The sequence below is a fragment of the Electrophorus electricus genome, chromosome 3 (assembly GCF_013358815.1).
Source record: "Electrophorus electricus isolate fEleEle1 chromosome 3, fEleEle1.pri, whole genome shotgun sequence".
NCBI lineage: Eukaryota > Metazoa > Chordata > Actinopteri > Gymnotiformes > Gymnotidae > Electrophorus > Electrophorus electricus.
Genome location: NC_049537.1, coordinates 16,533,716 through 16,822,073, shown reverse-complemented (window position 1 = coordinate 16,822,073; position 288,358 = coordinate 16,533,716). Strand labels below are relative to the sequence as shown.

Genomic DNA, 288,358 nt, shown 5'->3' with positions numbered 1-288,358 from the left:
ACGACTAATATATTTCAGTGTATTTGGCATTCAGAGACATAACTATTGATTGCCATATAGCTGTTACCAGCTCAGAGTTACCAGCTCAAATTTGAAAGCACAAAGCCATTCGCAGAATGACATCAGAGAAAACAACCTGGTGAAATTATGATATTCTAGCCATTTTTCAGGCTTCTTCTCAACCCCTTCCATGACTACTTGACAAATGTTAGATAGTAAATGTAAAAAGCAATGACCCAGGTATGACCCAAACTAAACCTTGGCTCCCTTTGTCCATTCTCAGTAGTAATTCAATGAAGGAAAATTACTTTCAAAAGATTTTGGAATGAACTTTGCAATTTGCTGAAAAGACAAGCTTGGCCCATTTTCCTCTTGTATATTACAAAGAAAAACCTCAAATCCTGACATCTTCCCAGGAAGAATGGGGAAAAGTTTGAATTAAGCTACACTCACAGCCTACTAATTGTGCAAAATTAGTAAATGTACATATACTTAAACAATCCTTTACAGGAAGATCACAAGATTTGCTGTCTTGTTCTAATCAAGACTATTAGCAGAGTAGCAATCAAAGCCAATTTTAATTAGGTGAGTAATTTGCAATCACCTGTGATGCAAGAGAGAAAAAAAATGTCGACTTTAATACTGCAATACAGAGCATGAAAAGTACACGAGGGACGCTCTGAAATTGTCAGTCTGGTTTCTTCCTGCAGCACGGAAGTTTCGCACTGGTGTCTCATGCTGGCGTCTCATGTATTGGGTGGTGGCCCTTTGGCAGCAGTTAGTGAAACTGTGGCCGCTCAGCCACATTCACCACATATACCCATTCAGTGTATAAAAAGAAAATTGACTGGGTGGAATTTTTAAAAATGTAACATCTAGCTATAGAGTATCAAAACAGTTCATGTATGCCATCACAGTTTGATTAATAGTGCAATGTACTGGAAAAGGAATCAATAAAAATGAATAAATAAAAATAAAGAAAGAAATAGTAAAATGACAAAATTGACAGGCTTTTTGTTGTTCTGCTCCCTCATCTGCATACTTGGACTTCCTTCTTAAAGCTTTCAGCATGAAATTATCACAAGAATTTTGTTATTTCTAAGAAAACAAATAACATTTTGTACAAAACCTCCCTATTAAAAACTTGGTGGGAGAGAGCCACCTCCGCAAACCTTGCCTCCAAATCCAGCCAAGTTCCTTTCATGTTTTTGCAGTTACTTTACTTCTGTCTCTTCGCTCTCTTTCTTCTCTAGAGAAGACCTTTCTTATGGGCCCACTCCCCTGAGTTTTGCCTTCAACTATATGAAAGCCACTTGATCTCATATATTCATATTATTCACACACATACATACATATATATATATATGCATACACACATATATATATATATATATATATATATATATATATATATATATATATATATATATATATATATATATATATATATATATATATATATATATATATATATATATATATTTATTTTATTTTTTTATTAGTAGTTGCTTTGCGGGTATCATAATCTTGTCTCTTTCCCTGTTGCTATGGCAAAGAAATAGAGACAAAGAGAATAGGAAGAATAGGAAGAATAAAAAAACCTGTTGGTCAACTCTATAGAATTACAAAACATCAACATGAAACACACAGTACAGTAAGCAGACATTTCTTTGAGAGTCAGTATATGAAACATATATCAAGGTAAATTCAGGCCTGAAGTTTGCAGTTTGCCTAGTCAACCATAAAATGCGTTAATTAGTATACTGAAAAATAGCATGATTTATATTTTCAGTCTTAAGAGATCATAACTTACTGACATCTGAATGGAAGCAAAATTCCCTCCTAGAATAGAAAACAACTATGAAGTTTCACTTCTAGGGCTCAGATGAGTGAAAGAGCTGTCAGGTTTGGCCTTTTATCAGGTGTGTTCTGTACTTACACAGGAAACACCTACACATGCCAGCCAAGAGGCACACCTTCATATGCACGCACTGATGCACTGCCCTACCTGCAAATCAGGCCCAGGAAGTACAGCTCTACTCAGAGATTCTGTGAACCTACTCCCAGTAAACCAATATCCTGTGTCATTATCGGGATATTTACTATTTTAGAATAAAACGACTTATTTTGTTCTCACAGAGTTATAGATTAAACAAATGACAAAAGCATAAATATAAAAACCAATACATTTAACATCACATACAAAGAGGAACAGAAATCCAATCCAACAATCCATGCCAACCAGTGAGAAGAGGTACTCTAATGGGTTCCCAGCTATGGTCTGCATGCGACTCCAGGGAGATTTAAACAAGATGCAACATTTTTAAACATGATAGACTCAAAATGTGTAACAGAACTTGCCACTTTGAAAAATCAAAACAGAATATTGCTATAGCCTACTGACAGTAATGTATTAGAGATTGTAGAGCTAGCAAAGTAGTTAAAACACAACTTGAGGAGTTAACGGCAGACTATTATCTAGGCTATAGCCTGAAATGTATACTGCTAAAAACACACTGCTGAGTAAAAAACATGTTAACTGGCTCTCAATGAACATATCCCTGAAATAAATAAGTAAAAGGCAGTTAGTGTAGTTATTACAGTCCAATTTACTGTATTTCAATCCATTTCAAGGCAAAAATGGGTAATCCCCTACTAGGTAATTCACCACCATAATTTTGCAGATCTGATTATTACATTATTCTGCCATTTACATGTCTGTAAACTCAGGGCCCTTTTAGGTAGGTTATCAATTTCTGTGTTCAGTCTACTGGCTATTACTCCCACTTAATCAAATCTGTTGTGTAGGGAAAATTACATTTTATTGGAGTTCTTCAAAGATTTACACATTATATCACTCATAACAGTACAGAACATGCAATACAAAATGGACAAGCTCACCCAAGACATTTTTATAGACCGGTAGACAGTAAACTTATTTGGGCAAAGCCACAGCACAGCATTGTCGATAGAATCCCATGACCACCTGCGCAAGCACAATAGAAGACTGGTTCCTATCAGGTATAGGCTTCAGGAGACTTAAGTGAGCCAAAAAGAGGCAAAGAGGCCACAAGGTAACCAGGGAAGCTTTGCTTTCAATCACTCTACATTCAAAGCATGCTGCCTTAGAAGTGAGCTAAGATCAGACTGGCCCACCGTCATCCATGCTCATCACTCTGCATGCCAAACAGCAAAACCGAAGGCAGCAGACACCGATTATTCCTCAGCCCCCTCAGGATGACAGCAGTCCAACAGCCAAGTGAATACCTTGCTCGGCACATTCTTGAGATTCAACATGGAGCCCCTTCCCCCTCTTCCTTTGTCGGTGCCCTTCAACTCTTTCATCGTAATGTGTACACACTACCTTATACTGGCCAGACCTTGTCATCTTTGTAGGTGAGGCTCCTCTGAATGCACATGTACACCATACTGCAGTGTTCTGATGTTCATATGTTTAAACATTTATGCTGTTCAAATATGAACTAGTAGCATCTGCATATGCTTTTTTAAATACAGGAACAGGTTTTGTAATTTTGCTTAGCTGTAGATGTTTGACACTAGATGGACCATGAGAACATACCAGAATCTTATTTTAAAGAGAATTTATCAAGTTAAATTCCAATCACAGTATTGGTTAGAAAAATAAGATATTTTCCCCCCGATTTGTTTTTTAGATATTTTTGGCCTTACTTCTAAACAGTGATTTAAAAACAATTATGCTGACTTTATCTAAACAATGCATGGATGAAGTCCAGCCTTAGATGCATAGATGCCACCAATTCCAAGATACAGATTAAATTTAATCCTAAATGCAGATACAGCAATTGAAACCAAAGCTTGATTCAGTTATTACCTTGGAAACTATTCTGACAGATACCAAGCAAATGAACCAAAATGTACTCATAGCTATTAATAACAATAGGGTAGGCTGACAAATGTGTGGGACACATAGGGCAGGCAGACAAATGTGTGATTTTCTAAGATCTATAATTAGTGGACTGCTGGAAAAAGTATCTATGCTGGCTACTTATTTTACCAAGGGAGAAGAGTCAGACCAAAGGTAAACGAGCCTGATAGTCATATTGCAAAGTGTTGCAAGTGTCGCTGGATCATACCTTTGGAGCCATCCCACACTTACCATGTGACTAAAGTGTATGTGGATAAAACACACCCATACACACTAAGGGGATATCCTGCATACTCCACATTTCCTGTGAGTCAAGTAGCCTGTTTCCACACTCTTAGGGCACAAACTTAAATAAATTAAGAGGGGGCGGCAATGGCCCCATTATCCCTTTGCCAAAATGTTTAGGCCTTCAGCCCAGAGTAAGCATAAAACAAACAGCCAACAAATAGCATTTTCCTTTAATAATGTGGGAACTGCTTTAGCTTCATCTAAACTCAAAGCTACCACAAAACGTGTTGTAATGGCAGCTGGACTCACTGACTCAAGCCTGAGCAGAGAATGTTTGCCATGTTTCCCAATTCCTCGGAAGCATCTAAAACGTAACCAGCCTGAGTCATGAGATAAGGCACCGGTAACACGTAGAGCCTTATACTGTATCCAACAAAAATATTTAGTACCGTCACAGTGAAGTATTTGGCCACTTCCATTCACTAAATATTGGTACATATAGCTACCGCATTTGCAAATCACAAATACGCTTAACTTCGATAAAATATGCAAAGGAAATGCAAACTAATACAGGTTAGATAGTGAGTAAATGTATAAATCATGTTAGTTCATTATGACAACACTGAAACTTGTGTTAAATTGTAATAAAGGTCCTGAATTTAATTTGCCTTTTATTGGCGAATAACTGTTTGGTATATCAGTTTTCTTATAGATTAAGGATATACATGTATTTTTCATTATTTATTTATTTTCTTAAAAGCCATTAGAAATCTTCAATTTTCAGTCGACCAACCAGCGAACTGTTGCCAGCCTATGTGAAGCTTCGTTGGTCAAATTTTGTATGCCAAACAGATGGCAAATAACTTATGATGAGGGCATTTGTACAAAGTACATATAATATTGATCAATTAACGCAAATGACCGAGCCATAGAGATGAATTTGGTATAGTGAAAGACATCATTAGCTATCCATTTCGAGTTACCTTCATGTCGTTCATGATGGTTTGGAAGAGCCCTCCCAAAGCGCTACACTCCTTCTCGATTCCCGCATCCATTTTCCACGTCCGAAAAATCCAAGAACACTGACCCCGGAGTTATCTTCGTGCGAGCAAGCTTAGAAATGTGTTATCAATAGGGAAACGTTTCTGTCAACAATACAACGTTAGCTGGCTGCCTCCGCCAAGGTGAATGTTCCCAAAAAAAGACAAAATGGACAAATAAGGAGAAACAGTAGGTGGAGTATTCCTCGGATAGCACAGCTAGCACTGCCAGGCTAGCCGGCTAATTAGTACTACTACTAGCTTGCTAACTTAGTAAACCGATGTAAATGCATCGCGATTTCTTTTATTTTTTAAAAGTACACGAAGCGTGTTAAAATCGTCCGAAGGTCGTTTCCAAAATATGCCTTCAAGCAAATGAACTGGCACGCAACCCTGTAGATAGACCTGCGAAATCTATAATTAAGACAGAGAAACTACCTGGCTAGCTAGCTAGTTACTAACGTTTAAACGGATTCAAGTTACTTGATCAATAGTTGCATTAACCCGCTAGCTTTTTTCAACCTTCTTCAGCTCTGATCATGGTCCCATTCATCTGCTGATCCAAACGGATGCCCAGTCCTCGGTCCAGTTATTTTAACTTTTAAATGAATATTCACAGACCCACTGTCACTAAACCGTTTCAACTCCACTCGTGAGTAGCTTCCCTCTCTCCTGTATGCCTACAGCTCCTAGTTTACGATCCTAGTTTAGGGCGGAGCTAAAAGCTTTTGGCTACCTTCGGAGTATTTCGTTACACTTCGGAGTGTAACGTTAGTCCAAGCTAATACCTTCACCTTCAACATTTTTGACTTTACTGTGAGCTACTTTCAAATTCTCTTAAATTTGGTGAACATCTTAATTTTAATTTCGTAAAATGTAAGAATTGAGGGCAATAGCCTCCTTTTCCACCGAAGGAAATCATCTTCAAAAAACATTTTTATTGAAGAGAAAACCTCACCAATCCCCTTCTATAATCCAGAAATCCTAAACGCGATTCTGTATCTACTTCTAGTTTTCTCAATCACACACTTGTCTGATCTATTATATTTATAATGTTATGCAATTAAGTCTGATGCATCTTGTAGATTGCAGTATCATGGCAAGTCACACAGTCCACGCCCCCAGTGGTTGTCCGCCTCTCTCCCAAAATAGAGAGGTCACCTTGCTCAGCTACTTAACTACTAACTACACTAAGACATTATCCCAATTTTTGAAGAAAAAAAAAAGTGACCAGCTAAGGATCAGCCAATATTGTTTTCTATATGTAATTTAAAATCGAAGATATTTCAAGATGCCCTCTAAAATAACGATGGCACACGTTTACTATGGAATATCCTATACAGAGAGGACACAAAAGGGAGAGTTAATGAGCGGTTTTTGTTCACGTGCACGGTTCACATGAGCTAGTAAACTAGTGAATTGTAGCTGCGTAGCGCTGTTTGACGCGTGCGACTGCAACATTAATGGCTTTACCGTCATCCTGTGGTAAAGCTTTGGAACTACACCAGACACCAAGATATTTATCCCAAAACATTGGGTGATTTATTTGCTTTTAATATTGTATTTTTTAGTAACAATTTATTCACGTAAACGGTGAGTCAACTACACTATTTTTTACAAAAATATAAGAATGCAAACATTAAATCAGGGAGCCACCATCAATTATATCTAGAGGCTTGGACCACCACTGTGGATTTATAATGTAATTTAATCACCAAAAAAAAAAACCCACCCACACCCAAAGTTTATAAATTTGTCACTTGGAATGCTTCTTTAAAATGTTTACTTTGCACTATATAAAATAGTTTCAAACAAAGAAATTGCTTTTTGTATTCAATATATACACATTTTCATAATTTTGTTTTGAAAAATAAAAGTATGCTGTCCCTTGTTTTACATTTAGCCTTCTCCCTTTTTAAAAATTCAATTATTAAAAATTAAAATTTACTTCATTTAAGGCCTCAATTGCTTCAATGGCAAACAAATATTTGGCCCAACACCTTCAATATCACACAGGTCACCTTCATAAAGAACTTGGTCTTCGCACACATGCAGGCAATTTATGCAGGACTCTTGAATCTAAATTCAATTTCAGTAGTGCAATTACACAAGGAATCACCAAATGTGACAACATTCATACCTGCAAGGTCAAACCGTGCAGTAAGGCTCCCTAGTAGTTAAGATCCAAGTTGGAACTTGTTTGCTAATTTTAACATTGCTTACTAACACATCATTACACCTCTGTCTTCATAATGTCTATTGGTCTTAATTTTAGCAACTTGTGACCACACACACAAATTAGTAAATTACTAAGAAGGTAGAATACCATTATTTTTTAATGCTGAAGGCAAATCAGACAAAGGATTAAGCATAGGGATGATAAAAAATACCACTATAAATACATATAAAAATGACTGACTATTTGAGAACACATACATGTGTTAGTATAATAGCTTGACATTTCACAGCAAAAGTTTGAATCATGGGACAGACACACACAGACACGTCTGTGCTAGTCCTTCTATGAATAGAGTTCATATTCAAAACATTAAAAGAAACAAGTAAATGAAAGCAAGTACCAGGACTGATACAAAAACAAAATTTGCTTGGCAAAGAGTTTAGTATTCCCCATATGAAGAATTCAGGTCATTATCCATCATTATTGCCTTCAACAGCCCCTATAAACAACTCATTACAGAAAAAGTTGTACAGCAAGTATTTACATGGAAGGAGTACAAAGAGTGCAAACATTTTTTTGGCACAATAACTATGCCATGACAGAAGTTAAAAAAAAAAAATAATAAAATAATAATAATTCCCTGAAGTCTTTGAGTACAGTGCCTTAAACTAGCGAGATATGCAGTTTTAACACCGTCATGCATGTGCAGAACACCAGCATGTACCGACTGTTGTAATCAAGGCTGGGTCCTGGTTTGTTAAAAGCACACAACAGTCCAAGCAAACATTTCACATGTTTTCCTCCTTTTTACCCATTTTTTCCTTCTTCTTTTGCCCTCATTCTGGGCTATCCCTTTCTTTGCAGACATGGAGCTGCTCAGTGATTAGTGTTTCTGGCATTACAGGGAGTTCATTAAAGAAGACCTTCCCCTTAACCCTTTAAAAGCAGATGAGCATGCAGCAAAATAGTCAGTCATTCAACTTTGCCCATTTCTCTCCTCTCCAGTCTCTCCTTCACACTCTGTCCCTGTCCCCCCTCCACACACACCAGGCTGCAGTTGGACAGTTGGTGACTCAGCAAGTGGTAGGCGGAGCTCTCTGCTGTGGCCCTGTCTGGCAGTGATCGCCGTTTGCGAGCCAAGTCGCACGCGATCGCCAGGGCACCCCCCTTCAGGAAGCGAACAAAGTTTTCGCCGACCAGCGGGCCCATGGCATACAGTCCCGGCTCCTGCACACACTCATATGTGTATGGGTTAACGTCGATAGGATTGCGCCGGCAGCTGATTGGCTCGCCAGGCTCCAACCCCAGGGCTCGCCCCTGCTCGGGCGCAAACCCCAGGTCTGGGTGGGAGCCAATTAGGACCAGTGCCATGGAGACACATAGCGCCATCTGATGCCCTTCCTCCCCCTCCAGCACGCACTTGCCGCCAGGCTTGAATGCCACCACGCGGTGCTTGGGGAAGCTGAGGTAGCCAAGGTAGCGGGCCACGTTGTCACCCCCGCCAGGCAGCGGTACACTCTGGGCTCCTGGCTCCGACTCAGCGTCACCCGGCTGGTACTGCTGCTGGCTCATCATCTGGTGCACTTTGTGGTACTCCGGGTACAGAAGCTTGGGCAACTGGTTGAAGATGAGAGCCGGGTCAGACACGGAGCGCCGAAAGGCGTGGTAAACAGGTGTGTTGAGGTGGTGGGCAGCCAGCACTGCGTCAGCTGCCGTCAACCCTGCACCCACCACCAGCACGGGCTCAGATGCCCGGCCCAGGCGCCCCGACAGAATGGCCGCCTCCAGCTCCCAGAAGCTGTGGCACACAAAGGGCAGTGTCTCGCCCTCTATACCCAGCCGGGCAGGGATGTCGTGGGTGCCTGTGGCGAGGACCACGTTCTCAGCCTGTACAGAGAAGGGCAGGTCCATCATTGTGTCAGCCCGCCTTTGCACCCCCTCAACCCTCCATCCAGAGCGTCCGGGGCCCAGGGCCACACGCTGTAGTGACGTGACTGTGGTGCCACATGCAAAGCGCCCCTCCAGACCCATCTGACTGACATAGTGCTGGTAGTAGGAGGCGATCTCAGTGGGCGTGGCCCGATCATTGCGCACGCTCCTGAAAACACAGATGTGCACGCATGCAGAGGGAAAGTGTTAGAACTATTAGATAAGTTACATATTTAGTCTCAGAATAACTTCACATGATGGATAAATACAAAGAAAAAAATAAGTTAAAAAATAAAAATATTCATTCTCACACAAAACTAATATGTATGGCCATCAGAAAATACTCTGGTTGAAACTTTTTAAGACATGTTTGTTTCAATGACCATTGAAGTTTTTGGAAGTAGCAAAAGAATAGCACATTTATTAATCCATAAATTAATATTCCATCATAACTACATACTATAATCTAAGGTGTTGGGAAATGGATCCTTCCATTGGATTCCAATGGATTACAATACAACATAAGGGTCATGTTAAATGTTAACATTTACAACTGGAAAGAAAGACACTATAATTACAATGGTAAAGAAAACCTTTTTGAAACAAATTGTACTTTTGTTCCCATTATTCATGTTAGTTCAGGATATTAAAAATATTTTTATTGCAATCAGCCTGAATGAAAGGGTCATTTGGAATATGGTAGAGTGAAAATCTTCACCAGTACACAGCCATACTGCACCTTCCTTAAACAAAGTGAAACCTCGACATTTTGTACATAAATCACAAGTTCATTCCACTTCTATCTACACAGCCCAAATCTCAGCAGCAGCTGCAGACCTGAGAACTGGTTTCATCCCTTAACAAAACAATTGATACTGTTGGATCGTTTGGAGAGCCTAAAATCAACACTGGAGTGGAAGCATGAGTGCTCTGGCCCCTCTTGGCAATACTCACCCTGATAGCATTCCAGAGATAAAGCAGCCAATGCTGTTAAAGCACCCAGCACTGTGGCCACTAAACATGACTGGCCCCATCTTAGAGGAACACAGCTACACAGTGGTAGACACTTACTGTTGACTTCTGCCAAAATGCTAAATTCTCTAGCTAATAAGAGGTTTAATAATATTTAGAATTACAACTGAAGTTTTTATTTTTGCCAGAAATGTCTTTGCCGAGTCTGTACTTAGAAAGACATTTGAGAGATTTCACCAAGAAAGAATATTGGCCAAAGGTCATTTTTCTTCAACAACTTTGTATAGTGATATTGTTACAAAGGCGGCAGCCACCCTTTCCTTCCTGGGTTCAAGTCCCAGGTATGGTGGTCTTCGTTACACATTGTGTCAGAAGTGGGATGGCAGTGAGAATTGGAAGCGTGCCCCAGGTTGATGAACCCACACTTCTTGTGAGGGGTATGGTGTAGCCGGGTGCGAGAGCCCCTGATGAGGGGCATGGGCGTAGCCCTGATGGAAAGGGCATTTGTATGCGGAGAGACATGTAGACAGTGTCACATGCAGGGGATAATTCCCAGAGGTGAAGTCATTGTGACAGGGACCATCACCCCCCCCCCCTCCGAAGGGGAGGATTGTGTGATGTGAGACCGTCACTTAGGAAGGTTAAATGGATACTCTGGCTGCTATGCCAGGCAGCTGGCTCTTTGGTCTAGTGTCAGAGCTCATGTTTACCTCCCATCAGCCTGTATTTGAGCGCTGGGTAGGGTGGCTGCCTTCAGTTTTTGTAACAGTTATATAGAATCATTGTGATACAGTTGCAACATCTCCCATATCGTCTCCAAGCTGATGCAACACTCCTGTTACAGTCTGGTATACCTGCGTTTGTCCCTCATCCAGTCCTTCAGTTTGAGGCCTGGAAGTTCCATCCAGTTGGCAAGGCTGAGTGTTAGCATAGAGCCCTCCATCGCCTGCACGTGCAACAAAGACAAGGCAGTTAAAGGAGGCAAATGGACATGTGGAGGATAGGATGAGCAGCTGATCGGCACTCCTGCATGGGTGATACCAGCACCAACGATAATGTTGGTGCAGGCATCTCACACACCCAACCCATCCACACCTGCTCCCTGAACCCGGTTCAAGCAGAGGAGTTGAAGTAGAGCAGTCAAATTTGGGTCTCAGCCACTCATTTATATTCATCCATGAAAGTTTTGTTGTACTTCTGTTCAATGTGTATGTAAATAAGGAACAAAGGATTAAGGATTTCACGATATTGCTTTGCAAGTGGCTCAGGGAAACCGTGCTTACATTAGCTAGTGTGTGCTATGGAAGCCATGGGTCATGCCTTAAAAAAAAAATAATAAAAAAAAAATAATAATAATAATAATAATAAACTCCTGGTGGGCCACCTACTTGCAGGTTACATGTAGCAGTAGCACACTGCCTTTGCTACCTAAAAGCTCCCCCTCATTAGCACAAGAAACTAACCCCCATTTAGTGGCCAGTTTAGTTCTGAAGTGTGGACACTTACATGCCATGCTCCCCCGGGCGGGCCTTTCCCCAATACCAGGTGTGGTATGGCTCGCTCTGGTTCATGTCGCCAGAGCAACGGTGAGGTGTAGTTCAATCCAAAATCGCTGTCAGGCAGGAGCAAGGAGTCGAAGAGCACAGCAACTGGGTTTGACGATCGGCCCTCCACCCCTTCACACAGATACTCCAGATCCTACCCCCCCCCCCCACACACAAATTGATTTTTAATTTTTTTTTCCTCCACTGGGAAAGAAATGAGATTATATCTTACATAGAACAACTTTCTCTACAGCAAATCTAATGACCTAATAGATTTTGATATGGCGAGCATGTGTGGACATGTCTTACCTGTTCAAACAATGACAAGTGAGAGTTCTCAGCAAGTTTTCTGTGTAGGACTGGATTAGGGTGGAAGCCCTCAGGAGACAAGTAGGGAGTGTATCCTGACAGTAGGTAGGATATACAGATACCTGAAGGCCCGTTGCCTTTTGAAGAAATGGGTATATATGCATGAATGCACACACACACACCAATCTTGGAGGGAAATGGGGAACTTGCATACATGTATCAGTATCTGTGCTCCCTGAGAATTGAACCCAGAACCCTGACAGTGCCAGTACCTTCCTCTGTCACCACCAACAGGTGAGATACAGCATCATCCAACCCTTAACCCATCACCACATCATCTCCATCAGATATCACAGCATGACAACACAAGCACAGCAAGACAAAGCAGCTCTACATGGGTCATTACAGATTAAAGCATGGTCCTTACCAATAATGACCACAGATAGCACATCTTCAGATGAAGAGTCTTTGTTACGCAGATCCATGGCTGAAGGGCTCCAGCTGTGTAAATCCAAAAAAGCAAAAGGGGTTAGTCACAAAGTCTCTCTCACACATACATCTCAACTCACTCGCTATATATAAAATGTAAATAATAAAACAGTTCCATTTTAAGAAAAATGCAACTACAAGTGCATCCATAAATCAAGACTAAAGTGTCTTGTTTCCGCTTTCCTCTTCAACTGTGGCGCAGGAAAGGAAACGACCCCTAACATCGATGCTCCACAAATATAGGGAATAAAAGGACGTCCCCTCCTTTCGGCCACGGGAGCTGAAGCTAGGACAATGTCCAAGCAAGCAACACGACAGAGGGAGTGGTACAAAAGCACTGGCACTGAAAAAAAATGCTGGATTTCGATAGCAAAAAGTGACCCGAGAACCTGGCATAGGGTTAAAACAATAAACAAACAAACAGAAGCACAGAAAGTAAAAATTACACTCAACATTGGAAGTAAATGTAAATGCAAAGAATAAACACATGAACAACAACAAAAAAAACAACAACCATGAACCACCGCACGTTCAACGTGCATAACGACAGATAGCGATAGTGTTGAACTGACAGACGCAGAGAAACGCCTGAAACGTTTGTATAGTAAGCTCTGTAGTAAGCGTGACTCTGCAGAAATTTTAAAGCGATAGCAGTCTAACATATGCTACTGCGTAAAACGTAATCACTAAATGGTTAATTTATGATGTCCAGTGACCAACCTGTATTCGTTGCGATGTTTTGGGGCACAGTGGCATGTTATGATTAGTATACATATTGTTTCGAGCAAAAAGAAATATCTTAGAATGAAGGCTGTGCACATGGCGCATGCGCATCAGGGAGGCCTGAAGACTGACTAGGTGAGACATAGCTCGTCTAAATGTGGAGAAGTTAGTTCCACGTTTGCGGGGCAATATTTAACGAACTGTGTACGGATCAACATAAGCAGTATACAGAACAGCCAACAGAAGTTTGGCCTTCTTGTGTTTCCTCCCAGCAAACAAGGGTACAACAAAATGATACAATGATTCGTTAGAACGTTATTAATACTAGCTATTCAGCGAATCGCCCGGTAGGTCAAGACGTGACATTCAGTTCGGAAGCAGGTGTCTTGAAACCTTTTCTCCTTAAACGTGCGAACTATAGCTTACACTAACCTCCACGTTACACATACTTTGTCTCTAGACTTTCGGTGAATGCACCATTTCGGGTTCCCGTTAAAACGAACGGTTTCCTTAACGGCAGTGTTAATAACTTTGTGCAAAAGATATTCGCTGCACCGCTCCTGTTCCCTGTACAAGTCTGACTGCTTCGTAGCGGTCTAATGCACTATGTGAGCAGATTCAGGCTACAAATCTGACAGGATTTCCATTAGCCTAAAGAGAACTATAGTTAAGTCATTATACTGCAGCAGATAGTAGCCGCCTGGTCTTGTGCTTTCATATTAACTGGCATAGTTTTATAAAGCACCCTGTAAAAAGCATTGTACGTTTCCACAGTTCATGAGTAGTTGTCAGTGCAGTACTAAATTGGGGATCGTTACTCCGCATTAGTGTGAAGATATCGCCCACGAGCAGAAGAAAGAATAATGGCCAGTTAGGTACCTACCGGTCACGCGGTTGTGTTGAAAGCTAAATATAGTTCTTTCAAATAGGTCAATCTGCTTTTTATTGAAGCGTAATTAAAATGTGGTCGTGAGATTCACTCGTCTTCTTCAGATACTGCCGTGATCCTTTTACTGTAACCACCAAACGCGTGTACACTTGGTTTTATAATTCATCACGCCCTCCTACCAGTCCTGAACCAATTAGTGGCGAATGACAATGACGCTTTGCGTTATCATTGGCGCTGTTCATGGTTATAAAAGCACCGCCCAACTTCTGTTTGCACTTTTTTCCGACTTCACAACCGCTCGACATTGATTGGGTGAAATTGCCTGTCTGCTCCCTTGAGCCAACAAGGCTAGACTACGCTTTGCACCTTTGCACATAGCTTTGTAATGAGAGCGGACTGATGAATGAAATATTTGTAGCTAATGAAACATTTACACCTGCCACTTGTGACTCATCAGTTTTGCCATTTACCTTGGGTCAGGTAACATAAAACAAGATGGATTAAATAAACATGCTACAAGATAAAAAAGACAGTTTAAATTAAAAGATAGACAAAAAAACATGAATGGATGGATGCTCCCCAATAAAAATATCTCCAAATTTCATTTCTTATTTTTTTTTTTTTTTGACTTTTTTTTTTTTTTTTTTTTTTTTTTTACTGTTTTCATTAGGCCTATTGTGATTGTTTTTATATGGTTAGTAAGAAATAATCTCTTTGAGAAATAGTCAAAGAGATAGAAGACATCTTTGAAAATGTTCCTATAACTTGTTGAGGGAAAATGCACTAATGCACTTGTTGAGGGAAAATGCACAAATTCCTCTTCTCACTTATTAGATTTTAACTGAGAGATTCCTGAGAACAAACATCTTCAAACAGTCCATAAACAAATAAATGTCCTTATTATTCAGTGAGGTTAGGGAGATTTGCACTTAATCTGCAAGGTAAACCAGAAAGATGGATTTGAAGTAACTATCTTACAAATTCAGCTACAATCCTGCCTATTGCAAATACACTTTGGTTATCCCAAATTGAACTAGTTTATGAAAAATAAAAATGTATTTAACACACAAAAGCTAATTACTGAATATTCTAGATGCCCTAAAAATGTTAAACATATGAAGGTTCATTATTACATTGTACTAATGTACAATGGGAGTGTGAGTGTCTGAAAATTGTTTTGAAATAAAATTCTAAGTACAATATCTGAAATTATAGCATTTCCCAAATTTTATATTCTTGGTCTTTTCCTAAAAATGCAGTTATTAAGTGAATTTAAATGAGTGAATATTTAATGTGTGATAGTAAGTAAGTTGACGTTAAGTTGTTATGTTAAGTTGATGTCTATTATTATGTTTCATTGCATCTGAAGCCTCTTAGACTGCATTCACTATGGTGAATTTTCTTAAGGTTTGCAATAGATTGTACTCTTTTCAGTAGCCTTCAAAAATGTTTTTTACAGAGTTAGGTGTGTGTTAAAACAACAATGTTGATTGACATGCCCAGTGTGAATATCTGATTCAATGGTTCTGCGTTAGTTGTCACAACAGCAAAAGTAGTATAATTATGAGATTAGACATGGATATAACACCTGAGGGGAGTAAAAGAAACATTTCTCCATGTTTCTCCAAGAGTTAAATAATGTGACACTAGTGCACAACAGTAATCTAACTATTCTGGTAAACCTTGATAGCCAAGACGATCTATTTTAATCATTAGTAATGATATTGATATGGAAAAAATGTCATATAGGCCTACTTATCAACCACATAAAGTTGATAAGTGGATAAAGATCATCCATGGACAAAAGAGGTGTTTTCATAGTGCAGTGTCATAATGCTTTATGTAAATGACTTAAAGAATGTTTTGTTTTGCTTTAAAAAAAAAAAAAAAGCCCAGGAGAATCTTTTTAAAATATTTTTTTTATTGAAACTGATATTGAATATACTATATAATAAATTAATCCATTGATATGTCTTGAGCTATATGTCAGGTTGCTACCTTAATTTTTGGTGTATTTGTTCTGAACAGACTTCATAGGCTTTGCCATTAAAATGTTTTTTTTTTTTTTCATATTTTATGTATTATTGATGTATATGATCTGATATGCTCACAGTAGTCATTGTAAAAAGTGATTGTTGCTTAAATTACCTTAAGTGGTATAAACACAACCTGAGTTCTAGATTCTTTGCATATAGTATGACTTTTTAACACATAACACAAGTTATTCTAAAATCAGAATTATTTACGTTACTGCTGCCTTTTTCACTCATTATGAAAACCTTTGCTTTGCACTTAAGTCCTAACTATTCTAGTTATTTTGGTTGGCCATATGACTTTGTCAGTCATCACTCAAAACATACACCAGGGAATCCTGCGGCAATCTTTGCATTTTAACCTTTAGATGATTCTGGGTTATGCATGTTATATACTGAACCAGCCTGAACAGCCTGCTCCTCCCGATGTCTGCAACAATATTGCATGATGAAGATCTTTAAGACAGGCACACCTGTTTCCCACAGCCAGACATGAGAATGAGGACCAACTGAAAATGTTGGTCTTACTATCAAACAATGACTCAGCTCAACTCAAGCTATTTGAGAAATATTCTTTATTGGCATTCTGTCATGCAACTTACAAATCCCTTAAAAAGTCTCCTGACTTTCCAAATGGCTCAACCTCACCACTGGATCTCAAATTATGAACAGAACAATAGAAACTCGTGCAATAGGAAACAAACCCAAAGGTTGAACATTACGGCATCCGTGTTGTTAATCATTGCAGATGATTTACAGGTTGGAGGAGGTGTTTACTCTGAATACCTACAATGAGATTACTTCCTGAATAAATAATCTACAAATAACATTATGTTTTTGCTTGGGTCCTGGTGTTAACAAGGGAAAAGCATTTAAGGACATTGCACTTGCATGCCTCACGTTCACCATGCTGACAAGGAATTAAACCCCAGCGCTTGTCTCACATTCATGCAGGCCTGAATCAGTTACTTACTTGCGATCAAACTACATTTTTTTGGGGCCGAGCAATAGCAACACCAGCAATTTGTGTGATACTAACACGTCTACCTCACAGTCGAGCGTCTTCCCACAAAAAAACCTATTGTAAATCACGTAAAATTGGTAAGCAGTGTCCCTCCACCACAAGCCTGACGGTCACAGCATTTTATAGGAAATAAATGACAGGTGTAATTCCAGAGTCATCAACATTACAGTGCATAGTGTTCCTGCTAGCCTTTGACTAACAAATTGTACTTCTAAACAAATTAACAGGAGTAATGTATATATTTGTGACCATTATTAAATCTTTTTGTGACTTACTCAGCGATCTATAAATAGCAGTATATTACATATACAGTTACTGCAGACAGGCAGCTATAAAAATGGTAGATATCTAGGGATAAAAATGCATGTTAGTGGATTACCTTGGGAGACATTAAGCTTTGTGGGCAAACTAAATAATGATGATTAACTTCTTTTAACACTTACTGGGTCATCAACAAGTTAGTCTACAGTGAGGACCAAGTTGTCAAAATAACATCAGAAATAACAAAGGTGGAAAATTCCATTGCATTGAGCCTTCAACCAGTACTCAAGTGAGAAATGTGACCCCTTAAATGACCTAACAATGCTGTTGGTTTAAACTTAGCCTCAACAACTGGCATTCTAGCTTGACATAAATAGCCAGTTAGGGCTGAAAAACTCACACCTCACTGGCCCAGCTAGGCCTAGTGCACCAATACTAATAGGACACGTTCCAAGTACACTAGGATTCCTAGGGTACTAGCTCATATGAGCTGGATGACATCAGTTAGTTTTATACTGAACATGTAATTCAGAGGAGTTACATTCATGTAATAGTGGAGTTCTGATTTCACAGCTATCGAAATCCACAATCTCAGGCTAAAGATACAGCCAATTCTTTTCTTAAACAGCAGGTCAAGAAAACATTTAAATGTAAATACATTTTTATAAATTGGTTTGACTTATCTTTAACATAAGATTTTTCTTTTTACAAACATACAATTAGTGTGAAATACCACAATAAATAAAAAATACAGTGTGTTAATATATTAGGAAAGAAATAAAGAAGGATATAAAGGAAAAAATAAAAAAGGGAAAGAAAGAAAGATGGATTTAGGTTAATTTAATTAGCAACTAAGCGTTTTTTCATAACAAACACCTTCAAATGATTCAGAGAGTGGAAAAAAAATTCATGACTATTCACATGACTCCTGATCAGTCATGTGCAAGTTTATCTCCCATTATCCAAAGGCCATTGGGGAAGTGAAGCTGCAGGCCTTTTGCAGACAGACTTCAATGCAATTATATATTCTTTGCTCCCCTCTGCCGACCAAGGTTGGAACTGCATGTCAGGCCACATATGCATGGTAAAAATCATCCCTCCACAGCTCAAGGATTTCACAGTTGCTCCAAGTATTTAAACATTTAGATCAAAAGCGAAGGGGCCACAGTGCCCTCCGATGGCTCATCCTCCTTTAGCAAGTTCCCACGCAAGATCTTTGGTCTAAGAGGGGAGCGGTACCATCTTGTTTGGCTAGAGGGCTGAAGGAAAAGTGAGAGGATGAGGGAACAGAAGAAACAAACAAGGAAGGTGAGAGAAGAACCCAATGAGGTGGGAGCTAGAAAGGGAATGGGAGAGAGAGGGAGGAGTGTGTTGAACAGTCCGGCTAGTCTCTCAGTCCTGTCCCTGGAGGTCATTTTAACACTAGGGTTGCTTCGCTGCCGTCTTTTCTCCTCAGGTACAGGCCCTGGCTCAGGTGGTGCTCCCGACGTAAGTACGCATAGAAGTAGTCTGACACAAGGAGGATCTAGAACACACACACGCACGCAAAACACATGCGCACACACAGCATTGGATGGTGCCCCGTAGAGATCAAAGTGAATTCTAACAACAGTGAAATACAGCACGTGCAAACCACTATGTTGAAATGGCAAACCATAACCGAAAATCAGCAATATACTTTTGCAGTTACCCCCTTGTTATCGGTCTATTCCTTTAACACTTGGCAAGACCACTTTTGTTGTTGGTTCTCAACAAAAGTGTCATTTGGTCCTGTGGGGTGGCGATGTGAGATGGAGGAAAACAGAACAGCTTTGGTGGACTCAGCATGGGCTCATTGCTTTGGTGAAAGCTCTTAATTAACCAGAACCCTGACAGGGTTTTTTCCACTGGCACATTAGCCAGATCGCACCTGTATGAGCTCCAAACAGCAGAGTGGAATATCCTGAATATTCAGTTTAATTTTCTTAATGTTTTTTCCCCAAGACCCTCAGAGGTGTTCTGAGAGCTTCTGGTGCTCTTTATTATCAATCTGGCTTTTTGACAAACAACCAGTTCATTCCTGCCTTCTGCTCTCTGGTTGAGAAAATCTGCACCAGTACAGGGGACGACTTGCCCGACGAACGCCTCTATGAAACAAGCAAGAGCTGCGGTCAAAGCAGGAGTTGGTTTACATGGCGAACCGTACAAAAGTGCGTCATCAGGACCCATGGGCAGGGCATCAGGCCAAGACTTGAAACTGCTGGTCTTTTCTGCTGGTCTTTTCACTCCGGAAGGCTGGTGGCTAATGAGCCTTTAAATCCCTGTGATACAGGCCTGTCACCAGATCAACATTTGGGTGACTTAGTGGTTAGCACATTTGCCTCTCAGCACTAAGGTCTCTGGTTCAAGTCTGTATCTGAGTGGATTTTCTCCCACAGTCCAAAACCATGGAGGTTATGTAAATTGGCTATCCTAATAAAACTGGATGCGAATTTGCATGCTGTGTGGTGGTGTTTTTTTTTATTTTTCTTCCCCCTGGATGAGAATACACAGGACAATGGTAGCTCAGTGGTTAAGGTAATTGACTTGTAATCGGAAGATTGTGGGTTCAAGCCCCACCACTGTCAGGTGACCACTGTTGGGCCCCAGAGCAAGGCCCTTAACCCTCAGTTGTTGAGGTTGTACTCAGTCACAATTGTAAGTCGCTTTGGATAAATACTGTAGGGTTTGACTGGATTTAAATGCTGTGGGTGACCTTGGGTTACTTGAAATATATCTTCACTAATTCCTGAGCCACATGTACTGCAGCTTCATGGTTCAAAAATGCAATGAGAACAGTCCAAGTTGGCAGGCTGCATTCTCTGTAATTGGTGTCATTTTTCAATCCAAAGTGCCCAGACCTAGAGCACAGAGTGAACTTTGAGGCTGCATTGCTTGCTCCCATCTCTTTCCCGCCCAGGAGCAATGCACGCTACTTACTTATCCATTTCAATTCCTTCAAAGCCAAAAGGTTTGTGAAGGCTGGCACCCACCTGGCCCACATTGAAGAGCAACGTGATGGCGTAGTAGAAGTTGGAGTTGGCACTACCGGCATAGATCCACAGATGCCAGAGGACTGGGAAGAGAGCCGTGCATGCCAGCAAGACACATGACACCAGGAAGATGTTCCTCAGGACTACAGGATATGAGACAAGGTAAAGCATCCGGAACATAAAACACACACACAAAAAATAAATTAACTAATTACTTAAAAAAATAAAAAAAAAATAAAAAAAATCACATATCTGGCAGAGGATACAAGGCATAAAATGAACTAACAGATTAATTAATTAATCAGCTGCATAGCATTACAAATAATCAATTATCTGCTATGTAACCATTATGAGATATGAGGAGCAGCAATGATACAAGTATATCTGAGAAAATGAGGTTTATTTTTAAAATTTAATTGAGACTAAAATAATGAAAGGACTGCTGACCCAACAACACCGATGTTGCTAAAATTAAACTTGAGCTCTAGTAGAGTCTACTAAGCATTAGCCAAAGGAACTCAAAGGGAACTTATGCAGGAATTACTGGTTGCTACTCACATCTGTAGAGATGACTCCAGACAGGCAGGAAGGCCATGTACAGTGCTATATCCCCTACAGTGGGGTATGATTTAAAGATGGAGATGATAGCAATTTGCATGAAGATGAGAAATACCGGATGCTCCCTGTTTCAGAGAAAGACAATGCAAAGTTTTCTTAAAAAAACAAAACAACCCCCCCCCACAAAACCCAAATACCCCCCCCCCAAAAAAACCCACCTCAAAAACAAACGCTCAAAGTGATCTAACCAGAACAGACTTTATTCCCTCATTCAAGATCACATAAAAACCTCCTGATAGCTGATCATCTTTTGTTTCTCTATTAATTTATGAGCCACTCAGTTGCTACACAGGTCACATCGATAAGTGGCTATCAAGACTAACAGATGTCCCTTTAGTTCCTCAAAATATTCATTTATTCATGCCCCCTCAGCAAAAATAGAGTACTTGTGTCCAAACTGGTAGTGTATAATTCCTCGCCCACTCTATCCCACCCACAGTTAAAAACTCAAAATACACTATTGTAGGACTTTTTTCTTGCAGACTGTCAGGTGCAATAATCATGCTATAATTCACTTACTTTAGTTTGACAGAAAGAGGGATGGTATAGAAGAAGACGTTAATCTGGAAGACACAGATGAAGAAGAAACGGAAGTGTTCGAACATCTCAGCGAAGAAATACCAGAAGAGACCAATGTTTGGAGTGAGATCTGGCACCGACAGGCTGTGGAGGACGTGCGCACACACACACACACACACACACACATAAAACTCTTGCAAGTGCACTAACCACAGTTTTTCTAACTCAAGTACAGTCTAATACACTAGTGAGATTATTTGTAGCTCATTGGGGTAGCTCAACATTAAATCATTTATTAGAGGGGATAGGGAAATCTTAAACATCAGCAAACTGACATGAACCCATAGACAGATGGGATGAAGTCCCAGGATCCCAGCAGGAAGAAGGAGAGGCAGACGATGACGAGCAGACTGCCTATGAACATAACGGAATACTGAACGGTGAAGAACCAGAAGCGACTCCTGCATGGGTTCACTGGGATGTACAATCTCTGAGAGACAGAGAGCGAAAGAACAAAAAAAGCAACAACCCACTTAAACACTGATAAAAGAAGGACAATATGTACAAGAATATAATACTACCAAATCTTGGTTTTACTTGTATATGTAATTTTTTAAGATAACAGTGGCTGAGGAGTTTGTTTGTGTTGAGCATATTCTAATGGTAAATTGAAAACTATTTATTTTTGTTGGGTTATAAGCTGCCACAATGTTCAGTGTTCACCTGTAACAGGAACAGAAGGCCAGGGGCAAATAACGTGAGAGGATAGATGCTCTGATAGGTTGCCAAAGCCAAGAATATTGCACTCAACAAGGCACTTCCTGAAAACATACACGCAAAAGCACACCCCAAAAAAAGCCATTAGCAAAAAAAATTATAGGTCCTTAGGGTTTCAAGAATGTTCAGTATGAATTTCAACCCAGTATAGTGGAAAAATAGACAATTGGTGAGGCACAGAATTCCCATACAAAGACCTGCAAAGGGATGAAATTTAGCTCAGAAGGCCAAACTTACAAAAAATGTTTTCAGATTTGAGCCATAATGTTTTGCATGCTCTCGTGAACTTAACAGAAGTCTTGACGTGAGTTTTTTCAAGAAAATCCAGTGGCATGAACAGGCAGGCCTAGGTGAGTTAGCATGGATTGAATTTGAGAACCTGCTCTAGTAAAGTTCAGGTTGACGTTCATGATCATAGAGATTCGGCCATACTGCGTACAGGAAGAGAGCATTTACCTTTTAGCGTAGAGAGGATGAAAAGTGCCATTACAGCGTTGTTCAGTCCACAGGTGGACTTAGCCACACATGAGAGGATCGTAAAGGGATTCAGCAGGTAACTGGAGGACCAAAGAACTTGGGAATTAAAGATCAGCAGAAAGAATGTGATATTGTACTGATATCTGTAATTTGCCTTTTGCCAATGCCAGTGGGAACCAACATTAGACAACCAGATTTCAAAACTTTTATTCACATACGCATAACAATGACACACCAGTTTAAGAGCGATGACAGGACTTAGGACTCACAACATGGCAACTTTGAGTGGGATGTAGTGCATCTCTTTGGGTGAGCGCATAAGTTCCAGACAATCATGAGGGTACCGGTCAGCCTCCAGAGCATACTTCTGTTTTCTAAACTACAAATGCAAGGAAAGTCATCAGGGATGTTAACAAAAAACCCAGTAAGTTAAAGGAACACTTCACTCAAAAATGGCCCATTACTATGAAAGCAAATGTGAACCTATTAGAATAATGCAAAGAAGTTTATGCTAAATGGAACTCAATGGCTTTTATCCATTGATAGCCACGTTCTGCGGGTAAAGGGTTCCTTTGACAAATCAACCATCTAAGCAGCAATAACATCGCATTTTCACTGTTCTCTTGGTCCAAACACGATCCTATTCAGTGTCTTATTCAGTGTCCTGTGCTACTCCAGGAAGCACATTTATACAGCACAGGCATAAAGAAACGAGTTGAAAAGTACCACGTGAACTAAGACAAAGCTCTCCAACACTCACCACGTTTTTGTTGTAGTTCTGCACAGCCAGATAGAGAGCCACAGCAGTGATCCCGTCCACTATCTTAGGATAGAAGGTAGACATGAGCATGCTGACTCAGGCGGTGGGCGAAGCAGACTTCAGATGATTCAGACACTCTCTCCCTTCCTCTTCATCATTGTCTTTGGCGGGTCAAAGCCGCTTTAGCTCTACGGCAAGCGTCTATTGCAGGAACATGACTGTATATGCCGCACAGAGAGATGTGCTCGGGACAAAGCCTGCCCCCGCAGTATACATGCATGCGGGGAAGCGTTCAGCACCACCGTGATACATGCATGATGCATGCCGTGAAGGTTCAACAGGACTTTGCGCGGCAAAGAGAACATGCCGAGGCAGCAAAAGAGGCTGGCTCAGAAACAGAGACGAACATGCTCAAAATCCTAGCAGATACTTTATTCTACAGTATCAGTGACAACACTGTGTTGGACCACAATCCCCTGCTGCAGGGACTTCAAACTCCAAGATATTTGGGCAAGATATTTGTTTATTTGTTTACTTGTAGAGGGAAACTTTGAGCAGAGCAGAGAGCAGCAGCATTGTGGAATCACAGTTTTGTACTTCACTGGCCATGACCCCTACACTCACAGACATTACAGTCAGATGCGAAATGCAGCCCCAGACAAAACCAGTGGTTAAACAGTAGCTTTGTCTCCATTAAGAAATGTTAAATGGTCCCCTCTGCCAAACTGTCAGTGGGGCCACCAACAGCAGGTACAATAAGGCAAATATATTGAGTCTAAAAAACATTAGGATAAACACAGAATCTAAACGTGCCACCTGGATATGTGTGTCAGAGACAATGACAGCAACAGGGGGTCTGTTCAGGCTGCTTATGTCACATGTTCCTTTGTTTTAAACTTTTTTTTAGAGTGAAGACCTAGGCATGAAAAGGTTATACTTACCACTAAACTCAAATGTACTCACCATAAATACAATCTCTGCGTAGTCGACCACAAAATGAAAGAGGTATATGACAAGGGGTGTCTGAAAGAATAGAGAAATATTGTTTTCTCTTTCGCAAGCTCCCATTGTAGTGGTCTCTCCAGTCCTACATAAATGCCTCTTTTCACATGCCAGACAAAAGTTAGAAATCTTCATGTTCTGGACTCGTTCTCGACTTTAACAACTAGACACAGATTAATAACATTAATAAACCTCTGTTCTATCCACTAAGGAATACAGCACGAGTGAGACCCTCCCTCTAGTTATAAGATGCTAAGAAATGGATCCTTGTTTTTGTTTTTTCTTGTCATGACTACTGTAATGGAATGTTCACAGGAACAGTTACAACAAACCAACTGCAACTCCTGCAAAATGTAGCAGTAAGAATACTAACACATACAAAGAAACAAGATCATATTAGACCTTCATTGCTTGATTTCTTTAGAACTGAAAGTGAAGTTTTACTAGTAGACTGTTGTGGTGTAATTGTTTTATAACTGTTTATTATTGTGTAGCTGTAATGTTGTGTAGTTGTGGGTGGTACATTATTATGAATAGTGTGATGTTTTATATACAAGTGCCAAAGGAAAATTCCCAAATTATGTCATAGGAACAGACAATAATAGTATTCTGAATTCTGAATAAACTGTTTCAGGTCACCTAGTGCTATCCTTCTTCACATCCCATATATGTAACATGATATTTATGCATCCTCCATATGGAACATGTTACGGATAAACATCCATCATGCTCCTATCAGTTTTGTGTGTTTATAAAAAAAAAACCCTATTAAAACTTGTTCTTTCATTTTAGCATTTTACTAGTTTACTAGACTTTCTTCACTTTCAACAGTGATTCACTTTTATGTTACTTTTACACTTCTATGTTACTTGATTTTAAAGGTTGTTTTCATTGTAATTATTTTTAGTAGTTGTATGAACTGTCACTGCTCTTATTTGCTTTGGCATTTTTCTTATACAATTTTATTTTTAACTGCCATTTGACTATGCTATTCAGTTTTTTAACTTATAGCCAGAACAGTTTTCACCTGTAGCCACTTAGCACCTGTCACTACAAGGCACAAAAACCACTGGGGGTTGGTCGGTCTGCATGTCAATCAAACAGGTGCTTGTTGTCAAAGTAGGTGGTTCTCTGCACTGAGAAAATGAAAATGTGAATGTATATCTCCTCCCCAACATACAATGGTTCCTATTTCCCACAAAGCACTCATCTCTACAGACCATAGTCTATTCAGTTTAGGCCTTATCCTGAAAATGCAATTTTTATTTTCCTTCTACCATATCAGAATGTGCACATTACTACCTTGTGATACGTTACATTTTTTTGCTAGGAAACCACGGTTGTTTCTGTGTGTTTTTACTGCTGAGTAGTTTGCACTTATGTTGTGGAAATACTACTAGGCTATACAATAAACTACAAATAGAATAAGAAACAACAGTTAAAAACAGGTCATCATATATATATATATATATATATATATATATATATATATATATATATATATATATATATATATATATATATAAGAAAATTAAAGGTGCTTACTTCATGGAAAACATCTCCTGAGTAGGGTGAGACACCAAGGTCCAGCAGGGCAAGCCCCTCCACAACTGTAAGAGCATACAAATTTTAATGTCATGTCTTTCACAAGCCAAATTAACAGTCATTTGCTTGTGTATTAAACCTACACTTTGTCTGTTGTGCATTTTGATCTATTTGTAAATGAGCCAGCAAGTTGGGCAACGGCGCCCAAAATGGCCAGTAAAATATTACGTGGAATGCAGCGATGAAAATGACATATTTCTGTCCGTGTGTACACATGAAACGAGTTTTACTGAATACCGATGTTGGATGAAAATAAGATAAGTGTGGAAGGAGGTTCCCAAAAGGTGGCCACCTGTTCTGTCAGTTTGGTAGCTAGCCAGCTGCCTAGTTAGCTACGATAAGTTAACCAATGCCAGTTACTGTCATTTGCATCTTACTGATGACATACATCAATTTTCATGAATCGGAGTGTACCAAGAGACTGCTGTGCTAACAATCCATGTAAACTAATTATGGTTACCTAGGATTAGCTAGCTAGCTAACTAGCTAACTACATAACTTATAACAAACGAGGGCCCGCTGCAGAACATAATAACAAAACAAACCTCTTTTCCATGCATTTAGAGGAGATACGACTTCAACCCTCTCTGAAATCAGTTCAGCCAAACTGGATCGGAATAATACTGCTCTTATTGTTACAGACAAAATTAAGACAAGCGTTAAGGGAGCCGCCATTTTCGTTTGAGGAAAAAGTCCTCTTCGCCAGTTCAGTAACTGCACCATGGGAATCACAGTCTTTACATTCACAAGTCTACACTAATTTTCTACGTTGGAGAAAACTGGGAAAAACTACAAGTGCCGAAAAATCGTTTACAAAAAGCAAAACGTCACTTCCCATGTGTAGGACTCTGCTGGGGAAAAAAATCACCACGAAAACTATTATTTCGTTGCAATCTTTATGTCAGGTACAAGAATCAAATTAAAGCCACAAATATTTGGAGGTGAGTCTTTAGTTCTTACATGTTTGCAATTACCTCGGAGTAGGAAAGCAACAGAAGTTAATGAAATTAGGGATACTTGATATTAGCTTGCTAGTATTGATTTTAGCTTGCTAGGAGTTATTCTTATAACAAACATCACGTTTTAACATGTTGCGTCATACTAGCTGTAGCCAAGAGGCGGTCTGAGATTTGTCAATAACCTTTTGTTTTAGAGATGAGGAAAAATAGTTTTGATCAATAGAAAATCTAGATTTATGTATCTATTGTATTTAGCTTTTATTAAACAATGTTGTTAAAAATAGGACATTTTTAAAATCTTAATGTCGCAGTGCTGCCAGCTACTGAGCTGCATGGGCCTTATCCAAAGTAATTAAATACAAACATACTGATTATAAGAGAACCAATACTAGCAGAACACTGAAAAAAGTTAAAAATAGAAATTTTCTGGTGGTCTAAAAACAGACGAAATATGACTGCTCCAGTGACATGCTAAACATGAGAAATTAGTTTCTCTTATCCCGTCATGAACTGCCATATGAGTGCAGTTTGGAGTTTTTCGTTTTCTGGGTCTTCTGTAAAATGCTAGAATGCCCATTGCATTCGACAGTTTAGTGCTGAATCAACCGTGTTAGAGCAGGTGTAAAATCATGACTGACTAGGACTGACTTCTTATAATAAAAATAATAATATTGTATGAGATATTTGCCTTAATTTTTCTAACAATTCTGCATTTTAAGTTGGAATACTACTAAATGCTACTTATCTACTAAAAAAATCACACATGAACTAATTAATCAGAATTTGTTAATCAAAATTAAAGTTAACAAAAATAAACAAAAACATGATTACAAGTATTGTCTGAAGTAATTTAAACCCTTTTTTTTATCAGGACATATATGCATTTGCATAAAAAATACACAGTAATGGAAATCAGGAGCCTTTAGAGTGTCAAAAAGTGAATCTTTTCGGTCATAATGCTAAAGTAAACTTGCAAAAGCTCATCATTCAACTTTCAAAACACATGAAAAGTTAACTGTCTGTTAACTTATTATTGTAATATTACAATTTTATTCTGACCTCTTGGTGCTAGTTTGTGAAGGTTTACATTTTCATAATTGTTTCAAGTAAACCTTTCCAAGTAGGCCTAATTTTAAAATTGAAAACTAAATAGTACTAATCTGTATATCATTCAGTACTAAAATTTTGATTTCCACTTATTTCATTTTTTTAGAGAATACAGTTACTTTTATGTATGTTAAAAGAGCTTTGCTCAATAGATTTAGTGGCAGTAATCATAAGCACACATCCAAAAAAAACAAAACAAAACAAAACAAAACAAAAAACAAACCTGAGCTGGAGCCTGAAATAGCTTTGTGTATTATTATAAATATGCAGGTAAAACCACTCATGCAACAACAACAAAAAAGTATAATTTTGCTTGGTGTTTTTTGAATGACAAAAGTTACAGCACAATAGTCCCATAGACTTTTTGCCTTTTTTACAATATGTGTTATAAATGGAATATTTGCCTTGATGTAGTCTCTACTGTCCCATCTCTACTTACTCTGTTATATTTTGTCTCATTTTACTTACACTGGCAATAAAGGAGCACACATCTGTGATTGGTACTAATTTTCACCATAAATGTATGCTAAAGATTTGAAAACATTCTAGTTCTATATTGCTAACCATCATATATTACATAGTAAGTATCCCCAGCTAACTAACTTATGACTGATAACTAACAACTGTAAGCTAAATAGAAGCTGGTTTGACAAAGCTGTAGTTTGAAAAGCCTAACTGAAAGAATAAAAAAAACAAATTAGTGACGAAACTACAATAACAGAAGTTTCTTAGAACATCAGTGCACTGTAGTGTTAGGTTACTTGCAGCAAATAAAACTTTTTGACTCTTTAACAACCTCATAATTTAAATGATCTAGTGATCTAGTGATACTCTAGTGATGAAAAAGGTACATGGAACAACATTTATAAAATTTGGAACATTTATGTTTACCACAGATCATGAGAGACAATTAAAAAAAAATTTTTCTCTCATTGAAAAAATCCCAGAGTACATTAATATGGGCATGAAAGCATGGTGCTGATGACAGAAAAATGACATGTCTTCAGTGGTCTATTAAAGAGCATTTGCATGACACCTTTTTAAATGTGAGGTGTGCAGCATCGCAAAAGTAGACTGAAATAAAGGCCCAAACTAGCTTTTCCTCTGTTTTGGATCAGTAGAGGAAAAGCATGCTTGACCTTGATTGGTCAGTAGTGGATGAGGTGTGGCACTCTTTCTCTGAACTTATGACAAAAATTGACACCTTTATAACTTAACCACATAGTTTAAACAAGAAGTGTGTTATGCAAGCTAAAGGAGCTCGCTTCATTCACAGTGTGTGGTGCTCCACAGATGACTATGAAAAAGCACAGTTCGGAGAATTTAAAAAGGGTCCTGTGATCGCCATCTTAGTACATTTTAAGTGACAGCAATGCATTCTGGTGACGTGCTTTGTCAAGCGGAGGAGGAGTGGAATGCATTTTTATGGGTGATGTTTGAGTGAAATGTTATTATTTATTTAATCACACCTAATTTATTATTTACTATTAGTCTTATCAAAATAATTAATTATCGGTTCTTCCAATTAAGGGTATTCTGGGTATGTGCTCAAGTTATTGCTGGTGAACATCACCAGCAAACAAAATGCTATATACTTGGACATTGTATTGAAATATTCAGTAGAAATGGACACTCTTTTTCATACAACTTTGGGTGTTCACTCATGTCTAATATTTTCTCCCTCTTCATTTTGTCCTCATGTCACGGTTCCTCCCACTGGTGTCGCGGTTCCAATATAATTAATTTGATTTTTTTAGTATAATTTCTTATTACTCTTATCACTGAGTATCATTGGTTATGCACTCTGTAGGCGGTAGTTCGGTCTGTGAATATAGACTATATTTTACCTTCACTAATGTAGACCCAGATAACTTAAATAGGTGTCATGTAGCTTTCTAAACAGTGCCCTTCAGTACAATGTTGCCAAATATTTTTAGCAATTAGATAAAATCTTTCTACCTTATTTTATACATTGATTAATTCAGTTGAATGTAGCCTATATCAGATGATGGCAAAGATGGGGAAAGAAATCCAGACACAGAATCAAAATGCAAAACTCAGGGAAGGCCACAAATCAGTGGAAGAAGGTTAGGATGAGAGGGAGCCATAAAAGAGTATAGACCAATCATTGAGTATGGTGAGGTCCCTCAGGTGAGCATGATAGCCAGGGCTTAGAACATTCTAAAATTCGCGCTTCAGTGCAGAACAAAGGGAGATAGTCAAGGGAGATCATATGATTGGAAGAAATCCGTCCATGTGGAGGATGAAGCAAAACTAGGGGAGTTGATTACAAGCGGGGAAAATGTTATTTCCCCTTGAGGATGGAGGTCATTCAATACTGGCCTACCAATTTGCTGAGAAAAAAGGAATAAAAGATTTCATTGAAAATACAAAAAGGCTAGCTATAAATAGTTTCAAATGTTTTAGTGTACACAAACTAGAGGCACTCTCAGATGCAATCTTGCAGTTTAGGTTGAAAGAAATGGCTTCAAAAATGATAAGGGCATGATTAACAACCTGGGGTTGGAAAATGTCTGGGATTGTGAAGAAACAAGGCTCCAGGATCACATCCTGATCACCAGACTTGTTGCCAAAGTTGGCCTCTGCTTTGAGGTCAGTGGTGGAGAGAAAGGTGAAATCACCACCAGCATCAGGGCTGCTGGTGGCTATGGGCCCACAATGATAAAATTCAAATGCAAGCAGACTAAGGGAGATTGAATGAATCATTGGTGCTCCCAAGAATAGCTTTTATCAGAAAAAAATGAGTGGATAAGCATTGCCTTGTTCACAGGATGGGGGAAGGGATTTCTGTGAAGGCTTCCCAGAATGGTTCACTGCCCCATTTGCTCCCTGTTGAAGGTCACGGCATTTATGTGTACTTCATCAACTTTAAAATGCAATGAAAGAGAAAAATGTCCATGTATTTAGCTTATCCCCTCACACAACTCAACTGTTAAAGAGCTTAAAACTACTGACAGTTCAAGGGACGAAGGATCCATTGAGAGATAGAAGGGAAACTGCTTGACAGGGCATTGTTCATGCCATTGTTTTCAAAGGCTTTGGTGAAAACTTCTACACCTTTTGAATGCTCAGGTTTACAAGGGTCAGGGATATACCCATTCAACCCCACCAAGATCAATGAGAATCTTTTCATGCCATCTCAAACATCTGAGAGTTCCTTTCAAGAGAGTTCATCGGACCCAGTAGACCCTCCCATGTCATCCTCCACTTGATGGTGGTGATGATGTACAAGTTGTGAGTTATTTAGCATCCATGGAATATGGAAGTAGAATACCTACAAGAATTCCTCTGTTAATATCACAACAACGGACACAGCAATTCAGTTGTACTTGTGTGGTTGCTAACTGGACCCTAGAGGACTGGCAACATGTGGTGTGGCCCGATGAGTCATGGTACCACTTGTTTCAGGCTGATTGTAGGGTTTGTGTGTGGCGAAGACCACATGAAGCCATGGACCCGAGTAGTCAACAAGGCACTGTTGGGGCTGGTGGGAGCTTCATACCGGTGTGGGGTTTGTCGTCATGGCATGGGTTGGGTCCACTGGTTCACCCAAACACACAACTTAAACCAGTGCCTGCTACGTTTCACTGCTTGGTGACCATTTGCGGCCCTTCAGGGACGTCATGTACCCCCACAATGATCGGATATTCCAGCAGGATAATGCCCCGTACCATCGGGTCCAAGGTGTCCACAGTTGGTTTGAGGAGTGTTCTGAAGAGTTCAGACGAATTATGCGGTTGACCTGTTCACCCCACATGAGCCCAATAGATCATTTATTGGATGTATTGGAGAGGTCCGTTTGCACCCGAGATCCTGAACCTACACATACCACAGAGCTGTGGGTGGCTATCCAGACAGCATGGCTCAACATTCCTCCAGACATCATCTGTCCACTTGTGGAATCTGCCATGTCGAGTTGCTGCACTTTGCTAGGCTAAAGTCCTACACAATTGTTAGTGTAATTAGACCAGTGATGACTATTTTTGTTTCATCACAGAAAATGGAAAGATCAAGGGGAAAAGCAAAAATCTAAGGAGAAGAAAACCAAAAAAGGGACCTGGAAGCTTGTGCAGTCTGCTAGCATTCATATGGGGACAGAAAGGACCTCGAGTTCACAGAGGAGTAGCTTCCATGTGCAGTCTGTGTCCAGTGGTTCTTTGAAAGCTGGGCAGAGGACAGTGGAGTTATAGATGATGACATGCATGAACTGTTTGTTTCCAGAAATGTAATGAGCTCATTTCTGCAGCTTGTTGTTTGTATGACTATGAATTACAGTTTTTTCAGTCATTATCTATAATGCAGTGTGCGGTAAGAAATGGTATTACACAGGTTCAGGTTTTATGTGTTTCCTCAAATAATATGCCCGTTACAGATGTTTGTGTTCTCTGTTAAGTGAAACAAATGTTTTAATTTAACAATTTGGTTTATTTTGAAGGTTACATGGAAAAAAAAATCACTTTCTCTTTTGCACATAAATTTAGGTACCTGGAGTGCCTACCAATCCACAAACTGAAATAAGACAACCCAGTCAGTTTTTGAGAAACCGAAAGAAAATATGGGATAAAACAAGTTGTTCAGATATGGCTCTGATATGCTCATCACTAAGGGAGTCATTAGATTTATACCCCCACCCCCACTGCATTCTGAGTATATCTTTGAGACCATGCGATGTTTTTTTCCCTGCAAGCTCCAGAACCCATTAGCAATATGCTGAAGCTGAGAGCTAAGCGCAGGAACTGCTCTGTTGTTTGCACAGACCAGCACAAATAACTACATCACACCCAGCCTCAGAGGACAGAAGAGCAATTTCTGATGGCATTGTCCTAGCTACAGTGGGCAAAACCAGTACATATCTGCTAACCACTTTGTATCTGACTACTTTTCCAGCCAGGGTCAATACAATGCAGGACTGGCAACGAAACCTTTACTAAAACAGGGACTACCAACTGTCCATGGCTAAACTGCAGATGAGAGAAATGTAAGTATGTAAAAAACAATTATGCTAAGTTGTGTTTCAGCTAACAGCTGATGTAATATAATAGATATAATTTTCTAGAAAGTTACTGGCTTTACTTTCTGCAGGATCCACTATATCATTAACACTATTTGTTAGTTGAATGTATGTAAGATGAACTTCATCTTATTGACTCATGAATAATGTGAGGAAAAGTGCAAAGTTACAATTGTATTACACTCAGGTAATCAGGGGTTAGCAACATTAGCAAGTGCTATGGGAAAATTTCTTTTAATCCATCTGTTATTTGACAAACAGGCACACTGCAGTATGTTTGCAGTTTTAATTCTAGTTGTAGAATTTTAGTTGTGATGAATGGCTTTGAGGGTGATGTGTAACATTTCTTTCTGCACTATGCAGACTTTTTTTTTTTTTTTTGGACAGATTTCATTTGGGGGATTCGAATTTGGATTCAGAGAGATATGGCAAGCCAGTGAAGCTGTGAACTCGTTGGTCCTGTGCCATCTAGCTCCATAGACCGCAGGAGTCTTAGGAAAGACAGAGATCAACGATCGCGCAAGTTTTTTTGCTGGACATATGCACACACACGTACACACACGTTTGAACATAAGACTGCAGAGACTGCAGTTAAAAAGGACTGAACTTGAAATGTGCACGGACAAAAGGATACGACTACCCAGGTAGCAACTTATTTCTTTTGTTCCTTTTTTAAAAAAATTGTATAGTTGCTATTGATGTCTTAATACATCTGTTAAATCCAGACTTGCATCTTCATTGTTTAAACCCTCCCACCGAACCTAGGAAGGGCCCATTGAGGATTACTCATCCTGGTTGATGCAACTCTCATCTGCACCACACTAGGGTTACTCGCAAAAAAAGTGGTGAGCCAGCCAGGAGGATTTATTTTGTATTTACTGAGTATTATAAATCTTGAAATTGAATTTTGAGAGCTGAATGTTGCCTTTTGTTTAATTGTTTGTTTTTTGCAAAGCTGATTTTGTCCCATTAGCAGGATTTTGAGGGATTTAACACAAATGGATATTGAACTGAAGTTTGGGGTATGTGCACAGAAGTCTTTATTAGTATGTAATATCTCTGATACCGATATTGATGATGACATAGTTGCCTCTTTTGGGAAGTATGGGACAGTGACAAAAATAGTAATGGTGGGAAAAGCAGGTTCAGGGAATTACAGTGCCATTGTTGAGTTTGATGCTAAGGAGCCATAGCATTCTTACAGCCTGACTTTTCTTGCTATATAACTAATGTAGCTAACACATCAGTGAAATGGCTAGTTGACAACATTAGAGTACTAGTGAAGGTTGCAGTGCACATCTCACTGACCACAGGCCATCCTGATGAGCATGATGGTTCAGAGTCTGACCCAGACAGTGATGATTCAGACACTACCTAGACACCGGTCCTGCGCAAAACCACAAAGAACGTAGAACAGCTCCCTTCAGTTCAAGCAGTTTATTGCTGTCTGCCTCAAATTGCCAAAATAGACCTTAGCCACCAGAAACACTGTTCTTTCTGTCTCAATCCATGTCCTCACGCCACCTGAAGTACAAAGCATAGTAGTGGAGCATGTGATCAAAAATTAGGCTTCGGCAAATAACCAAGGGTCTAAATGGTTAAGGTCATTCTCAGGGTGTGTCCCAAAACCCCCTGGAGAAGCAAATTTTGAAACTTGGTCTCTCCATGTTGAGTTGTTGTTTCAGGATTGCCTGCCTTAGGACGTACAGCGCAGGAAGTCCTCATGAGTATGTGAAGCATGTCCTCATGAGTATGTGAAGCTTCTGGATTCAGCATATGGCCTTGTGGAGGCTGGAGATGAAATTTTTCAGATTTCTCAACACTCATTAAAACTCTTCAGAGACTCCAAATACTTCTCAGTTCTGCTGTAAAAAGAAATGGTATAAAAGCAGCAGATGTAACGGAACGTTGCTTAGGCAGTTTGTATGTGGTTGTTGGGACCAGTCATTGCTTTTAGGTTTACAGCTTGAGTCAAGGACTGATGATCCCCCTGATTTTGCAGAGCTTTTGCTAAAGCTGCATACAGAAGAATATAGATTACAGCGACACATGGGTAGGTCAAAAGTCAAGCCAACCTTAAATATCCATTCGGTGACGGAATTCACCTCACATTTTGATATGCGTGCTAGTGTTCTGCAGGCTTACATGGCAGAAGCAGAGGAACTGAGAAAAACAAGTCACGGAAGATGCAGCTGAGTTCCAAAAAATCTAAGAAGGAGTCAAGGTGTGCATCCAGTAAAGCTAGGAGTAAGTGCAGAAACAGACATCCAAATGCAGACATCCAAGTGCATCAGACAGCAATTGAACCTCAGCCGCAGCCTAATGCTTGGTTCTGTTGTAAATGCGGTGATGGTCACATAGCAAGACAGTGTGAGAACTCTAGAAACAAAGCTTTGGTGGACAAGAAATACAGAGAACTAAGGGTTAGGCAAGAGGAATGGAAAATGAGACATGGCCAGCAATAGAGGGACATATTGAGAACCAGACTTCAATTAAGAGTCCCACTCCATCGCAAGAACTATTGAGGGCTGGATGTAATGCACACACAGAGACGCAATCTAGAGATGTGGCTGTTACCGGGCTAGTTGGATCAAGGTGCACGACCTCCATTATTATTGAGGGAACTCCCTGTGAATGCCTCCTTGATGCAGGCTCCCATGTGACCACAATTTCCCAGTCTTTTCATGGCGCTCACCTAAAATCACCGCCAATCCTACAGTTGAATAATCTAATAATAGAAGGTGCTGAGATCACATTGTGCCATACCTTGGTTATGTTGACTTACTATCTACTTCCCTGAGTCTGTTACTGGCAGAGCTGAAGACATAGCCACTCTAGCTCTAGTTGTGTCAGATTGTAAAGCAAGCTTTGAAACCCCTGCACACATAGGAACAAATACACTTGATGTTCTGTATAACGCCTGTGTAAGTAGCCAGAATGCAAAGCATCACCAAAGAGCTGGGAACCATCTTTATTTATCACTGGTGAGAAATCTCTGTCATAGGCACAGAAAGGAGAGGGACAGTGGGAGAGTTGGAAGGGTGAAACTGCAGGGCAAGTCGAGTGTTACCATTTCAGCCGGCAAAAAGAGAGCATTAATGATTTACAAAAAAAATTCCCTCCTTATCTGGAGAATCCCTACTTGTAGAACCAACCACTAAACCCAGTCTGGTGGATTGTTTTTTTGGAGTTACATACTCTCCAGTCCAGCCCAGTCTTCCTTTAAGGTTCCCATTCTTGTGCAGAATACAACTGGACATGACATCAAACTCCCTGCCAATAGAAATATTGCAGATCTATCAGTGCCATTGTCTTCCTTGCTCTCCGTCTCCACTTCCAGTCCTCAACCTGATGAGTCGGCTTCTCCTCCTACATGCGTTCAGTATCATGCCCAAGACCCTGGATCCCTGAGAAGTGACATATCCTTCAACTTTGGTTATTCTCCACTGTTTGAGGAGTGGAAGAGAAGGATCACCACAACGTTAAATTCTATCCCAGAGGCCTTTGCGCATGTCAAACACTGCATTCGCCTTTCACGTCCTACTGCTTTCAAGCAGAGAGTGAGGCCGATGCATCCTTCGGATTATGAGACTGTGAGACTCCATCTCCAAGAGCTGTGTGATGCCAACATCATCAGATAGTCAGAGAGCCCCTTTGCACCATTGTAGTAGTCTGTTTGTGGATTATAGGAAGTTGAATAACCAGACTATTAAAGATCCATATGCCTTACCAAATATTGAAGAAGCCTTTTTAGCTCTTTGTGGATCTAAGTGGTTCTCAGTCATGGATCTTAAGTCAGGATATTATCAGGTCGAGCATGAAAAAGAGGATAAGCACAAAACTGCTTTTGTTACACCAATGGATTTCTGGGGGTTCAGCAGCATGCCACAGGGGTTACTAATACTCCAAGCACTTTTCAAAGTGTGATGGAAAAGTGTGTGGGGAGTATGAACTTCAAGGAAGCCCTGGTATTCTTGGATGATCTTATTGTATCCTCAAGCACACTGGAAAAGCATGAGGATCGTGGCTCTTCCGTGTCCTACAAAGGATTAAAGAATTAGGATTGAAACTCTCTCCAGACAAATGCCACTTTTTCAGGAAATGTCAACTACTTGGGCCATGTTGTGTCTGAAAATGGAGTTAGGACTCACCCTGGCAAGATCGCTGCCCTTACTACCTGGCCAAGACCGAACAACCTTAAAGAGATTAAGTCATTCCTAGGGTTCGCAGGATGTTATAGGAGGTTTGTGATGGACTATTCAAAGATCTCCAAACCTCTAAATGGCCACACTGTGTAGGTTATCTTCCCCCAAAGAAGTCCCCCAACCCAAAATGTACTAAGTCTAAAGTACCATCTTCTTTTGATTGGAAGCAACATTTTAATGAGAGGTGGACTGTTGATTGTGAGAGTGCATTTCGAACTCTGATTGAAAAGCTGACTTCTGCTTCTGTTTTAGGCTTTGAAAATCCAGAGCAGCCATACATGTTCCATACAGATGCCAGTTTACATGGTCTTGGTGCAGCATTATATAAGGAACAAGATGGTCAGCTACGAGTTATTGCTTATGCAAGCTGTGGGTTGTCAGAATGTGAAAGAAGATATCCTGCACACAAACATGAGCTCCTAGCTTTCAGGTGGGCAGTGACTGACAAGTTCTTCGACTACCTTTATGGTGCAAAGTTCACGGTCACGATGGACAATAACCCCTTGACCTATGTTTTGACCTCTGCAAAGCTGCATGTGGCAGGACACAGATGGCTTGCAGCCCTTTCCAGTTTTAATTTTACCATCCAGTATAGGGCAGGAAAGAAAAAACAGGATGCTGATGGTGTTTCTATGAGGCCACATGCACCTGATGGGCAAGACAATTGTATAACTGATGATGACTATCATGTCAAACGATTTGTCACCCGATTTGTGGAAGTGGGAGCTGAGCCAATATTTCACGAAGCTACTGTGAAAGTCGATTGTCAGAGATTCCAGGCATGCAATGGTGACAATGTCTGTGATGCACCTGCTGCTGTTGAATGTCTTGCAATGGATGCAAATGCTATACCTGTTGAGTTTGTCCACTCTGATCTCCTTCCTGGGTCAGATATCACAAATTTCTCGACAGGATTGGGTTCTTGAACAACAGAATGATCCTTTAGTAAGTAGAATGATAGACATGGTTAAATCATGAAAGGTGCCTTCATACAGGGCAAGGCAATGAGAAGAAAGGAAAGTCCAGCTAATGTTGAGAGTAGTGGACCAACTCCTCCTGAGTGATGAAGTCGAATACAGTAAGTGGATGATCAGAAGAGAACCCAGCTTCCAACTTGTCTTTCCCAAGAAGTTCAGGGATGCGGCTCTTAAGGGTCTTCACGATACCACTGGTCATCTCGGGATTGAAAGAACTGTAGGTTCTATTGGCCCAGGATGTCTGTAGATGTAAGGAAAAGGATTTTGAACTGCAAAAGGTGTATTAGGCACAAGGCAAAGGCAGGGAGAAATGCACCATTAGTAAGCATTAAGACAAACTGCTTCCTTGAACTCGTTTGTATGGATTATCTGTCAAAAGAGCACTATCTATCTATCTATCTATCTATCTATCTATCTATCTATCTATCTATCTATCTATCTATCTATCTATCTATCTATATATATATATATATATATATATATATATATATATATATATATATATATATATATATATATATATATATATATATATATATATATATAAACTCATCACAGACCATTTTACAAAATATGCAGTTGCTGTTCCAACACTGGATCAGAGGGCTAAAACAGTTACAAGGGCCTTGTGGAACAGCTTCTTCGTCCATTATGGATATGCGGAGCGGTTTCATAGTGATCAGGGTCGTGACTTTGAATCCTGCATTATCAAGGACAAGAACCTCTGTTAGATGTTGGGTATCAAGAAAACACGGACTATGCCCTACCATCCGTGTGGCAGCCCTGTGGAGTGATTCAATAGAACGCTATTAGAAATGTTGGGAACTTTTCAGAGTTCTCTGAGATTATGTACAGCCACTGGTACAGGCATATAACTGTACTAAGAATGACACAATTGGTTTCTCTCCCTACCATCTTATGTTTGGTAGACAGCCAAGCCTTCCAATTGACCTTGCTTTTGGCATAACCCCTGAACATCCCAGAAAAGTGTCACATCTAGAATATGTGACGAGATTACAACATAGCCTTTAGGAGAGCTACAAATTGGCCATTGAGCACAGTGACAAAGCAGCACAGGCAAATAAAGTGAGATTTGATGGCAAAGTCACAGAGTCTACCATAGAAACAGGTGACCGGGTGCTCGTGAGAAATGTTGCTCTTCAGGGTAAGCATAAGTTGGCAGACAGAGGTGTGTACAGGGTTGTGAAGCAAATTGCTGAAAGTCCAGTCTACGTGGGTGCAGAAAGTCTGGACAGAACCCTGCATAGAAATTTGCTGTTGCCTTGTGGGTTTCTTCATACCCCTGCTGTAGAACCTACTCAACCAAGACCCCTGAGGAGTATGACGTGTCCTCTGACACTTGAGCCAGAAGAGGGGACTGATCCACCAAATCAATGTCTAGAAGAGGTAGAGGAAATACAACCAGTTCCTGTATGTAAGATGGTTGAGTACCATTCCCCTCCATGCTACATCCTGGGTAATGACCATTGAAATTCCTGTGGGAAGAGAACAAGTACTTCCCACCAGTGAGGATCAGTCCAGTTCAGAGGGCGATTCAAACATATCAGATATTCAGTCTGCCATGGAGATTGGGTGGAAGGAAGAGTCCTTCCCAAGAGATGAGAAATTCGTAAAGTCTGACTTAAACCCGGAAGCCCATGCATATCATCCTTGAGTATTGCCTATGCAAGATGATCAACTGGACAGTCTGGTTCAACAGTCAGTCGATGATGCAACCAGTATCACACCCCCATCAGTGCAGAGAGTTAGTCAAGACATAGAAGACAAGGCAGAACCTATGGATATTGATTAGCTTGGCCACAGAGTGGAAAAGGGACCTGAACCTACAGCCACTCAGTTACTAGGAGGAGGTTTGGAACCTAGGAGGTCCACACGATTGAGAATGACACCAGACAGACTGTCTTACCAATCCTTAGGAAATCCCTTGGTCCTGGTTATGTAGTCTATACTTGGAGGACTTGACAAGGCATTTTACCATTTCCCAAATATTAATTATTTAATGCCCTCTGAAACAATTTAAGATAAGTTTCCTACATGTGAGGATGCATGAGATTTAGGGTTGGAGGATGTAACCCACCTAAATTTCTCATAAGAGGGAATGGTTAAATTCAGTGACAGTGCCCCCCACTGTTCAGTGAGTGAAAGTTTTCCTCACCACATTGTCTTTTTTTTTCTCCCTTCATGGATGAGGGTGAAGAGAAACTCCACATCGATGTTTTTCTTTTGAGAGTGCGCTAAAGAGTTGTTTTATAGCAAAGTGCATAAAATTAGAATCAGAAGAGTGCTTAGCGCTCTTACCCCGAAGTTATTACTGCGTTTAGCCATGGTAAGTTTCCTTGTTAGCCTTTTGACTAGCCTGTGATGCTGTTGAGTTATTTGGATGTTGTTACGATACAGAAATACAGATAATAAGCCAAATACCCATAGTATATTGGGTTGAATGTTTTTGTAGGTAATAAAAACTATTCAGTGGTGGGGTGGGGGGGTGTTTATTCTGCTTATTACTTTTATTCTTGTTTTAAGTAAAGTTCAATAGCTAAGCAGATATTTTTTGCTAACAATGGTGAGTCTTTTATTTCATATGTATATGTAAATTTACCAAAGTGAGTTTGTGCAGTGTATCTTATGTGTTGGCTAACATGCTGACTGAGCCATGTTTTTTTTAATAGAAATCCTCATTGTCATGCTAGTGCTTTGCTGAGTTACAGAATTTTAATTGCGCTGATGATTGTTTTATTTTTGCGATCCCACCGAACCTAGGAAAGGCCTGTTGAGGATTTATTGATCCTGGTTGATGTAACACCCATCTGCACCACACTAGGGTAACACTCTTTTTTAGGTACTTAGTTGGTGCAGGGGCGTAGTCCTACACAAACAGAAAAAGGCCTTCCTCAAATTGGTGCCAAAAATTTGGAAGTATATCATTGTTTAAAACATCTTGTGTGTGGTATACAACCATAGTATTAACATTACCCATCACTGGAACTAAGGGGTGTTGGCCAAACCATGACTCACAGCTCCAGACCATTATCCTTCCTATACCAAACTTCACTGTTGGCACTATGCTTTCTGATAGGTAGTGTTCTCCTGGCATCTGCCAAACTATGATTCACACATCAGATTTTCCAGAGAGTGAAGCATGATTGATCACTTCAGAATTTCCACAGCGCCACAGTCCAGTGGTGACATGTTGTATACCAGCTGATGCTTGGCATTGGCATAGATATTTTAGGCGTTTGTGCTTCAGCTTGACCGTGGAAACCCAGTTCATGAGGCTCCTGACACAGTTTTTGTGCTGATGTTGCTTCTATAAGCAGTGTAGAACTCTGTAGTGAGTGACTGGTCTAGTGAGGCAGACATTTTATACGTTGAAGGGTGGCATTTTATGGCAATGCTGTGTCTAATGTCAGTTTTTCCACAGATTGTCTATGGAGACTGCATGGCTGTGTTCTTCATTTTATGCTTCTGATACCATTGGGTGTGGCTGAAACACTTGAACTCAATAATTAGGAGGGGTGGCCTAATAATTAGGAACATTTCTTTTTCGTTTTCAGCCTCACTGAATGCAAGTTTAGTGTAATTTTATATATATATATATATATATATATATATATATATATATATATATATACACACACACACACACACACACACACACACACACACACACACACACACACACACATCAGGTGAAATAAGTATTTTAACACGTCACCAATTTTCTAAGTAAATATATTTTCTAAGTAAATATAAAGGTGTTATTGACATGAAATTCTCACCAGGTGTTGGTAACAACCCATCCAATCCACACATGCAAAGAAATCAAACCATAGATGTCCATAAATTATGTGTAATAATGAGAAATGACACAGGGAGAAAATATTGAACATGCTTACTGAAATTTATTTAATACTTTGAACAAAATCCTATGTTCGTGATTGCAGCTTCAAGACGCCTCCTGTATGGAGAAATTAGTCGCATGCATTGCTCAGGTGTGATTTTGGCCCATTCTTCAACACAAGCACTCTTCAAATCCTGAAGATTCTGTGGGCTCCTTCTATGAACTCTGAGCTTTAGTTCCTTCCATAGATTTTCAATTGGATTCAGGTCAGGTGATTGGCTGGACCATTCTAGCAGCTTTATTTTCTTTGTCCGAAACCAGTTGAGAGTTTCCTTGGCTGTGTGTTTGGGATCATTGTCTTGCTGAAATGTACACCCTTGTTTCATCTTCAGCCTGGTAGATGGCAGCAAATTTTTATCAAGAATGTCTCTGTACAATTGTCCATTCATCGTTCCTTCAATTATATGAAGCGTGTCAGTGCCGTATGCTGAAAGGCAACCCCACACCATGCTGATCCCACCTCCAAACTTCACTGTTGGTATGGTATTTTTGGGGTGATGTGCAGTGCGTTTTGATCTCCAAACATGGTGTGTATTATGTCATCCAAAGAGTTCAATTTTGGTCCCATCTGACCAGACTATATTCTCCCAGTATTTCACAGGCTTGTCTAAATGTTGTTGAGCAAACTTTACACGCACTTCAACATGCTTTTTCTTCAGTGATGGAGTCTTGCGTGGTGAGCATGCATACAGGCCATGGAGGTTGAGTGCATTACTTATTGTTTTCTTTGAAACAATTGTACCTGCTGATTCCAGGTCTTTCTGTAGCTCTCTACAGGTGGTCCTTGGCTCTTGGACAAGTCTTCTGATGATTCTTTTCACTCCTCTGTCTGAAATCTTGCAAGGAGCACCTGGTCGTGGCCAGTTTATGGTGAAATGTTGTTCTTTCCACTTCTGGATTATGGCCTCAACAGTGCTCACTGGAACCTTCAGTAGTTTAGAAATTCTTCTGTAACCAATGCCATCAGTATGTTTTGCAACAATAAGGTTGCAAATGTCTTGGGAGAGCTCGCTGGTTTTACCCATCATGAGATGTTTCTTGTGTGGCACCTTGGTAATGAGACATCTTTTTATAGACCATTAGTTAAACCATCTGATATTAATTATTAATATGCACTAAGTGGCAGGATTGCTTTCTAATTACTGATAGATTTCAGCTGGTGTCATGACTTTCCATGGCTTTTTGCACCTCTCTTTCTTCGTGTGTTCCAAACTTTTTCCCTGTGTCATTTCTCATTTTCTGTTCAATACTTAATTCACCCGCTGTGTGTGTGTGTGTGTGTGTGTGTGTGTAAAAATCAGGTTTTTCAGTGTGAATTGTTGCTTTAAGACACAAAAAATACTAAAACAGTCATAGAAGTAATTATACAACACATATTACTGATTTATTGTATATTGTTGCATTAATGCATGAAGTAACACTGGAAACAGAAAGACGTTAGCTTTGTACTGTCAGGATTCCAAACAAAACTAGGTGCTCAGCCTAAAAAAATGTCATTAGGCCAAGGAATCAGAAATGGCTGCTTTAAATTTGTATTGTAATTAATGAAAACAGTCTAGATGTCAGTGGAGCATAAGGGTAACTTGCAGCGTTGTCTGGCAGTTTAGTTGGTTGTCAGCTAACCCGTTTCATGCTGTCGATCTGCCTTCCTGCTGAACAGTACGAAATGGCGATGAGGCCCAGAAAACCAAACTGGTCGACAGAGCAGAAGCTGCTGCTTGTGCAGCTCGTGAAGACCAGGAGAGAGGATGTGCTGACTGGCCGGCACTCATGTCGTGAGCTGGCCACTACCCGGAGGTGGGCTTGGGATGAGATCGCTGAGGAAATCTCCACCGCCTACCCTGATGTGCCCCGTACTGGCAAGGAGTGCGAGAGACACTGGTTTGTAGAGTTAGCCAAAGCCAAGGAGGCCATGGTGACCCACAAATCCCTCTCAGGTAAAGAACTAGCAGGTGAGAAGGTGTTTGTGTTTGGCAGCTGAATAGTCAGTATCTGAGTTGTCCTTTTTCAACAATATAGCCCCAGAATAAAATTGCATGACTAGTCATCTCTGAAGGGCTGGACAAATCGAAGGCTATTTAACCACAACCGTTTCCTCTTGGTCTTGATTTTTTTTTTTCTTGTTGCAGAACTCATCAACCCAGTGACTAAACTTGTGATTGAAATTCTCAAACTACAGAGAAAAGAGGCTGAGCTTAAGGGCAGGTAAATCTTTTAATTCTTATGGACTCTTAAAAGATTATGGATATCCCTGATGATCCATGATCTTTAACAAAAATTCTAACTCAAAAAATGTTTTAATAATAACCGCCACATAGTTAGTGTGTGTGTGTGTGTGTATATATGTATATGTATGTATGTGTATATATATATATATATATATATATATATATATATATATATATATATATATATATATATATATTAGGCTATTACAGAGATATTATCCCATTAACAAACATTATCATAAACTGTAAAAATATCTCCTCAACCCTCTCCAGATTAGAAGAAGAGAGTACAACCTTTCAAGAAGAAGAAGAAGAGCAAGTGGAAGTGAAATATCTTCTGGCCCCGGTTGCTCCAGTCACACGCACTGAATTACCCGACAACCACATGAGTAATAATAGCCAGGACACTGCACCAGTGAGTCCCCCGTGCTCTACGTCGCCATCTGCAGAAAAGAGAGACCTGGAGCTCTCTGTTCTTCGTCGACAAGAGCGGGTGTTACAGCTGCAGGAGGAGTACTATTCCCTCAAAATCAAACACCTCAAAGCACGGATGTTGATGGATCTTTGACGGGACAGTGATGCCATGGCAGAACAGTGGGGAAAGGACTCTGCCTTAATAAACACTAGGAATCCCACAAACTGTAGATTTACTTGGCCTGACTGTGCTTTTAATGTGTTTTTAAGATGTTAATGAGGACTGTAATTACCTTTACACTGCTTTTGGCTGGCACCTCATGGATTTAAAGCACTGAGGAACAGAAACAATGTTTTCTGCAAGTTGTACTCTGTTCCTTTGTTCTTCAAGGGAACTTGACTGACTGTGTAATACGGTGCTGAGAATTTGATATGATACCTTTCCACCAGTAGATGGCAAGGTGGCAGCTCATATTCTTACTTGTTATACTGTACATATAAGTAGTAAGTAGGATCCGAGGCCAGTTATGGCTAAGGAGGCAGAGTTTAAATGTCGAAACTAGTCTTGACTGTACACCTATGAACAAGGTCTACTTTAAGGGAACAGCCAAAAAGGTTTTTTGAAATTCAAAGCTTGACTCTAGAAGCTCTAGTATTGTGCTGACAAAGGCGTTCAGGTGACAACTACAGAAATAAAATGCATGCTTTTTAGCATGCTGTATTAGAGGTAATACTAGAGAGGCCATGGGGCCATGTCAGGCATTTCTGGCCATTGCTTTCAGTTAGTGTTTTTGTAGGAATTTGATCAACTTGAAAAAAATTGATCAGCACACGATCCACATAAAATAGGATGATCCAGTGTTAAATAATTGTTGCTTTTGCATGTTCACAGATTTTAAATATAAGAAAGACCTGAATTACCTTGCTAGGTATTTGCCATTCCAAACTGTATGACACTGTGGCCACACATAGATAGGCCTGACTTTGTCAATGTATTAAAGTCTGAAAATGTCCTTAAATACAACAGTTTGAAACCTTTTACTCTTGAGCCTTTGTGTTCCAGTTTTACACTGAATGAAATTACATCATAGCCAAAAAAGAAAAAGCCGGTCCCACTTCCAGTGAGTTTTATAGTGGGGGACAAGTGGCAGATAGGAAATGTCAGTTTTAATGCGAATGATTTTCTATAAACCACTCTGGAGGCCTTCCTGACTGAGATTACACTTAACTGACCACCTTAGGTGGACTGTTTGTTCCAAGCTTGGCATGATGGTGTGATGCTTTTAGCCTGAGCTCTTCCCTTAACAGTATGGAGTTTTCTTGATTTAAGAGGTCTGGTGGACTTGGATAACCTACATATACTAGTTCAACAAGGACCTCATTCAGGTTAACAAGGTCCATTATTGGAGATTTGAGAGAGTGATGTTTTGTACTCTACAATAAAAATGCGTAGTTGAATTTAATAATCTAGACTGATCTTTTAGTGGAACTGAAATGGTCTTACTTTAGTCTTAACGGGGTTAATTGTTGCCAACAGATAACTCAATAAAGGGATGTTGGTTGGGGGGGTGGGTGTTCATGATTTGTTGAATTGGTATTCAAAAAGAAAAAAAATTGTCTGTAAATTGACAGTGACATTTTGATACTGTCCTAAAGCAAACCCTTGATGGCTAGCTCTAGAGTGGGAAAAAAAAAATGTAGTTTTTAAATGAATGTGAATTCTGCTGCAGCACTAGAAAGCTACGTGTGAGAGTTGTGCGGAAAAACACCAAAAGCAAGAGCTGCTCAGACAGGGCCTTAGAAACTCTTCACCAAGAGAGAGTTTGCAGGGTAGAACTTGAAGTTAAGTTAATTAATTCCTAAAACAATTCCAGTGACCAGATCCAGCCAAATCAATTAGTCATTGGTAGACCCGCTAGGGTCTTCCTTTTAGGAGTAAGCATAGAAATTGACAGCTCTTCTTGGAGTTTATTTATATTCCCACAACACACAAACAAATTTACTTCACAAGATTAACTCCTGTCTCAGAAATCAGAGCCAAACAACTGGTGTTTTCATCAAAGTTTCCTTCTATACAATCAACCAATTAATCGGATTATGTCGTGCCTATGAGCAGACTGGAATGTGAAAATAATGCCGTGTTGTGGGCCCAATGTTAGTTTGCATGCTTCATCTGTGAGGATTTACAGCAGCTGTTGTTTTTTTAAATCCTCTCTAAAATAAGATATTGGTCATATGCCTCATGTTGGTATGTGTCTGTCTCATTGTATGGTTCTGTCAGCCTCTACCTTTTGTAATCTCTTTCTCTAGGGCTTCAAATGACCCCTCTCAAAGCAAAAATGACCGGTCTTAGAGCTTTAGCTTGAGCAGTGTTCAACATGTCAACCCCACTTCTGGTACAGATGTATGCCGTTCTGGCCACTGCATCAACTGTGGAATGTTCTGTCTTTTTTCTGACAGAAACAATGGGCTAGTGGTGGTGACATTCAAGAACACTAATACATCTCTGGTGCATGCTGGCCTCTGTGCTCACTGTCATCGACAAACTTTGAAACAGCCATACTGAAAAAAGCTGTAAACAATTTTAAGAAATGTGTGAGGCCTTCTTGGGGAAAAAAGTGCCACATACCACTATAGACTTGGTGTCACTGATCGACGTTTTCGGTGTAATAAGGCTATTTGTGTTTGTGTGTCTGAAGGTACAGGTGTATATAACATAAGCATAATCCCAGGCATCCACATGTAAAATTTGTTACATAGCTACTCTCATATTTAGAAATATCAAGAAAACAATATCAGAATTCCAGTCTAAGCCATATCAGAGAACATTTTCAGTTCTTGAAAAAATATATCCTTGAGCAGACATTTTCAGTTTCCCCATCATTTTCAATTTCTAATTCGTATTAGTCGAAAGTGCTACTCTATTTTCCAAAGACAGTACATTTTAGACCATTAAATTGAACTAAATGGATAAAAATCTTGTATGTCCTCAGATTAAAAAAAATGGTCTCAGGGACTTTTATCTCTTAGGTTTTACACAGTATGATACACTATATTGCCAAAAGTATTCACTCACCCATTTAAATCATTGAATTCAGTTGTTCCAGTCACTTCCATGGCCACAGGTGTATGAAACCAAGCACCTAGGCATGCAGACTGCTTTTTCAAACATTTTTGAAAGAATGGGTTGCTCTCAGGAGCTCAGTGAATTCCAGCATAGTACCATGATAGGATGCTACCTCTGCAACAAGTTCAGTCATTACATTTCCTCGCTACCTAAATATTCCACAATCAACTGTCCATGGTATTATAACAAAGTGAAAGAGATTAGGAGTGACAGCAACTCAGCCACAAAGTGGTAGGCCACGTAAAATGACAGAGCAGGGTCAGCAGATGCTGAGGCACATAGTGTGCAGAGGTTGCCAACTTTCTGCAGAGTCAATCACTACAGACATCCAAACTTCATGTGGCTTTCAGATTAGCTCAAGAACAGTGTGTAGAGGGCTTCATGGAATGGGTTTCCATGGCTGAGCAGCTGTATCCAAGCCTTACATCACTAAGCGCAATGTAAAGCGTCGGATACAGTGGTGTAAAGCACGCTGCCACTGGACTCTAGAGCAGTGGAGATGTGTTCTCTGGAGTCACAAATCACGTTTCTCCATCTGGCAATCTGATGGATGAGTCTGGGTTTGGCGGTTGTCAAGAGAACGGTACTTGTCTGACTGCATTGTGCCAAGTGTTTAAGTTTGGTAGAGGGGGGATTATGGTGTAGGGTTGTTTTTTAGGAGATGGGCTCAGCCCCTTAGTTCCATTGAAAGGAACTGTTAATGCTTCAGCATACTGAGATTTTGGACAATTTCATGCTCCCAACTTTGTCGGAACAGTTTGGGGATGGCCCCTTCCTGTTCCAACATGACTGCGTACCAGTGCAAGATCCATAAAGACATGCATGAGTGATTTTGGTGTGGAAGAACTTCACTGGCCTGCACAGATTCCTGACTTCAACCTGATAGAACACCTTTGGGATGAATTAGATTGGAGACTGCATGCCAGGCCTTCTCATCCAACATCAGTATCTGACCTCACAAATGCACTTCTGGAACAATGATCAAAAATTCCAATAAACGCATGCCTAAACCATGTGGAAAGCCTTCCCAGAAGAGTTGAAGCTGTTATAGCTGGGTGGGCCGACATCATATTAAACCCTATGGATAAAGATTGGGATGTCACTCAAGTTCATATGCATGCAAAGGCAGACAAGCGAATACTTTTGGCAATATAATGTATCTTGAGAAGTTTATGTTGAATTTACTTGGGATGTCTCAACAGCAAAGAAAGAAAATCTTATGTGGAAGCTGGACCCATTTTGAGAACAGACAACCATGACAAGTGACTAATATTAAAAAAGGAACTCCTTTAGGGCTTCTGTAATAGAATTCTAATAGTGGGAGAAATCTCCCTCTAATTAAGGCACTACTGTTGCTTCATTTAGGATACTCCTGCTGTCTGTGGAGATAGATTTGATTAGTTTTTAGCCAGGATATAGACATAACTTTGGATTTATAATTCTTTTAATTCTGTAACTCTCTACTTGAGTGCTAATATCTGATCTAATGTCTCATCTCTTGGGGATTTTTGATTTCAATGCAAGGAAGAAGAGCTCAATGTTTACAGGAACCAAAGTGTCTTATCTACATGGGTCTCCATCTCTCTCTGTCTTTATCAACCTCCAATTGTGAAGGAATGCTTCGACTACTTGGAAGTGTTCCACATGTGAAGGCCAGTAGGCGATCAATAAACATGGCCGCATCGCTCCTTTCCACCATTGCCACTTTGTCACCTTTGTCTCATACCACCATGTGGTACGTCACTGAACCAGGCTACCAGCCTAAAGGGAGCTGAGATCTATAGTGTATGATTGTGGGCTCTAGTTAAATGTGAACCAGGGGGTGGTTCAGCAGATGCTACCATACTGTGGAGAAGTAAAGAGATATGAAATGTTCCTGGGGCCTTTGTTTTATTTTATCTGATAATACAGATTTTTTTTTAGCTCTTTAATTCAATTTGTTATAAGAAAAAAAAAACTTACTTTGCCTTTTAAAAAGAGTAGGACTTAAAAAAAGTAATTAGAAATTGAAAATAATGGGGAAACTGAAAATGTCTAGTCAGTGATATCCTTCTTTAGCAAGAAATGAAAATGTTTTCTAAGCACATTGTGATAAGATTAAGAGGGAAGTGTTATTTTGCAATGTCATCAAAAGACAAAAAATCTTCCCTAAGTAAATCTTCTTTACAATATATTTGTTTAATGAAAAAAGCGGATTAAGAACAAGTTGTTAGTTAGAATGAAGTCCTGGGTGGAACAACACACCTGTCAGAAGAGATAATAGTAACCATGATGATACCATGTTGATGATATGATAAATACATGTGTTGATTAAAATGTGTGTGATTACAATCCTTGAAAACCATGAAGAAGACAACTGGATAGTTTTGGAAGTAATCCAGGGGTTGTGACATTGAATCTTAAACTTTTACTTCTTCATAGGAGCTCTGATTTAACTGCTGATCTCTGAGGAGTGTTCACACTGCCAATTTTATTTTCTATTTCTTTCTTTATAGCACCAGTTGGTAATGTTCTGGTGTGGCCTACTGACAGAGTCAAAATAGTCTGGACAATTAACTCAAAAAATGAAAACTTGTTATCAGACTCTGATCTTGCACAAAGATCCTGGGATTACTCCCACTGAAATCTGATGAAATAGAAGGGGCTACACAGTTTGTGTTCATTCGGTGTTCACTTCTAAATTAGAAGTGGAAAATCTCATTGTTTAGATCAACATACCAGAACAAAAACATAGGGACCCAGATAGGATACTTTGTGAGTATGTGTCTTAAAATGTGCGTGAAGCTTATTTTTCTGTTAATTAGCTGAAGCAGTAATCTAGAAGTTAAACATCATGGGGAAAAATTGTCACGGCCAGTAATCCGATAGATACAGCTGTCAGGCACCACTAAACCCTTTGCTTCTGCTCTCAGTATTTAATTCAGCTTTAACAAACCACCTGGCATGCAAAGGTGCTGCCGGGCAGTGGCCTCTTGTCAGTCTACCTGTAATAACACCATGGCAAAGCTCATTGCTCTAGTTCGGGTTCTCATTTTGACCAGGAGGGCTGAAAAAGCCTGCACCACCAGGAGACAGGAACAACTGGCAGCAGTGAGCAAGTGTGAGTGATGGACAGCAAAGGATTGGAAGAGATGTATAAAGAGTGACAAAGTGAAAGTAAAAAGGGGTTGAGCCTAGAAAGAGAGAGAGAGACAGAGAGACAGAGCAAGAACAGTGATAAGCTGTGTGGCATTAGCATATGGCGCTCATCACAAGCCAGAGGCAAGTGGGTGGCTTTAAATGGCTGGTTCATTCCTTTTCCTCTGACCCCCACATGGCTTCTGGCGGTCACATCTCCCCTGCTGTGACTCCAGCTCATGAGCTGCGCTGTGATCCATGGTTCTGGGTTAATGTGTCGTTTGCTGCTTTACTGGTTATGACTTTAGCTTTGCCCAGTGAGGCCTTTCAGCTTGGTTTGTCTCCACAATTCCCGGGGTGCAGCAGGGGAGATGAGCAGGGATCAAGCCCGGGGCAAGTTCTCCCCTCAGGCTTTGGCTTGACTGGCTCCACTGGTGTGACAGTTGCAGATGGGACCTATGTCTGAGGGTAACATCCTCTGCAAATTGGATGGTGTGCCATTTGCTAACTTAACTTCCTGCCTGCACAATCAGGTGCACAAGCATCTTTGTCTAGCTAACACCTTTGGCTGAAGAGAGTTTGTTTGCAGCTGTCACAATGTTGTGATGAATCGTGAGGTGTGACCTCAGCCGATTTGCCCTTGTCAGGACAGGTTTTTGCAGTGACGTAGCTTGTCTGAGTGAGCGAGCTGTGAAAGTCATGTAAACTGAAACAGCACAAGCTCAAATGGGATAATTGGCTAATCCATTATCTGCTTAGGGAGGTGGCTACCCATGTGTGTGTGATTGCCCCTTAATTAATGATGAAGGGATCTTTCACAGCGAGTGAAGATAAAGGGATTTAAGGGGGAGTAGGTTTCTCTTAGCTGAAAATGCTTATGCAGTTTCACTGGCTTCTCCCCACCTGACCTTGTGACACAGTAAAACTAACTTCTGCCATTTTGTGTCTTGTGAGGTTCTGATTAAAGACATCTGACAGGATCACTGAAGAGAAATCTTTTAAACCTGAGGCAAGATTGCATTTGCTGCCAGACGTTTTCACAAAACTGACTGCTCCACATCACCTTTCAGAACTTCCACGTGAAATAAAACTTGAGCCAGGATGTTATGTTTGTTGTCAGACTAACTCTATTTCTGAAGCCACGTATTTCTTGAGTAGGTGTTTTATCGTTTCGCTTATGCCTATCCGCTCAGAGATTTTATGCACGGTCCCCATTTCTTCTCTGTGACAACTAATGTGTCATTTGGGGGCGTGTGTTTCACAGAAGTCATTCAGAAAAGAATGAGTAAACATTTTTGAGTGGGAACATAGCATTAGCCAGTCCTTGCTTCTGTTGATTTCTCGCTATCTCCTACTGTAACTGTGGTAGAGAGAACTCCATGCATACCAAACTACAGTACACTGCAGAAACACACAGTCATAGACTGACACATTTCAGAAGGCAGTTGGTCGTGGTTGAGCTGTGTGACTTCCTGGTGTGAGTAAAGACTGGACTGAGATGGCTATCATCAGCTTAGTCAAGCAAGCTCTCCAGTATGGTAGTCTAAACAGCAGCATTTGTTACAAACCCCCTTTATTCAGAACAAGCTCTTGATTCCTAATGCTATATTTTTGCCTGTGAATTCTCCACCCTAACATATTTTTTTCTTCTTTGGTGCCATCTCTGTTGTACAAAGAGCCTCTATTTTTGCTCTTTTTTTTTGCTAACTTATTTGCTAACCTTTAAAGCTATTTGACTATATGAGTCTGATTATTTGATTATTACCTCGATAGTTTGGTATCTATCCAATGATGTCCTAGCAGTGCAACATAAGTAGCATAAGTAGCCTTTAAAAATATTAGTTTTTAATAGAAATGGTAATAGCCAATGATGATTGGAGTAAAATGCTAATATCCAGTATTATATTATCACTTAACTGGCCTAAAGAAATTAAAAAGCCACACAAAAAAAATCTATGTAAAAATAGCCTGACATTTGCAGTCTTTTAAAAAAAAGAAAAATAAATTAGATAATTAAATAGTAAATAGGAATAACAAATTAAACAAGAATCAAAAGAATCAAAATAACCAAAAGTAATTAAAATTATTTGGATTTTACTATAGGATGTAGCCTTAACTTTGCAGCTTTGAAACTTACAGATTGGATACGGAGCTATGGCAGGCAGGTTCAGAAAAATAAAGCAATATCTCCACATTGTAAAAACATAAATAAATAAATTTAAAAAAGAGAGAGTGAGAGGGAGTGTGTGTGTGTGTGTGTGTGTGTGTGTGTGTGTGTGTTTGTGTGTATGTACGTGAATGTGTGTGTACGTGAGTGGCTCAGGTTTGTGGCTGAGGATTCGTGGCTGGGCTATGATGATTTAATAACAGCCCAAAGATGATTTCACTAGAACAGATCAATGTTGAGCAGCAAGAGAGACTGAAAGTGATTACATGGCATTCCTTATACCCTTTACTGCAGATGAGGCCTCCAACAGAATCTCATCACGCTGCTTTCCCTAAACTGATGTGGAGGGGGAGAAAATCAGATAAAAGTGCTATTTATTTTTCATCTCCTCCTCTTCTATTGCACAATCACATCCCTCTCTTTCTTTCTGCCTCAGAAGGTAGCCATGATAGCTTTGTTTGCGTGTTTTTTTAAGTTCTGGCAGAGCTAGAACAACAGAGTACTATATATATGTATTTGTGTGAGAGTTATACTACTCCACTGTACTGTGCCCTAAAGATCAATGCATAAAAGTGTTCTTTAACATCCTATGATGCATTCTGAATTTCTGAGACGTTTCAACAAAACTTTACTACAAAACATTCCAGTTAACAGATATAAATATATATTGATATTTATATTTATTTATTTAGAGAGCGAGAGAGAGATATGCAAAATCTTATTCGAATATATATATATATATATATATATATATATATATATATATATATATATATATATATATATATATATATATATATATATATATATATATATATATATATATATATAAAGGGCATGCAAGGACATTTTTCTGCAGTTACAGGTGTAAGATGTAGCATAGGGCTGACAGAACAGCTTGAGTTCCATATGGAAGAACTTCCAAAGATGGGAAAATGTTTTATGTGAATTCTCTCCATTCAACCCAAATCTGTTGTATGGGAATAAATATATTTTGTGATTTAAAGTTGGGCCACGGTTATAAACTGAATAGAACAGTTGGAGACTCTGTTCACAAAAATAGGATGTGACATTTTCCTCAGCATGCTTCATGTAGAAATCAGCCCATTTGCTATCACACTGTGTTCTGTGTTTTTATATGGTTTTTAAAAACTTTTTTTGGGCTGGGCTGAATTTGTTTGGGTCTTGGGTGGTCACACCACAATGCACCAGGTCAAACTCAGGACCTATTCCACCAATACATAATTGCATAAACCAACACATTTATACCCAGCTAGAAGGACTGAGTACATAGCTTTCATAAGTTCCGATCTTCATTCTCCTTTGATACTTTTTATTTCATTGTCTCCTAATGCCTTTCAGTATCAAAACTATCTATCATAAAAGGAGCAGCAATATGAATGTGATAGACCTAGGAGATGATCAGCTTGCATCAGGTCAACACCGATGACATTACTTCATCATTTTCATTCTCAGCTAAATCATGATGTATCCTTGATAGTGAAGTGCACTACATTAGAGAGAAGTGATGCCTTATGTCAATTTGGGGCTTCATCCTTGCAATTGTCAAACAACAGGAGGTCTCTGAGACTATTGCAAGCACACTTTGGCATCAGAAGGCCAGTGAGGCACCTACCTAGTGCCGAGCAAGCTGATATTATTCACATTAGTCATCTTATTAAAAAGCTCCCGGGAGAGACGTTGCTTTTAATTGAAAGAGAAATCCTGCGAGAGTCAGGAGGTTCTATGTCAAATCTCACAGTAGCCTCAGCAGGGAGTTTACTCTTGAATGCCACGCTCCAGCTTTATGATGTCACGACAAACTGTTCCATATTTGTTTGTCTAACAGCAAAAAATATGATTCAGTGTTTCATTATACAGTTTGATTCAATTAATCCTTCCACCCGACGTTAACACTGTTTATGTTCATTCTAACCTTGACACCACATCACATTTAAGTGGTAGAGGGGCTGGAGACGTGTTAACATTTAAATCGGCCATTTTGACCGACCTCCGCAATTATAATACATTGAACACTTAATTTATGGGTGGTTAAACATCCGCTGTGTTTGCAAGGAAAATGGTCAATTCTTTCAAGGATGCAGTTGGGTTAAATATTATAGAATAATATCAATATTAAAAATAAATAACAAAATTAGTCGGTGGGTTGCGGGCGGAAGATCCCTTAAGGTTCACATCGCATACTGATGTTTCACGGGTCTCTTCGTAACAATTGTTAATAAGTTGGGATTGCGCAATTATGTTTCTTCGATGTACACAGTACTGAGCGCACTGGTAATAAATCAGGCTTAAATACCCACCGGCTCCGAGACATAATGCCTAAAATGAGAGGTCTTTGGTCGACTAACCTTAACCTGTCAGAATGAAAAATAAATAAAGTGTTATATCTGTCATTCTGAGGCCGCAGTGAGAGATGGCTGATTGAACGTTCCTTCAAGAAAGAATCAGTGAGCCCCCATATCCCCAATATCCTCTAAATCTGACCTTCAGCCTATGTCTATTCTGCAATCACTCTCTCACGGCTCAAGTCTAAGCTGTTAGACTACAATTTCCTGTTGTGCTGCTTTGGTGTATTTAATGAAAGTGAAGAAAAAAGTTCTGGAGTGCCTCACTGTATGTGTCAGGAATCAGAATGCAGTTCCATGGGATTTTTTAGTTGTGTTATGGATGAAAATGAAAATTGATATGACTGCTTATCTTTTTTTCTTTTACTGAGCTGGTATATAAGCAAGACTTCAGATTAATATTACATTAAATCTAAATGTGTACTTGAATCAATAACCAAGATGAAAGCAAATCCCAGTGAGACAAATCCAACCAGTTTTAATTTTATCAGAACCTTCTATCTGAGTTTTCTGTTCAAATCCCAGATGTACCAAAGTGTAGTTTATCCCAACCAGTAAGCTGCCATGGTCACAGGGGTTCTCACGCACCTGGAAGGCTTATACTGTCTACCAAATACTCACGATGCACCATATAGAGCCCTGTGCTGGCACAACATGCAGAGCAAATGTAAACTAGCTTCTGCACTTCACTGCGGCATTGTTGTACAATGTGATTCATAAGAATTTGGACAGTGTCAAAAGCCAAGCACACTGGATAAAACAAACAAACAAACAAACAAACAAACAAACAAACAAACAAACAAGATATGTAACGTTAAGGCACAATAGTGCTTTTTGGCGCAGGTCTTATCACGAATCTGGTACTATGCAGACTATGCAGTATGTAATTACCTGGATGGTGACACTGGTTTTGCCAGTTTCAACATGAAATAAAATTTTACATTTGGAATGGAACCATGGTTGAAATTTATAATGTATATGTCAATTTTATTGTAAAAGTATTTACATTATTTGTGATCTGCGTCATAATAGTCATAATAATAAATTATATTATTTGTGTTATTTATATTATAGTTGTATTTAAAAGACAATTCGCATTCGATTTTAATTGTCATATATATATATTGAACAAATAGTTTAAACAATAATCACCTCTTTAAAAGTGGGTAATTGGGTACCTGAAAGATGGTAATTAGGTCATTGGATTATGGTAATTTTGATTATTTGGGTAATTCCAATCAGTGTGATATAACAGTTCCAATCGCTTGATAATGATAAAAAGATAAAAGACACCCAATTTTGCATGCATGATCTCTATAATGGAATTTTGTTGCAATATATGAAATATGGTGCAATATAGCTTGATAAATACAATATTGCCCAATCAAAAGAGATTCCAGAGCACCACATAAGACATTTGTTGAAGCACATAAGACTGGAAAATGTTAAAGATTTTTTGAAGTATCCTCCAGTTCACAGTCAGGCAGATAGCAGATGTTAAATGCCATTTCTACTTTTCCTCAGAGTGGGCATTCTAGCAAGGTCACTGCTAGGGCATCCTGTAGAATCCTCTAACCAATGATAAAGAAAACTTGGTTGACATCTAAGGATCTGCAGACATGTCTTGTCCTTGATAATGTTAATGATCGGGAGTCTACCATTAAAAAGCCCGTTTGTCAAGAATTGGGTTTATGGGGGTTACTACTGTTTTCCTGTTTGTTTTTCCACAGAAATACTGGTATACTGGTACAATGTTCTTGTACCAGTAATTGTGTAAATGAACACAGGGCTATGTCCGGAGAAACAAAACACTGCCAGCACCATCACCCCATCCCAACTGTTACGAGTGGTTGGAAGAGTATAATGGTATGGGACTTTAGTCATGATACATTTCCAAGTTGTATCAGGAAATTCTACTGCAAAATATCAGGGCATCTACTAGTGATCTAAAACTAAAAAAGTGTTATGTCATGCAATATACCACTGATAAAAAAAACACTGAAGGAAATCAGCAGAGTAAGTTAAACAGAAACAATCCACATGTTCAAATGAATAGGTCAGCACCCTGACTTCATTCCCTCTGAATCCCATTGCTCTTGCATAAACTAAAGAGGCAATTTGAACCAGACATCACATATATTAGTATAGTTCTTTACAACTGATTGCACTGTAAAATGTGTGTGATGTGTGTTGTTATAACTTAAAGATCAAATAACATTTTAGGAACCATTCATTTAAAAATCCAGATAATTCAGAAGGGTTCATAAACATGGTCATAATTAATGTGGAAATTATTTAAAACAGTCATCACCAGACATTGTGTGTTGTATGTTATGTCAGTGCTCTTTAACAGTAACAATTGCTGTCCACTGACGTGACTGTATGCTTCGTTGCACTTCAGAACTCATCCTATTGTTGCAGTCAAATGTGGTATTTCTACAATCAGCCATATATACCTAGTCCACTATGTTCCATGGAGGAGGGGGTATTCTTTGGACAGTGCGCAGTTCCTTTTTGCACATTCCACATTCTATCACACTGGAACAGAGGAGTTTTCATCTCATCTGTCCATAAGACCTTGTTGCAGAACTGCACGGGCTTTTTGCAGCATGACTTTTCTGTTTGTGAGGCTTATGAAAGGTTTGCATCTGGTAAATTGTCTGAAGTCCTGCTGTATTTTCCTCTTATGGGATTCTTTAACACATCTTCGCCCACATCCTGTAGTGTTCTTGTTCAAAGTATTCTTCAGTAAAGGACTGCTGTGATCTCTCATGCTCTGCAAGATTGATTGCTGATGCTATATTTACTTGCATTTTTGCTTTTTTAATGTTACCAAGCACAATGTTTTGCCTGTGCTCATAGATTCATTTATTCTCCTTTTTCAGCCTCACGATGGCCTTATTAACTGTCATTGACACTTGTTTGGTCTTTAGGTTAACATACAATACATGCAAATTCCGCATCTAGTATTAAATCTGTATCATTTGTTCACTTTCTTTGGCATAGACTAGTGATGCAACATCACACAGTTGCCTTGTTGAGAAAATGGTTGTTCTAGTAACCACTTACTTGTGGTGCTTGAAATGGGAATTTCAGCTCCTTGAACATGGGACTATGTATAAAAAGGACTATAATCGCTATATAACTTGGATAACTGGGATACAGAACCAAAATAACATTTTCTCCCTGCCAGCCTACTTACAGATCACTGTGTACTGTGATCCATCCCCAACAGCTGCTAGTGAAGGTTCACTATAGAATAATTTATTTCATGTTTGATTAATGAAATATAGAAGATGCCCTGTTGATGTTTGTGCTTTGTGAATACCATTTATACCATTTATCTTTACAATTACACAATTTTCCTATTATACATGTTCAGTGGGTAAAGTGCTGGTTTTGCTCACATTCATTCTTTGTAGAGATAGGAAATATAGGAGATAGGAGGTTCTGTTTCTATAGGCTATTTTTTTTTAGCACAAAAAAGCCTGTTATATCTTGCTGTGTCCAATGATACAAGCTCAAGCCAACAATATGAAGCAGCTATGTTACTGACAAGTAAAATTAAACAGGAAACTTACTGCTACTTTAATTATTTATAAAAGTGACTTAAAGAACATCCACAAATCTGAAGGTATTGTGAGTTCTCAGGTCTCTGCAGTCTAAACCTGGGCTTGTTCTCCTTAATTCCAGACCTGGACTTAATCTCTGTTTTCAAAGACTAATATTCATTCAAAATTAATAGGTGTCTTGCTTCACAAAAATATTTATGGCTTACCCATCTCTCAGCTGCTTATGAAACCTTAATGACCACTGAGTTGTCAAGTGATTAGAAAGGCTTTCTGATGCTTTAGTCACCTGGTTTATTTACTGTCCTAAAGATACATCACCTAATTCACTACGCTATATCCCAGTATACCTCAGAGGTATTGGTAAGAGAATGCTATTTGCAATACTTAGGCATTATGTAATGTTTATTTCATATGAGCAACATGCCCCAAAATATAAGACGTATCAATGTAAACGTTATCAGAGATCGCTTATCTCGGAAGCTTTTGTTCGTCCCTTAAAAGGAAGACAACCAAAAGCCACACACTGGTCCCAAAGATTCAAGGTAGTGTTCTCTGCCTCCCTGTGTGAATATGATGTTTCTAGTTTCCAGTCCAAGTACACCATTACGCTATGTGGATGATCTTGATGTTGAAAATGTTTGCAGGTGGTACACTCCTCTAAGAGCAAGTGTTTAAAACAGTTCTATCATTTCTTTACACAGCTGGGCTTATATGAAGAGTATAAAAAAGACAAAAATGGAAAAGAAAAACAGACATACATTCTCTGCTCACAAAGACACAGGCCTTCCTCCAGAGAAGCCCTGCCTCAGTGTATGTTTGCAAGGAAATAAGCTCATGACGTCTTGCAAAGTGATGAGACTCGAATTTCCTGATTTGATCTGAGGGAGTACACTGAGATCTAAAGTTACAAACATATAGATATGAGTGTCATATGTATAACACACACATAAGACATTACATGTAGTATTTTTTTTAACATAGACGTTTTTACTACAGGCACAGTAACAGCTCAGGCTAAGTCACCATTTATCTGTAATAGCAAGCTCAGAATTTGCATACCATTTAATAAACATTCTGGGTATTTCAACTGAATATGTAAAATGAAGTGTTTGAGCTTTAAAAATCAACACAGATACTTAATAAATGCCTTGAAACATGTTATATTAGGATTACGATTAAATTTGCAGGTACGTAGGTCTTCAGGAGAAGTCTCAAACCATTTGGTGAAAGCAACAAAGATGGGCAAAACATCTGCCAGAAAAGCTCAAAAAGAAATTGCTAACATTTCATAGAGCTGGAGAGGGATATAAAAAGATATCAAAGCATTTCGAGATACCAGAAGGCCATAACACAGAAATGGAAGAAACATGGACACCTGCAGACTCAACCAAGTAGAGGACCAAGAAAAATAACTGAAAGAACTGCCAGGAAAATTGTTTAAGAGCTCTGTAAGAATCCAAACCAAACATCAGGGGACCTATAAATGTCCTTAGAGATAAATGGAATAAAAGTTCACCAAGCACAGTTTACACAAGTCTGGATTCTTTGGGAGAAAAGCACAAAGGAAGCCATTGCTTACACAAGGCAGCATGCTTGAATGATATTAACAAACCAGATGAATTTAGGAACAATATTATGTGTTCTGATGAGAGCAAAGTGGAACAATTTGGTCTTAATTAACATAGGAATATGATGGGCCTATGAAGAGGAGAACAGCATTCCAACAGTAAAATATGGTGGCAAATCACTGTTGTTTTTGGGTGTATATCTGCATCAGGGACTTGAAGCTCTGCAGAAAGTGGAAGGAAGAGTGAATACAAGCCAATATCCACAGTTGTAGAGGCTCCTACCTTCAGTCAAAAAGCTAAATGAAGGCCATGCAGTGAAGTAATCTGAGGCATTTGAGAAATTTTAACTTTCATTAAGGTATATATATATGAAAAAGACTCCAGGGAGTAACTGCAGTGTACTGTAGTAACAGATGAAGAGGTAGTCAAAATTGCAGTGAAGTACACAAGACACAAGGTTTCAAGAGAAACAGGGTGTTTGAAACAGAGGTTCTTAATCATCTGTGCAAGCAAAGTTTGTGCAAGCAAAGCAAATATGTGTGTGTGTGTCTATATATATATATATATATATATATATATATATATATATATATATTTTTTTTATTTTTTTTTTATTTTTAGCATTTATATTATTAACATTTATATTATTAGCATTTATATGTACCACATGGTACTTGGCATTGAACATTGCCTTTCTGCGCTTCCATTTGGTACTTGCAACTTCCTTTGAAATCTAAGACATCAGAAGCACAGCTTTTATGTAACTTTTATATAAATGGAAATCAGATGAGATGACCATCATTGGGTAGAAGGGTTGTTGTATATATGATGAAGGCTCACTGACTGCTCAAAGTTTGAGTGAGGCTGCACAGAAAACGATGAAGGGGCACCTTTCTGTATTAATGAGGCATTGATTTCCACATCACTTCATAATGAACTCATAAATTAGAGCAGACCATAAAACATTGAAACTAAAATATGCTCACTCAGGGAGGTCCTCTTACATAGACTGCCAATGTTCCTTCTTTAAAATGCACTCACACACACACACGCACGCACGCACGCACACACGCACACACACGCGCGCGCAATGTGCATTGTGATATTCAGTATACTGGACCACAAATGGCCATAGAAGCAGTGGTAATGTCTCTTTACTTTCTGCATATAATTAGCCCACTACATGAACTCAGACATTGCCAACAATACAACCTGCAAACAAGTCGCCTTTTATAAATATTTAAAATGCAATCAGCACAGCACCTGTGCCTTCATGTGATTTCGTCAAAGGGGTTATATTTATGCTTTTCTACATTGTCAAATTTGTAAGTAACAGTTGTGTGGAGAACAAAGAAACGCTAACGCGTGGAATCCTCCACTCATTCACCACTTGGATTTAAGATGAATGAGTTTTGCGCACTGGGAGACAGGCGGAATAGAATCCTACTGGCTCGCACAACGTAACTGCGCTGGATTACCGCCGAAATGAGAGAGAGAGAGAGAGAGAGAGAGAGAGAGAGAGAGAGAGAGAGAGAGAGAGAGAGAGAGAGAGAGAGAGAGAGAGAGAGAGAGAGAGAGAGAGTCGGCATTCCGAATACCTCACACTCAGTCTCCACCTCGCACTGTGGGAAGTAAAACCGTTAGGGACGCACAGGCTGCAGTTCAGACGTTTTCTAGGAGGGCAGGTACAAGGACCCGGGGGATATTGGAGCCCTCTTATTGATCATTCGCATCCACACTTTTCTGAACTCCCCTTGTATCAACGACACTCTTAGTGAAGGCGAACGCTCATGCAGACACCAATGCAAGGATACTGTCAGTTTAATCACTCTCAGTCTGCTAATACACGGACGGAGCTGTGAGCATGTAAAACAGTCACCGCAGGAATGGACAAAAGGAACTACTACGTTGTCGTTCTGATACTTCTTTTTCAAGTGCTGGACTTAACATATGGGCAGTTCTTTCCAGGTAAGTTTATACGCTTGTGTATCCCTCCCACCCCCCTGCACACTAGTTCCGCGCTTTGCAAGCGTGGTTTGAATACTGTAACCCAAGACTGGAGTTGGGCAGACAGGTGTCTGCGTCGCGTAAGAACGAAAGATGAGAGTGTGGCAAAGGAAACTTTAAGTATGCTCGGTGTCTAATTCTGTAAATGCTAAAGCTGCTTTGTGGATGTAACGTTACAATCTTTGATGTCGAAGCTATCTTAGATCTCTTGCTTCCCTCAAAATTAAGTCAGTACAGCCACTGCAGGTTCTAAACTTATTGTATAGTCTTCATGGCTATAGTTATAAAAAAGTGCATGCGAGTGTGAGCCTTTTTTCGTTATCTGAAATTGTATCGTTTATTGTCTAACAGCCCGCATTCTCGCATCATCAGGAATAAAGTTCTTCTTTGCTACTTTGGTCAGCCTGGATGGATATTCAGCCAGAGTATGGATATTCATGTTTTACGTGTTGGTAATAGATGTGTGTTACATATTATGTAACTGTCAATTTAGACACTATATTATTTTAAATTTAATTAGAAGTAAAAAAAAAAAAGTTTATGTTATAATGTTAATAATATAACTATGAATAGCCGGCTGTAGTTAATTTCACAGTAACAATATGCGATTCATTTGATTTATTTTTTTGATAAAATATTCGTCACTGAACACTGACAAAGACAACGGTTGCAAAATTCATATTCCTGTAAACGGGATGGTATTATAATGTTCTACTAGTCCACCACTCTCTCGTTCTCCGTGGGATGGCGCTCTTGACACATCTAAGTCCTTATCTCACGTCAATGAGTTTTCTGTGCAGGAAATAACTGACTGAACGACAAATTTATATGACAAGTGAAAACCAAGAAACATTAATCTATTTTGTAATTCTAGAAATAATAGGCTATATAATAATACGACCGTCACAGCCTAAATACGTTACCATCACAGAAGTAGGCAGCTGTCAGGAAATTTAGGCTGGATTTCATCTGCTATTTCGCAGGTTCATTTATTTATTTGTTTGCTAGAATTTGTAGGCTAAACTTTCCATAAATAAAAAATGACTTAAATTAGGCGTTTTATCAAACATTTAGCCCAAGTAACATGAAAATGTGTAATCAATAAAAAGGGTAGACTCTGTCGTTTAGTTCGACTAAAATTATTATTTTACACTATTTTATAATGTGCCGCTGCGTATAAGAGAAAAAAAATCATGTAGGCTACTCATAGTATGTAATATATAGCCTAATACATCTAAACCATGCGTTAATTATCCCAAATATGAATACAGATGCAGTTAGGCGATTAATATTTTCTGGATAAACTATGAAATAGAACACCAAGTCCATGTAATATTCACTCCATATCCATATCTATGATAAAATTGAAAAATTTATCTGTATTTTGCGCGTTGTATCAGACAGAATAATCGGCTGTCATCGCTCTGCTCGACTACCGTGTGAGTCGCGCAGTAGCAGAGAACCCCCGCGCGCTGCTGAGCACGCACCACTCATTAAAAAGAACAAAATAGACTACTTTGATATGGTAGTCTATTTTTCCCTCAATGACAATAAACTGATTCCCGAACCAGATATCGTGAAAATATTAATTGCACTTTCAGCTTTCGTATGCGATAAGCGGAAGAAGCAGTCTGTCACATTTCAGGGGTTGGCAATAATAAAGGCCTTCTAGGATAACTTTCTTTGTATAATGAACAATCGCTCAACGGACTAAGGTATATATCCCAGAACAATAATAAAAGAGTATTTAGCGTTAATATTTTTCTGGCTTTTTACAACTTTGGTTCAGGGCCGTCCTAACAGGGTAGGGCGAATAGGAATTTGGTTGCCAAACGTAAGCCTTCTCCCGCGTTACTTGAGGTTATCACATAAGGGCACCACGCCAGAGCGCAATGTGAGGTCTTGGACGAGTTACTAGTGAGTCAGCCCACTACAACCCCCTTGAAAAAATCTACCTGTTGAGCTCATGAAATGTGGCCTGCAATATGGTATTACTATTATTGCAAGCGTCTCTCCTTCTAAAAACCCACGTAACACTATAAGAAATAAGCTTGAGCCACGTGGGACATACCTAGATTCTTTGTTTAAAATTTTAGCAAGGCCAATGAAACTCTTTTTTACAAAAGAACCCTTCTTAAAAAGCTGGCAGACCTAGAAATGAATTAAACGTTTATTTAAAAGTTGCCTCAGGGCATCCCTGCTACTTGTTTCAATTTAGAGAGCCATACTGTTTGATAGCCTTAATATTTTATTGACGTGTGTTATGCTTAATTTACACAACTCTTTCATTCCTCGTTGCCATGCGCAATCTGTTGTCCACCATTCCCTGAAAAACGCAGAGTCCCCATCTTGTTGCCTGTAGGCTAAGCGTTTCATTGCGCAGTAATTGTTTTAGAAGTGGCGGATATTGGACGCGTCCGCAGTTGTAATAGGCGTGTGTCTAAGGGACCGATTTCCATTCTGCGTGAGCTTAATTAAATGTCTTTTGCTGGAAGGCGAGACAGAAAACGGGGAACTGCTGTGTCGTGCGCTCTCTTGCTGTCTCTGTTCCTCCAAATGATTGGTGGTTCGATTTCGAAACCTTAGCCTTTGAACGAAGTAGCTCTTCTAACACAAAAATAACAAAAATTGTTTCTATATCGTGTGGATGTGTCAAAGGTTAAATATGCATTTCATTTACTGTCTTTGCAGTAGTTAAAATTTATAGTTAGTTCTTACATTAATAAAGAAGTCATGTAACATGTAGGAACCATAATCCCCACCCACTCTATCTATCTATCTATCTATCTATCTATCTATCTATCTATCTATCTATCTATCTATCTATCTATCTATCTATCTATCTATCTATCTATCTATCTATCTATCTATCTATCTATCTAGTTCCCCCCAGATCTATTTTCGAAAACAAGCCCAGGCAGTAGTATGTAAAATATACAAATATGCTGAAATGTACTCTTTATTCATATTGAAATGTACTTCTAAATTCCATGCATTCACATAGAAATTCACTGATTACTTTTATACTAATGACTTACAGCCATACTTATTTTTAGGTAAAATATGTCAATATCACACATGGCAACGTAATTGGAAAAGGTGGACGTTTCATAAGCCTCCAGTCAATTACGGTCATACATGGGTCAATAGGGCTATTGTCATGTAGTAAGAACAGTCAAGAGCAACAACGGTGGAGACTAGAGTCTTTGCTCCAGAACACTGCGTGACAACAAACAGTTTAGTAGTGACAGTCACTTTCACTTCTATAGATGGAGAAAATTTGTGAGGGAGCCGAATCACAAAGCAAAAAAAAGAAAAATAAGAAAAAAGAAAAATCACAGGGAAACGGAATTCTCGAGTGCTATGGCTGACTTGGGGAAGATGAGTGTAGGGGTGGGGTAGAGAGAGGTGTTTGGAAGTGCAGAGAAAAGAACACTTGAACTGGTCAGAGAAATGAGACACCTGAGAGCGCACAAAAATGGCTTTGCTAGGGCTGTCTGGTCTTAATGGATTTTGCACACATATTTGGATCCATGCACACACGCACGCACATATACATGCACGCACGCACACACACACACACACACACACACACACACACAAGCACAGCATGTGATCTCACACACACACAGGTGTACACACAGGCAGAGGCATAAGCACGCATGCGCACACACATAGAGGAACTTGATTATTTCCAGTGTGTCCTTTAGAAAGCACCAGGACCATAATTGTTTTCTCAGACCTGCTTGTTATCGCTCTACTCTTGGGTTGCCAGGTTCAGCTTGCCGCAGTTGGCCTCTGACAACCTGTCACTCAGCACCCTGTTTGGTATTCGAGAGACCCAGACAGCTAGAGAGAGTACAAAGGAGAGAGAGAGAGAGAGAGAGAGAGAGAGAGAGACAGAGAGAGAGAGCGTGAAAGAGAGCGAGAGATGGACACTGCTGGAGGTGTTATCTGCATGACTGTTGGCCTAATCCACCCTTCTTATTCTATTTGGCTGACTAAATGACAGCTCAATACAGCAGCAAAAATACTAGGCAAGTTCAATAGGAGAGAGAGAGTGTGTGAGAGAGACAGATAGATAGATAGATAGATAGATAGATAGATAGATAGAGAGAGAGAGAGAGAGAGAGAGAGAGAGAGAAAAAAGGTATGATAGGATTTTTAAAATTCATTGAATGCAGCTGTATACCAAACAAATAGCTTGATCTCACAGAGAATTAATTGGAAACATATCAAGTAATATATCAAATGAGGATAATTTTATTGGATTTCCTATGAATGAAATCATGAAAACGACCAAAGACCTCTAGAGCTACATTAACTCTTCAAACAAGTATTGTACAATTAACATAGCCCTCTCTCTATGTACCTCTTGATAGAGACAGAGAGAGAGGCAGATAGAGAGACAGCACAGAAGAGAGAGAGGGAGATAGAGAGACAGTGAGGAAGAGAGAAAGTGGAAAAGATAGAGAGAGAGAGCAAGGTGACAGTTTCTAAGGAGCAACTCTTCTCCCCGCAGCCATGATCCAGAGTAGGGACATGGGTATTTGGGGCAGGGAGTAAGCATCTCTCTGATCTTACGTGTGTCTGGAGGCTTTAATATGTGATAAAAAGTAATTATATTTTTTCCAGGCTGGATTTACAGACCCTGCCACTCCCTTAAAGATACATGAGTATGAGTGCTAGGGGAGAGAGAGAAAGACAATGAGAGTGAGAGAGAGAGAGAGAGAGAGAGAGAGAGAGAGAAAAAGAGTAAGAGAGAGAGAGCGAGAGAGAAAGCGAGAGAGAGAGAAAATAGCAATATGAGATGGTCAAAGCTAGGGACTGTCATAACATGTCAGAAAACTGTAATTTGCTCTATCACAGGTCTTGCCATTGCTTACACAATGACAGCCCCCTTCTGTTGTACATTACTAGCAACACACACCACCACAACATTTCAGAGTGTCAACTTAAATCACTCCTTTGTTAATTTTTTATGATAAACATGTTGCACTCTTCTGCTTTTGCCAGCAGTGCCTGGGGAAGCCATAACCATCCACATAAAACTTTCCGTCAAACATAAGCCTGCATCTTGCAGCTACGATGAACCACTCTAGGCTCACATGGAACTATTAATGCAAAGAGCAAGGCAAGAGCAGAGCAGAGCCTGTTATATGTAGATCAGCCTGGCTTTGCTCATCATGAGTCTGAAGCTGCAGTAATGATCCTGTCTTAGGGAGGATCATGCTGTTTTGTAGTTAGATGGGGAAACACTCTACCAGTAGGGCTATCAAAGAGATGCTTGTTCACTTGATGCCCAATGAAGCTCACTTCTCTCAGAGACCCTGTCCAAAGTGCGTGTACGGCAATTTTCAAATCAATATGGCTGCAAAAAGCGGGAGACAGAAAGAGGCAAGGTGCAGATCTTGATGTGTCTTCTCAGTCCCACACAGACACACTGATCATGAAGGAAAACTGATGCGAAGGAAGTGTGTTAACTCATGGTCAATTACTTGCTTCACAAATTACTGCAACCCAGAAACATATAGAGGGGCAGACAGACGTTGCCATACTGGCAACAGGGCATAATGACAGAGACCCACAAAGAGAGTGAAAGAGAGAGACAGCTTGGGAGAGTTAAATAGAGTGAGACATATGCAGAGTAAGTCAGAGAGAGAGAGAGACAGGTGGTGTATGGTATTGGCACTGTAAGTTAGACATAGCCAATCCTGAGAGAGCTGAGTGGAACAGTACAAACATCATATGGTTAGCACTGAGAAATGTCCTCTCCTTCTGTTTACTCTACAATCCTTTGACAAATAAACACACACACACACACACACACACACACACACGCATGCACGCACACAAGCAAGCACGCATGCACGCACGCACGTATGCACACACGCACACACACACCCAAAAGAGAGGCTGTTTCTTATTCTCTCTCAACTGTTAAGTTCTCCACCATCTATACAGCTTTGTTCTGACAAACTGGCACCAAATATATTCACTCACTGAAATGAGACACTCCTAAAGACCTTTCTGTATGTTAAGCTTCTGCAAAAGGTAAATAAAATGGTTTACAGAACTCTATGGCAAAATGATGTAGGAATTATCAGATACCATGAATATGAAATGGAAACACCATTATGTCGATTGGGTACTGTAATAGACTAGATATATTATACAGTAGTCGGCTTTTGAGGCAAGCAAATAGATTTCTGTCTCAGAAGCAGACTACTATCTAATCCATTGGCTCAAAGTACTTTCCATTGGCTCAAAAGGCACTCTCCCTTATCTCAATGACTCTGTCTCTGTCTCTCACTTTCTCTCTCTCTCACACACACACACAAATACACACATACAGATCCATTCATAAATTGATTGTTCAGGATCCATCAATAAATTACATATAATTGGTCTCAGACAGAGACGGATGCTAACGTAAATTTGGACTTGATTAATTGATAATTATACCTACTATTATGCCAACAAATTTCATGTGCGGTTGATGGACCAGAATTTGAATAGTGGAGAAAAGCTGTCAAAGGCCTCCTTTCTGGTTTATTTGTGTCTGGTTTATACTGTAATTATCTTCTAGGCCAGCTGTTCCTTTATGCACTTCTGTAAATAAAGCACTTGCACACTTGTGAGGATACCATATCTTAGTCAGTGTTGGCACCAATCAATTCTGACCATGTTTAATGTCTTCCCTATTACTTTAACTAGTCGGTTACTTTCCATTAAGAGTTCTTCAAAATATTTTAGTCAGGGTGTTTCTGATATGTGCAATTATACTAGAGTTTTGCTTATGCCAACTGTATTCACCAGGTGTGGAAGCATTGCTGTTTCAGTGAATTCATTCCTATTTAAGTTTTCCTGATTCAGACTGTGAGCTGAAGACCTTGTGAACTGAATTTATTTCCTAAATTAAACCTGCATTAAGATCAGACCTACTACTTATTTTTAGCACGAATACAGACTTGCAAATATCCCAAAATGGTTTGTTTGTACATGCAATGGCTAACTTAAACTGCCATTGCATGGCTGATGACAGTGAGAAAATATGAGAAAAAGACTAAATTTCTTCAGAAACCACTCCATAAAATTACTAGTAGAATAACAGGGAAGCTTAGTGTGAGCCCACAAACACAGCCACTCAAATACATCCGCAAAAATTCAGACACTCAAACACCGCCACTCAAACACAATCCCTCAAACACAGGTTTTTAAGCACAAAGGTTGTGCTGGGTACTACAGAAAATCTCTAAAATCAGAAAATAGATTTGTGTTGTAGCTCATTGTATCCTATCAGATAATCTGCTGTGAACAGCTAAGAAACCTGTGTGCAGGAACGGAGGATCAACTGTTGAAACATTTTGCTTCTTATCATCCTTTTAAAACAGAAAGGAAGTCATAATGAGATTCATCCACCACATGCCCCCAATAAGGTGTAATTGTATGTTTTACCAGTGACCTAGTCATAGTTTTAGCTGTATCATGCCTAAGATACGTAAGTGAAGTGTGTATAACTGACCTTAATATTTTACCTCATTTGCAACTTTTAGAAGAAAACAAGAAGAGAAAGTGTTAGATAGATAGATAGATAGATAGATAGATAGATAGATAGATAGATAGATAGATAGATAGATAGATAGATAGATAGATAGATAGATAGATAGATAGATAGATAGATAGATAGATAGATAGATAAGAGAGAGCAGGAAAGTTAGCTGAACAAAGAGAAACTGCTGTAATGAATTGGGTGGCTCTTTAGACAAGGACTTTGTCAGAAGTTGAGAGGACAGGAGTAATGAGGCCCCTTTGTACATCCTCTCTATCTCTCTCTCTCTCTCTCTCTCTCTCTCTCTCTCTCTCTCTCTCACACAGACACACACACACACACACACACACACACACACACACACACACACACACACACACACAGTCTGTCTGTCTTTTTCTCTGTCTCTTTTTTTCCCCTCTCTGGGGACACCATTAACCTTTCAGAGCTCTTACAGACATCGGACAGATCCTTGTGGAGCGACGGAGAGGCAGGTCTTTTTTTTTTACCTAGTGGAAGATTAAAACAGCTTTTAATTGGTGGGGTACTGGTGATTTGCTAGAGTGGGTTCACACTTTCACAGCATTGCTTGTGGGCCTGTGAAAAGGTCAGTCAAGAGGGCAGAGTTTTTAAGAAAAGAGAAAGCTATGGTAGAAGTTTTTATAGAGACAAGGCTATGCTGCTAAAAGGTGAATACTTAGGGGCAAAGGTTATGCATAGGAAAAGAGTTCAGTTAAAGAATAAACGAGGGGAAGGAGGATAACTTTGGTGGCAGTGCGTGTGCACACGTGTGCGTGCGTGTGTGTATGTGGTTTTGTGGAAGAGAAGGAACCCCCTAGATATATCCAACTGACCACCACCAGAGTTTTGTTTTCATCTTTGAAAATATCTAATCACAATTTTCATGGCTTTTAGTATAACATGTAATCATTACTCCCAACTTGTTAAATGTGTTTTTCCCTTTCCCAAGATGGCCTTATCAGCATTCTAAGGGAAAAGCTCAAGCCTTCTCCTTTTTGAAGGAAAGGCTGTTTCATCTGTTCTTGAAGTAAAAGCAATTTTCATTTCCCGCAACCCCATTGTTCAAAGTGACAGTTTTAATTTGACTGTTTTCACCTTCTATTCTTTCATCGATGCACATTTACGTCGGGGCTGACGGCTATTAATTATGTGAAAATTCAAAGGGATCGTTAAAAAAACGGATGAATTAAGTGCTCTACATAATAGTGCAAGTGCAAGGCTTGACAGGAGCTCCTTCGTGTGCCAGCATATGCCTTAAGTACCGGCTAATGAGAAAATACCTAAATCATGGCTTTTTTGGCTTAAATCTTAAAACATACCCTACATTATTATAAATGGCAATGTATTGCCTTTTCTTTAGGGTGTACTATTGTTATTGATGAGGTGCAGTGTTGAGGGCTACTGGCTTGAATACTTTATGCTGGCTAGTGATGTTTTGGATAACAATGTATATTTAAGCGCTTGACCCACAGGGATTTATTTATTAGGACACATTCACAGCAGAACACAGGAACAACCGCATGTCTGAAGCATTTTTTTATGTGTGTGTGTGTGTGTGTGGGGGGGGGGGGGTTGTCTGGGGGAGGGGATTTAAATTGAAAAATTGATAATGATGCTAAAATGAATGAATCTGACTACTTAGCACAAACAGATTTCAATATGTTCAATATGGTTTTAAAACGATTTATTATTACCACTTATTGTAAAGATTTTGCAAAAATCCAACTGAATTCATTCCGATTACAGATTAAGACTGAAGTGTTTACTCATTAATCTGATGAAAATCAGTTTACATGCATGCTACAAGTAATCTGATCTGACATGTGTACTATTCTATATGTTACCATGACAACAAACTTCACATGAGTCTAGTCAGCACAAGAGAAGCCTTGTATGTTACATTAGTTTGCATTAGTTAGTTTGTAGTTTACATTAGTTTTTTAATTTTATTTCTTAATTGCGTTAAAATTATGACAGACTCAGTAAAATGAGCTTCAAATTCACGTTAGAGAAAGGCATTCCAAGGCATGTGAGCTGGATGCCAGTTCCACTGCCGACAACAAGAAACCTGTGGATGAAAGTGCTCAGTAAAGACTGGTGGGAGAGTCGTACTATAGGAATTCTCAGTTCGCATGAACCCACTGTCCTTCATTTGCTCAAATACTTGTTTGAAAAAATTGGCATTTCGTGCTCGTCCACCCTGCTAACTATTTTAGCTATATTTAACTATATTTCTTTTAAAGTTTGCAGCATAAATGTCTTCACTTCTGCAGACCAGTTTTTCGTTCCGGCTTTAGTGAATTTTGTAAACTTCCGATATGACACATAGGTATGTCTATATGTGCAGTTTTCCGATTGGGAATGTAATCAGATCCTAGTGTTTATTTGGCTATTCTTCTATTTAATGGATTATTTAAAGGATTACACACTTCGTTCAGTTGTATTAGGAATATCCTAGGTTGTATTCGGAATGGACTCAATTAGCCTGGACTAGCCTATTCCGTTTGAGCTATTAGTCGGATTATTAATGGATTATCAGACAATAATCAAAACATAAAATAGGTCACCTAAGATGGTTTTACTCAGCAGCATTAATACAAACTTCAACAAAGGTTTAGGCAACAGTTTATTTTTCAGTATTCATCAGAATTTGGACTTTTCTAAGCAAAACTCATCTGAACAGAAAGTGTTTTAGAATAAAACAAAAGACGCACATATCAAAAACAACAAAACAAAAATAAAACAAAAACGAAGTCAAAACTTTATTATTGTTTCCCTGAGAGTAGGTTGCATTAAAGCTATTCCCCATTCCCGTCGACACTGCAGGAATATTTTTCATTGCATCCCTATACACATGGGCCACTGCGGTAAGTTGTGTCCGTGTATGAAATAACAAATGTCATGAGGGGCTGTGAGTTCCCACACAGCTTTAGATGTAAAATGGGCTTTAGAGAGGCAGCCAGGCGAGTATAAAACAAATAAACAGAATTGAATTGATGTCCTGTAAATGGACAGGTGTCTGTGTTAACGCTGTGCTTTTTGCTCCTTTTTGGTCTTAACTCCTGTTTACGTAAAACATTCACAAAGGCTTAGTTAATCATACTATACACTACTTGTTATAAATGTATAAAACACTTGGTGGCATTACATGTTGTCTAAAATTAAATTGGTACCATAGTCTCCTGATGCCAAAATAGTGACAGACTGATTAATGGTGTTGGTAAGTAGATGTCTCCTCTCTCTTCATCCCTTCCTGTGAGGCAGATAAATCTTCCTTTGTTTTTGCCTCTGTTATGTGTATATGTGTGTGTGTATGTTTGTGTGAGCCCTCTATGCTGAATCACTTTCCTTCGTGAATTCCAAAGATCATATTTGGCACCAAGTAGGCACCGATACTGTTACATAAATTAAATAAGTGTCTGCATGTAAAATGTTGATGAGGTGATTAGTGAGGTCAGAGGATTTGGAGTGATTATCTATGGCTTGGTTGTGTTGTACAGCTACGGGTCTTCATCACCTTCTGTAATCTTACTCTAGATAATCTTACTCATCCAGAATTCTAGAACTTTACACAGTTTATCCTTGAAATCTCCCACAGGACCCATAATAAATGATAACCAGTGACATCCAAGTGCGGCACCCAAAGCTCTAACCTTCCACAATTGGTTAGAAATGTCCTGCTCACCTTTCAGAAAACGTTACTCCCTTCTCCATTAAACTGTAGGGTACATCACACAGAGGTAAACACCTGCTAGCCTGAACGTAATCATGAATTCCGGTGTGGTCAAAAAACAAAACATGATGTGCTGAGGTTTGCCCCTTTCATACTTCTCTCTCAAGCTTCTATCAGACATTCTCTCTCTATATTCATCCTCTCTCTCGCCTTTTTTACTCTCCTCTTCTTCCAGAGTCTCTGCACAGGCCCATGCCTGTGCACGGATCCCTAGTCCATCCATTAGCTGATTTACCATCATTGCCTCGTCCTACCTGCAGGCTACCTGATTGAGCGCTTCTTTGTAGTGCAGGGTACCCAATCACAATCACAGCTATTTCCCACAGGAAGATCATAAATGCGCTATAGATATATATGAAAGAGATAAGAATAAGAATAAATTTAAGAATAGGAAAGAGGGAGAAAAAATGGAGGAAATATTTGGCTCTGGGAGGGAACTTCACTGTGAAATCAGTCTTGATGGGATTCTGGAGCTCCAAATGCAACTACATAAACATGGAAAATCCTTTTATGGCTTTACACATTCTTGGGCTCCTTGACAGTCTGAAGAGCGTTGCCAACAGAAGAGCAATACCGACATTTTTTTCCCCAGACAATGTTTTTTTCCTTTATCCTATGGTACTACGAATATAGGCTACATGTAAATGAGATGTGCCATGTGTCTATGCCATGATGGCACTGCTGCTCTGGCCAGCTCTGCCAACAGTCGTCTTTGTTGCATGGAAGGCACCAAGTGGAGGCTGCGGAGGAGTCCACGGGCTCTATCAACCTATAGCCTTCCTTCTCAATCTGTCAACCTGTGACCTTCCTTCCTTCTCAGGTGTGCCGCTGCCTACTGTCACATTATTCATTCAGGAGATGCATATTCCCCTCAAAGGTCTGCATTTGAAGAGAGAGACAGATGTAAAGCTCTAAAAGCCTGTGAATGTGTGCGCATGTGTGTGTCTGTGTATGTGCAATCCTAACTCATAATGGCTATAATGCTGCAAAGTTGTGAAGGTATATCATCGAATCTGTCAAACCCTATGGTGGCTTAGGGAAACATTATAGAATCTCTTAGTACAAGAATGTGTGTTTTTAATTTACAAGCAGAATGAGTGAGGGAGAGACTTCTGAAAGAGAGGGATTGGCTTCGCAATTCCAGAAATCTCATGCTGAATATGTGTATTTAACTTGTGTGTGTGTGTGTGTGTGTGTGTGTGTGTGTGTGTGTGTGTGTGTGTGTGTGTGTGTGTGTGTCCTATACGCTTTAGGTAAGTGTTTTGCTTCTTCTAACAGTCAATTTCTTGCTTAATGAGCAGGTAATCACTGCAGTTTTTCTGAGCGATGCAGACAAATCTCATGTTCATGTTCTCTCTCTCTCTCTCTCTCTCTCTCTCTCTCTCTCTCTCTCACTAATCCTTAAGTTCTTTTACTTTCTTTTGTGAACACTCATACTCACACATTCAGTAGCCACTATGTAAACATATTCTTGTTGTTAATAGTCTGTCATAATGAAGAAGGATGTAATTGAATTCGCACCAGGTAGTGTTTGATCTTTCATCTTCGGCTTGTCAGTGGCATAAAAGATGCATGGATACAAGGATAAATGGATCTTGCTTTGTTATGACATATTGCAAAGCAATAAGTCTTACGTTCGCATCTGGCCATCAAAAAGACCAAAACTTCAGGGAATGTGTTTGCTGTCTTAACACCACTCAAATCATGATTAAAATCTTAACAAATGGTGTTATAAAGGAACCAGGTATGCAGGGAAGTGCTTATATTTATTGGGTAACTGTGGATAACCCTCAAGTGGAGGCAGAATATCTACATTTCTTATTCTTGCTCCAGCGGCTCTGCAGAGGTTTGGCTGGGCATGAGATGCCATTGGGACAGGTGAGGAATACAACTATGCAGCAGGTCTATGCCCATAGACTCAAGCAGCAACACGGATAGGTGTCTATCAAGATGTTACTCTCGGAATTTTAATTCAATTGTATTTCTACGGCCCCCATGCACCATCTGAGACAGAGACAAAGCCTTGCAGAACGCTGAGAGCCGGGAAATGTTGGAAGTCTAAGGAGAGTGACCTGGGCTATGATGTTAGGCCCTTGTCCTGAGAGCTACCACAGACATTGCTGATGCGGGGCCTGAAAAAAAAGGGTCCTAACTGTCCTGCTCAGGTAAAAGACAGCAAATCAGGTGTTTGCCTCCCTTGTTTCATCTGTCAGCTATTGTGGTGGGTCGTGAACACTAAACTGATGATCTTAACACTGTGGCTTACAACCGCTGCAGTTTCTTCTCTGTGTCTCCTGTAAATTATATACTACATAAGCAAACCAGTAGTAAAATCACATTCAACATTTTTATGGTGAGCTTTGTTTATATGATCAGTCTGTGAAAAACAATGCAACTCAATTGTGAGAAGGTGTATAATCATGAGATGATGAAACATCATAAAGTTATTTGATGAAGCGACATTTGGCTTATGCCGAGCACACTAACAGTCACATAGGAAGTGTACATGCAAACACACCCACACAAGCATGCACACACACAGACAGCCTGGAGGTCTCATTTATGCAGCCCGTCGACAGCTCTCATTATCATTGTAGAGCTCTCTGAGGGAGCTGCGAGAGCTGTGGGGGAGATCTTCATTTGTATGTGCAGTGCTTGATTAGTCTGGTCTGTCAGGCTAATGATAGATCAGGGAGAATGTGCTCAAAAGCTAATGGAGCTCAGCCACGTCCCCCAACTGGCCCTGAAACAATTCGACTTGATCAGCCTGGACCCTGCAGTCTGAAACCACACACACACACACACACACACACACACACACACACACACACACACACACACAAACATATGCATTCGCCATATTCGCTAAAAAAACCACAAAATAACATCTAAACATATACTCACTGGTGCTCCCATGCACTCAACTGCACTCTGATACTCTCTCTCTCTCTCTCTCTCTCTCTCTCTCTCTCTCTCTCTCTCTCTCTCTCTCTCTCTCTCTCTCTCACACACACACACACACACACACACACTGTTCTGCTCCAGTGGACCTGGCTAGTACTGCCTGCTTTGCCACAAGGCACCAATGTCCTCCCACTGACTCTTAGGCCATGGGAAGAGACTGCTGGAAAAGTAGATCACCTGGTTTTGTTTTTCTGCTTTGTTTTTCATTCTTCTGGATGTGTGTGTATGTGTGTGTGTGTGTGTGTGTGTGTGTGTGTGTGTGTGTGTGTGTGTGTGTGTGTGTGTGTGTGTGTGTGTGTGTGTGTGTGTGTGTGTGTGTGTGTGTGTTCAATGACACTTTTGTGTGGAAGGTAGGGAGGTGGGATGAGATGAATGCCAGCCTATTCTGCAAGGTTTGCAAGGTTGGCTTGTCCTTCTTGTGTGTGTGTAATGCTGAATATGTGTTTCCTTGCTCTTAGTGAATATCTCTTTTTGACATGTGTTTTAAGCTACTGTAAACTCTCATAAATATATTCTGACTGAGCATGATGTTTTTGCAGCATGTCTTTGTATGTATTGTTTAATTTAATGTAAGAAGAACAGGTAATACCAAAGCAACTTATAAGATGCCAAAGCATGTTACAGTGCTAGGAAAAGCTGAATTTCTTTATGAAATTGTGTGTGTGTATGTGTGTGTGTGTGTATGGGTGTGGGTGGGTGCATGTGCATGAATTTCTGTGTATGACAGTTGGTGATGCAAGGGTCTTATTTCTTAGTGCTCCCCCTGATGTGTTACTCATTACTGAACTGAAGCACTTGCACGTGTGACTTTTATACCAAATGATTAAAAGACCTCACACACTCACACACACACACACACACACACACACACACACACACACACACACACACACACACACACACAAACTCTGCTGTTCCATGGTCCCCTGAAGCTTTAAAGGTTTAAATTGCAGAGATGCAACTGGTATCAGACAGTGGCCATTAGCACACTCAGCCTATTTGCTCTCATTAAACCCACCCCTCCATCTCATGAAACCCACCCCTGCATCTCCGACCCTCCACATCTGGCTCAGAGTTTTGCCCCTAAACTGAGAACAAAGTTCCTATCTCACCCTGGTGTAACGTGTCTGTGGGCACTTTAATAAATAAATAAATTAATAAAGTCTAACCAAATTCTCAATAGCCCACAGACAAAGAACAAAGGGCACTGACAAATGAAATTGACTTTCATCCCGGGGCTTGTGTGTGTGTGTGTGTGTGTGTGTGTGTGTGTGTGTGTGTGTGTGTGTGCGTGCATGTGTGTATCTTCGGTTACCTGTGTTATGAATAATTTCTCACTGGACTTTTAATGGGCTCCCCTACAGAATATTTAATAAACGGAGCTGGGGGACACAGAGCAGTTAGCTGTAATTACAGGCTGGAGATTGACTCTGCTTCTCAGCTTTGTTCATAAAATTGGTTAGACCCAGATAATCTACTGATCTGATACATATACAGTGTATTGGATTTTCACTGTGTTAATCAGTTAATGTGTATTGATAGCACTGCAGTTTGACATGAAAATAAAGCAAGTAAAGTAGGTTAGGGGCCTGGACCCGTCTCCATTGTACATCTGAGTTCTGTAAATTGTTTGACAAAACAATTTACAGTAAAATAACTTTTCAAATACATTTTTACAAATACAACTGATGTGATAGTAGTGTGTGGATGCACAGAATTAATTTAATAACATTACTTCTAATAAAAATTATATCATATGCAGCTGAAGAGCTGAATTTATCCCTCAGATTATGTATGTGTGTGTGTGTGTGTGTGTGTGTGTGTGTGTGTGTGTGTACGAGCCTGTGATTCCCTCACTCAGTACCTCCAATGAGACCTGAACTTTGAACCCACCCAAATCTGAAGCAGTCGGTCTCGTGTCAGACACACGTCTAAACCTCTCTCCCTCCCCTCTTCTCTCCTTTTTTCATCTTTAATGATACCACTCTCAGGTTCCTTGGCAATGCTACTGATCTTCTAATATTCAGTTTTCTTCTCTCTTTACCTAGTTCTTCTAACCCTGTTAGAATATTAAAGCTAATTGCTGCACATCTCCACTCAGAAGGGCTTCCAGCCCAGAAACACATTGGAAGCTTTGCCATATCTAGAAAAAGGTTAGGATACATTAGCATTTAAATTAGCTGAAGAGGAATGCCAATAAAAAAGCTAACTTTGTTGGTCAAAGGATGTGTGCTTTTTCAAGCTGTTTAAAATTTAGAAGCTGAGTCACTGAATTTAAATGGTTCACCATCCTTTTGTGATTGTTAATAGTTTGACATTATTGCATCTATGTTAATATTATGATCACTGCGAGGGCATTAAAATAATATTATTAAGCCATAACATGATTTTTTAAACTGAACTAAGCAATATTGCTGTGCTAAATATTGTAGTTAACTGTGAGGTGTTGGAAAGGTTGTGTGGACTTTTACAGAATGCAACTTCAAATGACTAAGAGACAGTATTTTACTTGGGAAAAAGCTTTTCTGTAAGTATGGGAATCTGGTACTTCTCTGTTCCTGGGCAGAGATGGCTGGACCTCATGCACTTTGACTTGGAAATAGAGTATAGTGTCAGAGTATAATATAAATTAGAGTACAGTATAACATCTGGTCTGTGATATTTTATTTATTTATTGCTTTGAAAAATGTTTTCTATGTATGAAATGACTGCTAAAGACCACTAAGAGAATTTCAAACAGCTATATTTAAATTTCCAACAGCCATTTTTCAAAAACAAGCTTTATAAGGAGGGATGAATCAGTCATTGAGTAACACACTCTGAAATATGTACTCTAAAACAAGTAGAAAATGAACAACTACATAGATAGTCATCAGTGAGCCAGTCTGCTAGCAGTACTTAGAACTGACTCAAGACCTGACCTCTGAACCTCATTCCAAAAGAATCTGATGAGATTAAAACATTTCTCTGTCATTCTCATTGGCATAATCCAGTCCTCAAACAGGTGAAGCATTATGTTTCAAATTTTTAGAGACCTGCAGTGAAATATGGCAGTTTTTGTAGGCAGGTTCTATAAATGAGAAAAAGTTAGGCCACAGTATCTACTGTAAAGGCCCATTACAATACAAACCCAAGATGATTTATTATAACCACCAATTATAAAATTAAATATACTATAGCTTTTATTAGAATACTATAGTGCTTTTATTAGAATTACGTGCTAATAGTGCCTAACAGAGAGGATGCATAGTCACAGTGTAAATCAAGGTTAATTCTGGTAGCTGCATGCTCTGTTGTTGTACATAATGAATCTAATCACTATCATTAGTCCTGATGACCACATGACCTCCTCTTATTACAGTAATATGGACAGCTATGTGTGGAAAACTACACACAAAAGGAAATCCATGAAATCCCTATGTATCTATCCCTTAATTCCTTGACTGCCTTAGGTATTTGTTACTGACCTATCCAAATGTGACCAGTGTTTGAACCAGCTCAATAACAAAGAATTGTTAAATATGTTTACCTACACACTGTAAAATGAGTTTTACTTGACTGAATTAAGTACTGTATATATTACTAATCTGAAGTGATTGAGTATTGTTAATATCATAGACAATACCATATACTTTATTTCCAGTATGTAATTATGATTATCCAATTATTTATTAGATTATTAGATAATTATTTATATGTAGCAATGAACTATGTGAATCTTCTTCATTGGCTGAACAAACTTAATTCAGTCCAAAACTTGTATTAATGTTTTATTATTGTACTATTGCATGGCAAGAAGTGTGTCTTTTTAGGCCAGCTTTAAGTCAGGTGAAAACATAATATCAGCTGTGACACAAATAGATCAATATATAATCTGGTGTGTTCTAATCAGGTCCTTGTCCATCAGGTACTAGTCAGTAAATCCATTTGGCACCATGTGCACTTGCCAGCTGCACATCTATCTTCATCTCATCCTGACAGCCGACAGAAAACTCTACAGGAAAGGATGTCTGTCACAAGCAGGGCTGACAGACAACTGTACAGGAAAGGAAGTCTGCCTCACAACTGTATAGGAAAGAAAGTCTATCACCAGCAAGGCTGACACACAATTGTATAGAAAAGGAAGTCTAACACCAACAAGGCTGACACACAATTGTATAGGAAAGGAAGTCTAACACCAACAAGGCTGACACAATTGTATATGAAAAGAAATCTATCACCAGCATGGCTGACAAACAACTGTGCAGGAAAGGCTGGAACCCTAGCTTTCCTATGACTTCACTCTTGTATGCAAAATTGAAAAAAAACAAACAAGCAAAGCAAAAATTAAACAAGCAAATAAATAAGCATTTATTTACTTTCTAATGTTATATTTAATTTAGATTATTATTAGCTGAAGAGAGATGTGTATATGGTAATTACTGGACAAGACAAAGTTACTTGTTTAGAAGCTTTAATCAAGTAAAAAATTAAGGATGAGCATGCTTTAAAATGTACATGGAAATGTGGTCACACATGGAAAGTTAAAATGGAATGTTCTAATCGTTATTTAGCCTTATTGAGACTTGCATACCTCTTCAATTAGAATATGCATTTATACATTAAACACAAAATCTATGACTAATAAAAGTTCATTGTTTCTTTCCGGTCTGAAGGGATTCAATGTATTGCTTGCTTGCCTAACAACAATCGACAATGATATTACAGTAGACTACAAAAGACTACAAAATAATGCAATAATGGACAAAATATATCATCTATCTCTTCAGATCAGTTATAGTACATATAGTGTTTTTGTTGCTTAGCATAGTTGTTTTGATTTTAGCCATACTGTTGAGTTAACTGTCACTAGCTGTTGACATCACACATTGTCCTGAATCTAGGGTGTGTATTTATTTGTAGTATACTTAACCTTGACCATTTGCAGAATAAAAGCTATAAAATACAGCCTTATTTTCAAGAAGCTGGACACATTTTACCATTTAGAAAAAGGAAAGAGGATGGTACCTCTCTCTCTCTCTCTCTCTCTCTCTCTCTCTCTCTCTCTCTCTCTCTCTCTCTCTCACTCTCTCTCTCTCACACAAACACACACACACACACACACACACACTCAGGGGTCATTACGGTCCATACGATGGTAGGAAAAAGTATGGTGGGTTCAGGTATCTGTGTGCGTGTGTGTGTGTGTGTGTGTGTGTGTGTGTGTGTGTGTGTGTGTGTCCTAATGTCCTGCTAAACCCATTCCCTTTTCTCTCAGGGTGAAATTGCTGTCTTCATCCTGGCTGTGTGTACAAGCCCCCGTCTACGAAGCTGCCCATTTATTACCTGCTCGCAGGTGCAAATGGAGCAAATCGCTGCTGTCCATCAGACAGTGGGAGGCATGAGCATGCCCTACTGGGCTGCTGACCACCCCCCTCTCCCACACCCACACACCCACATATGCATACACTTCTCTGGGTTTTTGGCCGCTCCCTGTGTACTGACGTGGCCACATGCTTGCGCACACCCTCATTGAAGTATCTGAAATGCTCTGACTGTTCTGACCGCCCTCTTTTCACACACATGCACTCACAGAGGGGCCAATGACATGACATTAAAAAGCTCTTGCATGTTAATGTGTCTCTCTCTAATGTTAAAGGGGGTAATGACTGGGAAAAGGCAGTCAGGTGCAGCTCAATTTAGGGGCTAAGGCCATCTATTCTCCCTGCTGGAGTGCACTGCTTAATGAAGCATCCCATCTCTACTAATCTCACACACACACACACACACACACACACACACACACACACACACACACACACACACACACACACATACACACACACACACACTGTACTGTATAGTCAACATGGCAGGGCACAGCTGTTCAATTGGAGCCTGGCTGAAGTCTTTGAGCTCCGCCCCGGATTCACGTTGTCTTCACATTGTGGCTCTTCTCCTGTCTTAAGACTACCATGATATATGGGTCAGAATCCTCCAAGCAGCCCACATGGAGAATTCAGTGTTCATCAGCTTGGGCTTTGACTTAATGGATCCTGTTATTGTGGCAGTGTTAAGACTGCCATTACAACTTACAGGTCTCAGTCCAGAACACATTGGGCCTTATTCACCAACCATTCTTAAGAAAACATTCCTTCTTAAAACACACTTAAAATACACAAAGATTCTGACATTGATCAAGGTTTTCTTATTTGGGATTTGTTCTTATGTAAGAAAAGATTCTCCTTACACTTGAGAGCACACTTATGCACATTTGAGCACTGCATGCTTATGCAAAATAATTGTTCCTTACATTTTCTTCAGTTACACAGGTAAATAATATTATAGGATTAAATTACAATAATATTTTGATCATAATATTTTAAAATAATTATTTTAATTATTTTAGAAAGCATTGTGGTCTTTTAAAATGAAATAAATACTACACTAACTCTTAAATTCACATTAGTTATACTATTTGGGAACCACACCATCAATAATTAAAAAAAAACTTGCATCTGGCTGTCTCCATTGTGCAGTTATTAAGAAAAATAGATTTTTGAGAAATAAAGTTAGGAGCAGGGGTGTTGTTAAGGATGGGCTTTCAGTGCTTACGCCCCAAATCTTTTGATACCAGCCCTGGGGGATTTGTTCCCCTTGGGTAACATTACTGAAAAACATTTTCAAACAATTCAAGGACAGTGTTCCAATTAAATTACCGCAGATACATTTGTAATAGTTGACCAATGCTCATCTCTGGCCATTCTAGAGGAAAACTATTTCATGACTAGGCTCAAACCATGGGAGCTGGAGTCCCAAATAAAAAAAAGCCTCAGTCAATTTTGAGACATAAAGTTGTAATTTAAAGGTGTAATTGAGCATTTTTTTAAAAGTGTTGCCAAAACAGGATTCCATTCTATGGGGATTGGCAGGGCAATTGCTTATTCTAATGAGGAACAACTGCCAAGCACTTCAATTTGCGAGAACAATGCGACTCATCATTATAAGAACAAACATGTGAACATAGATACGTAGACTTTACCTTATAAATTTGATGAACAAATTTAAGGAAAAACTGGAAAGTTTTGGTCAGTGAGGCCCTTGGCTGTTTTCAGGACCTGACAGTGAACATTTTTATCATTTTGTGCACTATGCACCTTCCAGTGTGCAACGGTGAGAGGGCAGGTGCAATGAAGTCATTGATGTCCTGGGTCAAGGCACTGGCATATCTGAGAAAAGGGAAGTTATTGAGGATAAAAAAAAACAAAGTAACATGTCTAATTTCTTCAAGTGACTGGTGATTCCATGATGACCAAAATGCATACTGGAAATGCAGGAAATCACAGTTAGCCATGGAATACCTTCTACAACAATCCGAGTTCTGATACTGCAGAAGATAGATATGATGAGTAATGTTTATAGAACTGGCGAGGTTTTTGATATAGCTCAAACTCTTCACTTCACCAGGTCAAGATTGCCCAGTAGGGGTTCCAAATATTTGCACATGTCGAGTTTGCACCATGCAAACAAGTTCTACTCTACTATGAGATGTTCTTGGAGCTATTTCAAGTATGATTCCTTTTCCTGTTTAGCCCCTTCACAACACCAAACCTGTTTAAGTGTATGAGATGAATAATAGGATTGGCTTAGGAAAAACTAATTTATCATTACTCCCTCCAATTTTACTTGCTCTTTGACCACAGTATACCTTTTGTATACCCCCTCCACATCTCTGTGACATGTATAGCAGTGACTGATGCAAGTTGTAGCGTATTACCCCAGGAAAATAAAGTCCAATGGCGAGAGATATCTGATCCCTCTGACTCTGAGCTGATGAAGTTCTTCAGATAAACAGTGATAAGCAGTCCAGTTGCTTTGATTAACCACTGCTAGACAAACACAATGACCTGGATGGCTGAAAATGTTCTCCAGGCTGAGGTGTGTGTTTGTTTGTTTTTTTGACTTAGGGAACTGATGTTGTTAGACACTTAAGTTGCTGACAGTGGTATTGAGACCCGGTGTCAGCCAAGTCAAAATAAACCAAATCACCAACACACACACAAACACAGAACCACATGCACACACCCAACTGTCAATCACTTGATGAACTCTACCCTTTAGACAGAAAGAGAAAAGTACAGGAGGAGAAAAGGTGAGAAAAACAAAGAGCTCCCTCCTTACACCTCTGAGAATGAAATAGTTGATGTTCACAGACTCAAACCAGCCAGTCAGTACTGCCACCTTCTTTCTCCCTTACACAAAACCGCACACATTCACTTGACCTTTCCAAGCACACACACTCACCTGACCTTTCCAACCACACACATTCACTTGACCTTTCCAACCACACACATTCACCTGACCTTTCCAACCAATCAGTGCAGTGATTATAAGAAATCATCAGTGTAATACGTCCTCACAGATTAGAGATAATTTGCCTTGGATTTTGACTACTGCATAGATTAAACATCAGATAAGGCCTTTGTGTCCCAAGGGGAAAAGACTCTTTCTCCAATTATATAGAGGTATATATAGGTAAAATATACTCAAAGCACATTGTATCCAATTTAGTACTTTTAATAAATTGCCAGTTGCAGTAGTTAAATTTAATTGGGGCACCACCCTGATTAACAGGGAAAATGTATTAATTTTAATTAATGTATTAATGACTAATAATTCAGTCTCAACTTATGAAAGTTGCCAATTCATGTGATTATTTCTCATCTATCAAACATAATATCACTCCAGAAGTAATAACCAAGGTATGTTTATTGAATAAGCAGAGATAAGAGAACATGCACCACAATCGGTGACTAACATTCTGTTTATGACCAGGAGTGGCTAGTTCACTAGAATCATTAGAATCACAAGCCTAACAATGTAAACACTCTAAAGTTAACATAAACGGTTTGTGGTGGATACAAGAAGCTAGATAAGATAATTAAGAAAAATTAATTAGATCAACAAAGTAAATAGATTTACGCAATCTATGGGAGTAATCTACCAGGTAATCTACTTATCGATCAAGACCAACAAAGGAAACTTATTAATCAACAAATTTGTAAGAAACGTATGCCTACAGGCTGTGTCTACAGGTAAGGAAAAAAATAACGAATGTAATTTGACTAATAATAAAGCTAATGATGATACCAACTGGTAACATATGAGGGAAATTTCGATTCTTACGATTCGTTGGCGAACAATCTGGAGATGCATGAGTGTTTCTGTTGTATTGTCCGGAAAGCACAAATAGTGCAAGGGAGCATTTAATTTAATCAGTTTAATTGCTTTCCTGGTTTCTAGACGTTACAAACTACTAACTTTTATATATTGTCTAATTAGTTCATATAGGATTTCTGGTAAACACCACTAGGAGTGACTAACAATTTGTTTACAATATGCATGAGGCTAAGCAACATACAAATGAGGTAATATGAGTGAATAATACAAATTAATGAAGGAAAAGTAATGAACAGAATAATGTGACAACAGGTATTTATAGAACAACAGGAGCACATATTACAATTTGGAAATTATATTAAAATCATCATACATTATTGATTGATTATTTGACATCATAGTAGATTAAATGGTAAATTGTTACTTTGTGAATATGTGGGATGAGCAAAGTTACTTGCCTTGGTAGGAATTTGAGTCTAATGGAATTTATGGTCTTCCTTACTATACCCAGGCTGGTAAGAGCTTTTCACCTTAGCATCCATCAGTTTATGACCGTTAGAGAGAAGGGGGCTGAGGGTCAGGGACCAGGCCATCTTGATACCTGGGCCATTTATGGCTTTGTTGCTAATCCTCCAGGCACCAGTGTGTCACAGGTCTGGTCTGTGGCTCAGCAATGGAGCCCCCCCTTTGACCAGGTTAGAACTTCATCAGGGGAATAATTTTTAATCTATCTTCACTACACCATAAGATCAATGTTCCCCTTACATTATTGCCTACTTGGTAAAAATGAACAAACAAAGCTATGAACAAAATCTTTTTTGTTTATTTGCTTGATCACACTGTAAAAATATGAGAAATACAAACATCTTTGAACATGTACAATGATTTTAAAAGCAAGAATCCTTAAAAAGAATAAACATGTTTCTCAGAAATGCATGTAACAATTATTGCCATATTATTTAACATTTTGTAGATGTTTTCTTTGCCAACATTAGTGCACTGGGTCTTCTTTAAGATTGCTAGATGAGGTTAGAGAAGACCTATAGATCTATAGAGGGATTTGGGACCACTCCTCCATATAAAATCTCTCTCTACCATTTGGACTCCTTCATCCTCCCTTGTGTGCTTTCCATGCTAGCTCACACCACAGGTGTTTGGTGGGCTTTAGGTCAGGGGCCCAGGATGACAACAACAAAGTCCTTGTAGTGTTCATGCTTTAAATCTCATTTCAAAGTATACTGACCTTCTGGAAGATGTCTTTGCCTCCTTGATAAACTAGTAGGATTTTGATCTGAAGTCTCCTGGTATTTGATGGGTTCATGAATCTGTGTAAATTAACAAGATTCCCAGGGCTTCTGGAAATGAGCCTACCCAAACCACAAATCCACCATCATACTTTACAGTAGGGATTAGGGTCTTTTTGTATGACCTTGACTTTTTTAATGTCTAAACCTCCTCTAGTTTCTACTGTCAAACGTGTTTCCTCTCCTCTGACCATAGAACTTAGTTTCAGTTAAGGTTTTAGTGGTTTTTAGTGAATTCAAGGAACTTATACTTGTGGTTTAACAATAGCAGATTCTTTCTTCTGGCAAGCCTTCCAGGTAGTTTGTTGCTATGGAGATGGCATCTAATTGTAGTTTTGGTGACCCCAGGATGCCACCAACTCTTGCAAGCATCTATTTGTGATATGATATGAAAGGATCCTTTAACTTAACAATATCCCTCACCAGCCAGATAAAATATACGCTGCTTTATACACCCCAGACATTCATTTATACACTACTTATTCATAAAATGTCTAATCCATGATGAACAAAATGACAAATGGTTTTTAAACTGATCTTTAAACATGGTGTACTCATCCTAAAATCCTAATTTCAAAATATCAAAATATGCTTGTGGTATACTAATGGGTTTTGTGAAAATTCTTATTTATCATTCTTAGTTTACGGTTTTATGCATCAGTGGTGTACTGGTGGTAGCTGTGAAGATGCTGTGAAGTAAATACAAAAACTTGGCTGAATTAAAAACCTTCATAAACTAAATGCTTATATACAGCCAGTTACAGCCATTGTCTGATTTATGAAGTCATCCACTTTTTTCTTTTTGTATTTTCTATTATTTGATGACTGGATGTTCATCCTCTCTGTTGTCTCATGTTAATGCCCAAGACAAAGGAAGTCATGAATGACTACTTCCTAAAGATTATGGGTTAGTTTTTAAAAAAGACGTAATTAATGGTAATATAAATCAATTAGATTTTTTTCCGCAACAATTTCTACAAGTGCCCATAATTGTGAATCATATTTTTGGAAATGTATTTTTCTTGTACACTGACATTTTCAGTGTAAAATCACAATGATAAATAGCAAAGACACTTTTTCAATAATTCTGCAGGGTGTGATACAATGGTAACATCAAACTAAAAATACATATTATCCAGACAGGGTTTGTCACTTTCTATGGTTAAACCTGAAAGTCATGCAAAGGTTCTTTCAAGAAAGTTCTGCGAATTGTGTAGAACAATTTATCATCCCTGCCATATTTATCTCAGACATCTGCATCTTTTGGGCCATTGGAGATGTTTTTGTTTATGACTAGCTCGTAGCTCCATTTTTCAGTCCCAGTGAGGGTGTGTGTCCTGACCATCTGTCAAAGTTAGTCTCTGCTCATGTGCACATGTGTACTAAATGACACATACACCTACACATACACAGAAAGGCACACTCCTGCTTAGTTGCTGTCATGCCTGTACAATGAACTACTGCACAGAGCTCCCAAATTAAATGCACTTTTTAAAGGGATTCCAGATTAACTTGTTCATTTTGAACTAATTTTAGGCCATGACACAAATAATTGTGGAACACACCTTCTGGCCAGAAATCACCAGACCTTCTATCAATTTATGATGAATACAAATATGAGTGAAAAATGTAACATTTCTGAGCTTGAGATACATGTACTAATTCTAAGTCAATTTTAGTACATATCATTAAATTCTTTCAAGAAAGATGAAGTTTGGTCTGTGTCTGGGTACTATGACTATGCATTAAAATAGTCACACCAAACTAACTAACTAACTAACTAACTAACTAACTAACTAACTAACTAAATAAATAAAAACTAAAAGGTGATAAATATTACTCTTAATGAATGAAACCTTTCGTGAAGAGTTAGCATGATCTCTGTTCTCATTTGTTATAACTCAATTCTCATTTGTTATAACAATGCTTTTTTGAGCATAGAACCCTACCCCTTCTGAGCAATGGGACTGCATTCTAACCACAACCAGACCTCTAATGTCAAATCACCAGAGTTCACTCTGACACGCCAAAATCAAATTAAGAAATGCAGTTGATTTGGCCATGATCAAGGGCATGCTGGGAGGTGTAGTTGATCCAGGCTGCCATGCTGTGCTGGAGCAGCTAAATGCCTGGTAAAATCAGATGTGCTCTTGAGATAAGGAAACCGACAGGGAAATATCTTTTCCATTTAAGGGTTGGCTTGGTGTGCATGGAACTGTGTAGGCAGGATATTACGAGTTGTATCAGACACACATGCGCGCGCGCACACACACACACACACACATGCACACACATACACACACACACACACGCACACACACACACACACACACACACACACACACACACACACACACACACACACATGCACACACACTTAGAAACACACATACACTGAACATACACTTAGAAATGTCACTCCAGATCTTGTTGGCTGAATGAGCCCATAGATAACTGGCAAATTGGGAAGTTCAGAGAAATGGGAAAGAGTGTCATATTCATGGCAGTGAACACACACACACACACACACACACACACACACACAAAGGACATTTGTAAAAACACACTTGCCTTAATGTTTTTGACTGAATGAGCCAGTAGTTGATTGGAAAATTGGGGAGGGCAGAACAGTGGGAAACACATGTCTAGTGATTACACATAATAAATACTTAGAAAACAACTTAACAAAGGGAACCAAACATACTGTATACTAAAAAGAGTCCAGTACAGCAATCCAGACCTTTATTCCATTATTTACAATAATACAGTCATGCATTTTGCTTGGCCATCCATGATCTGCCAGTCACACACTGTAGTTCTATAAATATGTTCAGGAGTCCCAAAGACTAAGATCATTGATATTCAGAATTCCCAATACTGTTAGCCAATGGCTGATACTTCAGGAGTTCTGGATGTGGGATCCACATATCAAAGATTTTCTTTGATTCTTCTCCCAAACCACAGTTTAGGGGCATGTTGGGTATGTTGGAGATAATTCTACTCATGATACTTATGTTGTGGTCATGACTACAGTTTAGAAATATAGACAGACAGAGATAAATAGATTTGTAAACAGATAAATCATAGTTAAAGGAGCAATAAGCCATTTCAGCAACGATTCTTTTTCACATTATGAAACAGCCATTATACTGACACCTATTGGCCTGGATGTTTCAGAAATTCTGTAATGAATCTCTAAATTTTAAACATAGAGCCTCCATGTGGGGGTCCCACTCTATTGATCTTAAATTGGTTCGTTTGCAGACTACAAAGCAATTTAATTTTTCTTCTCATGTGAGCTGAACTTTATAGATAAATAGATTTCAGATTTTAGAGCATATCATACAAAAGAGAGTAGTACCTTCTGTTTGGGGCCAGCTTTCAAAGGCCTAAACTGTGATCAACAAGAAGAACCTGGTGGCAGTGATGAGGCAAACTCCAGGAGGAACAGGATCATCTGCTGGTGCAAGGCTGGTTAGCCTCCCTTCTGAATTCAGTCCAAGCCAGCGCTATCTTGGTTTGGTGCAGGTTTCCAGCATGTCCTGATGTTTTTTGGGGGCTGGAGCTTGTGAAATGTTCTGTTACACTGAAAATGATAGATCATTCTTAACTCCATCACGTCAGGAACAAAACTTCCAAAATCTTATCACTTACCAACTTGCACTGAAATTACTACACACACACACACAAACACACACACACACACACAGACAAACTGCCTGTATAGTTTATTCATAAGTTAGTTATCAGATGATGCATTAGTCATTCATCTCACACACTCACAATACACACCAACACTCTCTCATACATGCCCAACACACAGTCCCCCTCTCCCTCTGAATCTCTTACACTCTGATCAGTTCTACATGTCATTTGACTCATAGCATTGTGTGCGTCTGTTGGAGACTTCTAAAAACTACCATGTCAGAAATAGAAGCAGAGAACATATATGAGCATGAAGAAAGCTGGGTCTCCAGTGACTGATATCTAATTACATCCCAGTGGACATTATTTAGTTCCTCCCAGTCCTGCAAGACTGGAAGCATGGAAGAAATTCACTTTTCAGACTTGGGTAAAAATGCCCCTTTAAAAAAAAAAAAAAAAGGATCAGTTTTCTCTTTGTCAAGTCTATCAGCATTTAACAATAAACAATAGTGGCTTTCAGCACTATGGGTTTAAATATTTTGGTAGTACAGCCGTTTTCCATTTATTTTGATTAACGAAATGTCAGTTACACTGTGTTTATTATCTTGGCATTGTGTGAGAGGTTAAAATATAAGCATAAATGTTGTCTTATTCTGTCATTAGAAATGTCTCATTTTATTGAGTAAAACAAGCATATTATAACTCAAATTATTATTGAATAAATGAAGTAAAAGAGGAACATTAATATTTTCAGAGTACAAAAAGCAGTGGGGACAGAATCAGCCATTGTCTCTCTGTGTGTGTGTGTGTAGCTTTTTGCTTTTCTGACTCTGAAAAGCACAAATGCAACAATTCCTTGAAAAACAGCAAAGAAATAACACATACACATCAAGTGTCTGTGTGCTGAAACTGTCCAAATCTATAAGCACAGTACAAAGTCTTTAGTGCAGCAGAGAGGAGATGTGTTGCTAAAGGCGATGCTCCGTTGCCATTTCATTCACCCAATGAAAAGAATGACCTCTTTTATGCTCCGTGCTTAGCTGGCTCACCCCAGGTGTCATCCAGTGTGTACCAGAGCAAGCACCTGACATGGCCTCTGTCCTTGGACTGCCCCGCCAGCATGCCCTGCCCAGTCATCTGTGTATCTGCCACAATCTTCTCTGAACTATAGTTCCAGTTGGACAGCATTCTGCCATCAGCTACTATGTTAGAAAGAAAAATAGAGATAGGGAAGGGCAAAGCAGATATGCAGAGAAGTACAGAAAAGAGAAGAGAGGAGAAGAGGAGAGACCAGAGTAATGAAAGGAACAAATGAAAAGAGAAATGAAGAGAAAGTTAAGGGTAGAGCTAGACTCTTTGTGGCAGAATGATAAATGGCCTCACACCTTTCACACAAGGAACAATTCACACAAGGTTCCTTGAACTGGTGAAGGCAAGCTAGTGTAAACTCTTATCTGGGAAATTTAAACTGGTTTTCATTCATGTATTCAGTTCATAGCTTCATTCAGTCACCCCTTTAGTGTAATGGTTAGAAAGGACACATACGGGTTTGTATCTTACATAAAGATTCTTGTGTATCTATACAGGTCATATGACAGACAATGTCATCTGTAGAATCATCATGATATCAGATAGCACTGTGGACTGAAGAAAGTGAACTATGATTATTGTGTGTTTGTCCATTTGTTGTGTGATTATTGTCCATTGATTCGGACCAGCAGCACAGGACACCTACTGTGAGTACAAGCACTATATGTAATGCTTTTTTAAACACTTTGTGGTGTGCTACTGCATTTCAGATCTTGTTCAACAGAATATTAGCAGGTGAGGTTGCAGCTTTTGTGCGGTGCACTCCAATTCCAGGAATAGGCAGAAGGTCAGGCTCTTTTGACTGTGTCTCGTCAGTGACACAATTCAGGCATCCAGAGGAAGTGATGAGGCATTAATCACCATCAAAGCCAGTATCTCCAGGAACTTCACTTGCAGACACCAAAATACACAGGCACGTACACACACCCTGCTAGCTTTAGTATGGTGTGAACAAAAACGAACAGTTCACTCTGCATCCATACAGGGCGGTTTGGCTAACTGAAGGCCACTGAACACCAAGCAAATGTTAAATGCTCTATTGTGGGTCACATTCACTATTGACAACACTGACATTGATCACGTATTATTTAAAAGTTTCACTTCACCTAGAAATGCTAAGGCCAATGCCAAAGAATGGCCAGAAGTCACATTTAGTGGGGCCCAGAAATACCTTTTGTACTTCTATTTCTATTAGGTTGATATTTGAGAAAAAGATGTCAGAAGACCTGAAATATCAATTAGAATTTGCCTATTACCCAATCACTCCTATTACAGTAGGAAATGTAATTGAAAGGCAAATAACTTATTGAATTTTTGCCCTGGACTCTTACTTTTCAAAAATGATCTTAGATTTCTTATCTTAGATAATCTCCTGAGACACAGTGCACAGCGAGACCCTTTTTAATGTGTGTGTGTGAAGCAGGGCTCCAGCATGAGTCTGAGTGGTTTGGGAAAGCTGTGAGGAAGCTGTATCATGACTGCAGCTGATCGTAATATTAATCTCTATATGGTGGTGAATGTGTGTGTGTGTGTGTGTGTGTGTGTGTGTGTGTGTGTGTGTGTGTGTGTGTGTGTGTGTGTGTGTGTGTGTGTGTGTTGCAGCAAAACAGTGCAGAACTGAGTTATTTGTGTCTACACAGCAATGCAATAAAATGTCATATCAGCACAGTTAGGCTAAAGAGTAAGGTAGCACAAATTCTGCTAAACATTCAACGCAAACTACAGGGGTGTGTGTGTTGGTTGGGTAATTGGAACTGCACAGAACTCACTATTGGATGTCACAGATAGGGGGTCAGCTATTTCAGATGGTAATGAAGTGTTTGTATGCATGACTTAATCTGAAGGCCAGAGCAAGACACTGTGTGTGTTTGTGACTGTGTGTGAAAGGTGGTAAGATTTAAACAGTGACTCCCTGACTTTTTCACCTTTTTTACAATTTTTTTCTGACATATAGAGGATGACATTGAATATGTGTGTGTGTGGGCATGTGCATTTGTGACCAGTTTAGGTGCAGTATGATTAGAGAACTGCTTTGCTTGACTGGGAATCCTCCCATCATTACACGGACCATTACGTTTGCACTTCAGAGAGAGAAACGAATGAGAACTGAGGTCCAAATTAATTTAACATGATTTCTTCCATGCCAAAAGAGTGTGTCCTGATGGGATGTAGTGAACATGTCTGTATGCCTTACTGCACCCATCTAAATAATCACTCCATCTTCTCACCTCTCCACTCTAATTCTCTTTTGTCTACTTCTGCCTTTTATCTGTTTTGCCCATCCAGTCCTTACAGTGAAATTCCTCTACTTGTTTCCTCCTTCTATGGGCCTTGTGCTGCTAATTCATTCCTCAGCCCTATAATTCATCTCTGCATTTTTTTAATGGCACTTTCTGTCCTATGAGTCCCTCTTGTGCTTCCAGCCCATAGCTATGACTGAGAGAGAGAGAGAGAGAGAGAGAGAGAGAGAGAGAGAGAGAGAGAGAGAGAGGCAGGGGCAGGGGATGAGAGATTGTGGGGGGAGTTGGAGAGAGAGAGCGCATTGAACAGCAGCCCTGGTAGAGAAGATGGACCTCTAGCTTTCTGTAATGAGGACCTCAGAGAGAGGGTGAGGGAAACCTAAAGCTGAAAAGCATGGTATTGTCAAACATGAACTAGCCTAAACACCCCCCCCCCCCATAAACCCTCTCACATCATGAGTCCTGCTACAGGGGTTAATTACTCCATTTATGCCTCTATTGTAAACAGACTCTTTAGACTTACACATAAACACACACTCCTCAATTTACATAAACAAATACGCACAGTCACAGAGGTAGTGATCTGATGTAACTGTTTCATTAGGAAGCTGAACTGGACTAGTATACTGTTAGCCAAAAGACAATAGTGTAGGCACACCCACACTTACACTTGGACACACACAAAAATGCTGGCAAATAGAAAGTTTGTTTTATATATGTTTTTCTCTTGAAACAAAAATGTACCAAATGCAGTCCATCATGCTTACTTTCCCCATAAAATGTTACAAGAATAGAAGAGTTCTTTGCCTAATGCAAATGAAGGGAGTCTATGGACTGTCATTTTGGCATGGAGGTGGCCCCCAATCTTAACCTGTACAATTCCACCTTCATCCATGATCCATGCTCAAGCTCTTCTTTAGGGACTTATATTGCTTTCTTATGGTCTATGTGATTGTGCTTTGTTTGGAGTGTTTTACAGGCCACCAAAGGGAATGATGTGATGTTATGGACACCATAGAGGTCACCAAAGGACACCAGAGAGACATAACATGATCCTCCTTGATTATGTGACTGGCCATCAGACGATTAGCTACCCTTTTATGTGTGGCTGTGTAAGTAGCCACTATGTGGTCTGCCATACGCCACACTGTAGGGGGTTGTAGTATGTATCACTATTGTTGGCATCAAGGTTGACTTAGGACTTATGAGTTTGTACTACAGTAATGCTCTGTCTGTTGGATTCTTGTTTTGTACATAGGACCTTTTGGGTTAGTGACTGTTAAAGGCTTTGAGATAGGACTGTCAAGAGCAGTCATCTGTTATTTTTACTGGGTTCCTGGGCAGACCTTTTGAGTGAGTATTTATAGTGGTGTGCTTAGACCTTCATAACCAGGGAATGAGATTCATTGTGTATGTATAGCCTATATTGGTATGTTTATTTGTTTTTGAGTTTGTTTTGGAGTTGCAGGGATGGGAGCTTTTGATCTTGCGTTTCTCTTGTTTATACAATTGATTAGGGAGTTATTGTAGAAGCATTATATTTTCCTTTTCTTTATTTTCAGAGAAGGTAGTTTTATTTTGGATGGATATGAGAGTTTTGTTTGTTATGTTGGCATAAGCCCACACTGAAGTATACTCCGGACATCATGGATTATGTTTTATTGTTTTTATTGTATATTTATATTATGTTGAATGTTGAAAAAACTCAACTTGGTTTAAACCCTATTGGTGTCTGCGTTTTGGCAACTTTTTATGTTACCCCTTTGAGTTACTAGACATATAGACCATTAGATGAACTGGGATAAGGCTGTAACAGGGTTATGTGTGCATTAGGTCATTTGGACTCCAGTATCCAACTAATTGGTTATGACAGTGTCCAGTCTAACAATTTTCCCCAACTGGTACCCAAGGCCAAAAGATAAGAGTTTTACTGACCTCCTTGTATATTTTTACTAGCTTGAAGGAAAAAAAACAAAACCCCCTTTTTGTTAATTTATTAATGTTAATTTATTAATAGCATATACATGTTACAAGTTGTGGTTTGTTTGTTGTAGTAGCAGGAATTCCTATGAACAATGCATTATAGTATTTTAGCATCTTGCAGAAGGAAATAGAGTCTCACTCATGCTATTTTCCTTAAAGCTGCAGTCAGTAGTATTGAGAAGAGAGTGGAAGTACAACTTCCAGGTCCTTGCCCCTCCCCCTCTGCTGTGCTCTAGCCCCGCCTCCAAAGCCGCTCCCTCTCTGCTGTGCTCCTGCCCTGCCTCCAAAGCCCTGCCCTACACATGCTGTGCATGTTGTGAAATGTCATTGCTGGCCAACAAACAAGCAGAAATAAATCTTATATATATGAAAAATAATCTACAGCTATATCTTTTCAGTCAGATACCTTGAACTCACTTATTTCAGTGCCATTATGTTTGTTTGATAACAGAAACTGTTGTGGATACTCTCTCTCTCTGGCTGTCTCTGCTCATTATGGCTGCTTCCCTCAGTCCCCAGCTAACAAAAATATGTCCTGGGGAAGTGCCCCAAACACACACTGTGAACGTCTGCGAACATTTTTGTAGGGTTGCAAAAAACATTATAGAGGAGGTTATTATAGGACGTTGTTGGTATATCCTGGTAACGTCCAGGGGACTTTATAGGGACGTTTGTACCCTATTATTATTTACTATTAAGTGCCGTTGGTTCCATCTTCTGGCATTCATAGATTTTTCACCAGAATATACTACCTTCTGTTTGGGACTTCAGACCTCTTCATGGTTTGTTCATGATTTCTCTGATCATTTCCACCTCTTTCTCTTGTTTCAACTGTTACAAGCATAACCATCTATCTTTTCTATTTAATTGATTCCTTTCATAATATGTCCAAACAATATAGTGTGTTAGCCTGTATATTACACAATATTATATAAAAAATAGAAACATGTAATAGGTAAAGATTATAAATGTTTTAATTAGATAAAACATTTAATCAAACAGAACATTTTAACCAGTTATTTGTAGGTCACTGTAATCACGCTTTCAAGCCTTCAACTCTCCATGTGCAGATTCCTCAGCTGTCAAAAGCTAAAAGTGTACATGAAAATTTAATTTAACTCTTTTAAATATAATTTGTTTTGTACTGTGACCTCTGGTAATTAAAGACTTAGCTAGGGGTCCATTTTATAGTTTGCTGTTTGCTAACACAGCTACCTAACAGTTAGACAGGTAACTATCTAACTTAGCATAGCTAACATTACTTTGGTAACAAAATCTTAACTTAGCATATAACATTATGTTATAGCTTTTAAATTTTTATTTTTTTTTAACCAGATTTATCAATGTTTATCCATCCAGTTAACATTTTAGGAACTCTAAATGATACATGAAACCAGATGCTGTCGCTGCTCCCCCCAAAAAAAAGAAAAGAAAAGAAAAGAAAAGAAAAGAAAAAAAGTTTGCGCTCTCTCGTGCTCATTTTAAAACATGTTATTACGCCAGCAGTGAATTCAGTTTTCTTCTTCTCCCTTATAGCAGGTGGACAGCACTTTATCACCTACTATGTTTCATTATAATAAATAGGTTTAAATATTATATCCGAATTTGAATGTAGATCTTTACGCTGCTTTCCGTTTTGCGTGGAGCCAGCAAAGTATGTTACTAAAGTAGGGATGTCCCAATCAAGATTTATTGCCCCCGATACCGATCCAAGTCATTTAATATTGAGCATCTTCTGATATCAAGTCTAAAGCCGACACTTATATTTTTCCAGATAATACAGTGCACATTTCAAGTACATTGCAGTTATTAAAATCAATCAATGTATATGCTTGACAATCATCCATTGCTTTTTTCATATTTCTTGTATTGTCCTGCAAAATGATATGGACCCGTTGCTTGTCTATTTCCCAAGTGTTCAACATCTCCTCCACTGTTAATTTTACATTCTCTAACTGTATGAGACCTGCGGAACTGCTGCGCATACAATACCGCACTCTTTAAGTCAAAAGTGGAGTCGATCCAGTGTGCGATGTGAGTAAGTAATGACATTGGGGAAACATCAGAATTCCAAATGCCTGGGAAAAGCCAATAGTAGCCACATCTGATAAAAGACCTCGTATGTGGTTGTGAACCTTGTTGTAAAGTTTCGGTAGATCTATGTCTGAAATGTAGTATTGAGAGGATAGGTTGTACCGTGGCTCCAAAAGCTCCAAAAGACGACCAAAGCCTGTATTTTCTATCACAGCGATAGCCTGGTCATTCCACGCGATGAATTAAATGAACTTTTAGGCAGGTTTTATGGCCAGGTCGCTGTCTGGAGAAAATGTATCTCTTCTTTTAAAAGTTTAATCTAGTGTTACTTGGGTGCAGCCTTTGCAAACCTGAGCAAACTCACTCTATTCCACTCAGTGTTTATTTTTTAGGTGGTGTATCAAATTGGTAGTACTGAACATAGCTCTGGTACGAAATGCTTGCTTTGCGGAAATTACACGTAGCTGTTGGACTTGTTACATTCTCCAGTTTAAAATATTTCCACACTGCAGTTTTGGCGTGTTCTGTTCTCCGTTGTATGATCGCAAACAAATGAATGGGCTTAGGTTCGTGCTCAATATAGCCGATACCGATCAGTTAAAAAATGCCTTGATCGGCTACACTAAAGGGAAACCAATAACTGTTCAAAGTATCCTACTTCATAAGTGGCATTTCAAAAGAGGTGTTCAACATTCTCATGCCCATGCTAGGCTAAATACTACCTCAACTATTTAGATTTACATCTTAAACAACTTTAAATATCCTCTAACCACAAATACCCGCTATTCACTTCTAAATGTAATCTTAAAGTACCAGCTGAAATTATTCTGAATGTTACGAGATAAAGGTTCGCTGGGGAACCAAAGCCGGACGTTCTCAAATGTTCTCAGAAGGTAACAAAATTAACGTTATTTTAAGGACCTTACTCGTTATAGAATGTCCTGTGACCGTATATTTTGGAATGTCCCCCCAGCACTACAACAGGACTTGTAGCGGACGTCAACAATGGCTACAATGAACGTTATAAAAATACCAAAATATGTACATTAAGGAATGTCCAGGGGACATCCGTTGTTAGCTGGTTCCTGAAATTTACACTGTAGGTTTTTCATATTATTGAATGCAACTGTAATTCCACATCAACTTAATAGTAACCTTAACAAAATTGGTCAGTTATATGGTTATCTTATTTTCCAGCTTCTTACTTATTTTCCAGCTTATTACTGATATGTAATAATGGATCTGTGCCATCTCTAATTACATTCATTACTAACTGCTTTGCTTATCTTAAAATTGTTTTAAATTTTGGTTTTAAATTGCTTTACATTTTAAACAAAGTTTATGGTCTTCTCAAAAGCTTGATTAGAGATACATGATGACTTTAGCATTTTTACTTCTGATGGTAAATCCATTGAAAGGGTGACTATATACAAATATTTGGGCATATGGATAGATGGTAAGCTTTCATTTAATGTACACAGTGAGAATCTAGTTAGAAAGCTCAAAGTTATTTTAGAAATAAGCCTTGTTTTATTTTAAATGCTGAGAAAAAAACTTATGGAAGCTACTTTCCTCCCTGTGATTTATTATGGTGATAGATATGCATGCTGCCTCCTCTGTTTTACCAAAACTTGATTCAGTATATCATACCTCAATATCTTTTATTACAAATGCAAAGTCTATTACTCACCATTGCATTCTTTATGATTTGGGCTGGACATCATTGACCATTTGGTAGTTATCAGCTGCAGTCTTCCAGGTAGTTGCTTTTGAAATGTACCCCAGGTTTTGACAGATTTGAGGAAAAAAAAAATGAAAAAAATCATAAACAAGGTGATAATTGAGATGTGGTTGGTTTCTTCAGATGTCTTTGAGTTTAATTGGTTGTTTTGTATATTACTGCATATGTTGTATTTTATATCATGTATGTTGTATGTTGATATGTTGTGGGTCTGCATGGCTGCTATCCTGGCCAGGTCTCTCTTGTAAAAGAGAAGTTTTATGTCAGTGGGACTTTCTGGTAAAATACAAGTAAATAAATAAATAAGAATCAGTAAACCACGCTTGAGACCATTTAGTTGTGAGAGCACAGGTACATAAATATCAGGACAGATACCAAACCAGTACGACTCCCTCAGCACTTGACAAAGATGTTTTCAGCAACTAACCAGTAGCCTTAGTATTGGAAACAAGCTAATGTTAGCCTGACTGCAACATCACAGAAAAATGAGGATAACTATGGAATGTTACTGTAACCATTATCATTTTAGCTTTGTGGTTAATTTCGTGTCAAGCAGAAATGTGGCTAACTTGGCATTGGTTTTGAATCCTCTCAGGTACCATAGCTCTTTCTACCTCTGAAAGCCCTCTCTGATGTTTATCCTTGTGTTGCAATACAGCCACTCCTTACAAACGTCTCTCTGTGTGTGTGTGCGTGTGTGTTTGTGTATGTTGATCAGTATGGCCACGCCCTCCCTGTATTCCACACCTGCTCCTCGTTGGGTGTCGGTAGTCTGCGTGGATAAAAGTCTATCGTTTACGTGTTACTGTTGTCGGTGTTTAACCCTCATAGCCTTGCATGCTATATTTTCCATGTTATATGTGTTAATAAATGTATGTCTTTGTTTTACGCGACTCGTTCCTGTATTCTGCTCAGCCTCCTCATTACAGAAACAGACAGACGAAGGATGCCTGGGAAGGGGAGCAAAAGAAGGAAAGGAAAAAAGAAAACAAACGCCCTTCCACAACCTTCGCAGAGAAACCCTCCGTCATCCTGGCCTCACTCCATACTCCCCACATGGGGGAGAAGGCCACTGGTGGATTTTGGGGGGCCCTGGATCTGATCCAGGGTCGGACTTGAGTCTTCAAACCCCAACTGGACTATGGGGAGCAGTACTCGGAAATGGACTCCGCTGGGTCCTACGACCCCTACAAGGACTACTATGAGGGCTATGCGGATTAAGGAGGGAGAGGGGAGTGCAGCAACATTAGTCTGTGGTCAGACTTGGGGTTCGACTGTATGGAGGATCCACCAATGGAGATGGAGGAGATCCTCTGTGGGGATCCTCTCACTGACAGTGGCGTGCAATCTGCAGTCTCAGGAGCAATGAGCCTCTAGCACCTAAAATACTGCCTAAGGCTCTGCCCAGGGGGTGCCGCTCAGGAACAAGCAAGTCGTCCTGTTTGGCACACAGAGAGGCGACCTCGTTCGAGTAGGAAACTCCCTTCACTAGGGCACACAGTCCTGGAACTTGTGCACCAGTACCGAAGCCTCGCAGAGGCAAGAAAGAAGTGACACCAGTGCCCACCCCAGAGATGGGCAGAATAGCTGGTGCGCTTCCTTATACAGGTGCGCAGAAGTCACCACCCCCCAAATCGGTGAGAGGCAATTCCCCACAGGCGGGTTGGACTTCAGCTCAGCTGACGACTGGGGGACAGCCTGGGGCTCTTGCCAGCTTCTCCAGACTCTTTAACATTCCTCAATGTAGATTTGTACCTGTCCCTGTCACTCTGTCTGTCCCCATCACGCTGTCTGTGCCAGTCGCTTTGTCCCCTTTATGTCAGTGCCTGTACCTATCAGTGTGTCTGTTGTTTTCCTGGGCCCTGTCCTTCCCCCCCTCTGTCCTGCTCGTGCTGGCCCATGTCAGTTTGCTTGGTCCTCCGGCTTCGCCATTGGGCGTTGGCTTCATAGACATAACCTGATAGGTTGTATTGTGACAGAGCTCCTCCTCCCAAATGTCTCCCTTTGTGTGTGTGTGTGTGTGTGTGTGTGTGTGTATGTTTGTCAGTATGGTCGCTCCCTGTGTTCCACTCCATACTCCCACAATGGGGGAGAATGTGGGAGTATGGAGTGAGACCACCCTGTGTTCCACACCTCTTTGTGTGTCGTTAGTCTGCGTGTATAAAAGTCTGTCATTTACATGTTACTGTTGTCAGTGTTTAACCCTCATAACCTGCGTGCTAAGTTTCCATGTTATATGTGTTAATAAACTTGTGTCTTTGTTTTACGCGTCTCGCCTCTGCAGCCTCCTCGTTACAGCCTCCTCGTTACACCTTTTTTATCTTGGACTTTGTCTAATTATTTATTTTTAGCTTGCTTTTCTTCATTTGTCATCTTCAGTTTACTTGTCTTTGTCTTGTAAACTGTTTTTGGCAAAGTTTTTTTTCAGTGGTGGTTGTTTATATTCCATAGTTTTTTCCATAGTTTTAACAAAACCTCTCAGTGACTGTGCTTGATAAAGTGAGAACAAGCAGTGATTGACACTCTGTTAGACACTCCTCCTGGCTCTGATTAGTTGTTTTGTTTCGGGCAGAGTGGATTCTTGCAAATGGCATTTGGATGGCTAGGTGGAGCCAGAAAAACCTGATTTATTCACAGATTATCTGTCTCATGTACTACTGTCAGGACATAATGACAGTTTTAGCAATATGACAAGTTATTTTTATACCGGTTACCTGCTACTTCTTTAAATGATAGAATGTAGTTTAAGTAAAATTAATAGCATTAATATGTAGTTTAAATTTTAAATCAGAGACTAGACATAATACTCATAACTTATAACTTACTCATAACTTACTCTGACTCACTCATCTTGTCACATTGAAATATGTGATCTTCTTGGAAATGCAGGCAAATTAGGTAAAACCTTTTTAATGCTGCCTTAACTGGACAGTGCAGAATTAAATGCCAGAGCTCATCATTTTTTTTTTCTGCTGCTGTGAAGATGTGTCAAGAACATGACTTTTTAATGCATTTTTCACCTGCAGAAGTTCATCTTTTGATTTCTGATGTAGAATTGAATTGAATAAACACTGATATTCCTGGTTTTGACAAAACCTTTTGCTGGAATTACAAACATCACTGTTATGTTTTGGAAGTTGTTTGCAGCTCCAGCATCTAACATCAGCATGTTGCTGCCTATCACCAATCATATGGAGAAAGCCATGTCAAAACATGAACAAGAATTTTCATCTCAGTGAGAGAGAATGAAGCCCACCATCTTCTCCTGATGTTCAGTGCTTACCACTTAGCCATTAAGGTAGGCTCTAAGCCTAGCATTGCAGGCAAGCCTGGTGAAGCTAAGGTACTAACTTAGCTAGCTAAGTACATAAGTGTTATTTAATAAATGTATGAAATGCAGCTAGTTAGCTATGTTAGCATTTGTCTTCTAAAACCAGTGAAGTCCATAATTTTTGAGAAAACACCTTCAGTCAGTTAGCATGAAAAGTGAACTTACTCATGACTGATGGCAGAAATGCTGTCACTGGCCCAAACGAGCCAGCAACTGGCCAATCAACTTGCCCAGATCAACATAGCTAATTAACTGGCTCCAGGCCTTTGGCCCATTGCTTATGGCAAATTCTGTATCACATGACAAGCCCATTCAAGATTTAATCAGAATTTGTAAATACCTCGAGTATGCCACGTTTGCAAATCATTGTCTACATTTGGGACTGGGCCATAGCTTTACTATGTATTGCCATTAAGAAATGTATTCGGACAGCTGTCTTCATTTCATCGTGATGGCTGAATGCTTAGTTAGCTAGCTAACGAGCTACAGATGATTACTGGAGATTGTCTGGGTGGCCGTAAAGGTAGAGATGGCATAGTCCACTGACAGAGAAGTGAATGGAGCTATTGTAACTAAGCAGTGTATTCTCTACTACAGCACCTTTCTGTAATGTGACCCATCAGATATTAGGGTTAGTCAAATGGCCACTAAGGCGCAAAAGGCCTGGATATAAATTTAACATAAGAATGCATAGCTAAAATTAGTCTGGTGACTTTACTGCTAAATTCACCTTGTGGATTGTTTCTATTGTTATGGAACCAAATAACCATAACAGTATAGATAATATAATGGTTTTGGAAAAAAAAACTAAACAATAAAATTAAACTATAGGATATTTTTTAAAGAACCCATGTGCAGTTTTTTTCCTTTTATTATTAGCATATATTACATGCCACTGCATCAGCATGTTGCATAAAAAATTGTACCTTTGCTGTGAGTGACAAAAACTTTAAAATTCAGTCCTCAATTTTTATGCAGCCCTCATTCCTGTAATATTTCACAACTGGCTTACCCTGTGAATATCTGAAATGAACAACTTCCATTTCTGCCTTTGCACTTTAAAGGGTGCTCTGACAGATCTTTTAGTGCTACTTCTCAAGCATACTTGATATCAGTTAATGTATCCATGACTCTTTGGGGCTTAAATACCTGATGACTCTAAACTGTTTAAAAGACAAAGTTTAGGAGAAAATTCTCACTAATCAAACCATGAAAACTATGACTTTAGTTGTGTTGCTTTATTTTCTGCTCTTTCTTTATATTGCTCTTTAATTACCTGTCTTGTGCTACGTGGCTGATTTGGCTTATTTCAGCTATTTCCAAACATTTAGCAGATAGTTTTACCATTAATGCCCTGTCATCTACATCTCATCTCTTGTCCTTTCAGCTTTCTCTTTGGGTGACATCTGAAATGCATTTCAATGAGTCTGTCCATCCTCAACACACACGTCACAAATGCCATAACACTGCATTAAAGCACATATATGTGCTATAAAAGGCTTAATATAAAAACACTGAATAAGATAAATTTGCCAGTATATGTTCTTTAAAGGTGGAGTGGGTAATATATTTCAGAAGCATTCCAATAGCAATCAGTAAATCATCAATCAGTGGTGATAATAAAAAGCATAAGTCCAACACTAATGTTAGCTAAGCTGTAGGTTTGACCTAGCCCATCCAGCATTAGTTAGCTGTGTTTATCTTTTATGTAACCTCTGTGCATATATGTTTGATGTTGTCTATATTCCAAGTAAACATTCAAAATCTTAGCTGTGTAATATCGCTAACCTTGTTTTTAGCTTTGCCTGATATCTCGCTAGCATTACTGCAGCTAGCTAACCACTAGTGGTTGCAAGTTAGCCAGCAATTATGTACTGCCTCAAACTCAATTTTCCCAGTACTAACATAATAACTAGCTAGCTTGACAGATTTGATTAATAACAATAGCTATTTTCATTATTAATGTCCATTGTGATAGTTAGATGTTTTCTTGTATGTGAAACTCAAGGTTGTTGGGTGGAGTCCTAAAAAGTTAGTGCACGATCATGATTTTAGGGGTGTGTGTTTGCAAGGAGGGCTGATGGCAGGGTCTAGGATTAAAAACATCTATCTATCTATCTATCTATCTATCTATCTATCTATCTATCTATCTATCTATCTATCTATCTATCTATCTATCTATCTATCTATCTATCTATCTATCTATCTATCTATCTATTTATTTATTTATTTATTGTGTGTGTGTGTGTGTGTGTGTGTGTGTGCGTGTGTGTGTGTGTGTGTGGATGTTTAAAAAAAATAAGCTTACATTTGCTGGTTTCTACAAAGTGACCTATGACACCTCTAAATTGCACCCACATAACCCATGGATTAACCCATGCAGGCCATGTGATTACTGGATTGCAAGTTTGGGATGCTCTCTGTAGATGCTATGTTCCATATGTATTACTAGTACACAAATTAGTGAAACCACAGAGTAGCCTACTGAGATGCTTACAAACTTAAAATATCATTTTCTGTAGCCACTGGTCTACAGCAGTGGGTTACCATACATTTTAAGGGTCATCAATCAGAGGGCATGTATCCCAGTACAGACAGAAGCTTTTGTCACCATGTCTGCAGTGTCTATAACCTGCCTTTAAGTGCTAGGTTACTCAATACTAAATCAATACTAATTCCTAATCATTACCAAAGACTTGGCAAGGGCAGCTCAATTACACAAGTGGACCAATTACCCAATCTGCATCAATTTACAGATTTATATGTAACTGACAAAGATGACTGAAAATAGCAAATCTGCTTAAAATTGTAATCTCCAAACATCTAAACATTATGGAGACTTTACATGTATGTGTGTCTTCACAGTCTTGCTTACCTAGAATAAATAAAGGGAATGAATTTGGACTTTTTCAAAAATATATTGCTTGTCTATAGCTGTGTTAACAATCATTTGGAGTCGCACATACGGTCATATTTTACTGCCCTTAGGAGCATTTTTCCCCTCCTGTAATCAGTTTTTTAAGGGGCGAAAAATGCAGGACATGCAATTTGTAACAGCTAATCATTTTTATTGGTAAATGTTTATGATCTGGAGTGCAGTGTGGAAACATTTCTCATTTCTAGCTCGAGAGCAAGGGGGAGGCATGAATAACAAAATCTCTCTGGAGGTATGCCCAGAGTTACCTTGTGAGGTAGCTTTGCGTTGTTCTGAAATTTTGCTGCCTTGGCTTCAAACCTGCACTTGGTCTCTAAGGAAGCAGAAAATAATTAACTGCCAAGGACAGTCATGACGTGCGGGTGCATGTGTGCATGTGCGTGTACACACGCAAGCATGTGTCTATGAAAAGTACACCATAAAAAGAAGACAATAGAATAGTTGATTGTAATTAATTATTCAGTGTTATAGTGACAACCCATATCTTCACATTAATATATCAGTAATATATCAGTATAACACAGTAATATATCTGTACAGTTAAGGATTTTTCTATTCTCATCGCTTCCCCACCAGTGAGTCTTCTGTTTTTTGTGTTTTTTAAAAAACTTGGGAACCATAGCTGTCATATTAAAGTGAATGTTTCTATGTGGCAGACATAAGAGACTATATGGGTCTCCCTGAAGCATACAAACCTTTGCTGGTCTGTGTCTGGGAAAATGAAAGGGAAGAAGTGAGGAGCTGGACATTGGCCATTTCAATAAAGCAGTCCACCTGATTCTTCCCATGCAGGATAGAGATTAATGTCAATATTAAACCTTGGATTACCTTTTACCCATTCCATCAAGGGAATAAGTCAAGGTAAGGGAAAGGATTTGACAGGCTACCACAAAATAGCTGCACATGGTGAGGTGGTAAGATTTCTTTTAGCTTTCTTACTTTGTGGTCCACCCAGTTCAGTTTCTTAAGCAAACTTTAGAAATTCAAGTTGTTTTTTAATCAGACCAATCGATGGAACTCCTCCAAGTATAGCTTTATTTAACAAGGGCCATTTTATGAATTTGCTACGATGTGATCCTAAATGGATGTCACTGTTTGACTCACCTGAAACTATGATATGATCAAAACTGTTTGGTCTTTTTGATTTGTATATCATAGCTTTGTTTTCTGTCAGTCAGGTCAAATTGAAATAATTGCTAATGACCCATTGTAATCCATGACAACTGTAAACTGAATCCAAGAATTCTGGCAAACGGTCTGTTAGAGGTTGTTTGGATATGAGGTTGTTTCATATCAGATTTGGAGTTACTTTGTATTTAGTGGCAAGTCTTGTTTTTTTTTTTTTTTTAATTTAAAAAAAAAATTATTTATTATCATTATCCAGCAGAGAAACAGCAAACGAATAAACACTTTGTCGGCAGTAACCCACGAGGGAGATGAAAGTGCCAAGAATTCAGAGTCTGGCACACTATGTCATACTTTTTCTTAGGCCACAGAGAGAAAGTTTGGCAATAGGCGTCCAGTAAAGCGTCGTTTTTTTCTAACATTATTTTAACTCTGGGATACTGAGACCTGAGGTGCGAAATATGATTTTAGCAAGTCAGAGTGGAGAGTTTAGTCCCCACTCCCCCGCGTAGTGTTTTAAAGGGAAAAAGGTGTGAAAACCCACATGAGCAACACGGCGCGTCCTACTCATGCCTCACAAATGCGTGAAAACACTGGTGAAAGTCCTTAAGTCGAAGTGTGTTCTTGGCTGACCTGTATTCTGGACCGTCTTGGTGTAGGAGCTGCAAGCCATGTTTGTGCATAAGATAATTTCCGTAACCCAGTCAAGATTGTACTGCAGAATCTCTCTCTCTCTCTCTCTCTCTCTCTCTCTCTCTCTCTCTCTCTCTCTCTCTCTCTCTCTCTCTCTCTCTATATATATATATATATATATATATATATATATATATATATATATATATATATATATAACAAATCCGATACCTGTCACTTAGAAACTTTAGCTGAATTGAATGAAGGTACTTTTCCTTTCCTTTCCTGAAGTTTTTTTTAAGCACGCAGACACACCTGTTCAGTTCTATATCTAAGTATGTATCTAAGTTGCGTGAAAAGACGGTTTCTGGTAGTAGCTATATAGCACACGAGAGAGCTGTGAAATCTCTGTATGTTGACAGGTATCTGACGTACCTGATAGACGGGAGTAGACAACTGTTGTGTCTTCGGAGGTTAAAGAGTTCGGGTGACCCGGAAAGGGCGAGCACGATCTTAGTGAGGAGAAACGATAAATCGAATGAGCCATAATGTGCAGGCGCCGCACGCTCGTTCGAGCGAAATGCGCCTGTGGAAGCCGGCGTAGGCTGAGACCGAGCGAGCGCGTTGCCGCGAGTTTCCCGTCCCATTGTCTGCCCGTGTCAGGCCTCTGCGGCGTAATTCAAATCGACTAGGTGAGCTAGGATTCATTTGCGGTTTGCCGGTGCGGCGCGCGCCGTAAATCAGCGCGCTCTCCCTCTATTGTAGTACCCGTCCTATCAGACTGGAGACGTACGCTTCAGTGAAGGAGCGGATTCCTTTTACCGAGCGCATCTCACATCACACAACCGCAGTGCTGTGCCCGCATATTCTGCTTCCCACTCAGATCTAAATGAAAACAGACTGGGTAGAATGTGATACCAGCTTTAAACACATATAGGTGTTTATATCACATATAGATATGCAAGAGTTTGGACTAGTTGGGCAACTGAAAATGAACAGAAGATAATAACGTGTGTGTTTGGAGGGGTCTATTAGTCTACGTCAACTGCTGTATTAATTAAAGCTATCTGAGCTATTTGTTCATTGAACTGGACATGACAAGTTTAGTTCTGAAAGTGTTTGTCAGTTCATTCAGATGGTGATGGTCAGGGTGTGTGAAGATATATTAATTTTATTAATGCAATTAAACCAACTAAGATGGCAGATAATTAAGTATGTATTAACTAAGAGTGACAGTGGAGGAGGAAGTTTGGTGTTTGGGAGGCAGTGGTAGTTCAGTGGTTAAGGTTCTTGACTTCTGTTTGGAAGGTTGCTTGTTCAAGCCCCACCACTGCCTGGTTGTTACTGTTGGCCTGCTGAGCAAGACCCTTACCTTCAGGTAGTACTTAGTATACTTGTAAGTTGCTTTGGACAAACGTGTCAGGTAAATATGTCTAAAGGTACATAACGTTTTGAGAGAAATGAAATGAAAAGCGAAATGAGAGTCATGGTCACCTCAGGTATGCTTCTGTGATATTAATCTACTGCTCCAACCTTCTGAGGTGCTCAAAGCACAGTGTGAACCGGGAGGTTAAAAAGCTCTTGAGAGGACCAGTCCAATGGGAAGGCAAACAGACTTAGTAGGTGCATTATCCAAAGGATAAAGATAAATAAACAAATATATATATATATATATATATATATATATAACATTGCATTAGAAAATATAACACTGCATCAGAAACCTCAAATCCTTTCTATTTTTATTCACTTATTTGCCAGTGTGAAGAGAGTTAGTATTGGGCAAAAACTTGAGTTTAGCATGTCACTTATCATGGAGACATGTTGCTAAATGCAAAAAACCCTCCCTAGCTTGTAATGGAATACACTTAGATCCATGTCTACATTATTTTATTTTCCTGTCATCGTCGTCATTCATGTCTAGAGAGTAAAAAAAACCCTCTCATAACATGACAGATGTTAACCGTCCTCCTGACTCTGTTCCCTCTCCTTCTCCTTCTCCCTCCTCCTCCTCTCACCAACCCCCACCAGTCTACAGCATCACTCTGTTCATTAAGTGCTCCTGATGAAAGGGCAACATGGAAGAGTAGATTTGATGAACACAGCCATGGCGGCACGCCTGCAGAAGGAGCATATGTTCGCAAAACTCCTCCTCCCCTCGAGCTGCATGCCGTGCCAGGGCGCCAGGGCACTCTGCTGGAGCCCTTTGGCGGAGCAGATGTGAGGGAAGGGATTTTTTTTGCTCGCTGCCACTGCTGCAGTGGCTGCCAGTAACGATGATGGAACTGTTGGTTGCATGCTTGGGGCAACTTATCAATAATGGATCAAATTGGTAGGAAACATTAATTAGGAGAGCGATGAAGAGCTCATGTTTTTTGAGCATGTTGGTGTGTACACGTGTTCTCTCCTCTGCCTTGCCCCAGTCTCAAATCCAGAGCATACGCTAGCTGTACTAATTGTTTGACACTGTTTGATATGGAATATGAAAACATATCCTCTGGAATTCAGGCTTGAAAGTGTGTTGACACATGTGTAGTCTGCACACTTCAAAGACAATTAGGAAATTAGGAAATAAAAAAAAAGAAAAAAAGTTTCTTTATAACTGTTCTGTGATAAGTATGCACATTCTACCTGTGTGGTTTTGTGTGTGAATAATTCAAAGAGATCTTCACATTGGCATCGGAACCTTTTATACTTGGCTTTAAAGGTCAGTATAGTCACTGACTGAACATCTATGGTGGCAATGATAGAGGCCACTTACACTGCTCATTTCTGTGACTTGGTTTCTTTTGACTTTCATGGAAGATTGTTCCCTTTCACAGCTTTTTTATCTTCCCATTTAATTCCTGAACAAATTGAGAACTACCATGAACTATTTGTGCTGTGAATTATGCAGCAGTATAAATTTAATTAACCCAAAGGCAAGAGTTTCAGCAATTTGCCTGCCTAGAGGATGATGAGTGCAATGGCACAGGTTTGGATGACATGGGGAAGCTGTATGTAGGTAAGGGAGTGGCTGGAGCAGTGCTGTCATGTACTTTATCCCCAAACCCCTCTTAAATGACAAGTGAAAAAAAAGTGGGGGAGAACAACAGGAGGAAGCCTAAATGGTATTCAAAAACCTCTCAGCAATTCCCTCTGTTGCAGTTCCAAAGCATGCATTACAACGAGTACATTTAATTAGTGCGACTTCATCTTGGGTTTTTTAATCCGTTGCTCCTGGCAAACACGAAGCTTAATGTGGTGGAAAATCGTGATTTTAGAGGAGATGAAATAATGATGCGGGTCTGTGGCTTAATCATGTTGACATATGCGATCTTTCCCTTCTCTCTCTCTCTCTCTCTCTCTCATTTGTGTGTGTGTGTGCGTGTGTGTGTGTGTGTGTGTGTGCGCGCATGCGCATGTCCTGTAGGCAGCTGTTCATTTGAGGAGCATTACAGTAGTTGTGGGTACAGCGTGGCTCTCGGGACCAATGGCTTCGCCTGGGAGCAAGTCAACACATGGGAGAGGCCTACCATGGACGCTGCCGTCCCCACAGGTATGCACTCTCTCTTGGCCTATCCGTTAATCCGTGTCTAAGATTGTGTCCATTTCCCCCCATCAACATTTGTTTTTGTCTCTTCCCAAACTGAATTGACTCTTCTCTCTTAGTCTCATTAGGCCTTCCTGTGTTCTCCCTCCACCACCTCCATCACACTGTGCTCAGTAGGCAGGCTCTCTCCAAGTCACTTCCCCTCCTTAACTCTTCTTTTGGTTTAGCGGGCAGACAAATGGCAATCAAGCCTGCTGTCACTTTCACTCAGCCGCCTCCTCGAGCTGACTGCTACTCCGTGCCACACTCGCCCCTCGGAGCCAACGGAGCCAGCCTCTGAGCCCCATCTTCCACTGACAGCCGGCTTAACCGGCTTTGGTGATGGACGCCTCCACGGTGACGCTGCACCATTGCATGAGATAGCTCATGCATTGTGTGGCGACATCAGGGACTTGCACAGCCATGGCCCAGTAATGTGGGCGATTCTAGAGACGCTGCGCTGAAACGAGGGCATACAGGGTCTCGCGCGTGTTGGAGGAGTCCGTCTGGCAGAGAGGAAGAAGTGAGGAAGTTAAAGATCAGCTCGTGACCTCTCCTGGAATAGAGGATGGGCTTTCCAGCATTATAGGATATAAGGCCTTTGCAAGAATTGGGGACACAGGCTGTTTTGATGTGAAACCAGGCCAAAAAAACATCAAAGTCTCGCTCCTTTTTTTCAAGAGGAGCAACAAACAGGCCATGTTTTGTGAAAATATGTGAGTGCTTATTAATAAATTAATAACAGGAAAGGCACCATCTGCCCACATATTGAAGTCATCACTGTGTGATTGTCTAATCTAGGGGGGGGGGGGTTGAGGGGCCTTCTACTCTGTGGCTCCCATGGAGATGCACCTCTAGCAGATGGTCTCTCATTCCTCTGATTGAGATTAGCTTTTAGTACAGTGTTACTTGAACTGCACTCGAGATGCCAAAGACATGATGGAGAAGGCTGGAGAATGTTGCGAGAAAGAAAGAAATATGAGGCAGGTGTGTGTGAGAGAGAGAGAATGTGTGATGGGTAAGGAGAGAAAAAGAGAAAAACGCTGGGAGAGGGGGACCATTAATATGTTCTTGCATGACAGGTAATGTAGCCTGTCACGGGTTTGGCATACACTGTCTGATGTTATGGAGAGAGAATGATGAAAGTGCATAAACATCCTGAATGATGTATCACAAATCAGTTGGGCCTTAACATGGGCAGCCTCCATTCTGGGAAATATGGAGAACACCAACACTGATGACACTAACCTACTTGTTGGTCCAGTTGCGTTTTGAAAGATTGGCGAGAGTCCCCTCAATGATGTCAGGGCTTGGCACCTCTGTGATGTCAGAGCTTGGCCTCTCAGTGATGTAAGAGCTTGGTCCTTCTGAGCTGTTAGGGCTTAGACCCTCATTGACATCATGGCTTGGCCCAGCTTCACAGTGACATTGAGAAGGGGGGCATTGATAGGCTGCACACATGGAAGGCAGAACCCTACCTTGTCAAGACTCTGGTTATTCGGCTCGTTACAGAAAGTGGTGACTGCGTGTTCGAATGTTGCTCCTGTTTCCCAGAGGGAAAGGCCGCTACCGTTGCCTCAGCACTGTTTCTGTCGGGGGCAGGATGGGGCTGTGGGGCTGTCGTGTCAGATCGAGCCTGTACATGGCTCAGATCTTTTCTGTCTGGAAAGTGACATGCTTATATGTATGGAGGAACTTCAGGGTGATCCGACACTCCGTCTTCCTTTTCCAAACTGTTCCGTGAGCCCTCCAGGCTAGCTCCTCTGTGGAAAATACCTTCCCACTCAGCTGTGAAGGGGCCGACTCGGATGAGTCACAAGCATTCCTGCAGTGCCCGACAAGACCACCCAGCTCATCTTAGATGCACCCTCAAACTCCAGTCAATTGCAGGGGTGCTATATGCTATGTTATTTTTATTCTGAATTAAGGCATATCATTCTATGTAGCATGTGGTTATACAATTTCACCTACTGGACTTGAGAACTCAAGATAACAATACTCAAAATTTGAGCAGTTGTGTATACATGTCATACTAGTCCTGATATGCCATGAGATATCTGGTTAAAAAAAAAACTGCACAGAAACAACTTGCCAGCCAGTTACATACTTTGGTGTGAGCTACTGATATGACCTGAAGTCCATTAACAGTAACCCAAGGCTACTTGGAAAATGACAATGCAGCCAGGCCATTTCAGGTGTCCCCGGATTTTCAGAGAGACCGGAAATGACAAACGGCTCTGACAAGCTTTATCAGGCATTAAGCCCTTCCCTACTCCTGCTACTTTAGAAGCTCCAACTGTTCCTACGTTAGGGCTTTCTCTAAGCCTTGGAGAAATATTTTGGACAACTGGAATTGAAATCAGGGTAATCAGTGACTTCTTGGGAAGGGTGAAAAAAAAGATCTGGTATCGCCCCACCGGCCTCCCCCCCCATTCTTGTCTTCATATATGTGGAGTGAGATTAGACTTAACATATTTAATTTGCTGTTCCAGTTGGTTTCTAAGAATTGGTCATTAACAAATGATTTGTCTGCAAATGAATGACCACTTTGTTTCCCTTATCCCTGGCGAAGACAAAGTCTTGACCTACATTTCTCTTTTATTTTTTGTTTTTCTTTTCTTCTCCCTTCCCCTTTCTTTCATAAATTTCTTTTCAAGGATCTTCTCAAATATTCTGCACTGCAATTACCAACTTTTGGTTTGCTGGGTATCCCAGAAACAATCACTGCACCCTTCTCCGACTCCAAAATCATCCAGACATGATGCATTTAGATATTACCGTTCTGATGTACCCTGAAATCGTAGGTCTGTCTCTACACTCAGCGCTTTCAGAATGGTAATGGAGTTCAGAATTATAGGTTGTCTGGACAAAACTATTATTGCCAGTGTTGGGCGCTAGATGGGGTCTGATGAGGGTAAAGGGGTTAACTAGCCTGTCTCCTTATTTTTGTTCTTGGTGATGATTAGAGTGCTCTTGTGGACAGTGCGCCTTGATTGCATGTCTGATTTTCTCCTGGGAGAGGCCGCAGGGTCAGCTATTGATGCAAAATTGACAGCAAGCACATGTAAGTACACACACACACACACACACACACACACACCAATTCTGGCAAAAGCCGATTTCTTTCCAATTGGGAATGTGAACGATGAAACTTCTGATAACGTCCTTTTCTGCACGGCAAAGTAATACATTTTGAAAAGTAGGCAGCGCACTTCGATGCAAATTGATGCCTCATAAATTGTACCTCTTTTCCTGGTGACTTTTTCTTCCCTGCAGTAGTCAGCTTAGTACAGTGTGCTTCAGCTACTGTCAAGCGTACTGACAGCGTCCTGAACCATCTCTTTCAGTGAGCACATTATTTAATAAGGACTTATCTTTTAGGAGTCAATCCTGAATATATTAAAAGCATGCTAGAGAGAGAGAGATGGGGGTAGAGGGAGGAGAGAGAGAAAGAGATGGGGTAGATGGGGGGAGAGAGAGATAGGGTAGAGGGGAGAGAGTGAGAGAGAGGACAGAAAGTCAGGAAAAGAGATGGAGTGAAGCAGTCCGTCTTTCAAGAGATAAGGATGTGATAGAGGCTTGTCCTTTTGAGTGACACTAATTCCCCTGGCACATCGCCTCTTCGCACCTAACTCTCCTGTCATAGGCATATGACAGGCCAGCAGGCCTTCGACAGAGCACATGGCCAAGAGCTTTTCGAACAGAAGGCTCTCTCACCAAACCTAGCCCTGCCCCCATGCCAGTTATCCAGCTGCTTGAGTCATATTAAAAATGTGGACTTAATCCTCACCTCCATTCATCTATAACCCCAATTCATCTATAGCAATGATGGAAGCAATGGGCAATAGAGATCTGCTTAACACAGTAGATTGGTGCGTTGAAAAGAATTTAATTCTGAGAAAAAAAGTAGACAAAGGGAGAGAGATACACAGGCTAAGTGACGAGAGTGAGAGCACGTGATGAGCTGGGTGTGTAACAGTCTCCAGGTAGTGGCAAAGCTATGAGAGATGTAGAAGAACAAAAGGGGTGAGAGACAGAGAGCTGGTGTGCGAGACAGTGCAGGTGATGGAGAGACAGGGGAAGTGCAAAGAGAGGGAGGTAATGGATTGAGTGGCACATCACATCACGGCACGTGCCGGCTTTGTTTACCGACTTCGAAACAGCTCTAAAGTGAAGCAACTCTTCTAGAAGAGGCTGCAAAAGTCCCCCTGCTGTGCTCTCACTTCTCAGCTGTCTCACACTTTCCAGCCCTTCTCTGTATTTTACTGTCTCTCTCTCTCACTCACTCCCTCTCCCATCTCACCCAAAGTCATCACACCTTCTGCTGACATGCTGTTTTCATTAAGCCTAGATCTAGCCCTCCAATTTTTGTGCGCGCACGCACACACACACACACACACACCACACACACACACACCACAACACAATGAAATTTAAAAGAATACTAAGGACACTTGGAAATTTAATTCAGTCAAATATTTATCTTTTTGTTGTAGTTATATGCCATGTGACACCACAAATTTGTTCATAGATTGAATTTAGTCAAATTATAATTTTTTTTTCATTTGTCTATTTGTGTGTTCTCTTTTCTAAACATTTTAGCATAACAACCAGCACAGTCAATTTTGTTGAGATTAATGTGACTGAGCCCCTTTCACATTAATGACCCTTGAATAACTTGTGTTTGCAAAGGCCAAGAAGGATCCTTTCTTCCAACAATGTGCTTCAAATATCAACGAGTGAGGAACGGTACTTGTTATTCCTGGGTCAGAATAATTTTGCTACCATGACCCTGGCAAGTCACTGTGTCATTTAGGCATTCATCGTTATTGTTTTTGGCTGATTGGAATCAAATGTGTTTTCTGGCATTGATACATTTCCTTATTTTCTTCAGATATCCCTGAGCCAACAGGAATTTCTCTGTTGTTGATGAAGCTAGCAAAGGCAATTTAATAATGCTAGCCACATCTTGTCTAGATTGACCTAGGTTATACACCTATTGACCCTTGCGCATCAACACTTATACCATGTTTAACCTGGTCTGGTCTAAAAAAGGTAATTACTCACTTCAAGTTTCAAGTTTGGTTTATTTGTCACATACATAGTCATACACAGTATAACTCGCAGTGAAATGGTGTGAATATATGCACACGTGTGCATTTGTGTGTTTCTCCTGCCAAAAAGCCATAGTCTCATCAGTGGTTAAAGGTCACAACCTCTAAAGAGTATGGTGGCTCCATCATCCTTGATTCTTCTGCTAACCCTCACTCACAGCGCCTCTGACCTCATATCTTGCCCTTTATGAATTTTCTCTGTCTTTCTGTCTGGATAATACCATTTTACCGATCATTTCAGTACCAGTTATAAAGACCTTGTCTTGCCCATTACACACACTACACTGGTCTTTTGTTGTGTGAGTTCTAACCTTGAGGTGTGCCTGTGTGTACATGTATGTTTGTGAGTGTAGGTGTGAGAGAGATACCATTATCTTGCTCCCTGCATGGACAGTCCAGGATCTTCTGTTCACAATGGGTGGGGGTAAAATGGATAACCATGTATCTTTGTCATTGCTGTACTAAGAAAGCATTTAAAAGTTGGTATCGTTGCATGGAATGAGTCCAGAGAAAATGGGACAAAGAGGGAGAGAGAGGGTGAGAGAAACAGAGAGAGTAATAAGTCTTTAGGGGCAGGATAAAATGGCATTTATGCTGTGCTTCCTTGATCAGAACAAATTTGCAGGCCTTGGCGTAGCTGTGGGAATGCTGATAGCCTCTGCGGGCTGCTGGACATAGTTATTTTGTGCCTGTGACATCAGTGCAGATCATTCTCATCTCAAGAACAGAGATTTCATAAAGAGCCCATTGACCTAAAGGCACTGTGGTACAGATCCATGTAGAATCCTGTTTTGAGTGTGGTAGTCAGATCTTTCCTTTAGCACACATGCAAGGTTGGTGTACCAGTCAGAGTGTGAATGGCTTCCAGGTAACATGTAAATCAAACAATGACGAATAATATGTGCATTAATTTATCAACTCAAATTTTTACATTTGGAGAAAATTTGCCAGTTCTGGGAAAACTAGAGCTGACAGTTTTCATCACAGGAAGCAGAACTCGTTACTCATTAATTCTCATATCAGCTAAAATGTTATTTTGGCCTGTTCAGCTTAGGTGGTGTTGAACAGAATAATGTGGATGAGTCATATGGGTATGGGCAGGTTTAAATCGCCTTCAGGTTCCAGACATACTGAATTTTGCAGTGAAAGTGAGTGTCCTGATTAGGTCATACAGGGAACTGTAAATGCAACACTTAACCCTCCGGGAAAGTTTTGTGGTTACACATGAACAGCTAACACTCCATTATAGCTATTAGACTGAACATTGTGCATTGATGGATAAACTTTCACACATGTCTGTACTGTTACACGAACATATTATATGTGACTTCATAACACCAAATAAACGGTTATTAATGTTATAGTAGTGTTTACCTCCTTCAGCGTCAGCACAAGCCCCACTTTTCTTTCTCACTATTATACTTGTAATTGGCTATAGAACACATGGCTTGGACAAAATGACAGAATTACCACATGAATTAAATATTTGGTGTCAGTTGGTTTGATTTGTGGTGTAATCAGGGATATGCTGATAGGTTAGAGTGCAAGTCCCTTGGGTGCAATGAGGGAAACAAATGTTCTGGTGCCCCAGAACCACTCTAGAAAACAGCAGAATCCATATTAAATATAGAACAAGGGACTGATCAAACAATAATAATTTTTTTCCAACTATGTCTTCATAGATGGATAGAAAGGTCTAGAATTTTGAAAACAGCATAGCCTTTAGTGGTCACTTAGGGTTGGGGTGCATTTAAGGTTCTCAGCCTCTGGAGATGGCATATATGTCGGCCATGTTTATTACTCCAACTTATTATTTCTCTGATTTTTGGGTCTGACTACCTTTCTCACTTTCAGTCTGCATCTCTCTCTCTTTCTTAGTTAAATTAAAGCTGATAGTCACATACTATCCCGTTTCCACAAATTATCTTGAACAAATTAATTTCATTCTGCTGACATTAGCTTTTAAATGATTTATGTACTATGAGACTCTATTTGCGAGTCCTTTTTTCCCTCTGCTGGAGGATTTGAGTGGCAATAATATGACCAGAAAGACTCTACTGGATGGCCAGTGAAGCAGGGCTAAATTAATTTAGTGATGGTTTAATAAATGCAGGGAGACATATGAGACACTGTGAGGCACGTTTAAGGATGAAAGAGAAAGAGAGAGGGAGAGAATGTGCTTTCACTCAACAGAGTGGAGAACAGACAGTCAAGCTAGGAGCGATCTGCAGGCCACTTAGGATACAAATTAATTACCATGACAGGACTGCACTCAGTTCAGCTTGAACAACATAGATCACTCATAAGACTCCTGTTGTGTGACCACAAATACCAAAGCTATAAAATAGCCCTGGGTTCCTTTTGGCTTTCCTTCTTTAGGAAAAGGGGTTCATTGTGGCAAGTGCCACATCATTGTGCTGAATGAGGTCATCTGACTGGCTTGCATTGCTTTAGTTAAGTGTTAACTCCACAAACGTTTGACCCAAGAGCCAAGTTCTGGCAGCTTGACCAGATATGAAGGCATTCCAATTGGACTCATCCTCAGTTAAAGTCCTGGGGCCTCCAAGACGTCATTCCTTTGTGCCGGCCCTGCTCTGCTGCACCCAGCTCCACTGATGATGGGTGTACCTGATGAGCTGAAGAGCAGGTCAAATCCAAAAGCTAGAGTCACTATGCAGGAGGTTTATCAGGTGTGCAAGAAAGACAAACCAGTGACCTGGCCAAGGCAGTCAAAGGCATGACCCCATAAACCACCTGGCGCAAAGCCACACTGCACTGAAGTGCCCTTATCTGGAGCGGTGCATTCTGTTAACGCCTCATCAGAGTTTGTTTGTTCATGAGGTTAACTCAGATCCCAAATCAGTATCAGATAATGCTTTGTTAATATTTACACAGATTCATTACAAAATAGCCATGGGATGTTTAAGCCAAGTTTATGTGCATGTATAAAACCTGATACATTTCATATTACCCCAGTTATACAAGCCAGCCTTTTTATGAGCTAATAGACAAGTATTTCTAGACACCACAGGCACAATACACTTGGTTTAAGGACACAGACAGCATTCAGACAAAATGTGGAAAGAATGAGAAGTTTCCATGCCCTTTCTTTCATCTTTATTTATTTATTTTTCTAAGAAGACACAATAAAAATTATCTGTACACTGTGCCAGAAGCTCTCTGGAGTGATGCAGACAGAGACCTGACATGGGAACAGAGGAGGAGGAGAGTTTCCCGCGAAGACCGGAGACGGAGTGACTCACTGGGAGATGTCAACTGTCAGATGTAGCCTTAATTTTACAACTCTTCTTTGGTGGTTTTCAGACTTGAGCTGGTATTGCAGTGCTGTTAGTATATATTTGAATTGCTCTGCATAAACATTACCTCATGTAGCTCACTGATAGTTACATCACACCGTTGGCTGAAAGAAACCTTCCTAGTCTTTGTTCTGATTTCTTGCTTTGTTGCCAAGCTTTGGTCAGGTTTGATTATGCTGTTACTTTGGGGGGTGTGTGTGTTGGGGTGGGGGGTGAGTGTCGATGTGTTTTCTTATATTGCTATCTTTTATTAGATACCATTTTCCCCCTTCAGTTCCTTTTGAGTGTAAGTGAGGGTTAGGTCTAAATTTAGGTTTAATTTATCTGCAGTCCACATGTGTGTCTGTGGGTGTGTATTCATACATGGGTGCTGGTGGTGGGTTTGTAATCCTTTGTAAGCCATGCTTATCAGCAGATATAATGCCACACTTCCCTTTCTTTTTCGAATGCAGCCTTTGTTGACTGAGAGCCATCAGGACAGCCCACAGGGAACAGTAATTAGTCAATATGAAAGTCTTATTTAGTTGTTCACCTCCAAAGACCATCTGAGCATTAAAGAAAATGCCTGATAAATGTGCTAACCTTTTCTGTTAGCCAAACTCAAGGTGGATATCCCTTCATAGATACCTTGGGGAACATTTACACATCTTTGAGTTTTCATTTTTTTCTTTTCTCTGTCCATAAGTGTTTTCTCTGTCTTTACTGTTTATTGCACCATATTCGTAGAAAGTCAGTTGCCTGGCTGGTTGTTGACTCCCTCTGTTATAAATGAGTACTTTTGTGGTGTTGGAGACTCTGTGGAGGTTGAAGCATGGCAGAAAATCGACAGTGCCCCATGCCATATACTTCCGTTTCAGGCCCTTTTAGTACCTTGAGAAGTGACTCCTGCACTTTCTCACTTTTGACATGCACTTGAATGACAGGCAGAAACCTATCTACCTATTAGACATAAAATTCTGTCTCATACATTCTGAATACATGAAGATTTTTAGCAAAAAAAAAAAGGATTCTGAGTTGATGGTACTATGCTTGCATTCATTGTGGCAGAGCCATCAAGTGTCTATATGATGCTTGTAGGTCTGTACTAGTGAAGGGTCACAGCCGAAGCAATATCTCTGGTATTAGCAAACACTGTGGTCAAATGGGGGGACAAGGGATTTAGAAGCCGTATCACATTTTCTCTTTTGTATTGTTTGTCTTATTTTGTGTGTGTGTGTTTGTGTGTGTGTGTGTGTGTGTGTGTGTGTGTGTGTGTGTGTGTGTGTGTGTGTGTGTGTGTGTGTGTGTGTGGTCGTTGCCACAGATACTCATGGTCAGGAGCCCAAAAGCAGTACTAGTCCTGCTCTCTGGCTGTACATGACTCTTCCCTTCCTGTCATTTACAGCAATACAGGGGGGTCCCTGAGAATAATCAGCAGTCCTATCACACGGAATGATCGGCATCTTAATAGAGCAGTAATGCTTTCATGTGTCAGCTCTTGTCTGAGAGGGGAGGTCTAAATAGTGGCAATTGGTAACAACTAATATCAGAGGAAAAACTGAACTGAAAAAAACATCTTTGCCTTTTTAATTTCCTTATCAGGAAAAACAAATACAATTGTTTTTAATCCATTATTTAAAACAAAATAGAATTATTGCAATGTGTGTTTTTGAAAAAGCGAAGTGCTTTTTAAAAAAAATTTAAATGATTGCTTCATGATAATTGTTGTGTGCAATGATTGCAGAATATCTTCTTTGTCTTTGAAAATTGTCTTTGACAGCTCCCTACCCTCCTGTATCAGTTCTGCACCCTCATTATAACAAAGGGACCTGGTTTCCCTTTCCTTCACAGATAGTATCCATTGTCCTAGTTTCAGCTTTATAGTCTTGTTCTTTCTCTCTCTCACTCTCTCTCTCCCTCCCTCACTCCCCCTCGCTCCCTCCCTCCATCTGACAGTTGTAGAGGAGGGAAAGGCCACTTATTACCTCAATCTCAGCCCAATCAGGCTGGAGAGGAGGTGGTGGGATAGTAGGCGGACGTGTATTTTTATAGTGCCTCTTCTTCTCCGCCAAGGGAGCTGCCTCTCCTTTCCCCTCTGACAAGCATGGGGCCGGAACATGGCTGACTGTCCCGCCTCACCCTGCCCGCATCCCATCTCCCAACTCCCCCTCCCCTTCTGCCCACCTCGCCCGTCCGTTGTTTGCAGGCCTGAGTGTGATTCTCCCTGAGCGTGAGCATTTTTAGACGGGAGAGCTGGGGGGATGCAACGGATGGCAGAGCCCAAGTGGGTCCCCCGCTCCAAAGCGAGGCAAGAGGAGCGTGGAGTTGGTTGTAGGCTGTGGGTGGACAGGCGCGAGATAAGTGATGCTCACACGCGCAGTTCATCATGTCGGTGTTGTGCCTTGTGGTGGGGCTTCGACATGAAATGCTCTATACGCAAAGCAGTACAGTCTCCGGGCTCCACCACCACCACCACCACCACCACAATATGCAATAACCCTCCTGGGCTTTATGTCTGGGGCTTTGAGGGAGAAAGAGAAAGATGTACTGTTATTGTCAAATGTCAGTCATCAGTTGCAAAATTTAGTTTAGAAAAACATAAATGTTTAAAATTAAACTTGATTTTTAGTGTACAGGCCCATGTGTATGTGCATATGTGTGTGTGTGTGTGTGTGTGTGTGTGTGTGTATGCTCAGTAGCATGTCTTCTGAGCATCCAAGCTTCCCTGATGTTACAGCCACATATTGCAGACACACAGTTTTCACGTAGACTTACGGGCAGTCAGCACTAGTAGTGACGTCAGGAAGAATTAGCAGATTATAGTTATGGTTTTAAACATTCATGGCTATGACCTGTATTCTAAACACATCATACACACTCAGTTGACTTTGAGCATAATGGTTTAAGGTTACATTAAACATAAGTGTGAATTGATTACATGGAAAAGTGAATGTTCACAAGAGGCCTCACACCTCCTCCCAACCCCCCAGCCCTGATACCACATTAACCTGCCTCTACCACAGAAAAGAGAGGATGGATGGATGTGGTCAGGGAAGGTGCTCTGGTCATGTTTCAGCCTCTGACATTGGGATTCCCATTCCAAATAACAGGAGAAGGCAATGAAAATCTTCTGAGTGAAAAAGAAGAAGGAAAAACACCCCCAAAGCAGGATAAATGTCTCTCAGAAACCTCTTTTTTCCTTTGGTCTCACAAATATTGGCTACAGCTTGATAAATGGCATGCCTACAGGCTTGGCGACATTTTGGTTGCTTTGGGATATTTTTATACCCAATAGGGTTTTTAATGACAGATGGCTGCTGGTCTAAAAACCCCCACCATTATCCCTCCCCTTGCCTAAATCGCTTGACTGCCCTCTAAAATTAGCCAAAAAATATATTTTTTAAATTTATTAGGTAAAAGGGGAAAACAACACACCTAAGATATCGAGCCTTTTTGCAGTGCCATTTTGTATTGAAAGATTATAAATACCAAAAAATTACAATTCTTTCTGCCCCACAAAAAAGAGAGCTGTCTGTATCAAACTTTTTAAGCAAAAGCTATGGTGGTCCTTGACCTAGTGATTAGCAAATTGTGATTGGTCACTGCTGGCTTGGACCCAGAGTGATTCACAGGGGGACAGTTCAGAGTAGACAGCTCAGAATAGGTATCTGTTCATTTGGTCAGGTTTGCTATGTTATTGCTTTGGGGTGTGTGTGTATGTGTGTGTGTGTGTGTGTGTGTGTGTGTGTGTGTGTGTTGTGTGTGTGTTGTGTGTGTGTGTGAGAGAGAGGAGAGAGAGAGAGAGAGAATGAAGTGGGTTATATATTAACCCATTATAGCAGTATACATTAATGGTTTATAGTGGTTGCATATGTAGTAGAATACAGGTGCTTTTGTTTTCATGCATGTGCATGTTGGATATGTGGCTTTGTAGATGTGTTTGTATGTCCATGTTTTGTATGTGCTGCCATGGCTTGATCAATATCACTACACACCATGTCCTTTGTCAGTTTCTGGATTCAGTGCGCCCAGTGAAGTGTTAGGCATGGATCATGTCTGACCTGCCTTCATAACAAAAGCCTGTGTGTGCGTGCGTGCGTGTGTGTGTGTGAGTGTGTGTGTGTGTGTGCGTGTGTGTGTACTTGTGTTTGTGTACGATAGATGCCCAGATTCATTGTATATCTGGACTTCCTGTCACCAGCTCAGGCTTTGCTGGGTAGCTCACTGATACTGCACCTGAATGGTGAACTGGGCTGAGTTCCAACATGAGGTCAATATCCTCTACACTATACGTCCTGCTTCCTAGCACAACACCTTCACACTGACTGCTCTCTCTTTAGTAAGAATGCTACTCTCTCTTTAGTAATAATGATACATTTAATCTATGATTCTCTTTTGTCCCTTTTCCTTTTAACTCCACCCTGCCTGACTGACTGTGTTATATTGGTATTATCTTTGACCACATGCCCTACACTGGTCCAGCTGAGAGCTGTTTTATCTCTGATTCTCAGAGTAAGTGTGTGTGTGTGTGTGTGGGGGGGGGGGGGGGTTCCTGTGTGTCTGTGTTAGTAACTGCACTACTTTAGTTTATTTTCTGCTCCATTCATTGTCTTTCTGTACTCAATTTCTCTCTCTCACTCTTTCTTAATATAAATTCCTCTCCTCCCTGTCTCTTTGTGTACTCTCCCTTTCTTCTCTCTTTCTGTCTCTCTGTTTGACTCAGTTGTGCTCTCCCTCATTTCCTTTACTGAGCTTTTCTACATGATCCCAGTATAAAGTTGAAAGAGAAGGATTTTTCAGAGTTAAGAGTGGAGATCCTTTGTTTTTGGAGATAGAATTTATTTTTGATCCCTCACAGTGAACAGTCCCATCGGTGGGACTTGAGCACCTATGTGCAGATCTTCACCATCCCCCGCGTGTAGGAAGAAGGATATTCTGAAGGAACCGCCTGATAAAATTAGGCAAAGCTTGCCCTGAGATGTGCTCCCATGTGGAGCAGAGGAAGCTGAAACAGGCAACACTCTGCGTTGCATGTTTCGTCAGGAGAGCCATGACAGTGGGCCACTGCTGGGCCATCGCCGAGTCACCGCTGAGCCATCACTCAAACCATCGCTGGCCATCACTGAGTCACCACTGATCCATCACTGGGTTCATCGCTGGGCTAATGCTGAATCATTGCTGGGCTATCTCTGTGCTATCACTGTGCCATCTCTGTGCTATCGCTGTGCCATCTGTGCTATTGCTGGGCCATCACAGTGCCGTCACAGAGTCATTGTTGCATCATCACTGTGCCATCCTGGGTCATGGCTGTGTTTTTACTGTGTCATTCCGGGCCATTGCTGGGTCATCACTGTGCCATCCCGGGCCATGGCTGTCATCTTTTTGCCATCCCTGCACCATCTCTGTGAACACTTCATAGGAAGTTGACAAAAACAGCATTGTGAAATGATTCAAGTAGTGATGAAGTGTTGTAGTACAAACTCTTTCTGTAGTGCCATAAACCTAATTTTGGGGTTGACATTTATAATAGTAAAACAGTAAATTGTAATGTGACCCCCCCCCCCCCCCTATTTTTAACTTAAGTAGGCTATTACCATTTCAAAAGAATTAAAATTGCTAATCCATGAAAACTGCTTTGGAAGCTTTATTACTTTATGTAATTTGCTCCTGCCCTACTGGCTTCTACTGCCAAAACAGAGACGGACTGATTGGAGACAGCAGCGCACACTTTAGGTTTCTCCCCTGCATGAAAACAGATCCTGTGGTGACTCAGGTGTGTTTGGAGCACTAAAAGCACTAAACTGCACAGTGCTCCCACCCTCCTTGACTGATTTAGGTTCTCTCCCATTCGTCTGGGCACGAGTAATCTGAAGCTATGGTGTCTGCCTAATTTCATCGATGTAATCATGAGGCAAGTTTTTACGGCGTCCTTTCTTTGTTCTTACCAAGTGTTTAAAATGACAAATATAACAAACAAAGCCTGGTAGATGATTAGTCTGCTGCCACCGTAAGGAAGTGCTTCATTATTTTAAACAACATCTGCCTTTCACTGCAATGCAGCTCTGACAGAAAGAGTTATATGAATGAGCTCCACTACTTCTTTTATGTGGCTTATGTGACAAATATTGGAGTTTTTCTGATATGGAGATAAGGCATTGTTTACTATAGAATGCATTTCATGGTGTTCTTACTCCCTTTCTTTCGGTCTGCCTTGGTCACTGTAATTAAGCTAACTATGATCCTCCTGCTTTTGTAACTCACATGTCCATAGAACTCCTTTTCTTTCATATTACTAATAAATAGGCAGCCTTGTTTTATTTAAGAGCATCCTGAACTTGACTGGAATTCCTGACCACTGAGGGTCACCTCCCGATGGATGCAAATCACTGCCTTTTCTTATGGTTAAAAAAAATGACAAAGATTTAGACTGAAACTCTCATTTATGAAATGACAGGAATTTTTCTCTCTTTAATTTTTATCTATTTATTTGTGCTTGTGTGTGGGGCTCAGAAATGTCAGCAGGCCTTGTCTTGGTCTCAAATTGATTTGTTGTCGAAGCTTTTTGGTCTCAGAATGTCATCTGAGTGGCTTTTATTTTGATACCAGTGGGTCTGTATTTATAACCTCTCCTAAAATGCCATGAATGCAAATCTGACAAAAGAAAAAGGCCAAAAGACACATATGTCACTCATTTATACTTTCGGCTGTTTTCTCACTCACATTTAAAATCTTGCTCTAAATTGTTCCAAATTTACCCTAAATTTACCTCAGATAGCCTGAGATAACTCATAAAATTGTTCTCTGTTTCACAAAGTAGCATCCACGCCATTTAAGTTGTTTGTTGCATAAACTACCTCAGGCACAACAAGCAATTTTCCTTTTTTGATCAACTGTTAAATCAACATACAAATTAACCTGACGGCAAGAATCCCAACAAACAATGCCTTCCTCACTACTGAAAGTCTCAGCAAATGACATTATGCCACTGTGAAGTATAATCAATTCCTTTATCAGGAGTCTGCAGACTTTGATGAAGGGCAGACAGAGAGTTGAGAAAGCCTGTGCATGAACCCTGACGTGGAGGTTTCGAGTGAGTCAAAGACATATGTGATGTGGCAAACCCATTATTTTGGTCTGGTGTGTTGTTCACAATGGTAGCTTCATGTTAGCTTTGTGTTGGGTATCTTCCATACAATGGATGTCAAATCCATATCACACATGGAACACTTACAAAGGATCTCAGTTTATCTTTTCAGTGCCCTGAGAGTGAAACACCATATGGGAAATTTTTGTGTGTTTATGTTGCATGTGCATGTTTTGTATGTGTGTGTGTGTGTGTATTTGTGTGTGTGTGTATGTGTGTGTGTGTGTTTGTATACACACATATGTACATACATACATCTCAAGAGAGACAGAGAGAGCAAGAGTGCGAGAGAGTGAGAGAGAGAGGTAAAGTACACAAAGTTTCCAGAGAAACAGGATCTTTTGGATATATACATATACATACATATATGAGCATAGCACTAATTTATACTAACAGTGCTTGTGCTTAATCCCACCAAAGGCTCTTTTTCTTCTACAACTAGGCTTCTTCTGTGTGTGAAAAACTAGCCCAGTATGTTTGTAAATAAGTACAAATTGGGTTAGAGCATGCTACCACCTGGTGTAAAATTAATTAATTGAATCTTATTTTGTAAAAGCTTTCTAATTGGACTTACATTTACATTTGACTGATAAAAGGCCCTTACCAACAGACATTTCCAAAGATAAATCAAGTGAAAGTTCAGGGATGGGAAAAAAGGAAATAATTTACTAAATGCAGATGCTGTTGTTTTTATCTGATTTCCAATTGGGTGATTAGCATCACCACTCCTGGCCGTGACGCTCCGCTCCATAGTAATGACACTTCCATTATTGATTTTCCACTTATCAGATTATTGTCACGTTGCCGGGGGGTGGGGTGGGGGTGGGTGGAAGGTGAGGCCCTGTTGGACCGCACCAGTCTACTCAGGGCTCATGGGAAAAGGTCACTGAGGCGAGAGCTGGCATAATTTAAAAGGATTTTCGGCAAGTCATATCACACTGCTTACGGCTTTTTAAGACTGTCAATCATATCGTATTTACCATGGAAGACAGGACAAAGATGTTTTTGCTTGGATGGGAGGTAAAGTGATATCTGGGAGGTGGGGATGGCAGGTGGGAGGACTGGCAGTCAGGGCAAGGGAAGGCAGTCATCAATATATCGCTACACTGCACATCCAGAATATTGGTTCTGGGCTTGGTGCTCTAGATCACAAATCTCTTTAATGCACTTCCTTTCTGCATGTAGTATATGGAATCTTTGAATTAAAGATTCTGTTCTTTTTAGCCCAAATACATGAAATTAATTATGATATATTCAACAGCCCCTCTGTATCACATACTCCTGTCTTGGCTGTATTCAGACACAGTATTGCCAAAGCACAATCATCATCAAGAAATAATTGAATATTCATATTGAAATTACAAACAGAAGTTAGTGATAAGAATTACAGCCTCCTCCTCTTGCCATATATTGCTCTCTCATATGTAATCGAGGTGAAGTGGGCAGGTACTTGGCATGCTTAGCTATGTGAAATGGGACGAAGCCCAGATCTGCCTGCCTCCAGGGACCCCTCTGAAGTGTGTGTGTTTGTGTGTGGGGGCCCATGTAATCGTGGCCCATCTGCAGTGCGCCCCCGGCGGTGGGAGATGGGCCGTCCCTTGCACGTCCCTCGCAGGAGGAGTCTGGCCAACATGCCTGTGTGTGACCACTCTGACCGGAGCTTCTCTCTCCTGGCCGGCAATCCTGTCCCTCACCCCATTAGCCTTCCGGAAGACACTACAGATCACTGCCTTTGGGATGGCTTTATGGTAAATGGGTGTGTTATGGCCCCTACCGGGTGTAGAGGGGAGGGAAGCAGGGGGGAATGAGACAGTGAAGAGAGAGGCGATGAGAAATACTTTGACTTTATCAGGCAGAGTAGTATAGGGTCCAAAGTACAGGAACCTGCCATAATTGCATATTCAAGTGACAACTAGCTGAGCCTTCACTATATGTCATGTGGAGGATTGCATTATGATGGTGGGAATGGAATATTCAGTACAAAACTGCTCCCTGTGGAACCTCATCAGGTGTAATGGTATCCCCACCAAGGCCTCTCAATAGTCTCCGAGCCCATATGGGAATAGCTTCTTGAGAAAAAAAAAATTACTCTGTGATTGGTGCGACATGTCTAAAGCTGTTTTTGTGCTGTGTGACAATAAATTGGCAAATTAAGGTCACTTCATAGCCAACCTAAACCAAAGTCACAGATCGTCCTCTTCTATTATGGCCGTGATGATGGCTGTCAGACAAGCATCCCTCATGCAGTACCTTTGAACATGGCAGACTCCTATTTACCATCTGTCGCTTCACAGTGCAGTAAAAATAAACAGCAGTAGATGGCTTTAGGAGCCAGCACTCCATTTCGTGGGCTGGGGACTGGTTGGTGGTCGATGACCTCAGTATTAACTTGTTTGCGCTGCAAAAGCAATACAGCAAGACTCTTCAGGACCCCATTTAGTTGTCCGCACACTGCCTGATGGATAAGAGAGTTAGTGCCATATTACTATTGATTTTGCTGATTGCCTGAGAGCTACACTTACCTTGAAAAAGAGAAAAAAAAAAAAATTTTTTTCACTTGGAAAAAAAGCTATCCTAAAAGCAATCTCTGGGATAAAAATTTATTTCTATGGAAATATGGGCACTTTACAATAAACATAGAACACTCAATGTTCTGATTGTAAATGATTCTAAAATAGCAAGGTCTTGGACATGCCAGGGTGCCCATGTCTTTTATGGGTTTTTTTTCTGTTGTTGCCAATTGCTGGCTGTTGCCAAATTGCAAAAAAAAAAAAAAAAAAAACCAAAAAAAACCCCAAAACAAAACAAAAAAACCCAAGGCAAATGGGTAAATGAGAGTTTTGCAGACACATGGGTAGTTGCCCAGAAAGTAAATGAAATCAGGTACCATTGCTGTTACTGGTGAAAGGTTGCATTTTTCAGTCGATCTCCTGAGGTGAAATTCTGGTAAATTAGTATTTAATTACCTTGTTTATACATTGATTCTGATGTAAACACCATTTTACTTTCATAGCTCCCAGAATCCACAGAGCTTTTCTAATCATATTCCTATTTTCACAGTTGTCAAGACATTGTAGAAAGTGCATATTTATTTGTGTTTAAAATTTTCTTTAGTCTGCCCCATATAAGCAGTATCGAACTGTTTTATGGTTGGTGTGTAATAGCCAGGTTCACAATTGCATGGGCAGAGTTATGTGTGAAAGGGACTACTCTAAGTAGAGGCCTGTGACTAAAAATGTCCTTATTGAACAGACACAGGCTGTGTGTTCTTAAGGCTGCTAGAGCTTTCTATCAACCTAAATTGCCCCTCTGTCATGGACTTCAATGTGTGTACACTGGCTGTCGTCAAAGGTGAAGCAGCTGACACATGTGGGCATCTGTCGCAAATACCAGACATAAAAAGCTGCAGGCCAGCAAGGGAGATGAATAAGAAACGCAATCAAGACTCTTTCCTGCACCTGTTTAGGGTGCTTAACCCAGATTAAATTAGCGTGTGGGACTGATCGGCCTCACTCTGTGGCTCAAGGCTGGCCTTGATTGAGAGATGCTTTGTGTATTGTTGTGTCTTCAAAAATATGCGTGGTAGGATAATAGTGCCATGTCTTTCTCAGCCCTCCGATGAATCATCAGAAGTAATTTATCACTGTGGTGTTAAAGGGTGTCATGCCAAAAGCGGGGCGGTAGGGGTGGGAGGTAGGTGGTGCCTGAATGTGACACAGGACCAATCTGTTGTAGCCAATTTCTTTGTGGAACTGTTCCCTCTCACCTCACAGGTCCAGGAGCTGTTTTCTGGTTAAAACTTTTAACTACCCTAATCCATTTCCTTCCACCAAAGATGGAAATAATGATAAGGGCAGTGAAAGTTTACTAAAAAACTGAATTAATCAAATAAATGAATCAATTACATTAATTAATGGACACTGACTGCATGCTAATTATTTCAGGCTAGTTGAGCTGGATTCAGTCTGTGTGTGACCCAGCATACGTGAATATTAGGGTGCCTGTGTGAAATGGAAATCTATCCCAAACCAATTATGTAAAAATCCCACTTGCCAATAAATCATTAAATGGCTGAAGTCTCCCACTCAGTTAAAGATATCCTAACAAAGTAATGTTTTATTAACTTAAGGAGTTAGGGATTTAATCTAACAGACATGCACAGTTTAGTGAGACAGTTCATAATGATTAAATATCTCAAATAATTAAAATGGTAGCTTGTGAGCTAAAGGCAGGTAACTCCTGCTATTACAAATGCAAGAGCCAAATTTTTGACAAAATTTATGATTTAGGCAATAATAGAATAATTCAAACTTAACAAACAAAAATTTATTAGAAGAGTTTAATAGTTAGAGATATCTAGCCCCTTGAATAAGGCAATCTGCTCACAGGATCAAAACCAATTTGGTGATCTGTAAACTTTAAAAACCTGTGTCCCCAGTATATCACCACATTGTTCAACATAAAGCATGCTATAAAACAAGACCAAATGTGTCAGGGAAAATATGTGCACATTAAATAATACAACGGCTAATTAAATAATACAACACCATATGAAAGGAGGAGTTATGAAGTGTTTATTAAACTGAAGATGGTAACAGTAGTTGTAAATAGTCTTTGGTGTCATTGAACATTTAATTCAAAGATCACTCACTCCTCATTCATACTACCCCCTACCCCCTTATAGCCTACAGTCTCAGTCATCACAGGAAGAACTGCAAAACTGATCTAAGACCACTAGAAAAGACAAAGACAGGATAAAGACAGCAGGAGTCAAACATCCTCTGTTAAAGTTGAGAACCACAACCACTACTGCTAATATTTCAATGACTGACTTGCAGTATGTGTAATTACTGCCATTTATCACAAATTGGCACCTTTGAGCCACCAGTAATTACCAGCCTTAATCATCTAATTGCTACACATTTAAGAAATTGAATTATTGTCACCATATGTAAGGAGAAATGTTAATTTTTTCCCTTTTTTATTTTAGATTCTTTTTGCTTCTATCTTTCTCCCTATCCTCTCTCTCACTGTATCTTTCTGCTGTGCTGCTATATCGTTTCCCATAATAGCATGGCCAGCGTTCTTTCATAGCCATAAAATGGCATATTGTCTCATAAAATTTGAATAAAATGGATGTAAAACTGTCTCCAGAAATTGTTTCATGCTGTTTGTAATCGTTCAGCTCACATTTGTTCTCATAGCAGGCAGTTATGCTACAGGTCCTATTCCTTTATAACCTACTAGATCTCCCAGTCTTACCTGTCACAATGGGAATGTTCTATTCTATTCTATTTGTTGCTGCTCACCATATCTTTTATAATTCACCATATAATTTAAGAAATTCAGTTATCTTGTTTATTAACCCAGTCTCACCTCAGAGTAAACTCAACTGTACATGATATTCAGCATTCTGATCACTCACACTGTATGTTCGTGTGTGTGTGTGTGTGTGTGTGTGTGTGTGTGTGTGTGTGTGTGCGTGTTCTCTTCAGGTTCCTTCATGATGGTGAACTCGTCTGGCCGTGCTTCAGGCCAGAAGGCCCACCTCCTCCTACCGACGCTCAAAGAAAATGACACGCACTGTATTGACTTCCATTACTCCCTATCCAGCCGTGATGGCCGCAGCCCTGGAGCTCTCAATGTCTACATCAAGGTGGATGGCGGCCCTCAGGGAAACCCCATCTGGAATGCCACGGCCCCGGTCACTGAGGGCTGGGCCAAGGCCGAGCTGGCCATCAGCACTTTCTGGCCCAACTCCTACCAGGTGAGACCTCCTGCGTGAGAACTATCAGAGGACTGCATTCAGCCAATTCTGGGTTTATTTGAGGGATTTGGGGATTTCTTTTGTATGCGGTTTATAGTCCAGAACTTGCAAGCAGGACTAGTCTCACCCAGCTGTATAAAGGCTGAACCCAGATCAGAAGGGTGACTAAGAAGTTAAATCTAGTCAAACCTCAGGCTGTAGGTAGCAAAGCAGCAATTCACACTGTCAGATATCTTGAGCAAGCATGGGCAAAAATAGGATGGTTCAAGAGGAGTAGATAGGCTTAGTGATTAGCATAAGACAATGTTTATGAGTGCACTCATGGATGGCCACACAACATACTGCACAGATTGGCTTTCCCAAGTCCCCCACACACCTGAATCAACTCATAAAGGGCCACTTGGAAGTTGAATGTGGTGTTTTAGAGGAAAACACAGAGTCTGCAGTGCTCTGATTTCTCATGTGTGGATGGAAAAAGAAATCTTGCTTCATTGGGCTTGAACGGACTATTTTGAAGAACATGCTTTCATCTTTCATGAACAATGCTATTAACTTGGACACATTAAGCTGATATAACTTGGTGGTCCAATCATGTGATGAATTTGTACATATTTCAACATAATTTTGTTCCTTTAATTTTAGACTTGACATACAGGATGAGAACAATGCGTTCAAAAATGCTTTTGACAGCCAAATGGTCACTGCACATGATTTAAACTTAGATAATGTTATTTTTTTATTAGTTGTAATAAAATGTATTAAATTAAAATAAAATGTATTAAAATGTAACAACTCAGGCATAAGTAAGAAAGTCAAGCATAAGTAAGAAATCTCAAGTGCTTTATTTTCACTCCCTTATAAACACTGAGAGCAGTAGATGTATATTACTAATTTGGTTTGTATCTGTTCTCTTTGAATATATGCTGCAGTTGTATATGCAATGAAGCATTTATCGATAAGGTCCTCAAAGACTCCATGGCATGCTGGGACTGTAGATCTCAATCCCTGCTGGAAACCTCAGCCGAGTTGTGCAGGGCAGCCCGGGAGCCCTGTGCTAAGGGGCTGGAGCAATGCTCATAGCAGTTTGCGGCTACCAAACACTCCATTTTATACTCTAAGAGTACATAAGTGCAGAGAGTGAAAAACATCTAATTAGTTCCCTTTCACATGTCCAAGCAAGTTTGAATGGGACTGTGTACCAGCCTCACTTACCTTTGTATGGTGGCTGAGCAGACAGTGTCAGAGAAGGGCTGCAGACACCCTGCAATTAACACGTGCAATTCCTAATGCACCTTAATTGTTCCCACAAATGGACATGGATAATTCGCTTTCAGGCATTAATCCCTCCATATCTCATATCATCTCTCTCTTTCTCCCACTCTGTCAATAGATTTGACAACCCTCAAAAGATTAGCCATGTAATTCAATTAGTTAATGAGAAGGGTAAATATTTAGCCACTATTGTGCATATTGGACATGTCTGTCTGTTTGGACAGCAGGTTCTAAAACTTGTGCATGTGTCTGTGTGTTTGTGTGTGTGTGTGTGTGTGTGCGCGCGCACATGCAATTGCATTTTTATCTCCCACATATATATAATGAGAAAGTGAGATTCAAAATTAAAAAATTTACAGGAATTTCAGCTATGCAAGCAAAGTGCTTCATATATATTTATATATGAATAAGTAAATATATATATATATATATATCTGCATTTCTATCTGAAGATAAAAACTTAATGAACTGACTGTTGAATATTGGATTTTAATAGCAACTGGAGAATGCGCTCTCTGGGATCATAAACTAAACAGAATAAAGATGCATGCTGTGGATTTGATTGCAGCATTGCATGTCACACAACAGATTACTGGCCAATTTTGCCAAATTAATCTATGGTTTATTTTCCTTATTTCCTATCAAGGTGAGGGTTGAATTGCAGGGTGCCATTTTAAGTGCCTCCATATTTGACAAGGGTATCGTCATTGTTATCATGATATGAACTTCATCCCGTCAGTTCCATCCACCTTTGGTTGGTTTCAAGGGGAACAACTCTGCAGCACTGGGGGTCATGTCAGAATGCGTTTACATCAGAACACGTGAATGTTTGATCCGCTTCAAGCAAGTACAATAATTAGGTTCACTACTACATCTGTAGTTTCCTCAAGCAGACCTAGCATGATGGAAAATGGGACCCTAGATAGCAAAATGATGGCAAATGGCTCAGGGTGTGGGACACACAGCGGTCACACCATAGGAATGGCGCCAGTTTAGGTTGAGTGGACAGTGTCAGGTAGATTGGGCAGTCTCCCCCTAGCCTGGCACCATTTGGCCAATCTTCTCTGCAGCTCAACGCCATACATGATGGCCATGGGATGCGAAAATAAGCAATTAGCACTTGATAACGCTGAATGGAGTTGTAGATTTAATCTCCTTCCCACTCCTAATGACTGATCAGTGGGAGAAGTGGGCCCTAGGGGGAAGCCAGAGACTCAATTCGGAGCCACGGCCAGGATCTGGCTCTCCCACCTCAGTCCATGCCAGCTCAGAGAGAGCGGAGCAATCGCTGGACCACACGCGTCTTCACCACATGGCACAGGCAGGATGGTGAGCTGTTTCTGCCAAACCCATATGCTGGGAGCAAGAGGGAAAAAATGGCATTGTATGTGTTCATGATATTCGGTTTAAACTTGGTTTAAAATATTGTCAGCAATAAAGGCAGTGATAAAAAGTGAACTAACAGTGGATGGATGCCTGTCTGTTCGGCTGCATTCAAATCGACAGTGTTTTGTTGACTGGTCCAGAGATAATGAGCCCACTTTGGGCAGTGTTTGGACAGAGTTTCTTTAACCTTGGCGAGTTTATGGAGTGTTCTTGGTTCTAATCCTGAAGTTTCTTCCAGAATCCTGTTTGAAACTGCCGCTTTCTCAATTTGTTTTCATTCATGAGTAGTCCAAGGTCATCCTACCCCAGGCATCTCCACTCTAATGTAAATTCAGGGTCATCTCACCGATAGTTGCAAGTGGGCAGATGTATGTATATTGCTGCTCACTGTTTCAGTGGTGCTATGGAATATCGTCCTTCCAGGTTTGGTATGTCTGATCTAATACCATACAGTGAGTTTCATTTTAATGAAAAATACCCATGTTCTCGCTGTCAGATTGCACTTGCTTTGCAAAGCCCACAGGGACCTAGCATTGCCGAGCTGCCACCTTAAGATGTGCTGCTCTGCTGCATTTGTGTTATGTTTCAAAATAAAAGTCTCTCTTTTCCACATCTTATTGCTGCTCTCTTTTGTGCACCTCTAGGTCATATTTGAGGCAGTGTCCATGCAAGGGCATCCTGGATTTATTTCTGTGGATGAGGTCCACGTTCTGGCTCACCCCTGCCGTAAGTGCACACACATACACACACACACACACACACACACACACACACACACAAACACACAGTGTCTCTAACACTCCTGGCTACACTGCAGGTGCTCAATCTTTTTCCTGTTCTAAAAAACACTCCTCCAATTAAATGGACAAAGCAAGGTTGAGTGTGTGCGTGTGTGCGTTTTTAAAAGAGAGAGTTCCTCATCATTGTCATTGCTTGACTTGGGCCTGGCAAGTATATACTATATACATACACAATGTTACATTTAGCCACATTTAAAAAATGTTTCAGAAAATTTACAAATGACTTTGTGATGCACATTATATAATGATGCACTACTGAAATCTACATGATGTCCAACTTTGATCCTTAAGTGCACTGCAGGAAGTGCGAATGGGAGTTTGGAAATTTGTGTTCTGTGCTGACAGGGAAGACGCCCCATTTCCTTCGACTGCAGAACGTTGAGGTGAATGTGGGGCAAAATGCCACCTTCCAATGCATTGCAGGGGGCAAGTGGTCACAAGAGGACAAACTATGGCTTCAGGTGAGTAACACACACACACACACACACACACACACACACACACACACACACACACACACACACACACAGTAGATCTGTTCTAGGACATTTTGATAGACAAATGAATTAGAAAGCCTAATATTCTCCATGCTTGATTGCTCATGGCTGATATGATTACTTAGGCTGCAAACTGGGTGGGTGGGTGTGGATGTGTGTGTGTGCGCGTCAGAGGGGTGGGATAGGTGTGGGTATGCTCCTGACTCACTCTATTTGCATTGAAAATTTTGGCCCCACAGCTCAATGATAAAGTACTTGCTGAAATCAAATTACCACAATTACCAAGTCACTTTGTGATTTCTTATTCAGATGGTGTGTGTTTGTGTGTGTGTTTGTGTGTGTAAGAGAGAGATAGTGAAAAAGCTGTAAAGCATTGGATGAAATTACATTTTTCTTTTACAGAAGCCATAAGTTTTCTTTTATCTCATCAGTGAAGCAGTGATAAAGTGTGTGTGTGTGTGTGTGTGTGTGTGTGTGTGAGTGAGTGTGTGAAGTCTTTGTGTAATCTAATGAGTGTGTTTGGAGTACTATGATGTAACTGTTGCATTTCTGTCTTGCAAAAACCATGAAATCAAAATTTATCTTACCATAGCATTTTAAATGTATGTGTATGTGCATGTGTGTGGAGAGATATCATAGCAACCTCTTTTCCTGTCTTCCTCTTAACTAAACACCTACACAAAAGTAACACTACGGTAATGCTGAGCAGAGACTGTGTTTCGTTTGGGCAGATTGTTGCTGATTCGTTGCGTGTTTCTGTGTATGTCGCTCCTGTAGCAGTGGAATGGAAAGGACACCTCCCTGATGGTGACTCGCTCGGTGAACCAGCGGCGATTCTCCGCCACCGTACGTGTGGCCGACACCTCTCAGCGCGGCACAAGCCGCTATCGCTGCGTCATCCGCTCTGACGGCGGTTCAGGAGTCTCCAATTACGCCGAGCTTAGTGTGAAAGGTACACCGCTTATGCCAGCCATAAACACACATGCGATTCCAGCTGTGGTATGTCAGCACTACAGAGCACATGCAAACACAGACACCGGCACTTACGCACACTCATAGATGCAAGTGAGCCCACGACTAAAACCAATACAATAGTAATTGCACCAAACTGCCACCAGCAGGATTCCTTCAGAATCATTACCCCACAACACACACCATTGCATTATTTCAGCTAGCATCGCTAACAACTCCCGCTTGGCTTTCTCCTGCTACTCTCTTCCTCTTTGTATTTCTCTCCATCTTTGCGAACCCCATCCTGCAGTCCTCCTGTTTCAGATGAATCAGGAAGCAGAGTGATCACGTTTAAAGAGAGAAGGGACTGAGAAAGACCGGAAAAGACCTCTCCTCTCCCTGCTAGAGGGTAGTTGCTCGTGTCTCGTGCACCTGACTGGAGCGAAATGCTAACCGCTGTTTGGCTTTGCCCATGCCGAATGAAAAGAACAAACAGCAGAGCAAGGGAAATAAACTAGAGGTGAACTAACAGTAATTGAAATCATTATTACAGAAGATAGAGGATGCAGGAAGGCTTTTGGTTTGTGTTGGGTGTGGATTCCAACCTGCCATGGTGTGAAGAGAGGTGGGGAGAAGCCTGGGTAACCTTGAACTGTCCTGCACCTGTCCTGGTACTGGCTGTGGTCCTGACTCAGAGCGGCAATACCTGACAAGATCCGCCATGGCCATGTGAACAGTGTGTGGGGCAGCCGCAGAGGGACGCAGCTGGCAGAGGAAACAGACTGAATGAAGGCCACTCTACAATGTCACAACAGCACGTTGGCCCTGTAGCGAAAATTCAATTTCAATTTGGAGGCCATTTAAATAGGACTATGTGGAATAAAGTAACGTACTAGGGTAGCACAGTTGTTTGAGTCACAGAATCAACCTTAATGTTTTGGTCTATTGTCATGTTTGCATAGTGGTTTGAAATCAGCACCATTGTAGTGTTAAGTACTGTTAAGTAGTGACGGGCGGCTTGTGCATGTCTAAAGCTAAAAGAGCTGTTCAGCAGTTGCATTTACAGAGTGACACACTTGCTGTTTACTTTAATGCTATCACCAGCAATCATTGCCATCTGGTTTTTCCCAGAATACTTTTGGGGACAGGGGAGAGGCTTGAGGGGTGCAATGCATGAGGCCAGGGGAGAGTCAGGACTTGAAGCATCTCAGATGTTCAAAGGCTCCAAAGCGCCAGAGCATGCGGGGCATCTGGGGATTTCTGCAGTGCCTGTGCATGTCTGTTCACGTGTGATTTGGAAGTCAGAGGAAGTATGGTGTATAACAGCAGCACACCAGCATACGAACAGAGGCCCACACCATCCGAGACAGGCAGCACTAAAGGCCACAGTACAGTTGAAATTCTAAGCCAAATACAGTTTCAGTTCCACTGGCAGTGCCGGTGTTTGAACTGCAGATTCGGTTATAGGTTTAGACTGTCACGTATATTAACATCTGTCAAGCTTTCCAAAACCCAGGAAGGCTTATGCATATGCCTCATGGATTCTTAATGGTTTAGGCCCAATTTAGAAGTGCACGGTGGGTGGGCTGTGTGTGGACGCGATTGGTAGCCTGGCGGAAGCGCAACGCCCTGCGGCATGCTGGATGTGGACACCCGCCGGCTGTTACAGGTGCCATGCCGTAATCGAGTGAGGGGGTGTGAAACACCAGGCAGGTGCTAAATTACAGCCCTCTGTAGCTGTTTCCATGATAGGGAGAGTGGGGGGTGGGGTTTTAGAATCACGAGTGAATTCTCCAGGGAGCCAGAGATGTACGTCCTGCGTAGCGCTTTTTCAAACCCCCATAAAGGCATCCAGACAGCGGATATATGGGTGTGTTTGGTGGGGTTGGGGGTGAAGAAAAGTGTGCGAATTACACGTAGTGGGAGAGATTAAAACTAGTTTTATAAATGGGGTGCTCACTGCAGGGTAGAGGGGGCCATTAATAATTTCTGTCTTATAGGGGGAGAGAGAGAGGGAGCACAGTGGTGATTTTTCTCCTTCTCTTTTCTGTGCTTGCCTACCCCGACATGACACCCTGTCGTCTCTCATGCGTGTGGCGTTCTCTCTCCTCACGTCTTTGACCTCTCCTCTGTCACCTGCCAGTTTGTCTTTGGTCCAGGCCTCTATCTTCCCCACGAGCTTTTCTGCCTCTTTTCAGCTATCTCACTTCTCTCTGCACTCCTCTCTTCATCTCCACATTCTGCTCTTTACTGTCACACCTCTCCTATGTCTCATATTTAATGCATGCTAATTTGCACTCAAGCGGTACTTGTCCTGACAGGCCCATGTCTCCTCAAAATTTCACTTTGCGTACAAAAAAAAGCCCTGAGCCTGTTCCTGTGTCATTTATCCAAATTTGCATCGGATCATTTCCAAAAAAATAAATAAATAGAGAGATGAGCCAGAAGCCAGTCAGATGTAGCCAAGGAGACGGGAGAGTGTCTGAAGTTCCTTTCGGAGAAGTTTCCAGGGAAATTTGTTATGAAAATCTTTATTGAAGGTTGTTAGCTTCCTCGTTCAGTTTTGAGTAAAAAAAAAACTAAACAAAAAAAGCACACATACCCATGCTTGTCTGACTTGTCTAGTGCATTCAGGCTTCTTTCTTGTGCTGCCACACATGGCTTCCCAAGGTTTCCTTAAGGTCTCAGTAACTGCTAAGAATGGCAAGCTTGTTATTGAGTGCTGCAACAACAGAAACCTCCAAATAACAACACACCAACCCAAACAAATGTAATCGATCCATGTGCCCTTCTGTCTTAGTGAACACTGTGCAAATACTGATTGACGTGGTGAAGGAGATATGCTGTTGTTGTTGTTCTTGCTCCTAACTGGGACCTTTTGACCATTGAGGCCAGATTATGTGCATATCCAGTAGAGTGCTAACCACAGTCCTTCTGAGTCTGACTGGGTCTATTGCTTTACAATGTCTGGGTAGACCAGTTTAGCCTGTGGGGATTATGAAATCATGTTGATTTGACCTTTGATTGAGCTATTTCTTCAGGGACATCTATATATGGCCTCAATGTTGTTGAGTCCTCAAATTTTTGCAAGTATCTTCGAATCCGTTCCATCAGGGGGCTGTTTGGGTTTAGAGCATGGAAGGTGCCTAGTTACTACACAGCTGTGCCTCTCCCTACAACGTGTGCTGGAACTCCTCTGCAACTGACGAGACAGGAACCCCTAGGCTTTCTCATACTGCTCATCCAGATTCCCACCGCCCATCCTCAGCTGAAAAATGGCTGGGTGTGTGATGTGTGTATGTGTGTGTGAGATTTGTGTAAGGTGTATGTGTGTGTGATGTGTGTGTGATGTGTGTGATTCCAAGCCTCCAGTCCGTCTCATTGCCATGCTTCTGGTCAGTTCCTGAGCCTTCATGTGAAACTGAATTAAAGAGAATAATTTAGTACAGATGTTATTAATGCATTCAGGTATCAGAAGAGTGCCCACACATGAAACAAAGGCAAGGCCACTGAGAGATGCATGTTGTGACAGATTTGTACCAAATTTTCAGGTGTTATCTGGACACGTTATCCAATATTGACTCTGTATGGTTGACAAGACCTTAAAACACTGTATGCTAATTTGCTCTACACCCCAGAAGGTATCATAGATACTCCAGTCTTGATACTCCTGATATGAGTCTTTTTGCTTATTTTCACAGAATAAATAATATCAGTTGATATCACTTGATAACAGCAGAAGCAAATGTTCCAGTCTGTCTTACAGCCCCGCCCAGCTAGATATTTGCAACAGTTGCAGAGAGAGAGAGAGAGACTGATAGAGGAAAAAAAGAAGGGCAGACTAATGTCATCTATACATAGGTTGAGAAGAGCTGGAGCATTAGGGTGGATTTTGTGGCATTGTATGTGTGTGTGTATAAATATGTTTGTTTGTGTGTGTGTGTGTGTGTGTGTGTGTGTGTGGATTCCCCTGCAACCAGAGTGGAGATGGATTACAGAGAAGTAATACTGCAGCCAAGATAAGCAACAGCTAAGGAGTTAGCACTTCAAACAGCTCCTACTTCTTTATTTCTGTGTGTGTGTGTGTGTGTGTGTGTGTGTGTGTGTGTGCATGAGCAAGTATACTGGTGAGAGAGCCCATCAAAAAAAAAGTATTTATTTCTTACTTTTTACCCTTTGGCAGCAAGGCCTCTATATTACCAGTACTTAAAACCAAGTCATATGTGTACTGATTTTTTTTTAGCTATCAAACCAGTATCTATATTTCACCAACATATAGAAGTATGATGTGAGTGCAAATGTGTGTGTGTGCATGTATGTGTGCATTTGTGTCTAGGCATGTGCTCAGAGGAGCAAGAGGAGCCAGACATTAATGTACAGGTGCCCCCTGCATGGCCTCTGTGAACAGTGGGACTAGCGGGACTTCACTGTGGGAGTAGCGGGACTGCTTCCTCCCACTTTCCCTCGCCTCCTCCCAAGAGCTTTGTTTTCCTTTTGCCGAAGCCTGAGTTTGAGCCTGCCTCATTGCACAGGACTTCTGAAGTGTCTCCACTCTGTTCCCTGTGTTCTTTCTGTACCACTCTTTCACTTGTTTCTCCTCTTTACTCCATCCTTTTTCAGAGTGTGATGTGCTTTTTGGGAACAAGAAGCTGATGCGCATGTCCCTAAAAACACACCGAATATATTACTTCCTGGAGGCGGGGAGTGAAAGAGGCAGAATGTAAAGGAAGGAGAGATTCACTCATCCCCCCTACACATCTCCCTGATCTCAGCATGGCTTACCTGATACGCTCTGTGATCAGACAAAGGTCAAGGTTATTATCTGTCTTTCTCCGTGCCAAGATTGTCAGTGAGCTCCCATGAGTCCTCACAGGGTTCCATTTCCTTGATGGAACACTTGAGAGGGGTGAGGTGCCCTCAGCCACCCGCTCCTCCCAGAGCTGGTGGTGTCTTGGTTTGGGTTGCTGTAGAAGTTCATCTGCAGGAATGCAGCGAGCCAGTGTTCCGTGTGCTTCTGTCATCCCTCTCTACTTGTCCGCCTTGGCCACAAAAGTGGGGAAAATATTTGGTAGTTGTTGTTATTTCCCAGCTACAAATTCCCATTTTCCAACTGTGCCTGACTAGCTAAGCTCCACCTCCCACCCCCAGACCCCCTCCCCACCCATACCGTGCTGTCCGTTGAGCCTCATGGGGCTTTGATCAGATAGCGAGGTGGGATTTCTGGAGCTTTCCCTGCAAATCCAGCGCAGTTTTAGAGCCTCCCTGCAGAAAACAGGGAGGATAAAGACTTAAATTACAGGGCCAGTCACACACAGACACACACCCTGGGTGAACATGTGTATATATACACACACACACCTGCTTCAGTGCTTTCTGATAGCCAATGCATTGCTAACCATGGTGTTCCTAGTGTATGGTGCATTATCACTGAGAAGAACTGGGAATAAACTCCATTTAGCAGAATCGATGCAGAAGAGTGATAAGAGACTCAGTGACGTAGTGTTGCACCTAAAAAAACAGGGGGCAGTGGAGTGTTTCATGAGTTTTATAGAGTTACAGTGTTCCTGCTCAATCCTTCACACACATATCAACACCCACAAACACCCACACCCACATACACTCAAAACACAGATGCCCCTGTACTTGTGGAAAGCAAACAGTGTGCAGAGAAAGCCTCTAATGTCTGCAGGAAATGGGTTTCTCCAGGAGTGAAAGGGCTCCCTGGAGAAAGAGAACTGCTTTTTTTTTCTACGCATCTCTACTGTATGGAACTTGTGTGCATGCGCATGTCTATGTGTGTGTGTGTGTGTGTGTGTGTGTGTGTGTGTGTGTGTGTGCGCGCCCCACTGTCTCGCTGTCTTTTCTTGAAATCCATGTTTGTGAATTTGGTAAGTGAAATGAGGAACAAAAAATGGGTGAGTTGGAATGAAGCTCAGGCCAGGAATGAACTGTGTGCAGCATGAGAGGGTGTGTGTGCAGCACGAGAGGGTATGAGTACAATGTGAGAGGGTGTGGGTACAACGAGAGAGGGTGTGTGTACAGCGCTAGAGGATGTGTGTGTACAGTGCTAGAAGGTGTGCTAAAGGGTGTGAGTACAGCTTGAGTGTGTACACATCCCAAGATGGTGTGTAGAGCCAGAGTTGGTGAGAGCACGACCGGAAACAGTGTGTGTATATCCAGTAATGGTGTGTGTACATCCCTTGATGGTGCAGCCCGAGACGGAGTGTGTACAGCCCGAGACGGAGTGTGTACACCCCGAGACGGTGTGTGTACAGCCCGAGACGGAGTGTGTACACCATGAGACGGTGTGTGTACAGCCCGAGACGGAGTGTGTACAGTCTGAGACGGTGTGTGTACAGCCCGAGACGGAGTGTGTACAGCCCGAGACGGTGTGTGTACAGCCCGAGACAGAGTGTGTACAGCCCGAGACGATGTGTGTACAGTCCTCCCGGCCTCTGTTTCGATTCTTCTGTCATCTCTTCTAAGTTGTTACTCACAGCACCTCTGTATCATCACTTTCACTCTTTTCTTTTGGCATCCCTAGTCAGCAGTGAGGATATGCAACACAGGGTGGTAAATCTACTCTCTCCGCTTCTCTCTCTTTCTTTCATTCTGTTTTTATCACTCTCTTTGCCTGTCTCTCTTTCTCTGTCTTTCACTTTCTCTTTCTCGATCTGTCTGACTGACTTCATGAAAGCATTAGACACACACACACACACACACACACACACACACACACACACACACACACACACACACACACACACACATACACACACAACTAGCTGAAATCTAACATCTAAGGACTAATAATACAGCCTCCTGATTGAAAAGAGGGGAAGGTGCTGATTTGCTTTCAGTCTGTGTTATTTCACTCCTTTGTTTTTCTGTTCTGTTTCTTATGTCTTTGCAGTTAGATTTAGCCAGTCAAGCTGACTCTTGTTCCTAAAGATCACCCCTTCTAATGTTCTGCTGTCTGAATGGGAGCATTGCACATGCCAGAATTCATAATATTTAACTGAACCTCTCCCTCTCTCATCAGCAAACTGGCTCAAAAATATTTAGCCAATCATGTGCGGCCTGATAATCGCTTGGCCAATCAACAGCATAGCTTTGAAAATAATGAATCAGTGATGATCTCTCAGAAAACTAAACAAATCAGTCCCCTTGAAGCAGACATCCCGTCAACAAAACACTCAGTGAGACCCAGTCAATCGGCAACAGCCTGGTGTTTGATACCAGTGGTTGACCCCATGAAAATGCAGCCAGTTAAGATCAGGCCCTTGTTCTTGTACAGTTTTGCAACAGTACCACTATAAAGCACACACTGCATCAAAATCTGCTTGTGCAAACTCAAGATGACAAGAATTTGACTGGGAGCATATTAATGATGGCCATACTTCACGATCACTATTTAGAGATGACAGCAGTCTTGATAAAAAGGGCATCGGTGTCGATTTACATGAGGTATAAGATAAAGATGGCAGGTAAATTGCATATCAAAAACAGAATGCTTTTTTGTTTCCTTTCTGTTTGTTTCTCTTTTTAGTTCATTCCTCCTTCTTCTTTTCCATAATCTTTCCCCTCCATCTTTCATTTCCTGCACTTTGACCTACTCCAACCCCCACACCCATCTGGCCAAGGCTTTGGCAGGTTGACAGGTCAGGGCAAAGTTCTCTGCTATTTTGGGGATGGAGGTGGGGGGGGGTGCTCTTGAAGCTGGGTACACCAGCGATGTTGGCCGGCGGTTATCAGCCGGTCGAAGATGGAATTTGGTAATCTATTTTAGTTGATTATATAGCACACCGGTGGAAGCTGCCTCTGATTATACTCAACTGGGGCGGCTTGTCCACGCTCTGGAGAGGTCTTCGGGACCTGCCATGCGCCTCTAACCCCAAATTAATGCCTGCCCTCCCGCCACTTCGTCTGGCAAGAGGACATCTGACTGTAGTGAAGCGCAGGCGAGGACGGGGGCACTGCAGGGGATTCCAACAGAATCTAGCCTGCTGGTGTTCCACCTGCTTCAGGCCATACCAGCCCAGTTTGGGGTGGAGCGCCTACTGGTCATAATCAGTAGGTCTATAAGCATTCAGCTGTAGCTAAAGAATGAAGGATGCTGATATTTAGCTCCTTTGGAAGAGGTGTAAAGAACAGAAGTGGGGAAAAAAGAGCACGTGTGTGAAGAGTGAGGGACAGGAAGTGGAAGCTACACGATGCTTTGAGTGGTTTACGCTACTGGGTCAGGTTTGTCTGGCAGAACTGTTATCAAGCCATTCTGAGAGAAGGGAAGAGAAAGGGAGCAGGTGTGGGCTGTTTCAGGAATAGGTGCTGCTCTTCTCAAACATGATTCCGGGAAGCATTTTTCCTTGGCAACACTTTCTTCCTTTTATTCTGGAGGTTCTGCAGCTGAACCATGTCTACCTGATATCTCCTAATGAGCTTCACAAGCGCACAACGTTCCCCCAGTTCCCAACCATTCTGGCTCCCAGCACATTCTCATTTCTTGTATTACAGTCACCTACTACAACAAAAGGCATTTAAAACCTGCATGCTGTCTTATACTTTGCAGTTATAAAGTGCTATCAACATTTCCTTCACATTATATATACATGTTTAAATCTAGACTGGTGACAAAGTAAAGGAATATCTTAAATGAAGCACTGTAACAAGTAAAGCATACCCCCATCCAAACAAGCATACTCTGTGGTTCAATATAGGGGCATGTTTAAAAAGCTGAGCAGATCCAGCTGGCCCTGGTTTTGGCTCAAGATGGTAAGGGGAAAAAGACTGAAGTGAGTTTGAATGAAGGTTCATTATTGGTACATGCATGGCAGGTGACTTTTGTCTCAGAGACTGCTTATGCGGCAGGTGTTTCAATAAGAATAGAAGCCAGAGGTGACATCTTCATTTAGACCTATTGGAAATATATATATCGCACACAATCAGTGACTGCGATGCTCATAAAAAAGTGTGATACAAGGAAAAACATGAGGTATTCTTTAGGAGACTGAAGATGCGAGATTAGAGTTTTTTTTATTTATTATTATTACAAATTTGAATATGCATTTAAGAGCACAGTGGTTCAAAAAACACTGATGGGAGTAGTCTCTTCCAGAATGGCAAGGCATCCTTCTGCAGGGCATGAGGGGTTACTGAGTGGTTTGATGAGTATAATAGAGTGCTCTCACCAGATCTCAATCGTATTGAACACCCATGGAAGATTGTGGATCATCGTGTTAGACAGTGCTCTCCACCACCTTCATCAAAGCTCCATTTCAGGCAGTGCCATTTGGAAGAACATTGTCTATCGCTTCAGTACAGTTCTAGTAGAATCTACGTCAAGGCACGTTGAATCTGTTCTGGTAAATTATGGAGGTCTAATATATACTAAAACACTTCATTTTTATTCCTTCATTAGGTCAGTAGATATACCCCAAATGTGTTGTGACTAGTGGATTGTGGGGGAATTTGAGTCATTATACCATTAGGCTATGCTCATTTAACACTATTTAACACTGTGACTGTTCTTCACTCATGTCTTCCTCAGCTCCCCCAACACCAATCGCCCCTCCTGAACTTCTCGCGGTTGGCGCCACCTACCTGTGGATCAAACCAAATGCTAACTCCATAATCGGTGATGGGCCCATCATCCTCAAGGAGGTGGAGTATCGAACAACCACTGGCAACTGGGCCGAGACCCACATCGTGGACGCACCAACCTACAAGCTCTGGCATCTGGATCCAGATGTGGAGTATGAGATCAAGGTTTTATTGACACGACCAGGAGAAGGAGGCACCGGCCCTCCAGGCCCACCTCTCGTGACTCGGACCAAGTGTGCGGGTAAGAAGCTCACTGGCTCATAAACATTTGGTAAAGAGGTGTTGTATAGGTAAGAGAAGGCACTGTTACTCATTTCATAAATATCTGTTCCTCCTTGTTTTGAGCTGTACATGTTTGTTGTGTTTATTGTGAGTAAGTAGTCAGTAATGCCGTTTGCCAAGAAAATGTCAAAAGGAATTCTTCAACATTTTTCTTACCTCATTTTCTTCACATTAGCTTCTCTTTGTATTGCACTGCTTTATCCACACAGTGGAAGGTAAAACAGATTTCAGAAATATAAGTTTCAACAGGTGGTCAGTAAAATGCCTTCCTTGTGCTCTCCTGTGTTCCTCCGATCGTTGCCTTGGGGGAACTGATACTACAATGAGAAGGCTTCTCCCTTCCATTTGTCTCCCTTTTCGTCGGTCACTTTATGGCATGTCTGGGCATGGTGCAGAGTGGTGGGTGGTCCTGTAAAGGACATAGCACAGAAGACACAGTGGCACCAGCAGAAATAGTGTGAAAGAGGATTGTGCAGGCCAGAGGTGCGCGGCGTGATCTTCTGGCCAAATGAGCCTCAAAGAGAGAGAGCTCACAGCCACAGCAATCTTCATTTTAGTCTATTGTTGTATTTAATGTGCTATATGTTTTTGGTCAGCTTAGTTGACTATTTTCTTTAAAGAGAGGGCAATGGTGAGAAAAGAGAGGTGGTAGGTTTCAAATTCCCAGCCTCAGCATACCTCCTGCAGTTCTCCACATGCCTCCATTCTTCTGAAACACAGAAAAAGTCAAAAGTTAAACCCACGGAACCTCGGAAAGTGCAGAACAAAACCACAGGTAACATTAGTAAGGAAGCCTCTGGAGGGAACAAGGCCCAAAACAGGGCTAATGATGATTGTGTTGGGGGGTGGGGGCTGTGAGAGAGACAGGGGGTGGAAGAGTGGAAGATGGAGCTGAGGTGGGAGCAATTTTAGGGCATAATTATGAACACAGTGGGGCGGCCTGCAGGAAAGGATGAAGTAGACAGAGGCTTCTTGATTGGATACAGTAACAGATAATGAGATGAGAGAGGGAGAGGGAGAAGACGCAGAGAGAGACTGGGAGAATGAGCAAGAGTGGGAAGGAGAGTGAGCAGATGAGCAAACCACAGGAAGTGACTGTGATCTAGGTGAAGGAGCTGAGAGGCTGTGTGTGTGTGCGTGTGCACGCGCGCATGTGTGTGTATGTGTGTGAGATTGCGAGAGAGAGAGAGAGAGAGAGAAAGAGAGAGAGAGAGAGATCCAGATGAAGGTTATGATGAAGGAGCTCACTCTGCCACTGATGGCACAGCAGGGAAGAGATGCTGATAAGCAGACACTCTTTTCCTCTTCTCTCCTCCCTCCATCACCCTTTCTTTCTTTTTCCAAGACTTCTTTTCGACTGTTCCCCAACACACACACACACACACACACACACACACACACACACACACACACACACACACACACACACACAGACAGACAAACACACACACACACAAAAACAGAGAGAGAGAATTATTTTCACCTTTTCTCACAGTTTGATACACTAGTGTCATTTCCAGTCTCTTCCCTGAGATGCAGAAAGAGGCCTCCGTCAGGACTTTTTAAACGAATGGGATCCTAAAACTCATTTAGACGAGCAGGCAAGCAAAAGAGAAAGAGATGGGAGTCTGCTCTCACACATTTGAATAGATATTGTGTAATTCCTCTTGGACCATCTCAGCATGAAGCAAAACTTGTGTGTGGGGTGGGTCACACTGGTTTTATCCAGGTGGGAATGATATGCTGATTTACTGGATTTGGGCCGCCTTACCATAGATATTCGTCAGCTACATACACGCTTTCTCTCAGACTTTCTCTCACTCACACACACACACCCACCCACCCACCCACCTTCACACCATGTTTCTGATCAAATTAATTGTCTTCTAGGCACCCACAATGGCACCCACAATGACCCATGGCTTTACGTAAGGTCTGCCATGTTCCGTCTACTCTTTAGCCTTATATATGCTTGCAGGAATTGCAGACACATGGATTTTGGCTGTGCATTAACAAGTAAGAATATACCCACACACTACTACTATTTAATGGAGTCCACCTCTTGTATCTAACTGATCTTGCAAGCATTTAATTACAATCCTATATTTTGCATCCATAATCACAACTGCAATAATACAATATTGACATAATTCCAAAATCCCTATCATTTTAATGTTTATAGCTGGAGAGAGCAAGAGAGAGCATTTTGAATCTGATTGAACATTGATTAGAGTGATTATAGTGCCTACTAAAACCTTCTGGTCACTGTGTGTGAGTGGGCGTGTGAGATCGATGTGGAAGCCTCTGTCTGTTTTCATCATATCAGACTCAGCCAGGCGTTTCAGGAGCGAGGGAGACAGGAACGAGGGAGCAGAGGAGAAGGGGAGCAAGTGAGGGATTGGGGAGAGGTGAAGCGCAGCTGAAAGAACATATGTTTCATGAAATGGCGGTAGTGTTCACCTGTCAGACACACGTGCACACACACACACACACACACACACACACACACACACACACACACACACACACACACAAAGAGAAGGCAGTGTTCACCTGTCAGACCTTAGGAAAATTGAAGCAGACAGGTGTGGAGGAGTTGGTCACACTTCAGCTTTTTGTAGCCCATGGTGCCCTGTAGGATGCCAGACGCCGACTCGCCCCTTCAGATCACCTATACCTGAGCCCACCCTCGATCACGTCCAAGCCTATTAAAAGAATTTAGACTTTGTATTAATTTTGGCATGCATATAAATCACCTTTCTGCTTAAGGAGTGATCCTACAAGAGTGTTGGGAGGTCCTGCTTTACGGAATTCATATGGCATTTGGTGTCTGTATGACAAGTATACCAGTGATATTTATAAGCATGTTCCTTCTGTGTGGTGGGATAGTGAGTTGAAGCCATTGGCAGCAGGTTCAGCTTGGAGTTCCATTAAGAAACCCAAAACAGGGGCTTGCTCAGTTCAGCCTTGTACACAGGGCCCATAGAATCCTATGAGCTGAGTTCAAATAAATGCCCTCCTTACTGTTGTATAGTTCTGTGCAGCGTTGATTAAATTTTATCAAGGTTTATTAAAGATGTACAGTACTTCAACCACAAATGCTAACATTGCCTGTAATATGAGTGCATAAGATGAGTGCATGCTAACTCGTCCCTATTAGCTCTGATTCATTGCTAACCGCATTTTTGTTTTGGATAAAAGACTCAAATAGCTTTTAGTCAACTACATCATGACCATTCATCTCACAGCCACCTTCACCATCTTTGTTTAATGAAGATTAAAATGCATTAATCAAACACCAGTTCCATATTTTAAGATTAATATTAAATGCCAGTTTCACCTGATATCATGTATGGTGTCGTGTGTGAATAACAAATTTAATAAGTACTAAAAGTCAAGCGAAGAGCCATTACTTATACCCTACTTATTTCATTCACTCACTTCCCTCTCTCTCTCCCTCTCCCTCTCTCTCTCTAGTCAGTTACCTATATCAGTACAGATGGGTCTGTATTATAAAAATCCATTTTGGGAGGCATTGTATAACAATTCCCATAATGGCAGTCCCGGTTACTCAGTGTCATTACAGGTGAGATAAAAACTGCAATACGACCAGATCAGAAGAACAAAAATTGCAGCGCAAGAGGACAATGCTGGGGTCGCTAAATTTGTTATGATATCCCATTATTTCTTTTCATTATTTTTAGCAGTTAGCACCAGTTTGTGATATCTAGAAAGTTTATATATAGAAATTTCTATATTGGAAATTGCATTGTCATTAGATACAGGCATACTCCAGCACATAAAACCTAATATATATCAGCATTCAGAGTAGCTTACATGGCTTTAGCTTTTTTATCTATTTATTTATTTAGTTCAAGGCAATGCAAAAATTATGATGTTATGGTCTCTTAGGTCTTTCAGGAGGACTGTGTGAAGTACTTTTTTGGCTGTCAAACATTTGAAAAACACATTCTCAAATCATTTTAAATTAAGTATGTTTTACACTGCAGCTTTTATCTACATTTATACAAAGAAGGGAACTGTTAAACACTTTATCCATTGATAACCATATAAACTCTTTTTATGGTATCTTCGTACCTTGAGAGGTTTTTTATATTTTTGCACATGTTCAATTACATCACGAAACAACACAAAACAACAAAACAAGGTATATAAAACTTTCATTAAATATAATTAAATAAATACTATCTTATGCAAGAAATGTTATTTCCATTTTATGCACAAGTACATAAAAACAAATTTCACTCAGCGAGTCATATTTACAACATTACAACACACATGGGCATAAGATGCGCGTATGCATGATGCGCTTGAACCAGACAATGTGTAATATTAAACACGCACTGGCTTGTTTTAAATGCAACTGCTTACATGTACAGGAAGTTGTGTTTGGATTGCAAGTGTTCTTTCAGTGGACTATTGCGTCGGCTGCATTTAGGTTATGTAGTTTACAAACAGCTCACTCTGCAGCTGGAGCCAATCTGTTAAGATCAACTAAAATCTCTGCATGCAGGCATATCTGTTGACAAAGAAATATTCATTGTTGCCTTGCCTTTTGAGTTATATGCTTTTCATTTGTTTTCCTGTTTATTTTTCTATGAATGGAGCTGCAGTGTAGTGGGATTTTTGTAGACTGATGTAAATGACTTATATCTGTTTTGATTGTGACCTAATTTGAACTAACCATGGGGTTCTCACCACTACCAGTATATGCTGCCACCTAGTTAGGCATATTAATCAAAATGGGACCTCATAAGACAGCTGTACTTAGGTGGTGATCACCAGTCATTCCTGCTGTTTATGAAGGCATGGTCCCAGAAAGTGGAACTAACCCATATGTATGAAGCTTGCTGGCTAATCCACTAGCTGGCTGTTTAGAGACAATTATTCTTTATTATCCAAAATCACTCCATCATTACTGCTTAGTTGACATTGTGCTAGACAACAGGATTGAGATAGCATCATATAGCTAGCTAAGCTAATATTTTAGCTATTGGACCTTTGAAGCTACCTTGCATGCTATTTTACAAGTAATACACACGATATAGGGTAGTCAACAAATCAAAACAGTACAGGACCAAGCAGAAACCTTGAATTTTAGAGGAAGGAAAAGCACTGAAGAAACAGATGGTGTAAACAGCTTTAAGTTGTGTTTAAAAGGCTGAAATAGATGTAAGCTCATCAAGATTTTGAGGAAATTAGTTCCAAAGTTTTGGAGCAGTTACACTGAATGCTGTACCACCAATTGAACACAATCTGAATCAGTACCGGAAGACCTAAGGGTACGGGCTGGAGCGTAGGGGAGAAATTGTTCAGCAGTGTATGAAGGGGTGAGACCATGTAAGGGTTTGAAGGTTATAAGAAGTAATTTGTTTTGGATGTGATTGGGGACAGGTAACCAATTTGTGTAGAACAGCTGTAATATGGGCAGAGTGTTTAGTGTGAGTAAAGACTCTAGCTGCTGTGTTCAGTACATAGTAAAGTTTAGTCAGGAGTTGAGAAACCAGAAAGAAGGGCATTAGAGTATTCTAGACAGGAGATTATAAAAGCATAAACCAGCCTTTCAGGAAATGTTACAGAGGTGGCAGAAGGCAGTCTTAATAAGTGAGCTGATATATTCAAATGAGTAAAAAAGTAAAAAACTCAAAAATGCTGCTTTCATAAGTATTTAACCCTACAGACTGGTACTTGTTTGAACCTTTTGATGTAGTTACAGAGGTTATATTTATGTTTTGCATATTATTGTATTTTTTTTCTAATGTAAAATTTAAATATTTTTAGGTGGAGGCCAACATTTTTTGCTACCTTCTGCTTTTGTTAATGAAAGTGGTGATGGCTTCTAACCATACCGCCTCTGTCCATATCTCAGCTCTGTGGAAGAGATCTATGCAAACTGAGATTAGGAGAGCTCTAATCCGTCCTGTCCTCTCTCATCTGCATGAATGACAGATCGAGTTTAGAGCACCACTTGTCTTCAGAAAAGCAGATTTGTTTTTATTATCTTTTCCACGTCGTTTATGGTAAATCTCCCTCCTGCCCAGTGGTTTGAAGATGAAACTGATAAAGTGCATGTGTTTGAAAGGAAATGTGAATGTCTATGAGACGCTTTCTTTTGTGTGTGTTTGATGGACCTCCTTGTGTTCTCTTGTGAAGAGATGTGACGTTTTGCTGGTTCACTCAGGCAGATTTAGTCTACATCCCTGATTTGATCAGGTAGCTGTGATCCTGCTGTGGTCCTATGCTTTCTTGAGGAAGGGAGGGGCAGGAGGGGAGGTGGTTGTATAAGACATTCTGTGTTTTAAACATGAAGACCTTTATGATTGTTTCTGGCACATGCAAATGTAGCCTATATTTAGCACTGTAATATAGATGAAATTCTCCTGATTTCTTTGTTTGAGAAGCGACATTGAGAATTACAACATTATAAAACTACCACTTTGTGAAGTAATTGCTGAAATATTTATGAGCGAATGAGTCTAATGTGTCTTCTGGCATATGTTCTCAAGCTATCAGATGGCGGGCTTTAAAATATTTTCCTGGGGACAGCATGAGGTGACTATATTTTATATGCACTGTCATTAGAAAGGAAAGTGCTTTAAAAAGTCAAACCCACTGCAAGATTTTCCTAAAGATGTTTGGAGTGAATGTACTTGGCAGCTGTACGTTGGCTTTGATAAAACCATAACTTTGAGGGTGTTCATTGATTTCTGAAGATTGGGTGGCAAAGACGGTTAACATATAGTCATCCAGTGGAGCGAGATTTCATTTTGGTTCACTGTGTCAGCTGTGAGCAACAGCTTGTGTACAACAGCTGTGTACAACAGGTGTACAACCAAACTCCTATCCAAGGTAAGGTAAAAAGAAAAGAGTTTGACTGACAGAGTGCAGAAAGGATCACACCCCCACTCATACCATATTCTCTTTCTCAGTCCGTCTGCTGACCACAACAGAGAGTAGGGCATTGAGAGAGAGAGAGAGATAGAGAGAGAGAGAGAGAGAGAGAGAGAGAGAGAAAGAGAGAGAGAGAGAGAGAGACAAAGAGAGAGATATTTTCATGATGCTCCTCTCAGTGAGTGCTCCTCTCACTGCGGGCACCATGATGTCACTCATGAACAGTTTACCAATGCGATTTTCCAGCTCTGTGAGTTGTTGCAGAACCACATAGCTTAGTAGCAATGAATACCTTTAGCATAGAATAGTTTTATATAAAACTATAAAACTATGAATAATTGTATGAATGGTTCTATACATTGCATAGACATAAGCAGGCCTTTTGTCCATGAATTACAGTGTACATATTTTTCTTTAAACTGAGTATTCTGTTTGTAAAACATAAATTACTGATATGGTTAGCCTGAGTGAAATCAGGACACACGTGAAATCTAGGTTTCAACACTTTGAATCAGAGCAGAGGAGTTGATTCAGTTTTGTTTGAATGATTAAAATGTTTTTTTTTTATTGTGCTATTTACCTCTAGCTATCTTTAAAGAATAGATGGTCCTCACTGCCCACAACTCACAAAGCAATTATTCCTCCACATTTTCCTTGTGATTCTTTTCCTCTTGCTTCTCTGTGAGAGCAGAAATAATCAATAGAACCAGTTGATCATGCTCCATTTTGATATACAGTTCTTGTGCATACTGTATGTTCATATGTTTGTGTATCAGGTGCTCTTTACCAGGGATCTCCTCCGTTGAAGGATCGTGTGGTGCATCAGGCTCATCAGCCATCACTCATGTAGAGTACACATCTCTCCATCAACAAGAAACAGGTCACAGCCTATATGTGTCATGTAATGTGAGCAGTAGAGCAATTTGGAGATTTTGAAAGACATGTTGAGGAATCAAATTATGGGGTTAAAACCTTTTGGGATATTTCAGGCTCTCTCTATGACTGCTTTGCTTAGGGGTTTGAGCGATAAGCTGTGAATGGGTGTGTCCCCTGTTTTTCCTACACATGTTGTTTCCTTGTATGGTACTGCATGTATTTTGGGAATGCTGAGCAGAGCCATTGGCTAGGTGTACGTTGGGTGTTTTGTGACAGTTAAGCAGTGGAGACTGAATTGTCTGTTCCTCACTCATGCAAAAATTGTGGGGATAAAATTAAAGTGATGGAACCTAGAATGATAAGCAACCCTGTTTTTGGTGGACTCATGAATAATTAATGAGCCATCCTCTGATTGGATATTTGTGGTGCACCACGATAATGCAGAACCAATAGGTCAAAATCAATCGCTAGATTACTGTATATCTGTCACGGACTGCTCCTCTTTCAGCTGTTCGCTTGGTTCGGCCCACTGCATGTAATGGGAATTCATTTAGTCTTGTTTGTAACCACTCCCCTGTTGTCAGCACACCCCTGCATATAATTTAGTGTTATAATGTCTGTGTATTTAAACCGCCATTGCTGTGTGCATCTTTGTCAGTCATTAGGCGTTTGTGATTGTTAGTGTTCATAGTCGTGTTTATGTTCATAATGCTTATTCATGTTCACCGTTTATGTGAGTGCCATTGTCTTACATGTGTGTGAATAAATGTCTATCACCATCGAGGGAGTCTGAACGTCCTGCTGCTTACCCTGCAGCACTCGGGCCATTACAGTATCCTATATTGAAAGATATTTCTGTTCTCAAATAAAACTGATTAGCAGATTGACTAGCTGTCTTGTAAAATGACAGTCATTTCTACTTCAGTGATGGTAAATTTAATTTTAGCTAGACAGACTAAGGTAGCTAGCTATGGGCATGGGCAAGACGCCCTGCTTAAGTTCAAACAGCATCAGAATGAGGACTTTGAATGTGTTTAAATGACTTTGAATGTGTTTCTTGATGCTAGATGGGCTGGTCTGGGTATTTCAGAAACCAGTCGTTACAGCTGAGTTATATAGAAGGGTATCTCTGAACACACAACACGCTGAACCTTGAAGCTGATGGGCTACAGCACCAGAAGACGATACTGGGTGCCACTCCTGTCAGCTAAGAACAGGAAACTGAGGCTACAGTTTGCATGGGCTCACCAAAATTGAACAGAAGATTAGAAAAACAGTTTGGTCTGATGAGTCTCAATTTCTGCTGCGACATTGTGACGGTAGGGTTAGAACTTGTGTTAGAATAAACATGAAAGCATGCATACAGCTTGCCTTGTATGACCGGTTCAGGCTGGCAGTGGTGGTGTAATGGTGTGGGGGCACACTTTGCACACTTTGGCCCCTTAATACCAAGTGATCATCATTTAAACACCACAACCTTCCTGAGTATTGTTGCTGACCATGTCCATCCATTCATGACCACTGTGTACCAATCTTCTGATGGCTACTTCCAGCAGGATAACAAGCCTTGTCACAAAGTCCAAATCATCTCAAACTACTTTCTTGAACATGACAAAGAGTTCACTGAGCTCAAATGGCCTTCAAAGTCAGCAGATCTCAATCCAATAGAGCACCTTTAGGATGTGGTGGAATGAGAGATTCACATCATGGATTTGCTGCCGACAAATCTGAAGCAACTGCATGATAATATCATGTCAACATGGACCAGAATCTCTGAGGAATGTTTCCAGCAGCTTGTTGAATCAATGCCATGAAAAATTAAAGCAGTTCTGAAGGCAAAAGAGGGTCCAACCCATTACTAGCAAGGTGTACCTAATAAAGTCAATATAAAGTGAAAACTCTAATGTGTATGTGTATCTGTGTGTGTGTATATATATTGTAATGAATGCACACACATAGAAGAAGATCCAGTTGCAGAGGTTTTATTTTAGCAACCTAATAATACGTGCAATAGGACGGGTAAGTGTGGTTGGGTCAATCCGGGGTCGATGCACGGGGTACCGTTCACAAGGTGTCCGAGGGTCAGGCAGGAGACGAAGGCAAGCAGGTCTAGAAGGCAAGCAGGAGTCAAGTCAATGACCGGGAAAACACACAGGATGAGAAAACACTCGGTACGCCACATAGAAGCAATACTTCGCGACTGGTATGAGGGGAGGAGAAGCTTATAAAGGGGTAGGTAATGAGGGGAATAGGAATCAGGTGTGCGCTAGAATTCTGGTGAGTCAGATCGAGGCTGTGTGCGAGTGGGCATGGCTGTGCGGGGCTGATGGTTGTTCCTGGGGTTCACACACACACAAACAAACACATAGCATATATAAAAACATTAGAGCCAGTAATGGATATCAGAATAGTGCAGTGTAATAAGTAATATAAAAGCAACATGGTAACAGTCACTAGTGGTTGAGTTCCAACCTGCCAGCTGCCTTTTAGATCCTTGTTATATGTGTAATATTACAGGGTCAAAGATGAATGCAATATGTAGGTAATGGGCACCAATAGAATTATATGTAATAGCACAGTGGTCTGGTACAATGGCAACAGCAGATTAGCAGAAGCAACAGCAGACAACAAATCTGTTACTATGAACTTATTCTTAGTGGTGTATACACTTCAAAAACAGAGAGTGTGTGTGAAGTAGAAGTCTAGAATATTGTCTACACTAGAATAATGACAAAACAATAGGATTTAGGTGCCACCAGCTTTTCTGCACTCATCATCTGCACTTTGTGCTTGGAATGTAGGCTGTTATGAAACAGAGGGTTACTGACCTGGTTCCAAAATCCTTCTTCCCTTCACAGTCAAGGATTTAAGCAAAAGTTGCTTTAATCTGCTTTAAACAAAACATGCAACAAGGCCACCCATGTCCTGTTGGGCCTAAGAGTATTAGTACCCTGATTTAAGCTGAGAAGAGTTGTACTAGTTGAGCTGGTAAAACATAAAGCATGTTTAAAAAGTGTTAGTTAATTTTTCTTAATTACTACATTAATTTAAAACATTTAAAGCATATGCAAAATAACTGTTTTTCTGAGTTCAGTTATGGTACGTCCCACCTTGGAAAATACACAGAGTACTTTTTCAGTTATGATAGTTATGATAATTAATACTGGTTAGTTTTCAGGTACTATCAGGTACTACTTTCAGGACTACACTTGGACTAGTACAGGATAAAATTCGGAGAACTGTCCAGAAATGTACATCATAGAAATTTCACTGTTACTCTTGTGTATCTATGTTTAATATGCCTGTCAAAATATTTATTCTTCTTGTCATAATTGTTTAGTGGACTTTATGAGCTCATGATCGTAATCTCTTTATAATGACTCTCTTCCAGCTGATGGACTGACTCTTATACGCCTGCAAGATCGATTAAAGGGGATTATAAAGTCTGTGCACTTCATAAAAAATACATACCATGCATTTAAAACAGTGAACTCAATAATATTCCCCTGAATAATTGATAATATTTTGTTTGATTTTTTTGATTTGCTGTTTTGTTTTTGCAGCAGGAGCCTTTGCTGGACAAAGTTTTTTCCTTCACTACTAGATTTTAACAAACAGATAAATGTCATTTAGAAGTTACTGTGATGTCAGTTTACAGTTTTGTGGATATTGATGGAAAGAATGTGGCAGAGAGGGAGAATAAACAGAAAAAACATAATAAATATTAATTTTCTTCTTTCCTATATAAGGGAGCTACTCAGGCAAATACTCTGCAAAATCCATTTCCTTTGAAATCCCTTTGTTGTATGCATCCTGCCTAGATAGACTAACACTAAATACTTCTAAGCAGAAGCCCGGCCACCTCTTTTGGATGCGCACCCCTTTCGGGAATGTATTCCAAACTATGGCTGTGTGCACTACAAAATTCTCAGGAATTGGTTTTTGCCTAGCACCAGTGACTTTAAATCAAACGTTAAGAATGAATAAATCAATATGTTTACCACCAGAGACAAATTCAAAAAGCTTTTAACTTAAATATAACTATCTGTCCTGGAGAGAGACACTTCATTAAAAATGAATTGCATTTCAGATTACAGCTCTCCTTCTCTGCCACAGGTCTTTAAATTTGACAGTTTGTTTTCTGAGTGGTGTCTTTTTGATGAGTTAGCACATAAAAACCATTTATGAACATGACTGAAGTGCAGTTCAGACAGCAAGGATTGTTGCCATAGCCGCTGCAAAATATACTTTAAGAATGTAAGAGTAGAGATGCATTAACAGTGTAAGAGCAGAGATAATGTTAACAGTGTAAGAGTAGAGCTACACTAACAGGGTAAGAGTAGAGATGTGTTAACAGTGTAAGAGTAAAGCCAAGTTAATGGCAAGAGTAGAGTGAGGAATTCTGGTAGCTGAGAGTTAGGAAATTTGAGGGATGTTTATGAACATTGTGAACATTATTTTTTGTTCTGATAACAAAAATATCCCTTAAGGACTTTAAAAGGCTGAGTGGCTGAGTGGGCTGAGGCTGTAGCGTGGTCTACCACTCAGGAGTTTACAGAAAGCAGTGGACTCCACAAGTCTGCTTCATAGCCATGTTTTCTTCACAGCAATGCTCAAATGCTCCACTGTTTGTCTGGGAAATGCCATCTAAAATTAGCTAAATAAATGGAAAAATGGATAGGTAGATCATTAGATGGTGCTAGAAAAAATCATATTAAAGAATCTTTAGTTAAAGAACGTTTTAAGCAGATCATATTTACTGTAATTATTGAAATATGTAGTGTCTGAAGGTTGCCCATTCTGAAGCCTATGTTCTAATGAAATAAGCCCTGAATAACAGTATACTGTATTTGAAATGCAAGTTTTTTCATAGTAAAGCACATGAACGTTTATCTCTCTCTCTCTCTGCATCATATCCATCATAACGTATTATATTAATGTGTTACGTATTATATGGAACTGCAGGCGATGGCCAGGTTTTCTTTGTGCAAAGCCAGGCAACTGCACTCAGCAGGACCAATCTGTAAGTTAGCTTCACATTGTGTTTAGGTAGGATAAAAGGTTGCCCCCCTCAGTGTTGTGTTAAAGGAATATCATCCATTTCATTGACTCCCCTGATAATTGCTTTTTCTGGAATGTTTCTCGGTAGGTTGCCTTAAACATAATGATTTTAGTTTCATATTGGTGAAGAAAAAGGAAGGAAGATTTGATTAGATGGGAGACCAGTGTTAGCAAATAATATGGGACATGAAAATAGAGAGACACTTTGGCTCTGAGAATTTGTGGAATTCATTTGTGTTGGCACACACTGGCAAAGGACGGCCCAGAGGCACACACGTCAGGCAGATATTTGTTGAGTTGTCTACTGATTTAAGGCCATGTTTTGTTCGTTCATTAGCAACTGCTTTTGTTTAAGAGATCAATAAACCTGCTTAGGCATTAAAGAGAAAGCGAGAGATTTAAATATAAAAGAAGTTAAGAAATGGAAATCTACAGAATAATCCACAAAATGGAGAGGAAGGATAAAACAAGACGTGGAGGAGAGAAAAAGAAAGCACAGGACAAAGAGAAAGAGACAGGGGGTGCAAAATCAACACAAAGGATTCAAATTCTCCCTCTTAAGTATGTTTGTGTGAGTGTAGGAAAGTGAGAAGGAGAGAGAAAGAACATTCCCTTCTTTTTAGATGCTTGGAAGCTGTCAGCTTGTCTGATGCGCATGGCTGCCGATTGCATGCTGACCAGAGTGAGCTGACAGGTAAAGATACCCCGTTCTCTCTCTGTAGGCCAAAACAAAGAAAAAACCCACAGTTCTGAAACATGGCTCTGGGCAGAACTACCATCACCACAACAAAAGAGGAAAACAAGAGCCAAAGAGCAATGAGAGCTGAAAGTTAAGTTTGTTTTTGACTTTATTAAAATCCTAAATCAGATGGACTCATGGATTTCTATCAGATTTTTAATAGTATTTTCCTATACTAAATATTAACATAAAACATTTAACTTCTACTCAGCACACTTGTGCTTTTTCCCTGTCACAGATTCGTAAAAAAGAACCGTTTAAAGGAATTTGGAGTGTTCCTTAACTTGCCTCCATTATCTTATCAGCTCCACAATCTTTCTCCTTTTGGAAAAAAAGGGGCTAATTGGAATAATGGGTCAAAATTGCTACAGTTTACTTCAGCTTCCAAGGAAACCTGGGTCTCTCCACATCCTTGTGATCCCTGAATAACAATCATCTCCTTGGCCTTTTCCATCGAGGTTACCCAGGGGAGGAGGGAGCATATCTCTCAGTAGGAGAGGAATAATAATATTGTAACCTTTTGCAGCGTTTGATTAAACCGTCAATTAAAATTTATGTCATGAGACAGCAGGCCAAGAGGCCAACATTCTGCCGGGGTCTCAGTCCTCTCAAATTCACCATTTTTTTCTATGAGAGTAATTAAAACCAAGGATGCTAAAATGGCTGAGGCAGCATGGTTGGACTCATTAGTTTGTGAATTTTAATTTGGAATGAAGGTGACAGCATCGTGGGGAAATGCTTTATTTCTGAGAATGTCCTGGCCTGGATGCAAGCATCAGTTGCTCTGATGGGAACTTTGCTTTAGATAGATATTCTCACAAACTGAACTTGAGAAGGTAGGTTGGTAAATTGATCAAAATATCAGTCACTTTCTGAGATCGTTGGTATTTGATCTTTGGTATTCTTTATACTAAAGGTATGGTCAGAAATGTTTTGTAATGAAAATTTTTGAAATGATAAATGTATACCTATTACATCTTACAGTAATATATATATATAAATTCTCATAGGGCTCAGATAATCTGTATCAGTGTTGTGACTGAAAGCCTTGACCAGATGACCAAAGTTCTGACCTACTCTCGAATACTGACTTACTAACCGGTCATTTCAAATGTGTCATTTATAAGCATAAAAATCATTTAAAAAATCAAAACCTAGTACTTTATGTACATGTATCCTGACCAAGGTTATTGTCCTTGTGCTCTGTGAAATTAAAGGATGATTAAAATGCTCAAATAGAAGGACCTTGTTGTCCATCCCTTGTCTTTCAATGACTCTAAATCTTAATCTTTTCTTGCTTTTTTTTTTTTTTTTTTGCATGACTGAAGAATTTCAAAGACTTTAAATCATGTTGCAGTTCACATAGTAAATCACAATATGGATTACAATATGCATAACCATCATTTTCTATTTTTTTTTCATTTAGCCAATAGTGTAGGCTGCTATTATAGGAAAAACAGAATAGTATTGCTGAAAAAGTTAAATGAAACAGGCCACAGGTTTTGAACTTCTCCTTTGATATCAAAACACTGGCAGCATCACCATACATTCCAGAACCACAGGTAAATACTTCTCATGTCAGTCCAGAACTTGACTGCATATAAAATGGGCTCTAAATCCCTTTCACCTCTAAAACTCTGATGCACTTCTCTTCAGTACCCCTGACTGAACTGGCTCCCACCTCCCCGACCCCTCAGCTTGAGTGCTCCTCACAGTCAAACCTATTTACAGTTGTGAGCTTCAAAGCCACTCCACAGTGGTCTGCACGGCAGCCTAGTGTCCCCAAATCTCCGACGGTGAGCACAAATAGAAGCACTTCCTCTCACTGCATCAAATCAAGGTTCCGACTGACCCACTTGCCTCTTTTTCACTCCCACCTATGATTTGATATGTCAGAATTCTTGCTGCATGAAGGTATTGTTGTAGGAACCAGGGGGAGGAGGAGAGAAGACCTGCTGGAGAAGGGAGAAGGATGACAGATTTTTTTTCAGGCCAGCCCTTTAGGTGGCGCAGTAATGAAAAGGCTCTCTAGATGGGCTGTCTAAGCATCCAATCCCTCGTCTTGCTAGCATTCAAAATCTTATAATTTTTTTCTTTCCTCTTTGTCTCTTGAAGCTCAAAATCCACAATGGAGAGCACAGAACCTCTGTCAAAGTCCTTTTGAAAAGACTGCATCCTAAATAACTTTTTCTTTTTTTTTAAAGCAGAATAATTAACAATATCAAAATCTGAAAATTCCTGCCAGACAATATTGCTAAAATTGCTGAAATTCATTACTTTTCTAATTTGTACAAATTCCTTACTGCATGAAAAGTTATAATTGATTGCAGTTATGTTTAACGATGGCTTTAGAAGTCCTATTTTTCTTACAACATTCATATGAAAGCTAACCACACTGTCTTTGCTCCTTACATAAATTCATGAGCTCTCATTGCAACTGAACATTTGTGCAGGTCAGGCCTGTCAGATGTGTCAGATCTTTGCGTTTACATGGGTGGGCAGCAGGGTTAATTATGGCTAATAAAGCACCATGCAAGAACAAGAGGAAGGTGCGAGCTGTGTTGGTTGTCTCAGTTCTCAGCCTGCCGAAGCAAACTGAAGGGTGTCCGTGTTGAAAGGGGTGAGGTGGGGTGGTGTTAATCTGTTCAGCACAAGGTCTACCTTCATCTTCTCAGGTTCACCATCCTTTTAAAGAAGGAAGAGAAGTCACCTCCATTCTCTCTCGACACTACCCCACACCCTGGTACCAACGGCACTGTGAGCTTGGCTAACAATAGCTGAACTTCATAGGATGGTCGCCTTCTTACTGTATCATTAAGAGCACCTGTAAACACTGTTTCCAGGCTTCACTCCATTTCAGGAGACTTATCTATTGTTTGTCAAGGTTGCAATATCCTTCAGGAGAACTGTAAACTATCACAGCATATCCCATGTTTGCTTCTGTATATCCATGTGAACAACTACACATTGTAGTTTCAGTGTATTAGTGCAAAAAGGCAATTTCTTGGACATAGAAGTTTTCCTTTTAAGAATCCCAGTGCTTGTTAGCCTTCTAGAGTTCATTGTTAGCCTTCACTGTTCATTGACCTCAGTCTGACGTAATGCAGTGTGTATGATGTCAACCACTACAGAGAAACAGCTCACGGAATTTTTTAAATCATTTTTAAAAATCATTCACAACACATTTTGTGTTAGTGTTTTACAATTATCATAAAATGTTCTGACTATGACACTTCCCCACAACTTTAGGCTCTGAATAAGTATTTTGAAGAAAGCCACTTTGCATAAAAGCATGCAATATTTGAATAGACTAAATTAGTGCATAAATAGCATGATTTAAAATTATTAGTAGACGCTCAGGGGCCATGGGCTCTGTCTAAGGTGATGCTTGTATGAATATGGACTGAGGGTTATTTTGTTTTTGTTACATACTTGATGCCTCTTTTTGTAAATGGGATAACATATCCTGTTATGTGTACTTCCTGGTCTGGTTCTCTTTATCACGTCTGTCAATTTCTACAATTCGTCAATGATATATTTTTTGGTCATATCAGTAAATCCACGTACATATTGAAAAAGTTTGAGAGATTCTGAACTGACTTAACTTCAATGAACCAATTGCTAACCATGTGTCACATGCCATTCCATACATTGAAAGAGCACACCAGCAACAAAATAGAGAAAAACCAAGCAGAAGATTTTTATTTAAGGCACATTTCTGTAAATCTGCATTACATAACAGAGTCTTCACTCTGTCATTTTCTCCTCTAGCTCACCCCCATCCCCACATTGTCCCAGCTTCCTTTTTATCTTGCCTTATATCTTTCTCTCAGTGTATCATCAGGCTGACATTGTGTGTCCTTGTGTTAAATATAACAACATCTCCTCAGCTAGCCCATGCAAGCCTGCTTTTGGCATTGTGACACATGACTCTGGGACTACCTCTTGGCTAAAACTGTAGTGTAATATTACAGGTCACCTCTATTGCTGATCTGACACAGGCTTCGCAAGATTTCATATGTTAAGTTTAGAGCTCAGGTTAATTAAGCTCATCTCAGGTCAGCTTTTTTTAAAATGATATATAGTTCCTTCTTCATGTTGTTGCAGAAACACTGTTGAGTTCGAACAAATGCCGCCTTCTGATATGGGCACGAAACAATAGAGGTCAATTTCTCATGTTCACCTAATTAGACCTTCACTCAATGTTTCAACAGCTTTCAAATATCAAACATCATTTGCTGTGCCCAGGCTGTAATTAAAAAGCACTGCTGAGAAAGAGGGCCTAACATCTGCTCACAGCAATGTGAATCCAGTTTATTTTCTGCCATGTTCCTGCATGGGGCTAATCTTCGGGAGTCCTGGGCCACACAATCCTGCACAGGCGTTTCCCGTGTCCGAATGCATTATTCACTGAGGCCCCTACTGTTCTCCAGCTCACCTGGGGCTGTTGTGCTCTCAGGCCTCAGCTGGCCTCCCTGGCCCGTGGTGCACTCGAGCAGAAAACTTTGCTCAGGAAAGGGCATGTAGTCTGGTAGCCGACGGTGCTGCAGGTGACCAGGGTGGAAAAGGAGAAAATAAAGATTAGTGCATCTTTGTTGATAAGGGTGGATATGAAGTGTAGCACACTGCAGAAACAAAGGTGGGGGTGCTGGTGCTAATTAATTCCTATGCCCTGCTTCTGTAGTTGTGGTGCTTCATTCTAGCTCATACAGCTTGATGCAAAATTGCTCCCCACCCCATCCATAGATACACAACAAACCAAAAAAAGGGGTGTAAACTTCTGTCTCCTCTCTCTCTCCCCAAGGAATTCTGCAAGGGACAGCAGACAGGTTGACACAGGTTAACAGGATGAGTCATGCTATTTTCTGCATTTGTTTTTTCCCTCATTCCTTCAATTCCTTCCATCCCTTTTTCTCTCTCTTGGTTTTCCACTTTAGCACTCCCTCCACCCGAATTGCCCTGCTTAGAGCACCTGTGCAGCTGTGCGTTTTAGACACCCATTGATATGTTTATTGCTTGCGGTTTTGCTCACTTGCCCCAACCGGGAGCGAGACGCAATGGGAGTGGTGGAGTTGTGATAAATGTTGCAGGGCATTTGGGCTCATAGAGATCACAGGAAAGTGCCGCTGTGGTGAAGATTGATTTCTTTCCTGCATTCCTTCTGAGTGCCTGCGATTAATGACCCTCTCAGCTAGCTATCCGTCAGCTTCTCCCCATCTCTAGCCTTGCGTCTGGTTTCCGAAAGCCCAACTATGCCACTGCCTTGTACTCTGGCTCATGTCCAAACATACTCCAAACCACTGTTCATTAGCATATCACTAGCACGCTTATATTTCCCTGTTTGCCCCAGATTGATGATGTTACTCTTGCCCTGCACCTGTTTAACAGCAAAGCCTCAATCCCCCGACTAAGCTCAGTCAGAGGGGGATGGTGCATATGAACATGTTCCCTTGCCAGCTAAAAGACAAAACTGCAAAAACTGTCACTGTTGCAAGAATTAATTAGTCAATTAGTCATATCAGGTCTAAATCCAAGTTGAGATTAAGTACAGATTATCCATAATCAGGCCCTTTGGAAATGAGGGATTTGGGACTTCTGTTATTCAGTATTGTTTTTGGCTGGTTTTGGGAGATTGAATTAAGCAGTGGACACTAAGATAAGAGTGCTGAAGAGGCTCAAATTCTGTACACGAAAAAGAGCTCGACGAGAAAGTGCAATGCTTTGCAAGCACACAAGAGGCCAGAAAGTTTTTCAATTGTGTGTATCTTGATAGCCATGTCAGGAAAAAAATGATGAAGAAAGTAATAAATGCCACTGCGAATACTGATGATTTGACCATTCCAAGATGCCCAACAAGCAGTTCAGATTTTCTGGTGGTAGCTCAGTGGATAAGGATCTGTGTCATCGACCAGAGGGTTGTTAGCTCAAGTCCCAAGACAGACAGGGGTTGTTGAGAGTAGCTGCAGTGGTCTCAGCATCACTGTCCCGTCTGAGCCTCAAAAGCTCCACCTGGCATGTGATATAAATGGCTGACCATGCATTCCTTTCACATGTGGGTTTCTGAGGATGAATCATGGGAAACAAAGTGACAAATTCCAAGGTACCAAAACTGGCTAATAAAATGGTTCTCATTCTAAGATTTGGTTAGTTAGAAGGTTTTTGCAACACATTGGCTGTTGTATCTGAAAGGTTTACAGGAAAACACTGACATCACTTATGAAATCACACATATTTTAAAGGTATAGTAAGAGACATTTGTATTTTTCTGGTCAGTAGTCTGCTGCTACTTCCAGGACTAAAGATGTGGCCTGATTTCCCTTATTAATCCAACACAGAAAATAATCAGCCTGTGTAGCCACACAGCTGTTTTGTGTCATTGTCCATTACTGTTGGATAAGCCTTGGATAATTGTGCATCTCATCCATGTCCTTTCATGGATAATGAAAATTCTTTATCTTGTAAGTTTAGAGGTTTTAGTAGAGCAGAGCTGTGCATGTTAAGACACTGTTTGGCATTTTTGAGCCCCACAACTGAGAACTACTACAATGGATCCCTCCTAAGAGAACTGGGGATCTTGTAAGCTTCTAAGGATGCTAAAACCCCCTTTCACGTTCAGCTCCCTTAAGATACAGCTGAGGCTAAACTGAAAGGAAGCATTTGGCATTTTTTGTGTGATTGCTTTAATAAAGAGGAATTAGCAGGACATCAAGGACAAAAATTGACTTGTAACAGCCCCACTCGAGTGCAATGCTTTAGGAATCACAGCTACATCTTGTTTTGGTACCATTTTACAGAGTACTTTGTCAGTGGTTTCCAGCTCTGAAGCAGCAGGGCATGATACTGTTGGCCCTGTCTTTTGTTCTAGAGCAGTCGATCTCACTGAACTGAGATCAGTGAATATCAATACATTGTGCCTGTGTTCTCTCTTTCTCTCTCTCTCTCTCCTTCTCCATTGGTCCCTCTTTCTCTCTCTCTCCTTCTCTCCCTTTCTTCTACTCTTTCCCCCTAACTCTTCTTCTCTGACCAGATCCCGTCAACGGCCCTCAGAATGTGAAGGCTGTGGACGTGCGTGCGCGCCAGCTGAGGCTGGAGTGGGACCTGTTCACATATGCCGTGACGCGTTGCCACAGCTTTAACCTGACCGTGCAGTACCAGTATGTCTTCAACCAGCAGGAGTTTGCAGCCGAGGAGCTCATCTCCACCTCTTCCCACTACATCCTGCGGGGGCTCCGGCCTTTTGTGACCGTCCGGCTGAGGCTGGTGTTGGCCAACCCAGAGGGCAGCAAGGAGAGTGAAGAAATTGTTAAACAGACGGAGGAGGATGGTGAGTCGCATATACACAGGACCAGTCCAAAGCTTGGACACACCTGTCTGAATGTGCTTAATGGTTTGTACTTAAATTGGTTTTTAAGACAAACAGAAATAGTGAAATAGTGAATGTTCATTACTTATATATAAATTTATAGGAATCTTTAGCCCATCATGCTACAAGTGCTCAGCATATGTAAGAATAAAGCTATCATTAAAGTAAGGGTGACTATTTAAATAATGATATTTGTGTAACCCAGCATAATCACATGTTATTTAATGGTTCTCATTCCTATGCTGTTTTTTTTATAAAATACAGAAAATACTAAAAATAAACAGAGTAGGTGTGTCCAAACATTATACAGTGTATATAGATGTACATAAACATATGCACATACACATACACAGTGTTTATATGTGTACATATACATATGCACATACACACACACACACACACACACACACACACACACACACACACACACACACACACAGTGTGTGTGTGTGTGTGTGTGTACATATACATATGCACACACATACAAACACAGTGTTTATATGTGTACATATACATATGCACATACAGACACACAGTTGCTGTGTCACTGGTTTTACTTTAACAGAACTTGGCTTGTAATGTGGTGTGTGACAGTATTAATACTGATGTGAATTACTGTAATTATTGTTAATCTAGTGTATTTCACACGTGTAGCTATATTCTGGCCATATTTAGCTTGACCATTATGCAGTGACATCTGTCTTAAAAAAAACAGTCTGATGGGTGTCATTGAGTTCATATATAGAAAATAACTGGGCATGTCTTTGAATCATGCGTGGAAACACAGGCATAGACTCAAGTCCTGAAGCTAACTGAATGTGTGAGCATGGATTTGAGTTAAAAATGTATATGGGTGTGTCTTTTACTTTATATACAGATGGTTAGGGTTAGGGTTAGTCCATATTTGGACTTAAAAACACAACCATCAGTTACACTGAAAGGCCTATCCCATCTGTAGTCTTCTGACAGCCATATGGTATTTACTTAGTTACGCAAGTAACAGGCTGCTCTTCACTTACTAGGTCGCTAACTTATCTACTAACATTTCTATCTAGCTATTGTTAGCTGGCAAACAGTAAGTGAAACCAGGAATATTTGGTAATACACATGTATCTTCTGTGTTTGTTGGCAAACTAGCTGAAATATTTGGTCAGTGACTCATCATTTTGTTGAAAGAGACATATGTGAGAAGTATTTGAGTGCATCTTTGCAGTAACTAGCTAATTATCTAGGTATGTAGACAGGTAAGTATCTAGCGAGGTAGCTAGTATATTTTCCCAGCAGTAAGACATAGAAGCCCTGTCACATCTTCAAACAACTCGATCCCCGACTGTCAGTCACCATGCCCACACCGATCAGCCTCGCTTAAATATTAATCACACTCACCTATTCCCTCACTGGTTACTTGCCTGTATAAACTTGGTTTTCTTTTATCTCACTGTAATGTATTGTTTAACTTGTGCCTTCATACTGAGCCTTCCAGTAAAATCCCGATTTCCCCTGATTTCTCAACTTGGTTTGTGTTTTTTTCATCTCAAGATTTTATGAATTAGTGTTTTGGTACTTTTGTTCTCTCTTTCTTCCTTTACTTTGTGGACCTAGTTGGTTCTCACGGTTTCTGTCTTTCGAGTATTGTTTTGGTTCCGTTTGCCCTCTGTACACCTTGCACATGGACCCTTTCCTGTCAGTGTTTTGTTACAAGACCCTTCAAATTCTGTTTTCTTCAGGGAGAGCCAAGCGTTTCAGATGTCTTGCTGTTGAAACTTGCATGAAAGGTTCCATGCATTAAATGCCTGTCTTGTTGAACAGAACATTAGGTAGTCAAGCATTAGAATTAATAGATATTCCTACAGTAATTTTGTGTGTGTTACTTCAAACTCAAACCTACACAAGTACTCCATGATTATAACAATATAATAATGCATTCCATGCCATAGTCCATATAATACCCTTTTTATAAAAAAAAACGATAGCACATATTCCATTATCATATACATGTTATTATATATATATATATATATATATATATATATATATATATATATATATATATATATATATATATATATATATATATATGTTATAACAATAACATCTTACAATATTAACCTAACCTAGTTTTATCAATGGACTGAAAGGAGATCATTCAAACTCTTTCAACTGGTGTTTTTAATAGTTAATATGTGGCAATTAAAGGACTTATTCACTTTTTTACATTTTTGTTTTCTGTTCAGGCTCAAACATGGAAGGTCACTGTTACTGGAATTTAATATGAGACAATATTTTCCTCAGTAAAACACTGCTGTCAGCAGTGAGCCATGGTAATTGTCAGTGGCATGAAGGATTACTGTGTGTCTGCTCATTGTCTGCAGGATATCTTTCTGCTGTTAGGTCAAAGCCAGTACATCAAAGATGAAGGCTTGTTTGATACAGGAACCATGAAAGCTTGTTGCTGGTAATCAAGCTGGCTGTAAAATAAGCAGCCTTTATTCTGTCATGTCTTTCACAGAAATACCAGTGGGGTAAACCAATATCAACCCTTTTGGGGGCAGAAAAAGTGTGTTATTTATGCAGAACATAGTAAGGGCAATAGTGAAGTACAATGTTAACCATTGGAATGGGTGGATTCCTGATTTCCTAGATTGGGGAATGTGGTATAATGACCTATGCCTAGAGTTGTAGCTGCCATAGGCTAATTGGTTTTACATCTAGAGCATTTTCAACTGTGAAGTGAGAGAGGAAAAAGTTCAGCGATGTTTGAGTATTGTCAACTTTATCTTTTACTTTAACAAAGCCAGGCTTAGGTATCAAAGACAAAGATAAGAGTTCTTCTATTTTGTTTTTAATTCTTTGTGTGAAAGTACTTGAAGGTTTGTGTCAAGAGAGGGCTGTAAAGATCTACATGGTCTTTCAGAGACAAGTGCTGAGCAAATAAGAGAATCTATTCAGCTCTGGCTTTTGACAATATTTTACTTTTGTGGTGTGGTAGTACATGGAGATAGTAAAGCCAAGTGAAGAATTTTGATGGTTGATGGGGCTTTAGTGTGTGGGTGTTTCCTCCACTTGCTCGACGTCCATGTTATGTGTGAACAGAGTCTACAAAAGTGAAGGAAAAAGTAGGAATGAATGAGAGGAAATGGAAACCACTCAGCCAAAGAGAATCAAAGAATGGCAAATGTATGGTGGAAAATAGTTTAACTTTTTAAGAATCAATTTCTTTTACGTGTGGTTCATGGTCTTAGCTGGCTATCTAAAATCTCAGGACTGTAATTTTATAACTAGTGCAATACAACTCTTTTGTTCCCTGTGGCTGTAATTGCTGGTTTCTAAATAATGACTTGCTGCTTTGTGTTACTTTACATATCTTCATACCAAAAATAATCTTTGAATAAATTTTATTTTCCATAAACGTGTAAGTCAAGTAGCAAGTGCTAACCAAAAACCAATCAGTTCAGAATTAACTCCTTGAATCCAGTTGCCCCTCTGAATTGAACTGATGTGTAGTGATTAGGGAACTTTCATGTAAAACTGGTGAAAAAATATTTGCTTATTTGTCTGTCAGCAACTACAAAGGTATCATTTGTTGTCCTGCCAGCATCATGAGATGCTTCGTGAATAAGTTGAATAGTAAAATTTTTAAGGTGTACATATCACCAACCCCCCCCCCCCAAAAAAACAAAAACGCACCCCCCCCCAACTACTACTACTACTACTACTACTACTACTACTACTAATACAACAACAACAACAACAACAACAACTACTCCTACTACTATTAATAATAATAATAATAATAATAATAATAATAATAATAACAACAAGAACAACTGTGCAATAGCTCCCAGTCTGTGTGGAAATTAATTTGTAGTTTTGTGTTCTTCACAAACAGCAGGGACACAGTGTGAGCCTAGAAAAGCATACTCAGAGTTTTAAGGTTTTAAGAATCTAAGGTTTTTAGAATTTGGTTGGTCTGTGTCAAAAAGACTTCAAAATATAACATGGCTCCATTCATGAATAAACCTATAATTCATTCACCAGCCTAACTCCTTCTTTCTTTAGCTAATATGTCAGTGTTCTCTGATTGATCTGGAACAGGTAGATAGATGTTCTGCTGTCAGTTCACACATGCCATTAATATAGGCAGTATATGACTATGAAATCAAGAGATATCTGTGTGGAGATGAAAATAAAGCTGATGTTCTACAATAGCAATGTATTTATAAAAAAAAAAAAAAGTTTAATGATGAATTGGTTAAATAAACAGCCCAACATTTTAAATAAGAGACAAATTTAGCATTATTCCTTATTCAGTAATGCCAATGGCATTTTGAAGTTTTAAACATTTGCAAATTTAAACAGATTTCTCTATTTACTAAATTCAGAGGTTTATGTAATGAAATGACTGAAAGCAAGATTGTAATATACAGCCATAATTACTGAGCCACATTAAATAGTTATATAAGTTCACACAACTGTTATGTTTAAACCTTTGTAAACCTTTGTAAAATATCCTTTTTTCCAAACCATACAGCAACATCACATCATGTTAACCAGGAATGATCTCTCACACTTGATCTATCACTATATACATTCAGACCATTTAATATTCATTTGGAGTTTCAGATACACATGATAATATTTCATTATTTAGAAAATAAACACACACATAAGTTAGCATATAAATGAATAACCCCCAATAAAAATCTGAGAAAATAGTAATCTATTCTGCTCTGCTGTTTTCCAGATTGAGGCGGTGCTCAATTTGAAAATTTCCCAGAGGGTACCCAGAACACTCTAGAGCGATTTACAATGAATTCTTTCAAGTTTTTTGAACTATAAGAAATAAAATGTTGCAAACTGGCAGTTTTGCTATGAGACTGTATGAAAGCACACCATGCCAGATTATAAAAAACTGCTGTAGTCTTTGTCTAAGGCTGGGCAGCCTGTTTTGATATGTATCAGTCTCTCTTGGTTATTCAACATCTCCTCTTCTCTTCTGTCTGGAGGTTTCTTTCCTTTTTTCATGTTTTTGCATATGAAAACCCATAATTACTTGCCTTTGTGTTAGAAAATTGACAGACATCTGCAACATTTCATTTGTCAAGCAGTCCTATCATCTCCCTATGCAACCTTATACGGTGATAATTGCAGGAGAGAGAAATTAGCATCAGGGCCAAGCAACAGGTTTTACCTTATTGGGCAAACAACAGAGTGTTTCATCTACTAAAATATGCTTATGATTAAAAACAGGGCTAACAGCTATATTACACACATACGTAGGACACAAACACAAAAACGTGCACACACACACATACCCACGCCCACCCACACAAACACATACACTTATCTGTAATAGAAAGTGAGGGAGTTTCTGTAAGAAACTGAGGGAGTGCAATCAACGGGTCTATTAAAAGTCAGGACCATTTCTTGATTGGTGCAAAGAGAAATAGTAAAAAATGTCATTAGCGCTTTTAATATAATGAAACATGCCACTCAAAGTCTTTGCATAAGAAGTTAATGAGCTTTTGATTAATATGTAACATTTTATTCACCCAAATACACATATTAAGGTGAAACAGACTTGCACAGATATAGAGAGAGATACGAGAGTGGACAGGAGCATAAATGTAATTATATTTTTTTCTATTCATGATTTAATGTTCTTGGGCCAAGGCCGAGTCTAGGCTAATTACATTTTATTGGAACTATAAACAAAATATAATTTAACTGTTTTTTATCCTTGATGAAATACAACATGATGCCACTGACCCCATTTTTTAAATTTCATATTTAAGTTGCTTTTTTCTTTTCTTGGTTGAATTTCTTCCATGTTTGTCTTTCCTTGTTGGGGACAGGAAGAAGTGTATGAAAGAAAAATGGAACAATAATATTGTTATGTTTCTACATTCAGAAAGTACAAAGTGATCTCTTCTAAGCTCATTTGTTTTAATTTACCATACAAAATTTAATGGACAATAGCGAGTTAAAAAAACAAAACAAAATCAACCTTAATTCCTTTTGCTCACTAAAGAGCTAGTGAAGCCTCTACTTCTAATTCTAATTCTAAACCTGAGGGTGCTCCACTGCCAACCCCATTACAGACCTGTCACGATCATCTTCACCCCATTACAGACCTGCCACGATCATCTTTTTTGATCTGCCTTCCCAATTTAACCAATATTTACCTCTAAGCAAACAATAGCATTAAAGCTGCTAAATTGGATTAAATGACCATTTAGGGAAATCATTAGCTCTCTTTCTGACTGTGAGGAATGTGCTTAATTAGGTTGTTTTCACAGTAGAGCTTTTTTCTGGACCATTGTCTGCTTGCTCCACGAGTTCGGTATGTTTGGTCAAGTGTCAAAGCACTTTTAACCCCAGGAGTGGTCCAAAGCACTGATCTCTGGTCCTTCTGAAACCAGAGGTCTGGAGGTGTGTAAACTGTCCACTCACAGCCACGTGTGTGGGGCTGCGTGATTGGTTCATTTTGTAACGTGACTGCTTCAACTTATTATGTTACTCCCCTTTTCAAGCTTTGTGTAAAACACTTACTATCCAGATAAACTTTTTAAATAAAATTTTCTCTAAAAGTTTGCACAGTGTTGTAGTAGCATTATAATATATTTTTGCACAGCACTTTAGTATTTTATAGGAAAAAAGCAATCTATAGAAGCACAATGCAACAAAAATCTTCTCATATGAGAATGCCTCCTTATTTGCAGGTGCTTCTGCATGGTGAAATTCCATGTATCCCAAAATGTATTCCATGAAATTACATGTTTGTATCCAAGCAAAATAATAAAAAGCAGCAAATGGATAAAGCTTCTTGCTACCATTTTGTGAACTTATGCACAAAAAATTGACGTATGGAATTGCACAAAGCTCGATCCTCAGTCCAAGGTTCGGATAGAGTTCTTGTGTGGATTAGCAAATCAGCGATAATGAGCCCCTCCTTCAAACGAGCCCAGAATTGGTCCTGGGTGCAGACTCTAGTATTTGGGACAAGTGTGAAAACACCCTTAGTGTGTCATCAATAACAGTGGATTCAAAGACACTAGCTAACATACAGACAGGAGAGACTTCGAGGTTGGGTAGTACTTTTAGGAACTAAGTTAGCGCTGGCCTCTAGAATTAACATGATAAAATCTGGTGTTATCAAATGAGCACTCCTGAAATGGTAGTAAAACTAAAAGCAGCTGTTTAATGTATCACCTAGAAAACAGATTTGAGAGTGTGAACAGATATAAATTTGACAAGAATATGGAGAATTGTAAGAATATGGCAAGAATTGCAAACAGACACAGTAATACTGCAACAGACACATAAATACACAGAGATACACACAAAAACAGACTCACACTTATGCTCCCATAGGCTCACACATGTGCATTCCACACACACACACACACACACACACACACAAACACACACTTCTCTCTTTCTCTCTGTCTCTCTCTGTCTCTCTCTCTCTCTCTCTCTCTCTCTCTCTCACACACACACACACACACACACACACACACACACACAGAGTTGTACTCATAGCACTTATCACCTCTCTGCCTGAAGGGTAGAGTCTCACAAAAGCTGTTACAATTCACACCTCTTCGTTGCAGCTGAGGTGTGTTTGACATAGTTTCACAGATTTAGTCAGCCACTGTCTGCTTGCCTTATTTTCTCTTCTGCCCAGCAACACTGTCATTCTGCATCGTTCCATTTTAATAGGTATTTTACTTGGAGTCTTTATGCTTCAAAAGTATTAAAAGTTTTAAGGATTAAAAGTAAATGTATGTTTAATATGTAAACATATATTTGTAAAATAACTTACATGCTATATAATGTTATGATATCCAATTTATGAAGTTGTGACATATTTACAAAGTAGGTTATTTTGCTAGATCAGTAAATGGTATATGTGTGTGCACATTTGTGTGTCTGTACATCCTTTGTAGTACCCGGTCCTGTTCCTATGGAGTCCATTCAGACAGGTCCATATGAAGAGAAGATCTTCATTCAGTGGAAGGCTCCCAATGAGACCAACGGTATCATCACTCTTTATGAGGTATGGGTTAAATACAGTACATATGTAAAACTCAAGGACATGTTTTGTAACAGTCTTTGTAATAGAACTATTGTAGTACATTTACAGATATGAGAATATCACAATAAAAAGCGAGACTAACCTTGTAAAGCAACTGCTACCCATCTTGAGATGTTGGAACCTTGACTAGACACATATCACATACCCACATATCAATCCTCACAACGATATTATGACTTCTTCACAAATGAGAGACTTGAAGTTTGTGACATACAAACATACACTTGAAAAGATTGTGCATCACTTTAGTATGTGTGCTCAAGGGACCTGGAGACAAGAAAGAACCTTCAGATCTTTCTGGCGTGGTCAAGATCAGCAACCCCATGCATTTTGCTTTTGTTTTCAGGTGCTGTAGTTATTTGTGTGCCATCTCCGTGATAAGAGGACGTGCAGAATTCAGCCAATGTACTGAGCATACACAATACGCTCCCATTTGGTGAGATAATTGCTGTAATAACCCTCATTGATTTTAATTAGAAGCATCCAATAGAATTATCAGAGGGATGTGGGGAGCTGGACACATCTCTTGTCTTTGCTTTTAGTTTTATTTTTTTCCCCCAGTCAAATTAGACCTGGCACAATGCTTTCAGAGAGAGAGAGAGAGAGAGAGAGAGAGAGAGAGAGAGCTTCGGGGAGAAAGATGGAGGGATGGATGGATAAATATGTCAGGAGGAGTTTCCCTGTAAAGAGGTAGAAAAACTGAAGGACAGAGAGGGAGTGGTAGCAATGAAAGAAGAAAGACTTAATGCCAGCATCATCATATATATCTGTGGAGAGATTTTCTGGGTGTCTGAATGCATATTTTCAGTTGAGTACACTTGGCCAAAGCTTTCTGTGCTTGATGGCAGCTAATCTAATTGTGTTATTGACTGTAATGAGGAGAAAGAAGGGGAAGCAGACTGTGTGTTGACATGGGTGGTGACCCTGTTGTCCCACAGCTAATTGGAGAATCAAGCACAGGCTGCTACATCGATCTTGGCTTTTCTAAGAGCACCTTGGTAGCTTACTAAATGCTTCACATCCCCATACGCACACCCACTCCCATACAACCACACACATCCACACAGACATATATTCACACGCACAGACATATACATAGACATACCCGCAAAATCTACATTATATGGAATACTGAATCAGTTTCAGATTGTATTCTGCCTGTAATGTGCTCAGATTGTGTTCTTCTGGTCACTCCTTTTTGGGTGGTAAAGGGACCTTTTCTCTCTCCCTTCTATTTCTTTCTGAAACTGCCTTCTGCCATCAAGTTTTTGGGATTTTGTAGAAATGAATTACCTTGCATATGAATTAAAAAGAGAAGCATTTGAATGAGACGGAGGGTGTGGTGTCCGGGGAGGAAGCGGAACTCGTCTCTCTGCAATAGTCTCCCCAAATTAACCGAGTGAGTTTTTGAACATTGGCAAATGGGACTATTTGTCCTTCACTCCCTTCCACTGGCTTCATCTCCGTGCAAATAAGAAGAAATTAATAGCGCAGCACCACCGCTGCATGCGTCCTTCAACTATTGTTCTGTCTAATTTGCACTGCCCCTTGAAGACATGTTTTGATGATGTGATCACTTTTGTGACCCCTTCCCCCCACCTTACCATTTGAAACCATCTTGTTTTGTGTTTTGTGAGTCAAAGCATCCACTTTCACAAAGCAAGCCATCTCCTCCTCACGCAGGCCTTTGAAGGGCTGGCACTTCTCTGAGGGTAAAAGTGTTTTATTAAGAATAGCAATTAAAAGGAATCAAATGGATGTGCTCCTAGACCTTGTTTTGCACCTGCACGTAGTGTCAGAGGCTTTTGGCACAGCGAATGTACGCTCTTTGAAAGCAGTATAGATTTGGTGCGCTATTTTTTCAGGACACGGAGGAGACAGAAGGATAAAGTATTTTTATACATGATCGATGGTCATTAATCATCCAGCTTGCTGGAGTATTACTGTCAGTAAAGTCCATGAAAATGGAGCCTCTGTGGTATTAATTAGTGTTTAAGATGCAAGGGGGCGATAGTTAGACAGCTGGATAAACACAAAGAAGCAGACAGCCTGTTTAAGTTTAGTTAATGTTTAGTGACTTCTTAAATTCATAACCTAATAGGCACATATGGTAATTATTGTATTACTGGAATTATTACACTGTGAAGACTGTGCTAGAATTCTGGCTCTTTGATTGACCATAAGGGTGATGGAAGCAAAAGACTTCAGCTCGCTTTCTGACTGGACCATTTGGTTGACTAATTGGGAAGCATGGCAGATCCCATCCATCTAGTAGCTGCTCTCATTGCAAGTGTGAAGATCCCCCCCTACTTTCTGAGCAGCTAAAATGAGGAGCTGACATGCATATTAGGAGAGGTTTGGGACCATAACGAAGATAAACAGCCCAAGCAGAATCCTCCATACCTCCCTTGCTCCTCCCGCCTCCCCGCTCTTGTTCCTTGCTGCTGTTGATAAGTGAGGGCAGGCACTGGCGCGGAGAGAAAGGCGGAAATGCTTTTCCCAGCCTCTCTTTCGCATGGGAGAAAAACCAAGTCAGTGGTACATCCTCTGCTTGGGCCAGTCACCCACCACCCCCTACAAAAGACGGGGAAGAGTTTATGCTAATAGGAAAATTGCTGTTTTTGTTTGCCACGCATCACAACCGTGCCATATGTCTACCACACCGAAGCACTTTCATGCATTATTACTGTAAAGTGGTGCTACTGTTTATGAGGTATTTTGCATTTAAAGAACACACAAGGGCACTGTTCAAGGTGAATTGTACTTCAGCAGATGGGCCATCACCTCACTCCAAAATAAAAGAAAATCTATTTCTTACTCCCGTTGGCACCTTAAAAGATCACACATCCCTCCTGAGGTAGGCGGTGCAAAGCACCACACCTTGACTCTTTCTAGGCCTGCTTGTTTACACACTTTGAATCTACAGGGAGGGCTACTCCAGAAAGACACTTTTGGCATTATATACCCTGTCCAATGCAAGAAGGGTTTCCAGATTTGCATTTGAAGGGACAACTTAACAGGTGCGCATTGGCAGCAGATGTTTTGGATTTTGATGGTGGAAGAAGCATAGCAAGCAGGGAACTCTCAAAAATCTTTGGGGTTGAAAGTCCACATGGGACAGTGGATTCGTCTCATTTCTTTGTGACTGGTCCTCTGGGGTTATGGGAGATTGCTGGTTGCCAGATTCTTGAATCTTTCATTTGGATAAAAATGCTGCTTTTTCTCTCTCTCTCTCTCTCTCTCTCTCTCTCTCTCTCTCTCTCTCTCTCTCTCTGTGTATGTGTGTGTGTACACTTGTGCGTGTGTGCACGTATTTGTGTGTGACCGAAGACTCTTTTGTCAAAGGAACCTGACTACTTCTAGAGTTTCTTAGTCCCTGCCTCACCAACCTTGCCAGTCCTTTCACCAGCCCCCATCATCTCTCCCAAGACAGCTATTTAAACACTGACTATTGCTCCAAATTTAATTTGAATACACTGAATACAGGACTGTCTAGCAGGTCTCAACACAAAGTATTGAGAGTAATTTGATTACTATTTTGTGCATGCACACGCACGCAGCACACACACACACACACACAAACACACACACACACACACACACACACACAAACACACACACACACACACACACACACACACATGACAAGACTAATGGAAATTGACCCTTTCCAAATGTCCTCTTCCCAATTACAGCCCTGCTCTACCTTTTCACTAGGTCATGATTTAGGGTGCTGCGAGGGAGCTGGCTGTCATTTAGCTCCTTGGGCCAGCTCCTTCTCTGTCACATGACAACTAACTTCCGACCACAAACCAGGGAAAGAGACAGAAAAATCACTTTGTTCTTACTTCGGCTTCCTGCTTTCATCCTAACACTAGCCTGGCATAGAGCCTCTCTATTTTCTCCCAGGGTAATGGGAGTTAAGTGGAAGCTTATGACAGAATAATGGGTGGTCTATCGATCTGCCCAGTGACCTTTCAGTTGCCATGGTCTTTTCATTCAGTCAGTAGAAATGGACACATTAATAAGCATTCTTGTGGGCAGCTTGTCTGGTTGGAATTCACATGTAGTTCAGTTCAATCATATTTGTTTAACACTTGCTACAATAGTTGTGTCACGAAACAGCTTTCTGAAGACCAGGAGGTCAGTGTTCCGTCAAGTGAGGTGGGGGCAGCCAGACAGCACGTACAATTCAGGGGTCTTAATGTCATCTATCACACCAAAGCTTAGTGAAGCAGGTCTTTCATAGATGATTTAAACAGTGCCCTCACAAGCAGCAACCCAGAGAGAGACAGGGAGCTATCCAGCCATGAATCAGATAATGTGTGAATTCCAGTGTGTGAAAGATTAGAAATTTCCATTGCAAATTATATTATCTTAACTTGATGGCACTATTGTAGTTCATGTACTTCATTTATCAAGTTTCAGGACTATGAATAGTAATGTTTATTTTCTAAAAATAGTGCCACTCAATATTAATTATGGAGTAACACTATACTAAGAGTATTAGGATTTGGGTATGTTTGGAGTGTCCAAGAACCGATTTGAAGAACCAAATTATTTATTTATTTTAGATTTTTAACAAAGGGCTTTACAATACTGGCTGGGAATAGTAGCCTTTTCCTCTGCTCCCTTCAGTCCATGTCACTGCTGAATTACTTCAGCCTACCCGGTTTTCATATTAGCCAGAGACCTTTTCTCCACCCCTACACTTTCTCTTTCATTGGGCTATAAGAAATCTTAGCTTTATGAGGTCTGCTTAATATGACCAACTAGGGGTGGAGTATATCAACAGAGATGCAGGCAGCAATGCTTCTAGACCCTAAGCTAAGGTAAGACAGTGTAGGGATATTGTTTTACAAGTTTCTTTAATAAGATAAATGGCATAAATCAGACATCAGTCATATTTCCTGGTTCTCTTAAAAATAAAAGTACAAAGGGGGTAAAAAAGAACTAAATGGCCAACAATTAAAAAAGGTCAATTTTTAATACCCCTAAACCTTGAAGTGTGACTGTGAATCTTAAACAGCACGCCTAATAAATAGTGCTAATAGGACAAGTACCAGTCAAGCTACTGCTCTGGTTATAGATGGTGGTGAATAAAGTCAGTTCTGTTTTCTCCATGTTTCTCTCTAGACTCACACTACAGCTTCACATGAGAGGCTCACTGCAGGATTTAACGATAGCGAAAACTGAACTTTAAACGTAACCCCTCCCTAAAGGCGCCCTAATGAAATAATAATTTAGGAGGAGCACATCTCAGAAATTTCGTGTTAGATCAATGTAAGTTAGCACGGTGCCTCCAAAAAAAATGTGTCTACTTCAACTATGTTGATAGTAATAAATCCTTTTAAATCCCTCATGCTTAGTGACCCGAATGATTCACAGGTTAGTAAATAACCCAAACGACACTTTTCATTAAAAAATGCACATATATCCCTGCACAAAGGAAAGCAATGGCGAAATAACAGAAGTCACAAGCAACGAAAACCAATTCAAAAGAAGAAAGATTAATTGAACGATGCAGTTACCTATTAACGTCACCACAAGCGGCAGGGGAAAAAAACAAAAAACATTAATATTTCTCTTACCCTTCAGAGGCTTCAATTAATTGAATAAACACGGAAATTAGCAGATGAAACAGTCAATAATAAATGGTCAATACAGTAAATGCAAACATGAACCAGAGTTTGGCTATGTCCAGTTTAGCACGTGGATGTTCACAAGCATTTGTATTATAACTCGTTGGGGCCCAAAACGTTGGTGGACATTTATAGAATGCCAAATGATGTGTATGTGAAACCCAGGGCTGGTTGGTCCTTTACTCGCGAGTCTATGTTAAGTCTCTGGTCCTCCTTGTCCATCCACATGAGCAGCAGCATGGAGAATTCAGTCCTCTTCGCTGAGAAGTAGCCAGTTCAGTGGTATAACCTGGAGCTGTAGCTAGCTCTTCAACCGAATATGGCTAACTCGACATAGAACTGAAACAGACAGACAATGCCTACAGCAGAGAGAATATACTTTCACGCTAACAAACACCGTTAGACTTGAAAGAAGAAAATGGGGAAAAGTTACAGGTTGGGCCTATATACGGCGTATATTAAGTCTCCAACAACTAAAACTTCGGGGGAAAATTGCATCTCTCTCTCTCTCTCTCTCTCTCTCTCTCTCTCTCTCTCTCTTGAACATTCCAGCCAAAAAAACCCTTCAAACCTATGATGCTTTAAAACAAAGTATGCCTAAAGCAACAAGATTGAAGCTTTGAAGAAATACTGTTCTGAGAAAGATGTTGATGCCTTTTATTCTATATACCCCCCAGACAGTCATCCTATTCAGGGTTATTATTTTGTTGCTTTTGGGTAAAAAGATGCATCTTGTGTTTTTCTAATGAAGGTCTCTTTATACTTTGCTAGTCATGATTTGCCAGAAAGAAAAGGATGATAATCATTTTAAATAATCTCATTGCCTTTAGAGGCATCCAGAAGAGTGTGAATGAGTCAGCACGATGTCAGGAGTGTGAGGTAGATGCTATCCGCATCTGCAGGAACTTGAAAGTGTGTGATAGCCGTAGGGTACCTGACTCATCCCTGTCTTTTACTCATGTCTCTCCTGCCCCTCACACCCCCACTGGCTCATTGTGTGTGCTACAAATCTCGGATATATGTGTGTGTTCTATCAGACAAAATTCTCTTTGAAAGCACGGTTTTCCCTCCTGAAACTATTTTGCTGCCTGTAGGCAGTGGTAGGCTTTGGACCTGTGTGTGTGTTTGTGTGTTTTTATGTGTGTGTGTTTGTGTATGTACATGCGTCTGCATGTCAGCACTATGCGTGAAAAGCTTTTAGACAGCAGGCCTGCCAGGCACCCAGCTGTCAATTTATTTGATTTGAATCCTTAAATGGAGTTGTGAACTGTGAAACATCAAGGCTAAACTGTTTTGATTGCCCCCACAGCCTGTAGTTATCAATTTACACAAATAGCGATCTCCACAGAGATATGAACTGACTGACTGCGTGTGTTGTGGGTTGGAGGGACTTTCAGTGATACCTGGTGATTGGCATGTCAGTTTTAACTTTTTATGATCATTTTGAGTTGCTTGTAATTTTTCTGGCAGCACCTAGTGGGTGGTCGCAGCAAACAGTCATCACCTGCCCATCACTCGTGAAGTCATCACCCACCCGAGACATCCATCCACAGATTAAGCCTAACCTAAACTCGATCTTCACTGGACTATCTCTGTAGATAGCAGTACTGTTTAGTCCAATACTAGGAGTAGTGAGTCATTCTAATGAATCATGCTATTTCTAGGCTGACCAAGGTCACTGAAACTGCCTCAGACCTTTGGAAGAATTTGTATAGAATGGCATATTCCAGTTATTCCAGTGCTTAGCTGAGCTCTCACAATCTGTCTTGTTCATTGATCTATCTGTGTGTACTTGACCACATGACCACATTACATTGCTATAGCAGCGGCCCTCAACCATAATCTCCCAGCTGCCCCCCCCCCCCCCCAAAAAAGGCACAGCTCAGTATCCAAGCTTCAACAGGTGCTTTCTACTTAGCATATTATCAATCCTTTTACAGGTTACATTTGCTGCACAGTTCATGCACGGTTTAAGACCAGGTGAAAATGAACAATATCTGTTAATTTTCCTCCCCTTCACCTTTTCCCCAGATCACCTACAAGGCCCTGAGCTCCCTGGACCCCAGTGCTGATCTGAATGTCCAGCATGGCCGGGTATTCAAACTCCAGAACGAGACTCACCATCTGTTCATGGGGCTGTACCCCGGCACCACCTACTACTTCACCTTGAAGGCTAGCACCAGCAAGGGTTTTGGCCTACCTGCCACCATTCGTATAGCCACCAAGATTGCAGGTAAGAGGGATGACCTGCCTCCATCTGTGGCTCGCTTGGGTTTATTGCATCTTCTTTCCTTAATTGGTGATATGAAGAGAAGTGAGAGATCTTTTTGAACGTAGTAACAAAGATGATGGTTTTAACATTGTGTGTTACTGATGTGTTTGGGTACATGCTCATTTGGATCTGTCAGTATGGATCTGCATATCTTGGTAATTCATAGTTCAGTATAGCTTAGATTAAAAAAAAGTTTTTATTCATTTGCAGGAAAAATTTTGTGACTTGACATGAATCTGGAAGCCTTGAGAGAAGTCATGATAGCTGTTGAATTTGTTGTTGTTTTTTTTTTTTTTCACCATAATCTTCATTTGATTGTTCTTATTCTTCAAAATATTCGAGGGGAGTAAAGCCTTTTCATTTATGGCATTTAGTTGATGCGTTTATCCAAAGCGACTTACAATTATGACTGAGCACAACTTGAGCAATTGAGGTACCACTAAATATTTAGTAAGTTTATTAGTTTATTAATATTTGCTAAATATAAATCAGATTTTAGGCAAAATACAAGGATTGTATATTTTGCCCAGGTTATCCACTTTGTTTCAGTTGCCCACAGTAGCAACAAACATTCAGTTTAATAAGGACACTTGTAACATACAACATACACAGTTTGTTAAATCTACATTACACATCTAAATTGGAAAGAATAGAATGGGATTTTAAAGATGATTGCACAGGTATCGCTCATATCAAAATTAGGTTTTTATCACATTTATAATTACTATATATACTGTAATTACTAATATAAATTTAGACAGATATGAGTATTATAATGTAGACTGATGCATAAAATGATTTAGAACATTTAGTATTTAATTATTTAGTATTTAAAATTAAGCAGCAAGCTTTCAACTTGGAACATTCAGATATTGAAAGTATCAGTTTCATCCTTGGACACTACCGACATATAGGTTTTTGAATAACAGAAATAAATCACCCCAGAGGGAAAATGTCATCTAAGATATGCTTGTCTTAATAAGTAGCTAACCATATGTATTTCTCATCTCTGTAGCACCATCAATGCCTGAATATGAGACTGACTCGCCTCTGAATGAGACAGACACCACAATTACTGTCCTTCTAAAGCCCGCCCAGTCACGAGGAGCCCCTGTTAGGTGAGCAAACTTCTTTCCATATGTTGTCCATTTAGAAACCTTTCAGCATCAAATTTACTTTGATTAAGGTCTTTTCAAGGGAATGTGGACAAATAATGCTTGGCAGTCTGGAAGATTTAAGATTTAAGTTAATCATTTCTGAGCATGGACATGTTTAAAGAAAACTGGTGTGTTAGTGTTGCATGAAAAAAAAATGGTTTTTTTTAGATTTTGGAGTTTTGAAAGGTATGAAATTCACAGATTAATCAATAAATTATAGCAGTTGAAGTCTTTTATCATATTAATCCATATTAAGGTTAGGTGACATCAAAGTATACATCAGAAAAGCAGCAGGGGCAAACATAGCCAGGTACCAACATTGTTTTCTGGACAGAAAATAAGGGTACAGACATTCATTAATAACAGACACACACTGGAGAACAAAATCCTAAAATGAGGCATGTTTCTCCTCTCTGTTCTTCAGTGCTGGTCCAGGGAGCTGCTTGAGTGAAGAAACCAGTGAGATGCTTAGCAAATAAGCACTCATTCAAATAAGCATCATTTGTATGCTCAGCCTTTAAAGAGGAGCTGGTCAGTTTGGCTGTGCACTGGCAAAGCAACAGAGCTTCTCTCTGTGTTCCCTGGGAGTCTTTAAAAGGCATCAGCTAGACGTGACATGCAGACTTCAGGCATTGACAAACAAAATGAACAACAACAACAAAATACCCTATAAACTTGCTTTTCCTTTAGAGATGAGCACATATGAGATTGCAGTGCATGTTAGTGACAATAAATCCTCTACATTTTGTTAAAGGAAACAGTTAATACATTTTAAATACAATTTTGTAGATAATAAACCAGCCAGAGTAAATGATTTAATAGTAATAAAATTCAGAATACTACTATTAGTCTACCACTCTCAGTATTAGTTTTAATTATATGAATACCATCTTCCCTCCCCTACAAAAAGCATTTTTTTGATGACAACAATATCTAGATTCTTATTTATTCAGAAGTCCTGTCTTTTGTCTTCATTTTAAAACTCATTTTCAAAACTGGGTGACTTAATGTTTTAACTTTACATTTTTGGACTTGAATATTAACTAATCAAATATAGCTCTAAATATTTTGAAACATAAAATTGTGTTCATAAATTAAAATTCATTAAGATCATAGTGAGTAAATTCAGTTTGTTCAAAAATCATCTTCGTAATAAATAAAAAGATAATCCAAATTCCATTTTGTCACTTTTTTAATCCAAATCATTCTCCTTATTTTCATCCCACACTCTTCAGTTTAAAAAAAAAATCCAACATGTTAAGAAAGCCAGTATGGTTAATATCAAGGACTGTAATAACATCTTTATTAGTTCAGAATTGTAGGACCTCTAGATGAATATGGCTGCAGTGGTTGCCTGCATTACACACAACTACACAACCACACAGTCCCTGTCATTACACACAACTACACAACCACACTCTCTCACATATACCCTGACAGCTATTAGTTTAAAATGGAGATCCACTGTTTTTCTGTTTTTGCAAGAAGGAAAAAAAAAGATGGGGAGAGACAGGCTTCTTTAGTCATTATCCCCCATGAAAGATGCCAAATTAGAGACTAGGATAATTTGGCATCATCTTTTTGGTGAAACATACATTTCCCTAATTGCACATAATTGTGAAGTATGTTCATGGCATAGACAGGCATAATTGCAAACAAGCCCTATTAGTGATGAAAGCTCAGAGGATGTCCTTATCTATTCATGAAGTCTGTGTACTGAAACACAGTCATGCCCTCTCCACGTCCTCAGGCCCCCTTCACAAGCCCTTTTAAAAAGCCCTGTTCAACATGGAGCACCTTCCCTCCTTTAAGATAACTGCTGCAGCAGAGATTTCCCTCTGCTGGCCCTATAATGCATCGTCTACTTAATTGTACGTTCTCAACAGAAGGCACAATGGAGCTTTAGTCCTTTTGCTGTTTTAAAAAGCCAGAGAGCAAGTTTAACTAAATACTTCACCCTGGAATACGAATAATGGATAAAGCCATGTAGAGTAGTTAGCAGTGTACAAAAGGAGTGTATACAAACTGATCCCTACCAGTTTTTCTGGTGTTATTTTTCCGTAAATTAGGAAGATGAGTTCTTTAACTTGCATTGCAGCAAGAAGAACTCTGAAATTACAGTTCTCTTAGTACTCTAGTAAAGTAGATATTTGTAATGCTAAAAGCTGCTGTTTCAAGCTTCGATAGCATTTAATCATATCTGACTGAATTAGTGTTCTAGGGACAAAAAGAGCCAACCTCACTTATATGTCTCATATCTCAGTGTGTGTGCTCATATTTCCACTATTTTAACTAGAGCAATGTTTTCATTCTCCAGCGTATACCAAGTGGTGGTTCAGGAGGAACGGAAGCAGAAAATGCGGCGTGCCACTGATCTCACCGAATGCTTCCCCGTTCCCGTAAGCTTCCGGAACGCCTCTATCTTGGACTCGGCACATTACTTTGCAGCCGAACTTGCTCCAGTCAGCCTAGCAGTGGTACAACCCTTCACCATAGGGGACAACAAGACCTATAACGGTTATTGGAACGCGCCACTGTCTCCTGCCAAGAGCTACAGCATTTACTTCCAAGCCCTGAGCAGAGCCAACGGGGTGAGTGCTGGCAGGAAGCCGCCAATCACAGCGATCCACTTCTCTGACCACTTCCAACTGAGTCTAATGAGAGACCATTGATTTTTCAATTTTGACCTATGTACATTTAAACTTTAGTTGTAGAATGTCATAGGAAGCAAAAAAACCTTTTCCTGTTCCAAGTGTGTAAGTATTTGGCTGCACCCTGGGGCTCAAAATTAGAATTCACAAGTATATTAGCTTTGGGCTTATACAATGCAAGCTGTTACATTTGCTTGTGGTTGTGCATTTATGCAGCGTATATGAAGGTCTTATGAAGCTTAATATAGACTCATCCTATGTACTGTTTGCTGTATTCTAACTTGCTTGCATTGCCCTGTGCTCCAGCTGCTGTGGTGTGGGTGTTGATTTGATTGGATCTTGTTCAATTCAATTTCTGTTTTGTATGCTTGGAGAAAATCACTCAAAAACAACCTCAGACTGTGACCTAGATAATTTGATCGGCAAGTCATGCATAAAATATAGATTTTGGTTGGTTGTTCAGGCTTGATGCCCCTTTCACCATGCGCCAAGAAACCTTTGGGATAAAACACGTGCTGCAATTGGTGTAAATCTCAGTTTCTGGAGAATAAAAGTAAATGGATTTACCATTTGGCTCTTATTTATTATCATTATGATAATGCTTTGGGTTTGGAAGGAAAAAAATACCAAACAATGCTACTGTTTGCAATCCTGGCTTATTGTTGTTTCTATGCATGCCATTAGCTTTATAAAGTGAAGTGCTGCTGAGTACTTCAGTGCCAGTCGCTGTCAGTAAACATTCTGTGTATGAGGGGTGGGGAAAGAAATAATTCAACATCCAACAGTCTCTTTATTCAGATACAAAGAGCCAGTCCTCATACAACCTACCTGCTGAGGCCAAAAATGGTGTCAGTGGAAAGCCTGGCAGAGTCCCCCTACCTTCCCTCAGCATAGTCAGCCGTGCCAGCCTCCTCACCAAGTGCTCCACCTCACTGGAGTCTTTCATGCCAACAGTGACACTGGGAGAAAAAAAAGTGTAAAGGAGGTAATGAGGGAGGTCGACACAGCAACTTTGGCCACCGATTTCTAGCTTATTGCTTTTAACCATATAGCTTCTCTTGCTTTTTTTGCCCAGTGAAGCAGTAATAAGTCAACAGTGTGGTAGATCCTCCTCTAACACAACAGAGAAGTGCCAGCAAGTGCCAAAGCCAGCATGCATGCACATGGCTATAAGTCACTTAATGGGCAAGAGGGGGACCCTTTTGAAAGCTGGTTATAAGGTCAAAGACTGAAATCCAGATCTGTGAAAGTGCTATAAATAAAATAAATATTACCATATTTGCCAGACTAGAAATTGGTTAAATCTGAGAGCATCTAAAAATCTAAGCAATACTGTACTGAGGTGAGCTAACACAGGTAGGGTTTTTAGTAGTACATATAATTTTAATTTATTATTATCCAAAGTTTATAGGCTATCTATATGCTAAGGTTATTGTAAATAAAACATCAAAAATACTATCTGAACATAAACAGATGTTTAACTAGAGAGAGAGTTCCAAAAATCTCTCCAGATGTCTTTCTAGGGTGAGGATCTTGGAGAGGAAGAAATCTTTTTACACCAAAGAACCATTTACATGTTGTGTTAACATGCTTTTCAAATCTGGACAGTATCCAGATATACTTTAGTCATTTACACCTTTCATTAAAATGTCTCCCCACTGGGATGCTAGATGTCTTATTTCACTTCACTGTGCAAAATGTGGTTAGAGTAATCTGATCACAGGTCTGATCACAGTGTGTCCTGGGTGCATTTACACTTGGTGCATTTACACAATGCTGGGTGCATTTACACAAGTCTAATGCACTTGTGATATGATCACTGAAAATGCAGGTAAATTAATGAAAGCATGAAGGATTTTAGGCCTGTAGCTTCTTTGCCAATGAGTATGCAGCATGTTGGTTTTTAGGTACCACACCCACAGTCAGACCCAAAATGGCACAGCTGCAATTCAGATACTGCTGATCAGTGCTTTAATATGTGTTCTGGACTAGCAGTTAATGTGAGGTCAGAATAAATCTCATTCTGGAATATGGATGCAGAAACTCAAAAAACCCTGTGCAATTGTAGTTCTGGTTTCCTCTTCAAAGAGAGAAATGCAAAAAAAAAACCCCAAAAAACAACTCTAGGAACTATTAGCTAGATGGAGTGAGCCATAAAGCTTGTCTGGAGAAATGAGTAAGAAATGCATTAAAAAAAAATAATAATAATAATAATAAAAACAGAGAAGCATAGTAAAGCTCCAAAGTGGATCTCAAATATAAGCTTAGATGTGAATCATTTTGGCTGGTTAAAGGATCTGGTTTTACTGCTTTTTCTACAGAATCTACAAAGTCAGAGCTCGACGGACAGCCATAATATCCTTGCTGCTTGGATTGTAGGCACAGAGCCTCTTCTGTGAAACTATAAAGTGAAACAGACTGTGTGTTACTTCTGAAAGCCTCAAAGAAAGTGCTTTTCTGTCTCAATGCTGGGAGGAGAAGAGAGCAGATTAGACCTGTTGTTTTTATTCTTGGTGCTCTCACACTTTGGTGTATAAAGGTTTTCTACTAAACTTGAGAGTGTGTAGATAATTATAACAAAAATCCCTGACCAGCCTTAATGCATCTTTCTCTTTTCCTGCACTTGGTCCCCTAATGTCTCCCTGTGCCTAATTTAACTTAAAGGCTAAATTCAAAATGATTGTGTTTCTCCATTACTGGCTATGTGGAATTGGGAGGTATGCCCTTGTCTCACACTTATTAAATCAACAGTGTTGATAAACACAGCTCTGGGTATTCCAATACTATCCATCTCTCTCTCTCTCTCTCTCTCTCTTTCTCTCTCTCTCTCTCCCTGTCTTTCTCTCTCACCATTTCTCTCTGTCTCTTACCCCCTCCGCTCCTCCTCTCTTACTGTCTCTCAATTAATTTACACCTCTGAGTCATCCTTCAACCATTCCAGCTTTAATGAAAAAGCAACCATCCTAAATAAAGTGGGTTTAAAGTGCCGTAGACCACAGGCAATATAGTGATAAAGAGAGCCATTTGCCCCCCCCCCCCATCACCCACACCCCCAATTCTGTGCCCCTCTAAAGTCAAGTAAAGGCAGATGTAATAAAGAACTTTTTTTTTTCCTATAAAAATACTTTCTTCATGGAACAGGCATATGCTGCATTTCTTTCATCACCTTAATGCCTTTGTTTGTCTTTATGTTAGGGCCACCATATGTACATTATTTAATGAGAGAGCAAGAGAGATAAAGATAGAGAGATCTTAAATTCTTACACCTGAAGTGCCTGCTAACAGGTCTAGATTCTCTTTCATTTTAGTTTCAGTATAGTAATTCATGGAACCTGGAGTCTGAGAGACTAATGTCAACTGCCCCTAATCCTCTGTCTTTCCAGGTGATTCCTCTCTGTCTTCCACCACATCATGCATGGTTTCCTTCTGATCCTTCATTAGCAAGTAATGAGTATTTAATTAATTAATTATTTCTAGTCATAAAAAAGGTAATATGTTTGTAAAGAATTAGAGCATAAATTAAGAATCCTGATTCACTCCAATGCCCCGTGCTTGAAAATAAAATAATGTAGAAAGCAATGGAGAGAAGGAGAGAAATGTGCAAAAAGCTCTCCAGGTGCTTGTGAGGTAATAGCTACACCTTGCCAGATTGGCTCAACCTATGGAGGTGATAGGTCACAGCAGGGGTCAGGACACAAATGGAGTGGTATAGATGAGTCAGATTTGCCTTATCCTTTTCACCTGTGTGTGGGCAGAAGTGTGACATACTTGAGTACAGTCGGACATGCCAGAACGTGCCTGTGCTACCAAGCCTCTTGGGACCTTGTGCATCTATAGTCGACTAGACAAGAATTGTTTCCAGAAGGATTTGGGATGGACTGCTTTAAAAATGTCACTCACAAATACTTTAGTGGCCCATATGCTGTCCTAGTTGGTCATAATGTGGTTTACATCATATGAGCAAGTGGACTCTACTGGCTGGTTGTTTAGTTACTATAGTTGTTTGACGGCCAAAGGACATCAGTTAAAGCTGAACTGAAATGGTTCCGTTCAGTTAAAGTCTCACTCCAAACTAGTGCACCAAATGTTTTCCATAATAGTGTCACGGTTTTAGTGAAGTGTGAAGTTAACATGGTTGGTGTTTTTCAGACTCAGATTCAAAAAACTATATTGCCTCCCCTCTGTTCTATTCTTTTGGACACAGGTTCGATTCGTGCCCAATCCCTTCTTTGACCTCTCTCTTTTCATGCCTATCTCTCTCTCTGTCATCATAGATTTTTTTTTAAAAGAATGACGGTCTGTCTGTCTGTTGCTCTTTGTAAATTTCTCTCTCCCTTGGTCTCTCTCTCTCCTTCTCTCTTTCTCTCCCTTACAATTTAGACACTGGTTATTTAAAAAATTTTTCCTAGTTCTTTTACCCATTATTTTGTGTGAAAAGTGAACTGTTTTCAAACACGATGCATGTGAGCAGTGTCCTCTAACTATAAAATATTTTAAAATATGATGACACAACTAGTGAAAGTTTCATGGATATTACTGTGAAAACAATGAACTTTACACCAGTAAATAGTAACATATGCAAATGTCTAGTTTTTGTTAGACACAGCTGTGTATCTCCCTTATTAACTTCTTGCATTGGTCATTTTTGTTTGACTACCATTCCTAACTTTTGTTTTGTGTTTTTGTATTTTGTTTTAGGCTTTGTTTTCCTTTTGTATTTTAGTTATGTGTACTAGCTTTGTTTTTGTGTTTGGCCTGACTGACTTTTTAATCTTGGACCAGAATAACTCTAAATTACTGTTTATGGATTTGCCCACAATAAACTTAGCACTACAGAGAGAGAATGAGTGAGTGAGTGCGTGAGAGAGAGAGAGAGAGAGAGAGAGAGAGAGAGAGAGAGAGAGTGAGTGTGTGTGTGTGTGTGTGTGTGTGTGTGTGTGTGTGTGTGTGTGTGTGTGTGTGTGTGTGTGTGTGCGTGCGTGTGCATACGTGCATGCACACTTTAACTCCCTAGGAGGTCTAATCAGTGGACAGTGGTGAATCAATACACAGGTTAACTTGACAGAATTCTGTTGAAAGCTCCAGATTCGTACTGACTCCCACTGAAAATGAAGAAGCTAACTGATTAGCATACACTCGTTTCCCACACCCTTTGTATGTGCATGCACGGATGTGTGTGGGCGAAAATGTAAAGCAGATGACTGTGGACCAGGGTTGTGCGTTTTCAATCGTGTCAAGCCGATAGTGTCATCATAAGTATATGATGGTGATGACTACCAGGACACACACAAGAATTCTCAAATAGATAAACACAAATGAACCAACAGCGCAGTGATTCTGTGTGGATATCTAAATGTCACCCAGATCACACACTGTGTAGGTCCTGTTCCTGATGTGCATACTGCAACCTCATGTGCATACTGCCTAATTAAAGCAGATGGACACTGTAAACAGAATACACATACACACACATGCATACACACACACACACACACACACACACACACACACACACACACACACACACACACACACACACACACACACACACACACACACACACAGCAGCCAGCTTGGTGTTTCTTTGTTCTAAACTGCTATGTTGACATCACATTGCTCTTAGAAATGGGCTAATTATTACCTGTCAGACTACACTGTTTTAACAGTCATTACCATAATAAGTACCATTCATTCATGGCCTGGTTTTAGTTGTGGTCTAAAATGTCTTCAGAAGTTCTGTATTAAACTGTAATAAATCAGGTCTGTTCTGGAACTGGTTTTTCTAAAACATTGTAGTGATCCTCAGGAAATGGTACAGGAAACATTATGTGAACTTTAATAATGTTAATTCCCAGTTTATCTTATAATGCTTTGGAGAAATAAGGCTCAGAGTAGGTAAGTTTAATTTAGTTATGGAAAATGCTGAAAAACCGGGGTTCAGTAGAATGCATACATAAATTAAATGATGCACCCTTGAAAAGTTAATTATTCCTTTGTTTGCATTCCACTAAATCAGGATGTGCCTACAACTATCACTCAAGAGTTATAGTTACTGCACATGATGAGGTTTCAAATTAATTCAGGTTTTTCCAGCCTGGGTGAGCACTTTGTTTTTGTCCAGTATCATAGCTTCTTAAAAAAACTGGTGTTTCCAAAAAATGGTGAAGGGAGACAATGTTTCATGATATTTATGGTTGTAATAATACTAGTCACTGTGGTTTGAAAATTCAGATGTAACATCTGAATGTAACAAAAACAATGTTCTTCAGGAGATTTTTAAACATTTAATTAAAAAGTAACTTTTCTTTTTTTCCAGGAAACAAAAATCAACTGTGTGCGACTGGCTACCAAAGGTATGAAACTTCTTTTCACTCACTGCCTGCTTTTAGAATTGAGTATATGTTTAGAGATAAATTAGAATTCTGGTTCTGATTACAGTAATGGTTTTTAGTGGGAAATTATATCTGAAGCATTTATTAGTAGATTACATGATATGTCTGCCTTGAAGCATTCCTGCTCAGTTAGTAACTATAATTCAGAGCACCATAGCATTAAAAATGTTTTGTTTTTTTTTAAGAAATGCTAGCTGTTTTATAGTTTAATTGTTTGCATTATATTTTTATATTCTCTACAATGAACAAATGTAACCTTTTCCTATAGAAAACAAATTTAAATTTCCATTCAGTCGACAACACAAAGGCCTATCACTCTAACAAACTGAACCCCAGAAGAATTAAATAAAACTTAAATTTCATCTTTGTTTTACTTGCATGAATGTCTGCAGTTCTTTTTTTTTGGTTTTCTATTTCTTTCATGTCTTTCTTTCTCTTTATTTCTTTTGTTCTTTCCATTGTTTTAACACATGAATGAATTAAAGACAACTGACATCAAATCAGACTCTCCATTTCATTGTTTAATTTGCTTTTCTCTTCATTTTGATTGGCTCCTAATCCATTTTAACGCACAGCTGATGGCATACTAGGTTCTTTTTAATTTGCACCCATTCACTTTCTATCCATGTCAGCCATTTGTAGTAATTGACTTGCTGTCTTTCTTTTTCCTCCATCCCTGTCACTACACTCTTGGTTGGGTTTTTACTATGATTGGCAGGGACCTATTCTACTTGTGATTTTGCTTTGGAATAGATATGCTTTGAATTTTGTGGCTTTTATTTTTATGTAATGTGAATAAATATATAATAATCATACCAGATGATAACTGTTAACTAAATGTGCAATATGATGACATTCCTAAGTCATTTATGACAAATAAGAGAATAGCAAATAAGAGAATAATAAATAAGGGAATAGCAACAACAAAAAGAAATTATATGTATTTGCCACAAAGTTCAAACATTTTGTATTACTGTTTTTTTTCTTCTATTTTTGTTTATTTTTTTAATTACATTTTTCACTCATTGTCATAAAATAATAATAAAGCTTCCCAACCTATTGTAAACTTTGTCTTCATTGATCAAATTTCAACCTTATTTTTGTAACAACTTTAACATTTTTAAAATCAAATTTATGTGTTTCTTAATGGATCCCCTAAATATTTTTGCAAGGAGCTTTTGGTCTTAAATTCCTTTACTCAGCCATTCTTATGTCCACTTTCACACACAGCCTTTGTCTATCTGTTTACAAAATGTTCCAGTGTATACCGAAGTTCTGAAGAACTGACAGACACTGAGAGCGGAAGGCGTATTTCTTTAGACAATTTTTTCTTTCTTTCTTTTTTCATGCATGCCGACCTGGAACGTAAAACCTTGTCTTAGTGGTAATAGGTAGGGGACAAAATACCACGCCCTACATACTTGTCATTCCCAGTGAAGGTGAATATTATACCATGGTCAAAATTATTTCTTTCCTCTTGCTTCTTTTCATCCACACCCTTTTCCACAGTTGTTTCCTTCCTAACTCTTTTTAAAATTGCTTTTGTTCTGAGATCTGTTCAGTTCATTCTGCTTTAAGATTTTCATCTTAATGCATTGGTTTGCATGTGCACAAAAGGTTAAATATAACTGATTGTCATTCACCTCATTTACACTAATGTTCTTTGGTACCCTTATAATGTATGGCCCCTCTCCCCACACGTCTCAATCACTTTGCAGTTTCAAAAGATCATTTTATATAACAACAATAATAAAAAAGAATCCCCTGACATCTATTGTAGTTTTGCTCATTGTCTTGTTAAGCTTACATAAAAATCAGTAATTTAAATAACTTTTATTAAGGCCTTCAAGAATAGGAAATTTTCAGTACTAAATTATTGCAATCAATTAATGAATCTGTCTAAAGATATTAAAATTGAAAAGAGGGGAACTAAGAAAAATTTTAATCATTCAAATTCAAACAAACAAAGACAACAGTTCTTTTGAGTCTACAATATCACATACCACACTGCTGTACCAACCTAGATCCCCATCATCCCTGTTTAGGTTCTAGATTAAATTGCATAAATAAAGCTTTTAACAAGTTTATGAGCAAAATTTCAAAAAGTGATGTGTGTTACCTTAGTCACCTGTACCTGTTCAAGTAACTACTTCACATACATGTTCTCACTCATACAGTCGGCCAGCCTAACCTCTCTGTGTGTGTTTGTGTGTGTTTGTGTATATTTTTGTGCAGCAGTGTAGGGTGAATGCTCTCTTTTGTGATTGTATATGGGTATGGGTATGTGTAGTTATTTATGTACGGGTATATGGGTGTACAAATATTTGTGTGAACATTTCTGAGTGTGTAATGAGATTTTGATGTATTAACATGGCATTTGTGTGATATTGTATAGCAGTCATATGTTAAACGTGTAAGCAATAGTAGATTTTGTGTTAGTGTAATGTATCATTTTTATGATTTTTTTTGTGAGAATGCACACTTTAAATTACACAGAGTAATGGGTTAAACCTTTTGCAATTGATTTTGCAGTTTTTCTTTACTGTCACTAGACAGCTACTAAATGAATACATCTCTTCATGTCACTATTTGTCCATAGGCCCTTCCTCTAAACTGACATCTCTGTGTACTACATGTACCACCTCTTTGCAGAGACGTTTCCTGATTAGTTAATGTATAGTTGGATATGTCAACATCTTTAGTTGCTGATTACAGAACCCAGCCCAATCACACAGTCTTTTTTTTCTGATGTAAATACATTTTAGTCTACATGTTCTTAAACTTTATAGCAACTTAAATGTGGTTGTTAGCAGCAAAAGATTCATTTTAGGCTACCATGTCTTCACAAAATCGTACCCATATGCTGGTAAGGAGCTGCACTTCATACATGTGCCAACTGCAAGGATTCACTCATTAGTAAAATTAGGTGGTGGTGTGCAAGGCTGGAACAAATACCAGTAGACAGTTCAGTGCTCGTCGAATAGCACAGGAATAATGAACAACACGCATCAGTGGTGTTGTGTAAGGAAAGAACTCAGATGGTGCCTGCTCTTACCATTGACGTTATAGGGCAGTTTCCTCAACATGTTTCCTCATTTTGACTAAATTGTAATGTCAGTAGTAATTCACTATTGAAATATGTTTTAAATGTGATTTAGAGCTAACATTAGATTAGAGAAACATGCTCTTTAACTGTTATTATAAGCAATATTGCTAGTATAATAAGCCTTAGAGCTGGACAGTAGAGGATAGAGACCATTCTCTTTTCTCAATAGTACATTTCAATTCTTGCTTATGTGGCTTCACCTTTTTAACTTTACAAAAAAATCTATAGATGTATTATGAGAACAGATTGAGTTGTATGATGGTCAGTGGTGGTTCTCTAGTCAAGATTTTAAAGTGGCTTGCTCTAAACATATATTCCTAGAGACTATATCATCAATCTCATCTTAATGGCTGTTGACATTATTCAACTCTTGCACTTTCAAAGTGCTGGTTTTAAGGTAAATAAGCTTTCCTTCCAGTTTAGCATATGCTCTCCGTTACTGCTGTGTGTTGAATACCTTGTTGGGCATTCGTGGTGTGAATAACTTCCTGACCTGTGAATTTAAGGAAGCACGAATGGGATCTTATCATATGTAGTCTCTCAAGAGCATCCTGACCTCCTTCCAGGTGAGCACTGGTGGCGTGTAAGAAAGAACAGACAGATGGCATCATTCACACTTCTGTGCTGTACAGCCGCACACACCATGGGGGGTCTGGAGGAGAGGGAAAAGTGTTGATGATGTGAGCCTATTCCGAACACTTCATAAGCTTGGTAGCGCGCATGGGTCTGAGGCAGTCGTTTGGGCGTGACACGTTAGATTTGCAGGGCAGAAGGACCAGGCTGGTCCTTTGGAAGCTTAGTGACGCATTAGGCCATGAGAGGTTAAAAACAGGCATAGTGAAGTGTGGCAAAGTGTAACACTTGGCCACTTCCTTCATCTGCGCCCTTCTCCACTTACAATATGTTCAATTGCCTTGACTGAAATTACAAATTGGTGTGCAATAAAATGTCAGGGACTGCTGAATCACAGTGCCAGGTGGCAGTCATGTTGAAAAGTTCTGTTCCGCCAACTAGTGGACCATTAGAGATGTTTAATGGACCAAAATGACGCAGTAGCAGACTGCTATTTTGACTTTTTTTGTTCATATTTTGATATGCATGATAAAATATGGCATTTAAATATGTCTAATATCAGACCTTTACAACTTGTCCAGAATACAGCAGCACGACTGGTCTTCAATCTTCCGAAGTTCACATATGTTACTCCACTGCTGCACTCCCTTCATTGGCTGCCAGAGAATTGCACGCATCAGATTTAAAACCTTGATGCTTGCCTACAAAGCCAAAAACGGTCCCCTTCATAGATGAGGTCAATGGTTAAAGCTCAATCCGTACCTCTAGTACTTTGAACCTCAAGTGCGGCTCAGCTCGAAATACCATGCTTCAAGTCTCATGGAAGACAAACATTGAGACTATTTTCTGTCCTGGCTCCCAGATGGTGGAATGAACTTCCACTTGCTGTCCGGACAGCAGAGTCCCTTGCAGTCTTCAAACGCAGACTGACGACCCATCTATTCGTGGAATATTTAAATGACAACTGACCCTGCTCCTATATTGACTAACTAAATTAGTACTTATTGTAGGGTATTGTTTATTACACTTAGATGTTGTCTAACAAACTCTAGTACTCTAGTACACACACGCACACACGCACACACACACAATTACACACACTCACACACAGAGACACCCGCCCCCCCCCCACCCGCAACACTCTTTAAGTTGAATGGAGTAAGGCTGGTTAGCCACCCCAGGTCTTAATTTTTGAGAACCAATAATATTGTTGCTTGTTTACATGATTGCTGGATGAGTGTCCTTCGTCTGTGTCCATCTAAAATTATAATCCATTTAGAGGAACTCAGATATAATGCTTTAATCCCGCCCACTGACAAAGAATTATTTATCACTGTATTACTCCAGTTCTCTGATGTCAGTGCTGATATGTATTGCCATCATCCTCAGATAATCCTATCTGTTATTTTACAGACCTGATTTAAGTAAAGTTTTAATCAAAAAGTACATTCTCTTTCCCACACATTGTTGTGAGGATAAGACATGGGTCATTCACAATCAAAGTGGAAGTGCAGCAGCCTCCTGCCATGAAAAGGATTATTCTTTAATATCAAAGGCTTTAGTGAAAATTCCTATCTGATACTTCATTTTCCCCAAGCCCAAAATAAAATGTATTTACATGTTCTTTTTAGGCAAACAAGCCAGGCCTGTGGGTGTAAGAAAATGTATGGTGAGTGGTTCTAATCACAGAAAGATTATGGCTAGCTCTTTTTTTAAATAAGACCTTGTGCTTTCTGAATTAAGCACAAACTGACTCTAGTCTTAAGGGAGCCATGTAGTCAGACTGCTATGATCCTTTTGGCTACAATGGATTTGAAAAGCAGTTAGACTCCTCAGGGAGAATAAAAAGTAAAAGAGAGGTAGAAAGATAGATAGATAGGGGGAAAAATATTTGAGAATTCCCATCATCACTGATCAAGGTCCAGTAGCACAGCTAAAACAGATATGATGCATCTGTAGCAAAGATGGGTAAAACCGGCCATAGTCTTATAAGAAAGCAACACAATTGGTAAACATTTTCTGCCATATCTATTTGCCCTTGTAAACAGGTAAATATTTAAATGAGGAAAGATTGTGCCATATTAAAACAAATTAGGAAGATGGACTAAATGGTTGGTCAGGACCACGTTGCATCAGTCAGATTTCGAGGTTAGCGTGGGATATTGTGCTATCAGAAAATACACTTAAACATCCAGACAGGCTTCAGGTGTGCGTGTATATCTGTGAGAACACTCACCAGCATGAACTACTGAACTCAATCAGATCAAGGCAGACGGAGATAAGTTAGCATTGACACGAGGGCAATGGCCTATCTCAGTGTCTCTCTCACACCCCTTCTATTCTATTCTTTCTCCCTCTCTCACAATACCCTGCCCCCCATATCTTCCCACTAGCACACAGATCCACCTGTGGATAGAGCAGTAAAATGTTTGGGTAAAAATATTCCTGGTCAAAGAAAGAAAGAAATGCTAGTGGAGATTGGTTCCGTTTCCTCTAAAGCAGTTGACAGAGAAGGTAAATGTGTAAGCATTTTGAAAGCTATTAATCTCATGAAGGAATGGTGTATAGGCTTTAGGTGTTTCATTTATTTGTTCTGAACAAAAAACTGTTTAGCTCATATTCTTTACACTGGCAAAAAGGAAAAATATAAGTTGGCTGAGACGAAAGCAAGTCTCCCAGGTTGAGACCAACATATTAATACGACATTGAACTGGTAAAGGTATGGTTAAGGATTTCTTAGGCAGGCTGCGGGCTGCAATAAATGTCTGTGTATAAATGAGACAAAGATGGCGAGGTCATATACTACAGGAATGTTTGTCATCTGGCGCTTTTTTCCTCTTTCAGTTCAGCTCTATCCCCAGGTTATCAGAATAAGTTGTTCAGATAATATGGTTCAATATGTTTGATTTTAATTGGTTGATAATTTTGTGATTGTTGTGCCATCTGGAGTAACAGCTCATTTCTTAGTAATAATGACAATTTTACAGTAGACTGACAGAGTTGATAAAGATTGGTTATTTGTTTTGAAGCGCTTTGTCCTAAATATGAAGAGAAATTTTAACAGTGTTTCTTAAAATTCATGCAGTTAAAGAACCTATGTTAAAAGGTTACACACACACACACACACACACACACACACACACACACACACACACACACTGCATCATTGTCCCTGTTTTTTTTTAGCTCAAGAGGCTAATCTTACTCTTTGCCTTTACCTCACAAATACACATAACATACAGTGTGAATTACAAGTGGAAAGATTTTATGTTAATAGACTACTTGTGGGAATGTGTCTGTCCCTCTGCATGGAAGTCATCATTGTACATTTAATAACACACCCTTAGCCATTCCCCAACCACGTGGCAATGATAAAGTCATCTGTGTACTTATTGGGTCTTGTCGGTGTATTTATGTATTTAAAAAAAATTTCTTCTTTCTTTTGGAGTGTGTCTGTGTGTACGTCCTGTGTGCAAGCATGTGTGTGAATGTGAAAATACGTATGTGTATGTGAAAGTGGAACAGCATATGTGTATGTTAAGAGTGCCTGTGTGTGAGTGTATGTCTTCAGTGGGCAGCTCTTGTTCCAGTTCAATGCCTTTCTCTCTCTCTCTCTCTCTCTCTCTCTCTCTCTCTCTCTCTCTCTCTCTCTCTATTTTTTTCTGTGATGTACCTCTTGTTCTTTCAGGAGCATCTACTCAGAATTCCAACGCCCTGGACCCCGAGAAGCAGGTTGACAGCACAGTAAAGATGGCGGGCGTCATCGCCGGGATCCTCGTGTTCATCATAATCCTCCTAGGCGTGGTTCTCACTTTCAAACGCAGGTAAAGACACACTTGTAGTGTACTAAACAGTAGCTTCTATACAGTATCACTTTTATTAAAGACATACCCTAATATATAAAGAGAGTGGTATTCAACAGTGAAATTTATATTTTTATATTTTAAATATTTTAAATGCTAGTTTAGTTTCCTTGTAAGGGTCTACAAACTTGGACTGAGGGTAATTTGTCTTTAGGATTCTAGGTTTGGGTGGGTCAGGGGAGAGTATCACTGCTTTACTGACATCTCCAGCTTCTGTGTCTTTTTGTGAAACATGTACACTGGCTTCCCTTCAATGCACTTCTGTCTCTCACCCCCTACATTCAACCATCACTACCACCACCACCACCTCCACCTACGCCACCACCACCGCCACTACTACTACTACCACCACCACAACTACCACCACCACAACACCATCTCCACCGCCATCACCACCTCCATCACCACCACTACTACTACCACCATCACCACCACACTTTTACCTCCAACACCCCCCCCCACCACTACCTGGCCCACTCCATTATCCCCCCCTCCCCCAAGTTCTGTTCATGTTCATTCTGAAAGGAAAAAAAACCCTCACCAGTCCTCTCATGTTCTCTTTGCCTTCACCATTACCCAGCACACATTTGAGACTCAAAAATGCACATGCACACATGCAGACACAGACATATATACACACACACATGCACACACACATCACTTGTTGAGCTGGTTTCATAGAAACAGACGAAGCCTAATCTTGGGCTGAAAGGACATTTGGAGCCCTGCTAGCTTGATCTTACTTACATAGATCACTTTCATTCTACCATAGCACAGTGAATCACATTTCTCATAAATAATATCATAGACTACAGAAGGTTGGGCTCATTACTGCATCATTTTTGTTACTGATTACTTGGGAGATGAAAATAAGAAAGTGCCATTGTAGCCACCAATGAATTAGGAAGTAGAAAGTTCTGCCATTCTTTTATAGATATTTTTTCCTCCTCAGGAGGAGTGAGATATATACTGATTATATATAGCGTGTGAATACATATGTCTCTCTGTATTTGCGGCATTGCCATAAACAGTAGTTAGTGGAGACTTAAAACTAACCCTCATCATTCCAGAATCAGCAAGTCAGCCATGGCAGTAGTGAGTGTTCCTCTGCTAGAGGTAAGGGACTTCTGCTGGTCTAACAACTGAGCCTTCCTTTGCTGCAAGGCTGTTAATCGAATTTATTAAAACAGAACATTTTCTCTGTGCTGAGGCAGTCAATGTGTGGGTGGCTGCATTGTCAAGGGGTCACATGTAAATCAAGACCAGCAGTCAGTGTTCAGAAAAACAAACTGTCATCGAGTTCTATAACCATATCTACAGATTTAATGTATACTATTCAGTTCGACTGGAATGCAAAAGTTCTTCAAGAATTAAGAGAACCCTAGAACTACAAAGTTTTTAGGCAGCTTGTTGAGCCGATGTTTGTCTGTAGGCAGAAGTTCGAAGTGAACGGACAACGAGAGAAGCACCAAAACAACTTAAGACTACACGATCCATGAAACATTGGCTGCTTTGGGTTATTCATATTTTTTTCTGGACAGGCAGTTAAGGTGACAGTGTACTGTGAATTGTGGACTTTTGCATGGCTGTGTAGCATATCTTTTATGAAGTCTTCATTTCTGAGCTAATAATACAGTGATGAATATAATGGACAGCCTGAGGTCAATGGCAGATTAGTGTTTTTCCTCTTTCACATGAAAAGCACACCCAGGCACCAACAGAATGGCAAAATATCTTCTGTCAACTCTAAGACAATTTAAATTGAATTATTAAAAAAATAAGATCTCTTTTGGAATAACATTCCTGTTCCTCTTAAGAAGTAACTTGTTGCTGCTTACTAAATTTGATTTGACCCTGTATAACTTTACATCCATCTCATCAGAAATAAGATGACAAGGACATGATTTTGCAGTGAGCAGACACCACATGATGTTAGATTCTGATTTTAATGCATCACTAAGGCCAGACTTTTGTTATACATGAGGGTCTGTCAGCGACATCAGTGGTTCTGTGCATCCCATTTACACAGAATCTGGTGGAAGACGTGTTAGGAAGTTTCGTTTCTTGCATGTCGTTGTTGCTGATTGCAATTTTGCAATACCCACATGAGCTCACAGAATCACTTAGACTGACAGACATTGCAAGATAAGTCAGGCTCAGGTAGTGCTTAGCTTCCTTCCATCCCAACACTCGCCCACTCACTCAATCTTTTCTTTTCCAGCCAAGGTTGAAAGTTCTAGTGGGGCCACTTTCACCAGCATGGGGGGAGGGGTGAGGGAAGTGGGGGTGGGTGGTTGTTTGGGTGAGTGTATATGGGGGGCTCGGTGAGTGTGTGCCCGGGGGTGGGGTGGGGGGTTGTGGCTGAGTGAGATCCTAACCCTCTCTAGTCTTATTATATTTTGTCTCTTATTTCTTCTCCTCTGGACTGCGTCCGCTAGAGAAATCCACACCTGGAGAACTCTGAGTGTGGGGTATTGTATATTTATTTCTAGCTACGCATCCTCAACCCATATCTATGACATTTTCTTGACAATTTGTTCCCCATTTGTGTGCGGTTTCTCATTTGTCGCATACATTTTGGCACCTGCATGGAGATATGCTCTCTGGTCATCATTGCACACGACCATGCTAGTGGTAGATATCTCTTGGATATCTGTTGGAGTTTTATTTCTCACACTTTTGTGTAATGTCAGTGTGATGTAATGTGATCAGTGTATGAGTTGGTGTTTCTTTATCTACTTTATTTTTATTTTTTTTGTTTGCTTGTTTTTTACTAACATATGGATGGTCATTGATAAATTCAATGTTGAGTTGTCTGCAGTGATGTATGCTGTGGTAAAAAAAAAAAAAAATTCTAGAGTGAGCTCCCATAGCTCATACCTCTTCATAAGTAGCATTAGCATAGTTAGTCCTATGAGGTCAAAGTGACTGTAAGAAGGGCACTTAGTGTGCCCATTCACTGCATAAAGGACTTAAAACACTACTTTACACTACAAACCAGGCCAGACAGTAATTATTTCTTTGTAAAAGTGTCACAACCTTTCCCCAAGTGGCTTGCTAAGCTGTTAAGCTACTATGTTGTATTAGTGATGGCAAAAAGAGAACTACTCCCACTCCAAATCACCTACACAAGAACTGTGTGTGGAGAATCCATCATGAAGCTGGGAGTGTCCGGGTCTTTTTCTGAGTTGTTTCTAGAATGTTATGAAACTCAACAGCCCCAGACTTGTGTTTGTTGATAATAACTCCTGTGGCTCATCTTGTTGAGCATTGTGCTAGTGACACACTCATGGGTTTGACTCCAAGTGAATTTATGTCCTTTTTATAAAAATAAATATGTAAAGAATTTCTGTCAGATCCCATAAATGTAATATACTGGTAAAGGTCTGTGTGGATCATACAGAAGATGAGGATATGATGCTGTTATATGGACCTAGATATGTCTAAATTCCAGTAACACTTACAAAGCCATAGGTTGCTCTTACTAGCACCATTTAACATTAGCAATGTTAGCAAACCATTAGACATTTCAACCAGATGGCATCTATTTAATTAATGTATATCCTATTCTAAAAACTAAATCAGAAGCAGCCTTTGTCTACAAATACATTCACACACTCTATCTGAATGTGTACAGGAGAGAGACCTAACATTCATCATCCATTTTTAATTATGACCATACTTGTTTATTACAGTGTGCTGATGCTTGCAAGATTGCCCTGGATTTAAACCCCTTTTAATATCTGCCATGAGTCAATAACGGCATCCCAATAGTTCCAAACATACACACATTATATCAACGAACTGCACTCCTGACACCCATCTTTTCCTTTTTATTTAAGGAGGCCTGCCAGAATCCCTCTGCATAATATCTTTAGTTTGAATAAGCACAAAGAAGTGGAGTATGCTGTCTTAGATATTAGGTACTTTTGAATAACTTTTGAACAGGCAGGACAGGTTATTCCTCTCACAGTCAGCATTACTTCTGTGTGAGGAGGGTTTCAGCTTGATTTAACTATCCATTTGGTAGCCAATCAGTCCCAGACCATTAAACTTGCACAGGCACATGCACACGTAGACGCACTTTCACCCCCCCCCCCCCTCCCCCACACACACAGAAATAGAGAGAGAGAAAGCAATAGCAATCCAGCCCCATAGTATTCATATGGGATTGGCCATTGCACAATTACATCAGGTAATTTCGCCATTTCAACGCATTTTGCCGTTGTCGAGCAAGGCAGCAGGGCCAAGCTGTATCACGGGACTGTAGGAGATAAATAATAGATGGCTGGTAATGGATGTACAGTGAGATGTTCTGCGATTGGTGTGATTCAAGTAAATGGGTATGTAAAATTGTGTGTTTGGGGATGAAGGTGTACTGTGTAGGTGCTGAGAAATCTGCTTTTGAAATCTGCTTTTGTTCAGTGCGTCCAGTTTCTTTTGCTTGCATGTATGAGAGATTATATGATGGAGTGAATCACACAAACACACAAACATGTTTTGTTTGACTGGAATTATTTCATGTGGGTGACTGTCAAGCATGCATGTGTGTCAACACTTTGTCTAAGATTAATATGTAAGGTGTAACTTAGTTGGCATATGTAAACTGGTGGGAGTGTGTGTGTTTGTGTGTGTGTGTGTGTGTGTGTGTGTACACTGTGTTTGTAAGTTTGTTTGGGAGAGTGTATCATTTTGGACATAAAGTGACTGATGCTTCCCATAAAGTGACAGTGATGTGTTTATACTGTGATACTTCTGAGAGTTAATCAGATGATCTATGCTTTTTTTTGCCCAGTTATGAAAAGATAAATTCAGTTATTCATATTTACCTTTGCAGAAATCCCCACCCATCCATCCTACTCCTGACCCCCAGTGCTGCTGAGATATGACCCTGAACTGGATTAAGTGGGTCTAGAAAATGGATGGATGTATGGATGGATAGAGGTCTCCCCTTCTCCCTTCTCCTGCATGCTGTGTCTTTCATGCACAAAATTATAATATAGCTCATGGACTCTGGAAACTACATAAATATGTGTGCATTAAACAGGCCCTTACAGCCGTGGCAGATCCGTGCTTTTCTTACCTGATTAATATTTATGACTACCTTTGGCGTCTGATGCTCTCCAAGTTCACTCTCTTTTATTAATATCATAAGGACAGTGTCAGCAGGCCACTTTAAAGGGCCTCTGAAAGGAAATGACCTAAGATGGATGCCCCCAGCTGTGACCCGCACTGCTTTATCTGTCGATAGTTTGCAAAGTGCAGTTTTTTTTTTTTTTTGTTGTTGTTTTTTTTAAGCACTGCAAGCTCTTTGAAAAGCATATTTACCAGGAAGACCCATTTCCAAATCACGCTTTTATGGCTTTGGCTACAAACAAAGCAAAGGGTAATGGCAGTTTATTGGATCAAATTTGGAGTTTGTGAAGGAGAACATATTTAAGCTTATGTTCCTCTGGCATAGAGGAATACACTGAGTGGACTTAAAAGTGGCTGTGCACGCTGACTAATGGCTTGAAAGAATAAATAATTTTCAAAGTGATGTTTATCACGTGCAGTGCAGTCAATTTGCAAGCCATTAATACTATTAATGATTTTACTGCTTGTTTTTTATGCCTGAAATGGTCTTCTCAGCCTTACTCCACAAGCTGTTATGTTTTGTAGAGGTTAGCCCTCTAAGAACATATTTGTTCCCACTCAGTGTATGCAGTGGAAGACCTCAGTTAGCCAGGTCACATGTTTTAGATTTCAATTAATCCAGGATGTCAAATCTACTAGAAATGCGGCCCTGTCCTGGACCTTTTTCTTCCACATACCTCAGGTGCTCAGCAGCAGCTGGCTACATGGAACATGACCAATCAGTGGCAAATTACCAGTCTCTGCCTGTCTACATTAAACCGATGCTGTCTGTTCTTTATTACCATATCTCTGTATTGCATGTCATGTCATTGTGCCTGCCTCACTGCAAGGGATGGCTTCATAGAAATGTCAAAGCAGTGGATGATGTGGGCTGCGGGATGTGAACGCCAGAGACAGTCCCATGCACTTTTTATGCTCTCGTCCTCTCTGCATCTGTTCTCTGTTGGTCCTCCCCTGTCCCGCCATCTCTCTTTCTGTCCCTGTGTTGTGAAACTGAATAGCGCAATGGCCACACAGCACAAGGCTCACTGCACCTCGCCATCCTTTTAACACCACCTAATAGACAGATACGATGCACCAACACTCCAACACTTTTCTCCTCCACTTTCATGTTTCATCTCTTCTGACATCACTTTTAAGCTTTGAATGGAAGCCAGACGTGTTGTTCCACTTCTTTATTTTGATATATTTTTTGCTAGTTATTTTAATAGCCAGTATGTTTCATAGCATGGGCAATAGTTCATTGGTTAAGATATAACCCTTTTAGCAATGTAATACATACTGTATTAAAAACTCACCAATTATGTTAGCACATAGTGTTGATCTGCTAAAGCAATAATTGCTAATTTTCTGAGCACTAATGCATTCAATAATTCACATTTTAACTGGCCTCATAAAATCAGTGCCACTAGTTTTAATCTATTATTAGCAGTGTCAGCATGTTGTAGTGAAGTGTACCTTTAACCACAGCCCTGGATTAAGGACCATTTTCTGTAAAGAATAACAGTAATGTGCCCAAGAAATGGGTTCATTCGGTGTCCAGAAAACATAATCCTAAAATTCCATAGTAATTGCTTGCACCCCATGAGTCTTCTCCATTTTTCCTCCTAGCTGTGTCTTTGTTTGATTTGCTGGACACTAATCAATGCATTTGTTCTTTTTTTGGGACTGTCTTTTTTTTGTTGTTGTTGTTGTTGTTTTGTTTTGTTTTGTCCCCCCCCCACTGCTTTGTCTTGATGCTTCAGAAGAAATGCGTATTCCTACTCTTACTACCTGTAAGTAGCATGTTGCTAAAACTATAGCTTCATTCATTTTTGTATCCATGCTTTTGTTGAATTTTACATGCTTTTCTAAAATCCCCATCATAAATATTTACACATGATTGATTTACAGTTTATTTATTCTTGATTTTAAAACTGCCTTATTTTATTCATATTCAATAATTAATTAATTTAGGGGATAAGATCAAATTAACCAGATATGTTGACATACACGAGCCCATTTAATATAGCATATAGGAAGTATCGCTCAACTTTGCTATGGCGGACAAAGCATTTCAGCACCGGTAGCCTCATTATGGGACATAATCTATCAGTGGGCCACTTTATTCCTCTTTTATTCATGTGTCTCCATTTTGCCTTTATCTCTCATGGTCCTCACATTCTTCCCCATATACTAGGAAACACTGTGACAAACCTAACCTACATGCTAGCATATGCTTCCTTAGACCTTCAAAGATTGTCATTTGAATGCGACCAAGATAACATAGTTTTCCCATGAGGAAGCAGCCTCGAATTATAGATTCTTCAGTGTCGGGATGGTTTGACCACAGTGATAACTCTATAACGTGGCCCGTTGCTACTTACTTAAATCCCTTCAGAATGTGGGTGTCTTGAAATTGCTCTTTTCCCATACCTAATTTATGTATTCTGCCCTGGCTGATATTCCTACCTCAGGACAGGAAAGCCTCAAATTATGGGATTTGCTCTGTGTGCAAGTGTAGCCTCAGGATGTTTGCCTCGTACGTTAAAGGATTTAATAGCTGTGGCAATGCTGTTTTTCTTTTGGTTTGCACACGCCGCTCCTGAAATATAAATGAAAGGTAGAATTCAGCCAGGCTGTCATCACAGAGGCCTACAGGCCATCTAACCACAACACCCCAAAATAATGGAGTTGTTGCTATAATCCTTTTTGAGTTTGGTGGACTAATGCAGCACATTATACTGTTTCTCATTGGATGCCAGCATTTATTTTTACAATATAATGAATTCATTTTTAGATGTTGTTGTTCTTTTTATAGCCTAAAAAGTGTCATTTATGCAGTGGAATTTCATTTATTTGAACTAAGCCATGAATTAGATTCACCTGTGAACCAGACGACATTCAGATTCAGACATGTTCGTCTTTATACACATCTTAGTCCACTCGAAGACTTGTGCTAAAGTTAATGTAATTCAGACTTAAGTCTTCACAAAACATTCATTACGGAGATGTTATTAACCAAGCCCTTCATTTTGTAGACATAAATAGGAGTTAAAAATGTATTTATTTACACATTTTTATCTTTGGCTGCATGTTATCCCCCCAGATGTGTGTTCGTGTGTTGACTGCGTATTGCAATATGACAAATAGATGAAGGTTCCTAGCACGACTGAAGCAGTGTGGAAATCCCATTTTAGTTATCACTTTGTGTGCATGTGAACTCTATATAGACATGTGTGTATGTATGTTAATGTGCATGTGTGTGCCTGTAGCTTATTCATCATCTTTTACCTGATCCAAGCCTGCTATCTTTATTAATGAATGTGCTGTGAGTTTTATGCATGAATGACAAATGAATGCAGTCTAGCAGAGACTTTATTTGCACTTGAAAAAATCTTGTTCTCTCTCCCTCTTTCTCTCTCTCTCTCTCGCTCGCATGGATCTGATAATGTACAATTAACGTTGGTGTTATAAAAAGTGGCTGATCGCTGATGCCACTGTCCCATCTCAATGCAGAATAACCTTACATGTAATGAAGTGCTGCTTTGACATTAATTAAATTGGGATTATCTCTGCTTCATTACCACTTACAACATGCAGGGGAATTTGTCACTCAAAATTATATCTATTATTGCTGCACAGAACATATTTTATTATTGAGAGATGTTGTATCAAGAACGGTTTCAGTTACATTGGTGGTGTGAAGGGAATGGAGTGGAAGATGACTGGTGGGATATTCTCTTTTATCCTTATTAACCATGGGGGTTATATTTAACTAATATGAAAAAAAATAATAATTATGAACTGTTTTAGTAACATACCCCTGGATTCCTGGACCCAGTATAAACATATACTAAATAACGGATTTTCTATGAAGACTTCATTTGGAATGCCATTTACATTTCAGACATGGCTAAGAAATTTGCCATGTTTTTCCATTTATTTATTTATTTATTTATTTGGAGTGCTGTAGTCTTTCTTATCTTACCATATTTCACAGTGAACATAACATACTGATGTCCAAACACACCACATAATTTGTTTATGCCTTCTCTGAAACCCAGAAAATGTACACAGGCACACAAACACATACACAAATAAACATAAGCACATTCTTAGTGTCAGCATAATCCAGACCCCAACGCTCAATTTGGAAAAACAAAGTTTCCTCAAAGCACCAGGTCACTTTTATTACTTTTGTCTTTTACAGTTCATTTGTTCTGTCGACCTTCACTGCCACGGCCCCAAATTAACACATTTGCTTGAATATAAATTCAAACTTGGGCATACATGTTACCATGCCATTTTCAAAAGGTTCCCTTGTTTTGGAAGTACTATTATTTTTCTATTTATGTGCTGAAGAGAACATAAGAAGATGAAGCCTTTGTGTGTAGGTGTGCATTTGTGTGTGTGTGTGGGGGGGCATTTGCTTGTGTGGGGGGGCATTTGCTTGCCTTGAATAAAAATAGGACATATCATGCAGAGGGGATTTGCTGAAGTAAGAGCAAACTCATACTATTGGAGTGACTCCAGCCTGCAACTGACATTAATATCTTCTGCAGCATTTTAACAGTGTGGAGAGGGCTGTGCTCAGACTCATTGTCCACAAACCAAAAGGCCATTTACACCTACACTACAAATGCCTCAGCCATTTACAATAGACAGTTACCATTTCAGTTTAACTGTCCACCCCAGCAGAGCATCCATCAAAAAGAGTTGTTGGCCTAGCTGAGTGCATAAATAAATGGCTTAAAATCCATCAAGGCCAAGACTGAATTTTGCGCATACTTTTTTGAGAAATTTTTTAAGGTAATGAATTACATTTCTCTCATGTATTGGGTTCAAATTTGTAAATCATTAAGCAGAAAGGGATCTCTGTGAATAAACTAAAATTTCATGATTTGCTTTTTTCCACATGGCAAAGTTCTAAATTTTAATGGAACCCATCTCACAGTACTCCAAAGTATTAGTAATACTTTTCTCACTATCTCAATTAACCTTACTTTCTTTCTTTTTAGCATAAAAGCATACATCATTGCAGATTTTAGAATTATGCATTTGCAATTCAAAACCTATTCCAGTTGAGAACTGGATTTGTTAAGGGAAACTCCACAAAGATTTCACAAGCAGTTATCCATGTTGTTTTTGCCTTTGGTTTGTTTGAGTCTGTCCGGCGTGTTCTGTGTTAGTGCTTGTTGTACATTGAAGTTTAAAAATGCATGGTGTGCATAAACTATTATACCCATATATGACCTAACAGAGGTAAGTTTACTCATATTTCTATGATGGCTCTTAATGACAAACTGTAATCCCAAGACAAAGTATTAAATGGTTACAACTTTGTGTGTGTTTTTTATGCCACAACCTCTCCAAAATTGCACCATTTTTATATTTTGTGAATCAGATTTATTCTTTCACTTTGTACCCACATTTTCAACCTGCTGACTGATGCTGTGACAGAAATTAATTGGGACAGAAATTATGTTTTATGTATGCCCATGATTTTAGCCTCCCAGGAAATCTTCTTACTTCTCCACACACTAATAAGTCTAAGGACAAATAAACAACATTTAACCCTTACATTAAAACTATGCTCAAGAAGAAACTGCAGAGATACAGATACAGTTCCTGTAATTTAACCCTTCTTCTAGACTCTTGTCTTCTGTGTTTGGTGGACAGATTTAACTTGTGGACGGGGTGCATGATCAGCTTCTGTTTTTGGCGGTTTTGAAGGAAACTGGCAAAGAAACAGAAGGAGACCGCGACCAGCAGCACCCAAAGGGAGATGGGACCTGTAGGCACTGCGGACAAAAGCACAGGGAAGGTCAGCACCCTGCACAAGGACGACCCTTTCTCTACCAGCACCCAGGACCTCAACGGATTTGGTAATTTTGGGCATTGCGTGCTTCAGCAACATGTTACAACATTTCGCAAGCGCTCATGCGAAAATTAAAAACTGGGACCTGAAAGTGTGTAGTCATAGTTAGTCAAGGCATCTATATTTGTGCTGTAATTGTGTATATGTGAACCAAGGGGCTTTCTCCATTGCCTTGATTTAGTACCTCTTGAAAGTTACCCGGAGGAACAAAAAGCGCCACATACACATGACGCACAAGCAGTCGTAGGTCTTATTTGTTAAAACTGACCATGATGTCAAATTTCCTTCTGTCCCTCATTTGCTAAATGTCCCTGTTGGAATCTGTCTTCCTGCAGGTCTTAACTGCAGCCAAATATTCAAAAACTATCATCTACCCCTGTTCAAAGTAGGTGGTGAGTCTGAGAGAGGACTATGCAATTAGTGCAATTAAAGCTCCAGGCACATATCTTATGTCATGCTAAGATGGTAAAAAAACAGCTTTGGAACCTGAGGTTGGCTTCTCATTTCTTGCATTCATACAGAAAGAACATGGACTTCATTTAATATGATTCCATTCTGATCCCCTAATGATCTTGTCCAAGGCTCCTCTTCAAAGGTCAGGTAATAGATGTAGGCCTCCACATGCAGAGACCTAGAGGGCGCTTTTCTCTTTTAACAGCTCCATCCCAGCCCGTTCAGCCCAGTCAGAAATTCTTTGGGCTCGTCAGCCTCCGTCACGGGACTCCAGCAACAGTAAAAAGCGAGAAGGGTCATCCTCCTGTAATTTTTACCCTCTCTTTCTTTCTCAAATATATTCCTATCACTGTTTTTTTCCCCACAAGCTGTCCATCTCCACAGAGTATCTCTCCATATTGACCATTTCATTGAACCACTTTGTGCCCAAACAAAATGGAGCAGAGCACTCTACATATCAAGAGGCTTTGCCACTGACTTTTTAAAGGCTTGGTGAAGAAAGACGAATCGCAAGTGGCATTTACTGCTGCAAAGGGACCCTCCACCAACCCCCTTCGTTTTAAGTGGTGTTGGTGTGCTGTACACGGGGCTGTAATTAGGAAGGGCCTCTCTGAGTCTCTCTGTACAAAATGTCACTGTGGCCTTTGTGGACAGTTTCATTTGAATGGACCAGCCAGAACAACAGCAAAAAAAAGTGGGTGAGCATGAAAGAAGGAGAGAGGAGAGAAAAAGAGGAAGGAATGACTGCCAGATTATACTAGATAATCAGATTATTTGATTTCAGTTTGCCATAATGACTAGGCAGCAGTTGTTTCTTGAATTTTTCAAGTGTAGATCAGATTTTCTGGGTGGGACTGCAGTTCTACCAAAACCTTTTTTTTTTTTTTTTGCAGGTGCAGCTGCTGTTACTTCTGGTCCATTAATGGCCTTAGGCTGTATATTACTGCAGAGTGAATGTTGTTAAAATGCTTTTCATTAGTGCTTGGTATCAGTGCTCCCTAGCATCTGGGGATCAGTACTTTTTGGAATTATTAATTATTAATCAAAGAACCACTAATACACAAAGCAGAAACGTTTTTCAAAAATGCCTGCCAAGGGTTTTTCTCTGCATACTGGATAAAGCAACTATGCGCTGAGAGTTCTTTAGTCCACATGGTTTCTGTAGGATAGTTCCTCCTTTTCTACAGAGGACATTCCCCACCCGTAATGTGAATGAAGGTGATGACATGCATGTAAAAGCTACGCCTGATGCTTATTCCGCTTGCTGGCAATGAAGGGTTTTATGCAGGATTGTTCAAAGATGAAAGGGACACCATGCCATCACCATCAGGTCAAAATTGCACTACCATACTGTGTCTACATTAAAGCTTTCAGACTGATAATGTGATGTTGTGCTACTGCCATAACCTCCGAAACTGAGGTCCCGAGTTTGCCTGTGGTCTACATGAAACTTTCTGTTATCACAGAAACCCTTAAATAACCAAAGGTACTCCACAGGAATTTTCTTTTTTGATGTTGTTGTTGTACACTACATTGACTTCTCTGAAATGTTTCTAATAATTTTGGGATGTCGCTAATAGAATCAGGGGGTCTTCCTATCCAGACACTTAATACCTGTGGTAAACAGTGAAATCCCCAGTTTTGGAGTTTCAGTATACAAACTGGAGACCGTGTTTAATGCTAAGTGTGAGCATGACCCAGCAATGTATCATATTAGCCATGGTATTTTCATAGGTTTCAAAAGTCGGTCATAGCGCAAGATTTGTCTGAATTTCTGTCAGATTCAGATTCATATGTGAACTTCCCCTCAAATCTGCAATTTCAGCATTTGAACTCTATTACCATCTAAATGAGCACACAGATACCTGCAGTGAAATTGTTCTCTCTTGCAGTGCTCACATACTTGAAATGAACCTCACTGACCCGCTGATAGCAGCATTTGCTACGGAAGCAGTTTTATTTAGCAGGCACCAGAGACCCACACTTTAGCATTTGCATATGTACTGGCAGGCTTCTGACATCGAGGCTTGTGTAGGAAGAGGTCTTATGTAGAATGTGCTGTTAGTTATTAAAATGTAAAGTAACCTAGATCCAGTGCAAATCAATGCCGACCCTATATGAGTGAAGGCACCTTGGTTCTGTGCAGGGTGCCCTTACAGAAAGTGAGGGACTTAACAATTTAATGACAAACGAATGCTATTGTTGGAACATATACTTGTGGATGTATGCCCAAGATATCCATCGACAACCAAGTTGTCTCTGTTGTCTTCAATCAGCTGTTTGATGTCCGTTTTTCCAAAAAGACCCCCAAAGAATTTAGTTCAGCAAGGAAATTCAACACTGTGATTCATACAGAATTTATCAGACTGAAATAGTTTAGAAGTGCATCATTAGGAATGCAGCACCACTGGAGGGTACTAACAGGCTGATTTGATGGTTAATGAGCCTGAGTAGACCATTTAAGTTAGTCGAAGTGTCTTTTTTTCATATTTGCAGCTCAGTCCAGTTCCACTTTACATACAGTAAAGGTAACATTATGCCCACTGACCCACAAATCCAGCTGTGTAGTATACCCACCAAGCAGCTGCGCTCAATGCTAATGTCTAGACACAATCATTTCATTCATTCTTTTTACAATACTTCATAATGATGTCTTTGTGTGCGTGTGTGTGTGTGTGTGTGTGTGTGTGTGTGTGTGTGTGTGTGTGTGTGTGTGTGTGTGTGCGTGTGTGTGCGTGAGTGTGTGTGTGTCTAACTTCTCCTTTGCAATTCTTCTCTCTGCAGCCTCCTCTTCTCCCTGCTCTTTTTCTGTCCAGGGCAGCAAAACCCTGCAAAGTAAATCTCTCCTAAACTCTTACTACTCAGGTAGGAAATGTACGCCACAACCAGGTGTTAGAACTGCTCTAGTGCACTATTCACAAATCTTTTCTTGACACATTTCTTGACTTTTATTTCCTTTTCCTTCTTTTGTAAATCTTCAGTTTCCAAGGAACCAGTTCCTGCCACCACTTCTCTAGGTAAGCAGCCCAACATCACTTCAGAAGTATCTACAATATAGATTGAATGTATGAAGCAAATGTGTTTAAATCAGCTGATAGATAGATAACTATTCAGAAGGACTGTTAAAGGATCTTACATACTTCTTCAGACAGGTGGAAAAAGCCATCATATGTGTGTTTATAAACCTGATATCTTTAAGATGTTTTGTTTGTTGATATATATATATATATATATATATATATATATATATATATATATATATATATATATATATATATATATATATGGTTTAAATAAATTGTGTACATTTGAGAGGAACAGTTAATATGTTGACAGGTTAGCAGCAATCTAAACAATACTACTTGTTGTTTGTTAGTGAGGAGACATTGCAATTGAGTTAGAATAACATTCGAGTAAAGTGTATATATGTATTTATGTAGTTTAGAATATGACTGTATGTGGTGGATGCTTGTCTCTGAATTTCCAGAGAACCAAACAAAAGTAAAAAATAAAAAAAAAATCTTTTTAGTCAGCAGTAGGCGATTACTGCCATGCTGGAGGGACAGTTATGAAAATAAGGCTGTTTGTCCCTTGAGACAAAATAAATCATTTTTGACTTTTTGATTTTTAGTACTAATGCTCATGGCTTTTGGGTGTGTGACTATGGGTGGGCAGTGGGTGTGGTAGCACAGTTACAACCCTAGGGCAGACATGCCTGGATAGGATAAAATGCCTGGATAATATAAAATGCATGGATAGGATAAGATGCTGTGTACATCCTTTGTGGCAGACTGACGCAAACATATGTATATGCATATATGGAGTGTAGGGGCAGACAGAGATTTGTATAGACACATATCGGTATATGTTCTCAAGTTCAAGTTCAAGTTCGGTTTATTCGTCACATACATAGTCATACACAGTATAACTCGCAGTGAAATGGTGGAGAGTGCTCTGTCCAAACTGAGGAAGAGAAACAGGGGTGCATAGAGAAAAATATATATATGCAAGATAAATATATATATTCTATGTATGTACAAAATATATTAACAATGTATGTACAATATATGTATATTATGATTATATACACAATGTACAATGTATATGGTTGGGTATATATGTACACAATCTACAGAATGTACAGTGCAGGTGTAATATGGTTGGGTATATATGTAAACAATCTACAGAATGTACAGATCCATTTTGTATAATAACATATCTACAGTTGTTGTGTAACAAGGTAATTGAGTATAAATCTATATATACAGATGTACAGATATACAGTCATGTTACATGGTGGTGGTGGTCCCCACAGTTTATCAGTTTCCCTGATTCAGCGTCCGAATGGACTGTGGGAAGAAGCTCCTCTTCGGCCTCTCTGTCTTGGTCTTCAGGGAGCGGAAGCGCCTCCCTGACCTCAACAGAGAGAAGAGTCTATTGTTGGGATGGGTGGGGTCCTTCACAATTTTCCTGGCCTTGGTCTGGCACCGCTTGTAGTAGATGGTCTGCAGGTCAGGAAGTTCCGTGTGAGTGATGCGCTCTGCTGAACGCACTACCCTTTGGAGTGCTTGTCTGTCCTGCTTGGTGCTATTCCCAAACCAGACTGTGATGTTCCCCGTGAGGATGCTCTCGATAGTGCAGGTGTAGAAGTTCCGCAGTACTTTGGAGGGCAGTCTGAAGTCTATTAGGCGTCTGAGGTGGTAAAGACGCTGACGAGCCTTCTTTGCCAGGGAGTTGGTATGGCGTGACCAGGACAGGTCCTGCGAGATGTGAACTCCAAGGTACCTGAAACTATCTACTCTCTCCACCGTGGTTTCACTGATCCTCACAGGTTGGTAGTGCCGCTCCTGCTTCTTGCTGCAATCCACGATCAGCTCCTTTGTCTTACTGACGTTTAGGAGGAGATTATTTTCCTGGCACCAGTTTTCCAGGTGTTTAATCTCCTCCAGGTAGGCCCTCTCGTCGTTGTCCGAGATCAGACCCACGACAACGGCGTCGTCAGCAAACTTGACAATGATGTTAGAGCTGGAAGTGGCTGTGCAGTCGTAGGTGTACAGTGAGTAGAGCAGGGGGCTTAGGACACAACCCTGAGGAGCTCCAGTGCTGAGGGTGAGGGTGGATGAGGCGCAGTTGCCCACCCGTACTGATTGTGGTCTGTCTGTTAGGAAGTTGGAGATCCAGTCGCACAGGGATGTATGCAGTCCTAGATCCCCCAACTTAGTAGTGAGTAGGGAGGGGATGATAGTGTTAAATGCTGAACTGTAGTCGACAAATAGCATTTTAACATAATTTCCCCTCCCTTCGTCCAGGTGAGTCAGTGTAGTGTGGAGCAGATGTGCAATTGCATCGTCAGTGGAGTGGTTGTGGCGGTATGCAAACTGCAGCGGGTCCATGGAGGCTGGCAGTGAAGATGTGATGAAGTCTCTGACTAGCTTTTCAAAGCACTTCATCACGACTGATGTGAGGGCGACAGGGCGGTAGTCATTGAGGTCGGAGGGTCGAGGTTTCTTCGGGACGGGGACGATGGTGGACCGCTTGAAGCTGGACGGGACGATACCGAGCGTCAGGGAGAGATTGAAGATGTCGGTGAATACCGGGGCTAGCTGATCTGCGCAGGCTTTGAGGACCCTCCCGCAGATACCGTCTGTTCCCATCGCCTTCCTGGTATTCACCCTTTTAAACACTCTCCTCCCGTCGCTCTCCGTGATGATGAGAGGGCGCTGTTCTATGGTGGGCCCCGCGCATGTGCCATTGGCTGCGCCGATAGTACCATTAGCACTAGCGCCGTTAGCATTGGCGCTGTTAGCATTAGCGCTGCTAGATGTAGCCTCGAAGCGAGCAAAGAATGTATTCAGCTCGTTCGCCAGAGACTCATCCGCACTCATCAGTCCAGAGGGTGGGCTCCTGTAGTCCGTGATCATCCGTAGTCCCTGCCACAGGGATCTAGAGCCGGAACTGTGTCTCTAGTTTCTTCCCGTAGCGCCGCTTCGCCTCCCTCACCGCCCTGCGCACTCCGTATGGTGCAGACTTGTACTCGTCCATGTTCCCGCTGATGATCCCCGCATTGTAGGCAGCAGTGCGAGAGTTCAGAGCCTCGCGGATGGTTCTGTCCACCCAGGGCTTCTGGTTGGAAAACTTCTTGATGGTGATTCTTGGGATCGTGTCGTCCAACAGTTCGTCTCCCAGATCGTGTCGTCTCCCAGACACAGCCTGGTTTCCTTTCAAATGCAGACTACTTTTCTCACCATTGTCATCCTCAATGGGTCTTGTACAAGAATTACTTACATGCTTGAATGTAATATAATAATTTTAGACAACTTGTTGTATTCACCATTTTTCTTACATTCAAAAATGTCTCATCAAAATTTGTGAGTTTTCCAAACCTATTGTACAAGTCACATACATTTGCCCCCCCCCCCCCCCCGCCCAAAACAAATCTATATGGACCAATGGATTATATCAGTTTTATATTTAGTTTTAGCTTTATATCAGTTTTAGCTGAAATCATTTAAAGTTTCAATGTAATTAAATGTTGGGATTATACTGTTTGACACTAGTATTTAACTTCTGCTTAAGTCATATGGTCTATGAAGTCACACATGGAGTTACTGAAAACAGGACTAAAATAAACCTGGACATTGACGGTCAATATCAGATTAATCAGATGTTACAGTTTATAATTTTGATATTGACCATCACAACACTTGACAGTGCAGCATCACTTAGCATGACCCTTATTCTCTTATTCATCTTTCCCTTGATCATCCCAAATTTGATAATGATCGCATGCTCCTGTATTAACAGGTCATTTAGGATTATTTGGTCAATTTATGAATGTTTGCTGAATCTTACTTGGCACTGTTCACTTATAGACTTATACTTATATGACAATAGTATGACAAAATTAAGATAAGGATATGAATGAGGCCCATTTTGTTCCAGATTCTGTCTAACAGCCAACATTGGCGTCAGTAGTTTCATTTTCAACTGACCGAGATTACTTAAAATTTGAGACATAGGGTGATTCATCCAACCTAAAGCTAAATCAATTTCTTGAAGGTATTTAATGTCCTGCCCAGGCTGAAGTTTACTTTACTGGGCTGTTGAGACCAGCTCTGTGTCCCAAGCCAATAAAATGGCCTATTGTCACTACTACAGATATGGGCATTGGTTAAAGTTGTTAAGGTACCTGAGAATAAGTAGTTTTTCTGACATCAGTGTGTCAATTTTCCACTGAACTTTTTCTGGCATAAGCCAGTCCTCTCTAGCTTGCATGTCAGGTTTTGAAATACGATTTCAAACTGAGTCACAGTCAGTCATAAGACTCATTTTAAAGCTGCCAGTAAAAGTCCTCAAAGCAGGAGTCTCCAAACAGGTTCACCCAGCCCCAAAAACATCTCAGTGGGGAGTTCCAGTGCACTCCTTTTCAGCCATGTCTGATACATAATCCGGCTCATGTGGAGCATGATGTCAGTCACGAAAGACGTTGCCTGCTGTGCAGAAGTAGTGGAGCTCAGGCAGGGAAATTTGTTTTGCAGATGGAGCAAATCAGTGTCCATTTACTACCACCCTGGTACATGCACATGCACGCACACTCGGACACACACACAGTCAAGAGCAATAATTGTTGAAGATCTAAGATAAAATATAAGTGAGTAAGAAAGAGGGAGCAGTGTTAAAAATGAAGTGAGAAAGTGATCAAGGCAAAAATGTCCAAAAAATTGGTGGAATTATGGACTAGGAGCTGGGCGTATTTACAGATTTTAGATTCAAACATTTGTACCCAGGGCAGAGTAAATTTGCAGTGGTACATGCCAGAATAATTCACATAATTAACTTGGCCTGTTCATTCCCAACCTGACCCAAAGTCTCAGAAAGAGGCACAAAATAAGAGACAAGTAAAAGAAAAGTAAGAAATATGGATAAAAATAGGAAAGGGAAGTGGAAAGAAAAATGGATTTTGGAAAGGACAGAAGATAGAATTCCAGTTACTGCATGCATTGTTTTGTTTTTTTTGTTGTTGTTTTTTTTGGGGGTTTTTTATGGAAGCCACCCTTTTCATGTTTATTGCTGCTAATGTTTTATATTCTCTCCAACCAGCAAGTGGTGTGTGACTTAACTGTCATGTACTTCCAGAAGATAAGGAAACTAAGGCAAGCAGTGTTGAAAAGGCCATTGCAGGCCATATGGAATGTAGGTTTCAACCTATTTGCCCAAATCAATTTCTTCCTCCTTTTTGGAGATGTAGAAAGACTGGCACATTGCATACAACCCACTACCCCACTGCATCTGCTGCTTCAACCAGAAGGGTAGCAAAAACTTTAACTCAAGAATGACAATTTGTCCATCAACTGATTCTTACTATATGATGATCACTGATGTTGAAAGACTGGGAAATAAATACATATATATAGAGAAAGAGAGCCAGAGAGAGAGAGTTACATGGGTAAAGAGCTTTCCACTGCCTGGAAGGAGATAACCCACCATGGGACTGCTTGGCCTCATTTTAGTGTGCACTACCAAAGGCAAAGAGGAGTTTCATAGAAACACTTTACTTCTAGTCCAACCTTATCTTTGCCAGATTTTATTTTTATTAAAAAGCAGCACTTTTAACCAAGACTGAGCATGCTTATTATGTCAATGGACAATTTTATATATATACTCATATCACCTCACATTAATTCACTTAATGTTACCAAGCAGCAAACCTGATTATGTTGGCTCAGTGTATCGATATAGTTTATTAAAGAATAACCTTCAATGACTCCTTCAATTAATAACTCATTTAAAGAATTATTGCATTACAAAATATGGAGAAAGCCATGGTAACTTGCCAAGGGATTTTAAAAAGTGAGATTTTAAGTTTTTCTACTACAAATGCAGGGAAAATCTCACAATTTCATTATCCCAAGGCATATATGTCTACATAAAGCTTCTCTAAAGGATCTTTAAAAGTTATATTTAGCCACTGCAACACAGCACATTTGAAAGCAATTTAAAATGTCATTATCTTGTCCGCACTCAAAGAGATGCCGTCTGTTTTTTAGCTTGTGGGATAATTATTGTTAATGGCAAGTCGCTACATTGTTTTGCAATAATGTAACTGCACTGATAATTGAGCTTAATGCGATTTTAGCGGTAATCATTAGAACGCACATCATGCAACGCTTATACACAAGTCGCGCTCAAAATGAAGGGGGCTTTTATAGAATGGCACAGCAGCGAAATTAGAAAATTATCCCTATGAGCAGAACATTTTAATTTAAGACTTTTTTTTGACACATTTGTCCCTAGCACCCTTAGCTAACCCTCAGGACACTCTCTTTCTCTCTGGCTTCCATTTTTCATAATATACAATCTCCTTTTCCTCCATTTTTATTTATTCTTTCTACACTTGTGACATGATTATACAGGGTTCTCTCAATGCATGTTATAGGCAGCAAACGTCGATAATTCAGCTTGGCAGTGCAATTTGACTTTGTGTTACTGTGGAAAGTTGTCTTTAACTTGTTAATGCCAGTGCTGGATCTGACACATTTTCGAAGCAGAGTTGGTTTTTCCACTATTTAAAATATGTTTTAACTCTAGCCAAATTTCAATCATGCTTGTCAGTTTAAGTCAAAATAAAAATCACTTTATAAGTTATCAGCATTTATTTGCCTGTTTCTGAGGGATTTGAAATAAAGTCCTGGTGGCAGATAGTTAATTTTAATGTACATTTAAAAATAATGTGTATACAATGCAAAATGGCTGGCCCATAAACAAGATATATCTTGCAATTCAAAGACAGTCTGCTTAGTCAGTGATTCCAGAAAGAGAGTGGGTAGACCTGAGTCAAACAGTAAAGCAAAAATAGTGATTCAATTGGAGGTTTAATTATATTACAGTGAAATAGTTTTACTTTCCTTCTATAGCTAATTCCACTCATTATTTGTGACACAGTCATTCATGAAAACAGCCAGTGGGTACAAATGATTAATCTTTTGATGTCTGAGTAGACAGTGGGGTGGAAAACAAATTTACTGTGAAAGTTATTAATATACAGGTATATATATCATCTTACATAATATTTGACATGCATTCATATAGATCACCTAGTCCTTATGACCTGAGAAACTTTAAAGTGTTGGTTTTGTAATTATACAGCAATACATCAAAATATAACTAGGACCTAAAAAGATCGACAGGCCTGCTGCCAGAACTACATGCATCAGAGCCTGGAAAAGTCTTCTTCAGGTCAATAAATCAGATGATTAGTCTGAAGATAACTTCAGTGTGTGCCTTGAGGACTTTTGGTACTGCGTAAATCCATCTTGTCGCTAAATGCGTAATTGACCTTCTTTGTTGGCCTGGAAGCTCGATATTTCTGTGAGCTACCTGCATAGAGAAGCCATTTTTCCAACATGATATGCCTCCTGTGCTATGACTTTGAGATTTGCCTCCTGCTACCGAGACAATTGTACCCTGCCCCCTCCCAAAAAAAAGTGTGTGTAATGAATTAAGGAAGAACTGATAGGGTGAGAAGGTATGCGTATAAGGAAAAGAGGGGGACAGTAGATGGAGAGGCACTCTGGAGTCTACCTCCACCTGGACTCGTGTCTAGTGACCCTCTTGCCCTAAAGTTCCTCCTATCTCTTTGCTAGTAGAAGCAAACATGAAGTGAAATAGTAAGAACTCCACAGAACTCCACTACACAGCACAATCTAAATTGATGATGCATAGGGAGAAACGTGTGTGTTCTCTCAACACACCCTACCTCCCCTTCCTTTATAATTATGAGAAAATGAAGCTGTGGGAAATGACAAACATGAGTAATGAGAAAGAATGTTGACAGAAAGTTCGCAAATCCAATAGACCCTTGTCAAGATGCTATATGCTAATTAGGGTTTTCATGCAAATTAACAATCAAGACAGGCTAATATATACACTATACAGCTGGTTCCCTACCGGTAATATCAATGTCTTTTTAAACCTAGGACTAGGATAGTTCATAATGTCTGGTGATGTTTGTACAAGTTTATTGATTAAGTCATAATGATATATGTGATTATGGAAGCGTAAATTAGGATAGTGACTTTCAGTGTCTTTCTATGGTGCACCTATTTTCCCCATTTACACTGGAGTTTGACCAAGTGTCTGGTTCAGTTGAGTTGAAATGGGGCTGGCAATGGTTGTCTAGCAACACTCTCAACTGAAGTCTTGTGAATCACTTTCCCAGCTTCAGAGTTGTCTGTTGAGTTTCACATCAGGGCAGACAAAGCTATTGTATTCCTCAGGTCTGGATTCTAACCAAATATTTTATTCTTGGTTGGAGACATCAAAATTCTTCAGATATTTTCAACTGTTAAGCTGTATTCCCGTAGGAGGCACTGAAATGCTAGTCTACAACAAAATAGCTCTGCTCCACATATTTCAGTAATTAAACAAGCAGCAAAACATATAACCATTTTGCTAGATTCTAAAAAAATATATAATTCATTGATTAAGATAAATATATTATACTATGCATATATTAGAAATGCAGGTTTATATGCACTTACTAACACAGAATAAATCTTTGCACTAAATCTACCCTAGTTCATGTTTTGAGCAGATGATTAGCCTTAAGCAGAAGCAGCACCCCAGAACTGCAGGTGTTTGACTGTGGCAGCAGTGCACGCAACCAGGCATGTAAAGGGTTTTCCTTCGCACTGTGGGGCACTTACCATGAAGAATTCTGCAGTGTGAAATGCACAGCTACAGATGTGTGTTTGCTGAAGTTTGGTTGCTGAAGATGGCTACAGATGTGTGTTTGCTGATGTCAGCTGCCCTGTGCTGTGGTCAACTGTGAATGATCTGTGGAACCACAAGTCAAGAACAAAAAGAGCCTTCTGATGGAAGATCTCAGATGATCTTCTTTTCCCAGGCGAGTTCCAGGTTCTTAGTTCTGGTTACAGATGAATGTTTTTCTGTCCACTTTTGCATCTGCAGATGGTAGTCACAGTGAGATGTCCCAGCCTTCTCTAACCATCCAGACATACCCATATGGGGGCTGTGAGTCGGTGGAGATGTCGTACCAAGCAGGCCAGTTCCAGCCAGCGATACGTGTGGCTGATCTCCTCCAGCACATCACCCAGATGAAGTGTGGCCAGGGCTATGGGTTTAAAGAGGAGTATGAGGTAAGATCTGCCTCTACGTGGGACTAACACTGACACAGTTGGGGCAGGATGTGATGAAGAAAAGGTTAATCGGGTTGGTTTTGCATTGGATTAACATTCGAGAAGAGCATGTAGAAGTTGTTGTTGTTTTTTTTAATATGCACTAAACTGAATGTGACTGGACTACATCCCCATTGATTAATTTGCTGTGGTTTCATAATTTCCATTGTCAGTCCACTGATATTGTCTTCAATATTGTCTTCAATATATTTGGGCAAATTTTTCAGTTTGTTTTGGAATGAAAGCTGTCCACTTAAATCTATTCTTGTCTCTTGTATCAGTATTAAATGTGCCTTGATTTATTTATGAAATATTTATGGGACTAATCTAAAAACAAACAACCCAAAATATAAATATATAAATATTTTAAATGTATTAAAACACCCAGCACAAATTCAATTTTTTCCCCTGTCTGTGGTATGTTTATTGAATTATTTTTGAGAGAGAATTACTAAAGATATAAAATTTTTTAAGATATGGAGAGATAAAACAGGTCAGGTAATTATAAGGCAAATCACAACACTGGTGCAAATACTGTACACTGGTATTTTGTAGAAATAAGGCCATTTAACCATGGATCAAGTAACTCCTGCAAAATCCACATGCATCGGTAGCATTTAATTCTCTTGAGAACATGACTAATTATGTCTCACCCTTGAACCAACGCCCAAACTCTTGTGCTTGTGTTGGAGTCTCCCTTCAGTTATGGTTTATGTTATTTCCAGTGTTCTTGTCCAATGCCAGCTGATGTTTTGCCATTCATTGCTATGCAAATACCTTTCTAGTCAACACACGTGAGCTGAAAACCATGTTTTTTGCCTCTATTGATAATACAAACAAAGGCTTCTTTTGCATATTCATATTAATAAAGGTCATCTCGCCCAAAGGACGTTTGTCTTTTGTCATTTAAAAGGAGAAGCAAGGCAGAAAGCTTTTTTATTCTCCACTTCTTTCTTCCAACTCTGGCTGCAGCTGAGACATTCCACATCCAAGGTCATGTTTTTGCATTACAGCGTGAGTATGGAGGATCCAAGGTCAGAGGACTGTGCTTGCGTGGGATGGATTCGTCTGCAGACTCTGGAGGATGCCCGCTGTTTCTGATCTGATGCAGCTGTTGTTAGAAGAGTGTTTTAACTATACTTATTTCTCAAGATTTCTGTTCACATTCAGACATTATTCCTTTTTCTTCTTTTTTAGCATCAATTGTTTCATTCTTGCAGACATTCCTCCTAACTCTTCTTTTAGCTCCACCAATGAAGTTTCAGGAGTGCCTCATCTGGCCTGCTGTCTGTGTGTTCCCTTTAAGGGCTGAATTTGAAATGAGCCATGGTGGCCTTCTATCAGCCCCACAGGCTGTCTGGGCTTGGCAGGAAACCTGAAGTGTACTACCAACTGTTCATGGCTTCCCCTGCTTTGACTGTGCCATGGTGCGGGTTTAAAGGCACATACATCATGCGGATGTTTTTATATTGCCTTTTTGTTATCGCCGCACTCTTCTAACCTGATTTGTCTCGCCATTCCTCCCGTCCCTCTGCAAATGAAGTCAGCAGCATTATTGGCGGCTTCTCTGCATACTTATGAATATAAAAGTTGTATTTCCCTTTCATATGATGAATAGGGGACACTCGGTATATTTACGCTGAATTGTATGTGTTGGCTGCAGGCTTCTGACAGGATTATTTGGGATGAATGCCACGTTGCTTCACGGCGCTTTGATAGAGGGAGTATGTTTGAAATGGGATTCAAGCATTTCATGTTCTATTAAAAGGTTGCCATTCATGCACCGGCGTGTGTGTGGTACTAGGGAGGCTTTGAGATAAGAGAGACAGGAGTAGTGACTTGACGAGGTCCTGAACACATGCCTATGCAAGCTAGCCTGTGTGTGTGTGTGTGTGTGTGTGTGTGTGTGTGTGTGTGTGTGTGTGTGTGTGTGTGTGTGATTTATAGTAATAGTAGTAGATGTTCATAAATGGGTGTGTGGGTGTATGTGTGTAAGAGTCGGAAGGAGGGGGTAAAAAGATGGCAGAGATATGGCTGAGAGGAGGATCACAGACACCTGTGTGTGTGTTACTACCATCAGCATAATCAACTCAGTGATCTCATACTGATGTTTGTGTGAGAGTGAGAGGGAGCCAGACAGACAGACATAGACAGAGAGAGAGAGAGAGAGAGAGAGAGAGAGAGAGAGAGAGAGAGAGAAATGACTGATTGACATCGAATAGAGACACAACTCACCCCTTCTCAATCCCCATATCTTAGCTACCATTGCAACATTATTCAAAATTTCAGCCTTATATATTTATGCACTTAAAATGAGATGCTAACTAGCATAATGCATACCTGCGTTTGGTAATATTATGGTAGGTCATAAAGTCATATTCAGATGATTTTGGTAGAATCCCTTGAGCTCAGTCCTTTTTTAATCGATGAAATCAGGATTTATTAGGGCCCTTTTCTACTAAAGGAAATCAAAGAAACTCCTTGAGAACTGAATTTTTAGTAATGATGGTGATAATGATAATGATGATGATGATGATGATGACAATGTTGATGAAGACCCTGATTTTGTGGGGGAAGAAGGGCCTCAGAAGCCCTTCTGCTTTCAGTGTCCAGAGACACACCACCTCCCACACTTGGAGTTATAACACACATACGCACAAACTAGCATGCTGCTGCATTTTTCCGTGGAGACGAGTGGGAGTGTTTTCTCTGTGTTTGTTTCTCTCTTCTAAAAGAGTATTAATAGCTTCAAAAAAGGGGCTGTGTTCCAGATGAAAGCGGTTCCATTAAGGGTGTTTTGTTTTCTTTGGGAACACCCCACATACACCCACACATGTTAAATTTTTTACCGGGAGGTATAGATCTCTGTGTATAATCCCAGCTGCTCATCCCTCCCCCTCAGTCTCTTTTACTAATTGGGTTATTTAAGCATAATTGTTTAATTGAAAGGGTTGCCAGATCCTGAAAAAGACATGGGCAGGAAATTCATTGCAGACTGCTGAGGTCGATGACTGCTTCACGTAGTTGCCAGATCCTATTTACCACATGTAGAATCTCTTCAGTGTAGATGAGAGTGCGTCTTAAAATGGCCTGGTGTATAGATGACACTGAACACACTGGACAGTTCATAAGACATGAGAGATCTAGAGCTCACAGATCCATATCTGGCTAGTTCCATCTGGCACTCAAATTCAGAGTGAAGTGATGAAATGGCTTTGCCCGATGCCGCTTCTCTCGATGCCGCTGACTTAGATGTATGTGGATATGTCTTCATCTTCTCGTTGCACATCAAATCTGACAGTACCGTGGTATAATTAATGAATTTGTGATTAGAATATGATAATATCAGAGTCTCCTAGGTTTACTGAAGGCAGAAGTTAAACAACACTAAGAAGTCTCAGTTACGAATTGCTTTGAGAACCTTGAATTCTGGTCTGGTTAGCAGAAAACAACTGAGTAAAAAGTTTGTGAGCCCTTTGGAATTATCTGGATTTGTGCAAAAATTGTCCTAAAATATAATATGGCATACATGTAAGTAATAAATGAAGTCTTATATAACAAGCTAAATACATTTTGAAGTTCTTTAAAGTAAGAAAAAATACCTTAAAGAATCAAAGACATTGTTGATTCTGTCTTTCCAAAAAAACCCCACAAAAAACCCTCATATACATTACATAACCTACTTTACATGACAGAAGTCTATACAGTATATACAGTATATACAACAGGAAGCAGTATGACCTGATAAGTGTGATATGGCCTGACCAAAAGGGATTTCAAAGGACATCAGGAGAAAGTTATTGTCTACCATCAGGTTAATTTCAGCAGATAGTTCTCGCATTCAGTATCATTATTCATCTTCTTTGAAGGAGTGTGATAGAGTATGAATCCTTTAAAGATCAGTGCAAGAGTTTGCTGTAGAATTCTCAAACAAGTGATAAATAACCCTAGGTTGCCTCTTAGGATCTACAAACATATCTTAGACATGATACTGCCTGTATTCAAGCATCTAACATCATAAAATAGACACTGATCAAAAGTAGCGTTCATGAAAAATGACCACAGAGAAAGCTACAGGAAGAATGTTTTGTGAACAAATGAGAGAAATTAGAATTTTTTGGTAAAAAAAAGCAATGTTATATTTGGAGAAAACAAAACACAAAATAGGTTCATCCCAACTGTGAAGCATGTTGGAGGAATATTATTGGTTTGGCTGCTTAGATGCCAGAGGCTCTGGGAAGCTTGCTGTCAGAGAAATTAGATCTGTATAATATGGACAAAAATAGCAAGTATGATCAATACATTTGTATTAGGGTATTCAGCTGCAGGTTATCAAGGCATCAGTCTGTTCTATTCAAGTTTTGTTTTGTTTTTTTAACCAAGGAATGGTCCAAAATACTTATATGCATGAATCTACAGAAAGCTTTTGGCTTAGGGAGGGTTTATTAGTTACTAAACGAAAGGGTTAAATAAAAGGGTACTCTAGAGCTTTGTGTGTTTGTGGGTGTATTTGTGTGTCTGTATGTGTATGTGTGTGCAAAGCAAAGATAGAGAGATTACGTTGTTCTAAGCAATTAATTTCTTAATAGTATTGGACATTAAAATATGAAGCTTGAGCCTGTCCTTTCTGAGATATGTCAGATTTATTAGGCCACTTATTAAAAGAGAGTCAACAATTTTGTTTGAGTGCTGTTAAAGATAAGTTGTACTAGGTGTGCTTATGAATGGGTTGCCAGTTGTGCGTCCGGAGAACAAGTTGCCAAATGCGTATGAATCTGTTTAAAACCCTGTCTTTGTTTTGATTAGTCCCTGTCTTTCAGAACTGACATTCCTCATGTAGGACAGCTCATCCCACTGCCATGGTTCTCTGCATACAAGCATTTTCGCATTGCCAGAAGTCTAAATTTAAGATGTATTCACAACATTTAGACATAGCCATCATAAAAGAGAGGGAGCTCCAAAAAAAATCCAACAACCGTTATTAACTGTTGCCTTACTTTAATATTTTCTATTTTCATTTTTTTCTATAGTCAAGAACTGTTGGATTTGAAAGTTTTCCTTTTTTTATTTCTTTAGGACATGTTTTTATAATCATCCCCCAGGCATTGTGACAGTTTGATTACAAACAAAGAAACACTTTGTACAAAAGAAGAGCCTTCACAAGTCACATGGTACTGCCTGTAAGCATAGATGTGATCTGTCATTTATTGTTATTGGCTTTTCCCCCATCTATTCTCTTTTTAAAAATGTCTTTCTTTTCGAGCTTTCAACTGCCCAAACCTCTGTCATAAAATGAAAGGTTTTTTTGTCCAAAAACCAAACTTTGACTGACTTAGTATCTTAAAGTATCTTGACTTAAGATATGACACTCCCATTCCCCTAGTTCATTTCAGACATATTCTTTGCTATAGAAGCCATATAGTTTTATCCATAAAGTCTCTCTTATGTTCCTAGATGGTCTGAGTTATTGTGTGGCACATTTTTTTTCTGTCACAGTAAATGGGTTGGCTTGGGTTGGAGAGACAAACGTGACTTTATACCGTTTGTGGCTATAATTGAACATGCAGCCTGACTGGCAAGACAAACACACCTGCCTATGAGAAGAATCAGATTAGTATACACCCGACCAAAAACACATCTTCCCATACAATGCAAAGCATTACTACTTACTGCTACTTGTGATCCACAGGTTGCTTTAAAGAATGCTATGTATTCACATTTGAATATATCCTATATTGAAGTGGTTTGATTTAAGCAAGTGCACTGAGTGGATGCAATTTAACAAGGTTTTAAGGTGGTAGATATATGCGTGTGGGTGTGTGTGTGTGTGTGTGTGTGCGCGTGCATGTGTGTGATTGAGATTGAGAGAGACCATGTTGTTGTGACTATATTTGATGTGATTTTAGGGCCTGGCAGAAGGACAGACAGCCCCATGGGAAACAGCCAAGAAAGATGAGAACCGGAACAAGAATCGCTATGGCAACATCATTGCTTGTGAGTACCGAAAAAACATAAAAGTGCTTGTTTAGAAACTTTTTTCCCCTGTAGACCAGTAACTGTAAAACACTAGGTGACTCTAAGAAATAAGATAATACACATTTGGTTTATTTTTGACTTGCTCTGACAGCATGTATACACATCTTTAGTGACCAGCACTTAAGCAATAATTGAATATTACTTAAGTGTCAATTAAGAACTTTGTTACTAATGGTAATTAAAACTAGTAGTGGAAATTTGTCTTTATGCAAATGTTTTCCTCAATGTTACTAGAACAGTTGGTAAGTACCTTCATCTCAGGATTAGATTATACACCAGAGTTGATTACTGAGCGTACAGTGTAAAAATGTTTTCATGGTTTCATGTGTTCATGGTTAAACTGAGAAGTCAAAAAACAACCACATGCATTCACAAAAAACAATATTAGGATTAATTAGAATAAATTAAAGGCCTGATGGAGGATTATGAGAAAAAAATACCAATGTTGCAAGTTTCTTTGCTTCACATGCTTTGGGCAGTTGTGGATTGAAGCTACCTTGTCATGAATACTATACAACTAAATTGAAAAGCATTTGCAGCCAAGTACTAAATGTGACAGTTTCATTTATGTTGAATGACATTTATTTGCATGAAAAAAGCTATTTTTCATTATTTCATTTTTTCTCATTTTTATTATTTCATTATTTCAACTTGAATGTGCATGAGTTTGGAGGTGGAGTTTGGAGTCAAAACAACAATTGGAGTCAAAACAACAAAATGGTTTCACTATTCAATTATATTTGGACTTCAAATCTGTAATTAAATGTATTACCATATGAATAAAGCTACATATTTATATTTGCTCTAATTACTAGGGTTAGTAGAATAACTGCTTTTGTTAGGAGTGCAAACTGTTATATGTGAAGATATTATTTTTGCTTTTATTAAAGGTTTTTCTGTAACTACTAAGACATTCTTAAGGCCAAAAGACTTGAAACACTGGGCCAAATGAAATAGCTTGTCACTCATTGATTTCCAATTGGTATTATGATGAATTTCCTATCATTAAACCTCCTTCATTATAAATATGGGAAATGACAACTGTCCATCTTACTGTATGGTGGAGTAAAAGTTCATTTTCATACAAAATTGCTTAAAATGAAAGAAGTGTGTTAAGTTTATTTAATGAGAGTTCCCAAGGGCCATCACCAATGAGCAGTATAATGTTCTTTAGTCAGAGATAAAGAACACAATACATATGGAAAATGTATGCAGCAGAGGTTTTTGTCGTCCTCAGTGTTCAGAACTTGTAAAAGCAATACAATGCAGATCCTTTAAAGAATTAAAATGGTTGTGCTTTAACTTGAGATTAAAAAAAATGACCCAGGTGACCAGATATATCTATATATGTTTCCTTCACATTCCTGTACAGGTTAGAAAAACTAGGTAAGACTTGTCATTTCAATGTGAAGTCTTAGGTATTGTATCTAAGTAGCCTGTATGTTATTCTTGTCCACTGTGTTAGAGTGTTATCAGAACCAAAAGTGATGGTGGAAACCCGAGCCACTGCAGCTACCATGTCATGAATACTATGAATAACTAAATTATCAGTCATTTCTCTTAATCTCTCTGCACTGCCATCTATTTTGTTTTGCTTGGTTATATATTCAAAGTTATCAGTGCAGAGTGGGGATCGCGAGCCAGAACAACACACCTGCATGCGTGCATGTGTGTGTGCGTGTGCAAAACACTGATGCATTCTGTGATTACCTCTGACAATTTATAAGAGAGGTAAAATGGTGAGCGGTTTCGATTAGAGGCACCTGTCCCATCATGCTGCTTCCTGCAGTACGCTGGAGCAGGCCGTGTCAAGCATAAATCCTCCATATGGTCATCTATAATTCAGGAGACCGCACACCCAAAATAAACAGTGTTATTGGCAAACATTTACATATCACAGAGATGGGAGAGTGGGAGCCAGGGAGAGGGGGAGAGAGAGAGAGAGAGAGAGAGAGAGAGAGAGAGAGAGGGGGAGGGAGCAAAGTGAACACACAGCAGTTCTACCCACACTAACTATCCAAAAAAAAAATCTCTTTTTCTCATTCTCCCTCTGTTCTTCACAGCCTGTCATTTTTCATACCTTGCCTAGAAAGGTCCCTTGTAAGTTTATTTTGCAATTAGGCATATGTGTATATGTAGGGGGGATTCAGTCTGTTATCTCGGTGAGCACAGCAACAGGGAGCGGGTAACAAAGCCCCCTTGATTGGCTGAGAGACCGCTTGGACAGATGTATGTTGCTCGGTTTGTTTAGGTTTGATTGCAAGAGAGGTTGGAAGCCAGTCTGCACGCTCCACTGGCAGTGGGATGATAGCATTGCGGGGACTATGGTGTGTGTAGGCTAGACAGTGAACAGAAGGTTGGGAGGATGGGGTCGACAGCACAAATAAAAAAGGAACATACAGCGACAAAGTGCCAGTGAGACAGAGAAAGGAGAGGAGAGAAAGAGCTGATGAAAGAAAGTCAGAATCCAAGAAAGTTTAGCAGAGTGCAAAAAAAAAAAATCGTTTATCCTTTTCTTATCCTCTTTGTTGTTGTCTGAGGCACGTGGTAATCATGGTTCAGCATTTTAAACAGAGCAAGCCATATTTGCCTATAGGGAGGCTTACCTCTGAATATGAGAACTGGAGAACTAATGGCTTGATTTTTAGATGTATCTATTTTACAGGAGATAGTCCAAGGATTCCTGCATGCGTATGCAGAGTCATGTGTGCAGTTGTTAGTAAACCCTCAGCTGAATAGCAACTTTCTTGGCACAATTGCTCCACTTTACCATGGTGGGTAAGGTGATGCACAGTGCATGATGCAATTTCTCTCCCAGTGAAACCAATAGCCCTGAACTGCTCATTGACCACCATAGAATACAAGCTAGCTCCTGCTGCGAAAACAATACACCCCAGTTCATTCCCCTAGCTGCCAATCATTCTGGCATATTAGCATATCCGTTGTCTTATGCATGTGAGGTCAGAGTAGGCAAGGTAAGGCTGTTCATCTTCATTGGGAAGAGCTTAAGGATTGAACTTTTGAAGTGTATCTGCCTCTTTCAGTTGTGTGTGCCTGCATGTGTATGTGTGTGTGGTGTGTGTGTGTGTGTGTGTGTGTGTGTGTGTGTGTGTGTGTGTGTGTGTGAGTGTGTGTATGTGTGTGTGTGTGTGTGGTGTTTGTATAAGCAGCCTCTCTCTGCAAACCTTTTAAGCACTAACTGACATCTATTCCGCTCACGTAGTTTTAGAATCTTCAGAGGTTCCCCTGAAGTTAATGATAATAAAAAAAAATCTCCCACTGACGTATTGACCAAAGCTTGACTATTAGCATTCTGACTCCATCTTCAGCAACCTGTGTTTCCTTCCTTTATTATTCTTAGCCCAGTGTAGTATCTTAACACCCTGGACTAAGCTTATGTGATATATTTCATTTGTTTCACAAATGCAAATGAGTGGACAAATTGAACATCAGTCATATTTTAATCTAAGCAGTAGAATTTATCATCTATCAGACATATTCTTACACTATAGAGTTCTTACACTATGCACCTTATCTGTTTACATGACATAGGCTTGATTCTGTCCATAGTGAGATCCAAACACCATATCTGGAACCTATAATGCTTCATTAGGCAGGGAGGCAAGTGCACGGTTTGGTTCACAGGAGTGGAATCCAACTCATCCTTCATTCATTTTATCAAGTTCACCAAATCATTTCATTAATTCAAGAGAAAGGGATTTGCAATATGCTCTCCCTTATTTGCAATAGGATGGCTAAAATCATAACTGTTTGTACGTAAATGTATGATGTAATGGATCACTGGGCAGACAGTTCCCATATACAGACTTCTCCTATATGCAACAAAGCAAATGACAAAATTATATGATAGGCATCCAAGCAGTGCAGTCTAATGAACAGAACAATATACTACTATGAAAATGAATAAAATCAGCAAAGCATTTCATGGTTCATTCAGCATGACTGAAGCTGGAACAGTCTGGTGGCTAGTTTTCTAATGCTTATGGCAGGTCCCCACAGGGATGATCATTTTTGATCATTTTGTGTCCTGGATCTCACTTTATTGGACAGGTTTTATTATAGCACTAGCATGCCGATTTATCCAATCAGTATAATGGTGATTGAGCTCCTGAGTTCTCATAGTTGTCAGTATAGCCTGACCATGCTGAGTTGCAGTTATTTCATACCAGATTATGTCTAATGTTGTGTTTTGCATTCAGTGAGACACTGGTGAGAGATCTATGGTAGTTAGTGGCCTTTACTAACACAGATAATTCCATTACTGTCACACATGAAATGGAGAACAGTTAATACAAAACAATAATCTGATATTCAACTGTGCACTGAATTGGCCCATAGGACCCTCTTGTACCACAAACCAACTTCTACTTCAACTGTTCACTTTTTTTTTTTTTTGAGTGCACTGCAGATGAACTCCCAGAGACTAATCCCATTCAGATTAAAATGAGACACATCGAATCAGAAGAATGTCAAGCCTCAAACACTTCTGGTAGCTCTGAAGAGTCACTCTGCTTCTCTCAGGTAGTCTTTAGGGACAAAATGGCTAATCTTCAAGGGGATGGAACAGGATTAAACTGGATTAACTCCTGAAATGCTTCTCTGTCATGCCACAAACAGTATGCAACAGCACTTGGTGAATCTGACAGCACATTTCCCTCTAAAATGGGATTTAATAAGCTATTTAGGTGTAAAATGCATGGCAAGTTGCTGACAGTGTGGTGTAACTGTTTATTAGGTCAGTAAGATGGCCACTGTGTTGCAGTGATTAATCGTCTTGGGGAGGGGGCTCTGGCTTGGCTGTAAATTAAAGCATTTGTTTTTTAAACATCTTGATGGCTAAGTGTGTCCTCTTTTTATGTTGATGTTAACATTTTATTACAGCTTTATGTTTTTTAAAAATTAGATGCTAGGTATTAGAAGCACTTCCTTTAACATTGTGGCTAGTGAAACAAAGAGCTCTCCAGGAATCCATCCATCCAGGAATTCATCCTTTCAGGAATGCATCCATCCAAGAATACTTCCATCCAGGAATCTATCTATCCAGGAATCCATCCATCCAGGAATTTAACCACCCATCTATCCTTCTTTTGTCACTCATACTTATTAATTGCTCTGCTTTTCTCTTTAGCATGTTTACATCCTGTTGTCATTTATCTGTTGCTTTAACACTGCATTGGGTTTGTCCTAGTAAAACCAATCTAAATCTGGCAGGCCTTGATAATTGTGTCGTTTCGAGAATAGTATTGGAAATAATAAACTGCATGCTGAGGACAGGCCAGTCTCAGCATTTTTGATCTCTCAAGATTCCCAGATTATTCTGCTTCCTTTAGAGCAGGGATATCCGTCTGGGGACATAGCATGGCCACAGCACTGCCAAACCTGACTCACATCAACTCAGGCCCTGGGGATTTACCATCGTGATGGGTTTATGTCCAATACACCTGGATGTAATATTCAGATACTACTAAAGGCCTTGATTAACTGGATCGTGCACATTAGATTAGAGTTGGAGCTGAACTCAAGCCTGCAGTGCAATAGATTCCCCTGGATTTGAGCACCTCTGTCCTAGATGGTACATAAGAACTGTCACAGGCTTACTGATGGAGAATGATCACAGTGAAGCAAGTCTCAGCCCAGATCCCTGTTTTTTTGGCCTTTTCTATGGGGAGGAGTGCACTACTGTGCATTTTGCTGCAACGGCTGGCTTTGATGGTGTTTAATTACTTGTGTCTCTTCCGTTTCCTCTTTCATTCTCTCTTTTCTCCACTCGATTCACTCACTCTTCCCTTTCACGGCACCAAGGACAGCAGACAGATGAGAATCTGGACAAGTACATTGGAATGAACTGAGAGAGAGCGACAGAGAGAGATTCAGAGAGATCTCTCAAATGAAGGACAGTGTTTGTGTGTTTTTGAAGAGGAAAAAAGTGTGTGTGGGTGTATGGTTCTATGTATATGAGTAGGTAGGTGTGGGAGAGAGGGAGAAAGATGAGGCAGAGTTGCCTGCTGCCACAGAGCGTAAAACGACTGGGGGTTGACGTGCCTCGACACCCCATTTGCATTCTTGCCGCGATCAAAGTGAACTGCCACGCTTGTGTGCGGAGCAAGTGTCAGACTTATCCTTTTACCCAACCTCTCATCACCCTCTCCTCTCTCTCCTTCTCCCTGCCCTCTCCTGAAGATCTTCTATAATTACCAGAAAGAGACACTGCACCCTTGGGGCTGGAAAGAACTCCAGGTGCCCCATGCTAATGGTTGGCATGCCAAATGTGCTTTCGTTAAGCGAAGATGACTGCAACCAGAGCAATTCAAACACTTAGCTGCTAGAGGTTCATTCCAGTGTTCTGCTGTTGGTGATGATTGCTTGTGGCAAGATGGCTGTGGAGGAGGGCCCCATTTCTGTCCTCATCCCGTGTCTCATCTCATGAAGCATCCCACTACTTTAATACTAATCAGGGATCATATTTCTTTTGGATTCGACCAGAGTTGTCTATTATGTATTAAAAGTAACTGAACCAGGAACTGAAACCTTTCTCTCAGGCCTAACCAGAAATTACAACATTGCTCAAGGCTTTATGAAACACAAGATAGACTTTCTAAAGTCTTTTAGGTAGCAAAAACACTTAAGGAAAGTTTTAATTCAGTCTGACATACTTTTTTATGTATTCAGGACCGAAGGATTATATTATACATTGTGAATCTTTAACTACGGCTTTCCTATTTTACCTGAAGGAAATGGATTGAAGATAACCAGTTTGATTGGTTTTTAGAAAAAATAACATCTTACAATGCCTAATCTTCCCTCCTACCCTAAGAGTATTTCTTCCCTGACACATGGTTTGAGGAGTCAGTTCTTCCATTTCCTGGGTTTATCACTGTGTGCTGCCCTGTAAAGTGTAAGTGTAACTTTAGACTGGCTCTTCTGGGAATATTTGACCCCACAGATGATCACACACGGGTGAGGCTGCAACTGTTGGATGGAGACCCCCACTCAGATTACATCAATGCCAACTACATAGATGTGAGTATCTTATGTACAGAATACTATGTAAATGACTGAAATTCTAATCCCATGTGGTCTATATTACATACACAATATACTATTAGAACCTAGCTGTCTGATTTTTAACTGTGGTGATGAGTTAAATGAACCTGGTACCCAGCACTATTTAAGCACAAGAGTGTAAACGAGTGAGGTGTAATATTTTTTAAGGATATTTTATTCAAAAGGTTCTTAAAAGCTAAAATCCTGCCATATAGCATGCTAAAAATATATTTATAAAATGAGTCACACTGGTTACAATAACCAATGAAGGTCATAATAAACAGTTGGGTATTTATATACACACTGATAAGGAAAGGACACAGAAGAATGCAGGGAACATCTCTAATGGGTGGGGGACGTGGCAACAAGTGGGAACAGGGAAGTAAACAAAGGGCACATGGAGACACACTAACATGAGGTGAAACAAACACAAATCCACATGGACATTAAGGAGCATAGCATTGCACATACATTGGCTATGTTTGAAATAACTTATGGCACACTGTATACTGCATACTGAACCCTGTAGTAGTATGCATTGTAGTAACCATGAGGTGACAAATGCTGGCCATACTAAGAGTTCATGTGAACATATGAAGGTTCCACCCACTTGCAAAAGATTTCCCACCACCATTGCAGGCAGGAGTCAGTACACTACGAAGATAGCTTTGGTCACATACTGGATATTTGGCCAGAATAGTACATCATTCGGGTATCTTTTACATACTGGAAAAATACATTTTGGTTGAGACATACAGCATACTTATTTATGGCACAATCAGTACACGAATAGTATGTAGTAGGCTATTTCGAAAGCAGCACTTGCAACTGTGTAGTCAAGTTAGAAGATAGTACTTTTAAAGCTGCGTTTGGTAGGAATTCCATGAAAAATGCAACAAAGAAAAGGGAATAAGCTCACTGCTTCTAGAGTCAATAGATCCCACTTTTCATATTATAAGGTTCAGTGGAAGATGTGTATTACTGCAGCACATTAAGTAACTTGATATGACCTTTTAATTTGAGCACTGTGCTGCACAGTGTCCTCCAGCCACTCTGGAGACTCCACCTAGTCTCCTGCTCTGCTGATTGGTCCTCTATGACCTTGGCACCACTTCTTATTGAGCATCCACATATATTTTTTAGGGGCACCTCATTAGTTTCTATCTCCACTCTCTGAACTTTTTTTGTTTTGTTGTTGTTGTTTTTCTTTTTTATTCTGAGTGCCTTTATGGATTGTGATTCTTGGATTAGTTCAAATAAACACAATCTGCACAAGCATACTGCCAACTTGCCACAACTACAGTGTCTTGGCCAAATGCAGTCCTCACGCTTTGGTATGTATTGCTAGGTTGTCTAATGTTTCTAGGAAAAGCTAAGCAAAACCATGCTTAGGTTTCTTATGTGTTGATATTTGCCCTCATTTTGTGAAATTAATCAAATTAGCCTAATGTCATGCTGTCACACATTAGTGAACTCCATGCAGTTCTTTATGTAAATGATTGAATAGTGGACTTGCTATGCTGAGGAGGCAGAGCAGGATGCGGGTCAAGTTGTGGAACACAGAACATATGTTTATTATTACACACCAATGACAATGTAGCTCACAGGCTATCACGGTCAAACATCCACAACATTTACACTTAAACACGAAACTTATATACATGCACACTAATGATACACAACAAGGAGCAGGTGTGAAACACAGGGAGGACGTGGCCATACAGAGGAACAAACACACACACACACATACACACACACACACACACACACAGGGAGACGTTGTGGAGGAGGGGCCGTACCGTGATACAGCCCCTCCCCAACGGCACGACTCCTGGTGTGCCAGTCTATCGGGCCAAATGGCGAGGCCGGAGGACCAAGCAACCTAACAAGGGCCAGCATGAGCAGGACAGAGGACAGGAAGACAGGGACCAGGATGACAACAGACACAGGGACAGACACACTGAAGAGCACAGGCACTGACACAAAGGGGGACAAAGCAACTGGCATAGTAATTGATTCAGGGATAGGTACGGTGATTGGGACAGGTACATGAACAGGCCTATGTAAAGAAGTATTAAACAGTCTGGGGAAGGTAGCAGGGGCCCCAGTCAGTCCTCCTGTCATTGGCTGGGTTGGAGTCCTCCCCGGCTGGATGGGATCCTCCTTCGCTGGTTTGTGTGGTGGCGGCTGGTCCTGCTTCAGCGCATGCACACGTATATCCGGAGGCACACCAGCTGGTTTGTCTGTTTTGGGAGCAGGCACTGGTGACACTGCCTTCTTGCCTTTACAAGGCTTAGGCGTATACGCTTGAGCTCTGGGGCTGTGAGTATTCGCAGAGGGAGTGTCCTCATCGGATGACGACACCTCCTTGCAAGCCCCACTGGCAGCCTGCTTGTTCCGGAACGGTGCCTCTTGGGCGGAGCCTCAGGTGGTACCTTGGATATCGGAGGCCCTTCACTCTCGGAATCCGCCGACACGGTGTCCATCACCAAGGGAGAATCCCTATGGATGACCTCCTCCACCTCCATCACCAGATTCTCCACCTGATCAAGTCCTCCAAGTCCGATCGGAAGCTGTCATCGGTATACTCCGATCAGAAACTGAAGTCGGTATAGCCCTCCCTTCATACTCCCCATAGCTGTCCCAGTAAGGTCCCAGTAAGGGTAATAGGAGCCTGCAGAGTCCAGACCTGGATAGTGGTCTTCCTCGTACCAGTTCTTATAGTCTGTCGGGGACCTGTAGCACTCCGTACTCTGCCCATGAACTACACCCAGGGCCCCCCCAAAGTTTTCCAGGAGCACTCTCCATTGTTTGGGAGGACGGGCCGTACCATGACAGGCCCAGCTAGGATAGTATGGCAGTTTTTATTAATTTCTCAGTTCTCTACTGAAATTTACAGTCAGAGACAGATGTACACATACTTTTCCCCCTTTGCTTTCTCTTTCGCGCTCTTTCTCCAGTGCCTCACTTACAGATGTGTGCTTTGGAAGTGACTGCACCAGTGGATCAGGCTACTCTGTTCTCTGGTCATTATCACAACTTGATTGTCGTTGAACAGTCAACCGCAGATTTGTAAACCTTTCTTACTAATACACTATATTCACTATTCCTGTATTTCTTCTGCATAAAACTATTCTACCCCATGATCTAACCACTATATTGACACTGTCAGTATGATTGTGGCTCATTCTGGTTCATAATGATTATTATCAATATCACAGTGGTGGCAAATCGTTGTGATTTTATCACATTGGGTTCGCTGTAGATGTAATAGTGACTTTCATCACTAGATCTATAAACATGTTACTTGGTGTCATTCCCACGAATAAAACAATTACTGGGTCTATTTAATGGTGTGCAGGGGGTTTCTAGTCGTAATATTGATCAGTGTGTTCAAAGCTCTCTAGTATAAGGGTGCCAAGTAAGAGTTATCATTAATGTGTTTCTCAGTAACCCAAACACACATAAATGTTACAACAGGTGACAATTAGATGCTACTACAAGTCACATGCACAAGTCATGATGCAATGTCATTCACATAACTCGATGCTTTCAAACAGTTGCATACAAAATGAACTGGCATGTTTGACTGTCCAGGTATTCAGGTTGGGACACTTCCCAATTCTTTTCTTGTAGTGCAAGTGCAGCATGGCTAATTTGTTCTTTTATTTGTCTTGTAGGGTTATCACAGGCCGAGGCATTACATTGCTACACAAGGTAATTAAAGCAGGTGTAACAGAAGCACAAAATACCTTGTAACCATTTTTACACAAGGAGGATCAATTTGATGGCAACACTCAATCCTAGATTATGCTACAGAAGCAGTGTTAATGCTACAACCCGAAGCCTTGACATAATTGTTAAGCTTTCCATCTAATTGATCGTGGGTGTTTACAGGATGGAGATGGCTTGATATGGTGCTAAATTTGTCCCTTCTCTCCTCCAATAGGCCCTATGCAGGAGACGGTAAGGGATTTCTGGAGGATGATTTGGCAAGAGAACTCTGCCAGCATTGTCATGGTAACCAACCTCGTGGAAGTGGGCAGGGTATGTTTTTCAGAGATACGTAAACTTCAAATGTAAATCTTAGGGTATATATCGCTACATGCCTACAAATAATTGCAGACCACATAAAACATATTTTGTGCAGTTTGCTCATAAATTTATTAATGATTAAGTATATCATTATTAAATTAGACTCCAGTAAACTGATACTTTCAGCCACAGACTTATTTGCTGTGTAAACGAGACACTGTTCCCAGCTTGAGCTATCTGCTCCGGCGGTACGCATAAAAGCCTTGTGTGTTGTGTTCCGCTCAAGCGTGCCTTGCCCACTCTGCGTGTTAATTCAGAGATAACAGTGTTTCTGACAGGTGGCCCATTCACTCATCAGAGAGCTTTTGTATTTCCAAATGTCATCAGCAACAGCTTATTTGATAACATTTGTGTATAAAAATGGCTTTTTTTGAATGAGTGTAGTCAGTGTTATGAAAATGAGCAATACTGAGATACTGCAAAGATTGAGTTGGCTTAGTTTTATTTTAAGAAATGTTTAATGAAAGTGTTTGTACTGCATATAACAAAATAGCATGCAATATATGAGAAACTGTGGCAGAACCTCGCTAATAGCGGTTCATATTTTATGTGTGTGTGTGGGTGTGTGTGTGTGTGTGTGTGTGTGTGTGTGTGTGTGTGTGTGTGCGTGCATGTTCCTCCATGCGTGTGTTTCCACATAGGTGAAGTGCGTTCGCTACTGGCCTGATGAGACCGAGGTATATGGTGACATCAAAGTGACCCTGGTTGAGACAGAACCTCTTGCTGAATACGTCATCCGCACCTTCACTGTCCAAAAGGTGCGGACCCCAGTCATCCATTCGGGGCTGTGTTCTTTTCATCCCCCGTCTCTGTGCTGAATTCTACCTTATGCTTTTCATATAATTCACAGTCTGCCTATTTCACCGTAAAGTGGCAAGTTTGGAGACAGCTCAACGCCAGCCTGGGAACTCTCCTTTTTAAAAAAATAATAAGAAATTGCAGCGAAGGCAAAACACGAGCAAACGCGGCGGGCCGCAGGTGACGGCGGGTGGCGTTTCATTTTTGAGCGCTGTAATCTGTGCCGAACAGATGTAGAAGGCGAGGGGAGCTTTGATAGATGGAGAAATTAGTCCTTCGGAAGCTTTTAGAAGCAGTAAGCCTTGAGTAGGGAACAGCATGCCGTCAGCAAGTTGCACAAAGCACTCAATCCATCTGTCTCATGAGGCGGCTGTCTTTTTAAACATCTTTTCTTTGTCTGTGAGTTGGGGATGGGACACAGGGTAAAGGAAAACGAGCTCCGTTGTTCTGCTCCCATACTTGTCTCATTTTGCTGCATGTTTACTGAGTATTTGGACCTCTTGCTCGCACAGTTTAAATTTCAAAAGTGCAGTGCATCATGCTGGTTTTAATTGAAGACTATAGAGGGAGAATAAATTATGGGTCAGAGAGAGATTAGCTAACTGCTGCAGACTGAATAGTATTATTGTGTTTTTCTGCATGTATGCATGCATGGGTGTTCATGCTTATGTGTGTTTAAGTTTCATCCTAAAAATATGATATAACCCACAGTTTTTTGACATCTTCAGGTGCTTAGGAGACTTTTGTTTACGTGCTTCCCACCTACTATAGAAGCTCAGTTACTACACCACACAGGAACACACGTGTGTGCATACACACAGTGTATTAAGCCAATACGTGGGTCTGCACTAAGTGGCATTAGCACCTCCAGGCATGGATTACGCTCTGCCCAGGCCCAAATCATAATTAAAAGCTTAACTCAGCATTAGTGCGGAGGAGTGGAGGTGCGAGGAAAAGGATCACACTTTTAGAGCCTGCCGTGTGCTGTGAAAGAGCTCTAATCGCCCAGGAAAAAGGCACTGCACCCTCAAGTGCACCTGCTCATGGCAAGTGGTTAGAACCAAAGAGCTGCCAGTTCTGATCCTGAACGGAAATAAAACAAACAGGCAGGCACTTCACACAGACATGCGCATGTTCAACAGTTCATTAAAGGTAGTCGAGGGTAGTTAGTAGTATGGAAATGAGAGTGCGAGTCATCACCAGCCACATAGGAGGCCTGGGGAAAGGTTTATCAGGGCTATTTCAGAGGTTGTGAGGCCCAGGGAGGGAAAGATTTCTTGTCACTGTTACTTCCAACTCTAGTGACAGGGCTATGAAAAGGGATGACTAATCACCCATTCTTCCACTCATCCAGTCTTGAATCCAACCACTATTTTAGCAATAAATTAATGTTTGCATTCAATGTCATAGAAAGGGCATCATGAGATCCGGGAGATCCGACAGTTCCACTTCACCAGTTGGCCTGATCACGGCGTGCCCTGCTATGCCACCGGGCTTCTCGGCTTCGTCCGGCAAGTCAAGTTCCTAAATCCTCCAGATGGCGGGCCTATAGTAGCTCACTGCAGGTACCGCTCTCTCCGCACTTCTCTCCTCACTTCTCTCCTCACTGTGTCTCTCCACTTGTCTCTCAGTTTGTTTGTATCTTTCTGGATCTGTGCCACCTCACAGCCGCAGTAAACAGTCCTTGACCTGCTCTTAAAGGTGAAGCATAATAAAACAAAAAGTGTTGCAAAGAGAGGCCGGTGCTCTGGGTCAGGCTCTACCTCCCTTTTATCTGGGAGCCGCAGATATCTGTGTGTACTCACCTCAGCTAAAAAAGCTGAGCTGGATACTCAGAATCAGCCCAAAACGTCCATATTACTGGAAAGAAACATTAGGATTGACAAGAGATCACAAAAGCTTTCACACACACACACACACACACACACACACACACACACACACACACACACACACACACACACACACACACACAGTAATACAGACATTCGAAAGTATGCACTCTTCCACATCCTTGCATGCACAATAAGCACACACACATAGACACAAACAGATCAACACATGCTGGCTGTAATTGTGTAGACCGCATTTTCAATGAGAGACGACACCAGTAGGCTGTTAAATGGCATCGTGCAATTGTGTGACTGGGCTTGGAATCCTGAGACAAAGCAGATGTGACAAAGACATTTTCAGAGTGGATTAGCTCAAGAGCCAAGTACTCCCACTTCTCTCTGGCGGGGGGGCTGTTGGGGAGAGCGAGAGAGAGAGAGAGAGAAAGAGATGGATAAAGGAGAATAGCAATAGAGGAAGGCGAAGGAGTTAGACAAAGATCTCATTAACATTTACAGCCACATTTTATCACATTCAACTGCCTTCATGTCAAGCCCTGATCTGTAGTGACAAAAGGCTTTGATCTCGATTGCAGTGTGCCGAGCTTTTATTTAAGGGTTCTAGAGCTTTATAAGCATGATATTGGAGTGTTAGAGTGGCAGGAGAAGAGATGTGAGAAAAAACCTTGAGATAAAGCGATGGATGACAGAGGCAGAGTAGATTGAGTGTGGGAGTGAGAAGACAGGAAGGAAGCATGAAGAAAAGTCTAGATGAGGAGCTCTGGCCAGCAGGAAGCAATCTGGAGAATAATTTCTAATTTCTCCTAGTTCTTCTTTGCTCACTTTTTCTTTCTCTTCACCTCTCTTTCTCACTCTCTCGCTCCCTATTTCTCTCTCTCCCTCATTCACAAGTCCCATCATTAATCACCTTGGGTGACAGGCAATCTGGTGCAGGGGAGCAGTGTTGTGTGGGTGCGGGTGTGTACACATGTGCGTGTGTGCATTGAGGAAGTCCAGACTGACTGATGGCTTGTCGGTCCCCTCCTGTTCACACACACTAGGCAGCCAAGCTGTGTGTGTGTTTCCTTAACATCTAGGGTCAGGGCAAGTGGATACAACCTCAACCCTGTAGACCTGGGCTATGTGTGTGTGTGTGTGTGTGTGTGTGTGTGTGTGTGTGTGTGTGTGTGTGTGTGTGTGTGTGTGTGTGTGTGTGTGTGTGTGTGTGTGTGTGTGTGTGTGATGGAATGAACCAAGGGTAGTGCACCATTGTGGAGTGTTTGATTAATACTAGTTTAGAATTTACACACAGCCAGTGTTAGATAGTGTAGAACTACAACTCAGTCTCTTTTAAACCTCAAATCTAAAGGAACTCTCACTGCACAAATAAAAAGTTTGAAATGTTCAGACAATGAGCTTCTTCTTGGGTAAAACCCTCATTTAAACCACAAAGTTCAACATTCTCTCTCTCTCTCTCCCTCCCTCTCATCTCTCTCTCTCTATCATTCTTTCTCTCTGTTCCCCTAGTGCTGGAGCTGGAAGAACAGGTTGTTTCATAGCAGTGGATATCATGTTGGACATGGCAGAGAACGAAGGAGTAGTGGACATCTTTAACTGCATCAGAGAGCTGCGCTCCCAGCGGGTCAATATGGTGCAGACTGAGGTGATAGATCAGCCTTGATCCATTTAGCTATTTCACTCTTTCCAGATTTGCCCTTTACTTTCTAGTACTTTGTGTAGCCACTGTGTAGCCACTTTGTGTATTCATTTGTTTCTGCCAACTCACTCATTCACTCACTCACACGTCTGTTTCAGTAAGACTCAGGTTATATATATATATATATATATATATATATATATATATATATATACACACACACACACACACACACACACACGCACACACACATTTTTGTTTTATATGTGTGTGTGTGGGTGTATGTCTGCTTGTGCGTGTTATGGACACTCATATCCCTGTAAACAGCTCCACATTGGTCATGTCAAATTTTACACCCATGTCACCCTTTCATCTCTTCCTTCTTGCCATCCTTTTTTCTTCTCTTTCTAGCTTTCTTTCTTTGTCACCCTCTCCTATTTCCCTCAGTGGATTCACGCCTACAGTAAGTGCTTCAGCCTGAGCAGATGGCATTAGTGAAAGCTTTGTATAAATTAAATTGAATTGAAGAAATTGAATTGCATGGCCATTATCATGCAGCCTGAAGGTTCTAACTTACCCTCTACCACACAAATTGATCCCTACTGCAGAATATGAACTGTGTGGAACTGGAGCGTGTGGGTGCTTTCTGGGTATGAGATTAGATTTTGGCAGGCTCATTCCCCAGTCTGGGAATATTAGTTTCCCACAATAATCTGGAATTCTCAGCATTTTCAGACAGATGCTTCATGATGAATAGGTTCTCAAAAGATCACCCTCTAGTGGATAAAAGCAAGTACATCAGTATCACTTGAAGTTTAAATATTTATATGTGAAAGCCCTGTCCCATGCTAAACTATGACAGAATAACCAGCAATAATTGATTACTGCCAGTTTTCTATTATCTGTCACCATACATATAGGAGAGTAAAACTAAAAAGGCTTGTCCAGTGTGTGCAGTTTTCAGATCTGTTTATACATTTGATATTAATATCATTGTTTTTGTCTGTTGTTATATATAAGCGATGCATTGGCATGTATTTTAATGTCAGCTGTTGCATGATTGGTTACAAACAATCATCACTTTGCTCCATCACTTATTTAAACAAAAAAAACTATGTTGAAGACATGCTGACCGAGTCATATAGGCAAAAGATGCATACTGTTCTTTTCGTTCATCTAATTTGATGCCTCAGATATACTGCATATGTGAGATAGTATTTAAAAATATTAAACTAAACTTAACTCTGGCCATAATGGGTTTCTGGCGGCAGGTTGGGTCTGCCCATAGCCTCAATCCACTGGTAAGTACTAAACAGTACTAAACAACACAAAGCAATTAATCTTTTAAAATGTTTTCCCCCACTCTCTGTTTTCCAAAAGAGCTTGGAGGTCAGCTCTCCACAGCTTTGCTTAGGGCCGGCTCAAAGGCCTGCAATTAACATTCAAACTCCTCAGCCGTAGGCACTGTCCAGTTAAAGTGCCTAATACCTGATAGCCAAGGTCTTTGCAGTGGGACCTTGAACTCCTTCTTAGAGCTGCTGGCCCATTGATTTTGCCAATACTGAGCATAAATATGAGGGTTCAATCAGCTATACCACGATCAAAAATTATGACTCTAACAAGTATCATTTATGGACCATTTTTCAGGTGAACTGTAGGCTTAATACTGTGTATTTACAGTATAGCGTATTTAGTTTATCATCACCTATAACGTTATACAGCAGTTGTCCTAATAGAGTTTGAGAAGTATCAGTGAGTATGTTCATGAATTATGCATGTTGTCTGGTCTGAAGATTGTAATGAGCTAACCTTTTAAAATCAGGGAGGTATCATTTTAGCACTCCTAGCTGAGCCAGATTTATTCATGAAATAAATTCCCAGCCCGTGAAATCTCTCAAGATATGGCATGAATTTCAAAAGTGTGATTATATTTTTTGTAATGCAGAAAAGGAGTGCTTAAGATTTTTTTTAAGGGATGAGATTTATTGTGAAGAAGCTTCACATATAGTCACATATATAGTAGTGAATATAGTATGTATGTGTTTAACTTCTTTAAACTGAAACAACTCTTGGTGTGCTTATTTACGTGCTTACTCACTGGCTATGTGATATTCTAAGTGTAAATAAATGTAAATGCCATCTAATGCCTGGCAAATAAAAATTTTGAAATGTACTACTGCATAATTTACTACTCTGTATTTTACAGAGTGTTTTAGCATGCTGTGGATGAAAAGGAGGAGGAAGGCCAGGTGCAGAAGTTGCATCTCATATGGCTGGTGTTGTGTGTATCTCTGGCAGGAGCAGTATGTGTTTGTGCATGATGCCATCCTGGAGGCATGCTTGTGTGGGAACACAGCTATCCCTGTGTGCGAGTTCAGGGCCATCTACTACAAAATCAGCAGACTGGACCCCCAGACCAACTCAAGCCAGATCAAAGATGAGTTTCAGGTAAAACAGACGTTATACACACTCTTGTGAGAGGTTATGTGAATGTTTTGTGAGAATAAAAAAAAAAAAAAAGATTACATAACAGGGGTACTGAAGTTGCTTTCTTTTTCAGCATGTCAGTGCTAGTCAATAGTGGACACTTAGATTGGAAAGATTCTTCAAGGCCTTATTTCACCTTTTCTTCATACCCTCTGAAGCAGCTCAGAGAGCAGAAGTGCTGGAATTCATAAAAGCCAGCTGTCAAAGGCTTCAGAAAGTCACCAGCCCTTGTTTGGGGCAGTGGCCTTGGTCACAAACCACCTTCACCGAATTAGGCTCCCCACTGAAATTCAACAGAGCGTTATGTCAACAAACTCCACATTTCCAGGAGTGCTTTGCTTTGGATGTGCTGTTACTTCTGACAACCTAATGAAGCCACCGCGTGGCGTTGTTGAGAGCATGAGGTAGTTTCTTACATGAATTGAGGAAGTTTCAATTAAAAGAATGGAGCTATTTCTTCTCACTGCATGTCGAGCTGCAGCTCCTGGTCTATGGGGGAAGGGGAATCTTTCAGATCTGTCAGGTGTCCCGTAGAATATGATGAACGCCCCCTTGACTCTGTTCAACCCAGGTTTTACCCATCTCTGCCACTATCTATCTATCTTTCTATCCTTGCTTCCTTCTATTGTTTTTCTCTCTCTCTCTCTTACTCTCTCTCTCACTCTCCTGTCTCCCTTATCTCCCTCCTCTATATCCCCTTCATCCTGTTTCTCTTTCCATCATCATCACCAACTCATACATAAGTAACAGGCAATCTTTGGTTCAGTAAGACATTGATGCAGGATAAGGTTTGAGCTGTAGAGCAGAAGGAACAGGTTTCATACACCGAGTAAACGTGCTTGAAATTCTTTTTTATTGTTTTTATTTTATTTATAAGTTTAGTAAACAAGTTTTGAGGTATTTGCAAGCACATATATGAAATTGTCATTCCTGTATACATCACTCTCTTTTGTGTCTTCCTGTCTGTTTCTCAGACGCTGAACATCGTGACTCCACGGGTTCGTCCAGAAGACTGCAGTGTAGGCCTTCTCCCCCGGAACCACGACAAGAACCGGAGCATGGATGTCCTCGCCGTCGACCGCTGTCTCCCTTTCCTTATTTCCGTGGATGGCGAGTCGAGCAACTACATTAATGCAGCACTGATGGATGTGAGTGCGAAACCTTATACGGAACCATTCTGACCCATTCTCAAGTCCAGCCAACTGAGTAGTGCAGTAGAGGGGCCTAGGTAGAAACAATGAAATTGTGAGGAATGGAATGCAACTGAATCAAGTGAGAGGGAAACTCTGAAGAATTTGACCAGGTCCTGTTGTTTGTCAGTTTTTGATTGCTCTTTTTGTGATTCATTTGAATTTGAATTAACACGCTTTTTGAAAGGAGGTTTGAAATGTCCTACCATTTTACCTAAAGAACTTGGTTGTTGTAAGTCCAGGTAAGAGCGTTTACTTGGGGGAAAAAATCTAAGTCATTTCCATTACTCCTCAGTTGGACACTACAGCCTGCTATGATTGCTTTTCTTTTTACATGAAGCATACAGACACTGAGCTGGTTGGTTTTATTTTCTGAGCTCCTGATTGGAGTTGAATCTTGGTGAAGCTGCATTCTTACCCAACCATCACTCCCCATTTGAGGTTTATTGACTTTTGGGTTGTGCCGAACATTTCATCTGTGGCTGACTGTTTCTTTGAGAGGTAATCAATTGGGAGATTACAATGCAGTTCCCTCATAAAATCAAACCAGTTTAATGTGGAAGAGATGAGATGGCATCTCAACATTCTCTATGCACTGATTAGGCCTTAATCACTGGTTTAGTGAAGTTAAATGAACACTATAGACAATACTTACACAAGAAGATCATGATGTCAAGAGAAAAATCATCTTGAGAGAAATTATCATTGATGGGAAAGACAGTAAACAGATGAAGCAGTGTTTTTGTCTGTAACACCTGCAGTGTGCTATGTTTTATTAGCAAGGAGAAAGTGTATATCGTTTGTTTCTTCCTCTGTGTGCATGTGTGAGTGACAAGCTTGTGGCTGCCTGTGGCTCTTGCTTTGTTTTAAGGTGGAGGTTGTCAATAATGTTATCAGGCAGGATTATAACACTGTTGTCCTTTTAGCTACCATCTTTGCTTAAGTCAAATGAAGGCCAAGATATTTCTTTCTTTCTTTCTTTCTTTCTTTCTTTCTTTCTTTCTTTCTTTCTTTCTTTCTTTCTTTCTTTCCCTTCCACCCATCCTTTAGAGCCATAAACAGCCAGCAGCATTCATTGTGACGCAACACCCACTGCCCAACACAGTGGCTGACTTCTGGAGGCTAGTGTTTGACTACAACTGCTCCTCCATCGTCATGCTCAACGAAATGGATGCTGCACAGGTGCGGCTTACCTGGGGTCAGACGTGTTGCTGAAACTGTCCAGATTGAATCTAGCAGATTGAATTCACGTGTAATGAACTAAATGCTAAAACAGTTTGCACAGAAGCAGGTACATGCCACATTGCAGTAGTTGCGATTTTAATCAATGATAACAGATATCTAGCATCTATAGTTTTGCTATTTATCCAAATATTTTTTTTAAATGTGATTTCAATGTATGACAAAATAATCAAGATGTGATGCTTGGCCCTTGTGACTTTATAAAACAAAATTCTGAAAGAAAAAAAATAAAGCAATAGCAATCAAAATTCCAAGGAATGTTAAAGACCTGACTAAGCTCTGACAAGACAAACATGTTTTCTTATGGAGTAGATCAAATAACTGGTGTTATTGAGTCAGCTTGGCTAAAACTCTGTCCTCCAGCATATGAGCATCCATCAATACTGAATTACATTACCACCCATTGATTGAAGTAGTGGCTACTCTGAATGCAGGTAGCTTAAGTAGTGCTCCAGGGTGATTTTTCTGGAAGGGAACTTTGGACCAGGGTAGTCAGCTTTTCACTTTACACTGATCCCCTTCAATGGGTTCTTTATTAAATTTTGAGCCAGCCTGCTCATTTCAGATAGATGTATATGAGTGAGGGAAAATATAGGTACATTTTTTTTCCAGACTTATTTCTGTCATAATTGAAGAGTTCTTTGAAATGACACACTTGACTTCATTCTGATGTATTTTCCCTATGGTTATATGGTACAACCTCACCGAAGGGCTGAGCGAAATGCAAACTTAATGTCAGCAGAGGTATACATTTCAGAAAAATGCATTAAGTCTGACTGAGAAAATGAATGAAATTTTAGTTTTCACAAAGCAAAATGTTACTTTAAATATTTTATTGATATTATTGATATAGTAAATGTCCCCAAATCTTCCAATATATAGTAAATGTCTCTAGATTTTCCAATAAATATCCCAACTATGCTATTTCAAAGTTCACAATGTTTTCAAACAGAAACAAACCACTTTATAATGTTTTACAGACTATGCTGATGTTAAATATTTATTGAATAAGTGAAAGTTAGAAAATTATCAATACATGCCAGGTATTGTAAGATAACAGACATTGCATTGCTCTGGTAGATCTTCATTCAGCAGTGTTACAGCTTTGGATATATGGGAGTTTTTGGCTCTCACATCAATTATTTTTGCTGTCACTTATTTCCTCACGATCTAGCTGTGCATGCAGTATTGGCCAGAAAAAAGCTCGTGCTGCTATGGCCCCATCCAAGTGGAGTTCATCTCTGCTGACATCGATGAAGACATCATCAATCGGATTTTCAGAATCTGCAATATGGCACGGGTAGGACACTAGTGCTGGAGGACAAAATGGAAACTCTTGAGAGCACAGCAGTCTGTTGAAACTCGATGTACTCACCAGACATGCAGCTTGTCCGCTGATCTGCCCGTCTGATGTCACCCTGTCATTTGATCCAACAACAAATCACAGCAAGGGGCCAACAAATGAGTGACTGAGCTAATTTCCCTCAAAATAACACCAAATGAAAAGATGCGGTTAAACAGGAATGTATATGTCAACCATATTTCCCCAGTACTAAATGTCACCAAATCTCAGGAATCTTTGAACCTGAATAGCTTTGCCATCCACACATGTGCCAACATAGCCTCCATATAAGTATTTAGCTTCTGTGACTAACCTGGCTGAAGCTGATGTGGCAGGCGAACTGGACGTGGCTTGCTAGATCCTGTTTACTTTTTCCATGTGGGTTAATATTGTGCTACATTAGCTTGCATTAACATTCATTACTGATTCCGTGGCTAAAGGTTGCATGGAAAGAATCATCCCTCCTTCATTCCCCTCTTACTTAACCGCTGGTGAAAAAGATTTAGTAGCTAGCTATGCAGCACCAGCATGCTGCCATGGTATGAACACTGGCGTCACAAATTTGCCATGAAATGGCTCTATCAGCAGCATGTAATGTGTTGCTGCTACCTGCGCAGGAGAGCCTCTGATGTCTCTCTGTGGGTTGGCTTGTCAATAAGTGACATCGTGTAATAAAAGGTAGACAGCCACATATTAAAATTCAACATACATTCAGATATGTATATCTTTTGATTGACACATCACATAAAATTGTTTATATTCTGTACCGTTTCTGGTTTCCCTTTGCTATAGCTGTGCTTATTTAAATTTAGCTGACATTTTAATCCAAAGCAATTTACAATTATGACTGACTACAGTTCAAGGAATTGAGGATTAAGGGCCTTGCTCAAGGTCCCAACAGCAGAAACCTGGTGGTGGGGGGGCTTAAACTGACAACCTTCTAATTACTAGTCAAGTACCCTAACCACTGAGTTACCACTGCCACTGCCTTTCATGATTTGCATGTTTTAAAAAGGGCAGGTGATATCTGAGTCATGTGATTAACACTCCAGTACAGTCAAGAACTGTCTTCAAGAATGGAATGAACAGCAGGGGAGGACTTATAAGTATTATTTATTGGCCTTTTAGACCTACATAATAAAGTGATCAGTATAAAAGGCAGAGTTATTTTGTAGAGAGTTTCTGAGATGTTGAATAGATAGTAATCATCCTAATATGAAAACTGATTTTTGGGGAAAATGACTACTGAAACTTGTCAGGACATTGCTAACTTTCTTTCTCACTCTCTCTCTCTCTCTCTCTCTCTCTCTCTCTCTCTCTCTCTCTCTCTCTCTCTCTCTCTCTCACTCTCTCGCTGTCTCTCTCCTTACAATTAGCCACAAGATGGCTACCGTTTGGTTCAGCACTTCCAGTTTCTTGGCTGGCCAGCATATAGAGATACTGCTCTGTCCAAGCGCTCCATCCTACAGCTGGTGAGGCGGTTGGCCAAGTGGCAGGAGCAGTATGATGGTGGAGATGGACGTACCGTTGTCCACTGCTTGTGAGTACAGGTGCAGCCTACCACAATGCTCTGAGAGTGGGGAGCGCTGTGGCTGAAAACTGACCTCGGCTAACCAGAATTTTGTTAATTTTCCATATTTTGGCAAACTGTGAGATTGAACCCATTATAGAATACAGTATTTGAAATTAGCATGGAAAGGGTAGAAATATGCTTCTAAGACAAGGTCAAACAGTGAGCTTATCATCCTGAGTCTTCCCCAGGTCTTGAGCCTGGCAAATACCAAGGATCCAGGCAAAATCAATCTCTGACAATTTCATTATTCTCACAACACTGTCCAAAGAAGCTGAGGATGCAAACTGCATATAGAGTGTTTTTTGTAATTTAGCTCAAAATGTGATTCTTTTCATTCCTCTTGCACACTAACGGTGAACTGTTATAATATTGAATTTTATCCTGTGGTGATTTCCTTGTAATCTGGTCACCTTGTTTCATTGCCATCACTGCCAGTATTATTGCATTCATACCATTTTTGTGAATTGTTTTTCCACCCACAAGCAAAAAATTATTGAAAAATGCAGCACAGAGCAAAAGAGAAATTATTACTACCATAAAGTTGCTATTATACCTCAAGCTGTGCTTACAATACAATACACTTCATTACCTATTATTCTCTTGACAGGTCTAATGTTTTGGCCGATATAGCCAAAGAGGGTAGGCCTGTAGTGAGATTCAGCCCAGTAGTCACAGACTTTCTTCCTTGCCATGTTTTATTTAGCAGATGCCCTGCTCTGCTTTGAATTCACTAGTTGGGAAAATTGTTAGAGGGTATTCTCCACGGTAATGAGAATGACTGGAATGCTAAATTATTGTATAATATGACATTCAGGTACTTCTGGCCCTAGGAAGAGCCAGGCTTAAGCAATGTCATGTGGGTCTGTTTTAATGAGGATTAAAAGAAGCGACCAGGCATTTGATGGGCAGGCTGGTCATTACAGTTCAAGTCACTCCCCACCTGTCCAAATTTGCACTAGTTTAAGTGTGCGGCTTGTCACAGGCTAATCTGAGGTCAGTTGGTGAGGTCTGTGTTCTTCTGTTCTTTTTTTAATGAACTTCAGCCAGATGTAAGTGGCTCAACAAAGTCAGTATGCAAATATACACATTTACTGAGTCGGTAAGGAGATAAATAACAAATACTACATGATCTTTTTATAGGGGCTGAGAAAGAAAATGTATTGCTTGCCAAGTGAGTCATGTGACTATGAAACCCACAAGCCTAGTTAAACCATTGAAGGCAAGTTTTTTTGTTGCTGACATCTCTATCCCTCCCTGAAGGACGGGTGGAGGGCGTAGCGGGACATTCTGTGCCATCTGTAGCATCTGTGAGATGATTCAGCAACAGAACATTGTTGACGTTTTTCACACAGTGAAGACGCTCAGAAACAACAAGGCTAACATGGTTGAAACAATGGTAAGTCATAGATCTGCTCAAAGTAAAAAAAAAAAAAACATCCTTGAAAAGAAATTAAATCTGTAATGGACAATTTAGCATTCACGCAAATTAAATCATGCCAAGATACATTTTTGGGGTGAAGTTTACAGCAAAGCTGGGTGTACATAAATGCAAATAAATGCAAATGTATCTGATCAGCATTATCTGCATTAATAAGAAGGGTAGCTTGCTTAAAGTGTCCTTAACATTTGCATAATCGCATATTTTATAAATAGCAATCAGCCACAGCATTAACACCAGGACAGGTATGGCATTACAATGGCAAATGAACAGTCAGTTCTTGAAGTAGATGCATTGGAAGCAGGAGAAATGGGCCCATGTAGGGATCTGAAGTACACTGACAGGCCAAACTGTGGTGGCTAGACAATACTGCTATCAATATCCTAAATTCAATTATATAATCAAAACATATTTTTAAAAACAGACAAACTGATATTCGATTGTGGGGAAAGGCAACAGTGCCATGGCTGTCTGCCTCACTAGTTCTCACATGGGCCTTGACTGTAGCACTGAACGCATCACATGATGAACAGGAGCCACCAATTACTTTCACTGACTGAAAATGAAATGTAGGTCGGGCTTAAATGAGCAAATAGTTCTACAACAACTGTATGGTGACAGTAGCAGAGAGTTCACAACTCAGAAAGTGTTCTGCACGCCATAAAACTATGACAATTTTGGAACCTTGCAGTAAAGGTGTATGCAAGCTATAGGTATATAGTTTAACATTACAGCACTAGCAACCTATGGGAACATGTCGAAAATATGCATCCACATGAGTATGGCCTGATGTTTACATTTTTTTATACTAGCTAGCGTGTTGTAGTTTTTGTATCAAGTATTTAAGTAGTCTACTTTTTCATTTTAATTAGCACTTTATTGTAAATCGTCCCTCAGAATATAACATCGTTGTTATCACATTTCTCAGAATTGTGTGCCTTAAATTATTTAAATAAAAATACAAAAGTACAGGCTACTGTACTTACTAAATAGATATTGAAGGCTAGAAAAAGCTTTATGCCCTGCCTTCTCAGTGGTTTTATCATTATTAAAAGGTATGTTGAAATAATTATACCTATAGAAGTAGTTATGGTTTTCGCTCTTAAGCACAAATTAGATTTTCGAATGGTTAAAACCTGTGTGGGTTTGTTTTTTTTAGAAGAAATAATCAATTTTGACAGCACTAATAGACAACTGGATCAAAGCATCACCAGTAGTTCTTGTGGGATGTTCCTGGTATGCAGGGGTTAATACCTAACAACAATGGTCCAAGGGAGGACAACTGGTGAACCAGCAACAGGTCATGGTGCCCAAGGCTCATTCATGGGGATCAATGAGCCCATCTCGACCATTCCAAAGGAAAGACTACGGTAACTCAAATTGCTGAAAATTTTAATGCTGGCTCTGATAGAAAGGTGTCACCACACACAGTGCATTATAGCATGCTGCATATGGGGCCACAATCTGGTCAGATTGCCCAAGATGACTCAGGTCTCCCACGAAAAGCAAATACATTTGGCATGTGACTATGAAGCAGTGCAGGAAGGTGTCCTAGTCTGATGAATCACATTTTCTTTTATATCCTATGGACTGGTTGCATGTGTAATGCTCACCTGGGGAAGAGATGACACAAGGGTGCACAATGGGAAGACAGCAAGCCAGCAGAGGCAGCGTAAGGCAACGTGCTACACTGCAAACACTGGTCATAAATGGTCTGAGGAACATGATAAAGAATTGAAGATCTTGATTTGCCGTATGAATTCCCCAGATCTCAATTTTTTCAAACATCTTGGGAATGTGCAGGCAAAACAAAGTCTGAACTATGCAGTCTCCATCTCTCAGCTTAAAGGATCTAATGTTTGGCTGCTAATGTTTTGGTGCCAGATATCAGAGAAAATCTTCAGAGAGCTTGTGGAGTCTGTGCCTTGACAAAGATGATGACACGGTGTAACTGCAGTATACTGTAGTACACAATGTTTCCAAATAAACAGGATGCTTCAGACAGAAGTCCTTCATAATCTCTCTCACTCTTGCAGTTCTTGATTATATCTTTTCCCCCCACACTTGGGCCTTGGAAATGGAGGGTTTACACTGTTCCTGGGATTGTAGTCTGAGATTGATGTTGTCTTTCTTGGCATCTGTTGAAGCCATTCCTCCAGCTTAGGACTCACAGCTGCAAGTGCTCCATTGCCTTTGGGATAACAATGGTGTTAACCTTCTGCATTCTCTCTATTTCTTTTTTCTGTCCCTGGTATTTTTCCAGCCTTTCATATTCCTTTCTTTGGATGTTTCCATAACCTGGGGCTGGCACATATATTGCCACTGCTGTTTTATACATCTTATTCACTATCACAATGTCTGGTTGGTTTACCACTACTTGTTCATCTGTATGGATCTGTAAGTCCCACAGGATCTTAGCCATGTTGTTCACTCTGGTTACTCCCATTTGGAATTGGGGAGGAGGTGATGCATGTATCTTGGTGTATGTTTGACCAGAATCTTGAATCCCGATACTATGTACATTATATTTTTAGATAATTGTATATTTTTACTGTCATCCTACCACATTTCTCCAGTCTGTATAACATTAATTCATGTATATGTGTGAAATTTGAGAAATCGCTCTGCTTTTTATCAGAAGAAAGCAAGTATTCTATTTCATCTATTCCTGGTGTGTGACATTGTGTTGTATGTTTTCTTATAGATGATCCAGGCTTAGGTTGGACTGTCCTGGTGGACAGCTCTATCTGTCTATAGGAGGTGCTTCTGTATTAAGTCACTTAGGGTACATCTACATTATTCCCATAAGAGGTTGTTTCATAATCAAAACTCAGAGACAAGATATAAGTCAGAGACTTACATGCACTTTTAATGGATGAATTTGTATAGAATGTTTGGGGTAGACTTCCATAACATATCAAAATCATTTCTGACCGTTTGGATATTGGATAACTCAAGTCAAGTTTGTGAAACTCTTTGTTCAAAATGCTTTTTTTGCCTTCTGGCTGATGTCTTGTGTCAATAGTTCTAGACTTTTCATGATGCACTCTATTTTGTGAAGTGCACTATGCCTCTTTCCAGAAAAATACCTGCATGACACTATGCTTCCACCCTCATCCTTTTTCTTCTATACATAGTACAGTTCATTATGGCACACAGTTCATTATTTGTTCAGAAAACACCTCTAAAAGGTTAGGTTTTTGTCCTGGTGTTCACCTGTAAACTTCAGTCTAGTCATTTTATGGTGGTCTTGCAGTAAAAACTTTGACCTTGCACGACAGCCTTTCAGGCCATTGCAATCTCTTAACAATAGTGGATGTTGTACATAAGTACTGGATGCATCCAACTCCTTACTTTGTTGTCGTCTTGGGATTCATTTGAGCCTACTGGATCAAAGATCATTCAGCACTGGGAGGTAATGTTTGCCGTATTCCTGAACATATTTACATTTACAGCATTTGGCAGACACTCTTATCCAGAGGGGGTTACAAAACTTCTTGGGTCATCTCAAGAGTTTTATATTTGCACACAATTGCTTGCACTGATGCCCACAGTACATTCGGTTGTTTCGAAATCGATTTGCACTTGAGGAGCTGCACTTGAGGAGGTCCTTTTTTATGAGGTCCTGTCTGTACTGGTATGAAATTAAAAAAGGCACTGGCCCTAAAGATAGACATTTAAATATAACCACAGGTTATACCCATGCCCATAAAAGATTTATTTATAACACTGTTCATAAATAATACATACATAAATGTTAATATAATAAAAACAATACATGCTTTGTTCTCAAATCCATTATGAATATATCTCATCTCTGAATATATATTTAAGAATCTTGGTGATTATCTCATCTAAATAAATAAAGTAATATCAACAGTTGCTTGTAATTTCAAATAGTTTTGTCAAAAGCTGTTTTGGTAGTCTGCACAACACAGTTGTCAATTAAAGCCATCAAGCGTGGCTGTAGAAAATGAGAGCCATTCTTCAACTCCTGAAGAAGCTCTGGTCCCAAAGCAAAAAGCTGTTTAATTAGCCCCTCTCTTCTACTCACCTTCCAGACCTGTCAGTCTACTTCGGTAGTGGGTCTAATAGCTGGTCTCTGCAGGTGCAATTAGACATCTGGCTTTTCACCTTTCTGTGCTGTTAGCACTCAAACCATTACATTCAATTTCTGTCAAATGCTATGATACTGTGCAGCTGTCTACCAGGAAAAAAAAACAGATCCAAAAACATTAAAAACCTAGCATCCGACAGAATGTGCTCTGTGATGCCCCGGAGGGGTTTGTATGGTTTTAATATGCCAGAGGCTGGGATTGTGCATTAGTGCTTGCAAACGCTGGGGCCTTGCAAGTGACCATGACTCTCCTGGCCTTTTTGTTTAGGAGCAGTACAAGTTCTGCTATGAGGTAGCTCTGGAGAGCCTCAGCTCCTTCTGAGTGGGACAGGCCAAGAGATGAAGAGGAAGAGGAAGAAGAGAGCAGCCATTTTCAGAACACCACCTTTCAGACTCACTGACAGGCCTTTCCTGCCTGCTGTTATGAGAACATGAAGCAGAAAGATCACAGCCATGACATTTGCTCTGTGTAAAGTATTGTATAAAGAAATTATGAGTGAAGGGGAAAAAGATTTAAAAAAAAAAACCTGTATTCACCATTTTTTTTGTCCAGCATTGAAGCCTGAATCCTGGACTGTGAAGTGATCTTGTACAGTTTTTTTCCTATTTAGATATATGCCTTGAATGTTATCCCATCAATGTAAAGGGAGAAAAATTAACATAGAAAATGATGAAAAAAAAAACAAAAAGTGAAAAGCAGTGAAAAAATAAAAACAACTTTCTATTTGCCAGCTGGGAAGAACCAAAAAAAACCTTTTCCTAAGCTTATGTACAGCTTCTAAAGAAAGACAAGGCAACACTCAAATTAGTTTGAAAAGAAGCTTGTATTTTTATTATTCTGATGGTTTCGTGGTTCCTATCTCTCTCATGCATTCTCACACTGTCTGCTTTATCATAAACAGTTTGCAGACATTGCAAGTGGCAGGTTTTTAGTAGAATGATTTGTTGAAGGTTGGATCTTTTCAAATATTTCTTTTATATATCTAGTGCATATTAAGCCAGCTGAAGCTGTTTTCTTGTGTTTGTTTTGTTTTGCGTGTCTGTGTTCATGTGTGTGTGTGTGTGTGTGTGTGTGTGTGTGTTTTAAGGGTGTGTGTGTGTGTGTGTGTGTGTGTGTTCTGTCCTTCTGAGGACAAATAAGCTAATATATGTTTGCTTTGGTATTATGAGAGTGACATAGACAGTGAAACTAATGTTCAGCTTTTTCTGGAGTGTTTTTTGTTGAATCATTTGCACTTTACTGTTACCTCTAAATCATAACGTTTTCATGACTCCCACTGATTAGAAGTGCCATGTCCACATGTTCAAGGTTTCTGTAAATTTATTTCAACCAAATTAAAGACAAGAAAGCAAAGAGAAATGCTGTCAAACACTATTGCCTATTAAAAGTAAACACATAAATGAAGAGCTTTTATGATGTTTTGGTCAAGAAGCTTATTGTATTATTTTCCCCTTGAGTATACTGTCAGACAATCCATGGTTGTCTTCAGTTTTTCATGTGCAAGTCAATAAAATCTTAACATTTTCTGCACGACAACTGTGATATAACTCTGGGGTTTTGTTTATTTGGAATTTTTCATGTGTGTTTTATTGCTGAACTACATTTTGTAGGAAACTATGATAAGAAAATGCCACCAGAATTTCTTGATATAAAATTGATTAAATAGTTAACGTTTTGTTGTTTGACAATGTGAATTACTTTTGGTTACAGACCATATTGCTGAAGGATTTCCTAATGTCACTGTGTTATTTTTTTCCCATTTCTTAGTTCTCTGCTTTTATTGTATTTGTATTTTATTTATCATTTCTTTGTCTAGCAAGGTGATATTTTTAGAGTTGGTGATTCAGTTGCCATGGTGGTTCTGTTGTTTGAAGTTGTGATAACACCAATAAAGGGACCAAAATGTTGAACAGCAATGCTTTAATAAACTTCTTTCTGCCTGTAATCTAATGATTTAAGGCCAAGAACTCAAAAATTCAAAAGCAAACACTAAGAAATTCTGCACAACTGCACTTAGATCAGGGGCAGATGAATGTAATACTTTGCTATAGTATATCACAAGAATAAAGCAGAGGAAAACATTGTTGGTAAGATCATGTCCACTGGATCCTAAATAAAGTTAAACTTCTCATAGCTTTGATGTCAACTAATGCCACCATGAAGACAAGGTCTCTCATTGATGACCATACATTTCCCCTTTCATTTATGACAGCCTTAGAGAAAAGCCATGACCAAAATCCAGATATTGTTTTTTTCAGTGCTTTTACAATGCTGTTGGTCCAACTGAAATAAATACAACAATTTTCACACCAAAAGCAAATAGTCTTGTATTTTTTCTTTGAAAATAGATCTAATAATCAAGCAAAGAAAAGTGCCTCTGTTGTAAGGCTATTCTGTTGCATCACAACAGAGATTCAGTGCCTGAGTAAACATTGCTGTGTTTTTGAAGGCTACATTAGCACTTCGGGATGCAGTTCAGTATTGACCTACTCTTCAGGCTAATAAGGAAAAGAATATTATGCTTCTCTGTTTCTCCACAGTAAAGGACTAGTCATTATAATGGTTCCTGTTTTTATTTGTGCACATGGCACAGCAATTATGCAGAATCATTAGAAAACAAGCTTGGGTATGCAAGTGGAGAGGCAAAATGATTATTCCTCAAATCACAACTTCTCAGAACTCTTAATATGTGGTGTAAGTAATAATTTTGCAGTTCCATTGAAAAAGAAGTATGCTTAGCTTCTGTTTTCAAATCCTCTTACTAAATTTGGCACTGAAAGCCATTTATTTGGTAAACCTTGAAAATCTCAGTCCGTTTTCACTCATCAACAAAGAAAATTAGCTATCGAAGATATTTTTTTATACACTATATATTCACGATCAAAAGGTATACATTTTGAAAGGGTGGGCACTCCTTCCAAAAGTCTGTTGCTTATTTTCAGCTAGGTACGGTCACCCCTCCATGCCTGCTGACGTGTGAGGGTACAGTCACCCCTCCATGCCCGCTGTTATGTTACAAAGAGCTGTAGGCTGTGATGCACTGGTCTGCTGCACCTCCCGTCTTGGTCCTGTCACAGGGATAGTCCATGTCAGTCAGTGTTGTCAGCCGGGGCGGGGGTGGTGTTCACAGGCCTGCAAATTATTAATAGCCTCTCTCCCACAGCAAGGCCACTGTGAGGCAGGCCAGTGGCCATGAAATATTAACATTGTGTATGAACGTTATTATTTCTGGTTGTGAGGTCTTGAGAGTCTGAGAGTCTTGAGAGTCTGTGAGTCTTGAGAGTCTGCCTTCGGTCTGAGGTTCATGTGAGATCATCAGAGATAGCACCCTGAGTGGTCAATAGCTCCAAACTTGAATGCGCAGCACTACATTTTGATATGTGAAAAGGCATGGCCTGGATAGTGAAATTTTCTTAATAACTTGACCATAGGAGTTAAAATACATTTTTCTTTGTATCTCTGTTATAAAGGCTTTCAGCCAAATGTTTATTAAAACTATATGTGTGTGCTGGTGTTGTCCAGGCAAACTGAATTTTCCAATACAGTCTTTTTTCAATGCTTTTATCCATTTATTTATTTAGAATTTTTTTTTTAAATGGCTAGTAATACAAGTAGAAAGCAGCACACATGAAAAACAAGGACTACATATGCATAGGCCATTGCTTTTAGCACACAAATGCAGATTATGATGAACAGATTGGATTCCAAGCAGGAGAATAACAATCAGGAGAAGATTGTTACATTAAATTTACGCTATACTTTTAATAGAACCTCTAGTCCAGAGCACCTTACATATTTATATGTATCACTGTACATAGCACCCTAGTAATGCCTTGATTTTACTAACACCTCTACCATCTCTATCGGGTAATTCAGGAAAAAAATCTGTCAGGGGCCCAGGAGCCAAAATGAGACTAATGGAGTGGAGACACCGTGACAGTTTTTCCCTGCTCTGACATTGTGGGTCCATTTTCTCTAGCTCTTATAAAGAAAAATGTTTCTCAAAATGCAGGTTTATTTTCAAAACTAAAAAAGCCCAGCAATTTAGTTACTAAGATTTACTAGCAGTAAAAAATCAGACTGACATGGGGGGTGGGGTTATTTACTCCCTTCTATTCGATTACTGAGAGTGTGGCTAAGGTTTTTGGGTTCAACCCCATAAAGTATTAGAAGTGTGTGTGTGTGTGTGTGTGTGTGTGCGTGTGCGTGCGTGCGTGTGTGTGTGTGTGTGTGTGTGTGTGTGTGTGTGTGAGTATGTGTGTGTACACACACATTAGAGTCATAAGAGCACAGGTGTTATTTTGAGAAATGTTACAGTGGATGCTACCAACTGTCAGCATCAAGGCTTAGGCAAGATGAGTTGCCACAGATCGTAGCCCCTTTCAGCCCCGCATACTGATGTCTGTGAGGGCTGGGCCCACCAGTGCAAGGCCACGGGCCAAGTGCAGAGAGAACCTACACCCCGGATGACTACGTCAGCTACGTGCTACCATGAGCCTCCAGCTGGAGTGAGTGCTCTATGAATGCATTTGTGGATAATGGCATGTAGCAAATTTGGTGAGAAATAATGTTGCAGTGGAGTTCTAAGATGTTATTGTACACAAAAATATGTTATAAAGCAACATAAATGTCCAACTTAAGAACTGTATTTTAAATATAAAACATTTGAAATTCTGGAAAGGCTGGTTCAAATATATATATATATATATATATATATATATATATATATAAATATATATATATATATATATATATATATATATATATATATATATTGCTATCTATATAACAAAAAAAGGAAATTGAGTGCATTTAATTTTGAACATAGAGCTGCTAGTACAAAGCATGCCATTTCAGTGCATTAACCATTTATGAACATGAAAATATTGTTGACAGAGTATTTCCCAAAGATTCTGTGTCAATTTGATTAAGTTGCTTTTAACTTAATTTCCTTATGTTAGCCTGTTCACAATCCATTGTAAACGTGGGTCATGTGTCACCAGCTCCTCAATGCCCTTCTTAATTCAGTCCTAAAATTGGATTCATCATTAGGAAGCTAGTTTCTACTGGGCATTCCCATTTTAATTTGTCAAGGTTACCCAGCTGGCATACAACAGCAACAATACACTTAGCGCTGGGTGGCAATAAGCAATTTGGGTCAAGAACAGTTCTTTTCCTCGCCGTCCGACCTTGACAGGGCTGGACGTGCCCCTGCGTCTGCCTTCAGGGGTTGGCCCCAGCACTTGGCGTAGAGTCAGGCGAGCATACTGGGACTCAGGGCAGAGGAGAGAAGGCCTGGCAGAGCTGGCTGCAGATGGTAGCAAAGACTGATGTGCATGGGGGCTGGCTGGGCACAGGAGCCACGTGGAAACGGTGGTGGGTGACAGGTCAGCATCGATCTGAGAAAAGAGGGAGCAGAGAGGGATGGAAGGAGGAGGTTCTGGTGATGTGAGCAAACAAGATCAAAGGAGACAAGTGTGTGTGTGTGTGTGTGTGTGTGTGTGTGTGTGTGTGTGTGTGTGTGTGTGTGTGTGTGTGTGTGTGTGTGTGTGTGTGTGGAGGGGGGGTTCAGGGAGAGTATAGAGTTCATTAGGAGCTGCCAAGCAGCGTTGAGCAGGTTAAACTGTGCCGAGGTTCACATGAGTCACTGGGTAAATGAAGGTGGGGGTTGGGGAGGGTGGGGTGCTACTTTCAACAGCCATCATTACAGATGCTGGCAAGCTGATCGTCATGTCCTTCCAAAAGCCTGAGGCCACGCTACCTCTTCTTGAACCCAGATTGCATGCATCACAACAAGGTAAAAAGCCTTGCCAGGCTTGAAGGGCTGTAGCACACAGCCCATGTCAGCCCATGTCTCGACACTCTCAGGAGATGGCAGTTTGAACAGCATGGCCCAGAGCCTTCCTAATAGCATCATTTCACAGGACATTGCTGTCATTATTTGCCATTCTTCCAATGGAGGCAATCATGGGGCCAAGATGACAAAAACTGTGACGTAATTTTGGAAAATTGCCACTGCGCTGGAGTTTATCTGATATCAAGCTGGCCTGAGATGTGCTCTTTTGTCTGCTATCTGTAGTAGAATATTGTATTGTAAGTGCATGCACACAATTTCCTGAATTATGTCATGTACACATCTAATAACAGCTTATGAAAGCCAGGGATTTGTAATACTGTATGAGGTCACTAAGATAATAGTTACCCAAAAAAATTATTTGATGAGCTTCTAGAGAGCATTTTTCTTGAATAGCATCTTTATGGACTAATTTAGAGCTGAGATAGGTATCTAACATGTGTCAGCTCCATGTTGTTTGATTATTAATTATTAATCAGTGTTTTCCTTAAAGTATATACTATATACAGTTTAATAGTAGTTATTAAACTGTGAGGGTTTGTCAGATCACATAATGAATTACAGTGGAATCTCCCTGGCAAATGGGCTTTGGTGAATGGCAGCTACAGTGTGGTTTTAGCTATATTTTTAAGCCATCTGACTCAAGCACATGATAAAAAAGTGTGTCCAGAATACTAGCTCATTTAGCTGAAGAGGCTGAGTTATGTGCATTTTATATGATAGGCTGCTTTCAGATGGGAGAGTGGTTTTACAAAGTCTTTTAGCAAATCTTGATAAAGCAATGTAGAGGATGTCTGTGATTTAATATACATGTCTGAGCAGGTGGTAATGTGGTATTGTACAGCCCCATGTGTGCCTCTATACTGTGGGGTTAATATACCTATTCCTAAAAAGTGTCACATGACAAACAGAGATACAACTTCCAGTGGTGAAACAAGCAGAGTCTATGAACTATGCAACCTAATCAAACAGTGGGTATGTGACATAAAAATTTCACTAAGTCTGATGGCTACTTTGGCAGTCTCGCCCAATTCAAAACCAATAGAAGAAAACGGCAGAAAAATCATTAAAAAAATCTCTCAACACAAAAGACCAGTATCATTCTTTCTGTGCCAGTTCACTGTAATAGAAGATAATACAAGATAATACAACAAAATGAGTACATATGGGCTTTCCATCATTGACTCGTGTGACAGTTTACACTTTGCTTTGGCTGTGCCACTAAATACTTCCAACTAGCAGAAGTATTGCTGTTGAGGTAGCGATGGTAGCTGATTGAAGTGGATAAGCTGTATGAAGTACCCAAATTCATGAGTTCAAAGTCTTCACTGAAAACATCTGTGTGGGTCCTTAATACCTCCCCCATCACACACATGTATGTAATTGTGCAAGAGTCTGTTTTCACAGACTGGGATGTAGATGAATGCTTTCCTGATGACTTTGCCTGCATGAGGCTACTATGTCTAAACTGTGATGCATCTTTAAGATGAATAAATAAGGCCTGGTGAGCAAAACTGAGGCAAAAGTCCAACAGTTGGTACATCCTCCTCACTTCCTCCTCATGTTCCTGCTACTGTGATTTCCACAGCTCCACTCTCCATCACATATGAGTACTCTTGAAAAATTAGTAGGATGCTCATCAAGTATTTCTGTCCTGTCAGAACTTGGGAATTGGGGTGTGGGTCACCTCACCGCTCTGATGTCATTAACATGCACCTGCTGTCCACTGTATTCCTGGTGCCGGATTTCATCACAACGTTGCTGGGTGACTGAGGTTGTCACAGCCAGCTCTCCTTGGTGACTTCATCAAACCAGGTCAGGGAGCACACAGAGCCCTCCCACGGCCATACGTCGCTTCCCTATCGCTACGGGTAACGGGAAAATAATAAAGAGAATAGAATTAGAAGCCGTTCCTGCAGCAACTGTTATTGGTTTCCGTGTGCGTGGGTGAAATTGGGAAAGTTATAAATATGGAGGGATTGCAGCATTGGTAACATGGCTCCACTGGGGCTCACGAAAAGAGAGGCAACAAAAAAGGGGAAATAAGTCCTTCAGACTTAAAACAAAAAGAAAACAATCATTTGCAATTCTTGGCACTCAAATCCCCACTGGTGCCTTTGAGGAAGTGTTTACAATTGCATTCCACAAGGTATAAATTGCACTGATTTGGCAACCATAGAGCACTATGTATTGATTACTACCATTTGTACACACGTTGCACCTCAAAAGCCTGTTTTTGAGCCTCAAAAAAGCCTCAAAAAACTGTTACCAAGTACACGCGAAAGATTATTTCTTTGAAAGAATGGACCAGAAGCATCCATGTAGTTTGTTTAAGTGGGTTAATTTTTGGGCCATGTGAATGTGGAAATATTTTCAAAAACCTAAAGACATTCTGCAGCAGAGAAAAACAATTTGTATTGCCCATGCTATATGTATTGTCATACTGTCACTGTAAGTCACTCTAAATAAGAGCATCTGATAAATTCTTCAAATGTCATATATATGACAGATGCAGACAGACATAAATTATGGGTACTGTTTTTTGGCCATAGCATTGTGAATATGTTAAATGATATTTGCAGATTCATGTGTTTACTATGCAGGACTGGGTTCCATACTAGACATGGTGCACAGGCATCAAGAGAAATGATTGTTTTTTGTCTCACATTTATTGTTTATATGATAAGCATTAGCATTCTGTAAAAGAGGTTCCCTCCACTGATTGCATGGGTCTGAGTATGGAGGAGGACACATTCCATACAGACCTGTTCTGGCTGAAGTTTACAAGATTACTTGACCATTACTCCATAATGTAGCAAACCACAGCTGAGAGTGTGATGACTTATTTAATGCATTTTAAATTGTGTGGAGCCAGTACATAGAAATCCATTCTATACAGTATATCCTTACAGCTGTTAGTGTGAGACAATGAATAACTGACAGCAGAGATAAAATACTTTATGCATGTGTATCGGTTTTATCTTGTACATGTGTTTGATTAAACATTTTTTCAAGAATCCATGCTTAATTATAGTTTTTACAGCGCATCAGTGTCTTCATGTTTTGATTAGCAAAAAGATGGAATTTGTTGCATTATTTATTTATTTATTTAACAAGCAGAAACCTCATTCTATGGTGGCCAAGAAATCTGTGATGCAAGATACCCATCATGTTCTTGAATGATATGCAAACTTAGAAAAGACATGCACTAAATGTATAAACAGAGTACAACTTCAGAAAGCACATGCAACTTCAAATACACTGCACATCCAGTACCAACACAGTAGAATTTTGTTTTTAGGTGACTCAGAAAGGGGATGGACTGCTGAGACCATTGGCAACCGAGCATCTAGTGAAAATAAATTTATATTTGTGATTACCATGGTTTTATCATGGTCCAGAATGAACAACTGACCTATTTGTGCTTTGCATTCTTGCATATTTCTACAGTGGGTGAAATAAGTATTGAACACGTCACCAATTTTCTAAGTAAATATATTTCTAAAGGTGCTATTGACATGAAATTCTCACCAGATGTCGGTAACAACTCATTCAGTCCACACATGCAAATAAATTAAACCATAGATGTCCATAAAAAGTTATGTGTAATAATGAGAAATGACATAGGGAAAAAGTATTGAACATGCTTACTGAAATTTATTTAATACTTCGTACAAAAGCCTTTGTTGGTGATGGCAGCTTCAAGACGCCTCCTGTATGGAGAAACTAGTTGCATGCATTGCTCAGGTGTGATTTTGGCCCATTCTTCCACACAAACACTCTTCAAAATCTTGAAGGTTCTGTGGGCTCCTTCTATGAACTCTGAGCTTTAATTCCTTCCATAGATTTTCAATTGGATTCAGGTCAGGTGATTGGCTGGGCCATTCTAGCAGCTTTATTTTCTTTCTCTGAAACCATTTGAGTTTCCTTGTCTGTGTGTTTGGGATCATTGTCTTGCTGAAATGTCCACCCTCATTTCATCTTCATCATCCTGATAGATGGCAGCAGATTTTTATCAAGAATGTCTCGGTACATTTGTCCATTCATCCTTCCTTCAGTTATATGAAGCATGCCAGTGCCATATGCTGAAAAACAGCCCCACACCATGATGTTCCCACCTTCAAACTTCACTGTTGGTATGGTGTTTTTGGGGTGATATGCAGTGCATTTTGATCTCCAAACATGGTGTGTATTATGTCATCCAAAGAGTTCCATTTTGGTCTCATCTGACCAGACTATATTCTCCCAGTATTTCACAGGCTTGTCTAAATGTTGTTGAGGAAACTTTACACGCACTTCAACATGCTTTTTCTTCAGTGATGGAGTCTTGCGTGGTGAGCATACATACAGGCCATGGAGGTTGAGTGCATTACTTAGTTTTCTTTGAAACAATTGTACCTGCTGATTCCAGGTCTTTCTGTAGCTCTCTACAGGTGGTCCTTGGCTCTTGGACAACTCTTCTGATAATCCTTTTCACTCCTTTTCACTGAAATCTTGCGAGGAGCACCTGGTCATGGCCGGTTTATAGTGAAATGATATTCTTTCCACATCCGGATTATGGCCTCAACATTGCTCACTGGAACCTTCAGTAGTTTAGAAATTATTCTGTAACCAATGTCATCAGTATGTTTTGCAACAATAATGTTGCAAAGGTCTTGAGAGCACTCACTTGTTTTACCCATTATGAGATGTTTCTTGTGTGGCACATTGGTAATGAGACACCTTTTTATAGGCCATTAGTTAAACCATCTGATATTAATATGCATTAAGTGGCAGGATTGCTTTCTAATTACTGATAGATTTCAGCTGGTGTCATGACTTTCCATGGCTTTTTGCACCTCTCTTTCTTAATGTGTTCAATACTTTTCCCCTGTGTCATTTCTCATTATTACACATAATTTATGGACATCTATGGTTGGATTTCTTTGCATATGTGGATTGGATGGGTTGTTACCAAATTTCATGTCAGTAGCATCTTTAGTAATATATTTACTTAGAAAATTGGTAATGTGTTCAATACTTATTTCACTTCCTGTATGTAGTAAAAATCGCAGCTTTAAAGAATGATTAAATCCCATTTAACACAAATATAAACCTGACCCTGCCAGTAAATAACTAGCTAGCTACATTCAACATGTGGTACTATTTTACAATCCCATTCAACCTAAAGCGATACTGTGTAATACAACTCAGTTTCTGTCTAAATAGCTAAAATTAGAGTGTTTTTCTTTTTCAATCATATTTTGTATGTAAAACCATCACTCATCAGATAGGATAGTCCAGTAAGACCAGCATGACCTACTTGACCAAACTGGTCATTGTAATAGCTCAGCTAAACCATCAAAAAAATGAAAACATAGCTGTAAATTAGTAACTAACACACTCTGAATGTTGTGTTTAATGGGATTTTTATGAGTATTCTGTGAGGCTGTGTTCTCTACAAGAGTAAATATGCAAGAATGTGGAGCAATATAGGTCAGTTGTTCATTCTGTATCAGCCTAACCAATGATATATAATTCCTTTTCACAAGCTACTTGTTTTTTCCCTTTTTATTGATGCAAATAGAACAATACATAGTAGAACAACATAGTATCGGGGACTGATGTATAATAATCTGACACCATAGTAAATAAATAAATAAATAAATAAGATAGAGTTATTAAAATGGAGTTAAACAAAAACTTCCAAAAAGATATCAACTGTTTTAAAAGCCTTTTGGTTCGTAGAGTGATTATTGGTTCCAATAAACATTTTCATCTCCTGTACAAAAATTACTGAATTTACAATTGTGAATCTGCTATTTAGCTAAAAACAAAATATAATTAATAACATAATATTGTCTTGACTTTTTCTTACAGCAAACCCAGATAAAGGCATGAAAAAAAATCAGAGTTGATGTGGCCGAAAATGAACCTCACTAAACTCCGAAAACAGTTCCACATACTTACACTGCCAGAACGGATGTTAGTATTACAAAAGGAGCAGTTTAGGTTAACATTTCTCTTTAGACAAGAAATGGTTGTTAGGATAATATTTAGAAGAAGAAGTAATACTTTTTATTGATCTCCTTAGGGAAATCTACATTATTTATGTATGATTTTAAATGATATTTCCTTTATTTTGTTGGATATTAAAAACTTCTTAATTAAGGACCAAATATTTTCCCATTTTAAGTTCTTCATATAGCTATTCCAATAAGATACCGCAGGACTAGAGATGATATCCTTCTGAAATAAGGTGTAAATGCCCTTATTAGTTTTTCAGCCAGGGGAGAAACACAGTCTACTGATCGGAATGTTTCCTGGCTTAAGAGTAGTCACAAAGTCTAGTGGAATTCTCGATACTACTTGATAAAGCCTTTTTATCCCGGAGAGAACTGCATCCATAACAATAGCAAACTCTTTGGGTGTTATCAGTAGCCCATAAGTAGCTAAGAATTCAGATAAATTATTTAGCAGTTATTGAACAACTGGCTCAACAGCAAAATGCCCGCAGAAGCCCATCTATCAAAAAACAATGACCTATTCTTAAAGAGTTTATAATTGTTATTCTAAATAAAAAGTCTATGAGGTGAGAAATGATTCTTATAAATCAAGGACAATGGACTATGCAAGTAGTATTTGCTTATGAAAGTTGGGTAATTTTAAAGGACATTTTTCTATTTTGAAATTGCACAGTAAAATAAATTGACACAGTAAAGTAAAATAGGGTATTATGTTCCATAGTGAGTTGAGGCGTTTCAGAAATTGCTTAATCTAATTCATTTTGAATGTGTAAATTCAAACCGCTAGCTTCATATTTATTTTTAGGTATTTTTTTTACTACATGAAGTTATAATGAGAATCATCAGTTTCTTTTCTGATTCAGTTGGGGACATCCAATGAAGTAGTCATGTATTTGAATCTAGAAATACCTTCTGCCTTAGCTAAAAGTATTCTATTTTTAATCAACAAATCCCTTAAAAGCCATAGGTTAAGCTTTTTCCTCATTTTATCAATGGTGGAATCAAATCTGGATTTTTGCAGACCACAATACCTAAGTATTGTTTAACTGGTAACAGCTCACATGGGTATATGTTAAGACAAACATGACAAGCATTAGAGAATGTTTCAATCATACACAGAGCCATAGAACTCTGAGTATAATCTCTTTAAAAAAGCACTGCATAACAATCTCATAGGTCACAATTGATTTACCCCCCAGTTCACTCCTTTTAATATAACACTTAAGTAGTTGTGTGCAAAGAAGGAAAAGATATTGGGAGATAGGACAGCCTTGTCTAATTCCACATTTTAACGTAAATCTATGTGATGTGCCACACTTCAGTTTACTAGGAGAACTTGCCTGGTGGTATATAGCCTGGATTGCTTCACAAAAAAGTCTCCAAAACCAAATTATTTCAGTCAATAAAGATGAAATTGTGCTTTACAGGGTCAAAAACTTTAGAATTGTCCAGGAAAAGGATAAAGCATCCAAATCAGAGTAGTCCAAAATATTTAAAATTAGTGTAATATTGTTGGAAATATTTTTGTTGGCCGTAAAACCAGATTGGGCTTCATTTATAAAATGGTCAATCTCTTAGCAAAAATGAGGGTGAAAAGTTTGTAACTGATATTTACATATATTTATGTAAACCGATATTTGCCAATATTCAATAGACAAATTGTCGTTCAGTTATCAAGCATAAATGGGTCTTTTTAAGACTTCCGTATAAGTATTATTAAGCCTTGCATCAATGTTAGAGGAACAGTGTGGTTGAGTATACTCTCCAAAAATACTCAAAGAACAGATTAATTTCTTGGAAAACATTTTATTTAATTCAGATGTAAAGACAACTAATCCAGGAGATTTATTTTTTCTAAAATGTGAGATTTAATCTGAAGTTATGATTTAGTCACAGTATTCCTTTTGGCTTCTGTCAATGGCGACTACATCGTTAAGAGAATTAGAAATCATCGAACAATCCCAGTATGTAAATTGCTATAAAAGCAGGCACAGTATCTGGCTATATTATCTGAGTCATCTGTTATGACTCCATTAATATTTAAGCATTGAATTGAACTATGCCTGAGATGATGTTTTCCAAACAACAAAAAAGCTGCATTTTGTTCACCTTCCTCCAGCCATTGTTTCCTAGATCTAACAAAAACTCCCTCCTCCTTAACTCGGTACAGCTCAGCAAGTGCATTTTGTGGAGTAACCATCTCACCCCTTTCCTCATCAATTAACATATTATAAGGCCTTGCAGACAAAGAAGCGATCCTAGAGACAACACTCTCCTCCTTCAGCGTACTTAATTGAACTCCCTTTAGCCCTAAGTACCTTACCAATGTCATATTTGAAACAAATATTCATATATACAAATATTCATGTATTTCATGTCTGCTTTTATAGCATCAGATTTCAGGAAATAATTAGTTTCCAATATGCCCTGGTATGTCACATATCATTTGGTGAAGAAAGAAATTGTGATAGAAACCCCACAGTGACCTGTAAGTAGAGTATGGAGAATATTGATAGAAATGTCATCCAACAAGAAACTCTCAGAGGGCAAGCAGAAGACTATGTGCGATTGTCTCATACCATATTTATTATTTAGGTGTATAAACAGGAATCAGGGAATTTCTCTCTCCATATAGCCATTAAATTAAACCTCATCATTAACAATTGGAAGTTCCTAGCCCAAGTACTATCAAGGTGGCCAGCAAACTATAGTGTTGTCCTGTTCTAAATTAAAATCAATCAATATGATACAGTTAGGAAATTGTGATAGCCAGTGGAGAATACGATCCCTAACAATGTTTTCCAATCTAGAGTTGTATCCATATATATTGACTAGAAGCATTATCGTCTGAACTATTCTTATCAGATGGCACAAAAAAATGTCCAGTAGGATTACAGTTAGTGTGCAGCATATCCCCAATAAATCTATTTCTCAATGTAAGAACACTGGCCAAGCCTTCTGTACCATGTGCAAACCACATATCATTAACACATTGTGTCTTCCAAAAGTTTACATCAGGCACAATCGAACGAGTTTCTTGAAAAAACAAAAATCAGTCCTTTGATGTTTAGCGAACAAAAACAACAGTTTGCATTTCAGCTACTGTCTCAGTCCACAAACAATAAGTGTAACTAAACGCGAAGACATATTAAACACCCAAGGCCTAAGAAATCTAAAGTACTAGCTACTAAACACAGTTAACAGTTATGAAATACCTCCTCACAAATTAGTAAAAATTAATCGGCCATATTAATTTCCTTTTCTTGACTCAGACTCAAAAGATAAAAAGGTCAAATAAACAAATAAATAAATCAAAATTACAAAAGGAGAGGGACCCCTAGGAGCTATTTTGGAGTTTGTATCTCAGTTCCATTGTCAAATGCCCATTCATCAACAAAATGTGTATTTCTTTACCTGTGTGCTTTTTTCACCACTGGCCATAGTTGGAGCCTTCAGTCCCTGTCCGCTTTGGAAAGATCTTCTGCAAAATGCAGCACTTACAGGAATGATGACTTCTTGGCAGCCTTCCATATAGCATAGTGAAAAACCCTTGGAGTGAATGTGATAATTCCTCTGGGCTGACTCACTGGACAATTCCCCTGCTTCCTGGGGTCAAGACAACGTACTACATCAACAACCAATGTCATTCTGGCTACATCCGCTGGTAGAACAGATTGGCAAATATTGATGTCTCCTGGCACATATCCCTAATAGTGGCCCCAGGTACCCAAGTAAGCAAACATTCCAGTATCCCAGGTAATTTTTCCAGCAGCTTCTATGTGCGATTCTCTATGTGAGGCTAGTGTCATTTCTTTTTAATGTAATTTATTTCTGCACAAGTAAAGGCAGTGGTTTTATTAAGGCCCTCAATTTTAATTGTGCTGTCTGCAATCTGCTAGTGTGTCAGACCTCACACTAAGAGCCAGATTAGCAAAAGGCTGACAACAAACAAAAACATTTCACACATCAAATCATAAATTAAGTTAGTAACATTTAATCACACATACTCAAGGTGCCATATTGGTCTCTCTAGTCTAGCTAGTTTCTTTTTCACATAGGAGCCCATTCCCTTTCCGTGTCCACTGGAAACACTTGCATTCTGGCTTGATTTGCAACATTTCTGAAGTTGTAGCCATTTTTTAAATTTGCAACGCGTTTTGGAAATGTGCCACGTGTTTTCATTTTAATGAATATACTTTGCGTATTTGCAGTGTGTTTTTTCATTTGCAATGCGATGAGTTTTCACAGCCACCATAGAGAGAAACCTGTAATGCTGAGACAGGCAGAGCAGGACGCAAGTGCATTGTAAAATGTTGTTTATTTGAAGGATGAACAGAAACATAATTCATGATAAAAGAAAAAGAAAGCAAGGCTACAAAGGAAGGGCAACAGGGAGGTAAAACTAAGAAAGATTAAGAACACAGGAACAGAGAACAATACAGAAAAAAACATACAGGGTGAGAATACATACTGGTAGGACTCCATCTCTCATCAAGGGATAAGGCTTAAAGAAAAAAAAAGACTGACACAGAATCCAAGTAATCCAAGCAAATCAAGGGCAGGAAAAATTGGAACAAGGGACGGAACAAAAACAGAAACAATACAAAGGAACACATGGCTAGGCATCGCCGTGGGAACTGCAACACCAGGGGAGGGGCACCCGTGATAAAACCTCATATAGTTAGAAAAATAAAATGCACACTACAAAATCATATAAACTACAATAATGTAAGTTGTTTCATTTTAAATGCAATTTACATTAAACATACATTCAACAATATAGGTTAAAATAATTATGAAGAGTATGTAATTTAATTATCAAAGATGATTAATTCAATCTGTTATTCATGTAAGCATAACAGTATTAGTACAAACATATAACAATAATAATATAGACACAATTGTTAATGTCTTAGGAACATCTCATGATCATCAAATGAGTCTCAAAAGCCCTGCTGTACTACTTTCATGAAGTCCATTTGTAAAAAAAAGAAATTAATTTAATCTCATTTCTCAGTGCAGTATCCAAAAAATGGCATTCACAAGTGTTCTCTTTTAACTTGGTAGTTTGAAGTAATCAATGCAATCTCTGCATGGAAGGAAATGAAAGCAAGGTTGAAACTTGAAGGCTGAGACACCTACACAATGAACCATGGATGGAAACCTGGTATGCACTTTTTTCTTTCCTTGTCAGGATTTTTAAATTATTTTCTTTCCCTTTTTTGCTGGGTCAGGCTTTCTTTCACCTTTGCGTGATCTGGCCACTGCCTCTGTTCTCAGCGCACGCAGCAGCCTCTCTGTGTCTGCATCTGGGCGAGCTGATGGGACCTGATCAAATGCAGCATAGCGAGCTTCTCTTTGAGACCCTGCAGCCATGTGAATGCTAAACTGCTGGGAGAGATCAGACAGCACCTGTGTCAGTGAGAGTACTATTAAAGATAAATGAGAAACTCCAAGACCATGGCCGAGCTGACAGCTCCCAGATCAGGACTGCAGCAGGGCTTGCGCTCTCTTTTATCCTGCCCTAATATAATTTTGCCTGAGTTTTTTATTTCACCACTGAATTGCGAATCCATCAAATTTGATTACTGCACTCAGACATTCCACTGGCTTTTGGAGAATGGTTCATCCCTTTCATTCAGCAGATTCAGTTCAAGGCAATGTTTTGTTTTGTTTTGTTTTGTTTTTTTTTGGGGGGGGGGGGTGAGGGGGTGTATGGAATTAGACAAAAGGTCATTACAAATTAGACAGAATTTCTCAGCACTGTTTCAGAATTCAGAAAAAAACCTGAAATGTGAAGGTGAAAAAGGTACGCAGAGTAGCTTTTCTAGGATTAGGAAGTTCTGTTTTGTTATCTTTCCTCTCTCTTCCCTGCCAGTAAAGCTGGCACAATGTCACTGCAAACTGGCAACATTGCTGTCTGTATGAATCAGGGAGAATGGCCTGAAGTTATAGCTCAGACAACAGGTTTAATCGAAAAACTGTGCAAGAGAGGGAAGAAACAGAGAGAAGCAGTTCAGCACTATGGGGAGAACACTGTAATAACTATGCTCTCATCCTCCTTCTCTCTCTCTCTCTCTCTCTCTCTCTCTCACACACACACACACACCACACACACACACACACACACACACACACACACACACACACATAATTGCACACACAATTGTTTAAAGAATTTGCACATATAAAATCTGATCTTAGAGTTTACATCATATTGAAAAACATGCAAAAATGATAAATTAATATACCCAAAGGGCAAGAGCTGGTAAAAAGGATATAGCACAGATAGGAGCACACAGCATTCTTTTAACTTAAAAGTAACTGCATCTTAGTAAAATTGCTGTCTTATAGTTTGTGGTGATAAATCAGTTATTGATTACTAGCTGCTTTTAATCATGGCCATTATGACTTTGGCCTTTAGGGCTAAGAACATACATTTTCTTATTACTTTGGGGAGCTACTGTCACTACAGCCATAGACATAATTATTAGCCTATTAGATGTTCAGAAGGATCACCATGCATTGCAGTGGCATTTTTAAACTTCTTTTTTTAATAATCATGACTTTGGTCAAGTTGAAAAGAATGAGTCTCCCAAATGTAACAACAAAAAAGTCTTCAGAGCCGGGACCACATATAGCCGAAGGGCTCCACTGGAACTGCTGTGTGGGTGGTCCAGTGAAGGTTTCTGACTAGCGGCCGAGTAGCCTGTGTTCTCTCACTCAACTGTGCAGGCTATGAGTACGGGAAGGGTCCGCCCAAAGCCCTAGAGGAGGACTGCCTCAGGGGCTCTCCCTATGTGGCTGGAGATAGGTGGGCTGTAGTCCATGTCAGCATGTCCAGACCCAGGGTGGACGTGCCCCACTGCATGTCCTGTAGGGCCAGGGACATGTCTCCAGCACTTGACCTTTTGGTGGACGCTGCATCCCAGAGCCTTTTTTATTTGTGTCCAGGCGCATCTGTTCATTATGGTGTATCTTGTGAGGTTAGGCTGGGTCCCTATGAAGGGGTTGTTACAGCTGGACGTCGTAGCCGCACCTTCAGAGCCAGTGGACCCACCAAGGAGTGTTGAGAGACCTCCCTGGGTTGAGAGACCCAGCCCGCCTTGTGTTGGGTGGGCACCAGGCATTGCTGTTTCGTGAGTGTTTCTGTGTACATGTATACATGGCGGCCTGGGATTCACAGTCCAAAGAAGGGTGCACTGGGAGCTGTTCTGTCATGGACTGCTCCCAGTCCCACTGGTCACATGGTATGGCCCACTGCGTGCAGTGGGGATTCGCTTTGTCTCATTTGTAAGCACGCCCTCCTTGTGTGCACATACCTGCACATGGTTTAATGTGATGTTTGTCTGTATGTATTTAAACCCCTGCTGGTGTGTGCATCAGCATCGGTTATTGTCCGTTGTTCACGTTCATGTCATTTAAGTACTTGTTCACATCATTAACATTAAGTGTATTGTCATGTTGTGGCCCCACCCCCTCCTTAAATGTCTTGGGGTGTGTGTGTTTGTCTATGTTGCCACGCCTTCTTGTGTCGTCCACCTGTTCCGTGTTATGTGTAATCATCTTGGTTGTATATACGTCTTATGTGTCGTAGTACATGTGTTGATGTTTGAGATGTGCATAGCGTTCGAGCTTTGTTGTATGTTTTGCATGTTTGCAGAAATAAAAGTGTGTTTCATTGTGCCTCGTCCACGTATCCTGCTTATCCTCGCAATGTCACAGAAACATCAACCGCAGAAGGATGCCAGGGAAGGGAAAGAAGAAAGGGAAGAAGGGAAGCAAATGCGCTTCCACAGCTTGTGCAAGGAAGCCCCCCATGTTCTTGGGTACCCTCTGGACTCCTGCAATAGGGGTGCGGGGCCCAGGTGAGTGTCGTTCAGGTGCGGAAGCAGTGGAGTCACACAAAATTACGTCAGACTACCGGGACTGGTATAACAATTTCCAGTCCTCAGAGTCGGATGACGTAGACTTCTATAATACCAAGGAGAGGCCATCGCTGGCCTCCTGGCCATGCTCCATGGTTCTGCAACAGGGGAGGGACCCGCTGGACAGTTTTGGGAGGGCCCTGGGTGGGCTCCAGGTTCGGACAGAGTCCTATGGTCCTACAGAGACCAGCCTGGCCAGGAAGACCGGTACATGGAGGTGGACTCCGTTGGGTCCTACAGATACCAGCCTTATCATGATGGCCGGTATTTGGAGGCAGAATCCGCTGGGGCCTATATAGACCATGCAGAGGGCTATGCAAAGTACGGAGAGAAAAGGGAGTGCAGTGATGTCACTCTGGAGTCAGATAGGTGGGCCTATCTGACTCGCGAGGTGGGCCCATTGATAGAGGTGGAGGAGGTATCTAAGGGGGAACCTCCCCCTCTGAATGAGGTCACAGGCTCCAAGAAAGACGAGCCCCCAGCACCCAAGTCTCTGCCGAGGGCAAGGTGCTCTGGAGCAAGCAAGCAGCCCCAGGTGACTGCCAGAGCACAGGCGCCGAGGCCGAAGCCTAGGGGAAGAAAAAAGGCAGTGGCACCAGGGACTGCTCTGCAAATAGGCAACACAGCCGGGATGCACGCCTATGCGCATGCGTCAGGGCCAAGACAGTCACTGCCAACCGAGCCGGCGATGAACACTCCCCCCCAGGCTGCTTGGCATCCGACCCAGCCGACAGCTAGGGTTCCCCCACTCTTCCCAGGACTATTTAATATGTGTAGTGTAGTGCCTGTACCTGTCACCGTGCCTGTCCCCATTACCTTTAATATGCCAATCACTTTGTTCCCTTCTATGTCAGTACCTGTTAGTGTGTATGTTCCTGTATCTGTCGTCATACTAGTCCCGGTACTTCCCTCCCCCCGGCTCCTGCTCACGCTGGCCTGTGGCAGATTGCCCAGCCCTCTGGCCTCGCCATTTGCCATTGGTCTCGGGTTCGCAGCCTGTTAGGCTGGCGCACTGGGAGTGGTGCCCTTGGGGGACCCCGCCCCCTCCTGAAACGTCTTGGCATGCATGTGTTCATCTGGGTTGCTACGCCCTCTCATGTCGTCCACCCGTTCTGTGTTATGTGTAATTGTCTTAGGTGTATATATGTCTCGTGTGTCCTAGAACATGTGTTGGTGTTTGAGATGTGCATAGCATTTGAGCTTTGTTGTATGTTTTACGTTTGCAAAAATAAAAGTGTATTTCATTGTACCTTGTCCCCGCATCCTGCTTATCCTCACAATGTCACACATATTTGCATCCATGCTCACTGCTTATGTTATATGTGTGTGCGTATATGCATCCTCACCCTACGGCACTCAGGCCATTACATTAGTTGGATCATTATGGCGACTTGTCAAGCACTGACGAAAGCTTGAGTGCTGTATCGAACTGAAACAAATTAAAAATATGGCACCAGGTTTTCCAAATGCAGATCATATTAAATGTGATGGACAACAAGTGACTATTCACATGGGGAAAAGACCCTACATTAATCTGTACCAATCACCAGACTATGGATGTGGATCTTGCTCTAGGCAGTCAGATTACCTCTATGCCATTTCTAAACCTGGTTACATCCTTATTGTTTATGGAGTCATTCCCAAGAAGCCTGTTATATCAGTAAGATGTCATGCATTAGATAACTGGCACTAGGCAGAATTTTGAAACGTTATCAGGTTAGCCACAGTTGCTAACAAACTTGACAAAACCCACTGGCTGCAGCCAGGAGCCATTCAGGTTTTTAACACCAGATAACCCACACTGAAAGTGTCATACTCCATATTCCAAAAACCATAGTCAAAATAACTCCTACATCAGAAAAGAACCATCAGCACATGGTAGTGTTTAGGCAGATATGTGGCAGCATTAAATATTTATTTTGCTTAGAATATATATTTTTTTACTTTTAGGAATAGCAGTTTAGAGATTTGAAGCAGATGGTAGCAAAGGAAGGTGGTTATTTGATTTTTTTTTTTCTTTTAGCTTAGACACAAATATTATCACTTCATGGTTTCATATCTTATTCATGATGTTTCACCAGAGGCCTAGATTGTATATTGTAACGAATACCCAAGTGCCGCAGGGCGTGGAGCAGGACGCACAGACTCCTTCGACTTTGTGAAACATTTAATAACAACATGCAACAGGCAATGGTGGCACTCACATATGACATTAACAGAAACACACATAACCCTAACAACAACAACAACAACAACAACAACTGTAACATGAACACAGTCTAGACAACCATGGATACTAACATAAGCTTCGAGTGACAAACAAACAATGACCAACAGTGAAGGACGCACTGACAGGGGTTTAAATAGACTAACAAACACTAATGATTAACTCTGTACAGGTGCGTGCCCACAAACAACCATGAACCCCCCTGCATGCAGCAGGCCATACCAAGTGACTGGTGGGGGGAGCGTCACATGACAGAACCCCTTCCCATGGGGCACGGCTCCCGACGCATCCTCTCCAGGACTGCGAGCCCCAGGCCACCATGTACACACAGACAATATGGCTTTGCCTGGTGCCCACCCTACATGAGACTGACTAGGAACCAGAAGCCCAGGAGACCTCTAACAGAGAAGGATGGCAGAATCCCTGCTCCCCTCAGGGCAGTCCGGTGTGCTCCTCGAAATGCTGTACCTAGACACACACACTAAAGGCGCACGTTTACACAAACAGAAGCGCCCACACAAAAACACTTAAGCAATGCGCTGCAGCACCTGCTGTCAGTGCAGGTGCTGTAAACGTGTCCCCGGCCTCGACGGACATGCGGGGGTGCACGTCCACCTTGGTTCCGGCCGTGCTCCTCCCCTGAACGGTCCTCCTTCTCCCAGCCGCTCTAGGAACTCCCTAGAGGCGGTTTGCCTCCGAGGCTTTGGGCGGACCCCTCCAGTCTCTCTGGCGAGTCCACTGAAGGAAAGGGACTCAAGCTTTAGCTCTACCCAACCACAATCTTTTCGGTTGTTGTGGGGCACATCGGTCCTCCTCGGCTGAGGCTCAATAGCCTCAGGCCCCCCCCAAGAAATTCCTGGGGGTGTTGTGTTCCCCTCCACCTCAGGAGCGGACGCAGACAACGGTCACAGTCCTCTCTCCAATATCCCGGTATCCGAGTGGCAGTGTGGGGACTGTCTATGCACCTCTAGGAAGTCTGTAGGACGCCCAGACTCCCTTGACATTATGAAACATTTAATAACACAACATATAACAGACAACGGTGGCACTCACACATGACATTAACAGATAACAAACACACTTAACCCTAACAACAATTGAACACAATAACATGAACACAGTCTAGACAAACAAAGATACTAACATAAGCTTCGACTGACAAACAGACAATGGCCAATAGCGAGGGACACACTGACAGGGGTTTAAATAGACTAACAAACACTAATGATTAAACCCATACAGGTGCGTGCCCTCACGTGGGTGTGGCCACAAACAAGCGTGAACACCCCTGCACGCGGCAGGCCGTACCAAGTGACTGGTGGGGGGAGCGTCCCATGACATACATACAACAAACACAGCTCTGAGTAAGGTCCTTCTTTTTATTTGCTAGCATGGTTTTTCAGAACAGGTATGACAGATTCAAATATAAGGCCTATGTTTGTGTCCTTCAGTCTTGTTTTGCTGGTGAACTGGTTTAAACACCTTTTTAATAAAAGCCACTTTTCCACATCGGATCTTCCCGTTTCTCTATGCTTAAGGCTATTATGCTTATTTTCGAATGCACAGACCCATCTAATGACACCCCATGTCCGGGCTTAGATGAACCATTAGGCCTCATCTCTGTATATTCACAGCCCTGTGGTCTGGCTGAGCAGCCACCAGAACAGTGCAAGGCTCCCCCGTGTGCAATTACCTCCTGAAAACCAAATGTCTGCCAGCACCTTATTCCCACCTGGTTCACAGCAATTACTGTAACAAGGCCTGGGAGTGGGTCAAAGGACGGCAAAAAGGCAGTGTTTTCCCCCCTTCCTTTTTCTTCACCCTTTTTTTTTTCTTTGAATTTTTTTTTTCAAGGGAGCATGCAGCCGTGATTAGAGCTGGAGCAGGAACAGCCAGGGGCTTAGTCACAGCTGGCCATGACAATGTTCTAAAATATTAAAGACAGTAATAAAGCATTTTTTAATGCTTACTGATGGCATGCTTTCTTTTTTAAATATGTTTCTTTATAGACACCAAAATGTCTGCATGCGTTTTAATTTATTTGGCTGGTGTACTGGCTCTTTATTATCCTGTACACCAGTCCTATGATTAAGTTTGTTACCATAAGACATTAGATATCTATGATCACTTCATGTCAATCAGTGGATATATAATTTCTGGCGTGGTCAGTTACAGACCTTTCATACACTGAAAACAAAATTTTTAGTATATTCATTTGAATAAAATGCAAAATGGGTCCTAACTGCTATTCATTGGTGTAATAATACAGAGTCAAGTAAATGAAACAGCAGCAGATATTTCCTGCTTGATGCAACAAGTTAACCTACTGAAAAAAAAATGAAAAGTTATTTTATGAAAACTGACCTTACTCCGAAATAAAGCTAGGTTCACTGTGGAATATACCACTTTAATGAATCATAGTTCATACCCAAGATTATGGGTTTTGTTATTTATTATTCGACAAATTTGTTTAATGAGGCCCCAGGTCCTTTGTACTCTACTGCAGTAAACCAATTTAAACTCTTGGCTAGTCCTCCACAGGACTACCATTAAAGCTGGTTTTCGGGTAGCATAGTCTCAACACCAGTGATACTGGCAAGGTAGTGGTTGCCGCCCTGGTATTGGCGCATATAAGGTGTAACGCGAAACGGGTGGTGAGCGAAGGTGAACACACGTGCAAAGTGCCGACGCCTTGCATGTTACGTGAACTAACGAGGGAAACCATAACGATCCTGACAAATAGAATAAAGAAACACTTAGTTTTAATAAACAAACACTGAACAAAATCAAAGACAGACAGCAATACCGGGTAAACATTAAGAGGAAAGGCATCGTAGACGGCAAACATAGAGGGAGAGTACAAATGAGATCTAAACAAACAAAATAGGAGCAAGGAGCTAGGTGTAACACAGGTTCTTATCACAAACACAATGAAAAACAGAAACACACTCTTACTAAAACCGACGAGAACTATTATCAAACACATGTCAAGTAAGATGCGAGGAGAAACAATAACCCTCAAACAAGATACATAGGGACGGGGTTTTTATAAGACTATAATCAGGGATAAATTAGAAACAGCTGGAGACAAAGGGGCGGAGACAGGGAACCATAGAGAATGACGAAAACCCAGAAGTTACTAGGTTGCCTGGGAAACGGGGAATGCGCCGGTCTGTAGACGTGGTCTGTAGGCATATTAGTGTTTTTGCAGGTGTCACTGCTGGAGTATGAGTAATCTAGAACCCAAAGATGACCAGCCTAGAGTAGTCATAAGCAAAAGGATAGCTAACAAATGTAGGCAACAGAGTTGTCAGAGTAAAAGACACTTTCACTGAAACATTTCCCCTCATCTTTTCCATATGCAAATTAAAATAATAATGTTGTTTAATAGCAACAATGGCAAACAATACATATGGACAGGCAAAGGAAGAAGCAGGCAGCAGGTCAATTCACATTAGGAAAAAACAAACAAGACAAACCAAGCAGGACATAAAGAGTGTAAACCACAGATTGCATAGTACTAATCTGGATAACGAACAGATGCAAGTAATAATTTAAATTAATATTTATTTGTATAGTGCTTTTTATGTAGCCAGGTGGAAAAATGTGTGTACACTTTGTGTAGATGAAAGAGTTCTTGTTTGCTGGCTGTTATATTTTCTTTTGGGTTACTGTCTCTGCAAGAAGCCAGTCTCGTGTTCATTTATCGGGTTATACACATGTGATTTCATTTGTGCGGGTAATACAGAGCATGCAATGGAAAAAATGGCTGTAAATGCACAATCAGCATTAATCCTGTGGTAAAATATTGTATTTTGTTGCTTAGATGATATAATTTCAACATAGGTCCATAAATAGTTCTTTATACTGATAAATTTGATTGATATATTTGTATAATTAAATGTTTGACAGGTTGATTCACAATTTAAGGCGGTATGCTAAGCATGTTTAAGGAACTCATTTAGTTTGCAAATCTTAGTGTGCCTTGAAAACGTGCTTCTATTTTTGTCTTCTTACATTATTCAAACTATATAAAGTATAATTAAACACATAACTTTTATTTAAACAGATGTATATTTTTTTGTGTGGATGCTGTACCGTGCATGTGAAGTCTCTAAAGTACCTGAGACTTCACATGATGAGGTTTTTTTAAATTTTATTTTACTTCTTTTTTATTGCTTAGTGGGTTTATATTGTTTACATGGTGATTACGCTGGTCCATTTGTTTTCTTCTGTAGTAAACCCACTGCCATGGTATTTTGTGACTAAAAGGGTAGAAAAGGAAAAAAAAGTAAACATAATTCCAAGTCACACACGGCAATGGGCAAATTAAACGAACCCCTATGAAAGTTTGTTTCCTGTGTAGTAACCTTCCCATAGGCTACATTTACAACAAGTGTTTCACAAAGCCACTTTGCAGAAATCACCTATACAGAGAAACTGTTCCCAGTCCGCTTATAAACATCAGTGCCCCTCTGCTCCGGCATCAACAAACCTGAAAACTGTTCAATGTCTATGAACCCAAAGAACCAATGGAGATCTGCAACCAATGAAGATCTGAATCGATCAAGACAACACATTTCCAAAAGTTTCATTAAATACGTTTTAACCTGGACTTACAAACGGACTGTGTTTGAGTCCTGAACTGGAAGGTTATTCCAAAGCTGTTCATAATAGAAAATATGTTCACTTAGATACTAAGGAGCAAAACCATTAACATCTTATTTGTCAGTAACAAAATGTAGTTATCAATGCAGTATTAATAAAACTGGGATAATATGAGCTGGACAAAGGGCATGGATGAGGACAAGTGATTCTGGCAGAGTCCCTCTCTCTCTATGATTATTGAGTTTGCCAAATACTTTTGACTGTTTGATATAAGAATTATAT

At 40.1% G+C, this 288,358-nt stretch overlaps 5 protein-coding genes across 22 annotated transcripts in view; 2 read left to right on the top strand and 3 right to left on the bottom strand.

Annotated features, from left to right (window-relative positions):
- The window catches only part of mtss1 (MTSS I-BAR domain containing 1), a 42,592-nt gene extending 36,748 nt beyond the window's left edge, over nucleotides 1–5,844 (bottom strand). Inside the window, 1 exon segment of the mRNA XM_035524111.1 lies at nucleotides 5,119–5,844. Coding sequence (XP_035380004.1) covers nucleotides 5,119–5,190 — 72 coding nt within the window. The 5' untranslated portion in view covers nucleotides 5,191–5,844.
- An 848-nt stretch (nucleotides 5,845–6,692) lies between these two features.
- On the bottom strand, nucleotides 6,693–14,321 carry osgn1 (oxidative stress induced growth inhibitor 1). 4 transcript variants are annotated; one of them, XM_027026304.2, is made up of 6 exons: nucleotides 14,204–14,321; nucleotides 12,536–12,609; nucleotides 12,109–12,245; nucleotides 11,762–11,953; nucleotides 11,110–11,201; nucleotides 6,693–9,452 (listed from the first exon to the last, which is right to left on the bottom strand). In XM_027026304.2, exons 2-6 carry the CDS (start codon nucleotides 12,591–12,593, stop codon nucleotides 8,327–8,329), a joined length of 1,605 nt encoding a protein of 534 aa, XP_026882105.1. In that variant the 5' UTR covers nucleotides 12,594–12,609; nucleotides 14,204–14,321; the 3' UTR covers nucleotides 6,693–8,326. The 4 variants fall into 4 exon arrangements, with proteins under 4 accessions (XP_026882105.1, XP_026882102.2, XP_026882103.2 ...); XM_027026301.2 differs by lacking the exon at nucleotides 14,204–14,321 and adding an exon at nucleotides 13,318–13,433; XM_027026302.2 differs by lacking the exon at nucleotides 14,204–14,321 and adding an exon at nucleotides 13,318–13,433 and having other exon boundaries at nucleotides 12,109–12,203.
- A 2,478-nt stretch (nucleotides 14,322–16,799) lies between these two features.
- Nucleotides 16,800–26,986, bottom strand: pigu (phosphatidylinositol glycan anchor biosynthesis, class U). The gene is made up of 12 exons (XM_027026293.2): nucleotides 26,842–26,986; nucleotides 26,237–26,301; nucleotides 24,653–24,712; nucleotides 23,690–23,752; nucleotides 23,199–23,308; nucleotides 22,909–23,009; nucleotides 22,399–22,496; nucleotides 22,011–22,165; nucleotides 21,676–21,819; nucleotides 21,097–21,221; nucleotides 20,539–20,681; nucleotides 16,800–19,052 (listed from the first exon to the last, which is right to left on the bottom strand). The coding sequence occupies exons 1-12, from the start codon at nucleotides 26,969–26,971 to the stop codon at nucleotides 18,939–18,941; spliced, it is 1,308 nt and encodes a 435-aa protein (XP_026882094.2). The 5' UTR covers nucleotides 26,972–26,986; the 3' UTR covers nucleotides 16,800–18,938.
- A 54-nt stretch (nucleotides 26,987–27,040) lies between these two features.
- Nucleotides 27,041–46,179, top strand: si:dkey-6e2.2. Of its 7 annotated transcripts, none has more exons than XM_027026295.2 (9): nucleotides 27,041–27,237; nucleotides 33,271–33,361; nucleotides 33,758–34,038; nucleotides 34,160–34,239; nucleotides 35,397–35,447; nucleotides 35,524–35,641; nucleotides 44,159–44,450; nucleotides 44,628–44,703; nucleotides 45,000–46,179. In XM_027026295.2, exons 7-9 carry the CDS (start codon nucleotides 44,165–44,167, stop codon nucleotides 45,292–45,294), a joined length of 657 nt encoding a protein of 218 aa, XP_026882096.2. In that variant the 5' UTR covers nucleotides 27,041–27,237; nucleotides 33,271–33,361; nucleotides 33,758–34,038; nucleotides 34,160–34,239; nucleotides 35,397–35,447; nucleotides 35,524–35,641; nucleotides 44,159–44,164; the 3' UTR covers nucleotides 45,295–46,179. The 7 variants fall into 7 exon arrangements, with proteins under 7 accessions (XP_026882096.2, XP_026882095.2, XP_035380095.1 ...); XM_027026294.2 differs by having other exon boundaries at nucleotides 35,339–35,447; XM_035524202.1 differs by lacking the exons at nucleotides 35,397–35,447; nucleotides 35,524–35,641.
- Nucleotides 46,180–62,689: 16,510 nt separating this feature from the next.
- Nucleotides 62,690–262,020, top strand: ptprt (protein tyrosine phosphatase receptor type T). 9 transcript variants are annotated; one of them, XM_035524511.1, is made up of 34 exons: nucleotides 62,690–63,025; nucleotides 111,966–112,091; nucleotides 133,174–133,445; nucleotides 136,748–136,829; nucleotides 137,249–137,364; nucleotides 138,178–138,352; nucleotides 147,899–148,192; nucleotides 168,849–169,145; nucleotides 177,134–177,243; nucleotides 184,956–185,157; nucleotides 186,212–186,314; nucleotides 188,671–188,944; nucleotides 195,321–195,357; nucleotides 196,788–196,835; nucleotides 202,764–202,899; nucleotides 205,377–205,409; nucleotides 213,790–213,941; nucleotides 217,172–217,252; nucleotides 217,369–217,404; nucleotides 226,358–226,545; nucleotides 232,491–232,578; nucleotides 239,576–239,661; nucleotides 243,366–243,402; nucleotides 243,635–243,732; nucleotides 244,422–244,538; nucleotides 245,989–246,143; nucleotides 247,935–248,070; nucleotides 250,363–250,512; nucleotides 251,526–251,699; nucleotides 252,792–252,923; nucleotides 254,158–254,283; nucleotides 255,702–255,865; nucleotides 257,159–257,294; nucleotides 261,722–262,020. In XM_035524511.1, the coding sequence occupies exons 1-34, from the start codon at nucleotides 62,944–62,946 to the stop codon at nucleotides 261,773–261,775; spliced, it is 4,497 nt and encodes a 1,498-aa protein (XP_035380404.1). In that variant the 5' UTR covers nucleotides 62,690–62,943; the 3' UTR covers nucleotides 261,776–262,020. The 9 variants fall into 9 exon arrangements, with proteins under 9 accessions (XP_035380404.1, XP_035380403.1, XP_035380402.1 ...); XM_035524510.1 differs by having other exon boundaries at nucleotides 196,779–196,835; nucleotides 239,585–239,661; XM_035524509.1 differs by having other exon boundaries at nucleotides 196,779–196,835.
- The last annotated feature ends 26,338 nt before the right edge of the window (nucleotides 262,021–288,358 follow it).

Bases quoted from the DNA above. Each gene is read 5' to 3' on its own strand.
- osgn1 (XM_027026301.2), bottom strand. From the start codon at position 13,418: ATGTGCACAGCCTTCATTCTAAGATATTTCTTTTTGCTCGAAACAATA. The intron at 11,954-12,108 runs GTAAGACATGTC...GGGGGGGGGTAG, and splicing joins ACTTGTCATTGTTTGAACAG to GATCTGGAGTATCTGTGTGA. The intron at 9,453-11,109 runs GTATACCAGACT...CTGTGTTTTCAG, and splicing joins TGGATGAGGGACAAACGCAG to GAGCGTGCGCAATGATCGGG.
- pigu (XM_027026293.2), bottom strand. From the start codon at position 26,971: ATGGCGGCTCCCTTAACGCTTGTCTTAATTTTGTCTGTAACAATAAGA. The intron at 24,713-26,236 runs GTAAGCACCTTT...CTATTCTTTCAG, and splicing joins CAGGAGATGTTTTCCATGAA to ACACCCCTTGTCATATACCT. The intron at 22,166-22,398 runs GTGAACACTGAA...TCTGTCTCTCAG, and splicing joins GCCTTCTGTTCCTGTTACAG to AGATTGTACATCCCAGTGAA.
- si:dkey-6e2.2 (XM_027026297.2), top strand. From the start codon at position 44,165: ATGGCGATGAGGCCCAGAAAACCAAACTGGTCGACAGAGCAGAAGCTG. The intron at 44,451-44,627 runs GTGAGAAGGTGT...TTCTTGTTGCAG, and splicing joins CTCAGGTAAAGAACTAGCAG to AACTCATCAACCCAGTGACT. The intron at 44,704-44,999 runs GTAAATCTTTTA...AACCCTCTCCAG, and splicing joins GAGGCTGAGCTTAAGGGCAG to ATTAGAAGAAGAGAGTACAA.
- ptprt (XM_035524509.1), top strand. From the start codon at position 62,944: ATGGACAAAAGGAACTACTACGTTGTCGTTCTGATACTTCTTTTTCAA. The intron at 133,446-136,747 runs GTGAGACCTCCT...GTGCACCTCTAG, and splicing joins TCTGGCCCAACTCCTACCAG to GTCATATTTGAGGCAGTGTC. The intron at 185,158-186,211 runs GTAAGAGGGATG...TCATCTCTGTAG, and splicing joins TATAGCCACCAAGATTGCAG to CACCATCAATGCCTGAATAT.